The 280,147-nt window shown below is 51.4% G+C and overlaps 6 protein-coding genes across 17 annotated transcripts in view; 5 read left to right on the top strand and 1 right to left on the bottom strand.

Annotated features, from left to right (window-relative positions):
• LOC142053979 (uncharacterized) overlaps positions 1 to 21,724 on the top strand; it is a 40,035-nt gene extending 18,311 nt beyond the window's left edge. Inside the window, 19 exon segments of the mRNA XM_075086185.1 lie at positions 287 to 1,317; positions 4,270 to 4,359; positions 4,537 to 4,926; positions 6,083 to 6,203; positions 7,896 to 7,982; positions 8,212 to 8,741; positions 16,582 to 16,833; positions 16,835 to 16,882; positions 18,405 to 18,518; positions 18,520 to 18,561; positions 18,563 to 18,586; positions 18,588 to 18,644; positions 18,646 to 18,757; positions 18,760 to 18,809; positions 18,905 to 19,031; positions 19,496 to 19,609; positions 20,076 to 20,186; positions 20,338 to 20,457; positions 20,593 to 21,724. Coding sequence (XP_074942286.1) covers positions 287 to 1,317; positions 4,270 to 4,359; positions 4,537 to 4,926; positions 6,083 to 6,203; positions 7,896 to 7,982; positions 8,212 to 8,741; positions 16,582 to 16,833; positions 16,835 to 16,882; positions 18,405 to 18,518; positions 18,520 to 18,561; positions 18,563 to 18,586; positions 18,588 to 18,644; positions 18,646 to 18,757; positions 18,760 to 18,809; positions 18,905 to 19,031; positions 19,496 to 19,609; positions 20,076 to 20,186; positions 20,338 to 20,457; positions 20,593 to 21,329 — 4,157 coding nt within the window. The 3' untranslated portion in view covers positions 21,330 to 21,724.
• Positions 21,725 to 24,303: 2,579 nt separating this feature from the next.
• LOC142052296 (uncharacterized) lies at positions 24,304 to 30,126 on the bottom strand. The gene is made up of 4 exons (XM_075082115.1): positions 29,922 to 30,126; positions 27,568 to 28,202; positions 26,053 to 26,256; positions 24,304 to 25,459 (listed from the first exon to the last, which is right to left on the bottom strand). Exons 2-4 carry the CDS (start codon positions 28,103 to 28,105, stop codon positions 24,432 to 24,434), a joined length of 1,770 nt encoding a protein of 589 aa, XP_074938216.1. The 5' UTR covers positions 28,106 to 28,202; positions 29,922 to 30,126; the 3' UTR covers positions 24,304 to 24,431.
• Positions 30,127 to 37,176: 7,050 nt separating this feature from the next.
• Positions 37,177 to 58,814, top strand: ZNF777 (zinc finger protein 777). The gene is made up of 13 exons (XM_075086096.1): positions 37,177 to 37,353; positions 37,561 to 37,959; positions 38,607 to 38,733; positions 40,482 to 40,595; positions 40,836 to 40,946; positions 43,131 to 44,046; positions 45,297 to 45,306; positions 50,323 to 50,504; positions 51,291 to 51,684; positions 52,960 to 53,086; positions 53,899 to 54,012; positions 55,027 to 55,281; positions 57,242 to 58,814. Exons 1-13 carry the CDS (start codon positions 37,330 to 37,332, stop codon positions 58,333 to 58,335), a joined length of 3,867 nt encoding a protein of 1,288 aa, XP_074942197.1. The 5' UTR covers positions 37,177 to 37,329; the 3' UTR covers positions 58,336 to 58,814.
• A 5,210-nt stretch (positions 58,815 to 64,024) lies between these two features.
• LOC142052299 (E3 ubiquitin-protein ligase TRIM7-like) lies at positions 64,025 to 69,661 on the top strand. Its single transcript, XM_075082123.1, is given in 8 exon segments — positions 64,025 to 64,202; positions 64,205 to 64,494; positions 66,065 to 66,151; positions 66,524 to 66,754; positions 67,053 to 67,075; positions 67,389 to 67,504; positions 67,781 to 67,813; positions 68,967 to 69,661. Coding segments are annotated over 8 exon segments (1,407 nt in total). The 5' UTR covers positions 64,025 to 64,087; the 3' UTR covers positions 69,479 to 69,661.
• A 2,312-nt stretch (positions 69,662 to 71,973) lies between these two features.
• On the top strand, positions 71,974 to 86,449 carry CDC25A (cell division cycle 25A). Its single transcript, XM_075082035.1, has 16 exons — positions 71,974 to 72,284; positions 74,951 to 75,036; positions 77,033 to 77,087; positions 77,808 to 77,843; positions 77,991 to 78,027; positions 78,415 to 78,516; positions 79,341 to 79,457; positions 80,344 to 80,478; positions 81,151 to 81,225; positions 81,878 to 82,030; positions 82,349 to 82,441; positions 82,800 to 82,862; positions 82,979 to 83,077; positions 83,860 to 83,990; positions 84,411 to 84,522; positions 85,895 to 86,449. The coding sequence occupies exons 1-16, from the start codon at positions 72,133 to 72,135 to the stop codon at positions 86,033 to 86,035; spliced, it is 1,587 nt and encodes a 528-aa protein (XP_074938136.1). The 5' UTR covers positions 71,974 to 72,132; the 3' UTR covers positions 86,036 to 86,449.
• A 24,905-nt stretch (positions 86,450 to 111,354) lies between these two features.
• Positions 111,355 to 278,886, top strand: MAP4 (microtubule associated protein 4). 12 transcript variants are annotated; one of them, XM_075082082.1, is made up of 25 exons: positions 111,356 to 111,487; positions 143,083 to 143,134; positions 165,992 to 166,254; positions 177,468 to 177,533; positions 210,607 to 210,738; positions 214,699 to 214,809; positions 215,470 to 215,598; positions 216,249 to 216,323; positions 217,642 to 217,782; positions 219,553 to 220,380; positions 221,443 to 221,586; positions 222,386 to 222,556; positions 223,679 to 228,073; positions 252,008 to 252,108; positions 253,022 to 253,234; positions 254,704 to 254,881; positions 258,392 to 258,451; positions 258,614 to 258,930; positions 261,007 to 261,135; positions 262,691 to 262,783; positions 267,592 to 267,673; positions 270,059 to 270,171; positions 272,924 to 273,101; positions 273,289 to 273,309; positions 273,400 to 273,518. In XM_075082082.1, exons 3-24 carry the CDS (start codon positions 166,011 to 166,013, stop codon positions 273,294 to 273,296), a joined length of 7,908 nt encoding a protein of 2,635 aa, XP_074938183.1. In that variant the 5' UTR covers positions 111,356 to 111,487; positions 143,083 to 143,134; positions 165,992 to 166,010; the 3' UTR covers positions 273,297 to 273,309; positions 273,400 to 273,518. The 12 variants fall into 12 exon arrangements, with proteins under 12 accessions (XP_074938189.1, XP_074938183.1, XP_074938180.1 ...); XM_075082079.1 differs by having other exon boundaries at positions 258,611 to 258,930; XM_075082081.1 differs by lacking the exon at positions 273,289 to 273,309 and having other exon boundaries at positions 258,611 to 258,930; positions 273,400 to 278,886.
• Positions 278,887 to 280,147: the final 1,261 nt, after the last annotated feature.

Genomic DNA, 280,147 nt, shown 5'->3' with positions numbered 1-280,147 from the left:
CAGGGAACTTAGGCCTCGCGCTTCAGACATCTGGATGAGAGGGTGAAGACGGAATATTGCGCAAGTGAATTTTCACCTAGATTTTTAAAATAATAATTGCAAAAACACCTTTTATTTTCCTGGAGTTTTGTTTCAGTGGAGCGCTGGTACTTGCTCTTCCCCTCAGTATTAACGCCTCCCATCATAATTACTTTGTCTTTCTGTTAGCGTGACGTGGCTGTAGACACGGAGGGATATTCTTAAGCGGCTTCCTTAACTGAAAGACTCTGAAATCTCTCTGTTTCAGTGCACGACGAAAACGCCAAGAGGGACCCTCTGGCAGATTGCTTTGAAAGCACGGTGTGTGACTCGGAGGTAGCAGGAAGAGCTGGAGAGAAGTTTTCCACGGCTCCTAGCCCCGGAGTGACATGGGACAATCAGTGGAATTCAGAAATAATGGAAACAAACACCACTGGGAACGGCCTCGGGGGTGACACTCGCTATGACCGAGGGTTTGCTGAGCACTTAGATTTCTTTAGCTCTCAGGAAAATGGTGCTGGGAAGAGACTGTGCACGTACAGCAAATGTGAGAGAAACTCCGGCCAGCAGGAACGTCCTCCAACTCCCCAGGGAGCCCGAGAAGGGGAGGTGTTTCCTGGCCCCACCTGTGAGAAGAGTCTCAGCGAAAGGGCATTGCATCTGCTGCCCTCGCAGCCCTGTGCTCCGGGTGAAAAAGGCACGGGGCAGGGGGCTGCCCCTGCCTCCTGCGAGGGGCCGCCGCTGGTGGCCTGCGCCGAGCGTGGACAAAATCCTGCGGGTGGAACCAGGCTTGGAGACCACGACGGCCTGGGCGGAGAAGAGCAGCCACCCGCTGCGGAAAGCGAGGAGAATTTCCCAGTAGAAATCCCGCTGGCCAGCCCCTGCTGGGATCACCCGCAGGAGAGGTCGGAGGCCTGTGCCAGGTGCCGGCAGCACTCGGCGCCCAGGGGCAGCCCCGCAAGCCAGCCACAGAGCCAGGGCAGGGGCAAGTCCTACATTTGCAGTGACTGTGGGAAAAGCTTTGTTTGCCATTCGTGGCTCGTTAGACACCAGATGACTCACACGGGAGAGAGGCCCTACAAGTGCTCCGAGTGTGACAAAAGCTACAGGAGAAAGGATTACCTTCTCAACCACCAGCGCCGGCACTCAGGAGAGGGGCTCTTCCAGTGCCCCCTCTGCAGGAAACGGTTTGTGCTCAGGAGGAGTTTCATGAAACATCAGGAAAGTCACGTGCAAGAAACACACCTGACGTTGGCGGGTTGGCCCTGCACAGAGATCAGGGGGTCTGTAATGCACTCCGTATAGAAAACCCCATCCAGCCGGGGGTTTCACAGCCTGCCGAGGCAGGGCTGTGGCAGGATCCCCCGGGCTCTGTGCTGGACCCCGGCTGGACCAGGAGGCTGTCGACCAGCCATTCTGAGCCCCCTCCCAGGCAAAGGGAGAAGGCTGGGGGGTTGTTTTCGGCAGCCGGTGTTGCAGTGCTCTGTGGAGCTGCTTCGTGGCTTTCACCCAGTGCCTGTAGCTGTCGGGGAGCCACATAGGAAGCCTGCAGTGCTCAGAGTTGCTGCTAGCTGCGAATCCACACGGGAGAGTTGTCGCATCGATGCACAGAACAATTTGTAACGCTTCAGGCTGGAGAATATCTGAAAAGTTACCCCTAGGCTTGCCAAAAGCCTGGAGACTGGGGACTGAGCTGAAAACCCGTGGGTTAAAGTTACTAATTGTCCACTAAACAAGTGAAATGGTGTCGGAAAATGCCCGCTTGTGTGAAACACTTGAAGAAAGGAAGTGTTCACCCTGTGGCTGGTTGAAAGAAGGTTCTTCAGGAAGTGGCAACCAGCCAGCAGGGAGTGGAGCCTGAGAGGCAGCTCGTTCCCACAGTTAAATCACGGGGCTCCTTGCTGCTGCGCCCTGAGAAAGGGCTCCTGACTCTGGCGTCCTCGCCTGGAGCTGTAAAACATCCGGGAATACGATTTTAATTTTGCGTAGCCTTAAAGTTTTGTTGCACTTGTTTTACCACGTTGTTCCAGTTCTGTTTGTTTGGTTTCCCGAATCCTCTGAAAATGGACCGTATAGAAGGTCCTTAAACATTCCACTTCAGAAACTATTTTTTCTCGGTGTTTCTTACGCGCTGTTGGGAGTTTGACATGTTGTGACATTGCAAGGGCACGATTGATTCCTTTTAGTAATAAAAGACTGGATATATCATCCGTCACCTCGGTGTTGATGGCCCTGAGCCTCGTGGAAAATAAGCCATCCAGCAGCAGCACTGGGGGCACCAGGCACGCGCCCGTTTTGGTTCAGGGCTCCTTCGCTCTCAGAGAGTTGGCGACAGATTTTGTTAAACAGCCTTTTTACGTGCGTATTTCTGCTCAAGTTTTGTTCGGCTGCTTTTTTGTTGGCTGGAAATGTCACAGGTTTTTTTTTATTAAAATGGTTAGGGGAATGCCGTGCGTTGTTCTGAAGCGGGAGGGGAGGGCGAGAAGAGATGGTGAGGTTGAAGCAAGAGGAGAAACCCTGGGCCTGTCACCCCCCAGGTTTGAGGCAAATCTTGTGGATTTGTGAAAGATGGGGAAATAACAGACAGCGGATATGGGGAAAGGGGGCTTCTCTCTAGGCTGGGGTCTGGCCCAGGCCGCGCTTAGGCTTGGTCCCGCTCAGGCCCGGTCCTGCTCTCCCGCCCAGGCCCCACCTAGGCCCGGCCCCGCGTAGGCCCGGCCCCGCTCTCCCGCGCAGACCCCGCCGAGGGCTGACCCCACTCTCCCGCCCAGGCCCCGCTTAGGCCCGCCGCGCTGCCGCTCAGTCATCGCTTAGGCCCGCCCCGCCTAGGCCAGGCCCCGCTCTCCCGCCCAGGCTCCGCTCAGCCGTTGCTATGATAACGAAAAGGCGCTGGCGCGTAATCCCCGCCTCCCTTCCCGTGAGGTCACTCTTATCTCCTCCAATCAGCGTCACGTTGTCTTCCTGTTTTGAGCAGTGGGAACGAACGTATCTGCCCGACCCTCCTCGTGGAGACCGCGCCGCACGAACCCGTGGTGATTGGCTTTCGTAGGGGGAAGGGGCGAGCATCGGCCGGCCAATGGCGAGGGGGAAGCGGTCCGTTCCCCCCCTCCGATTGGCTGCTGCGCCGAGGCGAGGGGCGGGGCGCGGTGCCGCCGGAGGAAGATGGCGGCGCGGCGGGATGGGTGAGCGGTTCGGGGGCTGCGGTGGGGGGCTCCGGCTGGGCCCGCGGGGCCTGGGGCCTCGGGCCTCCCGCCGGTGCCGCAGGGAAGGGGGAGCGCGGGGTCCCGGGCAGCGGCTGGCACCGGCGGGCCGGGAGAACGGCCGCCCTGTGGAACCGGGCCGGGGAGAGGCTCGGGGCCGGGGCGTCTCGTGTCTCCCGCGCGCTGCAGCCGGGGATTTTGCCGGTCACCGGCGCCCATGGTCCGCGTCCTGTCCATCCCCGGGGGTCGCCCTCCCTCGGACTCCGGCCCGGGGCTGCCCCGCCGCACCGGGAGGGGAGCAGAGCAGCCGGTGCGGGCTTCCCCGTGGGGCGCGGTGGGGACGGCGGGGCGGCTGCTGCGCTCGGTGCCTCGGGAGAAGCGAGGGGTGCCCCGGTTTTCCTCCAGCCTCGGCTCACGGGAGCTGGGGGGTCGCTTCTGGGGGAAACGCCGGCCTCCCCCTGCCCCGCCGGGAAACGGGCAGCGATGGGGTGCCCCGATCTCCTCCTGCTCCCGGTACCGGGATGGGTTCCCAGGAGCGCAGCACGATGGTGGGGGTGGTCACTGGCCTTGGGTCTGGGCTGTGGTGGCTTCCAGAGGCTTCCCTCGCCTGCCCTGCAGGGGCCGTTCTCCTCCCGGATTCTTTCTGTGGGTGCGTGCCCTGGCAGTTTCTATTGTCGTCCTTTTCTAGCAGCGCCCCTTCGTGGTTTTCTCCTCTTTTTCGGTAAGCTTATCCAAAGATCCTTATCCTTATTCTCTTATGACATCCCCGAGATTTGCCTTCTCCAGCACGCAGTGATACGACAGGGAAGTCCTTGTTCGGACCCCACCTATAAACCTAAATATTCATTTTTTTAATGTTATTTGGCTCTTTTGTCACTGCCCTCTGAAGAATTGTATAATAAGCTTTGTGGCACGTGGGAGGATTCCTCATGGATATGCAAATTAACGAAGAGTGTGTAGATGTGCTCAGAGCAGGAGTTACTGTAACCTTTCGTCTGCATAGTGATGGTCTGTTATGCTGATTTTAAAGATTTTATGTTTTGCCTTTCAGACTGTACGCTGCCACTTTGAAGTGGGGAAGCCACGTGCTGTGAAAGGGGACCTGGCTTCTCCTCTCCACGTGCCACAGACGTCGGCTGCGGTGAGACAAACGCCAGGTCTCCGCGGCAAAGTTCAGCGCCGCGTTTCGCTTCTTTGTGACCTCGGCTCTTTCCATCTTTCAAAAGCATGGGGTTTTCTCTTGAGAAGTTTAGGCCCATTTAATACCAAAGTTGATTAGGAACTCTTTAAACCCTCCTCCTGCACATTATTTTTTTGATTTGTTCCCGTTTCTCGTTTTACAATGGTTTATTGCTCGGCGCTGAACTGCCAGAATGCCACCAGCGGGGTGTACAAGAACAGTGCCGTGACTTTCTATGGTTTTCCTTTAAAAAACCAACCCCTCCTGAAGCAGTGGATTCACAACATGGGCCGGGACATGGGAACCCCTTCCAAGCATCAGCGACTGTGTTCAAAGCATTTTGAGGACAGTTCGTTTGAAATTGACCCCTTAAAAATCAGAAAATACAGGCGGCTGCTGAAAGAAGCCGTTCCCAAAAAATTCATTTTGGGTGAAGACGGAAACTGGCTGGTTGGCACGCCCCGAAGTTTCTGCGGCAGGATAAATAATAAAATTCGAAAACGAATCCGGAATCCGGAGCACTCGAGGGTAATTAAGATGTTTGCTGTTGTATTTGCTCCCTTAAGTTAGCGGAAGATTTGCGTGTCAGGCACCTCAGGGAGGCGGCAGGAGGTGAAGCGTGCTACGTGGCCGTAAAACGTTGCTGGCAACGCAGCGGGATCTGTTTTTCTCCCTGCTATCGCGGAGGTGGCACTGGGAAGTTAAAGGTGACTGGGGAAGTTAAAGGCATCTTGGTGCTCTTTGTGCTCAAATGCCAATTTTGTGCCTAAACGTTAGGGGGAAAAATCTGCCGTTTGTTGGAAATGCTGTCCCGCTCCGTGGCTCCCCGTAGGCCTGCGCTTGCACACAACAGCCCTTGCGCTCGGAAAAATTCCCTTTAGAGCCACCGAGGTGATTTGTTGGTGGCACCGTGCCCATGGCATGGGTGTTTGGGGCTGAGACAAAGGCTTAACTTCCCCTCAACCTTCCCCCCGTGTGTTTAATTTGGATTATGATCCCATCCAGCAACAAATTAATGAGACTTAATTGTTTCTCTTGGCAGCGGATTTGCACAATTGGGTTTATACGTGGGGCGAGCGCAGAACGCCTGAACCTGTGGGACGTGCGTTAGGTTAGAAGGCAAATCAACGGCGGGCACGTGCAAACATGGTGCTGCCTAGAAGTGGGGTACGGACGCAAAGTACGGGCACAGCGTGTGTGTATTGGTTGCAGAAAATGCAGGTGTTTGTCTCTTAGTGTTCATAGGGCTTAGATTTTTTTTGTGTGTGTTTTTATTACGAGGGAAGAACTCTCACAGCCGGATCGGACGGGCTCTGGCACCGCCTCGGGGCTTATTTAAAGCACGCTCTGGGGCATTTTCTGTTTTTCAGTGAGAGGAAGAGCCAAATTCCTCGATTGGGCTGGGTATTGATGGCAACCACAGATTTCTTTTACCACTCTAACTTTTGACCCAGTTGTTGTAAGAAGTCATTGTTTCAGTCGAGTCACATAATTTTTAAGTAACTTTGTTCATTCTGAAGTACGTCCAGAAATAACGGTAGAAGATTCCTACATAAAATCCTTAATTTTATACAGATTATATTTAAAGTGCTGGTTATACCTAACGTGGGCATTGCTAGAAAGAGTTGGCTTTCCAGGACGTGCGACCCGCCGCCGGCATTGACCGTCCAACGCTGTGTTTTAGGTCCCTGGGACATTTGATAATGCCGCGGCGCGCAAGGGGAAGGACTTGGAAGACTGGCAGAAAGGTCTTTACAAGAAAGCGGTAAAGGAGAAATACGAATCTTTAACCACGTTGGGTAAAGGTTAGTTTTCCCTTTCTCGCTGAAGGCTAACGGATCTCTGCTGTTTCTGGCCTGGCTCTTGTCTAACAGCCACTCCCCAAATCCCTTGATTTCTAGTGAATTAATCTTTAGATACTTCTGAATCTTTGTGAGAGACAATAAGCTCTGCAGTCTTTTCTTTAAAGACTGAAGGACCGTCGCTGTCTAACGCCTGCGCGACTGCTGCCTCCAGGCACTCTGCTGATGCCAGGTACTCGGTCTGCACGTGCAGGCGATGCCTCGGCTGCGTGACACGGGTACAAAAACGGGGACTGGAAGGGTCTGCCGTGGGAGAGGGGTTTGGGATCTCTGACCGTGCCCCCGGCACTCCAAACAAGGAGCAAAGGGGAGAGGAAAATGTTTAATACACTAGCTCAGAGCTGCAGTGACATGGGGTATCATGAATCCTGTGGCCTCCTTAGATCTAGTTAAGTTGTGAGTATTTTCCTCATCCCCGAATCCTGATGTGTGTTGGGTTTGTGACTCGCTAAGGAGTATTGAACTGTTTTGGTGCAGAAATGGTTAAAGAACAGGAATGATGCCCTAGAAAATGAAGAAGGCTTATGGTTAGTTTTAAGTGCCCGGCTATACGTTAGTCTGAAGTCATTGGGTTTTTTAAATGTGAAGATGCGAGCGCTCGCTGGCTCCTCCGCTTTCAGGTAATTCATTGGGTTAATAGAAGAATCACCTGCTATAATTAGGGGCCAAAAGGGCTTTTACTTGTCCTCCGAGTGGAGGAACAGAAGCGCTGTGAAGCCCAGGAGCCCCCGTTGTCACGTACTCCAGCAGACGCTTTGTAACGCTCTTCAGTTCCTTCCGAAGAAGCTTCGGTTGAGAAACCCGATTTAGCCTGACCTCGGTCTGTGGTGGCTCCTGCGCCTTCAAATTTGAGATGCCATGAAATAATGAGACAATGTAATTCCGCTTTGTTTTTTTATTCTTTACATACCTTCTGGTTTTTGCGGCAGGGGAGCTGGAGTCTGCAGGCAGCTGCCTCTATTTTTTGTGCAGCTCTGATCTCTTAAAAAAGTACGTGCTGTGCAATGCACGAGGAGGGATTAGCGGGGGAAAAACAAGTCCATGTATCAGAAAGGCAGTTAGGACTGAATCATAACGCACAGCACCGACGGCTGAATTACGCGTTTTAGGGCTGTAACCGACTGGAGGCCTTCCACTTCTGGACGTTCAACTTTTCAAACTTTTGGATAGAATGTCTGGAATAGTTCAAATCCTGGGAAACAAATACCGCTCGCCTGCTTCCCGGCCGCCCTCCCTAGATGCCAGAGCGGCTGCATTTGCTGTTACCTCCTCGCTGGACCTTTCCCTAGAGAGACAGCAGGTTACGCAGGTGTTTGCTGGAAAACAGCATCACAAAGCCTTTTCTTATAGTTCTGGGAGCAACAAGAAAATTGTTGTTCTCTGAGAAAGCAAAAGGCGGTATTTTTCATGTAAATTAACAAAAATGAGTCATTTTACAAAAAAAGGGAGTAAGTAAAGTCTGGGGCTCAGAGAGGTAAAGTGGGAAAAAAGCTGTCTTTGGCACTGGTCTTTGTGCAACGTATCCTTTGGCTACGTCAGTACAATTAGCGTAGGTTAGGAAATATCTTTGTAATAATGGAGGAGAGATCAGAGGAGAATAATAACCGTCATTTCCATGCCCTGTTCCCTGTGCAGACTGTCCCGTTCCCAAAAGCAATCCCCAGACTACAGAAGCGCTGCATGTCATGGACCAGCAGGATTTTGAGGAAAGGACGATTCCAGGTATGTGGCGGCCCGAGACGCGTCAGAAACTAAATTGGCGACGTGTGGAAACCGCGTGGGCTTGTAGGAACGGGGAGGGGGGGTTCCAGTGCCTCCCTGCTTTTTTTGTTTTGTACCCAAAGCTCATTTTCTTCGTATGGGTGTAGCCACGGTGAGTCGGGGGTTGTTCTCTGGAGATCTGTGTTAGATTACGTCACGTAATGGGAACGCTGGAATCTTTCTGTCCCAGGCTGCCGCGGTACTGCGATCACATCCAAGTCGCGGAGTCACGCAGAGGCTTCCGAAAATACAGAACCGCGTGGATCGTTCTCGGGGGGATCCCGAGACCCGGCTGGCCAGATTTCAGACAAGGGGGTGACACCTGAGAGCCTTCGGCGTTCAGCAACAGATCCGGCAAACCCAACCGGGGGCAGAAGAGGTCACAGCTCTCTTGAGGAAAGAGAAACTAATGAATTCAAAGAGGTGCTTTTTTATCAGCAAGCCTGTGCAGGAGAAGGACTGTATCTGTGTACCGAATGTCAGAAGACTTTTAAATTGAAAATCAGTCTTCTAAAACATAAGCAAATCCACACCAAAAAGAGCCAGGAACCGTCGTACATATGCACGGGCTGCGGCAACAGCTTTGGCCGCTACGCAGACTTGATTCGCCACCAGCAACCTCACACGGGGCAGAGGCCTTACAAGTGTACGGAATGTGAGAAGAGCTTTATGGAAAAGCCGAGACTCACTAATCACTTGCGCACTCACAACATATACATGTAATCAGTGCGCCAGCCACTTTCCTGGGACAGATTTTCCAGTCCCTTATCAAAAAAATCCCTCTCCCTCCCGAGGTGATGGCTCATACATTGGTTAGAGGGGAAGCTTCAGGATAAGGTGGTTTTACTGAACTGAATCAAGTTCAAGCGTGAAAGGCAACTGGTGCCGGCCTAATAGTCATTGATCAGGAGCTGATTTTAATTAGCGGCTAGATGATTCATATCTGGGAGGAGAACATGTACAGAACAGCATTGCCTGTACCAAAAGCATTATTAAAAAACTCTTCTGGTGCCCCAAACAGCGCATCTGTGTTAATGCAGAAAAACCCTGGGAGTTTTGCAGGTCTGAGAAGAGCGAGACAGCGTCATGATGGGAACGGGACTGTTGACAGAGCTATAAGCAGGAAAGGGAGCTTCCAGGAGCGTGGGTTAAGGTGAATGGTTGGGTTTGAGGTAAAAACAGCAACGACACACACAAAAAAGCGTTAGTTCAGCAGTTACAGTCGTGGGGCGGCAGCAGTGGCAGTGACGGCACCGTCACGCAGAAATAATGACCAGAATCAGTTGCTTCAAACATCCATTTACTGGGGGTGAGACGCCGATTTAATTTCTCTAAACTACCGACTCCAAACTCAAATGAAAACTTCTTCCAGTTGCAGGGACAAAGTCGCGTTGGCACCAGTTCGAGCACCTGCTTTGCATGGAGCCCCTGAGGGAAGTCGATGTCCTCGGGTTCCCGTGAGGAGCAGCAAAGCAAGAAACAGCTGGTGCTGTGGTGGAATGCGATAACTTCTGAAGGGGACTGGGAGAATATGCTTGGCCCCAGGGGATCCCTGCCTGTCCCAAACACGGGAGCAATGCCCAGAAAACTCTCTTATCACTGCCTTCTCTTCATTTCCTTCTCATAATTGCCCTGGGAACAGCTTTTATTCCTCTCCCACGCAGCTTAACGCCTTAGTGCTCACAACTCCCCCGTGTGCTCCTGAATGAGGATTCTTTGGAGCGAGGCGATTCCTTGTGGAGCAAATCCCATAAAACACCGTTCTACCAAAACTGCGTTTCCCTCCATGAAACAGTTGAGGAACACCTGGGATGGTGGGGCTGGACCTGGCGCGCGGTCGCACGCCTGCAGCAGGTCGTTCGGCAGCTGCTGAAAGTCAGTCCTGGGTGTAAGTCCTTGTGTGGGAAGCTCTGCCTCCTTCCACGACTCGCTCCCCACGGAGCCAAGGAATGTCCAGCCAGGCAGAGACGGCGGCTTGAATCTGAGTCTTAATATGCGCTGAAATACAAATGATCGCCTTGTTCAGAGGTTTAAGTGGAGACTAAGATGAAACGGAGTTAGAGGCGGAAAGCCACGCCGGAGGGCGGCTGTCCAAAGTGACGACAGTGGGCAGCGCTTCACTCGCACAAAATGCTGAGCAAATCTTAAACGACAAAATTAAGCAAAAGTGTTGAGATTCAGTAGCAAAACCAGGCGTCTCGCACGTGAGAGGCGCTGGAAGGTTAGCTCCTCGGGTTAGCGGGGATGCTGCGCGGCTGGAGGAGCCGTGGTTGCTGTCAGGTGTATTCCCTGCGCTTGTTTGAGCAGTAAAAGTTCAGACGTGCCGGGGAAACCCGGAGTCGGACCGCGATGAAATGCCTTGTGCCCTGAGAAACGAGCAACAGAAGAACCGGGCAGAGACGCCGTGACGATGATTCGGTGAAAACTTTTGGGTCGGTTTTCTTTCGCCTGCAAGCGGGCGGGCGCTGGCGTGGCAGGTGTGTTTCTCCCGACGTCCCGACCCTCTCGCCTGAAACTCGGAGTCCACGCAGAGAGAAATCCAGCTCCTTGCAGCGCCTCGCTGCGCCGGCGCGCCGAGCTGGCCTCTGCTGAGGATGGAACAAGTGCTGAAACGTTAAGACGGAGATCCGGCTAAAAAAAAAAGATAAGTTTTGTTGGTTTTGTTTCTAATATAGACCCTGATATGGACCGGGAAGTTGCACTGATGCTGGTGGGGATTTGCCCTGACTGAGCCTCGGCTTAGTCCGGAATGATTAAACAAGTAGCTGATGTGCGAGAGCGATCGTTCCCTCCGCGCGTGGCTGTTATACTGCTCCAGACTTCAAAAACGCTTCTTTCTGAACCTGTATTTAAACATTGTGTTTCCAGTCTCCACGGAAAAAATAACCCTAAAACATAAAGCATCAAAGATTTATGCCCGGTGCTAAGGGACGTGAAACACGAACGCGCAGAGGTTCCTCGGGGCGTTTCTGCGCATGCTGTAGCCCAGGGGCGATTCAGCGCAGAGCAAAGCAGCCCGTTCCCAAGCAGACCGGAGCGGCGCGATGCCTTCCTGCGGGTCCGCTTTCGCAGCGCGTCTCCTTGCGCATCTCGTGTTCGCGACGCGGCCCCCTTGGCGCCGCGCCTAAATACCCTGCCCGAGCAGTGTGCTGCTTTGATATTTTTTTTAAAAAAAGAAGAAAAAGATGAGCACGAGGTAAGCAGCGGAAAGTGCAGTGAGAGAAACGGTTGTCCCAGCCTGAAGCTTGGGCTGAGGGAGAACGGAACAAACTTGCCTGAAGTGGGGTAAAAATCAGGCGATCCTTGAGTGCGGTATCTTGGGAAGTTGAGGCGGGAAATGAGGGGAAGGGGTGTAGGAACTCGCCATCCCTTACCCAAGACTTTTTCCAGGAACACGCACAGGAACCAGGAATCGTGAGGTTCTCCCGATTCCTCTCTGGGAAACTTTGTTTTAATTCTTTTCTTTATTTCTTTTCTGGGGTGCATGGAAAGGAGTGTGGCCAGCAGGGCGAGGGAGGTTCTCCTCCCCCTCTGCTCTGCCCCAGTGAGGCCACACCTGCGGGGCTGCAGCCAGTTCTGGGCCCCCCAGTTCCAGAAGGACGGGGAACTGCTGGAGCAAGGCCAGCGCAGAGCTGCCAAGGGGATCAGGGGCTGGAGCATCTCCCTTGGGAGGAAAGGCTGAGAGACCTGGGCTTGTTCAGCCTGGGGAAGAGAAGGCTGAGGGGGGATCTCATCAATGCCTATAAATATCTGAAGGGCGGGTGTCAGGAGGATGGGGCCGGGCTCTTTTCAGCGGTGCCCAACGCCAGGCCAAGGGGCAACGGGCACAAGCTGGAACACGGGAAGTTCCCCCTGAACGTGAGGACAAACCCCTTCCCTGTGCGGGTGCCAGAGCAGGGGCACAGGCTGCCCAGAGAGGCTGTGGGGTCCCTTCCCTGGAGACATTCACCCCCCGCCTGGACGCGGCCCTGTGCCCCTGCTCTGGGGGTGCCTGCTCCAGCAGGGGTGGGACGGGGTGAGCTCCAGAGGTCCCTGCCAACCCCTGCCAGTCTGGGATTCTTTTGTAGGCAGGAGAGTAAGACTTTTTCATAGACTATATTATTTAATAAACTGAAGCTGAGAATCCAAGTACTTGCCTTAAGAAATAATGTTCATGCCTGGGAAATACAAGCAACTGCATAAACTCCTGGGGCTGTGCAGTCAGAGGGGGGAAAAAAGGTCAGGTCTTTAGCAAGATAGATTTTCTTTAAAGAGAATTTCCAGCACCTTTATTTGTTTTTGAAAAGCCTTAGGTCATGTTTCATCTGCAAATGTAAAGCTGGCCCTGCTCCGTACCACCTTGTCGGGAGCGGCGGCGACAGAAACACATCTGAGCATAAAACATCTTTAGTTTTAAGAGCCTCCCCATTCTCCAGAGGGTAGAAACAAGGCCAGGACGCGGCACGTGAGGCTTTCTGCCCTTTCTGTTTTAATTACACTTCGTGGATTGCGTCCGAAGTGTCCTCTCCCATTCTGTTTGATTTGCAAATTAAGAGGGTGGTGTTTCATGGTTAATGTTGATAAAAGGTTATTTCTTTTTAAAGTCTCTGTGTACTTGCCTCTCTCTCCACTTACCCCTTCAGATGAAGGCTCTCACCTTGCGGGTTCGACTGGGCTGCGGGTGCTGCCGATAAACGCAAAACTGCAGAAGCTGAGGTCTTGTGCAAGCGCTCTCTGGGAAATGTGGCTTTTTAGTAAAAGCAATCAAAAAAAGAACCCTTTTCCCAGAAAGCTCCATCTGCTTTTGTGGGGGCTTGGCCTTATCTGGCTCCTTGTGCCTAATTGATAATCCCAAGTGGATCCGGGCTGTGCCCGTGCAGACCCCAGGCACTTCCCCGTTGCCCCAGTTTGGAGGCAGAATTGGAAACGGTTTTGCACCTGGAAGGCATCAAGTGAAACCGGTAAGCGGCGGGTTCAAAGGGAAGGGAAGGCGGCGGTTACGCAGCGGTTACGCGGGTGGCCTCCGTGCAGCGAGAGGCTGCGGGTGCGGGGGCTTCGCGCTGGGTGCGAAGCAGGTGCATAAAGTCCCAGAAGAATTGGTAGAAACTCTTAAACACAGAGATGCCACTTCTGGCTCAGGATGTCCCTGAGCTGTAGGAGAGGCTTCAGCGTTAGTTCTGCACCCTTGCACTGGTCTGAGGCCCTTCCTAGGCGGCGCCTGAGCTGCTCCTGGGACAGGTCTGAGCCCAGCTGGATCTTGGCCGTGCCCTGCTGCAGCCGGTCTTGCGGAGTTATGTCCTTGTGGGAGCTTTCGGGTGCCCAAGGAGGGACATCGGGGAGGCAGTGGTGGCACGGACGGGCTGCGTGGGTGCAGCGACCGCCTCGAGGGAGAGCCCCAGCTGGGTGCCAGCGAGTGGGCAGCTCTCAAGCTGTCGTCCCCAAAATGGGCAAAATTCACCCAATCTTGGAGACGCTGGGGACGTGGCGTTGCAGCCCAGGTGTCCTGCACCCACTCCCGGCCCCGCAAGAGGGCTGGCAGGCGGGAAGCGCGTCCTCCTCCCGGGCTGGGGCACAGCTCGGCCCACGCAGCGGGCAGTGATTCCTCCGTCTCCGACCACTGGATCCAAGGGGATGCTCCCAGCACCCCTCACCCCTCCTGAGGGGGCAAAGCCCCTGCGTCAGACCATGCTTTTAATTCCCCACCACCACAAAGTCTTTAGCAAATGCTGTCCTGGGTGGGCAAAGCTTCCCCTGGCGGGGCTTGGCATCCCCAGGAAAATATAACCTGCGTGGTAGAAGACTTCTGAAAAATCTCAGGATCAAACAAGCAAACCCTGCCTGAGCTGACACCAGCTGAATCCATGGCCGAGAAAAAGGAAACCCCCAGGTCCCGGCCGATATTTTACGTTTCTTCCCAGCATCCCCAGCGCGGGAACTCCTGCTCCGCTCCAGCAGCGGACGAGCACTGGCTCAGTGCTGGCTCCGGGCACTGACAATCTCCGACCCGGGTGAGCCATCGTGGGCAGCGCTGCCTGCTGCTGCCTGTCTCTTGATTTAACCTGCCCTTTTATACAGCGCAGGAGCAGCTGTAACCTCAAATCTCACCAAAACCACATGCCAGGGAGAGGTCTCGTGGGAGGAGAGGCGAAAGCGAGGGGCTCGCTGCCCTGGGCGTGGGATGCTTGGTACTCTGCTGGGGGTCCAGGGAGCCTCTCTGGCCCCATGCCCTTGCGGCAGAGGTGGCTGTGCCTGGTGGGTGTCTTAAACATGGCAGGGGAAGGTCGGAGGGGATGCAAGAGGCACAAACCCGCAAGCAGGGAGGGATTCCAGCTGCCCCAGGGACCAGCAGCAGTGACACAGTGGGTCCTTCCTCTCACCCATCACCAAAAGGGCTTGGTTTTGCACCCCGATCTCCGAGGGTCACCGATCCTGAACAGCTGGGAGCAGGTTTTATGGAGACACATGGGTTTTTATGACCAAAACCGCTGCCAGCCGCGGTGACTGCGTGAGTCCCTGTTGTCTCCTGGCCATCAAGGTGTCGGTTTTGTGCGCGTTCAGCACCGTGCCCGCTCCACGCGAGCAAGGACCTGCAGCCCAGAGCTGGAGAGAAGGTGGGAGAGCGGCCGGTCCCCACCTTCGGCAGGAGCTGGCTCCTTCCCTCCCAGAGCTGCGGGGTACGAGGAGAGGGTGGGGAGTGAAAAAAAAGCCCAGTAAACTGCCATTATTTGCTGGTTTCCCAAAGAAATGGGGCGTACATGACTGCGCTGTGCTGCCCGCTGGTCCCCACCACCAACCGCTGTCCCCTGGAGCCCTCCTGGTCCCTGCAGCCGCGCCAGAGGTGATGCTGTGCCGAGCTCCCGGCGAGGGGATGCAGACGGATCCTGGTGCCTTTGGGCCTGGGGTGGAGAGGGCAGGGCTGGACGGGCGGCAGCTCTGCACACCTCAGCTGGTTTGGTTTTATTTTGCCAACGACTGTCACTTCCCACCCCCTCCCCTTAATTGCACAGAGAGAACAAGCTCCCCAAAAAGCTGCTTAAGTGGTTCCCTTTGGGGGCCCTGTCCTGCCTCCCCCAGCTTTGGGAGCTCCCCAGCCCCCATGGGGCATCACCAGCTGCCCAAGAGCCCTCGCCTCGGGATAAGTCTGTCCCCCCAGTCCCAGGGGACGCCCTCGTTCGTCCCCGGCCCGGGGCAGGACCCAGAAAGCCCTCGTTTGGCCCCAGGGGCCAGGAAGGCAGCAGCTGGGGGACCCCCCAGGGCGCTGGGCCGTGGGGAACGGATGTGGGGGTTTTAGGGGGCTTCAGGTGCCCCAGCTGGGGGGGATGCAGCGCTGGAGGGGTCACAGGAGCGATGGCATCCTCCAGCGAAATGGCTGCTCGGGCTCCCGTGACGCCTGCTCAGCCTGTTAACCCTTCTTGTCCCACTGCTCTCTCTGCCCGGAGGCTGGGGCCGTCCTGGTCCGTGGCCGGCAGCGGGGAGCCCCTGCCGCGGCCCACCCGTGCAGACCCCGCAGCACCGAGGTGCCGGAGGAGCTTTTCCCCAGGGGGTTCTGTGAAGGCAGGGCCATAATGCTTGTCCCTGGTCTGGCACCGGCACCAGCCCCCAGTGCTGTTAGACCGAAGGGTCCTGGGGTTGGGGTGAGCACGCAAGGGGGGGGCTCCCAAGCCCGTACATCCCCACACATGGGTCTCCCATCCACCTCTGGCCAGGATGAGGGTCTTGGTGCTGGTGGCTGGGTGCTCCCCTCCCCACAGCACGCACTCACCCCGTGGCCCGGACTGCGGGCCCTCTGGCGTCACCGGGTGCTCGCTGACAGAAGTGGGGTCCCAGGAGCGCAGCCCAAGGGCAGGGGGAGAGACACCCCCTTCCCCAGCCCCAACCTGCCACCTGCGGGGCCGTGGCCCTGGGGTGCCAGCATGCGGTGCCCAGCTCAGCGGGGCAGCCCGTCGGCTTTGGGCTCGGGGCACCCACTGGGCTCAGTGCTGGGGCTGATGCTGGGGCCGCAGCCAGGGCTCGGTGCTGATGCTGGTACTGGTGCTAGTGCCAATGCTGATGCCGACACCATTGCAGATGCCAATACTGGTGCCAGGGCTTGGTGCTGGTACTAGCGCCGGTGCCAACACTGGTCCCCATGCTGATACTGGTGCCAGTGCTCAGTGCTGATGCCAGTGCTGATACCAGTGCTGATGTCGGTCCTGACACTGGTGCCGATGGCAGTTACGGTGCCAGGGCTCAGTGCTAGTTTCGATACCAGTACCAGGGCTTGGTGCTGAGACCGGTGCCAGTGCCCATACCGGTGCCGATACCCATGCCAGTGCTAATACCAGTGCTGACACCAGTGCCAGGGCTTGGTGCCAGTGCTGGTGCTGATACCGGGGCTCGGTGCTGGTGCCGGTGCCAGTACCAGGGCTCAGTGCCGGGGCTGGTGCCCATACCGGGGCTCGGTGCCAGTGCCGACCCCGGGGCACAGTGCTGGTGTGGTGCCGATACCAGGGCTGGTGCCGGTGCCGATACCGGGGCTCGGGGCTGGTGCCGCGGCCGGTGCCGACCCCGGGCTCGGTGCCGGGGCTGCCGGTGCCGGTAGGCGGCAGTGCTCCGCGCTCGGCGCCGCTCCCCCCCCGCCCGCTGCCGCCAAGCCCGGAGGAGGCGGATGCAATTCCCCGGCTGCCCCTGGCTCCTCGGCGGGGCGGCGGGGCCCGGCCCGCAGCGCGCAGGCACCGACAGCGGCCCCGGCACCGGCCCCGGCACCGGCCCCGGCCCCGCCGCGGCGGCGGGCGGCAGCGCGGCCCCGCTCCGCTCCGCGCTCTCCCCGCCGCGGCCCGGTCCCAGCCGCCGGGGGCCCGGCCCAGCACCGCGGGGCCATGGCCGAGTGGGCGCCCGCCCAGGTAAGCGCGGCCCGGCCGGCTCCGGGGGGAGGCGGGGAGGGCACCGGCACCGGGACCCGCACCGGGAGCCGCCCCGCGCGCCCGCTCCCCGCCGCCGCCCCGCGCCGGCCCCTGCGCCCCGGACGGGACCCCCCGACGGGCCCCTCCCCCGGCGCTCCCGGCCCGCCGAGCCCCCGCGCCCTCCGGCCCCGGGCTGCCCCCGGGGACCCGCCCCGGGATGTCCCCGTGCCCCCGGGATGCGCCGGTGCCCCCGGGATGTCCCTGTGCCCCGATATGCTCCGCACCTCTGACCCGGGAGGTCCCCCTGTGTCCCCATGATGTCCCCGAGCACCTCTGACCCGGGATGCTCCAGTACCCCCGGGATGCGCCGCCCCTCTGGCCCGGGAGCTCTCCGTGTGCCCCCATGATGTCCCCGAACACCTCTGACCCGGGATGTCCCCGTGCCCCCGGGATGTCCCCATGCCCCCAGGATGCTCCGGTGCCCCCGGGATGTCCCCATGTCCCCGGGATGCTCTGCACCTCTGTCCCGGGAGGACCCCTGTGTCCTCACGATGTCCCCGGGCATCTCTGACCCAGGATGCCCCAGTGCCCCCGGGATGCTCCCTGCAGGCTCCAGCCCTGGGATGACCCCAGGCACGTCTGACCCGGGATGTCCCCGTGCCCCCGGGATGCTCAGCACTTCTGATGCAGAATGTCCCCAAGATGCTCAGTACCTCTGACCCAGGATGTCCCCATGTGTCCCCGGGATGTCCCCGGGCACCTCTGACCCAGGATGCCCACGTGTCCCCAGGGCATCCCCAGGATGTCCCCCAGCACCCCTGGCCCAGGCTGCCCCATGCCCCCAGCTGCTCCCAGCCCACCTGGCCCCATCCTGCTCCCGCAGGGGTTCCTGCCTGGGCAGGGAAGCCCCCGCAGCAGCGGGGGCATGGGGTGCCAGGGAGGTGGTGGCTGCCCTGTGGGTCTGGCGGCTGCCCACGCAGCACGGTGACCCGCCTGGCGCTGGCCAGTGTCCCATGGGGACTCTGCAGCTGCCACGGCTGCACTGCAATCCCTCCCCACCCCGCCAAGAGGGACACATCCCGCCCAGCAGGGCTGGTGGGCCCTCCTTTTGGCTGCCCCTCACCGCCCCCTCAGGCCCATCTGCCCTGTCCCCTTCTAGAGCTCACACCAGGCCCCAGCACCTCCTTCCTCGTTTGGGCAGCACCGACCGCTCCAGGGGCCAAATCCTGTCCGGCCAAGTCATTAGCAGGGGGTGGGCACGGTGGCGGCCGTCGGGCAGGTCCCCAGCGGTGCCCGGGGCTGGCAGGACCCTTCCCACAGCCCGGGCAGGCAGGGCTGCCGGCTTTGGCTACGTGGGTGGCTGTAGGGGTCCCCGGCAGGGTGCTGGGGCGGCGGTGGGCAGCAGTGGCCAGAAGTCCCCCAAATCAGGGGAAGTGGTGCCTGCCGCGGGGCCGGGGCTCTGTGCGTGACCCGGGGGGGTGACCGTGGGCCCCCTCCCACCCATGTCCTCCCCATGGCCCAGGTGCAGGAGTGGAACATGGAGGCCCCCCACCTGATGCCGCTGCAGCCGCCGCTGCTGCCGGAGCGGGCGCACGTGCGGGAGGCGCAGCTCCACTCCGCCGAGGCCTCCCTCTGGGACCGTGGTGGCCACGGTGCAGGCGATGGAGAGGAAGATCGACCCTCCTCGCCACCCGCCTGCTCAGCCTTGGAGGGTCGGTCCGGCACGGCCGAGAAGAAGCTCCTGGACTGTGAGAAGACGGCCAATGGAGTTCGGGAACCAGCTGGAGAGCAAGTGGGCCGTGCTGGGCACCCTCATCCAGGAGTACGGGCTGCTCCAGCGGCGCCTGGAGAATGTGGAGAACCTCCTGAAGAACAGGACTTCTGGGTGCTGCGGCTGCCTCCCGGTCCCCGGGGCGAGGTCCCCAAGGTAACGGTTCCCGGGGGGCTGCGGGCCGGGCAGGGGGACCCTGGGCTCCCCTGCGAGCGGGCGCTGCTGAGCTGCCCGGGGGCTTGTCCCTGCAGGTGCCGGTGACATTTGTTGACATTGCCGTCTACTTCTCGGCAGAGGAGTGGAAGAATTTGGAGGAGTGGCAGAAAGAGCTGTACAATAACCTGGTGAAGGAGAACTATGAGTCTTTGATCTCCCTGGGTAAACATCCCTTTTCGCCCCTTTCCCAGCAGGGTGGGGTGATGGCTGAGTCTCCCCAGAGGGTCCCAGATGTGGGTGCCCTGGTGCCCCGGGAGCGGTGGGTTGTGGCACACGCTGTGGCCCCAGGGCCTCCTGTTTAGGGGAGACCCCTCTGCGGCTCATGGTGTGTGCGTGGGTACAGGATGAGGTGTTGTGCCGTGCCATGCTGGTGCTGCTGCGTGGGGCAGCCCATGGTGCCTGGCCCTGGGGAGCCAGAGCGGGTCCGAGCCCCGCAAAAGCGATGGCTTGAGTGTTTGCGCTGCACAGGCCTCCGGCACAGATGTCGTGCCAAATTCCGCCAGGAGAGATGCCAGGGCCTGGCAGCCCTGTGTGCCCCCCGAGTGTCCCCCCATCTCTCGGCGACGGGGAGGGTCGGGCGGGCACAGCCCCGCCACCGGTGCCAGCTGTGCTGTCTCCCCATGCAGACGGTGCCCTCTCCAGAAGCGAGGCGCAGCCCCGCACCGAGCGTGGGGAGGGACCCTGCATCCCCGAGCAGAGGGAGCTGGAGCAGAGGGAGCTGCCACAAGACACCTGCGCAGGTGAGGCAGTGCCGGGTGCCACCACATCCCCAACACCTCCTACCTTGTGTTTTCCCACCCCGCTGCTTGCCCTGGGGATGTCCCTGCTCCTTCGCCGCCAGTCCAGGCCCCACAGGGAGCTGGAGCCCCACTGCATGACGGGGGCCACCACGAATGACCCTGGAAAATCCCCCATGACTGATGTACTGGGCTCTTAGGCATCCATTGCTGGGAGAGCCATGCATCCCCCACTGCCACCACGTCATGTCAGAGCCTGTGGGCTGTCCCAGTCACCCATCCCCAAGGGCTGTGCTAAGGTGACCCATCCCCACATCTTCCCGGGGGTGTTTGATGCCCCATAACTGCTGTGGGACGGGGATGTCCCATGTGGCCGGAGTCGGGGGGTCCCACACCCAAAAGCGTGTTGGCCACGGGTCACGTTGTGCGGCCACAGCCTGGCACCAGCCAAGTCCCTCCTTGCACACAGAGTCGCTGATCTCCACCTCCGACATCCTGTCCCGGATCAAGCAGGAGGTGGCCTTTGTGGGGGAGCAGCAGTTCACGGAGGAGCGGGGAATGCCGGCGGACCCCTGCGCAGGTGAGCCCGGGGCTGTGCCGTGCACCCACCAGCTGCCCAACGCCAGCAGCAGCCGCTGCCTTTTGGAGTTGCTGCCTCCCCGAGCCTGCCTGGTGCAGGATGTGGCCCCGCTCGGCTGAGTCCCCATCCCTGTCCCTGTCCTTCCCTGCAGGCGCGGACGCCCTGATCACGGCGCATGACTTCTTGTCATGGATCAAGCAGGAGGAAGAGCCCTGCGTCCGCGAGCCCTGGGAGCTGCCAGAGAGGGAGATGCTGACGGGTCCCGGTCCCGGTGAGTGATGCTGAGCCCGGCCCCGTGGGGCTGGGATGGGGCTGGGGGTGAAGCACCCACCCAGTCTGGGCTGGGGCTCAGGGGCATAGCCAGTGTCACTGGCAGCACTGACCAGAGCCTTTCCCTCCCCTGCAGCCAGCGAGGGGCTGCTGGTGAAGACAGAGGAGCGGTGCCCCCACGCTGAGCCCCCCGAGGAGGTGGGTTTGCCGGGTGGCTCTGGGGAGCTGCTCTTCCCTGGCACAGGCTTCGGGAGCCCCGAGGGACAGGCAGCGGCGGCGGCAGCGGCGGCGGTGGCGGCTCTGCCGGCACAGCACAGACTGGGCAAAGCCCCAGGCTCAGAGCCGGGGCTGGGGGCTGAGGCGGTGGGTGTCCCCACCGCGACGCCAGGACCCGCTGAGGAGCGGCCGCACGGCTGTGCCGAGTGCGGGAAGAGCTTCAGCGGGAAGAAGAGCCTGCGGATCCACCAGCGGAGCCACGCGGCCGAGCGCCCCTACCCCTGCGCCGAGTGCGGCAAGAGCTTCAACTGCCACTCGGGGCTGGTGCGGCACCAGATGATCCACCGCGGCGAGCGGCCCTACAAGTGCGCCGAGTGCGGCAAGTGCTACAGCCGCAAGGAGCACCTGCAGAACCACCAGCGGCTGCACACGGGCGAGCGGCCCTTCGCCTGCACCGCCTGCGGCAAGAGCTTCATCCGCAAGCAGAACCTGCTCAAGCACCAGCGCATCCACACCGGCGAGCGGCCCTACCAGTGCCTGGCCTGCGGCCGCAGCTTCCGCTACAAGGAGTCCCTCAAGGATCACCAGCGGGTCCACGGGGCCGAGGCGGGTCCCCCTCCGCTTCCCCCCGCCGGCATCATGCCCCCCGGGGACTAGGGGCCGCCCCACCGCGGACTGACGCCCCCCGGGATGGGGGCAGGCTCCAGCCACGCAGCTTCCTACCAAATACAGGCGCCTGGCTGGGGTGGGGGGCACGGGGAGCCCCTCGGGGGGCCATGCCCCTGCAGGTCCCCCCCACCCGGGCCGGCCCCTGCCACGGATGGACGCTCTTCGGCCCCCACCGCTCCCCTTACCAGACAATCTCGCTGCACAGGATGGGGAGCAGCCCCCCACCGCGTCCCCACGCCGCCACCCCCCCCGCCTGCCGCTCTGCTCCTCAGTTCCCGCTGCTTATTTTTACTGCCCCCGCCCCGCGCCGTCCCGCTCTGTACAGTGCTTGGGGTGTAGTTTTGTATGGACAATGCGATACAGAATAAAGTCGTGCTGGGCTGTAGCGCCTTTGCCCCCCGCCCCAGCCCCACGGGGTCCCCCATTTCCCCTAGGGTCCTGCAACCACACTCCTGCCCCATCCCCATGGTTCTGCACCCAGGAAGGCAGCAGCCGTGCCTGCAACCTTGGGGATGGGGATGTGGTGGGGGGAAGCATAGCACAGCACGGGGCAGGGTCTGCCAGCGGTCCCAGTGTCAACGGCTGCAGCGGCCTTGTGTGGGCTGGGCTGTGCAGAGACCACCACCACCAGAGCAGGGGGTGGCTGCACCCATGGGTGAATCCCTGCAGGGGGAGGGAAGGGCAGGCAATGCTGCTCCGGGGCAGTGCGGGGTCGCGGGTCTCCCCAGGCAGCGGCACCCCCTGACCCAGCAGGGACCCCTCCCCTGCCAACCCCTGTGAAACCCTTTCTAGGCTCTCTGATTCCCAACATATCTCATTTTTCCTGCCTTTCCCCAAAACTGGTGGGCAGCAGGCTGTGGCCATGCCCGCCCCACGGCACAGACCCCGTGCCTACCTCCCTGCACCCCCTACCCCCTTCTGCAAATCATTTCCCCAATGAATAAAACACAACCGGCCAGCAATGCCCGGCTAACACTGGCAGCAGCGGTACAGGCAGTGCTCCCAAACCACCTGCCTTCATTTAAGCTGACTGACAGACTGACACCCCCACCCCCAGCTCCTGCCCACCGTCACTGAACTGGTCCCAGATCCCTCCTACCCTTGAGTTGAGTCTAGAAGTTATTTACGCACAGTTTTAACCACAGCCATGGAAAGCCGTGTCCTCTTCTCCAGGCACGATGGCAGGGCCCCTGAGCTGGGTGTCACCATCCCCACAAGGGAGCCGGTGACCCTGGGAGGCCCCGAGCGATGCCGGTGACCCAGCAAGTGCCGTGGCTCGTGCGGCTTTGCTCCACTGCTGGTGCTGGTGGTGCTGCCCCGCTGCCCCCGGCCCAGGGTGGCTGCACCCACCTGCCCGGGTGGCAAAGGAGCTGACACCAAGCGGGGACATGGCCGTGGGACCCTCCGTGCTGCAGCTGGGGCGGGGGGCATCAGCCCAGGGTGGGCTTTTTAGCTGTGTTGTCATCCCAGTGTGGGCTGCAGCCCGAGGAGGAGGCAGGGTGTGCGGGGCTGGAGCTCCCTGGGGAACTTGGACACTGCCTGGGGACACCCACATGCTGCCCAAGGGGCCTCGCACGCTGCCTGGCGACCCTACCCACTGCGTGGGGCCCTGCACGCTCCCTGGGGACTCCACACGCTTCCCAGAGGATCACACCTGCTGTCCCTGAGCTGTCCCGCCGCTCCACAACCACGCAGGCAGCCGAGACCCCGGGTGCTGGGCTCCCCAAGATGAGTGGGGTGAAGTTTGGTGCTGAGTCTGGGGTCGTTCGCCCCATGGGCTTGCCCCTGTGCTGGGCTGTGTCAGGGCAAGCCCATGGGGCGAACAACCCTGTATTGCAGCACAGCACCCAGCCAGGCAGGCTGCGTCACGGGGGGGCTGCCCACACAAACCCCCCCCAGCCGGCTCAGGGCAGGCCAGCGCGGCAGCATGTCGGCACCACCGGGGATTTCAGCAGGGAGGAACCACGGGCAAGCGGTGAATTAGCAGCATGACACAGCAGCCGAGCAGCGTTGGCGCAAGCGAGCAGGGACCCGGGGTGGCAGAGGAGGCTCGGGGACTTCCCTGAGGCTACACAGGGAGCCGGGAGGGGACAGGACCCCCGCCGGCACTGCAGGGAGGCAGGGCAGGGGTGTGGGGGTCTGCCACGGGCAGCAGCTGCTTGCATGGCTGCGAGTGGACTGGGGAGGAGGATGTGGGGAGCACATGGTCCCCTCCAGCCCTGCAAGGGGCTGCCTTTGTAAGGGGAGGATTAACCCTGCCACCCCAGTGAGCGCCATGGCGGGCAGTGCTGCCGGCTCGGCTCGGCACGGCCGGCACCCGGCCCAGCTCCTGGCCGAGAGGGGAGCCAGCACAGGAAGGTTCGCAGCGGGCAGTAGGTCCCGCTCGCCCAGGACCCCCTTCACCGCGCCACCCCAGCACCGAGTCCACACACAGAGACAGCTTTTCTGTTTTTTGGGGATGTTGGGTTTTTTTTAACAGAAGTTCATGGTTATATGCAAATTAGGTCATTAAATGATTTGCATAAAATGTTCGCACATCAGCGACTAAGTGTTCCTAACTCCCCACCCCCCGAAAGGTAGTAATCCTACTCAACTAGCGCTGTCACACGGCCCCGCTGACACCTGCGCACGCCTCCCCGCCACGCGCCCCGCTCGCCCACGCGGGCCCGGCCGGCCCCGCACGCCCCGGGCTGCCCACGCAGGGCCGCGGGCACGGGCAGGCCTCCGGGCCGCTCGCACGCCTTACACGCGCTTGCGTATCGCCGCCTCCCCTCCCCGGGCACGCGTGTGTGCCCGCCGTGCTCCCGGCGTGCGCAGCGCCGGCCGCCCGCGCCCTCCCCCCACCCCCCCCCGCGTACCTTCCCCGTGCCGGCGGGGGCTTAGGCGTGCCGGCGGGGTGGGCGCCAACCTCGCTGGCGGCCGCACGCTCGCATACATCTCCTTGCGAGCCAGGCGGCTCCCACGCACATCCACGCACGCCGTTCCCCCCACGCGCACACCCCTCTGTCCGTGGCCAGAGCCCCGCGCGCAGGCACCGGGGAGGGCCGCAGGCACACCAGGTCCTTCGCGGGACAGCGTCCCCGCCCGTCCCTAGCTGTTGGTGAGGAAGAGCCGTCTGTGTCTGGAGGCAGAGCCACGTGGCCGGCCCCGACGCCGGCCCCGGCCCCGGTTTCCGAAGGGGCTTCGGCTGGGCACGGCGGTCTCTCCCCAGCTGGTGGTCCCGGCCTGTGGCTCGGGGAAGCTGGGCTCGGCTTTGGGCTGCTCGAGGAGCGGGCTGGGGTCCGGCCGGGGCTCTGCCGGCGGCGCCTGGCTCTGCCGGGCGCTGGCCCTCTCCTGGCGCAGGTAGCGCAGCTCGTCGCGGATGTCCGTCAGGACGCCCAGCAGGCGAAACTGGAGCTCGCGGTCGCGGGCCCTCTCCTCGCGCTGGGTGGCCCGCTCCTCCTGCCACATGGCCAGCTCCTGGTGGTACAGCTGGTCCCACTGCTCCTCCAGGTCCAGCAGGTGATGGATGTTAGTCCTCCAGCTCTCCCGGCGGTCCTCCCGCAGGCGGGAGCAGCCCAGGCCGCGGGGCGGGCCGGGGGCAGCGGGGGCGTCCCCCGGGGGGGAGGCCGAGGAGGGCAGCGACTCCTCGGTCAGGGCCCCGTGCAGCGGGGAGCGGGCCGGCGGCTCCTCCTCTGCCGTCGGCTTCTCCCAGGTGGGCCCCATCAGTACCCTGGGCAAAGCGCCCATCTCCGGGCCCGGGCCCCCCGCCTGCTCCTCGGGGTGCGAGGAGTCGAGCCCGCGGCCCAAGGGGGGCAGGTCGGACACCCCCTCGTGGCCCCAGTCCGAGTGAGCGTCCACGGGGTTGAGAGGGTCCTCGGGCAGGGAGGTGACAGAGCCCTGGGAGCTGCACCTGCGGATCAGCATGGCCTGGCGGGACAGTTTCATGTCTTCCTCTGCTGACATGGGAGCCTCGGGCCCAGGCTGCATCCCCACGGCCCCACCGTGGCCCCTCTCCACCTCCCGGCCTTCGCGTTCCTCCTCCTCCGACATGGAGGCATAGGAGACCAGGGACTCGTTTCGCAGGGACGGGGAAATGGCTGACATGTCCGGAGTCCGCAGCTCCGGTCCCGACTCGGCTAGAAGAGAAGAGAAGCCCTCCGGTGAACCCCAGCTGCTACCCTGGCCCCCTGCCCCTCCCCGACACACGGACATCCCTGTCACGGCCATCCCTGAGGGATAAAGGAGGCCACCGTGCCCCGTGTGTGCATCCCTCACCCATGCCTGCCTCACACGTTCCCCAGGCCCCTGCAGCAAGTCCCCCAGGCTCCTGGCATGACGCAGGGATGGCCATGGCCTTTGCCTTCCCTTGAATTTGCCGCCTCCTCTTGCCACCAGACAACTCCCAGTGGTTACAAAGCTGTGCTCCGGGTTCCCTGTTACGCATCCGCAGCCCTTTGGGACTCGCAAACCAGGAGACGATCGCACGGGCCAGGCAGGCGCAGGGAAGCACCTCTGATCAGGGGATCCCCTGCAGTGCCACCCCCAGCCCCACGCCGAGGGCTGCATCCAGCCCCACCAGCAGTGCAGCGCTGTGCCAGGACCAGCCTCTCAGTGCAAACCACCGCCGCAACCTTTGACCGGCTGCCGTGCTCCCAGCAGATCGCCACCCAGACCCTACACCCTCCCTCCACCGCCTAAAGCCCCGCAGCAGCCTGTCCCGGAGCCTTACCCGAGCTGCTCTGTCCTTCCCCTCGGCTGTACTCGCAGATGACGGAGGGGTCGGGGCTCTGCACCGCCAGACGGGGCACGGCAGAGCCCTCCACGTCAGGCAGGGACGAGGGCTGCCCGTTGGTGTCGATGTAGATGCTGGGGTGGCTCACGCCAGGCTGCAGGTGCATGAAAGACTGCTTGGTCACGCCGGGGAAGAACAGATCTGTGGGACAGAGAGAATTCAGCCTCAGCCGCTGCGATGATGGCACCAGCAGCTCACGCGTGCCCACAGAAAGGGCTCCCCAGAAGAAGGGTCCCACGGGAATCTGCAGGGGACCAACGCTCCGTGGGGGACGCTGTTGCACCGAGGCAAGGCCGGCCCACGCGGTCGCTCACCCTCACCCCCTGGGACCGTCCTGAACTCGCTTGGCCCTGAGGGAGTTGGCATCCCCTAAATGTTCCCTCCAGCCCAGAGGTTTTCTGCTTTGCAGCAAGATGGGCATCTGGTTCAGAGACAACGCGAACCTGAACCGAGTGAAACGAGACCCACGCCACCCACCCGTCCCTGCTGAAACCTAACGGGCCGAGCTGAAATCCAAGAGCAGCGGAAGGAGCAGCAGCAACTAGCCCTGGTGTCCCCTGGGGACACAAAGAAGCCAGACACATCCCCTTGGTGGAAATGAAAGGGCAGGGCGGGTATGTGCCTCCTGCCCAGCACCAAAGCCAAGCCAGGGTGTACCCGTGGGCCCAGCTCAGCCCTACTGCAAGACCGATGTTGGGTTTTTCGCCAACATCTTCCCGCTGAGCATCTCTTGGGCATTGGAGCTAAGCAGGCGCTACCCTAAGCAGGACCAGTGAGAGGGCTCTGTGCTCTGCGGGAGGCTGAGACACGGGTTTGCTCTGCAGGCGACGGAAGGGTCGAAGGCACGGCCCCATTGAGAAGGCACGGCCCTGGCCACGCAAGGCACCTGTGTGCAGGATGCTGTGGGAGGATGGTGGGACTTTGCACTGAAGCAGCTGCTCCCACTCCCTCTGACCTCAGCTAACCGTGGGGGACAGTGGCCCTGAAAGGGACAGGGGAAGTTGAATCCCATCCCGTCTTCTACCAGTTGCCTTTAGGGGGTATTCATCCAGGCCAGGCATTGGATCAAATTAAAGAAAAAAAAACCCAAAAAGACACGCTCCCACAAAGTTTGAGATGTTCTTATTGATCCCAGGGTATTTCCACAGTGGATTTTTAACTCTGGCGCACGCAGTTTCCAACCCTGGTGGTTTGCTACTCGGATACAATAGGACCACGGCCCTGCCAGATGCTGTAATCCCGACACAAACCGCGTACGAGAGCAAAACCCCAAAGTCCCCTTCCACGATCAGCGCTGGCTGGCACAGAACGCAAACCTCGGCACACCCCGGCACTTGGGGGAACTGTGGCCTGGTGACGTGACCAGGCCGGACACCACTTGGAGGGTGCAGGTGGGAACACAGCACAGGGCTCTGTTACTCCCACTTTCCCCAAAGAGCCACCACGACTAACCTGGGTCCAAGATGATTTCGGTCTCCGAGTCGTGGCTGGCCTGAAGGAAGGTGGAAGCCACCATCTTCTCCAGGGGCGTGAGGCGCGGCTTGTGGAGGGGCCCACCAGCACGGTTCATGGGCAGGTGCTTCTTGGAGGTGATCTTTTTCTTGACGTCCAACCGCAGGTCGCGCCACTTGTGCTTGAGGTCGTCGATGGAGCGTTCGGTGTAGCCCAGGAAGTTGACGCGGCTTTGGATTTGGGTCCAGAGCTGCTTCCGCCGCACGGGGTGAGCCCGCAGGGCTTCAGACCCATACAGGGCGCTGAAATGCCGGACCACATTCCAGACCAGCGTCTCAGTCTCGTCATTGGAGAAGTTGGCCTTCCTCTTCCGGCCAGACGCTGGCATCGCCTGCGAGGCTGCGGCAGAGGTGGAAGGGGCACAATTGAACCTCGGTCCCCACTCCTCTCTGTCAGCTCCTGGGGGGAACATGGGGCTGCGGGAGCCCGAGGGAGCCGCGGAGGAGGGAGCCGAAGCAAGAGCCCCTGAGGCATCCATGGCAGGGGAGGCTTGGGCCGGGGAGGATCTAAAGAGCCGCTTCGGCACACCACGCGGCAGGGGGGCACCTCATCCCCTCGCCCCAGCTCGAGAGCACCTGGGAGGGAGAAAAGGAAAGGGCAGCGGTGGGTGGCGGCAGCATGGGGTGACGGTGAGGGCCCCCAGCCCTCTCCAACCAGAGGCACCCGGGGGCCCCCAGCCAGCTACCACGGGGGATACAGAGAGGGTCACGGTGCACCCATTGGGACCGTGATGGAGGCCACGGTGAGGGTCACGGCACACACCTCAGGGCCACGGCGAGCACACCTTAGCCATGGCACGCGCTTCGGGGCCATGGCAAGCGCCTCAGGGCCATGTGGAGGGTGACAAGGAGCACCCCAGGGCCAGGCTGAGGGCTACGGGGAGCACCTCAAGGCCACAGCGAGGGCCTTGCAGCCACATTGACAGCAAGGGCAAGTGCCTCAGGACACGGCTTTGGCAAGCACCCCAGGGCCACTGCAGGAGCCACAGCAACAACTTCAGGGCCACGGCCACCGCTGCTGGGCCACAGCGAGCACCACAGCGAGGGACTCGGCCATGGCCAGCACCTCAGGTCCACAGCAAGGGCCTTGATGATGGCAAGCACCTTGGCACTGTGGCAAGGGTCACAGCCACGGTGAATGCACCAGTGCTGCAGCACGGGGCCTTGGGGTCATGGTGAACATCTCACGGCCACAGCAAAGACCTTGGCTATGATGCAGGACTTGGCAAGTGTCTCGCCTATGGTGGGACCCTCAGGTTCCCAGTGAGGACCTTGGGGCCACAGTGAGACCCTGAGGGCCCCAGCGAGCATCTCAGGTTCCCAGTGAGGACGCTGGGGCCATGGAGAAGTCCTTGGCCATGGCGAGCATAAGGCCAGAGCAAAGACATTACCGAAAGCCTTGGCCATGGTGAACACCTCAAGCTCCTACTGAGGGTCTTGGAGCCATGGCAAAGACCGTGGCCACGGCAAGTGCTTCAAGGCAATGGTGAAGGTTGTGGTGCATGCCTCAAGCTCCCAGTGAGGGCCTCAGGGCTGTGGTGAAAACCATGGCCATGGCACAAGCCTTGGCCACAGCGAACACCTCAAGCTTTCACAACAGCTTTCAGGCTACAGCAAAGACCAAGACCATGGCAAGTGCTTCAAGGCGATGGCGAAGACCTCGGCAAAGACCTTGGCCATGGCCAACACATCAAGCTCCCGTTGAGTGCCTCAAGACCCTGGCAGAGCCCATGGCCAGGGCACAAGGTCTCAGGCTCGTGGCAAAGCCGCCGGCCACGGTGAGCCCCCGCAGGCCCCGCCGCGAGCCCCGGCGAGGCTCTCCACCGCAGCACGCCCCAAGCGCCACGGCGCAGCCCTGGGCCCCGCCGACCCCCTCGGCCCCCCAGCACCACGGCAGAGCCCTCAGCCGCCCTCAGCATCTCCGGGCCCCGCTGGGAAGCCACCGGCGGCCGCCTCAAGGCTTTGGCCGAGCGCCTCAGACCCTCGCCCACCCTCCCCACGGTACAACGGCCTCTCCCCCCCACTTCAGCTGCCCCGGGGATGGGGGGCGGGGGGTAGCCGGTTACCGGCTGCACCCCCAGGGCAGGGCCGGGGCCTTCAGCGGGCGGCTTTTGTTCGCGCTTCCGCCGGGCACCGGGGACAAAGGGGCCGGGGCCGGTGCCTGCCCCGCGGCGGGGTCGGAGGGGGGGCCCGGGGGGGGGGGGGGGGGGGGAAGCACCGGCCCCGGCCGCGGGCCTTTCCCCCCCGCACCCCCCAACCCCTCAGCACCCCCCGGGGCAGGGCGGCGGCGCCTACCTGTGCCGGGGACGGGCGTGCGGAGGGAGGGGGGTTGGGGGGAGCGGGGGGGCGGCGGCGGAGGGGCCGGGCTCGGAGGGGGGCTCAGCTCCGGCGGCGGCGGCGGGTAATGGCTCCCGCCTCGGCGGAACTCGCCTTCATTTCCTCCGCCTCCGAGCGGCGCGGCGCGGCGCGGCGCGGGCCCGGCGCGCGCCCGACCGGCCGCCCTTGCGCGCCCCCTGGCGGCGGCGCCGCGCGGCCGCGGAGCGACGCGGTACGGCGGGGCGGGGGGCGGGAACCACCCCCCCACCCCCGGCGGGGTCACGGTCTGCTCCGGGAGGACCCCTGCACCCCCCCCGGGCTTGTGCGTCCCGGTGGGCGCTTCCCTCTGCGACCCGTCCCTGCAACCCCGGGGGAGCTCCGTGCACACCCGTGACCGTGCAGCCCCCGTGGGGATCCCCGGAGCACCCCGACCCTGCGCCCTCCCCGGGTGCTCCTTGCACCCCACTAACTGTGCGTCCCGGTGGGCGCTTCCCTCTGCGACCCGTCCCTGCAACCCCGGGGGAGCTCCGTGCACACCCGTGACCGTGCAGCCCCCGTGGGGATCCCAGGAGCACCCCGACCCTGCGCCCTCCCCGGGTGCTCCTTGCACCCCAATAACTGTGCGTCCCGGTGGGCGCTTCCCTCTGCGACCCGTCCCTGCAACCCCGGGGGAGCTCCGTGCACACCCGTGACCGTGCAGCCCCCGTGGGGATCCCAGGAGCACCCCGACCCTGCACCCTCCCCGGGTGCTCCTTGCACCCCAATAACTGTGCGTCCCGGTGGGCGCTTCCCTCTGCGACCCGTCCCTGCAACCCCGGGGGAGCTCCGTGCACACCCGTGACCGTGCAGCCCCCGTGGGGATCCCCGGAGCACCCCGACCCTGCGCCCTCCCCGGGTGCTCCTTGCACCCCACTAACTGTGCGTCCCGGTGGGCGCTTCCCTCTGCGACCCGTCCCTGCAACCCCGGGGGAGCTCCGTGCACACCCGTGACCGTGCAGCCCCCGTGGGGATCCCAGGAGCACCCCGACCCTGCGCCCTCCCCGGGTGCTCCTTGCACCCCACTAACTGTGCGTCCCGGTGGGCGCTTCCCTCTGCGACCCGTCCCTGCAACCCCGGGGGAGCTCCGTGCACACCCGTGACCGTGCAGCCCCCGTGGGGATCCCAGGAGCACCCCGACCCTGCACCCTCCCCGGGTGCTCCTTGCACCCCAATAACTGTGCGTCCCGGTGGGCGCTTCCCTCTGCGACCCGTCCCTGCAACCCCGGGGGAGCTCCGTGCACACCCGTGACCGTGCAGCCCCCGTGGGGATCCCCGGAGCACCCCGACCCTGCGCCCTCCCCGGGTGCTCCTTGCACCCCAATAACTGTGCGTCCCGGTGGGCGCTTCCCTCTGCGACCCGTCCCTGCAACCCCGGGGGAGCTCCGTGCACACCCGTGACCGTGCAGCCCCCATGGGGATCCCCGGAGCACCCCGACCCTGCGCCCTCCCCGGGTGCTCCTTGCACCCCAATAACTGTGCATCCCGGTGGGCGCTTCCCTCTGCGACCCGTCCCTGCAACCCCGGGGGAGCTCCGTGCACACCCGTGACCGTGCAGCCCCCGTGGGGATCCCAGGAGCACCCCGACCCTGCACCCTCCCCGGGTGCTCCTTGCACCCCAATAACTGTGCGTCCCGGTGGGCGCTTCCCTCTGCGACCCGTCCCTGCAACCCCGGGGGAGCTCCGTGCACACCCGTGACCGTGCAGCCCCCGTGGGGATCCCCGGAGCACCCCGACCCTGCGCCCTCCCCGGGTGCTCCTTGCACCCCACTAACTGTGCGTCCCGGTGGGCCCTTCCCTCTGCGACCTGTCCGTGCAAGCCCCTGGATGCTGCTCGCACACCTGTTACCGTGCATCCCCCGTGCGCAGTACGCTGAGCACCCCTGGGTGCCCCTTGCACCCTCTTCTTTTGCACCCCAATGTCTGCACCTGCGGTACTCACTGCCCTGCACCCCCGTGGGAGCCCTGTGCACCCCCGTGATTGTGCATCCCCATGGGTGCTTCCCTGCACACCGCTGGGTGCCCCCTGCACCCCTTTCTTTTGCACCCCGATGTCCCCCCCACGGTACTCATCCCTGCACCCCTGGAGGAGTCCCTTGCAGCCCCATGATTACACGTCCCCATGGGCACCCCCCGTGCATCTTGTCCCTGCACGCCTCCCCCTCTGGTATCATTTGCACCCCCATGATTGTGCATCCCCGTGGGGTTTCCTCTGTGTACCCCATCCCTGCAGCACCCCGATGCCACTTGCACCCCCACAAGTGTGTGTCCCGGTTGCTAGTTCCCTATGCACCCCTGGGTGCCCCTTGCACCCCCTTCCTTTGCACCCCAACACCCCCACCCGCTGTACACACTGCCCCTGCACCCCTGGCAGTGCACAAGCACCCCCGTGAGCACCCCCCCGTGCAGCCTGGGCCTGCACCCCCTGCGCACTCCTTGCACCCTCTGATTGTTCCGGTGGGCACTTTCCTGTGCACATGGGGTGCCCCTCGCACCCCCTTCCTTTGCACCTCGATGCTCCCCTCCCAAAGTACTCACTGACCCTGCACCCCCTGGGGAGCCTTGTACCCCCGAGATTGTGCGTCGCCGGTGGGCACGTCCCTCTGCACCCCGTCCCTGCACCCCCAGGGTGCCCCTTGCACCCTGTGCCCATGTGCACCAACAGGCACCACTCGGTGCAGCCTGCCCTGTGCACCCCCCAGGAGCACCCTCTCCCACGTTCACTCTGGCAGACACCCGGGTGCCCCCTGCACCCCTGGGGGTGCCCTGGCACCCCCCGCACCCAGACATACACGTCCCGGGGCACCCTGCCCACGCAGCCCTAAGGGTGCTCCTTTCACTCTGTCCCATGCACCCCGATGGTGCTCAGTGCCTCACGCACCCCCAGGGGTGCCCCTTGCACCCTCTGCCCCGTGCACCCCGATGGGCACCCTGTGCACCCCACCCTGTGCACCCCTACAGGCAACCCCTGGCCAAAGTTACCCAGCACCCCAACAGGTCCCTGGGTGCACCCTGCCACATGAGATGGGTGCCCCTTGTACCCCCTGCCCCCTTCGCTGTGTCCCAGTGGGCACCCTGATGGGCACCCCCCACCCTGGACACCCCAACAAGCACCTCTTCTGAGTCCCTCCCAGGTGTGTCCCAACAGGCACCTCCTGCCCAAACCCCCCAGTGCCCCCACCAGGCGCTGCTGTGGGGACACGCCGGTCCCTGCCGTGGGCTATGGCCCAACCCGACGGCCTCCAGCTGCCCCTGGTTCCCCGTGCGCACGCAGGGGGTCATCCCCGTGCCCCATCCCGCCTCGGTCGGTGCAGCAGGGGATGGCAGCGGTCACCATGCCAAGGACAGGGTGCCTAGGGGGGCTGTGCAGGGGACCCCGGGGGTTGGCAGCCAGGTCCCTGCTGCCCGTGGGTGCTGCCCATGGCCCTGGGACCCAGGTGGGGATGGCAAGCATTGGGGTGCTGCAGGGACCCAGGAGCAGCCACGGTGTCCCCAGGCCGGGGGGTTCGTGTCCCCAAGCCAGGGTGAGGGAGGGGGAGTTTTGGGGTGGCCCCGCTGCCCCCCTGGCAGTCCCGGGTAGGCTCTGCCCAGCTCACGGTGGCGCTGGATGTGCTGTTAAAATATTACAATCACTACCCGTGCTGTGCTTTGCTGAATTCTGCCTTTTTAATGCCTGTTGCAAACCTCCGGGCACCGCGTGGTGACAGCAGGCGGTGGCACCCCGTCCCCCTGAACCCCCGTGGGGAGGAGCCACTGCCCCCGGCACAGCGAGAGCCCAGCACCACCCTGTCCCCCCTCCCCCAGCAAACACAACTACCCCACTCAGGGCAAATCCCCCCTGGAGGCAGCTCCACAACAGCTCCCACTGGCTGCAGAAGCCGCCCCCTGGGAGAAGGCTTCAGCAGTGGGTTTGTGACCCCGGCACTGCCACCGCCAGCCCCCGGCGCTGCCCCGATGGGTGACATCCAAAGCACGGTGGCTCTGCAGCCCCCGGGCACAGCATTCCCCGCCGGGCACCTGCTTTGCCCCTGAGCCACACAGACCCACAGCAAACCCCACGGCACAACTCAGCTGGCACTGCCGCAGGAGGCGGTGGCCAGGCCAGTCTGGTGACGGCCCCAGTGAGCACTGGTCCCTGTCATGGGCACGAACGGGTCTGGGCACATGTTGGCCGCTCCGCTCACTGCCTGGGAGGGGTGTCCCCGATGAGGGCTCGCCTGACACTGGCTGACACCATGTACACTGCATCCTCCAGGTCGTAGAAAGCCTGGAAGAGGTCCGGCGAGGTGGCCCGGCACTCCAGGTACCGCCGCAGCATGGCCAGGCTCCCCCAGACCTCCCGCTCCGAGGGGCAGGGCTGCACTGCCGCCGACGCTTCCACGTCCTCGCCCTCTGCTGTCCCCTCGTCCCCATCCGCCTCCGCTGTCTCCCCGTCGTGCTCCAGCTCCTCGTCCGTCAACGCACGGCGCTCCAGCTGCTCCTGGCTGAGCGGGCCGGGTGGCAGGGTGAGGGCCGGGGCCTCGGTGCCGGCGTCGGGGCTGACACCGGTGGCACGGAAGCAGCTGGCGATGAGCCCTGGGCGCACGTCGCCCCAGGCTTGCACCAGCATGTGCAGGGCATCCAGGAGGGTCGGCTGCCCTGCGCCACGCTCCGCCGTCAGCCACCTCAGCAACCGGCGCTGGTAGTGGCCCTTGAGGTCGCCGGTGATGCCGCGGTCCAGGGGCTGGGCCAGGGCGGTGGCCGGTGGGACGAAGACCATCCTGACATTGGAAAGCTGGAGGTAGGGGTGCACCTCGTGCTTGGCGAGGAGGAGGAGGACACTCTTCCCCTGCTGCCGCATCCCCTCGTTGAACTCCTGCAGCCATTCGGTGAAGAGGCTAGCGGTCACGCCGGCCAGGCTGCCGGCGCGGTAGCTCCAGGGCATCTGCCCTAGGTTGACGCCCTGCAGGCAGCGGGGCTGGGGGCTGTCCCCCACCACCCGCAGCGGGGCTTTCTCTGAGCCATCGGCGTTGGCGCAGAGCAGCAGCGTCAGCCGGTCGCCGGCACTCTCACCCTTGCTGGGAGAGCTGGCCGGGAGGAAGACTCCCGTCTCCCCGCAGGCGTAGATCTCAGAGGGTGCGTAGCTGCGGAGGAGGCCGGGCAGCACCACGCCGGCCCAGTGCTCGGCTGTGGGCTGCTCTGCGTCCCCTTTCTCCGCTGGTGGCTTCTTGAAGGCAAGGTTATGGCGTGCCCCGAATCGAGCCAGCCAGCCGCCGCTGGGCTCCGGGTCAGGCCGGCCCAGCGCCTCAGCGAGGTGTTTGGCCTTGAGCTGGAGGAGCGGGCCACTGACGGGCAGGTCGGCAGCACGGGCACCCTCCACCCAGCGCAGCAGGGCGGCCTCGAGGGCCACGTCCTTCCCCTCCCGCTTGCGTTTGCGCTCAGGGTCGCCATTGCGGTGCCACTCGCTCAGGATCCGCTCCTTGTTCTTGATGATGCGGCAGATCTGGGGCTGCGACACCCCAAAGCGCTTGGCCAGCTCGCTCTGCGACACCTTGGGGCCCTCCAGCATCTCCAGCACCCGCACCTTCTCCGTCAGTGACAGCTCCTTCCGTTCCTTCCGGGGTGCCGCCGTCCCCTCTGCCATCCCTGGGGAGCGTCCGGCACAGGGGGCCGGGCGGCAGGGGCTGCCCGCAGCAGGGGACCCGGCCCCCAGCCCCGCCGGCTCGGTGAAGCCTCTTACGCAGCGGCCACAGGCGTAGGCACGCTCCCCGCCGTGCGCCAGCCGGTGCCGCACCAGGTCCGGTTTCTGCCCGAAGCCTCGGCCACACTCAGCACACTCGAGCGGTGGCTCCCCAGCCCGGCAGCGGCGGCTCTCGAAGGCAGGCAGCGGCGGGATGAAACCCCCGTTACCGGCACCGGGATTCGGCTCCGGCTCGGGGACGCCGCAGTAACTGCAGCCCCGCTCCCGCAGCGGGACAGGGAAGTCGCCGGCGCCACTGCGGCGGGTTGGGGGGGATCTGGGTGGCGGGGACACCCCCTCCTCGCTCTTCACCTCCTTCCCCAACCAGTCTCCTGCGGAGACAGGGGCACGTTGGGGAGCGACCCCCTCACCGGGAACGGTGCGGGGTTGACCCCTCCGGTTTGGCAGGATTCGGCCCATCGCCCACTCCCACCCGGCCCCCCATGTCCCGCTCACCCTGGGAGGGGCCGGCGGGTGCCGTGCGTGGCCGGGGGCTCCGGTGCTCCCCGTAGGGCCCCGCCGCCTCCTCCCCTCGCTCCACCTCGGCCAGGATGTCGGGTTTGGTGACGGCGTAACCTGTCACGGAGACAAGAGGAGGGACAGCCGGTGATGCCACCGGTGATGCCGCCACACGGCACTGCGGTGGCCGTTCGTGACAGGCCTGGGCTGCTGTTCCTCTGCCACAGCTCCCCCGTGGGGACGGGGACACCGGCAGTCCGGCGGTGACACCGGAGCCGCCCTGCAGCCGCCTGCTCCCGCCACCCACCGGGGCCGGTGCCAAGGTGCCACCAGCCTCCCTCACGGCCAGGCCGTGACCGGCAACGCCAGCGCCGGTGCCGGGCAGGACCCGCGTGCCTCACCCAGGGCAACGGGGCGCTCGCGGTCCTCCTTCATGGCACCGTCACCGTCCCGGTTCCTCGGGGGGGACGCGGCAGCTGCTCCCGGTGCTGCTCCCGGTGGCGCCTCGCCTACGGGAGGGACGGTGACGGTTGAACGATGGGCCGTACCGGCATGACGGCGCACGGCCGGCCGCTTGGCAACGACCCCAGTGGCGCGGGCAGGGGGACCGGGCACCAGCGGGGCCACCGGGGGCCGCCCGTGGAAAGCGGCCGGGGACGGGCCCGCCGAGTCCCGGTGGGCCGCGGCGACGCGCCGGTGCCGTACCTGAGCCGGGCCCCGTCCCCTCCCGTCTGATAGGGCCCGACTGGGCCCGGTGCGGCCCCGTCCCCGCCCGGCGCGTCCCCGCTGCCGGTGGCGGGAGCGCGCGCGTCGGCACACCCGCGCCCGCCACGCCCCTCCCACTCTGCCCACCCATTGGCCCGCCGGCTAGCGGGCGCCGCGAGGACTGGCCGAACCGCCGCCCAATCAGCGCCAGGTCGGGGGACGCGGCGGCGGCGGCTCCTCCTCCCCGCTGCGCTTGCTCGGTCCGCCGAGCCGCTAGGTGTCGCTGCGCCGCCCGCCCACCGCCGCCGCCGCTCCCAGAGTGCGCCGCGCTCTCGGCATGGCCGCTCTGCCCCGCCGCTGCTGAGGAGGCGCCGGGCCCGTTCCGCCGCCGCCCGCCCCGCCCCGCCCCGCCGCCGCCCCGCCCTGCTCCGCCGCCGCCGCCGCCGCCGCCGCCGCCCCCGCAGGGCCATGGCCGACTGGGCCCCCGCTCAGGTAAGCCCTGCCGCCACCATCCCCGTCCCCCCCCACACCTCTCTCCCCGGCCGCCGCCCCCCGGCCTGGCCCCGTCCCCGTCCCCCGGTGGCGGCCGGGCCCGAGGGCTCGCGGCGCCGATGCGGGCCCGGCCCGTCCCTCACGGAGCTCCGTTCACCCGTCCCGCTCGGCCGGTGGAGCTCACCGCCCTTGTCCGTGTCCCCGCAGGAGCTGGAGTGGGACATGGAACCCCAGGAGCTGGCCCTGGAGCAGCCCCTGCCCACCCCCGAGCAGGGCCCCGCCGGGGAGGCCGAGCTACCGGCCGCCGAGATCTCCCTGACGCTGGTCACCGAGATCCAGGCCGTGGACAGGAAGGTGGACGCCCAGGCTGCCCAGCTGATGAACCTGGAGGGGAGGATGAGGATGGCGGAAACGAAGCTGATCGGCTGCGAGAAGACGGCGGTGGAGTTCGGGAACCAGTTGGAGAGCAAGTGGACGGCGCTGGGCACCCTCATCCAGGAGTACGGGCAGCTGCAGAAAAGGCTGGAGAACATGGAGAACCTCCTCAAGAACAGGAACTTCTGGATCCTGCGGCTGCCCCCGGGGGCGAAGGGAGAGGTCCCCAAGGTAACGGTCCCCTGCCGCTGTCTTTCAAACGGGGTTTCTGAACGTGTTCTGTATGTACTCTGCCCACTTCAGGGCAGCCGTGGTGCTGAGCAGGGCATAGCTCCCCTGCAGCAGCATCTTTCCTTTAGCACTGGGTAAGAAGCACCAGCACGGGTCCCTTTGTGTTAATTGCACACTGCTCATTATATAGGGGTGGTCCTCGCCAAAACCATGCGGGGTCACAGGCTCCTTAGCATGGCCGGGGCTGTGTCCGAGTCATGCGGAACCACATGGCTCGGCCCCCTGTGCCTGCCTGTGTTTCGTAATGCGTGCCCAGTTCCTCTCCAGAGGCAGTTGCAGCAGAAGCGTGTCAAAAAAGAGTCTGTTGTTAGGCACTGTGTGTGGGGCGTTGCCCGCAGCACAAAGCGGGTGAGCAGGGGGCAAGGTGCGGGCAGGTGATAAGGGGGAACCCCATTGTGTCCCGTGCAGGCAGGGGCGAAGCGGCCTGAGCCAGGCACAGAGGCCAAGCAAGGCATGTGGGGAGAAGCGGGCGTTGCTGCGTGGAACCATCCTGTGAGGTGGTTGAGGAGTTTGATTGAGAAAACGTCCCCAGATGTTTTCCTCAACAAGAAGCAAAACACTTGAGCATACAATGCTTCTGATTGCAGGTCCCCGTGGCGTTCAACGATGCTTCGTTTAACTTTTCTGAGGAGGAGTGGAAGAGCTTGAATGAGTGGCAGAAGGAGCTTTACAGGCATATCATGAAAGGCAACTACGAGGCCGTCATCTCGATGGGTAAAGACGAGCTGGGGTTTGCCCTGAGCCTTCCAATGCGTCAGGTTTTCCCGGCGGATGGAAGCACTGCTGCACCTGGCAGGATCGGGGAGGGTGGATGGTGTGGTCTGGGTCGCGTCACGCTGGCTGTCAGCAGCAGCCCTGGCCATTAGTTCAGTCTTCGCCAGTTTGGTTTAGTGGTGGATGGACGTCGCGAGCATCTCTGCAGTGACCGTGTCTCCCTGACGGTCTCTGCAGCCGGTAGGAGCTGAGCAAGCACCTGGGTCATGAGGAGGAGGGGAAGTGAGAGGACCCTCAAGCTGAGTAAAGGTGGGGAAGAGGAGAGTTTCTTTGTCACGCAAAGGTCCACAGATCCACTGCGCTGGGTGCATCAGCCCGCTCGCTGCTTAGGGCAGCAGAGGGGCGCCCTGCCTCTGAGGTTCCTTCCAGCCCTTTCTGCGGGTGAGCAGTCCTTCAGCTGCAGAGCCTTTTGTAAGGGGGGAGAGCGAGGTTTGTCAGCTGCCTGCCTTGGCACTCTGTCTGAGCCCAGCTTCATCCCAGGGAACGTTTCTTGCACGGTATCTGCTCCTGTGTTGCCAGGGTAGAGCTGGGGAGAAGCAGCGGGCAAAGGCAGGGTCTGCCTCCCGCTTTCCCCTCCAGCGGCTCAGGGCAGCGCGTTCACAGCTAAACGAACGTGCTCTGCTCGCCCCTTCCAGTCCCAGCTGCGGGGATTCCCTCTGGGGGATGTGTTGCCTTCGCGAGCACCTACGTGTGTTCTGAGAAATGACCTTGCCTTGGCTGGACGTCACGTGCAGCGGGTGGGAGTGGGGGCGCCGTCCCTGGCAGACGGGCGTCTCCTCCCTCTGCCAAGGCCGCTGGTGTGCAGGCTCGCCTGCCATCCAGCTCTGGGTGAGGCAGGCCTTTTGTCCTTTTTTTTATTCCCCTTTCTTCGTTTATTTTTTTGGACAGAGGTCTTCTGCAGTCCGTGTGTGCAAGGGAAAAAGGTGAAGGCTAAATAACTGCCCCCCGTTCTCCTGTTTAAAAAACCAATCCTACATCCTGCTCTTGAGGCGCAGGAACGTAACGGTCCCACCGAAGGGGATCTGTGGATCTGAGCCTGGAGCTTAGAAAAATGTATCTGTGCTTCATCTGAAGGTTTCCTTTGAGTAATGAGGTTTAGGGGTTTGGCCCTCACATAAGGCAAACGGATCCACCAGAGCAGCGGTGGAAATTAATACCTGGAGACTCACACTTGTTTGGAAATGAAGTTTTCCGCTCTCCGCCCTAGGAGAGGTTGTGATTGTCCCCTTTCCCCCACCAAAATCGGCGAGCAGCCTGTGACTCGGAGGAGTAGGACGGAGCGGTCCTGGCTGGAGGGATCCGCATGGGGAGGGCACTTCCCCTGCTGCCGCTGGCTGACAGCTCTGGTGCTGTCCCTGAGCTGAAGTCCCCATTGTAATGGAGCCACGGACCTTAGCAGAGAGGAGAAGAAAGGAAGCCTGGAGGTAAGCACAGATGCATTTTCTTATTCTCCTCCTCACGCTGCAGGCTGGGAGGTGCTCCTCACCTGAGCAGTGTGTGCTCCTGCAGTCCGCTCATGTTCCCAGGGCCCAGACAAGGTGAGCGGTGCAGATGTGTGAGAGCATCTTCTTAAGCCTCTCCTTCCATTACCCGTCATCCCCAGCAGCAAAGGAAGGTTGGTGGGCGAAGGTTTGAGTCTCTCTCCCACAAGGGCAAAGGAAACATTCTGATCCTCTTTTTACGTGCAGATGCTGCCATTTCAAAGCCTGACCTCCTGTCACGGATTGAGCAAGGAGAGGATCCCAACGCAGAGGATCAGGATGACTCTGAGGGAGGAGAAACCCCTACAGACCCCAGCACCGGTGAGCTGGAAGGGTCCTAGGACTCGGCAGGGAGGGGGAAAGCAGATGCGCGGCTGCCACTGCCCGCCTACACTCTTTCGCTTGCCTCTGCTGTTGAGTTTTGCCAGCTCTGCCCTTGGGTACAGGGATGACTTTACTTTCCTGGTCGCTCTTACCCGATGCGGCCATCTCCTGAAATCCTCTGTAACGTGGCAGGGAGGCGCGAGCGTAAGCTCCTGTTGTTCTTTCTCCTGTGCGCAGAGTTTTCCTTTCCTGGACCCGATGACAACTCGTGGAGTAAATACGAGGAGACTCTGGCTGAAAGCCACGAGGGCTCTGAAGAAGAGGAAAGCATGGAGGTCCCCAGTACATGTGAGTGAGGGGCACAGAGCTTTGCCGAGCGCCGGACAGAGCGGGAGGTAGGGGTGGGCTCGGGCTGGGGTGAGATCCTGCCTTCGCCGTGGTCTCTGCCAGGCTTGCCTCAAGGGTCAGCATGGGAGCAGGACGGCAGCCAAGGCTGATGGATAGCACACGTGCAGAAACAGCTGTGGTATGCAAGCGGCGGGCTGTGAAAGCAGCTGTGGGCTGGCTTAGGGGACGCAGATCACCTGTACGGTGTCGCATCACTCGGCGAGGTAGCGTGTTTGGTCAGCCTTGAAGTGGAGAGGAGCAGGAACGTGCGTAGCGCAGGCAAGCTTCGATGGCGTTAGCAACAAAGTTCTTAAAAGCCTTTCCCATGAATATATAAAGTGATGTTTGTATCCAGCTTTCTCTGTCAGCCAGATGTGAGGCTTGTGGTGCAGAAAAGGCGTGTCCTTGTCACCACGATGCCACTCCAGGTCCCTGCTCCGACGCGTGGGGATACATGAGCTGCGTTGGGAAGCATCCCTTGCTAGGATGTGCTTCTGGCTTCCCAGCCTCATTCTCAGAAGCAGCTCAACTATTCTGACTGATGCTTTTCCAGGATTTCAGCCTGATGCAAACAAAGCGGCCCGTTCTCAAGCTGCGTGTTTAGATGTCTGGCAAAGTGACAAGCAGAGAGAGAGCCCTGTGATGGGGAGTGCTGAGCAGTCTTCTCTGGGCATGCAAACGCTCAGCACAGCTTTATCTTCTTGTGCTGTGCAGAAAGCTATGGTTTTTCAGCCCTCTTCTCCACATCCCCAGATCCCCCAGGCTCTTTTCATCCTCCATTTGCCAGGGGCCGTGGTGGTTGCTTTGAGTTACCATGTATATCACGGGAGATGCTTCGGCCCCAGGCACTGTACAAGCCCAGAAGGAAAGGAGGTTGTATTCCTCTTCCCTCAATTTCTTTTTTGCCTTTATCCTAAACCATATGTTCTCAAAGACCTGTTCTGCTTCCTCTCCTGCTGACGAACCCACTTTTTCCCTTTGTCTAGTTATATATAGAGGTCTCATCATTGCATGGTCTGAGCGTTACCAGGAAGCCTTATCAATGATCTGGATCAAGTGCACCCTCAATAAGTTTGCAGATGACACCAAGCTGGGTGGGAGTGTCGATCTGCTGGAGGGCAGGGAGGCTCTGCAGAGGGACCTGCACAGGCTGCCTCAATGGGCCGAGGCCAGTTGTGTGAGGTTTAACAAGGCCCAGGGCCGGGTCCTGCCCTTGGGTCACACCAACCCCAGGCAACGCTGCAGGCCTGGGGCAGAGGGGCTGGGAAGTGCCCGGCGGAGAAGGCCCTGGGGGTGCTGGCTGACAGCCGGCTGGGCATGAGCCAGCAGTGCCCGGGTGGCCAAGGAGGCCACCAGCCCCCGGGCTTGTGTCAGCCCTGGGGTGGCCAGCAGGAGCCGGGCAGGGATGGGTCCCCTGTGCTCGGCCCTGGGGAGGCCCCACCTCGAATGCTGGGCTCAGGTTTGGGCCCCTCGGGACAAGAAGGGCCTTGAGGGACTGGAGCGTGTCCAGAGAAGGGCAGCGGGGCTGGGGCAGGGTCTGGAGCACAAGTGTGCTGGGGGGCAGCTGAGGGGGCTTGGGGGGTTTAGCCTGGAGAAGGGGGGGCTGAGGGGAGCCCTTCTCGCTCTCTGCAGCTGCCTGAGAGGGGCTGGAGTGAGGGGGGGGCTGGTCTCTGCTCCCAAGTCACCAGGGACAGGGCGAGAGGGAACGGCCTCAGGCTGCGCCAGGGGAGGTTTAGGTTGGGTGTGAGGGAAATGCCTTCCCTGCCAGAGGGGTCAGGGGTTGGCACAGGCTGCCCAGAGAGGTGGGGGAGTCACCGTCCCTGGGGGGGTTTAAAAGATGTGCAGACATGGTGCTTTGGGACATGGTTTAGTGCTGGGCTTGGAAGGGCTGGGTTAACAGACTTGATGATCTTAGAGGTCTTTTCCAACCTAAACAATTCTGTGATTTTAAGTCAAAACACTTTGGCTTTGTTTGTATTCCAATACTGCTCAGGTAGCTCTCAGCCAGTACTTGCAACCCCATAGTGCCAGGTACTGTCGTGAGCGTGCAGAGCAGAGACAGCCTTTGCCCCGGGAGAATTGCAGTCTAAATAATGAGGCGGTTGTTATCTCAAAGAAATGACATGAATGTCTCCGCTCTGGCAGATGAACAGCAGTGTGATGAGGAAGGTCCCGAAAGCCTTGAGCTTCCTAGCTCCTTGGCAGGAAAGTGGGAAGAGGTTTTCTCAAGCCCAGAGGAAGAGATAAAGCCAAGCGGCAAGAGCCGTGGCGGATCGACCCCGCAGCAGAGAACCGCGACGGGCAACGGGCTGAGGCGCTCCGCTCGCCGCGGGAGAGACTTGGCGAGGAAGGACGCTGCTGAGGATGTGGCCGTGGTGGAGGGGCCGTACATCTGCTGCGAGTGTGGGGAGAGCTTCCTGGACAAGCAGCTCTTTGCCACCCATCAGAAGGCGCACGCCAGCGAGGAAGCCTGCACTTCCCTGGAGCACGGCGAAAGCTTCAGGCAGAAATCCAAAACGACCCCTACGAAAGCCCAAGGGCCCTCCCGCTCCAAACCGTCCAAGCGCCCCGATGGGGAGAAGAGCTCCGGTTTCAAGTACGGCTTTGTTAGGCACCAGGTGAACAACATGGTGGAGAGACCGTACACCTGCTCCCAGTGCAAGGAGAGCTTCAGCCTAGAAGTGAGCCTTATCTTGCACCAGAAGCTCCACACGGGGAAGGGCGACGGGCCGCTGACGTGCACCTACTGCGGGAAGGACTTCCGAGACCTCTCCAAAGCCATCCGCCATCAGCGCATCCACACCGGGGAGAGGCCGTACCAGTGCACCGAGTGCGGGAAGAGCTTCATCCGGCGGGACCACCTGCTCAAGCACTGGCGGGTCCACACCGGGGAGACCCCCTACCAGTGTCCCGTCTGCGGAAAGCACTTCCGCTACAAAGAGTCTCTGAATTGTCACCAGAAAATCCACTCCCGCAACCCCCGGCCCATGGAGGATTCGCAGCACAACCTGGAGTCGGCGACTCAAACCGGCCATTTCTGCGTGAAAAAAGAAACTAAGCAGTAGCGCTGCGGTGGGAGGCCGCGGCAGAAGGGCTCGCGGTTACGATAACGGTCTAGCAGGTGGACGTGCAGCATGATGGGAGGTGAACTTGTATCGCAGCTAATCCATGTGGTCATGCTACAAAGCCCGCTTTGTTGAGCATCAAAGGAATTCCTCTTAAAAACTGATCGGACGGCCTAGGCACCTCTTCGACCCCGCGGGGTTACGTGGGACTTCCATAGCGGCGTAGGCCTCGTACTAGTTGTCCCCTACGCAGGTTTGGATTTTGCCTGTAGAGAATAATCCCGAGCGATTCTCTGGGGTCCGTATTTAGCAGGTGTTTCCCCACCTCTCTTTGTGCATATTCGGGAGTGACAAGCTTTCGCTTTCTTTTGTTTTTTCCACTCGTTTCACCGCAAGGCTGGAAGCGCGAGGGAGGGAGGGGAGGGAGGTGCCATTCCCAGGCAGCTGGCCGCCCGCTCCCGTTGCGCTGCCGCACCTCGGAACGGCAGCCCCGTGCCGCGAGGCCAGGGCTGGGATGAAGGGAAGAGAGGCGAGGCAGAGACGTGGTTAGGGGCACGACGCGGGATTTGTCAGAGGCAAAAAAAGTGGAGGGGAGAGAGCGGCGAAGAGCAAGGTGAGAAAAAGTAGGTGCAGGAGGAAAGGACGGGCAGGAGAAGGGGCTGAGGACATTGGAGCGGGGAAGGGCAGCATGTGGAGGCGTGCTCGGGTGACTCGCCCGAGGAGGACGCGTCTCTGTTCTTTTGAAGGATGTTACTGGCACCAGTCGGGCTGTGGTTTCCCTCTGGCCCAAGGGAACGGAGCCGCTGGTCCATCACATGAACTGTCAATGAAGGCAATTTTATTATTATTTTTTAACTGGGTTTGGTCTCACACTCAGGTAAGTCAGACGAGTGAAAGCAACTTCTCCTAACCCCTGTAAAGAGCTGTTTGGTTTTTAGTTAATCTAGAAGTAGTATATTATTATTATTATTATTGTTATTAATTATTATTATTATTATAATACTACAAGGAAATGTATGGCACTATATTTCACATGATCTAAAACTCTTAAATGTATGAGATAACTGACCGGAGTTTTTTCGGATGTCTGTGTAAATATTGGTTGAGTTCTCGGAGCTAATCGGTGTTGTTCCTGAGGTGGCTGTAAGTGGTGTCTCTTCCGCTGTGTATCGTCAGCTGCTGGTTCGTGATCGTGTTTTGTAATAACTTTTGTAAAGTCTGTCAATACAGTGTTTCCATTCTGAAGCCCGTGTCGGGTGAGTGATCGCAGCCCCGGTCCCCTCGCTGGCCTCTGTGTTTCGTCCTTGCTCGCCCCTCTCCTGCGGTGACGCCTGCAGCACCCTTGCCCGGCACCCGGCTGCTATTTATGAGCGTTTTCAAGGTAACCTGCAGAACTGGTGAACCTCACAAGCCGAGCGGGCTCTGCTCAAGTCTGTTTCTGCCCACGCTGAGCGTCGGGGGAGCCCCATCCGGCAATCGAGGCTGCTTGGCGCAGCTCCGGGGCTGCGGTGGTTGGTGTCGAGCACTCAGGGGTTCATGTTTTAAGCTTTTTCTCTGCTGCCGCTACGGGCTGGAAGGAGGCTTCGGTTTTATGCGAGAATAAGGTCACAGTTCCGGGAGCTGGCCCGCGCCACGCACAAATAGGGCTGCAGCAGTGGCTGAGGAGTCCCCGGCCACAGCCAGGCTCTGCTGCGGGGTAGAGCCGGGACAGTCCCGTGCCAGGAGAAGCGCCGGCGTGTGCGGCTGTGGCGCTGCCCTGCACCTCGGAGCTGCCACGTCGTGGACTGTGGCCCTCCAGCACTGACTGTGGCCCACCGCGGCGGGCGAGGAGGGCCCCGGCGCGCTCTGCTGAGGGTCCAACAGCCGACGCTGCGGGTTCGTCGCTGACCGGACACGGGCCGGGCCGCGTGGCATCGCGGTGCAGCTGGAGGGACCTTGGCACGCTGGGCTGGGCTCACGCGCCGTCAGAGCCGCCGGGCCGCGCCGGATTTGCATCGCCGCTTCCTCCCTCGCACGTACCCAAGCTCTTTGTACCGGGGCTGCCAATAAACTGTTCCTGCCAGGCCTGGCCCTGCAGGGCAGCGCGCCGTTTTGTCTTGCCACGCTGGGGAACGTGCTGCCGGCTGGCGGGGCCGAACCGCGTGGCCCCGGGGATGTGGGGCTGGCAGGGGGTAGCGGGTGCCCCACATTGTCCTAGAAGGGTCCTGCCCTGCCCCAGAATCACGTCCCCCAGTGCTGTGCCTGGTTGGGCTGAGCCCCTTCTGCCTTCACCCCCTCCTCTCACAGTGGGTGCCTGCTGGGGGGGTCCCCTCTCTCCTGGGGTGTTTGCAGAGGGGAGACAGGCACAGCCGCAGCACCTCCTGCCCAGAGGCTGGGTCTGGCCTGCCTGGCACCAGCATCCTGGGCTGCTCCTGGGTCTCTGTGCCCAGACCTCAGCTGTCCTTGTGTCCCCTCTTCCACCTTCCCTTGTCCTGGGTACCTCTGCAGCTTTGCAGGGTGGTGGCTGTGGCTGCCACAGGTGGGTCCTAAGCCCCAGCTGGTGGAAGCCCCTGTTTCTCCCCTATTCCTGTCCTGGAGCAGGTACAGGGAAGCTGCCTGGCTCCCGCTCCCCTCTGCTGTGGCAAGGAGCTGCTGGCTGTGCCGGGGTGCCCGGGCAGTGCCACATATGGGGTGCTGGGGCGGGATGTGTTACCCCCCCCCAGGGGCTCCCTCCAGCTCAGCGTCCCCCAGGCTCTTCCCTGCCGGATACTGGTGCAGGGGCATGGTCCCAGCGATGCCCACAGTGCAGCCCGGCCTCCCCGGGGGCAGCCACCAGAGCACCCCCCGAGCTCTGACAAGGCCCAAGAATTTGTTCTGGCTTGGGAAAAACGTAGGACACAGGCAGGGCAGCCTGTGGGGCCTGTTGTGGGTCAGGGCCAGCACAGGGATGTGGCACTCATGGCCCACGGATCCCCACTGGGCTGGGACCGGAGCGTGCCGGGGCTCCTCAGCCAGCCCAAACCATGCCGGGTGCCTGCAGAGCCGGAGCGTGTGCCCCCGGCCGAATCCCCCCCACCGTGCTCTGGAGCATCCAGGCTGCCCCATGCAGGGGGGGGTGCGGGGATGGGGGTGCTGGGGAGGGGGAGGAGGAGGACGAGGGAAAAGGGGCGAGCGCACAGGACGGCTCCTGGCAGGGGAAAAGGCATGGTGGTGGATCGGGCAGACCGAGCGCGGGGCGGCTGCTGCTGGCAGCGAGGCTGAGCCCCTGGTGCGGGCACACGGAGACACCATCGGTGTACACAGATGTACTTTCACGGTGTATACATGTACAGTCTGTGCGTGTGTGTATTTAATCGTACATACGTGGCCGGCAGCACAGGCCATGGAGACACAGCACTCCCACGAACACAGCACCAGTGGCCGCATCCTGATCCCCCTCTGGCTGATCATGATGCAGATCCGTTAGTGGGAAGTAAATACACGTGATAAATATACGTATCTCGCTCTGTATGTACAGTGTGGGCCCTTCCAGCAGCCGGCCTCAGGCCTCTGCCCAGCAGCTGCCCCTGGATCCCAGTCTCCCCAGTTGCACCAGGACATCCGAGCCCCGGGGCAGTGACCCCCTCTGTCCCAAAGCTGCTCCCGGTTTCCCCTCCCGGCAGGTGTCACCCCTGGTTGGGGGCTGTGGCTCCCTGGGGCGTCCCAGGCAGGGGGTCCCTACTTCAGGTCCCCACCTGCTGTCGTGCCCCTGTGCAGGTGGGGATGGGTGCTGTGCCCACCCCGTGCCCCCCATTCCGGCATTGCAGTGGTGATGGGATGTGTCCGGGTCCTGTCCCCCTCATCCCCTCCCTTTTTCCACAACCCAAAGGGTTTCCTGCCCTTCCCCATGTTCCGTGTCACAACTTCCCCCCGTTGTCACCCCGTGCCAGTGGTCCCCAAGGTCAGGACCGGGAGCGAGGCCGTGTGCCAGGGGGCTGCTGCCATGCTCGGGGCCCTGCCGGGGCTGGCGCCGGGGCTGGGCACCGGGGCTGGGCACCGGCATGCAGCTGCACCGGGGCAGGAGGGGCAGGGTGGGGTGGGGACAGGACGGGGATGGGATGGGGACAGGGTGGATGGTGTAGGATGGAACAGGGTGCAATGGGATAGGATGGATGGGGAGGTGCTGGGACAGGATGGGACAGGGTGGCTGGGATGGGGATGGGATGGAACTGGATGAGCTGGATGGGATGGGATGGGGGGATGCTGTGGTATGGAACAGGGTGCATGGGATCGGCTGGATGGGATGGGGCTGGGATGGGGGTGGGTGGTACAGGACAGGGTGGATGGTGTGGGGTGAAACAGGGTGCAATGGGATAGGATGGATGGGAAGGTAGTGGGACGGGACGGGACAGGGTGGGTGGGATGGGGACGGGATGGAACTGGATGAGCCGTGTGGGATGGAACAGGGTGTACGGGATCGGCTGGATGGGATGGGGCTGGGATGGGACAGGATGGGACGGGACAGGATACGGCGGGACAGGACAGGATGGGGGTGGGACAGACAGACAGGACAGAGTAGGGCTGAATGGGCGACATGGGCCAGGCAGGATGGGGTGGGCCGAGACGTGACGGGAGAGCGGGGGAAGGGACAGGAGGGGACGAGCTGGGAGAGGCTCGCACACGAGGGGAGGGGGCGGGGGGGGGGGGCAGCGCCGCCCCCGCGGAGCCCCGACAGCCCCGGTGCTGGGGGGGGGCGGGTTTCGTCGCCGGGGGGGAAGGGGGCGGCCGGTTTCCATGGCGACACCGCCCTCCGGCCGCCATTTCACAGCCCCGCGGGGCGCGAGGCCGCGGGGGGGGGCGGTGTCGGGGGGGCCGCCAGGGGGCGCCGGCGCGAGCCCCGCCCCCGGCCATGGCGGCGCCCGACGGTGCGGGCCGGGCGGGGGGAGCGGCCCCCGGTGCCCCCCGTGGCCGCCCAGTGACACCCCCCCGCCAGTGACACCAGTCCTCCCCCCGACCCCTGCCAGGGGCTCTCGGCTCCCCCGAGTCACACCGGTCTCCCTCCAGTCTCTCCCAGTTCCCCCAGTCCCCTGGGACACCCCCCCCACGACGCTCCGCATTACCCCCAGTAACCCCTAAGGCCTCCTCAGTTACCCCTCACCCCAGTTTCCTCAGCCCCTCCTCAGTCCTCACCAATTCCCCCGCCAGCGACCCCCCCAGTCTTTTCCCAGCCACCCCCAGTCCCTTCCCAGTCACCCCCCCAGTCCTCCCCATCAGCCCAGTTACCCCGGGAACGGCCCCCATTCCCCCCAGTTACCCGCAGCCTCTTCCCACTTCCCCATGGTCTCGCCCCAGTCCCCCTTGTCAGCCCAGTTACCCCTGGGGCTGCCCCAGTTACTCCCAGGCCCTCCCCAGTTACCCCAAGCTCCTTCCCAGTTGTTGCCAGCACCACCCCAGTTTCTCCCAGGCCCTAATCACCCCAGTCTCTCTCCAGTTCTCCCCAGTCCCTCCCCAGTCCTCCCCTAGTTCCCCCAGTCCCTCTCCAGTCACCCCAGTCTCTCCCCACTTGACCTCAGTCCTTCCCCAGCTCCTCCAGTTACCCCCAATCTCTCCCCAGCCCCCCCAGTCCCTCTGCAGTCCCCCCAGCCGTTCCCCAGTTGGCCCCAGTCCTTCCCCAGCCCCTCCAGTTCCCCCCAGTTGCCTCCAGTCTCTCCCCAGTTGGCCCCAGTCCTTCCCCAGCCCCTCCAGTTCCCCCCCAGCCCCTCCCCGTTCCCTCACCCCCCGCTCAACCCTTCCGCCGCCCCCCCCCCCCCCCCAGTTTCTTCCAGTTCCCCCCCTTTTCCTCTCGCAGCCCCGCCCCGCGCGGGAGGCCCGCGGGCCCGATCCCGGGGCATCCCCCGCGCCCCCCGGGCCGCCCCGATCCCTTCCCCTCGCGGCGGGGCCGGGCCGGGCCGGGCGGTGCCGGCGGGGGGGGCCCCGACGGCGGCGGCGCGGTGATGCCGTCGGTTCGACAGGGGGCGCTGCGCTGGCGGCGGCCGCCCCGCTCCGCCCCGCCCGGCGCGGCCCCCGGCGCGGCTCGCGCGCGGCGGCGGCGGCCCGACCGCCCCCTGCCGGCTCGGCGGGGCAGCGGCGGCGCCGGAGCGCGGAGCGGCGGAGCCGGGACCCGCAGCCGCGCTCGGTCTCTCGCCGCCGCCGCTCCCCCCCCCCCTCCCTCCCCTTTCCCCTTCCCTCCCCCGGCCGGGTCGGGCCGGGCCGCGCCCCGCCCCGCCGCGCCGCCCCGCCGCGCCCCCCGCCCCGCCGCCGCCGCCGCCGCCGCCGCCGCCACCGCCGCCGCCGCCGCCGCCCCGCCGCGCCGCCGCGCCGCACCGCCCCGGGCCCAGCCCGATGCCCGGCGGCGGGCGGAGGTGAAGGAGCGAACGGGCGCTGGATCCTCCCGGCCGCGGCCCCCGGGGCCCCGGGCAGGGAACAAAGGGCCATGGCCGAGGGGGCTCCCGCTCAGGTAAGGGCGCCCCCGCCGCGCCCCCCCCCCCCCCGCCCCGCCCCGCCGCCCGCCGCGGGTCGCGGCCCGGCTCGGCCGCCGCTCTCCCGGCCCCCGCGGGCCGCACGTCGGGGCGGGCCGCGCCGTCGGGGCCGCGGCGGGGCGGGCGGGCGGGAGGGCGGCCGGCGGGGGCTGTCAGCGCGGCCGCCCCCCCGGGGGGCCGGGCAGGGCCGGGCAGGGCCGCCGGCGGCGGCGCGGGGAGCCCCGGGGGGGCGGCGCGCCCGGGCCGGGCCTCCGCGGCCGGCGGCGCCCGAGCTGCCGTCGGGGGCCGGGCCTGCCCCGTCCCGCCGCTCCCCCCGGCCCCGGGGCCGGGCCCTGCGGGTCAGGGAGCGCCCCCCGCCGCCCGGTGACAGCCCCCCCCCCCCCCCTCCGGTGACAGCGCCCTCCCCCCCCGTGTCACCGCCCTGTCCCCATGGCGACGGGGCGCCCTTGCCCTGACAGCGCCCGCCAGGCCCCCGGGGTGTCCCCTCCCCGTGCCCATGGCAACGGGGCTCGGCCGTCCCGTGTCACCCCCCAACCCTCGGTGTTACGTCCTGTCCCCTCGGTGTCGGGGTGCCCGCCCCCCCCCCCGGGGACCCGCACGGGCCGCCGCCGTAAGCAGCTTAGCGGGTTCAGCGCCCTGCGGGGACGTGGGGACGTCCCCGCTGCCCTCGGGGGCACTGGGCTCTGCAGCGGGGCCCCCCCCCCGGGTTTCCTGACACCCTAGGGGTGTCCCCCACAGTGACCCCCGCACCCCTCTGCCTGCAGGCGCCGGAGCCGGTGCTGCAGCCCGCGCTGCCCCTCGCCGCTCCGGCCACCAGCCGGCCCCGAGCGCACCTCGGAACGGGAGACGCAGACGGCCGAGCTGTCCCTGACGGTGGTGGCGGCCGTGCAGGCGGTGGAGAGGAAGGTGGATTCCCACTCCACCCGCCTGCTCGACCTGGAGGGTCGGACGGGGATGGCTGAGAAGAAGCTGATCGACTGCGAGAAGACGGCGGCAGAGCTGGGGAACCAGCTGGAGAGCAAGTGCGCGGCGCTGGGCACCCTCATCCAGGAGTACGGGCTGCTCCAGCGGCGCCTGGAGAACATGGAGAACCTCCTGAAGAACAGGAACTTCTGGATCCTGCGGCTGCCCCCGGGCAGGAAGGGGGAAGTCCCCAAGGTAACACGGTGTCCTGGGGTGCGGGAGCCCCAGGTCTGCACCCAAAACGCTCACGGAGGGCAGGACAGGGCGGGGAGACGTGGTGGGTGAGCGGGGACAGCCCTGGTGCAGGTGAGTCGCTCGCCGTCGGGACCTGGAGAGAGCAGAGCTGCTCCTCGCAGCTTCCCCGCTGGCACCCACGTGTGGTGGGAGATGGACCCGAGGGCAACGTCCCCCCATGCTCAAGCCGGAGGTTTCAGTTCTGCTTCACCGCGCTGTGCAGCCTGGGAGTGATTTACTCTTCTTTTTTATTTATTTTTTTTTTTAGCCACTGTTTGAGAGAAACCCTGACGATTTGGTGGTTCTTTTTTTTTAACCGCCGTTTCCTTTACCACCTTGGTGCTGCAGTGGGGGTCTCCCAGGCTGGGGAAGGAGCAGGTGGTAACTGCTGCTGCGGGGAGGGGGGAACCTCTGGGATTTGGGGGAAGACGGACAAGCTCCGTGCGCTCACGGTTGGGCTCAGCCGAGCATCAGAAGGAGCCCACTGTCAATGTTAAGTTCCTACTTGTGCTTCGCGACCCTCTCGCTAAAAGAAAGTTTGCAGATGGGACCGTGCGAGGCACGGCGAAGTGGACGGCGCCGCTTCGCTGGAGAGAGCGGCGGGGTCTGGAGGAGGGGGTTCACGCCCTAGCACCCCATTAGCGCAGGCGGGGAGCGGAAGCTGAACACAGCCCAGCTTGCGCACCCTGAATTCACCCTTAGAAATTCTTTCTTGGCGATCAGGCTTGAAAGCTACAGTCTGCTCCCGGCCAATTTGCACACAATAATTAGTGATAACTGGGAGCCCTTCGGGCCCGGGAAGAGTTTTCCCTTGAGTTCTGGGGTAATTTAACCCAGGGTTTTACGTCAGCTCATCAATAAAGATGAGGTCCAGCCCTAGTGCCCGATTTTTCTCTCCTTTACGCTCCCTCCGGGAGGGCACAAGCCCGGTCACCTCTGGAGAGTCAGCCCCTGCCGGTGCGGGGCCTGAGAGGAGGAGGTTGGTGTTGTTTGGGGAGATCGTGCTCTGGGTTCATCACTGAGAACCAGCCATTTGGCTGAGCCCTTTAATCTCATAGAAATACGTGTCCAGGCGTTGTTTTAAATTTAAAAAACAGAGTCGTTGATGGTCACGAAGTGGCTGAAGCCTAGCCATATCCAAGCGGGAGGAGCTGCCGCTGCCAGCGGCCAGAGATAACGCGCTGGGCTCCTGGGGAGCGAGGCGGCTTCCTGAGCCCACGCTGCTTGTGATTGCAGGTGCCGGTGACGTTTGACGACGTGTCCGTCTATTTCAACAACAAGGAATGGGAGAAGCTGGAGGAGTGGCAGAAGGAGCTGTACAAGAATGTGATGAAGGGGAACTATGAGTCGCTGATCTCCCTGGGTAAATACGGGTATCCTGTCCTTGCCCTGGTGAAAGGCCGGTTCTCTGGGGCTCCTGGCTGCCCACGGGCTTGGGCATCTTCCGAGTCCTCCTCAGAGATCCCCTTGGATCCCCTTGAGACCCAAATGTCCCATTTTAAATGGAGACGTAAAAACACAGGAGGGTGTTTCTAGTCTGGGTAAGGGCATCCCGCCAGCAGTGTCCGGGTTTGTGCCCGGCTCGGGGCGCGGTGTTGTCCTGGCTGAGTGGGGGCACCCGTGGGTGGGTGGGCCAGAGACTTCCTGAGGCTCCTTCCAGCCAGTTACTCCGTGAGAAACCAGCACCTTCCCTGTGGCTTTTGGGCTTCCCATCATCTTCTGGTCAGCAGTGGGTACCAGCCCACGCACCCCTTTAGAGGAAACTTTTGCAGAGTGAAAAGTTGTCTGATGCGGTCTCAGCCACGCTCCTTCGGGGCATTTCCTGCTGCAGCTGCAGGAGAAATTCTGGCTCTGCTGCGGCCAGAGGTGAAACACTTTTGGCTTCAGGAGAGCCAGGAATTTGCCTGAGAAGTTCTAAAACCCTGCCAGACAATGTACAGGTTGGGTTTCTTCTCAAAGGTAGTTCCTCTGTGTGTGGCACCTCGGCTCCGTGGATCTGTTCCGCCATCCAGGGAGCCAGGCCTGCCTGCAGCACCAGGCTTTGCTGCCTGCAGACCCTTCGTGGATGTTCCTGAGTGCCTTCAGGTGTCCCCCCAAGCGCTGGGGAGAGGTGGAAGCCGATATTAGGATTCCCTGTCCAGTAATACCTCTCTCCATCCCTCTATCTCTCAACAGACTATGCAATTTCCAAACCTGGTGTTTTGTCTCAGATCGAGCAAGGAGAGGAATCGCGGGTCAGGAATGAGCAGGACTTGGAGGAGAGCGAGATCATTACCGATGCCACCGCAGGTGAGACGGCAGCTTAGCGCGAGGGGAGCCGTAGGTTGCGTTCAGAGGAGCTGCTCACCCCGAGGCTAAAGCAAGTGCTGCTGAGAGCCGTGCACCCCCCGAGGAGGTTATCAGGAGGAGCCTTGCATGCAAGCGGGAAAGGTTTGGCTGATGAGAGATTTGATGTCCAGGTACGGCTCAACATAAAAACCAGGGCAAGCGGAGCCCAGAGAGTTGGGCACTAGGAGCCGTCAGCAAGGGAAGCATCTGCAACCAGACCAGGTCCTCAGGGAGCCGGTGTGCCCGGCAAGAGAGGAGAATTGGGAGAACTGGGAAGACCCATCCGCCCGAGGGAGCCGTAGCCTTCCCAAAAAATCCTTTCCACCCCCTCTGGTGGTGTGGCTGGTGCCTGGGTTTATCCTTGGATCATCCCCCCCAGGGCAGTGAAGCCTGCTCCCATCCTGCACGCAGGGATCTGGGATGCAAAGGGTTTCTCCAAGGGCAGGGCACCAGGGACCCCAAGTCCTGGAGTGACTCCCACTCTGAGATGACGGGGGCTGGTAAGGAGACGAAGTGTCCTGAAAAGATGGTCTCAGCTCCGCTACTGGTGACCAGTAGCTGTCACCAGCTGCGGATGTGGGGTCGCTCCGACCCCCTGCCCGTGCTCTCGGTCAAGAGGATCTTGAAGTTAAATCGAGGCTGACAGGATGAGAAAACTCTCATGCTGCTCACAGGGAGCTGCCGGCCCAGCGCTGCGGCCGGGGGGTCAGGGGTGGCAGAGGGGTGCTGAGCTGCAGCCGCTGAGCCCCCGGGCCGGGCAGAGAGAGCTCCCTGTGCCTGCGGAGGATGCCAGGCGAGAGGGATGGTTGAAGGGCAGGGGCTGAAAGGAGAGCAGAAGTGGCCGAGCAAATGAAACCCCTGAGCAGGATCAACAGCCAGAGGCAGCCCGCGGGGAGCCAGCGGGGATTGTGGCGAGCGGTTTCTTCATCCTGGCTCCTGGGAATGACGGCGGGGGGGAATCTCTCTTTGCTGCAGCTGGTATAAGGGTTGTGATCAAAACGGAGGAGCTCCTTCCTGAAGACAGCCCCGAAAACCCCGAGCTGCATGGGATGTCGGGGCAGTCGGAGGGGAGCTTCCAGAGTCCGGACGAGGAGGCAGCTTGCGAGAGCCCCTATGGCTCCGTCTCCCCTCCGAGGGACCTCCCAGGAACCAGCCTGGGTGACTCGTCTGAATACGTAGCTGACTTCAATGAGATCCAGAGAGTCATCGTTCACCACGGGAGCTGCACAGGTGAGACGCTGGGCACACAGCTCTTCGGCACGTGGCATGTCGGGGGGCCTGGAGGCCCAGGAGGGGCTGTGGTGGGTCAGGCAAAGCTGGGGGAAGGGTTGGATGAAAGAGACGGGTTAAATCCCCCTAAAACCAACACCAGAAAGAGAGTTTCTGGCTGCAGCAACCTCAAGAACAGCTGCGGTGAGACCTCAGGCTGGGAGGAGGAGGCAGCACATCTGAGTGTGGTCTCTGAGGGCACCTGACCTGCTCCAGAGCGGAGCAAGCAGTGGCTCGGTCATCCATGGGTGGGAAAAGCCCTTGTTATACACGGAGACAAGGGAAGCCGTGTCCCAGGCAGCGTTTTATGAGAGTCCCAGTGAGCCCCCACTGCCAAAATCTCACCGTAGCAGAGGGCAGGACATCGGTCGAGGACTCCGGCCCTGGTGTTAGTCGCACAGAGGAATGGCCTAAGCCGCTCGGGTGCTTGCACGCCAGACTCTGCTGGAAGAACGTGTGGGGTCCTGCACGTCGACTAGCATGAGGGTCAGTCGGGGCAGGTCCGGAGGATGGGGAGGAGGGTGGCTGGAGGTCCGTGGCATGTGAGCTGCTGGGAGGGAAGGGTGCAGTGAGGTTAGTGGAGAGACGAGAAGATGGCACTGGGTGCTTTGTGTGTGTAAGTCCACCGACTGGGTGGCAGGTACGGACCAGGTCCTACAGACGTGCTTTGAGAGCCAGAGATGGGAAACTGTGGAGATGGGCTGTCGGCAACAGGGGGTTTCCTGCCTTCTGATGGCTTTGCGATGGTGTCACGCAAACCAAGACCGATAGAGTTGAGCTTTCAGGGGCCTCCTCAACTCTGTCTCGTGGATCCTGTGGTCTCCTCATGGTTTTCTAAAGGAAACCAGTTAAGCCGCCAGTGGGGCCAGAGCCGATCCTCGTCCGAGAGCCAGCGCCTGGGCCGTCGTGCAGGGCTCCGGCCGGTGGGGCTGAGCAGGAGCTGCGGCAGTGCTCTGACCAGGGTGTGGGTGCCAGCGGCCAGCGCGCGAGCGGCCATAGCCCCTGGCTCTGCACAGGGGAAGCTCCTTGCTGCGAGGAGGTAGGAAGGAGGACCTGGGAATGTGGGTTTTCCTCACTGACGCCTCTGTCCAAGGGGAGAGGGCCACAGCTTTGACACATCCTGCGCCCGTCGGCTGCCTCTACTTGGGAAAGTGTGGCTGCTCTTCCTGGAAAAGTACATAGGCCTGGCTCAAAGTCCAGCACAGGGTGACGTGCGAGGGATCTACCGTGGGCCTTTCTTCGGGGCACGCTGGCTGCACGTGTCCCCGGTAGGGCCGGTCTCACCAAACAAAACACCAGGTCACCTCCGGCGTCGGTGACGTTAAGCGGGGAGCCTGACGTGTGGCCGTCCATCCCACCACTTCCCCCAGGAAGGAAGGGGGTCTCTCCCTGATGTGCCCCATCACAGTGAGGCCGAAGGAAGGGGACAGTCCCAGGCTGGGCACGTCCTCCTGGGAGCGCAGCTGCAGCCTGGCGGCCCCGCGCTGTGTTTCCGTCGAGCAGTGCCGTGCTGGCTGCGGGGAGTGTTGTTGTAGCCCAGCAGAAACGGCAGCAGATGGAGCTGCTCTGAAATCACTCTGCCTCCCGAGTCCTTGCAGACCGATGGTGCTTTTATCCCCCCGGTCTTGTATCATGAAATTGTAAAACCTTTTGGCAGGCAGGTCTCACCACACCTTCCGAAGGACCCTGTCCAGGAGGCAGTTTGTCTGTCCTCCCTGTCGGGGGGGGGGTGCGCAGGCTTGCCTTGCCACTGTGAGAGGACGTGCCCCATCCCAGGCTGCCGCCGGCTCGCATCGGGCAGTGGGGCAGAGCAAACAGCTGCAGAAGCCCATGCAGATGTTTCTGTAGCAACCTCCAGGAGCGTAAAAGGCCACCCCAGCCCACTCAATGACCCTAACACTGTTCCGTTTTTTCCCTACAGAGGACGGGATCGTGATCAAGACGGAGGAGGAGGAGGAGGAGGACGACCCCGACACCCTGGAGCCGTGCGCCATGTTCTCGGGCAGGACCGAGCCGCCGGCGTTCCCCAGCCACGAGGCCGGGCTGGGCTGCGAGGCGCAGTGCAGCTCCAAAACGCAGCCCAGGAGCCTGGCGGCCGCCCGCGTGGGAAAGCCCCCCGCCTGCGAGAGGGACTCCGGGGAGATGAAGCCGGCCATTGCCCAGCAGCGGAACCGGACGAGGGAGAGACCCTACATCTGCCCCGAGTGCGGGAAGAGCTTCATGCTCAAGATCAACTTCATGATCCACCAGCGCAACCACCTCAAGGAAGGGCCCTACGAGTGCCACGACTGCGACCTCAGCTTCCGCAACAAGCAGCAGTTCCTGCTGCACCAGCGCAGCCACACGCGCCGGGGCGTGGGGGTCCCCCGGCGCCCCGAGCACGGCCTCAAGCCCCAGCCGCGGCCCCCGCCCCCGGGGAAGCCCTACAAGTGCTCCGAGTGCGAGAGCAGCTTCAGCCACAAGTCGAGCCTCAGCAAACACCAGATCACCCACGTCGGGGAGCGGCCCTTCACCTGCGGCGAGTGCCGGAGGAGCTTCCGCTTGCAGATCAGCCTCATCATGCACCAGAGGATCCACGCCGGCAAGAGCGAGATGGCCTTTCTCTGCCCCCAGTGCGGGAAGAACTTCACCCGGCCCTCCCACCTCCTGCGGCACCAGCGGACTCACACCGGCGAGCGGCCCTACCAGTGCAGCCAGTGCGAGAAGACCTTCAGCGAGAAGTCCAAGCTCACCAACCATTACCGCATCCACACCCGGGAGCGCCCGCACGCCTGCGCCGTCTGCGGGAAGGGTTTCATTCGCAAGCACCATCTCCTGGAGCACCAGCGCATCCACACGGGCGAGCGGCCCTACCACTGCACCGAGTGCGGCAAGAACTTCACCCAGAAGCATCACCTCCTGGAGCACCAGCGGGCACACACCGGCGAGCGGCCCTACCCCTGCACCGAGTGCACCAAGTGCTTCCGCTACAAGCAGTCCCTCAAGTACCACCTGAGGACGCACATGGGAGAGTGAGGGGCTGCCGACGGCTTCCTCTCCCTCCTCTCCCTCCCTCCATCCATTCCTCCAGCCCTCCTCCTCCTCCTCTCATCTCTCCCACCCTCCCTCCATCCCTGTCCTCCCACCCCCCCCAGCTCAGGGCATGGACATCAAGGAAGCTTTGTGTGATAGCGCCGCTGGTCTGGTGGAGACGGCTAGGCTGATTGGAAATAAATTAATTAATTAAAGCAAGCAACGCGCGGCAAAATTAAAAAGATTATATATATATAAAATTAACAGAAGCAGCTGATTTAGGGGGAATCCTCACCATCAGAAAAAAAAAGCAAACAAACCACCAACAAAAGAAACCTGTACAGGGTGTTTTGCCGGAGTAGGACTCTTAACTGCTTTTTAAAATCTACTGTTTGGTTTTTTAATAAATGTGGAGGAACTTTTTATTTGATAAGCAAACCTAGGATCGCCAAGATATTTTTTTTTTTTTTTTTTTTTTTTTTTTTTGAAAATGCTCTGTAGGCTGATTCTGGCACAGTCACTTTTGTCCAGCAGCTCTGCAGAGGCGCTGCCTCGTCCCAGCTTTCCGGGCTGGACGTGACAGCCGCTCAGCAGCGCGTGGCGACAAGGAGCTCCCGGCCAGGGGGAGGTGAGTAATAAATAGATCCAGATGACGAGGAAGTTCTCCATGTGTCTAGATTGGAAGTGCTGATAGGTGCCTGCCCGGCTCTCGGGGCTGTGATGCACTCATGAATTATACAATAGAATAAAATACTAGTTGCAGTAAAAGAACCTTTTTCTGGTAGGACCCCATCAGCAAGGCTCCTCCAAACACTCATTTCTAGTGCTTAATCCTTCCGCAGCAGCTGACGCCTCTCCGGCGAGCGGCGACCCCGGGCGCCCGGCCCTCGCGCTGCTGCAAGAGCTGCACCGAAGGCATCGCCAGCCGGCGCGAAACGCGGGAGTGGTTTGTAGACGTGGGTCTTGCCGCGGGGTGCTGCGGGGTCATGATGTACCTGTGCACAAGACCTTGACGTGTTTAACTGCTCTTCTGCTCTCTTTGAAACGCACTGCGGCGAGCGGGCTGCCCTCGCCCTTGCCGGTAGCATCGACCATGCGCTCCCCAGCGGCGGGTGCAGTGGGACTCCTGCTCCAGATGGAGGAGCACGTCCCGGGCTGGCTCCCAGAAAAGCCCCAGCCAGCCCGAGGCTGCCTGCGGGAGACCCCCCGGCTCCCAGGCACCCACTGCCGGGCTCCCTCGCCGCGTGGCTGTGGCCGTAGTCCCGGTGGGTGGGACGCGGGTCAGTATCCTTGCTGTTGGTTTGAGATCCCGTCTCCAGCAGCTTGGTTCTCCGCGGTCCCGGCTCACCCTCGTCGCAGCTCCCGTCGTCGGGCTGCGGCTGGGTGAGATGCACCCAAAGGGCTGGGCTGCGGCTGGAGCGGTGATGCCGGCTCCGCGGTGCGCACCGGGCTCCTGGCCCACGGGTGCCGTGGGGGTGGCGGTGTCAGATCTCATGTCGGACAGTGGCATCAATAAACAGAGCAATGATGGGATAAGTTGTCGGGACCTGTTAATGCCTTTGCAGAACCAAAGTCCTCGCTGCAGGCCTTTCCGTGTGTATGAACCCCCCCGAAATTTATAAGTGACAGCCTCCGCAGCGCTAGAAAGCGCGTGGAGCTCATGAGAGCCTCTGGCCAGTCACTGCCGCGGAGAGAAGCACTTCGGGGCTGCCAGGGCAGGCTCCAGCCGAGGTTCCTGCGTTCCTGCTGCTGGGGTGGTGCTTCAAACTCCCGGGGAGCAGTTTGGGGTGTCAGGTTGTGGTATGTGGTCTGACATGGCTTAAACATGCTGTGGCGGGGCTGGTGTCCCAGGAGGGAGGTGCTGGTGTGGGACAGGAGGGCCCGACTGGCTGCTCCGTACCCCTTGGCAGCCTCCCCGCATCCCCCTCATCAGAACTAAATGCAATTAGGGGGAATAAAGAAATTAAACGCAGAAATGGCTCTGGTTCTCAGCAGCTCATATTCATCACACTAGCAGTGCTGTGAATCTGGCACTGTCCCTTTTTCTTCCTAAAAATGGATGGATTCAGCTTTTTTTTGGCAAAGCAGCCACTTAGGTGCCTGTACTAGCAAAGGGGGCCTGGCTGCCCCTCTGCAGTGCTGGGACCTGCCCAGGGAGCCTCAGGGACGGGCAGCCCCCTCCTTGCCTCAGCACGGCCAGGCCAGGCTCCGCTGGGCCCCACGCGGTGACTGCTCTCGCGCTCGTGCTGCTCCTCGCCAGCCCCTTCCGTCGCTGGACGCCGCCAGGATTTAACACCGTCCAGGTGACCTTCAGCGGCTCAAATGTCAACAGCCCGTCCGCAGCCGCAGCTCCCACACCCGGGACACACACACACACAGAGCCGTCGCAGCCCGCGGCGCGTGCCGAGCTCAGGGTGGCAGCGGCACTGAAAAAACGCAGAGGTGGTGGTGCGAGGCACAAACCTGAGGGCAGCACGTGCCGCGAGCAGCCGTGCCACCCCCTCGAGTTGTCTGCAGGTTGTCAGCACCCTCCGCTCATTGCAGGCGGGTTCGTTCGGGCAGTGCTGAGCGCTGCACAGTCCTCAGCTAAAACACTGCTCAACTATGGGGGCTAACGGCACCGTCCCACAGCAGGACCAACTCTTCCCCGTGGGTTTGGCCCCGTCACGCTCACCCAGCCTTCCCTGGCCCAGGGTGCTGGGAGAGCTGGACATGGCTGCACCCAAAAGGCAGCAGCCCCGGGGATGGGATGAGCAGGGGCCACTGCCGTCCCGGCTTGGGTGTGAGAGAGGCAGCGTACCTGCCCCCGGCAGCATGCCATCGCCGCCCGCGCTGCAGCCCAGAGGCTTGGGCTGAGGAGGAAAACCAGGCTGTCACCCCAGGGTGCTGCAACGGCGGTGAGCAGGGGGCTGAAAGCATGGTGCCGACCCCGCCATAGCCACCGGGACAGAGTCTGGGGGCCTGCCGTGGTGGGGAAGCGAGCTGGCAGGGACTTTTGGCAGGGCACAGCCCACGGCAGGACAGTAACCCCCCGGGGAGGGAGGGTTATTCGGCTGCTGCTTTACTGCCAGGGCCAGCCCAGCCACCAGCAGCACGTCAGGGATGCACAGGGCTCCCAAAAACACTGGGGTTGCTCCTTGGGCCCCAGCTGGCATCACACCAGGGTGGCAGAGGTACAAAGCCAACGGCTGCACCCATGGGCCTGATTCTGAGCACCCACCACCTGCAGGGGCCGAGCCCACTAGCAACAGCACAGAGCAGACATGTCCCTGCAGCCTGCAGAGACACACGAGGGGGCTTGGGGGGCTATGGGGGGCCCTCTTCTTTTCCCTACACACTGCTGCTGCCCTCTGGGTGTTTTGGGGCTCGGGCGAGAGCGAAAGGGACATTGGGAGAGCCACAGGCAGCTGTGGGGTGCAGGATGGAAGTTGGAGGCCCCCCATCCCGCAGCGGCTTCTCGGTTTGGTGGGATTTCACGTGTGCTGGAAGGGGTTGGCAGCACACAGCGAGGCAGCCGGCCCTGGGGAAGCGGCTCACCGACCGGATTACACTCGGCTCCCACATGTCACAGCTGCCACAATCCCTTAAACTGTATTAACCCCCAACTGTGGCGGGTGGGAAGCAGCTCCTGCAAGTGCGAGGCCTCGGGAAGGATCCTGCGCCGCACCTCCAACCCATCCGTGATGGCCCAAGCCGGGGTGAAGCTCCCTGGTGAGTTTCAGGTTATAAATGATTAAATTTATTTAAGTAGCCAGAGCATCGGAGGTGGCTGGCAGCGCCCTGCCAAAGCATGCCAGCCTGCAGCCCTGGGCACCCAGGAGGGCTCCGACTGCACTGGGGAACCACAGCATCCCTTTCTTAAACAATTTATAAAGCTGAGAGGGTGAAAACCCAGTGGCAGACTGCAGGCTGGGTGTCCCACGGGGTTCACAGGGCCTCCCCATCCAGGAGCTGCTGGGCAGTGTTGCTGGAGGGCAGGGACCATCTCCCCACCCCGCCGCACCCCACGGCACGCTCTGGCTCTTGCACCAATGCCCCGGTGCAGGGTGGGATGAAGCCTCGCACTCACACCCGCACCAGCCCTCCCCAGGCTGCGGCCGCCAGCATCATCCCCGCTCCCGTGCGCTGCCCACGGCCACGTGTGTGTGCAGATGTGAGCACACGCACCCACACACGGCGCCCTGTGCTCCCCCCTGGCATTTCCCTGCTCGCTCCTCCCCGGTTTGCACACACTCATGCACACAGGCATGCTCAAAGGTGTGTGCTGAGATCCAGGCACGTCAACATACAAAGGGAGAGACAGAGACACCCCACAAGTGTGCACACGCATACACGCGTGTAATAACATGGGTGCACACACACAGACACACAAATGTACACAAAGGTATACACCCCCCCATACAGACACTGATACACACACAAATATACCCCTACACACCAACAACCACATACGTGTACGGAGACACACGCAGAGACACGTGCGCCCATACATGTGTGTGCACCCACCCACACACACATGCATACACAAACGCAAAAATGCGCACACACAGAGAGGCACGCATGTGCAAACCCATGCACACACACAAGCATGCATGTACTGCACACGCAGACACGCCACACACACGTGCACACCACACACAGGCAAACAGATGCACACGGACCATGTACACTCAGAATGCCTGTACACACAGGCGTACACGTGCACAGGCATGTCAATACAGACACGCATGTGCATTCATGCATGTACAAATGTGCAGACTCATACCCACATACATGGCTATGTCAACACACAAGCATGCCTGCACAGACATACACACACATGCCAACACAGGTGCGCAGACACATGTGCACGCACAGGTCCGCATGCACATAGCACATATACATACAACATCCAGCTGCGCACAGATGCATGTGCGTGCACACACATGCTGATGTAAAGGCACACAAGTATGCAGGGACACACACCCCAACACACATGGCCACATGTATGCATATGGATGCACACATATATGCACAGAGATACACTGACGTACATGCACATGCCAACACATTCATGCATACCCATGCATGCACATGTATACCCATGCATGCACACGCCAATGCAAAGGCACACACGCATTCCCACGTGCACATCAACACGCAAGCACACTTGCACACATACACTTAAGACTACACACACGCCAACATACACGCACACGCTTGCATGTGCATGCTGGCGCACATGCACCTATACACAGACATGCCTACACACACGTGCACGCACATGCATGTGCACAGACATGCACAGGCACCAACATACGCCCCCGCAGACCCTCAGCTGCCAGGTGCCCTGCAGCCCTGTTCGCAGCCCTGCCTGCACCCACCCTGCCTGCGGCCCTGCCTGCAGCCCTGTTCACAGCCCTGCCTGCACCCACCCTGCCTGCGGCCCTGCCTGCAGCCCTGTTCGAAGCCCTGCCTGCACCCACCCTGCCTGCGGCCCTGCCTGCAGCCCTGTTCGCAGCCCTGCCTGCACCCACCCTGCCTGCGGCCCTGCCTGCAGCCCTGTTCGCAGCCCTGCCTGCACCCACCCTGCCTGCGGCCCTGCCTGCAGCCCTGTTCGCAGCCCTGCCTGCACCCACCCTGCCTGCGGCCCCGCTTGCCTGCACCCCTGCTCGCAGCCCCGCGGGGCCCGGCCAGCCCGGCAGCGCCCGCCCCGTCCCGTCCGTGGGCCGGTGCCCGCCCCGCCGCGCTTCCGGGCCGCGCCGCCGGCGGTAGCATGGCGCGGGCAGTGCTGGCGCTGGGCGAGAGCCTGCAGGCCGAGGCCACCTGCCCCGTCTGCCTGGAGCTCTTCTCCGAGCCCGTTATCACCGAGTGCGGGCACAGTTTCTGCGGCCCTGCATGGCGGCCGTGCTGGGGAGCCCCCCGCGCCCCGCCGCCTGTCCCCAGTGTCGCGCAACCGTGGGCCCCGAGTCGCTGCGGCCCAACCGCTCGCTGGGGGCCATGGCGGAGCTGGCGGGGGCGCTGGGGGACGAGGCGCGCCGGCCCCGCTGCCCGGCCCACGGCGAGGCCCTCGGACTCTTCTGCCCGAGCTGCCGCACGCTGCTCTGTGCCCTGTGCCGAGAGGGGCCGCAGCACCGCGACCACCGCGCGCTGCTCGCCGAGGAGGCCGCCCGGCAGCTCCGGGTAGGGGGAGCTGGGGGGGTGCGGGGGCCCCTGGGGAACGGGCTGGGTCAGCTCCCGCCTCCGGGCTGGGGCCCCTCGGGGCACAGGTTGGGGTCCCCTCCAGGCATGGATCTGGGTGCCCTCGGGGCACAGGCTGCGGTCCCCTCCAGCATGGATTTGGGTGCCCTCGGGGCACAGGTCGGGGTCCCCTCCAGGCATGGATTTGGGTCCCCTCGGGGCACAGGCTGCGGTCCCCTCGGGGCACAGGCTGGGGTCCCCTCCAGGCATGGATCTGGGTGCCCTCGGGGCACAGGTCAGGGTCCCCTCCAGGCATGGATTTGGGTGCCCTCGGGGCACAGGCTGCGGTCCCCTCGGGGCACAGGCTGGGGTCCCCTTGAGGCATGGATTTGGGTGCCCTCGGGGCACAGGTCGGGGTCCCCTCCAGGCATGGATTTGGGTCCCCTCGGGGCACAGGCTGCGGTCCCCTCGGGGCACAGGCTGGGGTCCCCTCCAGGCATGGATCTGGGTGCCCTCGGGGCACAGGTTGGGGTCCCCTCCAGGCATGGATTTGGGTCCCCTCGGGGCACAGGTTGGGGTCCTCTCCAGGCATGGATTTGGGTCCTCTTGCGGCACAGGCTGGGGTCCCCTCCAGGCATGGATCTGGGTCCCCTCAGGCACACATCTGGGGTCCCCTTGGGGCACAGGTCGGGGTCTGCTCCAGGAACAAGTTAGGGTCCCCTCGGGGCATAGGTCAGGGTCCCCCTCAGGGCACAGGTCGGGGTCCCCTCCAGGCAGAGGCTGGGGTCCTCTCAGGGGACAGGTCAGGGTCCCTTCCAGGCATAGGCTGGGGTCCCCTCTGGGCACAAATATGGGGTCCAGCCCAGGCACTGGTTGGGGTCCCCTCCAGGCATGGATCTGGGTGCCCTCGGGGCACAGGTTAGAGCCCCTGCCCAGCCATGGATTTGGGTCCCCATCTGGCCATGGTTTGGGGTCCCTGTCTGGGTATGGGCTTGGGGTCCCTGTCTGGGCACGGGTTGGGGTCCCCACCTGGCCATGGTTTGGCTGCATCTACGGGGGACATGGTGTCCCCCCATAGATGTAGGCTGGGGTCCCCCCCCGCCAGCAGCTTGCTCTGCCACAGGGCATGGCTTGGAGGAGCACGAGGATTTTTTTAATACTCCAGCAAATTTATGGAGTGCGTCTGAGACGCAGTGCTGCTGTCACTGCAAACCTCTTCCCACAAATCCCACTTCCAACCCAAAAAGTTGTTTTTCCTAATTAACAAAAAAAAAAAAAATTCCAACCAAACCCAAACCACAAACTTCAGGGTTTCCACATGAAGCTATTGCAGAAATGTTGCTGGCCAAAACAGCTGCGCTTTGGGATCTCCCTTCCCTGCCTGTATTGCGGGCTCGGAGAGAGGTGCGTGCTGCCTCTGAGCCTTTCCCTGCAGGGCTGAGCTCAAAACCTGCCCCAGTGACCCCTCCCCGCAGAGTGGTGGTGTCCCTGCAGGGGTTGTTAGGTGACATCCTCTCACTCCTGCAAATGTAACCCCCAAAATCACTAAATACCTTTTTTTTTTCCTCTCCAGGAGACACTCCAGAACAACCTGGTTTTCCTACAAAAAGAGAAAGAAGAATTTAAGCCCAAAGGAGAAGAGAAAAGCGATGGCCTGCTGGTACGTGTGTGGCTCTCCGTGCGTGTGCCGTGCCCTCCTGCCTGCTTACCTACCCGTGTTCACGGGTATGTCCCATCTTTCCCTCTCCCCATATATATTTATCTCCTTTTCTGTAACAACACTATTTTCTCTCCCTCTCTGTCCATCCCATATATCCTTCTTCCACCCTCTGCTGTCCACCCAAGGGTCCATCAACATCCAGACTTGCCACCCCTCTCCCCCCCTCTGCTCTTCCAGCTTTTTCTCCCAAAAAACTCTTTTCCTTTTCCCTGTGATCCTTGGCTCCCTCTTCGCAGCACCGGGTCCCCGTGCCTGCACGGAGGCTCCCGGAGGATGGGATGGCTCAGGTGCCTCCGCGCGGGTGCCTTGCAGGGGAAGGTGTCCTCGGAGCGGCAGAGGGTGCACGACACCTTCAAGCAGCTGCAGCAGTTCCTGCAGCAGCAGGAGGGTGTCCTGTTGGCCCAGCTCGACCAGGCACATGGGGAGCTCGCCAAGGAGCGCCGCGAATACATCTCCAGTGTTTCGGAGAGAAAATCGCTGCTGGACACACTGATTGCAGAGATAGAGAAGAAACGTGACCAGCCGGTGGTGGAATTCCTTATGGTGAGGCTGCATTGCCCACCCAGGCGCTATGACCCGCCCTGGTGAGGCTGGGGGCACCCACCCAGCACCCCTGCGCCCCGGTGCCCGTGCTGGTGTGAGTCTGGGCCTGCAGCTGAGGCAAGGCAAGGCAAGGGTTTGGTGAGCGAGTCACCAGAGAGTCCCCAGGGGAGTGGTGTGACCCCACCTAATCCCTACCACCCTGCTTCACACAGCAGGGGAGCGACCGTAACTCACTGCCCTGGGGACCGTAGTCCTTCTTGGCAGTGCCAGCGCTGACCTGGTGTTTTCTCTCTTCCAGGATGTTGGCAAAACCCTGAGCAGGTACGAAACAGGCTCAGTAACGCTCTCCCATGTGGCTCTTTTGGGCAGGGGTTTGGAAGCGCAGCAGGCGGCTGAGCAGCAGCAGCCGGGAGGGAGGTGGCTTTTCCCTGCTGAGTATTTGGGTTTTAATGTGATGTTATCTGGAGCCAGAGGTTGTTGCACCCCTGTTAATGATGGGGTTCCCGTGCTGATAGCTGGGACACAGCTCCCCTGAGTCCTGTTGCTGTAGGGTACTGTCCCCCCATTATCCCTCCTGGCCCCGGGTGCTGGCTGACTGCTGGGGTCAAAGCTCCTCTCCTTGTTTTCCCCTCAGCTGCGAGGCAGCAAAGGCCCCAGTCCCAGAGCCAGTTTCCCCGGAGCTGCAGAGGACCGTTAATAACCTCTCTGAGATAAGCCAGCTGGTTGTGGGTGTGGTGGCCAAATTCAAAGGTAAGGCAAAGAAACAGTGAGCAATGCCTTGCTCTGTAGGCAGCGTCCCTGCGCCGTGCTCCCCCTGGGCTGCAGTGGGAGATCCTCACTGCCCACAGCCTCTGTCTGGGGATCGGGGGCAAAATGCGCCTGCTCCAGATGGGACCCAGCTTTGCTGGAGCCCATGGCTGTGGGAGCGGGGGAGTGGGCTCCACATCTGGCTTGCTGTCCTGATGGGGAGCAGGAAAGATGCCACAAGAGGAGAGAGCCTCAGGTATCTTCCTTTCCTTCCTCTAGTGAACCTGCTGAGCGAGATGGACAGAGAAAGGGGTAAGTTTCTGGAGTTGATGGGCACAAATGGGGGAGAAGAGCTTTCCAGAGTGAGTTTCCTTATGCCCTTGAGGCAGAGATGGGCTCACACCACAACATCTAATCCAGGGTCTGTCTAAAACCCAGTCCCTTTGTTTTGACTAGGCCTGCTATAAAAATCGAGGCGCATCCCCCGTGCCAGGGAACACCAAGCAACACTGTCCTTGGGCAGGGCCAGGGCAGCACAAGGCCCTCGGCTTCCCTGTCTCTGGAGGCTTATCTTCTTTTGCTGTGACTAGTTAAGCGAAGGGGCCATACGCATTTTGATCTGGCTTTTAAGCACAGATCAGAAATGCCTTTGCAAGTGCTCGGGGTCCACATGGTCCTGGCGGCATTGCAGGGCTCGGGGCTGGCTGGAGCTGTTTGTGCTGAGGCCGGTCTCTGCCGTCTCAGTTTTCAGGATGAGGGACCTGATACACAGGATGGGCGTGCCTCAGTTTCCCCCCTCTCTGCTGTCTCTGCTGTGAGCCGGGGCCCTGGAGGAATGGGTTTGGCAGAGGGCCTGGGGCGGTGGCACTGCGAGGTGACGCCTCTGTGGCCTTGTGGGACGGCCGCAGGATGGCAGCAGAACATCCCACATGAACGGGCGGGTCCAGCTCTGCGGTGAGATCGCCTGGTTACTCAGCGGAGCAGGGTTAGGAGTTGTTTTTCCCTTTGGTGAGCATTTGTCCCCCTTGTCACCAGAGCAGGGACTGGCCTGGCACCAGGGCGGCCTTGCAGGCAATGCTTCCTCACGCTCCGGGCATGCGTTGCACCCACACACAGAGCCTGGCTGCAGCCCCATCACACTTAGACCCAGCAATATCCAGCACAGGATTAGCAAAGCAGGTGTAGCAACGTCCATTGAGTCTGTCCCCTGCACGTGGGGACGCCACCGGGCTCAGTCCTGCTTCAGGGAGCGTTGCTTTCCCCGTGGGTCCTGGAGTGGAGGGCAGCGAGTGTCCCGTGTCCCGTGCCGCCTGAGGGGGTGGCAGGTGCTGCATGTTTGTGCTGGCGGGGCACGAGTGCCCACTGTGCTCACAGGACATGTCCAAGTCCTGTGGAAGAGGAGGGAGAGGTGCTGGCTCGCTCCTCAGCAGGCAAGGGACTGATGTTTCCCTCTGGTGTGTGTTAGTGAGGGTGACACTGGATCCAGAGACGGCAGGCCCGCATCTGGTCATCTCAAAGGACCACAAAACTCTGCGGATGGGAGACGGCCAGCAAAACCTCCTTGACAGCCCCAAGAGATTCACGGGCAGCCCCAGTGTCCTGGGCTCCCAGGGTTTCACAGCTGGGAGGCATTACTGGGAGCTGGAGGTGGGAGACGGAGACAGCTGGGCCGTGGGGGTGGCCGTGGAGTCTGTGCGGAGGAAAGACTCGCTCAGCATGGCCATGGGGAAGATCTGGGCACTGCGGCGGGACTGGGATCAGCAGTACACGGCACTCCACATGCCCCCCGCGCCGCTGGCACTGCAGAAAGAGCCCCGGCAGATCAGAGTCCACCTGGACTATGAAGCAGGCCAAGTGACCTTCTACAATGCAGAAAACATGGTGCAGATCTTGGAGTTCAAGGCCTCCTTCACCGAGAAGGTCTTTCCATACTTTTGGCTCTGGTCAAAAGAAACCTACATCCAGCTGCATGACTGACGGGGTCAGATGCCTCCTGGTCCCCTGCCCGTTCCTTCGGCTAGCTGAGCAGGCAAGAGGTGTGGGAGTGACGCAGCATCGCGTTGCAGACTCACTGCAGCTCTGCCTGGGCTGGATCCCCTTTGCATGTTTGCTGCATCTCTCCTGTCAAGTCCTTTGGACCATTAAAGATGCGTTGTCTCACCTGGGGGTGCCTGCATGCTGGTATTTGGGGCAGATCTCACAGTGTCACACCTGTCCCTGCGGGTGCTGAGGACACTCAAAAATAAGCAAGAAAGAGGCAGGGGAGATACTCTGATTGCCCATGCTGGCGTTTGGCAGCGCTGCATGGCTTGCTTTGGCTTGGTGTGGTGTGCTGTGTTGTGAGCAGTGTGGGGATACAGCCACCCCACAGCTAGGAACTCAGGGTGGAGCCACAGAGCTGCTAATAGTGGTGGTAGTTGCTCATGTAAAACTGTAAAAACTGTTGCTTGAAGGGAAAATGTTCAGGGAGGGGAGAGGGCCAACTGGGGAGCTGGAGTGAGGGCACAGCCCGAGCATCTCCAGGCTCGAAGAGCAGCAGTGATGGGTGTGATGGGGATCTGTGAGATCCTGGGTGGTCAGAGAGGGACTAAATGCCATGTTGGCTAATCCTGGAACCAGGAGCATCGTGTGAATCTGGTGGGTGGCAGGGCCCAGGCAGAGGGACATGGATCATGTCCTGGAGGTGTGGGATCCCCCCAGTCAGGCCTTCGCGTCTCTGTATCAGGCTGAGAACGCTGGACCTGATGCGATCAGCCCTGCAGCTGGAGGCAGTGGCCTCTGAAACCACGGCAGGGAGATCCAGCAGAGCACGTCTGCCAGGGACTCGGCTTGACAGCAGAGATCTGCAAACCCTTACGCGAGGAGAAGAAGATGCACGGCCTCCTGGAGCCATGCTGCGTGTCCTGAGCACTTCACTGTATCGCCCTGTTTCTCCACCTGTAAAATGGGTCCATGTGTTTTGGAGCTGGGACGGCTCCTCCCACCCCTGCAGTGTCCACAACCAGGCAGGTCTGAGGGACAACTCATGCAAGGAGTCCCCTCCTTTCCACAGCACAACCATGGCTGCCTCTGTTCTGCTCTGTGACTGTAGGCAGGGGACAGGGTAGGGAATGGGTCCTCTGAAAAGCTGGGCCTGTGTCCAGTTTTAAGGCAAATAATAGTGCCTGGGTAAATATCACGGCCTCTTACAGGTAGAGGACACGAGTGAGTGACTGCAGAGGTTATTTGTAGCGGCCAAATTGTGCCTGCTTTCTGCACTGCCCTGCACACTGACATGAGGATGCAGTGAATTCAAGTTTCTCTTCCCCAATTTCACAAGTGCCATTGCTCCATGAGCCCTGTCTCAGTGCTGCAGGGATGCATGCTGGCTTCTTATTTTCACACTGTTGTTCACTGAATGCCTCACAGAAGCGGCCGCTGCTTCTCTGGTGATACCGCTCGTTATTGTTCTCACAAAGAGCTCTTTTGGGGAGAAACCATAGAATCAGAGTCATTAAGGTCATCTCTAAGCTCTAAGATCATCAAGTCCAACCACCAGCCCAGCGCCCCCAGGCCTCCTAAACCACGTCCCCAGGTTTTTTGAACCCCCCCCAGGGACGGTGACTCCCCCACCTCCCTGGGCAGCCTGTGCCAACCCCTGACCCCTCTGGCAGGGAAGGCATTTCCCTCACACCCAACCTAACCCTCCCCTCGCGCAGCCTGAGGCCGTTCCCTCTCGTCCTGTCACTGGTGACTTGGGAGCAGAGACCAGCCCCTCCCTCACTCCAGCCCCTCTCAGGCAGCTGCAGAGAGCGAGAAGGGCTCCCCTCAGCCCCCTCTTCTCCAGGCTAACCCCCCCCAGCCCCCTCAGCTGCCCCCCAGCACACTTGTGCTCCAGACCCTGCCCCAGCCCCGCTGCCCTTCTCTGGACACGCTCCAACCCCTCAAGGCCCTTCTTGTCCCGAGGGGCCCAAACCTGAGCCCGGCATTCGAGGTGGGGCCTCCCCAGGGCCGAGCACAGGGGCCCCATCCCTGCCATGCTCCTGCTGAGTAGGGAACGATGCGGGAAGGGTTCCTCGGCTCACCGAGGCCCAGTTACGTGCCGACTTTATGCCCTTTTTCCCCTCATCGTTCCCCGTTTTAGCCGCTTTCCCTCGGGCCCGGGTGGGTGAGGTACGGCTGAAGGGAGCCAGCCGGCGATGCGGCGGCGGGAGGGGAGCCCTGGTGAGGCCGGGACTACATTTCCCATCATGCAACGCCGAGAAGGGCAAGGCGGGACACCCAGCGTTGCATGCTGGGACATGTAGTCTTCCTTTGGCTTGCATGCTACTTGCAGCACCCTATTGGCTGGCTTCTCTATTGGATAGGAGCGGCGTCAAGCAACAGTTGGAGGCGGGGAGTGAGGCGCCCGTCGCCGTTCTTACTGGTCAGAACGAGCGCCGTGGGCGGGGAGATTTGAGAAAAAACACCCGCCTCCTTCAAACGTCGCGTAGAGGAGGGTTTTGATTGGTGGAGGGGAGGTTTGGCGCCAGCTTCGGAGCGGGCGACGGGTAGCGGCTGGGGTGAAAGCGGTGAAGGCTGCGCTGACAGGAGGACGGGAAGGCTCGGCTCGTCTCGTCTCGGTTCAACTCAAGTCGGCTCGTCTCGGCTCAATGGATCCCGCACCGGGCTGTTCCTACCGCCGCCGCCTCCTGCTCCTCTCCCCGACCTCCCCGGCTTCACCCGCCGTGGTCAAGTCTCTTTTTCCCGCCGACCTCTCGCCGGTCTCTGACCTGCGCCTCACCATGGAGCAGCTGGGACGCGGGTCAGTCACGGCGGGGACCCCTTCTGCTGGGCTCGGGGCGCCCCCTTTCCTCCTGGCTGAGGGCCTCTGCCATGCCTCCCCCGCCCCCCAAAACCAACCCCAAACCCGGGGTCTTGAGGGCCCGTTCCCCTCTTTTCTTCCCCCCCGGGCCCGCAGCGAGGCCTAAGGGACGCCCCCTCACCCCACCCCCCCGCCATCCCAAGCCTCGAGGGCCTCTTCTCTCCCCCACTCCGGACCCGAAGCGCGGCATGGAGGAGCTCTTCTTCCCCCCCCCATTTCAAAAGCAAAGCAAGGCCCCGAAGAGCTGTTCTCCTTCCGTTCCATCCACTGCCCACCCAACGCCCCCAGTGAGGCCTTGAGAAACTTTTCTTCTACCACCCCCCACCTTCCCGAGGCCTCAAGGAGCTGGTCTTATACCTCTGCTCCCCCCCCCCCCCCCAAACAAGTCTCGGGGAACTCTTCTACCCTCACCATCCCCACCCCCCAAAAAAAAGAGTGAGGCCTCGTGGATCTCTTTTTCCCGACCCCTGCCCCGATTGAAGCCTTGAGGAGCTCTTTTATTAATCACCCCCCACCCAGGGAGGCCTTGGGGACCTCATCCCTCCCTTAAAACTGAGACTTTGAGGATCTCTTCTCCTAACCCTCCCCCCCAAAAAGCGAGGCCTCGAGGAGCTGTTTCTCTTTACCCCTCCCCCCCAAAATGAGGCCTCGAGTTCTTCCTATCCCCCCACTGCCCTTGCAAAACTGAGTCCTCCACGACTCCCTTACCCACCCACCCCCGCCTTTTCCTGATGCATCCCCTCCTGCAGAGCTCTCCTCCCCGCTCCTGCTGCTCTGGGCCCCTCCTCCCACCAAATAGTCCCCTTCTCTCCTGTCCCTTTCTCCGCAGGGAGCCCCCAGGCTTGGCCTTCCCCCCGCTCTGTCCCAGGGGAGCCCCTGCTCCCCTGCCCACATGTGGTCGTGGCCCCTGCGCTGCAGGCCATCTTCCCCAGTGGTGTGCCACCATCTTCCCCTGGTTCTGCTCGGGGCGTCCACCTCGCTCCTGTGCCTGGCCCCAGGGCCGGGTGCTTTCCCCTCTCCCACGAATTAATGCTGGTACCTTTGTGTCCGTCCATCTCACCTCCTTCTTGCTCCCCACACACACCTTCACCCGGGTCCTGCATACCCCTCCTCTCTTTATTCTTTCACATACAGAAAATGCTGCAGTCTCTGGGCTCTGCCACCCCTCTCTCCCCATAACCATGTGGTTGCTCAATCTGGTTTTGCTGTTACTAGTCTCTAACTCCTTCATCTTGTTATTCCTACAGTTTGCCTCTTGGGTGGCAAAACAGGAGTTTTGCCCTGGCCTGCTCTCTGGTCCTGATGGCCTTCCTGATGTTTGTCCTTTGTTTGCTGTTTTTATATCATTCTCATTTCTATAATCACCTGCTTTATGATCCTTCCCTCCTTCAGATTCCTGGAATTCCTGTAAACGATTTGCACCAGTCCCGTCCCGTGTGTCGTCTCCCCGCCCCCCCCCGTGTCCATTATTATGTCCTTTGAGCTTGTAGCCCCAGCTTGCACCTTGGCACTTTTTTTTTTAATTAACCCATGTGATGGAGGAGCCACACTCAAGTAGCTTTTCCTTTATTTAGGGTAATACAGAGCAAGGCTACATATGATATGCATATCTTTCTGTATTGAAGCTGCCGTGACCCCTGCCCACCTATGAAAGGAGCACGTGTGTGATGTGGCTCAGCAGTCGGGCAGGAGAACTTGCCTTGAGGTTCCCTGCCCGCTCGCAGAGTGGTGTTTGTACTTGCACACACATCAGGTCAGGGGCTAGTCTGAGTCGGGCTCTGAATGCCCCTAGCCCCTTCACCTACAGAATGATTTCGACTGGTCTGATCGTTGTGTGAACAGAGGAGAGCTTGCTTAGTTGATAAGACAAAATTTGAGAGATAACTACATATAAAAATAATTTTGAGTTAGAAGTTTGGTAATTTTCTATGCAAAACAATAATGAAATGAGTGGCTGCCAAAGAAAGGGTTGCAATCCCGAGAAGAATAATGTGGCTCTGATAAAGGTGTTTCTAGAGAATGGTTTGGGAGGTGCTAATGTGATTCCAGGCACCAATATCCAACTGCACACTTAGTGTTTCTAGTTCTAAAGTTTTACTGCAAGCTGTGTCACTTTGTTGTATTAGAACCTTCATTTGTGAAGGCACAAGCTCCGGACAGACACTAAAACATCATTTCAAAAAGCCCCTCACAGTTAGTATGTCATGGAGAAAAGCCTGGTAGTTTGGTGCAAGGCTATCAGGAGAATGACTGTCTGAAACAACACTCTCCCTGTCTCTGTTTTGGAGGCCTAACTTCTAATATTGTCAGCCCTGCATGTGCAGGTTTAAGAAAACAAATGCAAACCCTGAAGCTGAAGTCCCCGTAGGTGTCTGATCTGAGGGTACCTGTAAGCGTGGGGATCTGGTGGTGGTGGTGTCCATCTACTCAACAATGCGCAAGCGGCTGCAGTCGGCAGGATTGCCAGGCTGGGATCCTTTTGCTTGGCCTATGATAAAGGTTTTGGGTTATGATTACCTGGGATGTATATCTGCGTTCAGGCAACTCCTATATCTTATTTCTCGCTTCAACGAGCATTTAAAGCAAATACCTAACTTCCTTCACAGTCGGCATGAAAACGCTGAGAAAGATCTGGGAAACAAGACTACTAATGGTTTGCAGAGAACAGTGTCATCGGAATCGACAGACTCAGGTATGGCTTTCTCACTTCATAAATAAGTAAGAAATGAAAAGCAGCGTGTCTTTTAGGTGGTTTCAGCTGCAAGCAGTTTCCAGGGTTTGGTAGAGAACTAATGCTGCCTGCCTGCAGTCCCTGCAGCCCTTCTCACGCTCTTGAAAGGAGGGAGGGAGGCAAGCCATCACTTGGCAAGCTTCTGCCGTTCATGGTCTGGGTTGCGGGTGGGGTGTTTTTAGCTTTAGCTGTCCTGGAGCATGTTAGCAGTAGCGTGGAGTTAAAGCTGCATCTGGCCCCACAAGGGGGTCTCTGGCAGAGATGGCTTTTTCCTTTTTTCTTGGGAAGGCTGTTAAGACATGGTTGCTGACCTGTTATGCTTTGCACTCCAGCATGATGTTTATCGCTGCCATTTTCTGATTGCCTTGATGTTCTGCTCTGTACATGGTAGTAGGTCAACACCTTTATCGTGAGTGTATCAGCCTTTCTTGCGGTAGAGATGGCTGGAGATGAAGGCTGCTAAAGATAGCCCAAGATAGGATTCGCTGGTGAATTGGATTCCCACCATTCTCTAGTCTGGGGTGTCTTGCAGATATTGGCATGTGAGTGTTTATAGCTGCGTGTTGGGGCTGTGGTCTGGAGACCTGGAGATAGGGTTTCATTCTTCATTGTCGGGATCCGTTGCATATCTGCGCTCGGCTCTGAATGGGACCGATCGGAGTTTCTGCCCTTTGGAGGGTGATAACTTTGATGAAAGCAAGTTGTCACCGTGTGGTTTCTCTCCTTAAACCCAAACTGTGCTAGCCTGCTCTGCATGCTCAAATCGAGGCTGCTGGGCAGGGCTTGTCTTGTGGCTTGGGGTTTTTTTTGTGGCTTTTTGTTGACACGAGCTGATTGTTTATCTGAAACGTGGGGAGCTGCATCTGAGTACTGATATTGCCTAGAAGTATTTTTTTTTTTTTTTCAAATAGGATGTTTTATAAGTGAAAATGAAATAAGCTATCACCCCATAACTTGTAGAATCAGAAAAGCTTCTGATCATCACTGGACTGGACCAGTGAATTGAAATCGGTGTCTCTGTCTGAATTTATGCACCAGCCTGGCTGTGCATGGTACACTCGGCCTTCAAAGGAACTCTGTGAACTGCTAAAACGTGAGGATAGCTTGCAAACCACAGAGTGGGATAGAATAACCGAGATTGCTAAATCTCCGCTTCCTCCTTGTCTCTCTTCTTTTTTCCCCGTCTCTGAAGCAGGCCTTCAGTGCTTACAAAACACTCATGATTAAGGTTTCTGCTCCACCGAGACCACTACCTGTCATGTTAGTCAAATTAATTCTTTGTAGTTGTTTGTTTAGATCACAGTCACCAAAGTAGCAACAAGTCTTGTCATGATGGTATAGAGCACGTTCTGGTAAGCTGTTGGCCTGTCGCTGGGGCTTGTGAATACCACTGTAGTACAGAAACTCCATGGGGAATCTGTGGTTAAGCTTCATATTTGACTGTACTTAAATGCTGTCTAGCTGTAATGTTTCACTTGGTTTGTATTTATGGAGTGCTTGCTTCCAGTACACTAGCATGAATTAAGAAGGGCCTTTTTCTTGGAATGACCCCAAAATCTCTTACTATGAAGAGGTGTAACTAAAAACATGGCTTAAAAACCCCTAAAGGACTAAGTTGTTTATCAAGATGTGTGTGTGAGAGAATAAGCCAAGAATATTCCAGGTTATGTGGTAGCGCTCTCTTCTATATTAAAAATATCACCCCCAGCCCTGCCTAGAATTTAATTAGTCCTGCTTTTCTGCAGGCACTAACACCTGATTATCTACGGGCAAACCCAATGGTATGGAGTATCTGTCACTGTTATTTACTCCACCACTGAGGAGAGGCTGCAGACGGGACTTTCCACATCAGTTTCCTCTCTGAGCTCAGGCTCTTTCTCAGGAAATCTGTAGCAGTGTCCAATACTTTGCGTTTCCTAGGTACTACTCAATAGAAAACGTTGCCTTTCCTCTGCAGGTTGTGCTTTGGATTCGCCTGGTCCCGTAACATCAAACGATATCATGGAGGAAACGTATGTAACATATGCTAAGCCTGACTCCTGGCATTGCACGTTGCACCATTAACAAACGTAGGCTGACGAGAGGCTTGACGTGGCTTTCCTTTGCTGGCATGTGTGCAGTGGGCTCTTCTCTCTCAAACCCGTAGAAGCGTGGGCTGTAGTGCTCTGCAGCTTGAGATGCTAGGCTTTGTCTTGTCTGTGCCCCAAAGTACTTAATGAGTCTTGGGTGACTGAGTTAACGTGTCGTACCAAGCAGACTGTTTGAGCATGACATTGGCACCTTACCAGGAGTCTGAGGCTGCACCACATTGCATGTAAGTTGCAATTTTCACTCAACGCTTAAATTACAATTTATCCTGTATATGCCTTAACTGATACCAAGCGGTTGCTCTTAGCTTTGAATCTGCCACTCAGTTAGATTATTTTTCTTTTCCTAATCTTCTGTTCCCAGGGATGGGGGGCAGATGCCCTTGGTCTCTGATTCACGGAGCTCTTCTTCCTTTAACCTAGCTTCTTGTCTAAACAACGCTGAAAAGAATTTAAGGAAAGGAGGGGGAGGAGTCTAGCTAGTGTTTCAAAAACTAGGATATAAGTAGCTTTTGAGGATGACAAAGTGTCATCGAGAAGCATGTTGGCTTCTGCTCAGCAGAACGCTCCGTGACTTACGTACAAGGCTGATTTTTAGTGTACTGTCCTTCGGTGCTAACGGTGGGGCATCTCACTTGCTTTTAGGTTTGAGAAAGCAATTCTTGAATCCAGCAGGCTGAAGTAAGTATACTTCTTTTTTAACTTCTTTGTCAGCGACTGTTGTAGCTTATGGAGTGTTACTGGGGAGTGGGGGAAGCGAGTTCTGTTCAGGTTACAGTCTTTTAAAACAAAATGTTGAACTAAATCTTTGTTTCTTTTTCATCGTAGCACTCGAACGCCTTTCAGAAGAATACATTCACTGCCAGTAAGTGAGGGTGGTATCGGCCTTGTATAAATGTTGAAGGATTTAGCACATTAAGCATTTTTATTTGGATACATTCCATAAGTTGTTAATTTTTTGTCTTCAAAAACAGCTGCTGTGGTACTTAATGAAAACTGTCAAAATTACAGCTTGTAAACTCCAGATCTCATTTAAGTTAATGTGAAATTTCAGTGATCTGGCTTTGTTGCTAGAGCAGTTGAAGCATTTTGGTGCCTGTACTGATGTCGGCATAAGATTCCTGCACATAGTTTGCACGACTTTGTAGTCGAGAGACCTGACGGTCTCTATTACCCCGTTTTGCTTAAAACGTGGTTGTGCAAAGACTATATTGCACAATACTGAACCGGCACTTCTCTATAAACGTTGCAGCAAAGCCTCCTGGGATCCAGCCCTGCTCTGAAGAGAAACCATTCCGATTCTCTGGATAGCGATGCTTTTCAACCATTGGAACAAGATGAAAATAAGGAGAATGTAAGTGTTGCTTTCTGTTGCCTGCGATGACGTGGGGTAAGAGGCGGTACCGGGGGAGCTGATGGAGCACACGCCTTCAGCAGTGGATGTGGTGGAAAAGCCTTCTGTTACGCTCTGCCAGGCGGTAGCTCAGACATAAAAGTTTTGCGTAGCTTGTCTTAGGGGAACTTGCAGTGAAGTGTGACAGCACTGATTGTAGCCAAGGCAAACTGATTAGAGGTTAATAAAAATTTGGAAGACTCTGCAGCTCCACCTTCATGCTGGTGAGCCTGATTGCTTTTGGGCTGCGGCAAGGGAAAAGGTATTCCTACTGCTAGCTTTAGATGGCTCCCAGGGGGGCCTCCAGAAAGCTGTTGAGTTAGGTCCCCTCATCTCTTTCCACTGCTGGCATGGGGAGCCCTGGCTCCTCACAGCACCAGTGTCCTTCTGCCTGCTTGGTCTGAAGGGCCTTGCTGCTAGAAATCCCTTCGGCAGGACTCTGACAGGTCTCTACAGGAGAGTGGGTGTCAGGACGCAGTGTTGGCTGCCTTTTAAAAATTATTTCTTTTGCAGAGGAGTTGACTGACAGAAGAATTAGAAAAGCCTTAAGCCTGTAGGTGATATCAAGAGGATAAAAGCTTGATAATGTTAAACGAATTGCTATTGTAACATCTCTAATTTGAAAACATTTGCCTTCGGGCAGTTCCTATTGGCACCAGGGAACTTAAATCCAAAATGTCAGGTAGTTTTTAAAAAAAAGAAGACCTAAAAAGATAAAAGGATCCTAGCAGCTTACACAGGCTGTAGTCTTGGTAAAATGATCGCTTGGCTCCTTCTTAATTCAGGAATCGTTTGAGTTTAAGAAGCCGACCAAACCAGCTTCTCGTAGTTCTGTGCACGTCCATTCCCGTGACGGAAAAGGGGTTCCTGGACCAAGGCAGAATTCCTCTCCAGCTCAGACAGTAAGTAATAAAGTGTTCTTTGCAACTAATTCTCACCTGATCCTGTGCACGCCTGCTGTCTGGGAGCAAGAACTTCATTGGGATTCTAAGACGATGCTGTTAATTACCACTATTCATGTGCCAAAGAAAAAAACCCGTATCCGTCTGCCAGATAAGAAAACACTCCTCACGTTTGGCTCATGAGATGGTCAGAAGTTTGAAACATGGATTGTTCTGTAGTGTGTGAAAAGTGAAACCGAGCTGCGGTTACGCTGCAGTAAGTCAAGGGAGGGCGGACACCGATGTGGAAGAGGGGAAGCTAGCTTGAAACTGCTTTCACTGTCAGTGAAGCAGGTATTTCTGTTGAGGCAGATGCACTTGGAACAACGAAGCCAACTGTGTAGACACAACTGAATCTTATGTCCAGAAATGATGTGCGGGAGGAAAATGACCTTATTCATATTGTGTTGCTTAGAAAAAGCAACTGAAAGAACATGATGGGTCCTTGCAGAGACACAGAGCTGGGGGGACTAAGTCTTGTCTCCACCCCTTGAATCTGGTAGTCCTTCATCCTGCTCAGTGCTCTTGATCTTGTGCTTATCAGCTGCAGAGTTTGTTAGTTCTTGTTCCTAGTGACACCACCCATTTCTCCTTCACGCCTTCGCTGGATAGCCTCTTCCAGAGAAGAGGGTTATTGCTTAACGAGGCTAATGAAGCACTCTGCTGTTGTGAGGATCAAATAAAAGCATTGGAGCTCCATTTGGGGTTTGCCTAAGCCAGTGTATTCTAGGCGGCAGAATAACACCTGTTCTCTGTAGTGCAGCGCGAGGCATGGCACCGCCTGTGGGGTCACAGCGTCCCGCAGTAAAGAGAAGGAATGTTGTTCAAACTAACTGTCTTGTCTCAGTTTCCTGCTGGTGAAATACCCATGGGTGAACAGGAGAACGCCAGGCCAGCTTTCCTGCAGCAGTCTTCTCTGACTTCCTCTGAAAGTGAAGATGACGATGGATTCCTGGAGCTGCTAGATGAGCAAGATTTGAAGGTATGTGCAGAGGAAATACGTCGGAAGCTTCAAAATCGGGTCTGTCTTAACATTGATAGTCTACCAGCAACGCGTGTCCCTGGCGCACGTGTGCTGTAGCGGAAGTCGGTGTGGTAAGTCAAGTGGCAAAAAGCCAGGTACTAGGGAACCCTGGAGCCTGAGTTAGCACCTCTTTCAGCTCCTACATTTCAGTGTCTGTCTAATATGTGCTCTTTCCTAGTGCAGATGGTGGATTTGCTTGGGGTGTGAACAGCAGCCAGTTGAAGAACTGCTGCTGTTCCTATTGGCAGATGAGAATTTGCGTTACTAGAGAGAATTATCTGAACAGTTGGCGTTTTTCTTTAGAAACTTGCTGAAAGAGCTGGAGGAGGTATTTGCTTTTGAGCCACTTAAATAGAAGGCTGCTTCTAATTGAATTTTAAATGCTTAAAGCTTTGGAGGAGCCGCATTGTTTATCGGTCAATGAGCTGGTGTAACTTACCTTCGCCAACATGTCTCAGCTCGGCTGTTACTTCACTGAGTATTGGGCTAGTAATCGAGTTATGTTCCTAGAACCGCTCTGACAGCTGAACTCAGCTGGAATGTTTGCCGGAGCTGTGCAGAAGCTGTGGCTATTTACAGCCCACGGTGAAATAGATGAGAATGAACTTTTTTTTTTTTTCTTCCCCTCAGAACGATGAGGAGATGCCATCTGATGTGGCGAGCCTCTGGACTGCTCCACTAGTCATGAGGAAAACAGACAATCGGGTGAGTGTTCTGGCAGAGCACAACAGAACAGAGACGGGGACTTTGTCCTGGCAGCCGTTTTCACTGCTGGGACAAGCGATCCCACTGTCTCTGATCCTGTATCCCTAATAACAACACAGCATAAACCCCTTCAGTACTCTGTTATCTCTAAAGCCTGTTTACCTGGAAGCCTTTGTCAGTGCAGAACAATGCCCATTGTCCACGTATATAAGCGTGAACTTTCTTTTTACAAAAACACTTCATAAATGCAAGATGATCTTGGCTTCCCTTATCAGATACTTGTTGACATATCTTGAGTATGTTTTGCACAGACTTACCTGGAATGCCTGTAGCCTGATATTCTGATAATAGACTGCGAAGGGAGTTTAGACTCCAGCAAAAAGCTCTTTAATCTGTTGATAGATCATCTGTTAATTGGTATAAAGCACTCTGCTAGCACATCTTATTGCTTCTGCTGCTCCAAGCTCACCCAGTCCACGCAGCAGCAAACAAGGCCCTGAATTTAGACGACCCGGCTAATGCCCTGCGGTTGCTGTGCAGTGGCAGGGTCTCAGATAAGGCAAAACTTGTAATAGCCTGGAAGTCTGAGGCTTGCTTAGTCTCTAATCTAAATCTTTGCTAGACAACTCTTAACACCTCTCCTTCCTCGCAGGGCAAACGATGCCGGTTGTTTGGCTCTTCGTCTCAGCCTAGTGGTGTAGGAAGAACCACCCAGAAGAGGATGGAGAGGTCCCAGGAAGAGAATTCTCCAGGGAAAAGCAAGAAGAGGAAAAGCCTGCCTGGAACACCTTCGGAGGGTTCAACGGTCGGTGGCTTGGCATCTGACGCTGTAACGGCATTGAGTAGGAGGGGATCTCATATAGGTGGCTGGTTTATGAAGGTTCGCGAGGGAGCTTCTTCGGGTGAATTGCTGACCTAGCAGAACTGCGTTCTCCCGCATCGTGCGGGAGCTGGCGCAGCAATTGCATACTCTTGAGCCTGAGCTTTGCCTTAATCCGAAGGGGAGGCTGGGGAGTCGTAGTTCAGGGCCTCAGGGTAAACTCTGAGTTTTGTGTTACGTTACGGGAAAAGGATCTCTCTGCTGTCGGTACTCGGCACTGATCTCTAACCCGTGTTCCTCTAGAGTTTGAAAATGGTAAAGACGCAATCCTCCACAGCAGAGATCGAAAGCATTTTGGACAGTGACCAGAGAGACCTTATTGGTGACTTCTCGAAGGTAATTCAAGCGATTTAATGGTCAAGTGTTAATTCAAGTGGCCTCAAAGCAGCCCAAGTAAAGCACTGCCCTTTAACTGTACATACTCGAATTCCTAGGAAGGGCTGTCGGTGAGAGGGGCGCTTTCATAGCGATTCATTTGTGGTTACTCAAAAAGATCTACAAAATTCCCTCAGTATAGGAGCCAAAAATAAAATTCTATCCCTGACTTTTAGTATTCTTAGTTTTAACTCTTGAGCTTTGAAGAGATTCTTGCCAACAAAGTGTCTGTATTACAAAGTGAACTGCCGGACACTGTGCTATCGCCTACGCGGCTCACGTTTGGGATTGTCTCAATTAAATGCTGTCTGTCTTACAGGGTTATTTATTCCACACCGTTGATGGGAAACACCAAGATTTAAAATATATTGACTCAGAAATGGTATGTGCTCCAGGGACAGTAAGAAAAATTCCTTACTGGGGTGGGGGGAACAACGCAAAACCATCTTGAAATAACTGAACTCTGGGGGTTTTTTGTTTGGGTTTTTTTTAATTCAGATTGTGTCTGTGCTGACTGGGAAGTTTGCGAGCTTCATCAAGGAATGCGTGATAATTGATTGTAGATACCCCTATGAGTACGAAGGAGGACACATCAAGGTATGTTGACCATGTAAAAGCAACGTAGAGTTGTCTGAAGTTGCAAACCAGGGCTGCTCAGCACCATGTGGGGCCGCTCCTCACTAGCGAGCACCCAAGGCCGTGTGGAGCCAGTATAGCCGAGACGCCTGAGCGCCCCACTGGGGTCTGGGATCCTGGTAGGCCTATGCAAGGTGTGAATCTTGGGATGCTGAGCTCACACTTGGTGCATGAAGTTAATTCTCCCTCAAAGGAGGGAGCGTTTCACTTTCCTTAAGCAGAGGAGGTGGCCCGTGTGGCAAGCAGGGAGGTGGTTCCAGAGGAGGATGTAAGACACTTGGTGTCCAGCATCCTGATACCTTGGGAAGGTAGAATTAGAATATTAAACCTAATTTAAACCACAGAAAGACCAAAACAAAGTCTTAAAATTAAAGTCTTTTAAAGATTTTAATTTTTAAGACATCCTAATGTCTTAAGGACAAACAGTTGTGAAGAACATAATTGACACTGACGCTTGCTGCTTGAGCAAGCCGGCTGGCCCTCAAACGCGGTGAGATGGGGAGGGAAATCCAAGGAGCCACAGCTGTTGAAACGGCCATCTGAAAGGGGCCTGGGCCACCCGGCGTCAGCGTCAGACCGTCTGTAACATTGTGCTGGGGCTTGAAGCCGTGTCCCCAATGGCTGGAGAGGGGTGCCAGAACTCCTGTAGGAAACCAAGCCGAGGAGGTGGCTCACGAGGAAGCGGAATAGGTTTGTTGCTGTTCTCCACTCACCGTGTGCACGGTCACGACTCTGCCTTACAGGGTGCTGTAAACCTTCACATGGAGGAGGATGTGGAAGACTACCTGCTTAAGAAGCCAATCCAGCCGTCGGAGAACAAACGAGTGATAATAGTGTTCCACTGCGAGTTTTCTTCAGAGCGGGGTCCTCGAATGTGAGTTACCCACGCACCCCTAGGAAACAACTTACCGCTGCGCTAGTTGGGAGCGAAGCTTTCAGGGTGGCACCGGTTACTGTGCTGGCGGGCTACTTCACAGGCAGTTTGTCGCGAGCGGGTGTTGGTTGTCACGTCTGGCGGGGATGTGAGACAAGGCACGATGCAAATGGCCGTGCTGAAGTCGGGCTGGTGCGCTGGGATGCCTGGAGATGGAAAGGGAAAACCAGTTAGCCGCAGCTTTGTGGCCAGTGTGGCTTTTCAGCGTGTTCGTCACAGGCAGCGCCTTGCTTCTGTAATCCAAGGAATGGGGAGTTTTGGGTGCGCGCTGGTTTAATCCGCTATTTATTGAGTGCAAGATTTAATGGAGGACTCTTTTTTTTTTTTTTTTTTTTTTTTTTTTTTTTTTCCCTGCTACAGGTGCCGGTTTGTGAGGGAGCGGGACAGGCTGGGTAACGAATACCCCAACCTCCATTACCCAGAGCTCTATGTCCTGAAGGGGGGTTACAAGGACTTCTTCTTAAGATGCCGTGTAAGTAATGTTCTCCTAAATTCATCTCCTTCACGCTCAGAAAAGAAACGATAGATGAAGAAATACCCATGCATTCCTGCTCAATCACGCTCCTCTACGGAGCAGGGTGCCTTTCTGCTGGGGCAGGCTTTCCCGCTGTCTCGCAGCGCTCTCCTGGACTGAGAGCAGCTGAGACTTGGCAGTGAGGCTCTCGAAGCCCATCCCATACTTCAGAGCTCTCTTGCTGCCATAGCTGAAAGGTTTCTCCACTTGTCTTGAGAGTAAACTATAAAACTGGTTTCTGCCCTTTCGTAACAACTAGGAGTTCAAAATGTCATTTGGAGAAGGAATTTAAGACTGCTCAGCCTGCAAGGACTCGGGGAGAAGAGAGGCTTGGCAGTAATTGCTGTCTAACAAATGGAAACCTGGAGTCTCATGCTATACTAAAATAGCAACATAGAAAAACTCCAGCTCTGAGTTTTCAGGCTCTAATTCAGCCAAGGAAACTAAAGAACGCCCAGCAGTTCCTCCCAGGGTTGTGAGGAGGCTCCCAGGGTGTTTCTTGTATCACTTGGCTTCTGCTGCTTCAGCATTTCGGTGGCTCTGTTCTGCTTCTCCAGCTGGTTGCTCCTGCTGCTCTGAAACAAAGTAGGCCGTGTCCCGTCACTTGAGTCCCTCTCAGACCCCGCACTTCAGCGTATCTCTTAAATTGCCTTCCTGTTTGGTGGCTCGGTGCGTTTTCAGAGAGATGTGAAGTATCCGGCCTTTCTGTGGCCGGCTGGCCGGGGCCCCGCGCTGTTTCCCAGGGGGATGTCGGGTCTCCCAGCGCCTGGGCCGCCTTGGGGGATGCCGGTTCATGGCAGGGACTGCTGTCCTGTTTTTCGGCTCTCCCTGTGATCTGCTGGCTCCCCTGTGGCAGCGGGTGCCTGGGTTTGGTTTCAGACCCCGTGGGTGTTCTCTCCCGAGGTGGGAGGACCGAGGGCCTCAAGGTGGCAGCATGGAACAGCCGATGGCAGCCTTTAGCCCTGGGGCTGGCCTGTGAGCCAGCGGCTGGCCGGCTGAGAGACAAGTATTCTTCAAATCTGTGCTATTTCAAGGTGAATACCAGATAGACTGACTTTGTGTGTTGATGTCTGGCAGAAAATTTGGGGTGAGAGCTCTGAATACAGGACTGAAAGTCCTTCATTAACTATCACTTCTGAAGTAGCTGTAATCTGAATATCGATTGACTTTGTTCATCAACATCTGGGATGAAGCTCCTGCCCAGGGTGGGGACTCCAGTGTGTTTGTTCTGGTGGTGGCTGTTCAAAGGGTTGCTACCAGGCTCTGTCGGTGACTCGGGGATCATTGCTCCTGTGACACGCTGAAGTAAAACCAGCTTCTCTTTCCCCAGAGCTTCTGTGAGCCCCAGAGCTATCGCCCCATGCACCACGAGGATTTTAAAGAAGACTTGAAAAGGTTCCGCACCAAAAGCCGAACCTGGGCTGGTGAGAAGAGCAAAAGGGAACTGTACAGTCGCCTGAAGAAACTCTAAAGGGCTGAATGAACAGGCGAAGGCTGCCCGTCGCGGCGGGGGGGGAGGCTGCAGCGGGAGGGAGACATGCCCGTTCCTTGCCTGGGGTTATCAAGTACCAGCGCTCTCCTCGTCTGCTGTCTTACCGGGAACACTGTGGAACTTGCGGCTGCCGGCTGGAACCCAGCGCCCTGGGTGCCGGCTGGGAGCTGACTCTTCTCGATACTCTTGTTAACGCCGCTTTGTGGAAATGAATTCTCACGCTCCGTGACATCCGCACACTGCCCAACAGCCTGCCCCGGGAGGGGTGGGGAGAGGCTGTCGCGTGCCACGTGGTGGGGTTTGGCTGGTACGTGGTGCAAGCAGTGAGGGTATTTTAGTGCCTGTTATTTTTTAAGTGCTTTATTTTATTTAAATACAGTCAAATGAAGCCAACACTGCTGCAGTTGAATCGACTGGCTTGTACTCAAACCTTGTTTCGGCTAAAAGGCAGCCTGCCATCGGGGGGTGGGGGGAGGGTTAATTATTTTTCTCAGCTGCGGCTTTGATCCTGCGTTTTCATGGCACGACGCGTCGAGATGAAGCGATACAGGAAATGGTTCAGTACAGCTCGAGCTTCCCACCTCGCCGAACTCCCGTGTCTCGCTGTGGGAAGCCTCTTGAAGAAAGTCTGTGCGGAAATAGCTTATTTTACGTAGATATGATGATCACCTCGTTTGCTTAATCTAGGTTGCTTTATTTCATAGTGATTTTAATTTAGCTGCTGCTTTAGTGTTAGAAGGGTTGGTGCTTCAACGTAGGGAGAACCTCTGAGAACTGAGTTAATTCAGAAATGGGGTGTCTCGGCCGATCCCAGCAGTACCGGGCAGCAAAGCTGTTACCAGGTTTCTCACCAGCAGCAACCTGCTGTTGCCGCTCCTGCCAAGGCTGCCTATCATCATCATGAAGCGTGTCCAGGAAAGAGCCCGGCTGGGAGGAATCACACTGATGGTTGTGGGAGGCTGTTCTGAAAGTGCTCCTGTTGCCGGGGGTTTGACTTTGGCCACTTCTCCGGTAGCAGAAGCGCCTTTGCCAGCAAAGGCAGGAAACATAATTAATCCTTGAAGGAAGAGGAGCTTCCTCAGCCAGCGTCGCACCCTGTAGCCCACCCACAGCCGCACGTGTGGTTCTGCGGCTACCGGTGCCAGTCCTGAAACTGCTCGGCTGTTAATTTTTGGTGTCACATAAGACCCAACTAACGAACCTCACGGTAGCCCGGTGATGCCGGGGTCAGGCCGGCCGCTTGCTGCAGCAGCGCTGTGCTGATCACTGAAACTCATCTTCCTCACACCTGAACCTCTTGGTGAAACTCGCGCAGCCTGGGACCAGCCCCGTGCCCTGGAAGCTCTCGGCTCTTACTGTAGCAGGAATCCAGGCTTTGCAGGGCTCGGCTTGCCCCGGGCCAGCCAGTCGTGCGTGCCCTTGTATCCGTGTCAAAAAAATACTGAAATGGCGGTGCCTTATGTGGAATTTTAACTTGACTTTTTTTTAAAAAAATATTTCTTAAAACGTGCTGTTAATCCTCTTGAGAACTGAAAGGATAAACTTTTGAGCTCTAACTTTTTTTTAAAATAAATCTGATTTTGCTGGCTTCCCTCAACACTGAATACCTTGAAAGGGAGGACGGTGAAAGGCTGACTCAGAAACGGCCCTTACCACCTCTCCCCCATCTCACCTGGGAGGTTTGAGCTCTGGGAGGGAGCTGCTATGGGGCCGCGGTGGGGGACGGCGGTTGCCGGCGGGGCAGGGGCCAGCTGCCTGCGGCACGGGCAGCGCCGCCATCCACCCAAACCCCCTTTTGGCACAAGCCCCCTTGCGCCAAGCCGAATGGGAAATAATCAGTTTAGCCGCACGGCGGCCGGGTGCGATCTCTCGGTACGACTTCGTAAGCGAACAGTTGCTCGATGTGGAAGTTTAACTCGCCAGCCCTGTTAAAAAAAGGCAGATGGAGGTTGTTGACGGAGCCGCGATGCTCTTTTCTGAGGTCACTCCTCTGGAGCAAAACCATTACAGCAAGCGGTGGCTTTACAGCTGCGCTTCCTGCGAATGCCCTCGATCAGCTCGTTGGCCCAAACTTCCTGATATCCAGGAAGCGGCGCGAGGTGTGGGCGTCGCGGCACTCTGCGGCCCAGCGCTGCCGGGGGCCGGGAGCCCCGGCGCGCCCTTGGAGGGCTTGGATGCGCCGGTAGCCCCGCAGGGATGGAAACGCCACCCCTGGCTTTATACCCCAGCCAGTTCTGCGCGCGCTGTGTTTGAGTCCCGCGGGTGGGAAGGAGAAGGCTGCGAGACGCATGTTTCTAAACGGGTCCGTACCGTATCAGGCTGCAGCAGGCAGCCGCGGGCTGAGAGAATAAAGTACTGAAAATCCAGGTGGTTTCTCTAACTCGACTCGTCCTGCTGCGGAAGGTGTGCTGGGGCTCGGCATCTCCACCACGGCTCGAAAAGAAACCCACGTTGGCAATCGCTGCTTTTCCTGACTTCCATCCTTTGCTCGTTGCTTCCAGGATAACTTCAGGTGATGAAAAATAGCTCTCCGCTTTCCTGTAAGCTCCAGGAATTGGACCAGTTGGAGGAAGGATGGTTTTCTGGCCCAGCTGGCGGAGCTGCGTGATGTCTGCGTGCCTGTAGCTGGCCAAGGCGGCTGGGTGAGAACTCACGGCCTCAGGCAGAGGCCTGGGACGCTGCGGGGAGGGACAGAGCTGGGAGAGCCCAGCCCAGCTCCAGCCCCGTCTGTGGCCCGGCTGATGGAGACTCGGGTCTGCAATCGCCCCTGTGACTTGGGGACACCAGGGCCGCAGCCACCTGAATCTCAAAGCAGTGCATTCCCATCGTACCGGATACGCTGCGGAGCGCTGCAGCTCGCTTTTGGATGAAGATCCTTTGTGCTGGACGCTTTCCCAGTGGAGCACCTGAGAGGGTGTTTTAAGGGCGTTAATGGCTTCAGCAGAAAGCGTAGAGATGAAGAGCAGGTGGCCAACGACGGGGTCAGCGTTAAAAGCTTCACTTAAAATACAGTGAAGTGACTTCAAATCCACCGGAGGCTAAAGCACAGAACCGGGTGGGGTGTTTTTTCCCCTTGCCTCCATCTGTCGTCCTTAAAACTGATGTTGAAAGCAGCTTACGGCTTCATCAGCTTCCACCACGAGTTCCTGAACGCCACAAAGCTTAGTGTTTTCTTTCGTGTTGCTTTACCTTTTGTGGCCTAAGAGGACACTTGCGCTATCTTTTTATCTCGCAGCTTTTGTGGCTGGCAGAAAGGCAAGCTGCAAAGGGCCAGATGCCCTGGATGTGCCAGCAGCTCCTTCAGTGCGGCCCCTGGGGAATCGGAAGCGGGTGTTGGACGCCCCTCCAACGCTGCCTCGCCGCGGCTTTTCAGCTGCTGCCTTGCGAAGTGGCAATTTTTTAGCTACAACTGCGACACCGGGCAATTCCCTGGTTCGAAATCCTTTTGCAACTTTTCAAACCAACCTTCTGTCTTTGCCTTTCCACCTTGGCTGTTTTCTGCGCCCGGGAGGGCGGCGCCGTGGCGCTTCCCTGGCCGCTCAGAGCCTGCTCCTGCACCTCGGCTCCTGCCACCGAAGGCAGCTTTCCCGGGAGGCGGCTGCGCTCCCTTCCCCTCGTGCGGCAGCCCGGCTCCTGGGAAACCCAACCTTGCAATCTTCTGTAGTTATTTGCCAAGTGAAAGTGCTCCCACCTGAGGCTCTGCCAGGCCAGGAGGAATTACCTCGGCTTGCGGCGGGAGCACAGAGCGTGTGATAACGCTGCCGGGCGCCCAGCGTGGTGGAAGGGCGAGGCAGGCTGCCCTGTGAGGGCCCGAGTGCTCCTGGCTCGGACTGAAGCAGAGGGGTTCAGGTGATCGGCTAACATCCGTTAATAAACCAAGCCTGCTCGTGCTGGTTTGCAAGCGGCAGCGCTGGGTGTGTTTCAGGGCAGGTGGGGAGACGCCGTCTCCCCGAAGCTGGGGGGGTTTGGTAGGGACAAGCGTCGCCTCATGCAAATCTCCGCTGTACCCCGATGCGGGCAATGTTTTTTGGAGATTCCTGCGGCTTTGCTGGGTGGAAGCTGCTTTGCTAGGAAAACCATTGGTTTCTTGTCTTGGCAATGGCTTTCAGTGACAACTGTGACTAAGATGTCCCCCGGAGAGCTGGTGCATGGGCGGCAGTGCCACATAATTCCTGGAAACCTGGTACCAGGATTTGGCCAGGCTGCCACGTGGGTTGCCTTTGAACGGGAGCCGGGCAGCGGCTGCTCCCACGGGGCCATTCCAGGGGCTGCGGCACAACCCAGTGCCCCGTGAGCCCTCCCCTGCGTGGGGCGGCCCTGCTGTGACACATCCCCCCTGCTTTCCCTCCAGTCCACCGCGGCTCCATGGGGACGCCCTGCCATTGCCAGGTCCCATACCCAAAGCCCGGTGGTCCCTGCTCTGCTTTGGGCACAGGTACACCCCGTCACCAGGGCAGGAGTTGCGGAGGGTGAGGGGACAGTCCCAGCTCCCCACCAGTGCCACTACTTCCCCAGTTGCAGCGATAAATGGCACGGCTCTGCCGCAGGGAGCGGGTCCTGCCACCTTCCCTTCGCCGTGAGCGAGGAGCCGGGGCTGTGAGCCAGGGCGGAGGGTGGAAGGTCCTTGTTAGCGGTCACCAAACCCAGGCAGAGCTGGAAACAAGGCTAATCTCCTGCGGTCGAGCCAAGCTTCAGGCGTGCTGGAGGAAACTCGCCGTGTGGGTGCCAGCCCTCGGCCTGGCAGTGGCTGCGGCGTGCCTGTGTCCCTGTGCCGATGGGGAAGGCATGCGGGAGGCCGGGCTGGCACCGCACCGTTGCCCTGGGGGACGGGGAACCGGGCACGGCTGCCACGCTGCACCGGTGCTGGGGCTCTCGCCGGGTGCACCCCTGCGCCTCGGCACCGGGTCTGGCACGGCTCTGCGCTGCCAGTGCCGGGAGCCGCGGGGTCCCTCCGTGGCCGAGGGGCCCAGGCGCCTGCTGCCTTTTAAGGCTGCTCTGGGCCGATGAATCGGCTGCCAACCGGCGTGGCGGCGCCCAGCAGGCAGCGGCACACCGGGGGTCCCGGGCGGGCGGCACAGGGTGTCTGCTAAGCATTAAGGAACGATGGGTTTTCCCCAGCAGCATCATGTTCCTGTCCCTGCTCTGGCTGGGGGGCTGCTCTCGCCCCCACGCAGCTCTCGCTCCCAGCTCCGCTCGGCCCCCGTGGCTCTCTGTCGGCAGCCCCAGCTCTGCCCCATGTCTAATTTTAGATGCACAGAGCTGATGCCACACTCTTCTGGAGCTGGCTGCTCTTGCTCGATGCCATGCACATCGCTTCGTGCCACGGCTGGGAAGGGATGCCCCAGCTCCAGCCCTCCCCGTGGGCCACAGACCCCCAGGGTGGGCAAGTAGATGGGTGCTGGGCTCAGCCTCGGGGTGGTCACCCAGCGCTTCGCTCCGGTGCAATTTGCTCTCTCTTAGCACATGGTGGTGAGACTCAGCCCGTGTCACCCAGACCCCGGGGGAGGTGGAAACCTGCTCTCTGCCGTCACCTGCACGTGCTGGGGGGATCCAGGGGACCCCACGGCCAGGTGGGTGCGATGCCCCAGCTGATGCAGGTCCCGGTCATGGCTCACTCATGCCTGCGGCTCGTGGCCACCCCTGTCTGTGTGGGACGACAGTGCCCCGTCCTTCCTCCTGCCATGGGAAGAGGTCCTGCAAGTCACACAGAAACTGATTAAATTGGCTAAAACAAGATTGCATGTCAGGGCCAGATGAGGACCCTGCATGTAGATTAAACCTTCACCATGTGCAGGAGCATCCCTGTGCCCCAGCAGCCTCCTCCCGCGCTGCCCTGGCAGGACCGTCCCCACCGGGATGTCACAGAGCTGAGAAACCCACTGGTGACAGGTTTGCCAAAATGCTTGCGCTCCCGTTGAGTCAGGAGCAGCAAACCCTCCTCCTCCCGCTGCCGAGGCAGCAGCGATGGTCAGGGCATAGTTGCCCCGTAGAAGCCATGGGGCTGCGAGCGTGGGACGCGAGTGACACTGCCACCACCCGGAAAGGGCCGTGGGGCGGTGGGGGGGACTGGCTGCGCCCCAGGTGCTGCTGTCCTCCTCCTCCCCTCCCCTTCTGCCCTCCTGCGAGGCGGCAGAAAGGAGTGGGCAGGGGTCTGCACTGCCGGGGTCTTCCTCACCCAAAATGTTTCCCCCACAGCGGGTGGGCATGGGGGGAGGAAGCGCTGGAGGCACCTCTGTGCCCCATCCAGGCTTTGCCCCTCAGCTTCACATCCTGCAGCCTGCTCGTTTCAGGATGCCACCGGTCCCTGGGTATCTTTGGAGAAGGGATTTCACCGAGACACCCACAGCTCACCCACTCAGGCCAGTGCAGGGTCTGCCTTTGGGGGTTTTATCTGCTTTTGGGGGGCGCAGCGCCAGTGGCCGCCCTGTCTGGACACGCTGGCCCTGGGGGGAGTGGATTTGCTGCTTTCCACCCGCAGAAGACACGTCCCTATTTGTTTCTGTTGGATGAACTCTCCAGCGATGTTTGCTGGGGCTTAAGGCTCAAGCAAGGAGCCATAAAAAGGGAGAATAACATCAAAAGAGGAAAGTGGAAGGAGGCCAAGAGGAACACGGCCAAGCGCCCTTTCCTTCTTTCTCTTTTGCTCCGCGCGGGAAATCCCTGAGACCGTGGGCTGTGTCGCATCCCTGTGCCAGGCGACGCGTGGCCCCGACCCCGCGCAGCCCTGCCACCATGGGGCCATGCGAGCAGGAGGGTCCCCAACGGCGGCTCGGGGGTCCCAGGGAGGGCAGGGAGCAGGGGGAGGTTCGGCCAGAGGAGGGGGGCCCAGGGAAGGAGCTCCTGCCTGGAGCTGGGGTGAAACCGCGCTGCAGCTTTCGCTCCGCCTCGGTGGATGGCTGTGTGGGGTGACTTTTGCCCTCGCATTTGGTGGGATGGGAAGATCGGTCCCCACGGGGACATGTGTGCTGGCAGAGGAGCCCCGTGGCCAGGTCCCAGGTGTCTCCACCAAAGGAATTAGGCGGGGTGGGGAAGGAGACGGCGGCTACTCTGCGGTGACGAGATTAGCACCTGCACACACCACCATGGTGTTGCACAAGCATCATCAAACTGCCAGGTGCCACATGGAGGTGCCACCCTGGCTCCGTGTTGCTCATCCCTGCCACCCCCTCACTGGGTTTCCCGCACTGGGCAGGGGGTTCCCCACGTGCCGCAGATCAGCGAACCCCGCACAAGCAAACCCCGGAGCTCATGGTGGGTCGGGAAGCGCAGCTGGCACCTGGAGGGATGCTGGCAGCAGCCCCACAGGGCAACCCATGCGGTGTCAGGCCTCGGCGCCGCCCGGCATGGATCAGCTGCCGTGGCTTGATGCTGCACGGACGCTCACCAAGGGGCTGCAGCCCCTTCCTGGGCACGGGCTCCATGTGCCGGGAGACGGCCGTCCTGCAGCTGGGCTCGAGGGTCTCGTGCCCTGGGAGAGGGCCGAGGCGGTGGGAGCGCGGGGTTTGCGGGTGTGCCCTGGGAACGGCCCCGGGGCTGCGCGCTGATGAGGGATGATCCGGCGGCACCGCGGCAGCGCTGCAATCCTGGCCACGCATGACACTGAGCAACGCTGTAATTAGAAGGTGCCAGCGCTGCTGCGGTTTGTCCTTGGCTCAGCCCTGCTTCACCTCCGCTTCCTCCTCCCCGGGGCGGCGGCCGTCCTGCCGGCACGGTGCAGGGGCAGGAGCTGGGCCCACCCAGGCCTCCGACTTGAGCCACCACCCGCTGCAGCCCTTCGCGCGCAGCTTAAAGAGCAGCGCCATGCTTCGGGAGGCAGCAGTACGATGAAGGATTCAAACCTACCTCCCACCACCCAGTTAATCAGTTCAGCGTGTCGTGGGCTCCGTCGGAGACCGCTGTGCTCACAGGAACTCTCCGGGTATCACCGCAGTCCCAGATGCAGGGTCTGCCCATGCAAAGCGACCACAAGTGCATTTGGGGCTGCCTTGGGGGGCTTTCCTGGGCGCGGAGTAGGTGCTTTGTGTGCAGAGGGGCTGGCTCTGGTCCTCCACACTGGGAACAACCAGTCCCACGGAGCTGCACCCCCCTCGGCGGCTCCTCTCCCCTCCGTCAAATCTGGTTGGAATCAGGTAAGAAGTTTGAACGTTGCTGCGCAAGGCAGAGCCACACACACAGCCGCTGCGTAGCCTCATTTCCCTGGGAAACCTGACCAAAAATCAAGGCAGCACTAGGAAGGGAGCCCCACATACCGCCTCGATTCAAATGGAGCTGCAACGTGGCGAGCCCTTCGACAGCGCACATGCCACCCACCGTGGCCCGCTGTGGTGCTTCTGCACCAGCCTGAAGGTGCTGCCCCCGGGCAGGGCGTGCCCTGCGAAAACCGGAGCGGTGGGCTCGGCCGCTGCGCAGAGACGTCGCGCCACCGCGCCGCTCTTCCTCCCAGCGCTGGTCCCGGCTCCCTCCGTCGTCCTGGCTGAGCTGGAAATGGCTGTGCTGAAACGGGCCCGTGCCTTGAAACCCACCCTCTCCTGCAGCCTGGAGGGTCCCCTGAGCTCTCAAACAATTGCTGAGGAAGATAATGATCTTTTAATGGGAAGCAGTGCAGCCTCTTCAGCTTGTGCAAGCAAGCCTGGCTCGCTGGAGGAATGGGCGCATTAGCTCGGCAGAGCTTCTCACTGTCCCTTTCTCCCCTGGGGTGAATCCCATCCCCAAAGCACGGCGCTGCCCCGGTTAAATCCCAGAAATGCTCAGAGGGGTGAGAGACCGAGGCCCTGTGCCCAGGGTCCGTGCGTCTGGCACTACGTGCCGCGCAGGTCCTGCAGCCCAGAGCTGCCTGTGCACAGCACTGACGGGAGGAGGATCTCCCCTCCTGCCCGCCTTGCCAGCTCTAGCACACTCAGAAATCCCTGTTTCCCACCGCCGAGCTCACTCCCAGGCCCACTGCAGCCCCCCTCAGCCTTCTGGTTAGCTTGCAGACTGTCTCCGAAGACCGCCGTGGGCAGCCCAAGATAGTCTCGATGACAAGCTGCCCGTCCTTTCCGAAGGACTCTGGCTGCGTCGGCCCCGTGACTCCAGTTACACAAACATCCACGGCCGGTGGAGGGGCATTGGCCCACAGTGACTTACCCTGTGCTGCAGGATTATTTTAGGAAACTTGGCGACAGCAGGGAGCTCACATCTAGCTGGTGTCTCCCCTTGCTGCACCGCTGCAGGGGTGAGAGCAAGAACATGCCACGACGGCCTTGCACAGGGGCTGGGGAGGCATTTGGTAAAATGCCATGGGCATGGACAGCATCCCCTTCCTTGAGCCTTGCCAGGCTCGGTTCGAGCCGACTGGGTCTAGCTGTAGAGACTGGGTGCGGGGAGCCCTTGTCCAGCTTCACCTCCTGCCCTCGGAGGCTCTCTCCTCACCTCCGTCTCCTCCCGTCGGAAACCAGCAGGACCCACTCCTCCCTCAGCTCGGGAAGGAGAGGTTACTGGGGCAGAGCCATCATCTGCAGCACCACCTGCTTAAATGATTGCCCGAAGTCACTCTCTGATTAGCAGCAGAGGCATTGCTTGAGCTTTGTTGTGCTGCAGCCTGTACGTGCTCGCACACGCACACGCACACGCACTACGGCTGCGCGCAGATGTCTTTTGGATCCTGCCGAGGCTCTTTAATGCATCACTGTTCCCAGCTGCTCACAGCCGACCCTTTAGCTGGCTGCTGCGCTGGGGAGACCATCGGAGTTGTTCACAGTCTGGTTTTTGTCAAGAGCCGCGATAGCAGCAAATCTCTGCACCAGAGGCTGTGGGGCTGCGAGGCGCTGGGGCTCTCCCCGCTCACTCACGCCCTGCTCCTCGCCTGGGCTGACCTCGCTCTGCGGCCAGGGCCGCTTCCTAGGGGATTTCAGCCCAAACTCCCATCAGGCAAGATCTGATCTGTCATTTCAACCCACCTTCTGTGCTGTGTCAACAAGCCCCGCCGCAGGGTTCGAAGCAGAGGAGGGACAGCTCTCAGCTCCAGGTCCACCAGCTCCGCGGGGCAGCAGAAGCTGCGGCGACAGCTCGGAAAGGGGACAGCAGGAGCGGGGTATTATCTTAAACTGCGGCAGCTGTTTGCAAAAAGAACGTGTGTCCGTGGCCTAGGAGACCGTCTCTCGCCTGGATAGCTGACAGTTGAAATAAAGACATTCAGACCGAGGAGACAAAGGCATGATTGTTATTGCCACAGCATGGACGGGGTTCAAAGTGGCAAGTGGCTGTCGTGCACGGAGCTGCCGAGTCCTGGCGGGCTCGTGCGCTGCTGTACACTGCTAAACAGCAGCTGGAGCTTGTGGAAAACAATTCCCCAGTGCCCCTCTCAATACCGGGAAGCTGCTGGCAGCTGGGACCTGATCCTGAGCGCGGAGGCCGGCTGGCTGGCAGTGCCTGCGCTGGCGGAGAGGACTGGGAAGGGGGAGAGCAAGCCTGCTGCTGCTGGGAGAAGCAGGTTTCAGGGGAGTTCTGGCTGGGGGAGAAGTGCAGGCTTTGGCTCACGGGTACTGGTCCAGTGCCTCATAGAAAAACGCTCCGGGAATTTCCGCGTGGGCTTTGCTGGATGCCGGCAGACCTGCTGACCCCGGGCTGTGCCGGCGCTCAGGCCCCGCGAGATGCGGAGCAGCTGTACATGAGCTGAAGGCCGTATCTGCCGCGCTCCCTGTCTTCATCGCTGCCTGTCTGCCCAGCTGCCGTGCGAGCTCAAAGCCTCCACGCTGTGCCCGGAATCCCGGCTGGCGACCGCGGGATGCTCAGGTCTGCCCTTTGTTTGATGTCTCCAGCCCGCGTGAGGGAGAGGGTGGGCTGCATGGAGCCCCCAGGTGTAGGCAGACCCCTGGCCCCGCAGAGCGCTCCAGCGCTCGGGCTAGGATGGGCTGAGAGCACGCACCGGCTGCCGAGCAGCGCCGGCACCATGCGCCCCGGGTATGGCTGCACAGCAGTCTGGGCGCACCACGGTGCTCGGGTGAGTCATGGAGCCTCAGGGTCTTATTCACCTTCTCATCTGTGTGTCATTCACCTCCTCACACACCCCCCCGCTTTGTTGAGATAATGTTGCTTCTGCCTGACAGAGCGTCTTTCCGCCAGCCCTGCCTCTGCTCCGGCGGGCCGGTTCCGCAGAGCCGAGCGGCGCAGCAGGGACCCGGAGCGGCGCTGAGCATGGCTGCGTACGACGGGGACTTTGCAGCAACCTGAACGCTTCACGTCCATGAAGCAGGAGCTGGACTTGGAGCCAGACACTCTTATGCTGCCTCTTTTCTTCCCCAGATGGATGCACGAGTCCTTTTTGTCAGGAGCATGTTTGTGCGGAGACAAGAGCAGCGAGTCTGGATTTGAGCCTGGGCTCTGACCCAGGGCTGCTCAGCTGCACGGGGAGCGTTCACAGACCCAGGCAGCTGGCGGTGGCAGGAAACGCTGGCTGCTACCCGCATTCACACCCTCCTGCGCGTTAGTGGGGATGCAGCAGGAAAGCCTGAGAAAAACAAAAAGCGTTAGGTTAACAGGCCTTAAAGTAACTTCCTCTCCCATTTGTGCAGCTAAGCATTCGCACTCTGCTTTTGGCTAAAACTGAATAGGAGCTTCTGTGCCTTGCTGAATACTTTGATGGCAAAACTGCGGTTCAGATGCTTTTTATTCCTCCTGGAAGTGAGGAGGAGATCCCTGCACAGTAAGCTAGGCTCTCTCTCCTCCCTCGCCACAGGACAGCTAGAATAGACTTTTCTTTCTCTAGAATGATGTTGCTATTGACAAAAGTATGTAGACACCCACCCACTCGTAAATAACTCAGTTATTTCCAAACAGAGCTGGTCTTTGCCATAATTTCCTGCAGTCCCCTGTGCAATCAGGCTGCCTCGGTGCTGCGGCGAGCATCGCTCTGCTCTCCAGCAGACCAGGCCTATCAAGAGCCGCCGCTGCAGCAGATCTCCAGGCAGCCAGCTCATCCAGGGCTGGATTTCGGTTGAGTCATGGTATCAGGTTGCTCGAAGCAGCTATTACAAGACATTTTAATCAGCCTAGGAGGAGAAGCTGTTCCAGCTGAAAAGAACAAAATACTTCAGCTCTGCACGGCCCAGCTGCGTACGTAGGGACGTCCAGTACGTAGCACTCGCCGGAGTCCAGGAGGAACGGAGATCTACCCTGTTCTCTCACCACCATAACCTGGGGCGCTTTCCTCTTTCACCAAACTTCCACTGAGAAGAATTTCAATATTCAACATTATTCAAATGTCAGCAGCCGAGGTTTGTACAAATGGTACCCCTACGACATTTGCACAAATGGTAGTACTCGCGTTCCCTCGTGTTTTTAATACTCCCGGCTGGACAAACTGCGAATATTAATTTTCAGCAAACCCTGAGCCTTGCTTTCCACAGATGTGGGATGTTCAAGGTGGGGACAATAGATGCGGACGGGAAAGCTCTGGCCGTTTTTGAAACGTGGGTTTTGGCAGCACCCTGAATCCCTTCCCACCCCCCACCCCCGTGCAGTTCCTTTAGCTGCCTGCCTCCCCTTCGCACCCCGAGCCACCCGGCCGTGAGCAGCGACCTGCCGCAGGCACCCGCGGGTCTTTGCTGATGGCAGGGAGCAACGTCACCTACTCACTTTTCAAGAACGCCTTATGAGGAAACAATAGCAGCAATCCCATACTGCACGTCATTGTACATTTGTATATGCACAAAATAGCAATTTTATGCTGTCTCTTTGTTTAGCAACTTTAAAAGCTTTAAAGTTAATGGCCTGTAACTATTAGAACCAGGCGTAATCACTGCAAGACTCAGCTGAAAGAGCTCTATTCTGGGGGCTGCGGAGTTAGGCTCTGCACAACATCAGGATGTCATTTTTGACATTTTACTAAGCTCCCCTCAGCTGTCCTGGCAGGAAAGATGATATTTTTTAACAAACATTAGTGTTTAAAAACATGCTGGTTGTTCTGAGCAAAGTGTATTTTCAGTAATAAATAAATGGCAACGAAAGAGCGAGGCAGCCCATTCGTGCACTTTTTGGTTTTGTGCGGTAGGTCGCTGATACGCCAGCCTTCCCCTAACAATAGACTTCCTTTTTTTGAACTGTTCTTTCAGTTTTGGCCTGATTTTCCTCTCTGAACAAGAGGCTGTCTGTCATCAACTGCTAGAAGAGAGATTATCTCTCCAGTCTGTGTGCCTGAGCATGGCTGCTGGGAAGCCCTGAGGGATTACCACAGGATCGTTTGGTAATAAATAGCTGTATTTGTAATATTTGGTTACAAATCGCATCCTAATACTCTTTAATAACTGGGCGTGTTTACCATACAAACACAAGATTTCTCTTTCATCTCAACCCCTCCAAGATTTCTTCCGACCTATCTTTTAATCTAACCCTATGAGGAACCTTAGAAACAATACTTACATCGATGTTCTTTCATCACGCTGCCAAATGAAGTCGTCGGTTCTCTCCTCCCAGATTAAAGCCTGGCTCCGCGGCAGCGCATGGGCAGTTTGATACACAACCTTGTCAGCAAAGCCGGCAGCAGAAGAAAACATACAGCTTGCCTGCAAGTTTCCTCGCTGGGCAGGCACCGTCACGGCAGTGAAACGACAGGATTTTGAAGCTGCGGGGACTCAGGTGCTCCCGATTCCTCTGGCCTCCCCAGCTCCAGCCCTTCCTCTTGGCTCTGGCGGCCCACGGCCAACCAGTGCCATACGGCACGGGGACCTGGCTGGGGTTTACTGCCTGAATATGGCCCTACGGGCTCGAGCACAGGACTAGCAGAGTTTGTTTCCGTTTCTGAATAAGTCAGGGAAGTTTTTTTAGCGACCAGCTGGCCAACTTTAGGGATTCCTTTGTTCCCCAGTGCTTAAATCTCCTATTCCACAATTCAGGTTTAACACTGGTGAGAAAAAGCAACGCCTCTCTGCTTCTGTCCCAGACAAAAGAAAAAAGAGTAACCTCTGCTAAAACAGATGAACGCACTTTTGGAGGCAGCGATTCCTTTCTTTAATCAACCCAGGGCAGTGCAGCAACGGTTACACTCACGGCTTTTTGCCCAGTGAAGAAGGGAAGTCAGGTGCGCTACAGCCCTTCTGCCCGCGTTCCCTTCGAGGCTGCGACCTGGGTCCCATCACGCAGTACCTGGAAGAGCCGGTCCAGCGGCTCCCCACGCAGGCCCTTCTCTTCGGCTGTGCTGTACCGCACTTCGCTGCCATGCCCTCGTTTTTATTTCCTCTCCTGACTCTGTGCTCTGAGATCTGGAGGAGTCAGAGCCGTCCCTAAGGGTGTCCCCTCCGCTGTGGCCGCTGTAGCTCATGACTGTGCTGGAGGCAGTGGCACAGGTCCAGCGTCACCGCAGGGATCAGCCCCCTGGGTGGGAGCCCCGGCGGTCCCCGCGCACATGTACGCCAGACAGAGCAGAGCTCGCGCTCGTGGAACGGGACGCAGCTCTCCTCGGAGGGCTGCGGGGCACGGGGCAGCGCGGAGGAGCGAGGGCGAAGGCGGCGGTGGCGCGAGGCTGCAGGGCTCTGCTTCTCGTGGGGACCCACTCAGCGCAGGCTCAGTGTACCATCTGCTTTTGCAAGAGATATGACCCCATTTTAAAACTTTTGAGCTAGTTCCCCCAATTTAACAAGCCTCTGTGACAAACCTACGTTCATTCATTAATGCTCAGGCTGCTCTTATTCTACCCCCTTTCTAATCACATTGCATTCTCACCAGTGCTTATTTGGGATGACTGTGGGAAGATTCTGAAACCAGATATAGGCTCGGCAAAACATTCATTATGGCTGTGGCTCATCTTCTCAACCAAGAAATTGCATATTCCCCCAGTGCTCCAAATCTGCGTCTATTTGCTGAAGCAGCAATTTGACATTGAAGTCATTTGGCTCTTCTCAGTGGTTTCACGTTTTACTTCTCAGGTTTCCCGAGTAATTTCTTGCAGACTAATATTTAATTGTGCTCTGGTAGGGTGACAGCTCAAGCTTAGCAAAAATACTGCTAATATTCGGATCTGGAATAATTTAATTGGAAAGCAGATGCTTTCCCAAAGCAGTGGATTTATTTAGATACTAGTATAGGGAAAGGCTTGGGCTGGTTACAACCAGCACTACTCCGTCAGCATGTAACGCTCTGTGCAGTGCATTCCTGACAGTTGTGACACACTGATTATCCCTTATTCTTTCTTCCGAAGACTCCACGGCCAAGTAGAGGAGACAATAGGCATCGGAGCCTGCTCTCAGACAGAGGACAATTAATCCATTGACTTTTAAAACTGCTTTGGGGCTGCCACTGACAGAAGTTGTCCATTAACAATATATGGGAGGGATGTCCCATGGGACACAGCCTCAAACGGAGAGGTCCCTTTCCAAAGCTCTCTCTACAATAAGAGGTTCATACAGCTGAAATTAAAAGGTTCTCTGCTGGCTAAAAACAAGCACTATGAAGGTTTCCAAGTGCTCTGTTAGCAGGAGCTGAGCATTGTCCTTGCTTCATCCAGTGTCATTTGGGGTTTATATAAACCACAAGCGCGGTCTGCAGTTCACTGGCTAGTATTTTTGCTGAAATCTTTAAACAGCGATTTGGTAATGATATGGGCCTCTAAGAACTGCACACAACAAAGGCTCCTCTCACCAGGAGAACAACTACAGTAGTTTCCTTCAGGGACCGTGGATGTTCCTCTCGGAAGCAAGGTTGCCCCTCGGGCCTGTGCTAACGACACCTGCAGTACCTTCTGACATTCGTCGGGACACTATCCGACCCCAGAGCTTCGCAAACTCCCCATTGCCTCTACAGTTTCTCCTGTACTTGCTAAAATTTCAGGTTTAATCAATGCCAGGTACCTTCAGCTAGTCGGCTGCTCGCACATCTACGTGAGTAACTCCAGAACTTGGGCCATTTCAGGTCTAGAGGATTTATGTTAAGTGGCAGCAGTAGCGCCTATTTCATTATGATGTGTAATGACCTTTGGGGATAGTTTTTAATTTAGGTGAGAATTCTTGAGTCATTTCAGGCTTTCAAGCCAATATCTTCTTCCCTTTCATATGGCACCTTTATGTTCCTGAAGGTTTGCTTGCTGGCGTCTGTCGCCAACGTACTCAACTATACTCTTAAATGAGTTAATTGCGACGCAGCTTTCTGGTCTTCTGTCTTCATGACTCTCTTGTAATATTTTTTGCTCCTTCTCTAGGATTGATTTTTCCCAAGCTCACTCTATCTCTAAGAGTCTCTGTTTATTGACTGACGCTGGCACTGAAGCCATCTATTTATAGAAGTCTTTATCACTTATTTCTTTATCACTTATTTCTTTATCACTTATTTTGTGGCATTTCGTGCCCATAATTTTCCCAGCTGCCGCAAACCTTCAAATCAAATAATGTGGGAGTAGTTTAGATGGAGGGGGGAGTTGATTCCTTCAGAGTTTGTTTTCTTCCCCTTAAAAGGCAGTCTTCAATACAAATACCACCCCGCATTTAAGTGCTGCTAATAGTGATTCATTCAGCCTATCAAAAACTTGAAAATAGTTGAGTTGGGCTATTTGGTTGCCGGGGCCCTTGCCTGGCCAATGCTTCCTGCCTTTCCGATTAAGTTCGATTCACAGAGGTGTGCCTACATTTCTCTTAATTTCTGCCTGTCTGCTGCCATGCTATTTTCTGTGATAATTCCTCTTGACTACAAAAATTAAATGCCAAAATAATAATTAAAATTGGTCCCCAGCAGCCCTCCTTTGCTGGGCCCTAAATACCCGCCCGCACCCCCCAAAGCGTGTTTTAACCCTTGTGAAGTGCCGCTGGGGGGCTGCCTCTCAGCCCTCTTGGTGGATTTAACTTCTGCAAGCACTCAGTCTTTCTACAGTCTTCTGTCTTTTCTCTCCCCTCCTTCCTTTTCTGAATTTCACTGTCTGCCAAGATTTTTTTTTCATGGATTATCATCATTTTCCATGCTTCATCTGAACGAGCTGTAGTTCTAGTCCAAGCAACTGGAGTGCGTTCCCTCTCCCCGCCCCCCTTAAAGTCTCTCATTTTTGGAAGATGAATAAGAATTTATATGGGAATTCTCACCCATAGTAATGAGAGCTGCTGTCATTTCTCCCAGCTCTCATTTCTTTTTAAAGTGAGAGCAGAAAGATATGTAGGAAAAAACATTGCAGCTTGTGGCCTTTGAGCATAAGCTTTGGATATTGTCCGGATTTTTTTTTTGCAGCCGGGTCTCCTGGTGTGTTATGGAGTCCCAAGGGAAGAAATAGTCTTCTAGAAACTGTTTACTTTGTCTCTTCCAGGAAGCTCGGGTTGAACAACTTTGTAATTAAATTTTTATATGACAGATTGTGTTTCATCCTTCAGCGTTTTCAGGCAACTTTTAATTCTAATGTCATCCACCCTCTGTTTTATATATAATTCAGGCAGCTAGCTGCTGCAGCCATGTCATGCAGCGCAGAGGTGCACTTTCACCTTTCTCCTTTGGGCCAGTTTCTAGCAGTTATGCCCCCACCCCAGCCAGCATCTTCCTTTTTTTCCCCTACTGCAATTCTGGATGTGAGACAGTTCCTCGGAGGTCGCCCCTCTCACCCCGGCCTCGGGGGTTAGCCCATTTTCTGTGGTTCGTGTATTCCACTCTGTTTTGGCAGCCGGGGTCTGGGAGCAGATTCAGAAAACCTCTCCAACTGCGAGCCTGAAAAACTCGCCCCAGTGAGGTAACGCATTTCAATGTTTTGGAAGGCCGGTCTCCCCCAGCCCGGTGCTCCACGTCTAGGCTTGGACGGGCTTCGTTAGCGGGGAAAGGCAAACGGCCGTACTGGCCGCGCCGGTGCTGGGCAGCCAGTTCAGTCCAGCACGGCTGGCTGGCGCTGAGGGGCTTGCCGGGGCAGCAGACCACCTCTGGCTTGTCAAAAGACTTCTCACGAGGCTCCGACACGACACTGCAGTGAGCTGGGAGTTACGTGTATGGAGATCCCTGCTTTCTGCTGTACGGTGTCTGAGGAATTTGTGTTTGGCACAGGGACTATACTGCTACCTCCGTTGGCTCGAGCTGCAGGGGAAAGAAGCTTTTGATCAAGAAGGGCTGAGTTCTGTCCTTGCTGCTAATGTGGCACTGCCTTTAATCCACGCAGAGGGCATGCTTCTAGCCCGAAAAGATGTTTTTAATGCAATTTTCATGTGCGGCTCATATTTAAAGCTAAAGCATATAAATGAAAGCTACACACCCTTCATTTGCATGTCTGAACTGATGAGTGTGCAAAATGAGCCCAGCAGTGGTTGCACAGCTGTGGATGAGCATCACGCATACAGTCTTTCCACCCCACATGTCCTTCGTAGGTTCATGCAAACGGACTAGCTGCCCAAACTGAAAATAAACACACAGAAAATGCCCTGGGAATTCTTCAGACAGCCAAAGTGCTCTCAGCCGTTTCGATGAACCAAGGGGAATTTCATGGGAGTCAGGTTTCTGAAGTGACTGTGTCATTTCGGAAAGGGAACTTGGGCATTACTGTGCATAGCACTGCCCTGACTTCTGCCTAGTCTATGAGTGAAGGGAACAACGAGATGTCAGAGGTTTAAAAGATGAAGTATAATTGAATTATTGGAACACAGACAAGCAATGTAGGAAATGTATGTAAATGGTATAATCTTTCCAAAGACAATCCCCATTGTACTCTCATCCCACCAGACCAAGGAAGTTGGAGAATTTGTGAGAGTTCACCGAAAGCAGGGAGGGCAGCCGTGGAAGAGAGAAGAGATCGGCCACCTTGGAAAAAAAGGAAAGTCAGAAATTATGGGATGGAACCAGAGAAAACACTGATGCCCAAGAGAAAGTACAGCAGAAACCTTCCATTTATTTTTTGATGTAAGACAAAAACAAAGGAATTGGAAAGCAGCACATTCCAAACCATTAATTTGCACAGGTACCATTACACTGCGTAACTTGTTGCCACAAGAAAGTGTTGCCACCGGCTTATTAGGACTCAGAAAGGGAGTGGACCGTTGGGTCCCAGGAATGCCCACAACAGTCATAATGAGTGGTGAGGAAAGTATTGAACCTCCTGCCCCAGAGCTTCGAGCAGTCCAGCCATCAGGGCGCAGGCTGAGGTCCAACGTGAGGAGATCACCCCCATTTTGGCCTGGCACATCGACTGCGCCTGTTATGGCATGCCTGACGCCAGCTACCACCAGAGACAAGGAGCTACGCTAAGGAGACGTGAGGTTTGGTTGCCTTTCACAATCCCCTCATTTTGCTCCAGCAATCTCAGCACATCTCTCAAAACAGAGGCACAGCGATGCTCCAGGTACCCGCGTCCTTCATCTCCCCACCCTCAGGTCTGCTCCTCCAGCCTCTAGATGAGTGACCCAAAATTTCCCCCTTGCTGCTCTCTGTGCCTTAATCTCATACCTGATCATCTGAGGCAGGAAGAGAACAGTAAAATTAAAACAAACTAGGCCCTGACCCCAGAGACACTCTCCTTACTGGCGAGGGATGTGCACGAAACTTCTTGCACACCTGCAGGGCCTAATGGAGCCGGGCTCTTTGCAGATGGCTGCTCCCCAGAACAGTCGTCTTCTGTCTCATCACACAGCTTTTGTCAGTGCTGGTTACATGCTCCGTCTAGTTCAGGATGGAAGCTCCTTGGGGCCCAAAGACCTCTCACCCTCTCTTGTCCCTCGAGCGTCCTGTGCACCCGAAGCAGGACAGAAATAGCAAGTCACCATTAAAGTGATCAGGAGTAATTTGTGAGTGGTGCATTTTGCACATCAAGGGAGAAAACCTCTGTGGCTTCACCAGGGAGAGCCACACAGAGTGGAGAACACGATCAAAACCCCCTCTCTCCCCCACTTGGTACTTTGAGGAAAATAATTTGATTGAAAGGCAAATCCTTTAATCTCCAGATATAAATCAACAGAATGACAGAATTGCTCAGGACAGAGCATATCATATAGGGCATGTACTGTATGTCTTTTCCCTTTAAACAAGCACGGGCCCTCCAGCTGTTAACCTATTTATAAAAGGTAACTCAAGGCTACACGCAAACTCCTGAGGACATTTCATTCTGTCATTACAGCACAGACTCAATTTTTCTGCCTCAGAATAATTGGGCTTGGTTTATGAAGGCCCAGTCTAGAGAAGAGATCAGCTCTGCCATCCTGATGCTAGAAGCCCTCTCCGGTGCAGAGGAGCAGGATTAAGCCCTGTAGAAGGCCAGGTTGCCCTGTGCTTCCCAGGACAAGGCTCTGCTTAGATAAAGAACGATGTAAATACCAGCCCCATGAGAAGCCTCTGCAGGCTTTCCTCTTGCCGCGTGGGAATGCCCATGCTCTGGGTCATGCGCCTGTGTGGGAAGCGTCCCACACCCTGGGTCGCTCGCAGTAGGACCTACGATGCAGGATAACAGCTACAGCTGCACTTTCTGCCGGTGCTCCGGGGACTGCGGAGCCCTCAGCAGCACTACTCGCTCCCCCAGCCCCAGTGCAGCGCCGCAGCCACCCTCCTCCTCCTCCGCAGCCCCGCACACCCGGTTACAGCTGACGGACAGATCCCAGATCAGGAGATCACGGGGTGTGCCAGCTGCAAGGCAAATCCCATGACCGGTCAGAGAGACTTGACTGGTCTCTGGGATGGCAGGGATCCCTGGCCAAAATTCCATGCCTTCCATCGTGCTGGAGTCAGCTTTGATGAGCATAACAGCCCTGTCTGGCTGGCGAATATCTGCCAGTGGCCCACAATGCTTTTGCTGTCGCCAGAGCAGCAGCCTGCCTCACTCGGAGTAGTTAGCTTCTACTTGCATGCCTAATTCATGATAGGGAAGTGGATGTGAAATGAAGACTGCAGCATGGGAGTGAAAGCTGCAGACTAGTTTTGTAAGAGTATTCAAATTCTCCAAGATGCTCACAGGCATTCACTTTCAAAAGCTTTCAGAAACCTAAATTTCCTGAAAATGAGAGTCTGTTGGTTGGGTGATGCTCTAAGTGTCGAGGCAATTCTCTGCTCTGCTCAAACACTTTATGGATCTGGTTCCATCTTTTTTTTTTCCCCCCTTCATAGAGGGCTCAGGTTCATTACTTACAAACTGCCACTGACGAGCACTCATTTTTGGAAATGACCCCGCCAAAGGCTCTGCTGCACGTCTGAAATGAGTGAGAGACCAGAGGAATGACAGTGAACCCCTCAGCAACAAGCAGCTCTTCGAAGAGCATCCCTGGGGAGCCGGGACAAAGCCCAGCAGCCCTGCCTCCCAAGCACTTCTGTTGAACATTCACCTTCGGCTATCACGTCCTGCGCTTTGAGGAGAGAATGACAAATTCTTGATAAATGGGCAAGAAGGCTGCACAGTTCGTTATGGTTTGTCTCCAAGATTTTTGCTGTCATGCCCTGGAATCAGCAGAGCCAGACCCGGCCGCGTTACTGAGACTCCTTAATTTGCACTGGCTCCCATCAAAGTGGCGATGAACGAGCATTTGCCAGAAATGAGTTCTCCCTTTCCAGCTCCCTCAGTGCTCGTAAGTGACTCACATGATATAAGTCAGGCCTACGCTCAGAGCAGCCTAACTGCTGGCCTGCTTTACCTGCCCTGCTGGGCTAATGGGCCTGGCCAGGGGTGACTCGTTAGGGAGATGAGCTGGTCCCCTTCCCTTTCCCCCATCCACTTTCACTGTGGCCTGATGAAAGGGCAGAGCCATTGCCTGCAAACATCCTCGCCCTCCACCTCCCCACTCCAAAAAAAAGAATAAACCCCCCCCGGCTATTACATGGACAGACACACCTGTAGCATCTCATAGATGTTGTCTACCATATGACTGAGGAGCGTGGTTCACGCTGCCCTCTCTTTCAGGCCAAACGTAGCTGGGAGAGGACGCGGGAGCTCTGGAAAGGCAGCTGGAAAAGCAAGTGGAGAAGTAGGTTCTATTCTTTGGAGGGATAAACAAAGAGAAATGAGATGCTCTGAATTTTTGCATAGGGGAAGTATGTGGGGAGGCAACAAAGGGAGTCTGTCCTAAAGTTGCTCCCATAAAGCAAAGAGCAGACTCCAGATTTTAAACTAAACCAAGGAAGTTTCATATTAAACAGTGCCCACAAAAGCCATACTAAGCTCGGGTAGAATAATAAATTAGCCATTGGTTTTCCTGGGCAGGCTGGGCTTGTGAGCGCAGTTAACAGCTAAGAGAACAGGTCAGTCAGTTGGTCACCTTGGAAAAAGCCCTGCTGGGGTTTCATCCTGCCTTTACACCGATGATTTCTGAGGAGTTAGAGGAATTCACCTGTGTGGAGGATAGAGGTGCAGCTCATATTGCGTATTGCCTTTCCTTCCTACCTTCTAGTCAGGAACAAGTTGTTCTGCTCTTCAGATGTAAGCCGAGCTACAAAACGCTCCCTTCCATCCTGCTCCTTCCAATGCCAGTGATAGAAATTTGACTGGCTTCAGCTGAAGCAGGGCAGGATCTAAGAAAATCAGGAAGCCCCATTCTCGGTGTGCTGAGAAGCTACGCATAATAGGGTACAAAACCATGACAGCGTAGGGTGTGCAAGGAGCGTGCCACGTAGTACAAGAAGAAGCTGTAGATGGGGATGAGACAACCAGAATCTGTTCGCAGCTAGCAACGGGTATGGAAGACAGTGATGGGAGACAGCTGCCCGGACTGTGATGCTACACGCCGAAGAAAGAGGTTTACTTCATTTCAGTGGAAGGAAAAAACCCACAGCTTTTGGGCTGATGGTAGCCACCTCCCAGGGTTTACAAATTCGGGTTTTGCAAAGTAGGATCCCCTTGTGCGATGATATGTGGATGTTTGGATTATGGTGGCCGGTTGCCTGCTACAACATATAGTTTATAATGGACACACCTATCGCATTAAAGGGCTGCGACCTGCTCTCATTTATGATAGTCAGGTGTGGCTGGCTGGGACCAGGGCGAGTTACCAAAGCCGTTGCTTGACAGGGCCAAGTCTGGACACTTAAAACACCAACAGTTTGCTCCTGTGTGACCACTGTGCATTGAAGGTTAGGCTTTGGACTCAAGTTTTTCTTTTGGGGAATAAATTCAGGGCTCAGTGAACAACCAGAAGTTCTGTTTGAAGGCAAAAGCAGGTCGGCCCAGAGGTCAGACACACTCCCCAACGTGGCGCCGATGTAACCCACTACTTTTTGTTGTATTACAATGTCTGCTCCACTGACAGAGGAATTACTGTCCTGCACTAGAACCAGGGTCTGTCCCGTCTTAGAGCTTACCCTGTCTCGGAGAGCATCTAGCAGAAAGGCTCCAGAGGAGAGGAGAGGTGGATTTACTAAGGAGAGGGAGGGATCTTTAAGCCTGAGATGATCTGAAGCCCAGGGTATGTTGGGACAGCCCTGAAATTCAAACCGTCGCCTGATCCTCCCAAAGAAAGCCATTAGGATGCTATTTTATCTTGGAGCTTAAAAATAGCACACGGTACAAGCAGTTGTTATATATGTGCCTTTCATCAGGACACGGGACTTCCCCCCCATCTTCCCCTTACAAGCTGTGGCCCTGGAAGCGTACCCACCCTCTCAAGTTTGGGAGGAGGTGGGTGGGCAGAAGCTGCAACCTTAACTCTATGGATGGGGTGTGCCCCCTTCCACAGCCTGATGCAAGGAGTGTTTCCTCCCTCGAGTGACCAGATATAAGAGACGCACCTATTTTTGTTTTAATTTAGTCACCACACTTTGATTTTCTTATCTAGCAGGCCAATGTGTCACATACTCTAATGAGATTTAGTAGCCCTGTAGCTCCCTCCGGTCAGGTGAGTGACACATACACCCCTTGGGCACATGCAGGGATCTCGCTGTCAACAGACAGGGGATGATCTCCCTTCCTCATGGACTGACTGCATAATAGGTTATAATGGTTTAAACCATGAAGAATGAGGCGGAATATTCCTCCTCCGTGGTTGCTGTCACTGTACCAATACTGGATAGTCGCACCTTTCTCTTGTCTGCACCCTAGGGAGTTTCAGCCATGTGCATCGCAACTATGTCTGCTGTAAAAAGCATGTTCTATCATCACTTACCATCCCGCTATGACATTCACCCCTATATCTTGTTCTCCTGCCCTTCTCCTGCATGGAAGGGGGTTTGCATTTCTGGTCCAGAAGAGCCATGGTGGAATCTAAGCAGAAGTGGTTCAGCCACCCGGAGGGGTGGGTGAACTCTCCATCTGACCCCGGACATTACATTTCACAGCAAGCCTCCTTCCAGCTACTTCGGCACATTGACGAGCCCCCCTGTCCAGTGTTGGCACGCATGTGCTCCCAGGACGTCCTCTCCCCCGCCAAATGCAGTCCTTTCCTGCCCCACCTCACCCTCCCCAAGCCACGGGATCTCCTTCATCGCCTGCCAGCCGTCGTCCACCCTCAAACTCCTCTGTCTCCGTGGACCATCTTGGTCTGCAAAGGGGAGATGACAAAGCTTTGCTGCCAGGAACTGCAATGTGCCGCCTGCCCTTTGTCACTGTGTGCCAGCGCTGTACGCACGCTAACGCCTGCGGAGGGGACCTGCTCTTACCAGAGGCTGCACCAAGCCAAAGCCATGGTGCCGAGCCACTCGCCAGCACCCAGCCTCCCAGCCGAGCTCAGGCCCCGTCAGTGCCCGACAGCCCCATCTCCCCTCAGACCCACGTTCCCTCACCGTACCCCCTTGGGCCCTTCCCTGTCACCTCCAAGCACCCTCGCCACCATGTCCCCTCACTTCTCCCCAGCTGCCATCTCCCCTCGCCGCTTCCCCTCAGCTGCCTTCCCCCCAGCCACATCCCCATCCCCATCCCCATCCCCTCAGCCCCCTCTCTGCTTCCCCCCAGCCACCTCCCCTCAGCCCCCTCTCTGCTTCCCCGCAGCCACCTCCCCTCAGCCCTCTCCCTTTGGTCCCGCGGCTCCTCAGCCGCATCCCCTCAGCCATGTCCCCCCAACCCCCTCAGCCCAACGCCCCCCACCTCATCCCCATGGCCACCTCCTCTCCCTGCGCCCCCCTCAAACCCTTCCCCCCATCACCCCACCGCCCTCCTCCTCCTCCCCTGCGTCCCCCACAGCCACTCCTTCCCCTCTCGGGTCCCCCTCCCACCTCCCCCGCCATTCCCCACGGCTCAGCCCCCTCAGCCCGCCCCCACCGCCCCTCTCCCCTCGGCCCCGCCCCGCCCCACCCAGCGCCATGGCCCCTCCGCGCCTCACCCTACCCCGCTGCCCTGTCAGCGCAGCACCGCCTCAGCCCCGCCCACCTCCAGCCCCGCCCTGCGCCGCCCGCCCTCAAGGGGATTGGCGAGTGGCGGGCGCGGCGCAGCGCTATTGGCGGAGCGGCCGAGATCCCGCCCGCGGCGCTAGCAGGGTAGTGCGCTCGGCGTGAGGCCAGTGGCGGCTCTGTTCCCTCCTCCTCCCCCGGCCGGGCCCGCAGGGGAGAGTGACACTCACCAGGCGGCTCCGTCCCGGCGGCAGCCCCCCGCGCCCCCCTCCGTCTCCGGTAAGGGCCGCCGTTGCGGGGCCCACCGCTGCGGGCGGGGAGGGGAGCGCGGGGGTGTGGGATACCCCGCTCCGAGCCGGGGGGAGCGGGCGCGGCGCACTGTGAGGCGATGGAGGGGCGGCCCGCGCCGGGCGCGGGGGCTCGGGCCTCGCCCTTGCGGGGGGGCCGCGGAGCGGGGAGGGACGCGGGGGACCGTGCAGGGCGGCTGGCGGGGGGCGGCGGCGCTCCGGGCGCCCTTTGTGAGGGGCGCGGAGCGGGGGGCGGCGGCCGGGCGGCGGGGGGCGGCAGCCGGCGGCGCGGGAGCGAGGGCGGGCCGGGCTGCGGCGCGGTGGGTGACAGGGGGGCGGCGGGGCGGAGGGTCCCGGGGCGTCAGGGGAGCATCTGCCGGGCGGAGTTTGCGCCTGGGTCATCCCGGAGGGAGCGGGAGCGGCCCGGGGGCGGCTTTGTTGGGTGTTTCATGTCGGGGGCGGGGGGGGGGAAGGGAAGAGGCAGGGATGATCCTGCTGCTTGTGGAGCTTTATTTTAGGCAGAGATTTTTTAGAGCCGGCTCCCCCCCAAACGCACTGGAACGGCGTTTGTTGTTCGAGGGCAGCGCTGTGAATCGGCACTTCTCCTCAGGACCTCCACAAACTTTCCGTAACGCGGTTTATCCCGCGTTCTTCCCCGCTACCCCTTCCGTGTGGCCAGCCCCCTTCCCCGCTCTATAGGGTTTGTCGTGGCGTTGCGTCGGGGGACGTTCGCGCCGTCATGCGGCGAGGCAGAAGGGCTACGCGTGTGCGGAGCCGCCGCTCGCGGCGCGGCGCGATGGGTGTGGCGGGCGGGCTGGATGCGGCGCGCTCGAGGCCTGTGCGGCAGCGCTGCCCGGTCACCCGCAGCTCGCAGCCGCCGTCCCTCCCTCCAGGCCTCTCCAGGCGAGCAAACTTCTTTTAGGAAGAGGAGTTGTAGTTTTAAGCCTTAAACGAACGCTTGCTGCAGCGGGATGTAAGGTTAAACTTGAAGCGGGGAAGCTTTTGGTTGTGAAGATGCTGTTCTACTCCCAAAAGCGATTTCCGTAGGTAGTATGCTTGGTTGTAAACTCTGCTTCTCGTGGAGGGGTGTGTTAAATGCATGATCTGTGACTATTAAACCTGAATTTCGATGTGGGGTTTTGTTATTTCAGGTGGTTCTTGATTCTTACATGGTTGCTCCCTCTCTTATTTCTTTCCCCTGATGGGAGAAGTAGTATGGATTTAACAAACTAACTCCTTTATTTTAGCTTTTTAAAAAATGTGAGGTTTTTTGTTTCCTTTTGTTTGCTTTGTGTGTTCTTTTTTTTTTTAAGCTGGAATCCTCTATTCAGTGAAGTGTGTTCTTCCCAGCTTACAATTTCAGCTGAGGATCTGACAGGTTTCTTGAGTAACATAACACACATCTAAGTGCTTTCTCACTGTTTCAGCTGGTGGCAGAGCAAGCCGTGCTCAGTGCTTCCTTATGCCCTCTTTATGCAGGGCTCTGTGTGTGACGCTGCTGCAGCTTCATTTTGTAAACTGAAAGGACAGGACTGCACTGAAGTTTTACAACTGGAAAGCTTATTTCCTCTTTGCTAGGTCTTGATTGTTCCATCTGGTAGTGTGTGTTTTACTAGTGTTACATATATAAGGTGCTGTTGTAGCTCCATTAACTTTTTCTTTTATTTGAGAAAGAAATAAATTCTCACTCAAATATGCAATGTAGCAATACAGTTAATTATGATAAAAGTGATATTGTCTGGACAGACCTGCCTGTGTTAAAATTGCTCTAAGTTTCTTTTGTTCATTGGCTTTTCCTTATGAGAACTGATAAAACTTCTGATTATCTTTTCAGATGCATTTTCGCTTCTTTTTTCTCTTTTGCCCTCCTCACATCAGAAGAGATGGGCTTTTTCAGTTTTAAAAAGAGCTTAACTGACTTGTTAGTGCAATAATAACAATATCCTGTGTCTTCTGTTTTCTTTGGTAATAATTACATGTTAATGACAAATAATAAGCTTGAAGGCAGAAGAGTTGATCTGTTTGTGAGTGTGATTGTTGACTCAAACAGAAGGACATGGATATTACTAAATCTGTATTATGTGTCCCTGCAGAAATGACATCAGGGGAATATCAAATAATACAAAGAAGCATCAGTGGCTTGAAGATCATGGCCCTGCAAGTTGAGCTAAAGCACAATGTTGCCATGGGTACGGTTTTGTGGGTCACCCCTCGTTCCCCCCCGAGTCCTCAGATGATATTAGGAGAGGATTAAGTCAGTCTTGTCCTTAAAGAACAAATGGGAAGGCTGTTGATGGCACACTTATGCCAGCGGATGCTCATTGAAGCTTTAATATCCGAGTTTATCAGGTTGTTTCTTAAAAGCTAATGACTCTGTCAGTCAGTGTAGACGTTGCTGGTCGGTGATCCTTGGGCAAGCTCTGAGGAGTCCCGAACACCAAGGCCCAGCTCCGCAAGGGTGAGGTTCTGCAGTTCCCAGGATATCTGGAGATCTGTTTTAACAAGTTGCCTAATTTGTCTGTGGGAAACTTTGAAGGTTATGAGTAGTGTAGTGTTGTGGGTAAATGCATCACTTCAGCCCTTGCCCGCTACTTTGTATGAGTTGGCTGTGGGCATCGTAGAGAGTGGAGCAGAGAGACCAGGAGGTGAATAATCAAGCGACAGGCTCCCATGAACTGTTGAAACCAACTTGGTCTCGCTCTGGTATCAGTGTATGCCAAGCCTTACAGTACTGGTGTTGATGCTACTTCTGAAGTACTTGGGTTTAGAGTGCTCCTTCGCTTCCCTTCCAGGGACACTTGACAGTTAAGCCTAGGCTTTAAATACCAAAGTATTGCTTAAACTCTTTTTTCTATCATATTAAAAACCCCCACCCCTCTAACATAAGTGTGAGACAACCTGACCAACAGAAGTACAATGAAAATCGAAGCAACTTGGTGTTTGGAAGGGGCAGTAAGTGAGGCTGTGTGGAGGGTGGGACACGACTTGATTTCCAGTCTTAAGCTCACTCTATGAAGTCTGATGAATACTTAGTTTAAACAAATGAATTGCGTATTCTTTTTAGTGTTTGTGAAAGGGCTGACACAGCCTTAATTTTAGCGAATGGAGCTATAATTATATTTGAGGTCCCAATCCCTGTGGTATTTTAGTGGTTACCTCTCTTCCCTAGAAATAAATGAATCTGAGCCATTAAATCTGATTTGAATTCTTGCAGTTTGGTCTATTTAGGACCCATCACTGTTAGCACTGTTCTTGCTCTCGTGTGCTGTTCTTAAGCTCACCTCCTGTTTAAACTCTCTGTCGATATCTTCAGCTAATAACTCGGTATTTAAACTGCATTTGTCTCATGTACATAGCACTGATGTGAAGGCTTCCAAATTCTGATATATATGAAACTTATGACTAAGGAAAACCACTGGTCAGACAGGGTGTAAGTCTGTCGAGATGAATTCAACCTACTTGCAATTCAAATGAAAGTGATGGTTACTTAAAAGCCAAATAATATATAACTATACCTTGTTTTGCTCCAAAAAAAATCCCAAATAATTTATTTTGTTAGTCCAGACGTAGATTGGAAGATAAAATTCCAGTCTCCTCCTCTGAGAATGAAGAGTTCAAGGCACATTACTCATCATGTTGTTGCTAGTCTGATTGTAGATGGCAAAATTATATTTTGTGTATGTGCTTCTGGAGTTTCAAAGGCGAATGTGAAGAAGCTAATATCGCTCTGAAAGGCAGATGGTTATTTCCTGTAGCTTCATGTTTGTGCTTCTTGTCCCAACTAAAATAGATCAATCTCTTGCTTAGTCAAATGTCTGCGTGTATGACTTCCTCGTGTCTTAACAGTGCAATCGAACTGATTTTCTTTGCCCTTTTTTTTGGCCCCCCCCCCCCGCAAATTAAATTATACTCAGCTGTAGATCAGAGCAATGCAGGGATCTGTGGTTACAGCAGACAGTGTGGTGGCAGAGCAGCTTGAGCCTGAGCCATCACTGCTGCTGTCATCTGCTACAGAGTTCATCTCCTGGAAGAGAGGGTAGCTGTACTTTGGATCAGACTCTTGGAGGTGGCGTAAAAGATGGGTAGAACAAAGTCCAGCCTATGTGAATAAGGCATATAGGTAGACTTGTACAGCAGGCAAGCCTGTGTTTCCCTTGTGGTGGATTTCTTCAGCCTCCTATAACTTGGAAGCCAATTTCATGACTTCGTATTTTGCACATGTAAAAGAATTTCTTGTGGGAAGAAAAGGTCAGTGAAATAAGTTGCTGTAGACTTAACGCAGGTTTTAACACAGTAACAATAAGAATTAAATACTTCTGGCTCACACTAGTGCCCTCTGTTGCTCTTGGAGAGGCTTCTTAGTAAAGTTTTGGAAATTTAAATGTTAGAAATTATTAAATATTATTTAAAATTATTGGGAGTTCTAACCCCAAAGGATTATGGACAGATATTAGTGTGATGCTTAAGTAGTATTTAAGCTCTAGCACTCTTAGATATATCAGGATAGTGCTAAGGGTTTGGCAGTGGGGAGGGCGCTGTTCCCAAACAAGATTAGTCTTGGGCTCCTCTGAGTAAGTTGTTAAATTATATGTATTGTCGTACAAGCCCATCTTTTGTAACCGTGGGTATGCTTGGTAGCAGAATGTTTGCTGTTGTTGCTCTAGAAAACGTGAGAGACAGTGTTAATGGGAAGTGTAAGTCTGAAAATGGATGTACCTGTATGCTCTCTTCCCTTGGAATATCTGCTGGAAGGTGGGAGGGTGGTCGGTTATTTACTCTGTTGCTTTACCTGCGTCCTCCCCTAGAAATGGGGAGGGAAGGGTCTGATTTCTTCCCTGCCTACCCAACCTCCTCACTATTAGGAAGGGGTATTTCTTGTTGCTCTTTTATTCCTTGCCTGGCCTCTTCTGCATTTTCCTCTGAGAGAGTGGAAGCTGCTGAATTAGTACTTCTCCCAAGGACTAGCAAGGTACTAACTGTGAGGTAAAGCCAGCAATGCCCCTGTGATTTGGGCAAAATTAGTTGTAGCTGCATTATTCAGGTGGCTTTGTGCGATGCAATAGGCCCTGTATTAGCTTTCCTTTGTGAAGCTTAGATTTGTGCTCGCTTGGAGTGGTAACTTGTTTTGTAAAGAGAATTTAGTGTAGACAAACACAGGTCTGGAGTCTCTGTACCCTGCCCAAAATGACTGTGTTGGCATGGTGGACAACTTGATATGTGGGTGGAAATAAGGTTAAGTATTAGGTATAGCCTTGCATGCTGGATGACGTGACACATGCGGTGTAGCTGGAGATTAAAATGGGATGAGCAGTTCCTTCATGATGGATTCTGGCTATCAAGCTACTCGTGTAGCTGCAGGAAGCTTCCAGGAGAAGTATGCAGTTAATCACATCCATTAGCATGATTAAAATCCTGATTAGCCTGTGTCACTCACTCCCATTCTCCACCCACACTTAGCCCCTTTTATCTGGAGTATTTGCAAGTATGAGTGTAAGACAGATGGAGAACAATGCAGGCTCAAACCCACAGGATGGTCACTGGGCTCTTAAATGTATCACATAATTCTGGGCTGTATATTGTTATAACAGGCAAATTCTTCGATAAGCCGTACAGCTGCTGTCTGAACAGAAAAATCTTAAAAATCAGCCCTTCAGAGATAGAGGATCCTCAGCAAGATTGTTAGGAATCCAGCTGAACATGAAGTAGGCTTGTCTTGCTGGTCAGTCAAGTGCTCACGGCTTGCAAGCGTTTCCTATCTAGTGCGTACTCATGTTTTAATCTTAACGCCTCCGTCCACATTTGATGATGCTCTATCTCTTCATGTTGGTTGGCTTGTTGGATCAGTGCTGTCCTTGCCTCTAATGGCCAGGGCTAAAATGGGCCAGAGCGTGAGTCATACGTAGCTGTAATTCTACAGAAAGATGATCAGTTTTAGGCTGAAATTAAGGCCAGGGGAACTGCTTGCAGATAGGCTGATTGGATTTTGGCAAGGACTAATTAGAAGTGAAAAGAAGCAAAAAAAGGGAGGTCACTTGCACAACAGAATTCACAAAAAACTCTCCCTTTTTAAAACTTTACTTGTTGGGGAGATATTGTACATATTAAAACTAGATCTCTTTGAAAAGGCAGGCTTCTTTCTGAGTATTAGGTCATACTTTCAACGCATTCCCGCCTGGGAGTGAGTCATTGTTCCTTTTGTAAAATTGCATTAGAGCTACATCATCCTGAAAAGCTGTTTTTCAGCTGAATTTAGGGTGTTGACACTTGCTTTAAACAAAGTAAAACTATGGGAGCATTTATCAGACGAATTTCAAAGTATGTTTACCTACTCGAGTTACGACTCCTGAAGTGCTAGAATACAAGATCAATTCATTCTTGTTAGTGCAACCCCTTGGGTGCTGGGGGTGCTGCTTTCTGAGTGGGCTGGGTTTCATCCCCCCACCCACTGGAGTTTTGAACCCTCAGCCCTCAAACTGAGGATTAGAGTGTATGTGTACATGTAATTTAACTGATGTTTTTGAAATACTTGAAGTCCTCTGAAAGGAGCAGAAAAGCATGCATGTGCTTAGTCTTATTGCCTCCTCCCCAGCTTGTCACTTGTTTCTTGCACTAGCTGTGGTATGTCTAACTGGAGCTCTTTGCTATAGATACTCTGGCAGTTTGTCCTTCCAGGAGTGTGATACTGCAAGCTTGTTTCCATATTATGGCTTTTTTTTTTCTATAACAAAATCAGCTTGAGGTTCCAGCCTTCTTCCATGTTATGCTTTTGTTATCCTGCTGTTATTCCAACACAACTGTAAGTGCTGCAAAATGGGCCAGTGATCAGGTGGGATTTCTAGAACTATTTTTAGGAGCTGCATCAATTCTATTAACAGGGAAGCAGAAACAATTACTTGGAGAAGGGGATGCCTAGCATACGTCAAACTGGCTTTCCGTTGGCAAAGACGTGATGGAGAAGCACTGTCAGTGGTGTGACCGAACAAGAGCCGTGCAAAGCTTTCAGGCTTGGGGGTGGAAAATCCAACCCCAAACCACGTATACCTTCTACTGGAGCGGCTTAAGCCGCTGGGCATGCCAGGATGTTAATGGCAGTCTGAAAGTTTTGCTTTAGTGACAGTTTTCCTTTAATCCCCTCTGGAAAGTACCATGCATTTTCTAAGCTTCTGGCTATTAGTAGTTTAAATTTGCCTGGATTTGCAGACCTCTTCCTCTTAATGTGCCTGAGTCTGGTAAAAGGCTGTTATTCATGGCTTAGGCTGAAGGTCCACCTGGTCTCGTAGGCGCTCTTGGCACTGACTAATGACGTCTGCTCAGGAAGCTCTCGCGTGCTCTGTTCCCGCGTGGGTAAGCTGGGCTTGATCTACACTTGAGTAGTCCTGTGAAATTATTAATGATGCTGGATCTGAAATGCTGTTAGAAATATTGAGGAAAACCCTATTGGAAAGAGCAGCTTACGGAAAAGCGTTTTTAAGTGTAATTGTTTGCACTGCTCACAGCAGTATGAAGTGCTTAATTCTCCCTGTAACCTGATTACTCTCTACGCTAAGGTTCCCGTTCTGTTGGACTGAAATGGTGTTAATGAGAAACACGTGCATATTGAGTTTGGAGCTTTTCTTTTGGTTGTTGCTGATTGGGTTTTTTCCTCTCATCCCTTTCCAGTCCTCCTCTTGGTTTTTGGTGGTTTTTTTTTGTGTGTGGCCTTTTTTTGGTGGTGTGGTTTTTATTTTTGTTTGGGTGTTTTTGGTTTGTTTTTTTTTTTTTTAAACCTTGAGTATTCTACTTCTCAATCTTCTAACTCTATAAAGGCTATTTCTCTATTGCAACTCTACTAAGTGTAGTGGTTTTTTTGAAGATGCTCCTATGCTTATCTGCACTGGTCTGAAGGAATCTCAGAACAGCTTTTCTGCTGTCCATAGAGAACTAGCTATTAGTAGTGAACGTAATTTTCTTCCACAGTTGTTAAGTTTCCAAAGACAAAAATCCACAAGGCAGCTCCAGCAGAGGCTTTGAATTAGGCTCTGCAGACCTAAGAGGCAAAGAATGAGACAAAAAACTGAGTCACTGGTTCTTCCTTCCTTCTGACTTTTGCGGTGGGAGTGAATTGCATTTCTTCTTGGTCATAAATCAAAGCAAATAGAAAAAGGGTTCTAGATGTTAAGAGCTACATGATTCAGGCTTCTTACTTAGCAGGGACTGTGGATTTTAAAGTCATTCAGATATGCAGTAGCAACTTAAATATATTTATGTTAGGGATCCAATAAAAGATCATAACACAAGCTATTGATGCATAGCTTTAGAAGTATTACTTTGATTAGAACTTAATATATAAATTAATGTTTTCTTTTATCCCTGAAAAGGCAGAGAGAAACCTCTGGAAAGAAAGGTGGGATTTAAAAGGCTTCCTTTAAAATGATCATGAGGCTCTGGAGGAAATGTTTGGTCAGGACAGCAATCGGTACTTGTGATTTGAGAGTCCCTGCTGAGGCTTGCAGAGTGCAGCTCCTGAGTGTCAGTTGGTTCCACCTACACCGGTGCAGTTGGACAAACTGATGGGACATCATCACCAGGATGTGTGTAAAAATGGTGATTGCTGTTAAGGCTTAAATCTCACATTAAATGCTTTTTGGGATGACGTGCCATAATGCTTGTCACCCAATATGTGTATCAAGTGGTACTACTGTGTATGACACCACGATGATGGGAGCTCTGTAGGATCTTGGGGTGGCTCAAGCTATATTTTATATAACAAACTTACGTTTATGTATGAAGCTGCAAGTAGGTAATCTGCAGTATTACTTTTGTTCAGGATATCTTTATGCTTAAAGCATATCTATTATTTTTTCTTAGACTGTATTTTAACCCATTTAAGCATTTACAAGGTGAGAGTTAAAGGATAGATCCACCTTGTGTTCCAAGGGCTGGATGTTTTAACTCGTCTTTTAGGTAAAATGTACTTACTTTTATTTTTGCATTGGGATTTGGACAGAGCATGTAGGGCAATAGGATCAAGTGTCACATTGGGGATTACATATTTGTCCCAAAGTGACCCTCTTAGTAGCTTGCATTGGTGTAATTGGTGAATGACTGACTGGATTTATAGGGATGTATATCTGCATTAGCACTGATTTGATGTAACCCCAGCTTATTTACTTTTGGTTCAACCTATTTTCAGCTTGGGAATTCACTTTTAAGGAGAGACCCTATAATTTGCATCAAACTAGCATTTTCAGGCTTATATTTCACCTTAAAAATAATGGTGGCTTTACTAGGAATAATAGTTCCACATCTGGATGCAGAAGAGTGATGCATGGCGTTGTCTGCTTGCTGGAAACCAGATTTGCCCAATTAGCTGTGCGTTTATTTGAGATCTGTGGATGTCAAAGGTGTTTAAAAAAAACTGTTCAACTGTTCTTTTGTTGCATCAGTGGTTGTTGTTGCAGTTCTAAGAACACGACAACTCTTTAACTCTTGGTGTTCTATATTATTCTGATGAGTTGTGTTCCTTCGCTGGTAGCTTCTATGAGATTTTCCTCTCCTATAATGGATAAATATGCATTTGGAAGAGTTGAGGAGCATAAACTCCTTGCAATTCCAAGCTTAGTTTTCTCCAGCTAAGATTTTTAGCTTGCCAAATTACCTCTCGTGGTCAGTATTGCTAAAAGACTTGCCCTATGGGCACATCCTTCTATACTCTGAACATGCCTATGGCGGGACCCTCTGCCTCCAGTGCCGGTTATCGCTGGAGATGGTAACTTTGCTAGGGCTGTCCATCTTCATCTAGTGTGCAGTTAATGCATGCTCCTCTCTGGCAGAATCTCCTAGAATCATGTTCAGGTAATGATGGATTAATAAGTGGTTGTGATGTGCTAAACAAGAAAAGCTGAACAAGTCAACTCACAGCAGAGCGCCACGCTGTACATTAAATCTTGTGATGTGTTTGACAAAAGGCTTTAGTTCTAAAGTGTTGACTTGGTTTTTTTCTTAATTACCATGAACTGTGTTTGTGCCACAGGTTCTGCCCTGCCACCCCACTACTGCTGCACTCCTCTCTCTGCTTGTCGACTTTGCATCGTATCAGCTGAACTAGCATCTGACCTATGCTGCTGTTTTCCTCCCTTACTTGTGTTTCTTGCCTACCAAATCCTGTTCGTGTCCCCTCTGAATGCATTGAATGTGGGGTGGCTTTCTTTTTTGCTTCAAAGACCCTTCAATAAAAGCTGTTTGAGGGTTGATTGGAGATGTAATTTAATATGGTGCTCCTAAAAATTTTAACTCTGGCTGGCATCAGCTGATGCTGCGTCTTATTTAAACATACTGCAGACTTCTTGATGTTTTCCCCTGGGGGACTGACTTCCTGTGATAAAATGAGATTCCCTTTTAAAGTAGAGATCCGTGGTTATATAATGAGAGTAGGAAATGGTCCAAAAGTGACACTGGGAGAATAGAAAAGTTATTTTGGTAACTGACTGTTGGACAGGAGAATAGAAAATATGCTCAGGAGTAATGTGAATTCTCTTTGGAAAGTGAGAGGAACACATTTAAGGAATTAAGTAAGGGAGTGACCAGGTCAGAGTAGCGGAAGGGTGGTTATGTTAAAGGCAGAGTTGTACAGTGCATATCTAGGATTCCTCTTAAAAGATTTAACTCTTTCTAAACTACTTCTAATCTCCTCAGTGAGCTGCTGTGTTGTTCTTAATGTGTAAAGTTTGAATCTTGAAGAGCCATGCTGGCTTTTTCTTTTTTGATGTAAAGACATGCGTGTAGGTTATCTGTTAATTTGCATACATGGTTTTGTGTTCTCCCCCCACCCAGTAGTGCCAGACCAGGGAATTCCTTTCTTCTACCTGCATTGTCTGTTCCCCCTTACCAGGATGGCAATCTTGCAAAGAATTATGCAGCAGTTGGTGGGCAAAACTGGCTTTTTATGCTATTGGTAGGGCACTATTGAAATTCCTAAATCAGATCACCTGTACTCAGCAGGGGTTAAGAGGCAGAGATACAAACCCACAGGGAAGCCAGGTGGATTCTGGCAGGGCGTCACTGAACTTGCTGAGCCTTCATAGTCTGCTCTTAGACGGAGGAGCTTGAATTCAGTACTGCATACCTGCTACACTCTGTGCTGTGCCCTGCCGTTCTTGCAAGTCTGGTGTTCGTACGGATTTAAACTGGAATATTGGTTGTGGTTTTTTGTATACGGCTCTTTTAAAGAAATGTAAGATTTTTTGCACTTGATATTCGCATTTTGTGGTGTAATGAGAATTTTCTATCTTCTTGCTCATTGTGTTTTTGATTTCATTTCTCTTCACTATTTTCATGTTTTGTACTGTCTGTCCTTGCCTCAAAGAGGGAATATGGGTGGAGGGAATGAGACCACCTTTAATTTAGTTCCCCGTTCTGTTTGTCTTTCTCCTGCTTCCTCAGTAACCTGTGCTAAAGCACTGAGCTTTGGAATAGTGCTGATACCTTAAAGTGTCATCTCCAGTAAAATAAATGGGAGAAACAGCTTCTCTTGGGCCATAACTTCGGTCTGATCGTATATATGAAAAAGCATTGTTGTATTGCAGATATCACCAAGAGCTATAAACATGTTATGTTCTGAGGTCAACATACCTAGACTTTTGGCAGAGCTCAAGCATGCTCGTAAGGCCCCAGACAGGGGGTACTCTTGAACAGCCGTATAATTTTGGCACCACTTAATTTTTTACCGTATAGAAGTGAAAGGGGAGATACTAAAGTCTGTAGATGTAATAAGTCCATGTGTGGAATCCAGTTGGAGAATCACAGTTTTTAAAACCTGAACTTGTAGGTACTGGCCAGCCATTCTGGAATCGTTAGCTGAGACCAGCCCTCTGTCTGTCTTCTAAAATCCTTTTCTTTGTCAGCTTTCTGTTATAGAAATTGCATTTGGGGAGTGGGAGGAACACAGATTATCTGAGAAAAATGTTCTTGGCATAGCTGATCTGCTAGCTTAACGAAAGCAGCACGCTCCATCCCGTGCTAACAGGACTGAATGCCCACTGATCACCCCAGGACTCCAGGTGCTGCAGCTTACCAAGACCGGATTCCTCGTGTTTGCCCTGGATCCCCCGCGCAAGGTACTCCCCCGTGGAACGAAGCAGAACATAATAATGGCAGCCTTTACGCAGGCTTGTTTCTGAAAGGACCCTCAACTGCTTTTTGTCTGAGATAGGCCTGTAGAAACCTTGAAAATGCCCAAGATTGATCAAAATTAAACTGTTTTTCTTCCTTCGAGTCTGGGGTATGTTTATTTTCTCTAGTATGTAATTTATCTGTAGCCTTATTTTTCAGCAGCCAAATATGCTGACTGTGCCTGTTACATTTCCCAAATGAAATTCTCTGGCAACCTTCACATCTTCTAATGTAATTTTTGAGGTGCTGATGTAATCAAATGGTTGAATGTGAACTGAACAGGAAATTATATAGTGCAAAACTTGCTCTTAAAATCTGTGTGGAATTAAAACGCCTCTGTTCTTTTTTATATATTTTTACAGTAAGCTTTTGTGGTATTCAGTAACTTTCGGTGATTTTTTTTTTTAATTGAAGAAATGTCAATTTATTGAATGCCTAAAGGGAGCAGGGGGAATCGAGACCGATGTGTTACATACCCATAAGATATCATCAGATTTCAGTGGGATTTACTTCTCTAATTTGGTTCAGCACAACGTTTAATTATTAGAATAAATGTTGTGAATGTGAAGGGGGTAACACGATAGATCACCGACTCATCGTGTACTTAAGCTGAAATGCATTAGAGCATCCTGATTGTAGAACTGTAAATCCAGGCATTTTTCTCAACAATTCTAGTGTTCTGTAAAAGAAAGGTTCCCATTTATAAATTGAAGAATAAAATATGAACAACTCTCTGAAAGAAAAAAGTAAAATAGAGGTAGTCTCTGATCTTAAATATCTTATTTAGCACATACAGATAACCTTGAGTAGTATTTTTTTCCATACTGAATTTTGAACCCATACCTTTAAAGAAAGGTAACTTGATAAGTGACTTGGAGGACCTATGGTGTTTTGTCCTTAAAATAATTTAAGTTTCAAATCTAAGATGGTTGGATCTAATTATTTACACAACATAAGCTTTGGATTCAGCTGGAAGATGTTACTATGTTATAAAAAGTCAAGCTACCTAGGGAAGCTGTATACCCACTGGCTACGCTTCTCACTTACTGATATCGGCCTTTTTCAAAGTAGTTTTCTTTCAGTGCTCCCTGTTAATGCTTTAGATTTGAGCCTAAACATTTTTGGGGGATGAGGGGGGTGGGGTGGTGGAAGCTAGACCAGAGGAATAAATGAACTGTATTGGGGGGGAAATAATAGCGAATAATTCAGCATGAACAGCAGAGGAGTAGGATGAAGTCACTATTAGTTGTTTTGGTATTTTTTGACAGTGAGGAAGACAGTGTTGCTCTCTCTGCTTTCATAGCATATGAAAAAAAAATCAAACCGTTAAGAACTCCTACAACAGGTCAGGCAAAAAAATTCATCCACGTGGATTTGTGCAGTAGCATTTCTTCCGTTTTGTCCTTTACTCATCTTCCTGTTTGCCGTGCTTCGGTGAGGGTCAAACGTGGGCTGTCTCCTCTTCGCTGTTGGTGCTGCAGCCATAGGTGTTCAGCAGCAGCTTTTGTACCGCGGCCTGCATGCCTGTGAATCGTATGTGATTCTGTGTGGCCTTTGGGTGCCTAATACGGCTTCTTCAGAGTCTTCATCCAGGCTACCAGCGCTGGCGTACTGCAACAAAAAATGCCGTTTGTTCATAGAAGGCAAATATGCTGTAAACAGGCAAGCGCTGATGATGTTGAAGAAATAGGCCAGCTCTAAAGTCTCTGTATCTCCAAACAAAGAAGATTATATTTGGTTACTGCTGCTACCTTTGTCCTCTCAGCACTAGTTATCACACTTGGAGCTTGCAGGTCACACTAATTGCTCTCACGGCCCCGCTTATCTCTTCTGAGAGTTTCTTTTAATCTTTCAAAGTATGGGAGCCGTAAGTTCTAGATGAAATGCTGTTGTATTATACTTTTCAGAAGCACAATAACAAAAAAGGGGGGTGTATACTGAGGGGACCATTCTCATCTACTAAACAGGCATGTAGACTGTATTTAATGGAATTGACTCAAGTCTTATGTTTGGTTTTTTTTTTTAGTCTGGAGATTGCCTGTGAATTGTCCTCTCTCTTAGCTAGCTCTTACTAAATGACTTCTGTTAGCCTACTAATTTTTAAAAAAAATCTATATTAAAAAAAATCAGTGTGTTCAAGACTCTCACCGGATTGATCTGATTAAAGGCAGTCTCTTGCTTTCACGTTTCTTTTGTGTGAACTCTAGGTTAATTAAGTGACTCATTCATTCCGTCCAGCTAGAGCTGAAAGGCCGTGGAGGCGAATGAATCGCAGGCAGCAGATGCTTAGATGAAAGAAGAAACAAACCAACCACAGGGTGAAACTTTCTGAGGCATCTGTGTTTCCTTCTGAAAAGTGAGTTGAGAACAGACAGCCTGTGCCTCACCAGAGATCTGCAGAATTGATCCTTTCATAGAACATAATCAAAGTTTCCTTTGGTTCCTGAATACTACGTGACTTCTAGTTTTTGTCTTCGTTCTTAATTTCTATGATCTAGCCATTGCTAAATGCCACTGCATTTTGATTTGTTTCAGTTGTGTGCTACACAATGGTAAATCTTCACGTTGGATCCAGTTTTCTTCTGCTGTTTATGGCTGAGATGAGAACTTTTGCATGACTGGAATAAAATAATGGGGAAGATCTGGAAGGAGGTTCAAAAAACGGTGTGCTCGGTTGCAGCAGAGTGAATAGGATGCTCAGGCATCAGGAGCCGTGGGTTCTGGCTTATATCCAGAGGATTATTTCTGGTTTTATCCAGCAAGCCTATTGCATGAAACACGGAAACAATTTTTGAAGCAGAAGTCAAACCCTGGAACGCTTGGTTAAGAGGGAGAGAGACAGTCAGTCTTGCTGGTCTTTCAGGCTTTATCTTGTGTGTCTGGGCTTACCCTACATGTAAAGGCTGACCCCTGTGAGCCAAGTGCCGGTGGCAAACCTTTGGTTGGCAACGCACGTTTCAGAAGTGGGGTAGGTGGGGTTGAAGGCTTTCGGGCTGAGGAGGAAATAGAACAGGGATCTCCAGCTGCCAAGGTGTGGAGCCCACTTCATTAAAAATGGGGGCACTGTAGATGCTTTGATAATCTTTCAGCTTGATGCTGGTTGTGCGCGTATCATGTGCTTGGGTGTGTATGTGGGATCAGTCCTTTGGAGGCTTACGTGAGGATGCTGAACTTACAGAACTGGAATACGCCAGAGAGTTGGCTTAATTGATTGTCAGTGCCCTCAGACAGGTACAACATCAGAACTTCAAACGCCGAATGAAATTTTGTACGGAGGACTTGGCTGCCTACAGCCTACTGGGTACCAGCACAGGCTGCGTAATCGTTGTTGAACTGGTATTTTGCAAGTAGGTGTCTCATCTCCTCTGATGTGAACTTCAGGGGCTCAGGAACAGTATTTGGATTTTATTGGGGGAGGGGGGGAAGAATGGTACTATGGCAGCTACTTCTATCTTTTTTTTTTCTTATGCTCATTCTTTAGCAAGGGTGCCTTGCACAGTAGCGCCCTTCTCCTTCCACACTGCCATATTCTTCTTCAGCCTGAGGCCAGGTATGGGCAGTCGAGAATACTTTCTCGTTGATTTTGGAATAAATGCAAAGTGTAACTGAAGTGATGTTCTGTAGTCTAAAAGTATGTCGTCTTTCAGATGCCAAGGGAAGAAAAAAACTAACCAAAAAGCCCCTCCCACACCCCTCTGATACTTGTCAGAAGTCATCCCCTTATGATTCTAATATTTTGGCTAAAAAATCTAAAAATCTTAGAGGCATTCTAAATCTAAAGAGGTAGAAACATCGAAGAAAAGAGGCAGCTACTGAATATTTTCTGCATATTAAAGTGAACCCTTCTGTAGAACATCGTCTTTACTAATGAACCATAACACACAGCTAACTTTCTGAAGTGCAATGGCATGCAACAAAAAGCTTTTTTTATAAAGTTTGCTGTTGAGAATGATCTCATCCTACTGACCAATCAGCCACTGTGCAATGCTCTAACTATTTGCCGAAACAGAAGTGTGCTGCATCGGCTGACCACTGTGTAATCTGTTCGGTTGTGCTGGAGGGAGCTGTGCGTACGGTCAGACGCAGTCATGGCGCGGGAGCAGGTAGGAGATGCTGTCGGTAGGGCGTTCCACTCCTTCAATTTAGGAACAAGAGCTAATCTTTGAGGTGGGTTAAGCAACAACTGCCTCCTGTGAATTGGATGTACTTTATTTTTCTGGCAATCACATAGATTTTTAAAAATTTTTTAGGCACTACGGAAGATTTTAATCAAAAATGGTGTAACAGTGATCCCTACCTTCATAGACTTCAATTACTTATTTTAAAGCGTAGTACAGTGAATCAATACGCCTCCTCTATTAAACTGACCCAGCTGTATTTTGCAGTGAAATTCTGTCTTGCCAGAGTAAGAAACAATGAAATCTGTGAAGTGCGTTAGAGCATTTATCTAACGTTCCCTTTAGATTAACTTTGTCACAGGCTTGCACAAGAAAAACATGTAGTGATTCCTGTAGCTACTGTGTAGTGATATGATACTCAGTAAACCCTGATATGTTCACTACAAAATATCAGCTCTTCGTGTGATCGTGCTGCTGTGACTGAAGTCCTGTTGCCTTTTGAAATGCAGCCACTGAGAGGAGGTGCCTTTTCCCCCTCTCCCCATATCCCACTACTCTGTGCATGATCGGAGTTTGGGTATGAGATGATTGACTTGCAGTAACAATTCTGGAAATAATGGGATTCTGTTTAGCAGCGCAAACCGCTAGGAGTGGTGTGTGGTGAAATGCCACGTGCTTTCTACCTGGTTCCATTTTTAAAATGATAAAATTGTTGCTTTAAAATATGCAGTTGACTGGAAGGACTTACTGTAGTAAGAGTAAACCCAGCTATTCAACTTGTGCAATTCTTGTGGGAGTTGACAGCTGTCATCTGTCTCGCTCGCAGAGTTAGAATTCAGTGATGTGCCAGAAACAAAGTGAGTTTGATTCACTCTAAGTCAACTTTAAAAACTAGAAGTTACAGAATCCCAGAACGACAGGGGTTGGAAGGCACCTCTGGAGTTCACCCCGTCCTAACCCTGCTGGAGCAGGCACCCCCAGAGCAGGGGGCACAGGACGGCGTCCAGGCGGGATGTGAATGTCTCCAGGGAAGGGACCCCACAGCCTCTCTGGGCAGCCTGTGCCCCTGCTCTGGCACCCGCACAGGGAAGGGCTTGTTTCTTATGTTGGCCACACTCCTTTTCATGCCCTCCCAGGACACCAGTGGCCCCCTTGGCCCCAAGGGCCCGGTGCTGGCTCAGGGTCACCTCGCTGCCCCCCAGCACCCCCAGGGCCTCTCAGCAGAGCCGCTCTCCAGCAGGTCCCCCCCAGCCTGTGCTGGTGCGGGGGGCTGTTCCTCCCCAGGGGCAGGACCCCGCACTGGCTCTGGTTGAACTCCACGAGGCTCTCCTGGGCCCAGCTCTCCAGCCTGCCCAGCGCTCGCTGGATGGCAGCACGGCCTGCCGGCGCATCGGCCGCTCCTCCCGCCTCGGTATCGCCAGCCAACTTGCTGCGGGGACGCTCTGTCCCTTCGTCCAGGGCATTGGTGAAGGTGTTGACCAGGGCTGGACCCAGCCCAGACCCCTGGGGAGCACCGCTAGTTACGGGCCTCCAGCCAGACCCTGCCCCGTTGGTCACAACCCTCTGGGCTCTGTTGCTGAGCCAGGTCTCTGTCCACCTCACTGTCCTCTCACCCAGCCCACACTTCCTTAGCTCGCCTGTGAGGGTGTTATGGGAGACAGTGTCGAATGCCTTACTGAAGTCAAGATAGACAACATCCACTGCTCTCCCTTCATCGACCCAGCCACTCATGCCATCACAGAAGGCTGTCAGGTTGGTCAAGCACGATCTTCCCTTGGTAAATCCATGTTGACTGTTTCTGATAACCTTCTTTGTAGTTGTAGGAGCTGCAGTGTTCATTGGCTTTGTTCTCTCAGTTTCTTGCTCCTGTACGATTATTTGTTGCCCTTGGATGCATTGAGAGCCACATGCTGGTTCCAGTTTAAAATGCAATAGCTGTGTGTACAGGGAGCCAGAAAATTGGAGTCTGCTCAAACTTAAATACAAATATTTTTGTCAATTAATGAAATGCTGAGAACTGGGAAAATAATGGAATTATATATGAGACAATGTATTAAACTTGTCTTCCTTTTAGTTGGAGTTTGTCTTAAAAATGATGGAAGAATTAATCAGTAATTTTAGAGTCATAACAGCTGCTCAATCTGAATACAGCATGAGCGACTGCATTTCACCTACATCTTGTTGACTTAGAAATCCCCAAACCCTGGGTGGCATAGGAGCGGAGCTGTTTATATAGCTTGTTGCTTTGCTGGTAGCTGTCAGGCATGTTGCGCAGGCCAGTTGCATGGTATTCCCACCTCCTAGTTACATCTCGGTAGCAGTGAACATGATGTTTGGAAGTAGAGCCTGTAGCTGCAGGGTTCCTGTTCTCATACCGGCCTATCGAAACAGCAGACAGTGAAACAGCTTTGTTGGATCTTGCCAGTGGGCTTAAAATATATTAAAAACCTCCCAAACCTGCAAAACAAAACCCAAAATGCAAACAAGTCCAGTTCACAAGTGACTCCTACAAAAGCCAGCTTCGCATGTTTAAACAGAAGTCAGCGGCTGTGCATGCCGTCTGCCTCGGCACCAGCTCCGCTAGCGCTGCGAGTGGGCACGTCCCCGCACCCGACCGTGTCAGCCTGCTCCTGGCTTTATTTTGAGCTGGTTTAACGGCTGGTAGCAGTACGTGGTTCAGCCAGGATGCAAGTGAAACTCTGGATGGACATATGAATAGCTCTATTTTTTTTCTTAATGAGTCTGAGCTAAAAAGTTTGAAGTTCAGATTAAAAGCAGGATGGTATAATTATTTTTTTAATTGGTCTTCACAGTAAGGCCCTATGTATTCAACTGATAAGTTTTTCTGGTTTGTTTAGTGAGTTGAGCTGGTCCAAGAAGCAGTTCTCCCGCTATCTCAGCCCAGGATTGCGGCAGGGATGTGCGCTGGGGGCCCCGGCTCCTCCTGCTTGCAGTGCAAACCTCAGCTCCTCCAGGACTATCACCCCCAGTCACTTACGTGTGTGCTTGAGCAAGACTAGGCGCTGGATTCTGAGGCCCCTGTATGGAGGAGGGAAGGATTTTTATTAGAAAATTACTTTTTTGGCACTGGAGCAGCTCTTGGGATTGTTCCGTTGGTCAGTTGAGGCCTTGCTGGGCTGAATAGATGATGTGTCGAGTACGCGTGCGTGTTCTCCCTCCAGCGGGTAGGCTTCTTGTGCATCCTGTGGCTCTGCAGAGCTTTCTTAAGTCGAATAGCTGTGAGGAACAGAAATCATATGGATTAAGTATGGTGCTGGAAACTAGTTTTATTGGTATGTCTCAAGCATTTCCACAAGTGAATTTTTTTCATTCAGCTGTAGTACAGTATTTTATTCAGGTAGCTTTTGATTCCTGAAGACACTGAGACTTTTAAAGCAGTAAATCCATGCACTAATTTACTTGATCGTGCTGTAGAGTAATGCAGTTGTACTGCTTGCAGCCTTGATGGGAAACTGCTGCTGATCTCACGTCTTCAGAGCAGATACCGCTTTCCTTGATAAGCACAGAACAAGTAGCTGAGAGAGCAGTTCCACCAAGCTCCCTTTGTTCAGGGCATGGTTGTTGTGATAACACTGACAAACTAATACTGCTCCTCTGCCTTCAGCAAATAAACTAGGGTCTGTGGGGAATGAATCTTCTAAGATGCCGAGTCCTTCGCTTCCCCCCCGCCGCAGTTCTTCTCCATCTCATTTTTTATTCACTGTGAATAGCAATTTGCAAAAATGCAGCAAAATAAAAGTGCTTGAGTCTCATGTCCTCTGTGCCTCTGGCTGGTGTTGCCATAGCCCTGGCTATTGACAGGTTAAAAGAAAGAAATTTTTAAAATCGCATTTAACAATGCATCGCAGTGTCGTAGGGTAGGGTGAATGTGGGCCGAATGATCTTACACTGGTGCTCTGCAGCTCTCTTCTGCAAGGTATTATTTAAGAGCCTGTCTGTCTTAAATACACCGTTGCGTGTATCAGGGCTCAGATCTTGAAACAATTTGTTCATCTGTTCTGGTTTAACGCAGCTGTCTGCACCTTGTTGTAACCTGCTGTCGTCTGATGCTGGGTACTAAGACTCCATCCCACTTTTTCACACTGAATTGAACAAATCTGGTTTTGGAGGCAGTTGCATAATGGGAAATTAGCGTTCTTCCTCTGTTCCAGTTAACTTTTTGTTAGCTTTAGAAACCTTAATTACTCTTCTGCAGTTGAAAACAAACATCCGAAGGATTTATCCGCTAATTTCAAGGCCAGTCACTTTTGCCTTGAGTTTGCTAAGGAGTGACAATGTTTTAAAAACCATGAAAGCCACAGTTTTGATACAGAACATGTGAACTTCTTCCAGCTCAAACCAAATGTTTAATCTGGCATTGAATCTTATTCTGACTGCTTCGTTTTTCAGCTCACTTGTGTTTGTTTTTGTTTTAAAAAAAGCTTACCTTTGACTTTGGCTTTCCCAGTCTGGGTCCCAGGGCCTTCTCCTCTTGGGGAGAAACAAAAATTCCCCTTGGGGCAGGACGGACACTTTTTTCTTACATCACCTCAAAGTTAAGACTTCTGGAAAACCCCAAAAGCTTGGGTAGGATGGGCATCTTTATGCCTTGGAAATGTGATATGCAACCTAGAAGGCAAATAACTAAATGTTAATGATCTTAACAGTATCTGGCTACGCTGTTCTGACCTTTTTCTCCCCTTCTTCCCTTTCACCAGGTGTGGGTATCGCTTTCTGCTTACACCTTACAGAACAAATCTACTCCTGCTTGCTCTGATTTTAGCTGGAAGTCTTCAAAGCTGGTGCTGTAAAATAAATAATGGGAGAATGGTTGTTTTCTTCTGTTACCCTGCACCCTTTTAATGCACGAGTGCATGTTTCTGTGAGTGGTAGAGCTTGGTTTGTGTGTTGGAGATCACTCAGAGCTGTCCTGACTTCTCAGCCTCACCTAACCTGAGGTGCCGGTTCCAGCTTGGCCACGTCAGTCGCTGTGCACTGGCCCCACAGAGGGGAGGGGAAATGGTGTTTTGAGGCTTCTGGAGTAACTGGGAGAATGTGGGATGTTCCACAGGTGACTTCTGCCCAGCTGGGGGTCTCCATGAGGTCCTGGCAAAGTCTCTGTGTCATCAGGGCTTCACCGTTTCAGTAGCTTTGGTATCTCTGGACGCTGCTATTGCATAATGGCAGTGAAACTGGTCTCTTCCATGTAAAGTGTTTTAGCAACAAGTCCTCTGAAAACTTCTGGAGTATAGTCATATTCTGAATGGTCTTGCTTTTAATGGATTATAACACTTTTTATTGTGTCAGTAGTGATTTTGAGTGGTGTTAATTTTTTCTTAGAGGATGGTCTCTATTCTAGAAGTAAATATTTTGATACTAGGTAAAGTATATAGTCTCTGTGCTACTCAATAGCCATGACACCTGGAAAGGCCTTTTAACCTGAAGCAGGGGAGAGAGATGAGGAACCTCTCCCCAGCCCCTGCCAGGGTTGTTTTACAGTGCTCATTACAGCTGAGTGGAGTATGTTTTCACGCGCTATAGAACTACAGCGGGGATTTGTAATTCTTCACTGTGCAATCCAGGCTCTGAAATAGCAAGATTTTAAATATTCAGTTATCAAATGTAGTGGATCACCTAAGCCCTGAACAGTTTTAACTTTGTACTTGGAAAGGTGATCTGCCTCTGCAGTTGCACTATCGCAGGGTACGCCCTGGTTCCTACCAACTGGTCCTCTCCATCGGCAGGAGCTGGGTGAAGACAGCCTTAGATGTGCAAGGCAGCAGCTGGTTTATTAGTAGCAGATTCCAGAAAAGCAACTAGGCAAGCTCAGTGATTTCTACCACTTAAGCAGCAATGATCATGTGTCTGTGCACTGGGATTAAATGTGTCTCTTGCCTTCCTCCTGATCCATATTAACGTTCTAGCTTTGAGAGTGCAGAGAGAAATCTATTGATGATACAGGGGATCTAAACCTGCTATCTTTTATGCAATGGAAAATAGAGATTACTTTTTTTAATGTATTAGTTGCATTGCTGTCTGGCATCATTGAAAAAAAAAGTTTCATTCCCTCTAATAAGAGCTGATGATGCATCTTCTGTATCGTCATTGGCTAAATAACAGTCCTAAAATCGATATGGAAAATGTAAAAGCAAAATCAGCTTTAGTTGTGTTTGTGATCTGTGACTATTGAATTTTGGCATGGGCTAAAAGTACGTGTTGGAGAGAAGGGGAATTATCATTTCCATCTACCCTTTCTGATACAGGAGCTCTTGTACACAGAGGAAATGCTGTTTTCCTTCTTTATCTCTTAAGAAATAGTGTTCATGCAGCTTGCCCTTGGGATGCTTTTGTTCACCTGTGACTAATGAGGAGTGTTAGGTGTTTCTAATAAGACCTTATCTGGCTGTTCTGACACCAGTCCTGCTGTTGGTACCCTTTAGAGCCATTCTGTTCAACTTCATCTCCGATGTCTGTAACAGAGACAGAAGGCGCTGGAACCCAACCTGTGAGGCTCCCGTGTGCGAGGGTAACAGAGATCAGGTGAAGGAAGACAAAATTTCCTGTAAAACAGTGTCTGTTCAGGAGTGGATTCCACAAAACGCAAGTGGAAAGGCATGCTGATTTCAAGCACTTAAGCGTTATCTGTGCGTGTGCTTAGTCCCCTATCCCCCCACTCCTTCTGTTCCTTGCTGCCATTTAGCCTCACAAAGCAGAGAAATGTCTTTTGAAGCCCCGTTATATGCAAGGGACAGGCATCTCTGTCTCCTGAAAATCCTTCTGCCTGTTACGCCTGAAAGTGCGATGAGGACAGTAAATAGAGTAATAGAGCCATGGTGGAATCTCTGCCCTGGGGTTTGATGGCAATGTCTGGCTGTAAGTCAGAACTGCTCGCAGAATTGTGTCTATAAGGGGCAACTAGTTCATAAAATATATCACTGTAAACAAAGGAGATGCTGAATTTGCTGTTGAGTGGATTCATCTTCCAGGCTTCATCACCTTCTGAGGTGATGGTGTGACTGATTTTTAAGGGCATGGTTAATGCCTAGTTCAGTTCAAATATTTAACCTAAACCACCTGGGTTATTAAACCTGTCAAACTGATTTGCTCAGGTACTGGTGTTTGTTTAGCTTATATCTGGGCATGTGAATTTGGTCTGTATAGATGATCTTTTCCATGGAGATGCCTTATGGTTTTGGTTTTCTTTTTTCTCTTTAAGTAAATAACATGTACTTTCAGAGCCAGGATGCTGGTCTGGCTGCCAGCATGTATTCTGCTTAAGTTTGGCACTTGATGGGTTTTGTTGTTGATTTCCCACCCCCCACCCCCCCCAAGCATTCCGTGTAAAATCTACTGTCGTAAATAAGTCTTCAAACTGAAAATAAAAACAAATAAATCCTAAATCTCTGTCTTAAAGATAGTTCTAGGCCAAGATTGGGGCAGTTGCAAGTCAGGGTGAAGAGGCACAGATCGATAGTACTGCCATATTTCAGTCCTCAAGTCCCCGTAAAATGGCCCATTCGCAAGCACCACGTAGCACCCACTGCCCTCTGTACGGATCCTTTAACAAAAAAATTACAGTGGCCTGATGCGTTTTTAGGACATGCCGAGCACTTAAGGGCTCAGTGAAGTCAATTACGAGTATCCCTGAACAGTGACCTGCAGCTGTGCCGCGCTCCCCTGCCCACATCGGCCCCACAGGTACCAGCGGTACGACCCTCTCCACGCTGCGCGTGCTCCTGGAGGAGCAGTGACACGGAGGAGGATTGTGACCTCTGTGGGAGGCTTGGGTGTAAGTGGGGGGATGTTAATGGCAACTCTGGCACTTGAACTATGAAAGTTGGCAGGCGCCAACCTTCAAAACATAAGCAGATCTAAGTCTCATGAATTTTCATGCTTTCCTACAATAGTAAAATGTCAGATACGGTTCAGAATTCTCCTCCAAGAGTTGTTTTGCTTTAAAGCTGTCGCCACGGTAACGTGTCATCACTGAGGCGGTCTTCAAGGTCCCAGGGAAATGGGAAATCCAAGCTTCCCTCGTTTGCCCATGCTGGTACATCAGCTGACACTGCAGACAATGATCTTTAATCTGGTCTAACTTTGTAAAATTGCTTTTGGCACCTGCAACTTCCTGCTTTTTGCCTTTTCCAAAGTCAAGGAAAGACAATGTTTCATAGTCCAAATGAGATTACGCTGTTCTCCATGCAGGGGTGCACTGGCAGCTGGGCATATTTGATATATATTCGTGTTATATTTTTTAATATGAAAAGCATCACTGACCACTCTGTCTCTGATCTGCATAGGGAGTGTTTGTCATCTTTGTGAAAGCCGAAAGGAAACACACAGCCATGTTCTGGAACCATCTCAGGACTTGCCAGAGTAGGTAGGGGAAAGCAGCAGTGTTCTCTACGTTACTGCTACTCCAAAAGGGTGCAGTGTGGATGAAATGAGTAACAGGAGGATGCTTTTTGTTTTGTGTGTTGAACAGCCTGTTACAATAAACCGATAAACCTATTTCATTGTTTGCTGGGCATGGGACCCCCGTGCCTTTTTTCACTTGCAGCTAGAAGTTTTAAGTATCCTCCTTCACTTGTGTCTAGAAGTGACGCCGGCTGCCTTCATGGAGCAAAAATGAAGTGTTAACTATGGCTTGAATAGGATTGAGCTCAAAGAAGTCGCTTTGCAAAGTGAGAGCAAGAGTTTCCACAGATGAGAAATATAACTAACAGAGCAATGTATATCACTGTATGGAGAAGGCGAGAGCAAGGATCTAGGCAGCCAGTCAGCTCAGCAGTGTTTCAGGTTGAAGAGGTGGCAGTTGTGGGTTAGATGCTGGCAAAAAGTTACGATCACTTCACACTTCCAGCTATTTGTTACTTTCAAAACTGAGTTTATTGAATCAGTGTGAGCCAAGAGGGAGTTGGGTTGCGAATAGCCCTCTATTTTAGCACAAGTTGTTATGGGTGGGTGGCTTACACTGTGAAGGGGTAGAGGAAAACTACAGAGGGGAGGACATGGAGCGTTGCTGGTTGTCCATATTAACCTCCTCAGAATAACCTGTGAAAAACAGATGTGCCAGACACTCGCTTTGGATAAAAGGAACCACCTAGAGCAGAGAGACTTTTATAAAAGACTTTTTAAAGACTAGCGAAAATTATAATTTTTTTTTTCAAAAGGCATTGAGAGATAAGACCTTGTCCAATAGCCCTGTTTCTTACAGTAGTGGTTTGGGGGGACTCCTCTGGGGTATGTTCTTCCGTAGGGGCAGATGAGGATGAGTAGGACTACTGGAGTTTCCAGGAAGCTGGGATGATGTGAATATTAAAACAACTTAGAAAGTAAAAGCTTCTCATAGTCTGGCATCTCCGGCTATACCTGTGCTAGTGAATTACATGATGCCTGGTGAATTCTGGTAGTGCTGGAATACAGCATCCGTGCTGTTTGTTTTTAGAGTATTTCCTGTTGCAATCTCTGGCCTAGAGCAAAAGTACTCTCCCAGACACTGGTGGATGCTATTCAAGAGCTAGCATGGACCAAGACCATTGCCAAGAGCTGTCTGCATATAGCCACCCTGGTTTAAAGAGTAAGACTTTACCAGTGTGAACGCAGCCCTTTCCAAGTCACCGTGGTCCTGGGCACATTTGAGTCAACTCTGACATTGAACTTCCTAGTGGGGAGGCAGCCTTCTGTTCCTCCTGATTGCAGGAAGCACAATCAGTTTAGCAGCCTTTCATTAGAGCACAAGGGAAATTTGAATAATGAAAGCTTCTTTTTCTCTTTGTCCTCCTCAAGTGATCATTAGTGCTCAGCCCCAGCTACGGCAAAATGGCCGCAGGAGGAGCTCCAGTTGCCTTTAGTTTAACTGAGGTGTGTTTCTATTTCAGTCATAGTTCAAGACTTGACTCAGGCTCTTATCGCTCCTTTTCCTAACATGCTTGCAACTGAATCCTTATTTTATGAATCTCTAACATCTCAAATCATTAGAAATGCCTATCTCTGGTCTACACTAGCCAAAAAGATGGCAGGTTGTTGGATAATGCTGGCTAAGTGTGGGCGCGGGCATGTGCTTTGACAAATAAAGCCTGTGACAGGAGTCACTGTGGATCTGTATTGATTAGATATAACAGTAGGAAGAATTCAAGAATTCTTATTACCTTTATTTTTAGATGTAATTTAGCTAGGCTGAAGGCTTACTGTTCAATGAATTGTTCCAAAAATAAATATTTCATAAGAGGATTAAACTTGAATGTGAAAGACATTTTTTCTTGTGCATCAGTGCTTGTGGAAGGAACTGGCCAGAAATCACTATTCTCCTTAAATTTGCATGCTCTGAATCCAAATTAGAACGGCTTTCACCAATGCTACTCATCCACACAGGAAGCTGGAGGTGCTGTGGGGAACGCAACTGTGATAGCTAATTTTAGCTAATTTAGTCTTGTTAGCAGCAGAGTTCTTCAACTGTGAAAAGAGATACTTCTGTCTTGCTTAAATAACTTTTTTTTTATTGAGTTGCTACTGAAAAGGAATGTGCTTTGTTCCTCACCAAGGGTATTTTCTGCCTTGGTTTTTGGTGGTGTGGTTTTTTTTTGTGGATCTGGATGTTTGTGTGTTAAGGGTGGTCTTTTTTTTTTTCTTCTCCTGTTTAGACACATCTAAAATATCTATAGACAGATTCAAAGATCACTTCTAAGTATTTATGGCCTTCTCTGGGTGTTTTCGGCCTCTTGTCAGGTGTACTGTCTTGTAACGCAGTTGACTGCTCGCTCCTGCCCTCCCCACGCTCCTTGGTTGTACGCTGACTAACAAGAGACCGTGGGTTGCTGGAGCTTAACTCTTAATTAGCATTTCTTGCACCGTCTAGCCTTTTGGGATCATTCTGGAAGGTCCTTGGTTGGTCCTTGGTCTTTGACACTGGTGATTTGGCAACTCATGAGTCACTCTTCCAGCTTTCTGGAATCATTGCATGTGGTTTCTTTAGTCAAATTGCTCTTGACATACAAAAACCCACTGTGCTATAAAAATGGCTGCACTCGTGCAGCTGCTTATTTACTGTCTGATTGTATGAACCTTGCTGGTTTTCAGCTTTGTCAACCCAAATTGCTACAGAAGACACTTTATTAATAGGGACAGGCTTAAACAAGGATTAAATGTGGATATAGCCGAAGAGTATCTGCTTGCTTTACAGTTGAAGACCTTTATTGTTCCACGTGCTACCTGTGATTGGGAAGTATCATCTCTTTCTACAAGTAGTAAGAGTTGCATGACTACCATGAAGGTCTGACTTGCTGTTTGTGAATGTTTCCCTAGAAGATTATTCACTCTTCGAGTTCAGAGGAACTCCATCTTGTGTTTTGATGGCTCTTTAAATTATTAGTCTGACTTCAGCACTTTGCTTCTCTCCTGGGAGGTGCTCTACTCAAAAGCCTAGATCAAATCGAAAAGCAGTCTCTTTCAAATAGTCAGCTTTATTTGAGATGCCTCATGCAAGTGTGGGAACAGGAATTTGATGCCTAACAAAAATCCATTAAATACTTGACACTGGTACCCGTGAAGATAAAAGTCCACCATATATTCTAAAATAAAATCTTGTTTTAGGATCTTGGTGAATCCAGTGATAGGCAAGGAGCCAAGACGGGCTCGTGGCTATAAATGTGGTTTTCCTTATGTCAAGGTGTTGCAGTTAACTTGCTGCTAGCGTTGTTCCCCTAGGAGAGGACTGGGATGAAGATCTGAGATGACTTAATCTCCAGGTTTCATGGCCATCATGTGTATATATAGCTCAGGGTTTACGAGACTTTGCATTCGAACCCATGGTATTTGACAACGTGATACTGCTTTGCATGAGGAATGCTGTAGCTGCAATGTGTGCCGCCCCTCTCGGCTCTTCATATCAAGTGATCTTCATATACCATGCATGTTTAAGACAGGGAGCTATTTAAAGGAAGCTGTTTATCTAGAGATTTGGAAACAAAGTATGAAGAGTGAGACAATAGGAAACTAAAAGATTGAGTGGATTTCTTTCCCGGGTTAAGGGAAACAGTCTTCTGAATGTGGGGATGAGAAAACGGAAAGTGTTGCTTGTTTAGAGAAATTGAGGGAGCCTATAAGGGCGTCTGATATGATGAATGGCATGTTCTTTCTGTTATGAACTTAATTGCACTGAAGTACATTCCATTTAGCTGGGGTAAGAGAGATAATCCCGAACATAACTGGAGGTTTGCTCTAGTATCTGTTTGGCAGTATGGCAACATAAATGCAGATTGAGACAAGCGCTCTTCATACAGAAAGCGCTAGATTAGTGGAACTAGAGGCTGGCTAATGATGAGAACTGGTTGGATGTAGAATTGCTTCCTTGCTTCTGTCTTGCATCCTTTTTGGGTGGCTTACCAAGGTAGGTTGTATACTTTCCTCATGGACCAAGGAGAGGTGATAGCTTACTCCACCCTCAAAAGGGCTGCCACTGGAAACTGGCAGGGACAAGTAGTTGCTACTAAAAGCATCAAGAATTTTCAAAATTATAAAAAAGCAGAAATGAATTGTTAATGTGTGCCCTGAAATATGTATATGCTTTTGGGACTCCTCAGAATAACTGTTGGATTATAGATGGGGTGGATTTGGTGAACTCTCAGGTGAGAAAGAAACAGAAGGTACGCGATTGGGTAGTCAGCAGGAGGTAGTTTAGTGTATTGATGGGATGCAGGCGATTCAGTTGGCGGGGGGCAAAACCATCTGTGTAGAAAACTGGATGAAGTTAAAGAAGCCACTGAAATGTTTAATAATAAAAGTGCAAGAGCTTGGGAACCAGAAGAGCTGAGGAACAAGAACTACGGGTGCAGGACGTGAATCTGGATATTATAGGGATAGCAAACACGATGGGACAGTATGCATACCAGGCATTACCTGTTTTCTGATAGTGTAGGCAAGATAAAAATGAAAAGTGGGTGTAGAGTGGGATGTAAATGAAATAAGAGTGCCTTTCCTCTGTTGCTTTTCAGTGTCACTTGCATAAAAATTGTGTTGGGGAGAAATAAAGTTGCAAACTTGGAATCAGGGTTGCGATGTAGAGACAGATGTCTCTGAACATGAAAATAGTTCCCAGTAATATTTCTTCAAACTGGAAAACAGTTGTGGTTAATAATTGTCATGTAAGCCAGGATTTGCTGGTCAGGTGATAGATGACTTCTTTTTCTCCTGCTGTTCACCAACACTTCTGTGAGTTGCCCAGACCAAGAAACTGTAGTAGGCTTTGCTTTACTGGTATCAGAACCATGGCTGATCCAGCGCTACTGCATTTGAGATGGAGTAGCAACACCCAGCACTAAAAAAAGCAGTTAATAACTTTCATTTTTGTTAATGTTCTGCTGCAAAAGATAGGCCTGTGGGGTTTTCTTCTTCCCTTTTTCTTAACAAATAAAGTTCTTGGTGTTTTCAGTTGAGAGAGATTGGAATGTCATGTGTGAGAGTGTAATGACCTGGTGGATCACAGCAGCAGACACGGGATGAACTTCAGTGGAACAGACTGCCGGGCTGTGCAGTTAGGGCTTGATGCCTTTGGATGGGATCTGGGTGTTCATCAGCTGGAAGGAGCTGGAGAGAAGGACCTTGACGCCCCGGCTTATCACAGGGTGGCTAAACTGTGAATAACAACGTGGAAAAAGAAAGTGTGGGCTTACGACGTGTGTTAGCAGTCCCCTTCCGTTGGAAAGGGGAGCATTAGTGTTACCGCACAAGCAAGAGCTCATCCACCATACTTGTGCATCTGAATCGTATACAGGATATTCCTTCCTTTCTTAATTAACTTAGTAACTCTCCTTTCCACCCCTTCTGAAGGGAACAGAACTCTTCCAGGTTTCCCTTACTCCTGAGTGCTTCACCAGTTATTAAACATGAAATGATGCTCTTTTCAGTGGGCTGTTTTCTCATTCATCTGAAAGATTTGGCTTTTGACTTCTATGTAACATAAAATGTGCATCTACAGGGCGAGGAGCAAGCACTAGTGTTTCTATATGACTTTACATTAATAAGCAGGTACTGAGATGATATTTTGTTGTGAGACTGGCTTGATTACTTACTATGGTGATGAACAAGTTGGACCTTTCTCCATGTGGATTGAAATACTTGGCTGACTCTGTGTGGCTCAGTTTATAGTCTTTTCTGCAGGGTGCTGCATGGAGAGTATACGGAGTAATATTTTGACAGAAGTTTTGTGTGTGTGTAGCTATGCTTGTTTTACAATAAAGAAACATTAATGAATGAAGTGTTAAATATTGTATAGAAAAATTTGGACAGAACACCTGGCAGGTGAGGAGATAGTTCCCTGGTAAAGCTGGTGGGTATAGCTTCACTGAAACGATGGAAAACGTACAAAAAATAGCCTGCTGTGTTCAACTGAAATACAGCTCCTGAATTCTTTATTTTTTTTTCTTTTAAATCTGGATCTCCTTAAAATATTAATCCAAGTATCATTAATGTAATCCTTAAAAGAATACAGCATATTCTTTTCTGGTTGAGTAACGCATCTGGCAATGCCTATAGGTTTTGACTTATGAATGTATTAATAACACTGTGAGAGATCCTGCTCTGAAGTTTGGAAGCGCAGAAAATGGCACAGAGCGGTATAGGCTTTATTGAATGAAAAACGCTTCATCTTTGCTTTCTCACTTGTCTTGGACTAAAATGTGACAGTTCTGCTGAATGAAAGCCTTTAGTGTGCCTTGCACAGTGGCTCTACATAGTAATAACTGCTAAATTGGGCCCCAGATGTTTTGGTGCCTCTTAGCTTCGTTCATCTCAGATAAAAATTGGCTTGTGACTCAAACCTGGCTGTCGCAGGTGGCTCTGCAGGTGTGTGCCTAACAGTGACTCAGAGCTTTTCAGCCACTGTATGAACACCTGAAGTACTGCTCAGTGGAGGCATGCCCTAACCATCCTGGATTACTTCAGCTTCAATGGTGTGTTTGTTTAAAAAACAAAACAAAACAAAAATAAAAAACAAAAAACAAACAAACAAAAAACCAAAAAAACCCAAAACCCTGATTAAGATGCACGAGGGAAAAGTTGCTCAGAATTTTCGCAGTATATCCGCAATAGCTTGAGCAAGAGTTTATATGAAATAGTAATAGCTAGATAGTATTCCCGCTGAGGAGCGAACATTAAAGAAAGCTGCCTGGATGGCTGTGGTGGGACTGTAGCAAAATTTCTCCAAGATCTAGTTAATTTTGAGTAATGTAAGTCATTTCCTAGCCATCCCTAATAAGCTTACATCCACGTACTCTGCAATTGTGTGGCTTCATCTTAATTGTGCACGCGTTGTGTTTTGCAGATAAACAGTTTGAGGCCTGAAGGACCTGCTAAAGGGAACACCTGCTTTTGAGGTATGAACTAATTTTCTAATGATGCAACACTAAATCTTTAAAAGCAAAGGTTTGATACAGCTGTGTGTACACACTAAAAAGGCATCTGTTCTGGAAATACAGCTACCATCTACAGTTCTGAGGTGTTGTAATCTCTGACAGAAGTTCAGTAGCAGAGCTTGGCAGGGCAGGCACGCCTGGCTGTGACACGTGGAGTATTAAATGGACTCTGGGAGAGTCTGCATGGCTTTAAAAGGCATTATACGGAGAGTTCTGCGACTGGAACTTCTGCAGAATAAACATCTGATGTGCACTTACCTTTCCATGCTGTTCTGCTAAACACTTTATTGACTGCTCTTTTTTCATCCTTCCTTTTGGGTATTAAAGTTTCTACCGTTTCCCCTGCTTCTGTCCAAGATAGCAGGGCTGGTGCGTGACTCAAGGGATGTCCTTTCTGGCCAGGTGGGCCTTCTTTCTTGCCTTTTCTGCTGTAGAGGGCAGACATCCTGTTTAACTCGGTCACTGAAACGTTTCTGTCGGAGTAAGAGGACTACAAAAGATCAAAATGAGCAAACTGGACTAAGAAGAAAACCCAAGTCTGATTTGATTTGTTAGCAATTTGGAGCCATGGATCATTTGATTTTCTTGTCCTAGCCTGCCTTTGTGGAAGGCACCATAAAGCTACGCTTTAGCTGGATTCTGTTTCAGGTCTGCAGTCTGAGGATGTTTGAGTTGCAAGTGCTCACATGACATTATTTTAGTGAAGGAATTGAAATTTCTCCATTATATTTATATGGACTGAGGGACCTGGGTGTCTCCTACATTGCAGTTTGATCAGTGTGACAGCGATTGCTCTCAGACGCTGCCTGTTCCTTTGAGTCCTAGGAGCAGTATCAGCCTGTTCACTCCACTAATCTACACCTCTTTCTACCTTAACTTTAAGGTAGTCCAGAATGTAAACCAAGGAAACACGGCGCACAGACTTGTGCAGAAACGACTCCGCTGCTGATGTCAGCCTGCCAGTTTGGCTGTAAAGAATGCAGGGGAGTCAAATGGATGCTGTTCAATTACAGCTTGTTTTAACATCACTAACTGTATCTACTCTGATTTACTAAAACTGTCATGAAATGACAGTAGCCTCGTATGCCTCCTAAAACTTTGTTATGGGTATGGGATAAAATTGTTCCTAAAATACCTTTTTTTTAAGCCTCCTTAAATGGCAGGCGGAGAGCTAATGTCAGAGGTGCAAAGTTGTCTCTCTTCAGTTGGGCTGATGCTCGTGTGTATCCATTCATGACATGACTGGAACCGGGCTCAGTCAGGGGCAGCCACACCACCAGTTGTTGATACTGTGTACTGTGGCTGCCTGCCAAGCCATCTTAAGTCCTTCTCTAAAAGCTGTTTGAATAAAAGCCAAATAAGATGGCTTATCTCCCTCTGGGTGGGATGGAGGGAGGGGGTGGGAGGGGAGGTGCCCGGAATGCTGTGTCTGCTTTTCGCTGTGGCCTCCTTAGAGCTAAAGAGGTCATGGGAGGTGGACTGTCACCTTCTCCTGCACGGAGTGAGCGCTGTGCGCAGCTGAACAGAGGAGGTGACGTGGGAGGATGAGAGCGCTACATTGTCCTTCCTGCATGTTCCAGCCTTGAACTCCCCCCCCCCCCCCCCCCCTTAGCTTTGACCAACACGGTCTAAATGTCTGCCATACTCCTTGGATGTCTGGAATTGATCTCTGACTTCAATTTGCTTGGTCATGTTGTGCACTCCCAAGTTGTCTAAGGGGGTGAGTTTGCTATGCTATAGCTTTCCTCCTTTCTTTTCCCCACTGTACACAAATGAGAGTCACCATGTAAGCTCCCTCCTAGAGTCCCGGGATACATGTAGCTGTACCTCTCAGCATTTGTTGTTCCATGGTTTCAGGACATGGAAACCACACAGGTGTTTCCCACAGACTATATTCAGCAGCTAAAAATGCTTCCTGAAGTAATTTATCCAGACACATTTAATCGGCGCTCATTGACTGCCTAGATGAATAAAGGCAACTTCCTCCCCAGCATCCTCTGGAGGAGCCCAGGAGAGCGGGCGGGAGAGGAAGTGTTCGAGCGAGGCTGGCACTGCCTGGCTGGCTCTTGTTGGATGACCCGATTTGATCTTGGGTTGCAAACCAATAACCTGTTCATCTCGTGTTGTCACTCAGAAATGAATGGGTTCTTCCTACTTTGTTATGAGCTCTTTCAGCCAGGTACAGCTGCGTGTTTGCTCATCTCCCTTCCTTTCTTAAACTGCAAATACTGACCACAACTCTTGCAGCACCTAGAACTTCAGTAGGTTATTGTATTGGTTACATGTGTGTAGGTGGCGAGAAAGCACTTCTAAAAACACTTTCTGATGGATTAATTTGGTTTTTTTTTTGTAGAATTGCTCTAGCTGGGAAGAAACATGCACAAAACTACATCTGTAGGACCAGTTCTATTGATAAAAAGTGAACTGGATTGGGGCTGCTGCTGATGTAATTGTAGTAGGAGCAAGTCGCTGCTGCTTGCTGTGTGACTCCCTGCTTCCCCCCGCCCCCGCAGCAGAGCTCTGACTATGGAGAATTCTGCTCAGATAAGGCAAGCGGATAAGAAAGAACTTCCTCTGCCTCTGTGCTTTAACTAACCAAGCGTGATCGCTTGTCCTCAGAGGATTTTGCGTTTGCTGGAGGAGGGGCTGGTGCATTATCACCCGCCCTTTTAAAAGGGGCTTGAGGAAGTACATGCTGACCTTCCAGCTTGAGGATGCTGAGAACAGAACTGAGAAGGTTTAGCCCTTGAAGTAAGAGAGAACCCTTGGGAAAAAGGCACTGCTACCATATCACTTTACCACATATAGTTTTACTTCCTTCAAGTGATGTGGGCAGGACCCTTTATTTTAATTAAATTTAAAAAAAGAGCTTGGTTATTTTTTTCAGTACTACACTGAATTATTTATTTGGTCCCTTATCCTTCCCTTTTTGGAAGGGAAGCGGCCTGTGTCAAAGGGCACAATACTGCGATGCTGGATATTTCAGCCATACCTGCAATAAGGAAGCGAATCATTCTCTAAAGACACTAATAGAAATTTCAGGTCTCCCCACAGTGTTATCAGGTACAGTCTATTATTGCTCTTTCATGAAAGCTCAGCTTTTGTTTTCTAACCAGTGCCTTGTTTTTCAGCCATCCTTGAATGTATTTGTTATCAAGAGTACGGAAACGTAAATACAATAGTGGTTGAACTGCCGTAGCTACTCCCTTCCTCCTCTGCTGGCTTCCTGCATACATTTTGGAAGGTGGAAACTATTCTTCTGCATTAATTAATTTCAGAAATGAGTGTTCTTCCCCCTGTTGCCACCCCATCAGATTTCAAAAACCAAAGGGCGAAGAGAAACCACTGCTCTCACGTATGTTCCTTGAGACTGAGAACGAAAGGCCTCTTGCTGTAGCTCCTTCCAGCATGTTCTCCTGCTCCAGCCTGATGGAAGCACTGGCTAACAGGACGTACAGTTTTTCTCCACTCAAAGCTTTAACCAGACAGCCACGCAGGCACAATTCTAGTGGAACTAAGTCTGTGTTCATCTGCTTGCGACACTTGAGTGCATTTCTTAGAAGAAAAACTGAACTGGAGCAGTGCCTTCACTGACCTGAGTGTATTTCTCCCAAATTTGCAGTTATTTATGAGAGTTGTTTCCTAAATGGAGTTCTGCTTGTTCTAGTTGGGTCACTAGTAGCTAATGTTGGTCGCTTTCTTAGTCAGGCAGGAATTTTGTCATTAAAACCAGCTCAAGATAATGGAGAGGCTCAAATGGTAGAATTTGCTCTTTTGACTAGCTCAGGAGGAATTAGGCTCAGCTGTTTGATGGGTGTAAGCGGTTAATTTGACCTCAGACCATGGCTGTTGTGCCTTTTTTTTTTTCCCCCAAAGTCTGTCATAGACATTGTATGGCAGTAATAACTTTCTGGGGAGAGTTAGTTGTCTTCAATTACCCAGGTCTTCCTTGCATAACCTGCCGCTTTTAATGCTATTAATATGTCTGTACTGCACTAATGCCGCTCCTTTTTCAGAACTGAGGAGTTCTGTGATGCTCGTGTGGCACTTGGCAAACTGCATGACTGAACTTAGCTAAATAAAAATCCCTGGGATCCTCTCTAAGAATAAACATCACGTGAGAGCAGGAGTGTTTCCCTGCTTTGAGAGAATTAAAATGGCGTGCTGGTAGGGAATAACAGCAGCAGCTTAAGAGCTAGGCTGGCATCCATCTCTGGCTAAAAGGGATAAGCTACAAGTCCGGAGGAAGCAGAAGGGTCTGGCATGTAACCTTTCGCTTTTCTTGCTGTTGAGTTTGTCAGTCCGGGATGACATACTGCTTTCAGAATGTACTGTTTTTGTAATTCAAGAGTCTGATAAATACCCTTACAAAGGAGATGTGGACATATTTGCTTAACTTCTAGTCTAGCAGTGTTTCATACTGGGCCTTGGCCTACAGCTTAAATACCTATTAATGCACTATCGAGCACACTTCTGAGCACTTCTGTTACCTGTATTTAGTTCTTCCCCCCCCCCCACCCCTTGGTAGCATGGGAGGTACTGGAACTGGTGTAGGCGTCTGGTAATGTTGCCTCAAGTGTGCCTGCGTGTAGCTTATGTTCTGGCACAAGCAGTAATGGATGCTGAGATAATGTTATCTTGCAAGTCATTCCCTTGCTGAGGGAGAAAGTCTCTGCTCTGCCGGCCTGCGGTGCGTTAATGCTGGTAACGGAGTGCGTGAATGAGCCTTGCATTTTGTGGTCCCTCAGAAAAGTGTGTTCTCCCCTCTGGGAGTTCTGTGGTGACTCACCAGACCTTTCCCTGCTTCACATAACAATTCTGAAGCTAAATTACTGTTCTGCCCTTCTTTGTTTTGAGGTTGTTACGTTACTAAACAGGAGTGCCTCCTCCTGGATCGCAGGCAGGCAGTACGTACTTCCCAGGCTTCTAGCAAATCCTTTCATGAGCTGCTGTAGGCAAAGGCTTCAGCCCTGCTTGCAGAGGTGCCCAAGTGTGTTCAGCATTTTTAAAGCTATAGGCTTCTACCTTGGTTTAAAAGGACTCCTGATTTTTGTCTGTGGCTACACACAAGTGAGAAAATGATCTCTGCTTAGAAGTAATTCCTAGTAACATGGAATATATTTAATCTCCAAGATGAACAAAATCCACGCATTGAATTGCAAGAAGTGGTGCAAAGAGCCAGGCCTTTCCTAAGCATGTTCTAGGAACACACCACGGTGTAAAGACAGACTTGGATATCCCAAAGCTGCTCTTAACAGAGTAGGAAGAGGCAGGCTGCACAGCTTTGAATCCCCTAGGCATACTCTGCTCCCACCCTAAACGTGCCTAGGGACTTCATTTCTCCATGAATTTCTGAGCACCTGGGTGGCCTCGATGGCAATACAGGGACTGCATTTCGTTCCAGGCTTGAAAACCTAACACATGTGAAGCAAACAGAAAGCTGCTAATGCTTGGTAAGTGGGCACATCTGCTCTAGACTAGTTTGCCTACGTGGTTGCAGAGTTCTGCTCTGGCTGATGCCCTGAAACCTTGGCTGGGCACTGATGGAGCATTTGCTGCTGATTTTTAAATGTCTGTTTCCGTAACGCTTTCTTGTGGTTTTCAAATGGCAACCCCCTACCTCTCTACTAGCTCAAATGTGTCTGTTGTATTTCCAGGTTCCTTTTGGGGCATATCTGTCAGCTCTCAAAAGCCCGAGGGGAGGGCACGATTCTCCAAGGCAACTGCTGAGTCCGGAAACTAACTTATTTGCTAGAGCAAAGATCTCGCAGAATTTGCAAGTAGCTAAAACTTGTTTCTTAGTATAGAAGAGTGGTTTGTTTCATTCCTCCAAAGTTTTTTGACCTTCCAGTAGTAGAAAGCTTTAAAGTGTTGTTTGCTCTTTGCAAATCTACTTGAAAAAGCATCGACAGGTTTGTTGTTCCACTCATCTGGCTCCGAAGCACCAAGCTGGTGATGAGTTGTCGTTGATGAAAACAGTTTACTAGTCAACTTTGTCATTTTGAAGCTACCAGTTCTGTGTCCTGATCGACAGGTTCTCATGCTATATATTTATGTTGTCAGGAAAGGTGCTTATTTTAATTAAAAGTAGCTGCTCTAATATAGTCACTAACATAAGTAGAATTATTCTATATAGGTAAAGGAGTAAAGCTTATATGTAAACTGAGTTCCTGGAAGCAGTGACTGTGTGTAGCCAGCTGCCAAACAAGCTGCTTCTGTGTTTGTGGTAGTGTCTGCTGTAGCTGCTGCTCTCTCTAACCTGTGATGTTTTATGCTCCTTGCTCAAATTCTGTCTTACTTGTTGAGTAACGCTGGCTAACGTGTTGGTCTTGGGGCCCTCCTCTAGAGAGTGAGTGTGCTTGCAGCAGAGGGCACCCAGCCTTTCCTGTGGGCGTCAGATTGTGTCTCTGAGCAGAAGCCACGAAGCTGATGTGCAGGAGCTCTGCCTCAGAAGGTCTTTCCAATGCCATTTATGACTTGATTTATCTTTCTTGATACCCCCTGTAAAATAAGGGAGCAGAGTTGCTGAGTGTAAATCTCGCCTCTTTCTGCCAGATTGGTTCCACAAGCTTGAATTGTTCCTGCTGTTCTTTCAGAAAGCTTAACTTGGAATTTTCAAGGCTTACTATGATAAACTTCTTGATGTACAGAAGAGATATGGTATGGATGTAACACGTTAAATGCTAGTTAATGGCTCCTTATTTTACTCTTCAGTGAGAGAACACAGATTCTGAAATAAAGTTACCAAAAAAAAGCTATGGTCTTACTTTCCCTCCTACCCCCTCAGATGTGTATATATAGATAAGGCAAAATGCTGTGAGTTCATGAAGGTATCGTGGGCCTGCACAGCGGTATTACAACTGTAATTAAGCTGGACTGGATCTCTGAAAAATTTTTCTCACAGCATGACTTGAGCTCTTTCTGATCTCCTGGTTTGTAGTTCCAGTGCTCATGCGGTGCGGTTTTCTTCACGAGCAATAGCAGAAGAAATCATCCTAGAAATGGAAAGCCGAAATTCTCATGTCAGCACAAGATCTGTTACTCTGGGAGCTGCCTATGAAAGACGACTGTGGATTAGGATGAATGTAGAGGAGCTGACATGAGGACTGAGGTGAACTTTGTAGTGATGCTTCTCCCTTTCTGTGCACTCATCAGTCCTCCTTTCCAGGCTAACGGCAGTGATGACTTTGCAGGAAGAAGCATGAGGAGGTACGAGATACCTAATAAAAATGAGAATTATTGACTGATCCACTATATTAAAATGTGCCATCCTTCTCTTCCTCCCAAGAGAAGGGACTCATTAGCAAAAGCCAGAAAGCCATTATTTTCTGGGTTTTGCTCTTGGGGAGGTAGAGGCTGCCTTCCTTTCTGATGCATGTGCTATTAAAGGAAAGCAGCTGACAGGAACAGCTGCTTGCCTTGCCTGTTTGGTTTGTGGCTTAGCAGTCAATATGCAGCATAGAAAGAAAAGTGCTTTGCTAACAGCCAGAGTTTTCATACCCTGCCCCCACTTTGACTGTCTTTCCCTCTGTCCTCTGCCAAGGGAGAACAGGAGACTCTTTCCCCCCGCCATGATTAATGAAACTCTCCTTATTTGGTGCTGCCTCTCCTGGTGTGCAGCACAGAAAATCCTCTCTTCTGAGAGACAGCTTGAAAACCAGCAAACAAGTATGACTCTGGGCAGTTTCTTTTTAAAAAGTAGTTAAGGAATAGGTCATTTTAGAGCTAAAATTTACAAGTCTGTGCGGAAGGTGGGCAGACGCCTTTATTTTCCTTAGATAAGCATTTATGGGTTTTAGAGATGACATACCAGTCTTTTTTAGGTCTCTTGTTTCAATGCGTGTAGGCCCGTGTGGAGCTAGACGCTTGAAAGTCCCCCACAGTTATTATCTATGAACTCATCTTCCATGTGGCTTTTTTGAAGGCCAGCCAAGACCATTAATCCCCACCTTCTAGAGTCCCTAATCCCTGCTGGGGCTTATAGGAAAGTTATTCTTGTACTCCCAGTGAAGCTGCTCTGGCAGAGCATCTATCCTGCTGTAACTTAAGGCAAGTTTATTAATGTGACTTTTTATCAGCTTGGAAATGGTACAACTAATAATGTAGCAATCTAACTTGGACAGTCTTACCCCGTCTTGCTGAGTGGTTAATAGTACTGAAATTGCCCAAAGGGAGGGAATGACTCGGGAGGCTGGTGTTCTCTTATCTCATCTTGGTGTGCTTAAGTATAATTAACAATAGTAAAATGCTCTTTGCAGGCACAAATACATGCCATATTTTTTTTGGGGGGGAATGGGCACAAGTGAAGCGAAGTCAGGGTTGGAAGTGGTCTGCTGGGCTGATGCTTGCAGTTGTATGGCTCCTCTTCTCAGCCTGACACTCCTAAAGCCTCCTGGCTCTGCGTTTTGTGCAGTTGTGGCAAGACTGATGGAAGGCCCTCTTCCTTGTGAGCCTCCCCCCTTCCCACCATCCTTACTTGATCAAAGACTTTTCTTTGGTTGCAAGGAAGCTTCTTCACACACTCAGGACTGTTTCAGGTGGTCTTCCCTCCGTTTGTTGTCCTTCTAGGGTTCACTTGTGCTTTGGATAGGAGGGAGCTCTGAACGGTTTTACCTTCGGCTCATGATTTGTTCACTCTTGTTGGTTCTGGTAGCATTGGTCAGCTCTGTCTGTGCTAAATCCTCTGTCTACTGAAGTGGTTCATTAGGCAGCTTGGGGCCTTTGCTGTCAAAGGGAACTGTGTGACCTCGCCAGTGGTACATACCGTGGAGAAATTGCAAAATTCACTTCAGGCTTTTAGACTAAGCCTGAGCAATTTTAAGTCTAATTCCCAGGGACGTGGTAGAGTTACTCTCTTGGGTGTCTGGAGCTTTCTGTCTCTACAAGTTCTGTGACCAGAATTAAGCTCTTCAAAGCCAGATAGCAAAAGAAGTTGTTGTGTTGACTTTGCTCAGCTGTTAAGTGTGCTGATAAAGAACATTGTAGGCTTCATGCCTAGAGTTCCCATGCCGTCTCCTTCTGGAGCCATTGCATGTCGTTACTTCCCTGCCTAGAAAAGAAGGCAGGCTTTGCAAGAAGCACCTTCTCACCCTGGGCAGAGGGAGAACCTGACTGAAGGCCAGAAGGGAGTGTAACTGATGGAAAAACCAGCAGCGGAGACTCTGAAATCTGAGTTAGCGACTGCAGTCTCACTGCGCAGTACAACTGTCTGTGCACGCCGGACTTCATACCGAGAGCTTTGGAAGAAGCAAAGGGCGAGTCTGTGCCATGTAAATGCTGTGTGCCAGGGAAGTAATGCTTCTGAACATGATCATCCTCGAGTCCCATGATGTTATCTTAGGGAGCTGGAACAGCAACGGGTAAGTCCAGCCCTCTTGGGTTCATCAGCAACTCTGAACACCTTCAGAGCGATAACTGGGCCTATTTCACGAGATCTCATGTCTTCCTTAAAGCAATACTTTAGGAACAAGTTTTTTAAAGGGGAATACATGAATGCATAAATAAAACATGAGGCAGTCTCTTTACTTCCATAAAAATCAATGTTAGAAGTTAGTGTAGATGATCTGATGTCACCCACAAAAAGGAGGGGTTTTTATCCTTAAGGGAAGAAGTCTAGGGTTCCAAACTAGAGCTGGATAACAAATTTAATGAAACATGTTTATCCAGAGTGCTTTGGGAGTTCTGAATTATGTGTCTGTAGCTGCTGTTGATATGCTGTCTGCCTGTTGTGGTGCTCATGGGAAGGTACAGTAGGGTAATATTCCTGCCATATGTGGATAATACCAGGTCAGCCATTCCCAGGGCACAGGGCGTTGTGCATTTCCATTCCTCCCACCCCACCAGCATCCTTTAAGAGGAAGTAACTATAGGGAGAAAAACATAATCCCAGCGATTTAAAAACCAAACAAAATTGAGCAAGAAAAAAAGCCCCTTTCTTATGGCTCTTTCCCTCCTCCTGCTTCATGAGGCAGAAGTTTATTTGCTGCATCCCGGCTTGTGGCCACGCGCCACTGTGTGGGATTGGGAGCTCTCAGGTAGGGTCAGTGGCTCCTAGCTGTGGGACTGCTGTTGTTGCAGCCCCATCAGTTGGCCTGGTGGCAGCATGCTACCAGAAGCCCAAATACTCTTACAGGTAGCAACCACATGTGGAAGCTTTTTTAGATATTTGCTTTTATCTTAAAGCTGCATTTCCCTATACCTTTCCATGCAGGAAGAAAAAGGTGAGGAGCAGTGAGAAACTAACTTTTCTTGTGTATGTACGTGAAATTCTTGCTCTTGGACTGACCTTCCAGGTTGATTCTGGTTGTCTTCGTAGTTTTGCAAGTCAAGCTTTTCCTACTGTACTGACTTCTGGCCCTCACACTGTAGACAATCTGAAGCAATTGCAGACAAGTAATAACTTGTCAGTCTTTTGAAGCAGCAGGAGGAAGACCTTTGTATACCAGCAAGCAGGATCAGCAGCTGCCTTTCCGTTGCAGGACTAGTTAGGACTCCTAGAGTTAGCTTCATAGCACCCAAAGTTATTTTAGCTCTTAAATTAAGAACAAGAGAGTTACCTGAAAATTTGAATGAACAAGATGGGCCATTGCGTATCAGAGATACAAATTCTGGAATTATTCCTCAATTTTTTTTTTACATAGCCATGTCTCATTTCCATTCTTGGCAACAGCCACTGCATGAATGAAACTGTGTCTACTGCAGGACTGCACTACTGTGTGCTGTCCACACTACTTCATCCTCTGGGTCTGGGACAGAAATGGATCCTTTCCAAAACTGTATGTGGCCAGGGAGGTTGGGAGCATTGTTTTGGTTTGTTTTTAAGGCTTGCCTTCGAGGTGCAAAATGGAAGTGCTTTAGGACACGTCTTGTTCTGTTCATAGGCTTTTGGTCATTGGTTTCAAAAATATGAACAGTGGTGTTCAAAGGCTATCAGAATTACAGAATGGCTGAGGTTGGCAGGGACCTCTGGAGAAAAACAGAGCGGGGAGCTGGACCGGGTTAAGACAGGTCACCTGGAACAGGCTGCCCAGAACTGTGAACTGTTGGGTATTGAACGTCTCCAAGAATGGAGAATCTCCAGCCTCTCTGAGCAGCTTGCAGCTCCTGAACTCATCATCCGAAGTAACTGTGCCAACTGTGTTGGTTATATGGAAGACAGTTGACTGTTTTCCTTCTGAATTTCTTTTGTCCTCACATTACAGAGAGGTGACCCAGGACATTCCTGACAGTCAGGTATTTGCCAAGAGAGAAGTGATCTCTTCCTTATTAAAATAAGAGATGAAGGCAGCTGAAGTCAGTCATGCCATGTTTTTACCGATGCCTCCTAAGTCTCCCCATTCTGTCATTAAATACACACACGTGTACGGGTGCCCGTATATACAACATTCTTCAGACACTGCAAACAAGAATTCTTACTAGTGCTCCTTCATTTGGATATTCCGTCTGCCTTGATGTTTGGTGGAGATCTAGCTCCAGCTAATTATTTTTATTTTGCATAAATGCTGAATATAGACTTTATTTTTAAACTGCTTTTACTTAATTGAAAATAATGATAATAAGAGGTATAGAATATGCATGTTGCCTGCCACTAGAATTCAGAGATTCCTCGAAGTCTTGAAATACTAGAGTATTTATTTATTTCTCTCCTTCCGCTAAAAACAGATCTGGCTACAGTGATCAATTTGTGTAGAGGGCTTCCAGAATAACTAGGAGTAACACAGTCAGTCCTCTCCAGGCGACTTTGCTCAGACAGAACTGCCTTGCTTCCCTGGGAGAGGTGAGCGGTAAGCTGAACATGATGGAACCTGCAGGAGAGTTCCTACCCTTGCAGGCGACCTCTCGCAGGAGCCCGGCGGCATGGGTGGCTCGTCTCTTTGCGTTTGGAGGCAAATGCTTAGTGGGATGCATTAAATGCCAAGATGGGAAGCAGCAAATGACGTTTTGTAAAATAGCAGAGGCTTTGACTGCCGAGAGGTTTTGGCCTATATTGTCATGGACTGGATCACCAGGCACCTCTATTCTGTTGAAATCCATGATGAGATCAGTTGCGATACTGAATTATAGCCAAATTAAACATTGGAGCGACGCAACTTCCTCATGGACAGCAATCACCATACGAGTGTGTTCTTTTGGCTGGTGCAAAGCTTGTATTTTAAGCAAGCAATACAGAGCATTGAATTCCTCTTTGAAGGGTCTATTGTAGATGCAAGTGCAAAGGTGGAAGGGTTGAGCGATGCAGTGATCTAGGCTTGCTGGCGTAAGGCAAATGTTTCTGGAAGAACATCATTGTGGATCACAAGGCTTCTGCCCTGGAGAGGGTGGACCAGCCATGGAATCTTGTGTTTGCAACAGCTGTAAATTTATTTAGTCCTTTCATAAAGTGTTTCAGGGTTTAGTAGCTGTTAGAATAGTCTTCCTTTTAGCCAGCTCCAATGAAATGTTTATTTGCCTTTGGGAGCTTTTCATTCCCTGATGTTGTGTGGATTGTGTAACTTGTCTCAGGTGCACTCTGCAAATCTGCCTGATGCTGGAGATGGAACTGCCGTAATGGAGGTGCAAAGCTGATCCCTCATCATTATATTAGTGAGGCTGGGCTCCATCTTCTTCAGAAAGGCAAATTGTGCTGGTTTTCCTTCGAGTTACAATTTATCGCTACTTAAGAAAAGTAGACTTGAATTGTCCATGTTGCCATTACCTCCCCTGGATGGCCGTCTCCCAGTCCCTACAGGACCCTGAGGTCCCTTTACTTTGAAGAAAAAAGCTTTCTTTATAATTAAATCAAGTACAGATATTTTAAGTAAGCAACTGTCTGCATCTGAAAAGAATGGCTATAAACTGAGATGTAGCTTTAGTAAACCTGAAAAAATTTTGGACTGTCAGCTTGCAGGCTGACTTTATGGCCTTTACATTGACCGCGAGTAGGAGATCCACACGTGGACGTGGAGAGAGGAGGATATTTTACAGCTTTCCTCTGTCTAGCTCAGGATTTCTGCCCAGTTATCTTTGTAGACTTTATCATTTGATGAAGTGTAGGGTCTCTAAGCTATGAATGTTTGAAAGGCAGGAAGAAAATAGAAGTTGTCTCAAATCTCCAGAAAATTGAGAGAATCTTTTTAACATTAATGAAGAGGCACGAATACTGGGAGACTGTCTGCTGTCTTACTTCGCTAATTCGCACGCCATCTGAATAATTGAATGTGGTGAAAGGATGCCTCATTGGCTTTATTATTGCTTTCTTAAGGGAAGTCTAGTCGATGAAAATGTTTCAGGCTTTTGGAGCTGAAACGTTCATTAAAGACTCAATACCCAACTTCTACAACTAAATTGCATATTTGCAGTACCAATTAACAGCAAAAATAATGCTTTGCTTTAAACAGCAGAGAAATGGCTCGTATCCTAGTAATGAAACCCTACAAATTGATGGAGACTCTTTCAAAATGCTGAATAAAAACCAGAATTGTGTAGACTCCTAGAAGGAATCATGAAATCAAAATAACTGCACTGTTTTAAGCCATCAACTTTGAAATTCTGAAGTTTCAGTTTATAAAAGTTGAAGGTATGGCATTAAAAAACCCCGGCCTTTGTCAGCTAGAGCTCGTTTCGTTCAAGTGACTTTCCCTGTCATAGTCTATTGGCCTCGCTGTGGCGGTTTCCGTTCTGCTCTGACAGTTGCTCTTTGTTTATTCAAAATATTAACATGCTCATGAAAGTGGATGACTAATAGCATTAACGAAGCACAGTTGGCATGCAGGCTGTGCTCACCACCTGCGGCGCTCGCTGCCCCCCTGCCCGCAGTCAGCCTGAGCATCTTCTGCAGAGTCACTTCAGTCATCTCAGATTTTCCTGATCCTCTAGTAGGGGTCCCAGCTGAGGCTATAACTGCTTCCCAGCTTGTCTTTGTGGCCACTGCCTGGAGAAGTTTGCGAACCCACTTGGAACACAGCTGTGCTGTTTCCCCTCACGTCCGCGTGTAGATCAGTGTGCAGCGCTCACATCTTGGAGACGTAATGCCAAATGGGAAGTTGTCTACAAGCATACCGCCGTCAAGCTTCTGCTCAGCTGTCTTGTGGCTCTTGTGTTCATTTTCTTTTCGCCTGTCCCCTTCCACCTTCTTAGGCTTGTTTCATTTTTTGACTTAGGCTTTTTTTCCTTACCCAAAATACATATACGTGTGTTCCACCCAAGACTTTACCTGAATGCAGTGGCTTTGCTCACATTCATGCCTGCTCACAGGCTTGCTCCAACTGTCCTCTCCCAAGTGAAAGACCAGCAGTGCTTGGAGCACTCATTTCATTATCTGCTTGGCTCCGTCTTAGCTCCTTGCTTGCCTGATGTGCGAGTTCAGTTACCCACGACGGAACAGGCCGCAGACAAGCTTGAGAATCTCCAGGGTTGTTTCGGTGCCTGTGTAGTGTCGATTGGAGCTCATTGAACCTGTTCCATTGTGCAGGCTTTTTGCTGCAGGAAAGGAAGTTCAAGTGAGGCTAGCAGCCTGAATCAAAAGCTGAGGGGAAGGTTATTAGTGACCTAATAAGTAGAAGTAGTGAGATATCAGATGTGGAAGAGGAAATGACTGAGCAAACGGTGTTAGGAGGAAGCAGTAGTGGCTGATGCTCTGCCCTGGCTTTGAAGTTCTGTTGACAAGCTGAATCACAACTTCGTTAAATCTATTCAAAGTGAGAAGTTAAACCATCATGTTTATTCCATAAACTGATGGTGGAAGTGAACCCAGATTTGTATCAAGCCTTTGGAGCTATTTTGTGGTTATTAGTATACAGTTCGGTGGCACTGACTTCTGTATAAAAGCCCAGAATTCTTGGGGACACCTTGCCCTGTCCTCAGCCCTCTGCAGTACCCTTGCATCCATCAGCACTTCCCAAGCTCTGCCTGCGTGATGGATAGCCTGTAGTGGCGTTAAAAAAAAAAAAAAGTGTAGACGTGCTGCTTGGGGCCATGGTTTAGGAGCCCTGAGGGTGTTGGGTTGGGGTTGGACTTGATGATCCCAGAGGTCTTTTCCAGAGTTAGTGATTCTACGATTGTACTGTGGCTTGGTAATCCTGAGTGGAAATGTCTGTGTTGTCCTTCTGTTGCTCTGTGGAGGCAGTAAGAGGAACTTTTTTCCCTTTACTTCTGTTGTGCACTTCTTAACTTGTTGCCTATAGGAGCTTGGAGGTTCTGGGACTGACTTAATGTATTCTTTATACTTAAAATTAGCCAGGAGGCTGTTGGAGAATTTGTGCTGAGAAGGGAAACAACACTGAAGTGCTTTGTCTGTTGTAGCAGGCAGGCATAAAACCACCAAATGCCCCAAATCTACCTTCTCGGCACTTAACACTTCCTTTGTCCTTCATAAAGGAGGGAGGCATTTACTTAAGCTGTACAAATAGTAGTTGGAAACTCTTCTCTATTTATGTATTGTCTGAAGGAGAATGTGGTTTTGTATGAGATGACTCTTACTGAAATCCTGATGTTGCTGAAAGTCCAAACATGCATTTGAAGTTAGTAATGCGATGTTGTATGTGATGCCTTACATAAGCGGACCTGTAGCGTGACAGTGAGGCTGGCAGCACGAGCGGTGTGGCAGGCTGGAGCTGGAAACCGCTCTGCTCTGCTTCAGCCCGTAGGAGTTATGAGAAAGCTCCCGACTGTGCTCTGGTTTAAACAACTGCTCAAAGCTTGAAATCTGTGTTTGATTTTGCTATGGAAATGTCTATAGTCTTCTACTTACCACAAACATCATCGTATCACTGGTTATCAATAACCTCAAGCAGGGGGTTGGACGAGGTGATCTCCAGAGGTCCTTTCCAACCCCCACCATTCTGTGATCAGGTACTTGACGCTTGTCTAGCAGATCTTGGGTATTGAGACTGGATGGCCTTCCCTCTACTAGTGAGATAGTAACTGTACATGACTGCATTTTTGGGAAGCTAATTCCTGAATATAAGCGAAAATAATATTTCAGTTGGGACGGACCTCAACGATCATCTAGTCCAACTGCCCGACCAGTTCAGCGTTGACCAAGATGAAGCATGTTGTTAATGGAATTGTCCAAATACTGCTTAAACACTGACGGGCTTGGGCGCCCCCTCTCCAGGAAGCCTGTTCCAGGGTTTGACCACCCTCCCGGTGAAGAAATGCTTCCTCGTGTCCAGTCTAAACCTCCCTTGATGCAGCTTTGAGCCATTCCCAGGCATCCTGCCACTGGATCCCAGGGAGAAGAGCTCAGCACCTCCCTTTCCATGTCCCTTCCTCTGGAAGCTGTAGGGAGCCACGAGGTGACCCTCAGCCTCCTTTTCTCCAAACTAGGAGAGCTATAATCCTGATACCCATTCTGAGGCTGTTGCGTTGTTTTTTCTAGCCAGTGAGTTGAGCATGAATTTATAAATTTTGTTGGAAAGTCTTTATTAGAGGTCCTTGACCTGCTCTCTCTACCTCTGAGAAGCAGCCTCTAGTAATTTGAGTCATTTTCTGCAGCTCAGAACACCTGCAAAAATAAAGCAGAGATCTTACCGTGTTGAACCTTAGAACACAACAACAAAAACCCAAAAAATTAATCCTACTTGTTCAGACTGCCTAAAAAAGTTAAAAAAAATTAAATTAGGTCATAAATTTGTTGTGCCCAGCCATGGAATGCAAAAAAAAAAAAGGCGACTTGTTTCACTGATGTATCCTCTCCTTTTGAAAGATAGATGCAGACATCCTTTTCGTAGCAGACTCCCCTCAGGATACTGCGGAGGAAGATGACTTAGCATATATCTGCTCCCTGCTGCCCTGTTTTCTTATGCCTCAACGGCCACTGCTAAGTGCTCATGAGAGCCTCGTCTAAGAAAAGCAAGCTGACTTACGACAAGAGAAATGGGAATTATGACTGAGCTGTCCCTGTTTCTTCCAGTCGGGGATTTTGTTCTGTATGTAGTTAGGAGCTAATTTTAAAGGAGCAAGTGGATCTGATGAAATTACACAGATTTATGAGAAGCGTGTGTATCAGAGGGTCTCCTTTAAACAAACAAACAAGTGAGGAAATACTGCTTCGGGTTTTTTCTCCCCTCTTACTTTTGTGACTAGATTTCTCTGTACCTCTTTGGCATAAAGGCTGCCTAAACTTTAACACAAGAGAGTATAGCGCTGACAGTGGTAGAGGTAACTACCAGCAAGCACCCAAATCACTCTGAAGTGGAAGCACGGGGGCCGAGCACAGCCCGCCGGGTGCAGGGCAAGGTGTGTACCCGCTTTAGGAGACCAGCAGCCTCGCAGGACTCCCTGGGGCGGCTGGAAGCGCTGCGTCCCTGCGGGGCTGGCAGCAGCGGGTGCGCTGCCTCGCGTGGCCGCCCGGCGGGTTCCCTGTCGTGCGTACGCGTCTCTGGGAAGAATCTTCTATCCCCTCTGCCAGAAATCTGAGGGAGGTCAGTTAATGTCTCGTGCCAAGTATGATTCTGTTTAAACAGGTTTTCAGGTATCTTGTTTTTGTGGGCAGCATCCCTTTTCCCTGCTTGCCTGCTCTTCCCTTTCTCCCTCTTCAGACGAGATGCACGAAATCTGGGTCAGACTGATCATAACGTTAAATTCAAAGACTGTGCATGCCCAGGGGCATGTACGCAGCAGTGCAGTTAAGGAAGCTACAAAATGGAAACACAAAGTTCAGGAAATAACTCTCTCTCTTCCCTAGATGGGAAGCAAGAGGCAGCGGCTTATGCAAGTGCGTGTTGTTTGTATTGCTCCTGCTTTCAGAGGGTGGCTGGATGAGATGATGTTTCTTGAAAGTTATTCCACTGGGTCACTTAAAGTAAGGCTTCTGCAAGGAGGCGCCAGCCTGACTTCTCTGGGATCTCTAGGGTGTTGCGAGTCTGGGACTCTCTAAGTCGGTTCGCAGAGTGCAGGTTGTGCGTGCATTAGCGAGCTTCAACCTTGCGCGTGTGGGCAAGTGTCAGATAAGATGGGGGCAAGATCCAGAAAGAAGCTGACTTTGGAAGGGAGGGACTAACTGGGTTGGGTAAATAGTAGGAGCTCTTTGGAATGAGGTGCCAGGACAGGGGGTCTGAGATACGGGTAGTAGATTAAAATAATCCTCCTGTATCTTTCAGGTTAGCTCACAAAAAGGTGGGTTTTATTTATCGAAACAAACAGGTTACTGGGTACGCAAAGATTCTGAGCATAAAAAAGAACAGATGGGGCAAATACTGGGTAGAACAGATGCCCTGTTGCTGGAACACAAAGGATTGTTGGGGAAAAAGGATTGAAAAATCTTTTTTTGAAGTGTGAATTAAGGAAATAATATTTATTTGCCGTAGAATAATTTGAAGATTTCCTGGAATGTCTCGAGGAAAGTCTAGCTACAGGAAAACTCTTTTCCTCATCTGTAGCACAGCTGTTGCTGTGGGCCTGATAACGCTATGGTCTGCTCCTTTCCACACCTTTCCTCTGAGCGAAATACTTACTCAGCTTGGTGTTCTGCAGGGAGGACTTGCCTGTCCTCTGAGGCTCTTCCAGAGATGGATATCTTGAGTCATGCAGGTTGGTGTTACACCATCGCTGCTGCTGCTCCCTCTGCTATTTAGCAAACGAGAGGACCTTGGCAGCTGTCTCACAGCTGAAGAACTATTGAATACATTTTTAAAGTGCTGCCTCCTGAAACCTCGCTGGTTCCTCCATTTTGCCCTTTCATCTTAAAAGTTAGCCAGAATTCATATTCCTGGTGCTCTGTTAATACCGGATTTGCATAGCTACGTAACGCACGGTGTAGTGAGGCACTTCACAAAGGTTCTCGAACGCTTCCTGTGTGTAGCTGACTTCGTTCCATATGAATGGAAATGGTATTGGAAGCATCTGTCTCTCTAAGCTGGTTGACACACAAATATGCTTCAGGGTTTGCTTTCTACCCTTGGGCAGAACCTGTGAAGCATGCTTGTTTTCCTTCTGTCGTAGTTACCTCTATAAGCCCTAGTTCAAACTGGGAATCTGGGAAACAGCGTAGTTTCGCTGCTCTAACACCAGAGATGGAAAGCGGAGGAGTTGGTTCTAGTCCAATTCCAGTGGTGTTCTGGCTCTCCTTTGGCCCTGCCTGGGCTGTTGAAGGCTTCCCGCAGCCAGTGCGCTGCTTTGGGTTAGGACAGCCGTTATTTGCCAGGCGCTTTTACGTGCCTGAGATACCAGCTCTGTATTTGCTACAGAAATGCAAAATGGCTTTTATTAGTTAGGCTGATTTATTTTTTTATGCATAGTCTCTGCATTCCTTATTAAGTTAAATATAGACAAGGAAACGTCCTGCTGATAAGTCTGCATAACCTCATTATTTCCCCCCCCAGAAACTAGATTGTTTTGGTGTCCTAGTTCCTATGTAGGTCTGAAATAAAGACACTGCTAGTGCTATTTCATAGCTACTATTTCATAAAGTGCCACCACATTAATCTGGACCAAAAAAAAGGCACAATGTGAATCCGCCAGTTGCTTGTGGTGGAATATTCATGTGCCAGAAGATGATCTGGGTGGGATAACCCTTGATTTGGGTTTAAGGATTCTGAACTGCTTCGCCGGCCCCACTCACACGGCAGCTCCTGCCACCAGCGGGGCTCTGGAGGCATCTGCTCCGTTGATTGAAGTACAGCTGTTCAGGTCGACAGGAAAGGTGACTGAATTCCGCAGTGGAACAAGGACTAAATAATTTCTGGGCAGCCTAAATAGTGCTTATAAGCTTGCTCTGACTACAAACCAATGGCTGTGGCCACGCGTGTTTCTGTGCGGTCTGCTGTTGGCTGTAGATGGCTTCTGGGTGCGGATCATGCAGAGGAGAGGGATGTTAAATGTTAAGGAGCCTCTCTATAAAGTAGCTGGGTAATAGTTTCCATTAGAGTGGGAGGGTAGCAATGACTTGCTATTTGGACAGGCCCTAAATTAAGCTGTCATGAGGAAATGCTGACAAAAGGCCACTCGTGTTCCCGAAACTAAAATAGCAGGAATGTTTAATCTGAAGTGAACGTGTGAAAATTGTGAGCTGATAGTTCAGTTTGCGGACTGTAACGTACTGCTAACGGGCACTTGGAGCGAGGTTAAAAAGAGAGGTTTTCCTAAATGCCACTTACATAAAGCTTCAGGTTCCTGATGGGTAAACTTTGCTGTGCTGGTGTTGGTGCAGAATCATGTACGATGCTACGAACATGAAGGACCTGTGACACCTGCAAAGTCTGATCTGGCCCGACCCGGCGTACCTGCTGTGAAGAACAGGAGTTGGATTTTCCTTTTGGCATCTGCTGCGTTCCCTCCAGCTTATTTGCTTGGAGCTCCCTCCAGCTTACTTGCTTATTCCCCAAGTTACGGGATCCTCTGTAGCTATTTTCTGACCAGTCTTGGTTCTTGAGTTTTAGTTGAACTTGATGCTTCATGGTTGGACTCCATGATCTTAAAGGTCTTTTCCAACCTAAATGATTCTATGATTAGTAGCATCATGAAGCAGCTTGTCAGAAAAATTTAAATATTGTTTTTCTTCCTTATGCTAAATGAAATTTTCAGAAGAAAAGGATGAAGTGTTCATAGCTCCAGTTCTTCTTGAGATTGACTCAAAAGCCATCATTTCACTTTCAAGTTAAAAGCGAGGGAGGACATGGTTGAAAAGATGACTAAAGAGCCCCATTTCTTCCCTCAACGAGACTGGCCAACACAAAGGTACGGCTTCTGGAAGTGACTGACTTCCCTGGTTGAAACTCAGTGAAGGGTGTGCGGCCGGTTGTGTGCAGATCCATAAACTAAGCGGGGGTAAGGCGGTGCGTCTTGAAAATGGTGTTGGTGTGAACTCTATCTGAAAGGAAGCTTGAACTTTTTAAACAAGACTCTTTCACGTAAGTATAACGATGTCTTTTTGAAATAACCGTAATTCTTTCAACTGTGACCCCGCACAAAGGGTTGAGAGCTCCAAACCTTTCACCTCCAGATTTCCATTAAGTGGTAATTCTTCAGGACCTTTATCTAAACCAACAAAAACTGCGATTGCTGCTTGAAGCCTGGTCTGGCTTGAAGTCTGATCCCTTATTGTTAAAGGGAAAAAAAAATGGATTTAACTGAATTAGTTTCCATAATATACTTGCATGCGATTACATAAACAGCAATATCAGTGTGATACCATTGTTTATAAAGAATGTGAAATATTGCCTTATACAGGCTTGAGCCTGTAGGTATGTGTCAGTGGCCATTTGCTGCTGACGAAGAATTTCCTTTAGTTCAAGGAGTAGGAGCCTTTGTGTTTTTGGAACAAGAGGGTCTGTGTTTGGCCATCGCAGCGTAAGTCGGTGACCCTGGCCTGCTGCGCAGTGGCTGCTCGGGTCAGCCCTCCGTTCACCAACGCGTACAAATGCCCGTTGTCGTCTTGTCAGTGTGTCTGCGCCTCTCTACGTGTGCGGGTCTGTATCTTCAGCTCTGGGGTTTCTCCTAACGTGGCTTGGTGGTTCTTGTCCAATGCAGTGAGAACTGGTTGTGAAACAGTGAATCGCTTTACCAGAGCTCCTTCCTATCTCTTTGTTTGGATGAATTTGTTGTTGGAACTCTAACCTTCACTGCCATGTACTTGTTCTCTACCAATTCTCAGCCAGGCGCTGCTGCTTTGGCTTGCCGGGGCTCCTAAGGCAGAGTAAATCTTCCATTAACAGGGAGAGTCTCCGCACAGATTGTGCATCCAATAGTGAGCGTAACACAGATCAGCAGCAAATTGCTTTGTGCTTCCAGATGTAGATCAAAACTAAATGCGCTGAGCTGCCGTAGTAGGAGTTGTAAGTATGCCAATTTAGGTACTAATGGCCCTTTATGGTTTTGGTGCCTGCAGTTTGTACCAGAGGATTTCTGCAAAGTGGCTAAAACGCATGACTAGAGCTTTTGATATCTTTGCTGTTTGATAGCGTCGTGCATACAGACTAACGCTGCTCTGAAAGAAACGCTCAGAAATGTGCCTTTTGTCCATCAGAAGCGGTGGGTTTTGCTCCTGTGAATTTCGCTTCAGTATTTGTTGGCTGTATTTCCTAATAATAACTTCAAAAGGATGAAGTATGTGTGTGTGGGGAAAATTGTTTATGGGTGTATTTGTTATGCCAGCCTCAAAGATTCAGCTGTAAAACAGATGAATCAGTTCAGGTATGTTTTCTGTTTAGTGCCAGGAAGTTAAATCGAATTCTGAGATAAATGGTGATTCTCTCTGCTTTGTTTCCAATGTATAGCTTTATATATAATGTGTACGTGTGTACTTTTACTATATTTTTTCATGTAAGCATTATTAAAGCTTCACCTTCCAGCACAAATCCCAGGGCTAGAGTGGGTTTGTTGGTATTAGCAAGGTTTGTTGAGGACATAAACATGCTACAGGACCCTATCAAAGGGATCAAAAGCATCACTGAAGTATACATCAGAGATTATGTAAAATCCTAATCTCCATAGGGGAGGCTGGGTGGAGTCCAACCCAAGAAGTAAATTCTCTTGCGTCATTTGTCTTTCTGCTGCCGAGGGTATGTAATTAACTCGCAGATCTGGGGCAAGGCAGAAATCCATGTAAGATTGTGTTTATGCTGGCCAGGTACTGGTTTTTTTTATTTTTAAGGTTCAGGTAAAACATCACATGAAATGTAATGTTTGGGCAGTAAAACCTGATTTAGATGATCTAGCTGGTTGTTTGTTTTTGTACTGGTGTGAGGGTTTTGTAAACATCTGGGAATTAGAGTGCTAAAGCAAATGTTTCTAATTTTGTTACCCCACAGGAGGCACGCACTTGTCGAAATCAGGCTCCGAGTAAACTTAAAAAGTCTCTTATTAAAATGTTATTTTCTTCTTCCCCATGTCACTTTCCAGGTTGCAAAGGTGCTAAAGCATGGCTGACTTGGATCACAACCTCAGTCTTGCGGATGCTCTGACAGAGCCACCTCCCGAGATTGAGGAGGAAGTGAAAAGGGACTTCATTGCCACTCTGGAAGCAGAGAAATTTGATGATGTGGTTGGAGAAACAGTGGATAAAACAGACTATGTTCCTCTGCTGGATGATGATGACGATGATGCAAAAGCTGGGAGCCAGGAACCAAAAAGCAAACCCCATGCAGACGGTATTCAGGTGGAACGTAAGTGTCTAAAGCACAAGGCCAAAAAGCTGCATCACTTAAGCGTCAGAGAATGCTTTTGTTTCTTGTAACATTGCTAGGCCTGCTACCGCAGGTCTTACATGGTGCTGGTATTAGTTTGAACAATTTATTTTAAGAGTAAAAGCTGATCTCGGGTCCTGTTTCTTGCTTTTCTGCTTTACCTTCTGTTCAGTTCTTCAGCCTGTAAAATAAGCTATTGTTACTAGTCCACAGAGGGTGCTATTATTTATGTTAATATTTTGTGGGCTGCCTCGGGCTTCTTGGAGAAAGCACTGCCCCAAGTGTGTGACTGCTACTCTTGCCATATATACGGTGCTTTTCACCTCAGAATATTAGAACTGTGCAAGACTTGGTAACCAGCGCTCTGGGTAATGGCAAATCCAGGGTGTAAAGATCGATGACTTGCTGTTGCTGGTGAGGTCTGCAGGCCAGCATCTTCAGAAGGTCCATGCTGTTCGTGAGCTTCAGACCCCAATGTTTAATAGCTAAAGCTTTTTCTCCACTGATCCAAGGGTCTACTTACTCTGAGTTCTTGCTGCATGTGTATTTTGGTTAGGCACATGTGTAGTAAAATGTGCTGTCTCTGCTGGCTATGAACATAGAATCATTAAGGTTGGAAAGACCTTGAGGATCATCAGGTCCAACCCCCAACCCAACACCCCCAGGCCTCCTAAACCATGGCCCCAGGTGCCACGTCTGCACGGTGTTTGAACCCCCCCAGGGACGGTGACTCCCCCACCTCTCTGGGCAGCCTGTGCCAATCCCCGACCCCTCTGGCAGGGAAGGCATTTCCCTCACACCCAACCTAAACCTCCCCTGATGCAACTGACACGTGCGACTTCCAGAACATTTTTATTCTAGAGTAACTTGGATCCAAAGACAGGTAGCATGAAATAGATTAAATACAGTTGTCTGTATTTTTCCCAAGCTACCCAAGTCAGTATCTGAGACGAACAGCTCATCTATGGTGTTTGCAACCATAGCAAGAAAAGCCGGATGATGGTGTGCAACCGTAATGAAGATCACCTGGAAGGGGCTGCAACCACCTGCCTAGAGGTGAACAAGCCCCAGTCAGAGGGACTGGAAAGTTACTGGAAGGTTAGGCACATGCCCTACTACCTCAAAACCAGGGAGGTACTGGACTCTGCTCACGCTTCAGCTCCTTGGCACGCACAGGGATGCAAATCCCGCGTCCCCAGACAACAGTTGGAGGGGTGGCCAAGCGAGCCCACACGTAGGTGCTGAGGAAGTCTGTCCCAATCATAGTAAAAGACAGAGAAAGGATCTCTCCTACTGGAAAAAATTTTTCAGATCTATAAATCCTAAAAAGTGCTGATTGTCATTGATTTGACACGGTACTGGCAGTATTGCCAAATGCACTTACACAGGGATGACTGACAAATTTATTAGTGTTAATAGCTTTCTCAGAAACTATGTAGAAGAAAGGAGAGGTTTAAGCAGACACTTGCTTCCCTGGCTGAGTGGAAAGGCAAACAGCGAGACCTGCAGGGCAGCCATTCTGTTTCTTTCTCAGTGAGCAATTTAAATTCTTGTGTCTCTGCCTGTGTGGTGTCTTCCGTGCCCCAGCCGAGCAGGGCTAGTCAGCGGGTACAGGTAGTGCCTTGATTACTTTTATTTTTTTAAATTTATTTTTTGGCCTTGATCTGTGCTATGTAAAAAGAAAATGTTTGCTCCTAGACAGGTAACGTGGGAGCTTCTTTCAGAAGAAAGCTTTTTACTTTTTTATGCATTAATCTTGACGCTCTTCAGTGTTGATGAAAGTGGGATGTGCAGAAGAACTATAATGATCACCCATCGGAATAAACAGGACGTCCAGGCCTACAGAATGGGGAATTTATGCCGTGAGAATTTCTGGTCTAAGGCACTTACTTGCATTGTTTAGAAGTGTATTGGGTGTCCTGTAATACAGAAGATGTAATTCTGAATTTTCCATACTAAAATGGTTCACTAAATGGTAATAAACAAGTAGGAAGGGTGGAAGTGGGCCGAGAGATGAGAAAACTCTGAGCTCTGCTCAATTCAGACATGTATTATTGTATTCAATCTTAGTACCTTCAATGGTAGGTGTTTTATATGTTGGCATTGCAGAAGTGGGAGTAACAGAAATATGCAGACTTGTTAACACTTGTGTGTGGATTAAGGATATTATTTTAAAATAATGCTTTGTTCTTGAAGTTACAGATTCTAAAACATCTCAGCACCAGAATTTCTCAGTTAGTGTTAAAATAATGACGTAATATTAGTTTAAAGTACAAGTTCCTTAAGTTGTGTCTTCCCAGATGTGTATCCCTTGAACATTACCATCGTAACTCACTATTTCAGATAACTTCAGGTTCTTGAAGCAGGTATAATGAGGCATTTCGGGTTTGCTTGGTAATTAAAACTCGCTGAACTGCCCTGTGAGAAAGCTGCCGGTTCCTGCGTGCGAGCTGAGGCAGAGATACTGGGGTGCTAACGCAGGTCACCTCTGGGCCAGGCTCTTCATCTGCATCATCTCCTGGCTCCTCTAACCCCGCTTCCCCTCCCCAGTGCCTCCCCTGGCTCTACCACCAGTCATTTGTCTGCTTGAGCAGAACTTGCTTCCCTCCTACACGGCGAGATGCAGGGTCTCGTTCTGGTTTGGAGGTTTGTTTTATCCTTTTTTGGGATAGCTGGAGAAGAGCCGTGAGCATTATCTAAATCTTTGGCAAGGTGAAAACAAGACCCTAACTGAAGCACCGAGCGAGCTTGCTTGTCTTGAGTGTAGAAGATAATGTTTTGCAGCTTTCCCACCTTGGACCAGGAGGGGAAGGGCTATCGAGCTCCGCAGTTTAAAATGGTGTCAATTTACTCCAGGCCGGTTTTAGGATTTGATCCTGTTATGCCTTAATTTGCCTAATCTGTTTTTCCCTGAAGTGGTAAGGATACCTATTTCTGCTACGGCATTTCTTCAGTGTTTATAACTGTTAAAAAAAATAGTGAAGCTTCATGTACTTGCTTTTATTGAGGCTGTAGAATAAATGAGCCTGGGTGAGATAAGACAGGGTCCTAATGGGGGTGTTAGTTGTTCTAGTGCTGTGCTCCGAGTGTAATGTGAAGTTTTTTATTTTGGGGGTGGGGACACACACACACAGGACTGCTACGTGAAAGGCAGCAAGAGTTCTATGTCCCTGGCTCCAAATATGACTGCAAATAGCTTTGTTTTCCTGAGGGACAAGAGTAGCTTTCATGGATCAGGCTTTTCAGCCCCTGCTTGTTAATTTATTTATGTTAAAAGGCATGAATGTGTTCAGACAGCATGGTCTCTGCTACTGAGATTGCCCTTCCCCAGTCAGAAGAGGTTTAATCATATGTCCTGTCAGGCTCTAGCTATTCCATCTCTGCGCGAGGTTTTTCTTTCACTTTTTTCCGAAACCCAGAGGCCAGATCAGACAAGTTTTAATGATCAGATGTGCCCCTGTCATGGACCTGGGTGAACAGTGTGAGTACAGAGAGATGGAGAATAGGAGAGAGATGTGAGGAGCAGTTGTATGGTCACCTACAAATCTGTCCTGGAATAAAGCTCTAATAACAGTTGACTTTTAGAACATCATTGGAGAGGCGTAGCTTCAGAAAGGAGTTTAGTCTTTCTAGCACCTGGCTGGACATCATAATTTGGCAGATTCTGGGGTAATCCTCTTGGGACACTGCGTGCTTTACATAACGCCGAAGGACCGCTTTGGGTGGGTGCTACGCCGACTGCCGCTGGCTTTCCTTATCAGTTCCCAGGCTCCAAGGAATTTAGAGGATACTGAGGAGCTTCCTGCGGCAATCATGGAGGCTCTAGTGGCCGTTTTCATCAGGGTGCTCTGGCGAGGTAAGGGATATGCATCCTTGAGTGCGAAGGAGGAGATGTTTGGGTGGGAGCAAATTCCATCCAAAAGGGAAACACTGTGCTTTACCAGTTCGCGGCAGTGCTCCCATGAAATGCTTTAGTTCAAGTGAGGAGCAGTTTCTGAATTGTTTGATTGTGTTATTGTTGAGGAGCTGTGTACGAAGCTAGGTCTGGGGCATAACTGCTCGTGGCCTTCTGCACAGTGAGCGCGTGTTTTGCATTCCTGCTCTCTGCTCACAGACTTGGTGATGGGTCTAACTTTGTATACAGTTTTTTAACAGGGGAAACAAATACCGAGCATGATGTAAGTGACAAAGTTCTTTTAATTTGTGATGGGCAGTGGCTTTGGGGCTGTTTTCAAGCACACGTGTCGCCACGAGATGGCTCTGCCAGCGCTGCGTGATGCTGCTGGACAGACACTGCCGCACAGCGGAGCAGGCCATCCTCCCCTGGTCCAGGAAGAAAACACAGCTCCAGAGCCTGAAACCCGAGCCCAAACCACAACAGTGCCCTGTCCTTTTATCGCCCTTTCTGTGCTAGGTCTAAGTGCCTTTCTTGCAGAAGTCAGCAGGCTTTGCTTTTGCAAAAGACAGTTTCAACACTATCACATATGAAACTGAGGATGAAGAATGCTCCGTATACCCCAAAGTTTCAGAGGGATTAAAAAAGGCAGGAAACGATGTTAAGGTGCTTGCATTTATATCTTGTACGATATACTAAACACCTTCTCCCTCTGAAAGTCTGTCCATGGCCATTCCAACCCCAAAGTTGTTAAAACCCCTGGTTATTACAAATCCCTATATTGTCTTTTTGTCCATAACCAATTGAGCGTGATCTGAGTACACAAGGTCTTTAATTTGCTCGGGTTTCTGTCAGACAATTGCTAAGCAAACATTAGAAAGTTTGGAGACCCCCCAGGTGACACCGAAGGTCTGCTGCTATGCTGTGTGTTTTGTGTGCGCTGCCCAGATTTCAGCTGCTCGCCCAGCATCTCGTGGCCCAGCTGCTGAAATGAACCTGCAGTTTCTGCACAGGGCCTTGTACTAGTGGTTTGCCTAGTCTACTAGGAGCATATTTCAGCCTGAATGTGGGTTTTTGTTGATCACAAATTAAAAAAAATCCCCTTTTTTTTCCTAGCTTGGTTGCTTTACACCGATTTAGCTTAATTCAGGTAATATTTGTGCTCAATTAGTGAACTTGAGGTTCTCTAACATCTAGTCATGGTCCCATCACAGGCAGTCAGTGATCAGACAAGGTGATTTCAACCTTCAAGCCGTAGCTTCCTATTTCAGAAGGAAAGGCGTGAAGGTGGGATGGGGGGAGAGGGATTTTAGTGGAGATCAGTGTGGCAGGTCTCCTGTTCCTGCTCTTGGGTGCCAGACCTGCCCGTGCAGCTGTGGTTCTGTTAGTGCCACCTGACAGCACGTGTGTGCCTCTGAAAGCCCTGGCACCCCCGAAACACAACACTAAGCAAGCCTCGGCTTCCATTTCATTTCAAATTCTCTTTAATTCTCATGGTTAGAGAGAGAAGCTTGAGAATCCAAACCAAGCCTTTATACTGTTGTCTTGGTTTTGGCTGGGATAGAGTTAATTTTCTTCCTAGTAGCTGGTACAGGTCTGTGTTTTGGACTTAGCATGAGAATAAAGATAACACGCTGATGTTTCAGCTGCTGGTAAGTAGTGCTTACATTAAGTCAAGGACTTCCCAGCTCCCCATGCTCTGCCAGGGGCCCAAGAAGCCCAGAGGGGAAGGGGCACAGCCAGGACAGCTGGTCCAAACTGGCCGAAGGGCTATTCCATACCATATGATGTCACCCCCCAGTATATTAACTGGGGGAGCTGGCTGGGGGGCAGTGACTGCTGCTCGGGGCCGGGCCGGGCAGCCAGCGGGTGGTGAGCAATTGCACTGTGCATCACTTGTTTAGTATAGTCTTTTATCATTATTTTCCCTTCCTTTGCTGTCCTGTTAAACTGCCTTTATCTTAACCCACAGCTTTTACTTTTTTTCCCCGTCCCTGATTCTCTCCCGCATCCCAGCGAGGGCGGGTGAGTGGCTGCGTGGTACTCAGTTGCCAACTGGGACTAAACCACAACAGTCGTACTGGAATGGCAAAGAGTAAGCAAGACTCTAAGCCTTTTTGTGACTCTGGGAGAAGGTGAGCTTGACTGCTCTTCAGAAGCCATTTTGAGACAGACTATTTAAATGTAGGAATGGAAATTTAAGAGTTACCAGCTAGGTTTGGCTGTATGGCACGCTTTTTTAGCGTTTTCATTCCCACTCATGTTTTTTTTGGTCTAAGCTCTCTGACGAAGTTGTGTTCAACCAAGTCTGCGCATGCAATGTGTGATAGGATAAAACATGCCAAATGACTCCTGTCCACAACCCGTCCACCCCAGCCTGGCCTGCCGAGAGCTCTTTTTCGTTTCTCCCTCTGGTATCTCATGCCTGCTGCAGAGCAGGCTGCAGGTCTGATGGTGGAAACGGGCTCGGCTGTGGTTGCGCTTCCACATGCGCTATGCCAGGTCACCACTGGAGATTAGGGTTTTTTATATTGGCACTGCCCATTTGCTTGAGATTATCGGTTTAGCAAATGCTGCCTTAAATTTGTTTATATAAAAACAATCCTTTGATCCACTAGCCAGATGCAAATACTATCTTGTGATTCTGATGAGGATTATGTAGTTACAACATCTTGACATGTTTTTGTTTTTATGCAATTTAGAATATGAGGGGAGGAGGCCTGGCCCCGAGGAGACTGCCGGGTGCTTTCGCGCTCGCCAACTAAAATAAGTTTGACTTGCTCCAAAGGAGCTGACCTTCAGAGACATAAAAATAAAAATTATTAATGCTGGGTGGAGCTGTTTGATTTGACCTGATTTTCTGGAAGCTTTGACTTCCAAAAAAGCTAAAACTGTAAAGAAAACCATTTTACCTGCTTTTCATACGTCTGAAGAAGTGCAGAGGGAAAGACAGCATTTCTGATTCTTCTGCTCATTTGGGAGCCTGCTCTTGAGCCTAAAATCTTTAGATTTTGCCTGGTTAAGTGTTTGATTTGGAGAGACCCTGTCTTGACTGAGCGCTCGATGCACGCGCAGCAGCATCCTACTCATCCCCGCGTGACTGCAGAGCTTTTTCAGAAAGTTAAAAGCTGTTGCTTGTATGAGACCTGCTTGCCGGCTCCTCTGCCCTTCTGGTGGCTCACGTCCCCCTCGTGGCTTTGGCAGAGAAGCAACCTGCAGCTAGCAGGGCGTGCGCGGAGAAGTGGCTACTGTGGTTGCTCTCGAGAGGGAGAGGAATGCCACAACAGCTTTAACGTAGTCTTTTGCCCCAATTCCTGTGCCATTGGAGCAAATTTAGGATTTCCCATACATATGCCTTACCGATTTTTGTCCAAATTGGTAAATATAGGGGATAGAATAAGATGCAGCTTCTCTGAAGGGATGTATTTGTGCTTTGTAGCGTAGAAGCTGCACAGGCTTGGGAGCCCTCTCAGCTCTATGGAAGGCCAAGCCAGAAACACAGCTGGCTTTGAGCTGTCCTTTAATCTACCGTAGTGTTTGGTAGGCTTGACTAATATTTTGGTAGGGTGTTTTCTGTTGTTGTTTCGTTTTAAGTTTGCAGAGCCCTTGGTAGGGGAGGGTGGGGTGTCCTGGCTTTTCTCTTGCTAGAAGGCAGTTGGCTTGCATCACTTGCAAGCTGGGAGATTGGTCTCTAAATGAAACTTCTGTACAGATGGAGTGTTTATTTTCTGAATAGCTAAAATGCCCTGAATTGCCAGAAGCACGGAAGAGCGGACTGTACGCAGTGCAAAGCTGACCTCAAGCGCACGCAGACTGCTCATTCCAAGTGCCACCAGACCAGTCGTACAGATGAACGTCTTTTGCACCCAGAGCCAGTGCTCAAAGTATGCACACAGAATTGCAGACCAAATCTGTAGCGTTCAGCCGTATTTGTGATCGAGGTGAGTCGGGTTTTTAATGCACGAATGATGGTGGTGGCATCAAGACCAGACTATGAAACACTTTAACAGCCCTATTGCCTGTGCAAGGTGCGATGACCAGATTTGAACGAAACGGAAAGCAGCATGTGATTATTTCATCCAGTTTAAACCAGAACTTGCACTCAAGTTTTCAGTTGCAGTTTAAATACTGAAGAAATGAGAGTGAGTTTGTGGGATGTTGTAGTGGGGGTTGCTGTTTATTTTCCCTACCAACAAGAGACTTTTTGACATGTTTAGCTTGAGGAAAGACTAGAGAAGGCTTTGAAAGCTTCTGTTACATTGGGAACGTCAGCTACCTTCACTAAACCAGTGTTATGACATGCATTTAAGCAGGACTTAAGAAAACTTGTAGCTCTTGTGCTTGGGCTAAGCTTCCTCGCTGTTAACTGGAAGGTTCAGCAGGACCTTGTAGCTCCTCTACGTAATTCCTCGGAGATCTCATGGTAAGACCCTGTTACTCCACGAGATACCCAGCATATCTTTTGGAAGCTGTGGAGCAGTGGGGTCTAAACCGTCCCGTGACCCTGATTTCTCCTTGCCTGAACAGATCAGAAAATTCAGCGACTGGCAGTGGTTCTCCCAGTTACTAGTTAAGACAGTTCTACTGTTATAGTCAATACCAGACCTTGTGAAGACTGACAGCAGGAGGAGCTGGTGCGTTTGACTACTAAGAAACAGGTCCAGAGATTCCTGTAGTATTTTCAGCTCCTTGAGGAGCATGTAGGTGTATGTTTTTCTGTAAGCTGTCTGGCAAGTTCATGTTGAATTTTCATAAAACACCAGGATGAGCCACTGAAGTAACTGGAAAGACTTCCCTTTTGCTTTACCGAGGGTTAGATTAAGCCCTAACGTGCTGTGTCTAAAGTACACTGGTATGTGGCTTTGTTTTAAAGCTGCTTGAGCTCGGGGAAGGGGCAGCAGCAACTCCAGGTAACTGAATGTGGGTCTTTTTGGGAATGCTTTTATTTTATTTACTCCCAGGGGGTTTGAAGCCCTTGCTCCAAGTGTTTCTTCACAGTAAGTAGAACTGATGGCCTGAGGAGCTGAACTGCTGTTAGAGCTTGTGCTGCTTGTTAGACATAACCAATGCTACTCAGTATCGGTCTTGTAATGACTTGTCTTCACTATTTCACACAGGAAAATGGGATAAATTCTTAGAAATTACTTTGAATGTATTTAAGAAGATATTAGAACATATTTTAAGACTTGGTACAAGGATGGTATCTTCAATTTAGGTAAATGGCCTTGTCATATTCACCTGTCATGGTGGAGGTCGCCTACAGAAATACTGTGCTGCTGGCAGGCTGCACCAGTATTAATACCAGCACAATCCAGCTACTAGTGTAAGGACCATAGTCTGATCTCAAAAGCAGTAATTTAAAATAAATAAAATTCCTCAAGCAGTTTGCCAAAGCGATTACAGTTATTGACCCTCAGCAGCCCAGTGTGGAGATTATGGGGTGACTCTAGAATTTCACTAGGATATCCTGATGATTGAGTACTAGAAGAAGGGTGCTTTTATTTAAAAAAAAAAAAAAAAAGTTAAATTCCTTAATTAGTCCCAAAGATGGTTTCCAAGCAGCATTGTCAAAAACATCTCACAGCTGGAGATAGGAAAGCCGCTCTGCTAGCAGGCAGCTAAGGTGGCCCAGAGAGCAGGTGGCACAGGCAGGTTCAGAGCTCAGCTCTTTGATTCCAGACTGCCTCAGCAGCTGTATTGCTTGTATTGCTGCCATGTTTTCAAAGTTCAGTGTGTAAATCCTGGTGCCTGTTAAAATTTTATCTGACAACGTCAGGACAAGATAGACTAAACCTCTTGGTGGGTAAGTATCTTATATGCTGTTTTTTGGAACCGGTGGTCTTCTGCCCTGAACTACCCTTCTCTAAATCTCCCGATATCTGCTTTAGCAGTGTGCTGTCAGAGCTGAAACTGAGGTCTTTTGATCCTTTTTTCCTAACGGTGTTAGGGTAGCTTTGTCTGCCAGAAACTTGTCACGACTGAAGTGGACCAATATTTCAAAATTCTGGGGAATTGGGTTGTGCCTCTTGGCTCTCGCTCTGTCACCAGACGCCACTGAAAAGAGCGTGCCTCAGGCTTCTTCACAGCATCCCTTTGGGTGCTTGTACATACCCCCCCAGCTCTTCTCTTCTCCCGGGTGAACAGTCCCAGCTCGCTCTCAGCTGTTACACGAGATGCACTCCAGTCCCTTTATCATCTGAGTGGCCCTTCACTGACCTCTCTCCAGTAGCTCCATCTCTCTTGTACTGGGGAGCCCAGCACTGGACCCAGCACTCCAGACGTGTCTCAGCAGCGCTGAAGAGAGGGAAAGGATCACCCTCTTCAAGCTGACAGCGCTGTGCCTAGTGTGGCCCAGGATGCTGTTGACCTCCCTTGCTGCAAGGGCACATTGCTGGTTCGTGTCCAGCTTGTTGGCCACCAGGATCCCAGTGGCCTTTCCTGCAGCACCTGCCTTCCAGCAAGTTAATCCCCAGTGCACACCGGTGCCTGGGTTTATGCCTCCTTTGGTGCAGGACTTTCCGTTTCTCCTTGTTGAACTTCCCGAGATTCATCTCTGCTCACCTCTCCAGCCTGGCCAGGTGCCTCTGGATGGGTCACAAGCCTCTGGCATCTCAGCTGCTCCTGAGTTTTGTATCACCTGCAGACTTGCTGAGGGTGTGCTCTTCTGCATTGTTCAGGTCGTTAGTGAAGGTGTTAAGCAGTATCTGCCCCATGTCAGCTGCTGGGGGACACCGCTAGTGGCTGGCCTCCAGCTGGGCTTCATGCTAGCGATTGCTGCCCTCGGAGCCTGGCTGTGCAGCCGGTTTTCCGCCCACCTCGCCGTGCAGTTATCTGACCCGTGCTTTGCCAGTTTGTCTATGAGGGTGTTACGGGAGACCATGTTAAGGTCAACAGCATCAGCTGCCCTCGCCTCACATCCACCAAGCCTGTCAAAGTGCATCAGCTTAGCTAAGCATTATTTGCTTGAAGGAAAGCCAGAGTCACAGTGGTCTAGTGCTGGCCCTTAGGAAAGCTTGGCTTGCAGTGATGGTATGAATAGGTAAAGAAGCTTCTAGTTGTTATGCCTTGAGTCTCCTTCATGGGACTAGATTTTCTGAGATTGAAAAGCTCTTCCTTTTGGGATTTAGGTTGCTCTGACTCAGTGCCATGTGGGTACCTTAACTTATTTCAAAAGTACTTTTGGGGAAAAAAAACCCCTTATCTGTGTTTGATAATATTACAGCATTGTCCTTATGATGTTGTTTTTAAGTTTTCGATTAACTTCATCAGTGCTAACATTTCCTTTGATTTCTTGCAGATACTTCAGCTTCCGGGCCAACAGTTGTAGAAAATGGTGACCACGGAATAGAAGACCACCACACAGGTACGTGCTCAATGTCTGAAGGAGACACGCAGATTTCTTCATTTGTGATCGGACCAGTAAAACCTCACTGTGACAAAATACATCATCTTTTTGAGTCGTATTTCTCCATGGAGGGTTGTGGGGTTTTTAAAAATTAACTTTTCTATTTTGTTTAAAATTCTTTGAACTTAATTCTCTTTTTGGATTGAAATTGCTTATTTGCATAAAGCCTCGTTCTGAAGACACTATACTTTAGCTATGGTCAGTGTTGGGAAGGCAACACCTAGGGCACCGACACCTAAATGCTTCCCAGCAACTCCGTAATATTCAGAGCTGATCTCTACCCTGACCCGTGGGAATGCCTTCTCCTGATCCCATGACAGTGATGTGTCTGCTCTTGATGCAGTTGGTTCACTCACTAATTCTTAGCTGCTACTGAAATTACACTGCTTTGTTTATTTTGTAGCTTCCCCTTCCACCCCAAACTACCCCTCTGTAAATATCTCCTAATCCTTGCTTTAGCGATGTCAGAGATGAAATTGAGGTCTCCTGAACCTCTTTTTCATACAGTGTTAGGGTAGCTTTGTCTGCGAGAAACTTGTTGTTGACACGCTGGTCCACTGGGGTAAATTTGTGAGGAATCTGGAAAATAGTGGTTCTTTCCAAGCAGCCTAACGACTGCAGTTACATTTAGGGATAAACACCAGTTCCCTTTTCTGAGACTTTCTTACTGTGAATTCGGTTTCCTACCAAATTCCAGCTGACCTGTTTAGGGTGAGCAGGACCAGGCCCTGCGACTGTGTGCGTGAGCCAGTGGATTGTTTCCTCCTGTGGTGTGGGGGGTGCGGACTTTGACAAGCCGTACCGTAGCACCTCTGCTTCCTTGAGGATAAAATACTAAAAAGTCGATTGTCGTCCTGGCATTGGTAAGGGCTATTTATTTGGTCTCCCTCTTCACGGTCTCCAACTCAGCTCTCGCAGTACAGATCATGGCGCAGATGGTTTGGATGTTCCCAGTGCTAGCATCCCTGCTAGCCCGTAGGCGGGGCCCCAAGAAAAAACATCCAGGAGATAATGCTGAATGTATGGGAGTGGGAGACAGGGATGAATTCAAACACTTTTATGCTATAATTCTGTTTTAATGTGAGCAAGTGTTCATGTTCTTATTGACGGTAGGAATGTAAAAATTGATCTTTGTACTTCATTTGCCATTATAGATCTGGTCAAAAGGAAGCGGTTGCATCTTTTATAATTCAGTATAAAACTGAAATTAAGAACAGTTCTGAACCTTCATAAGGATACTTCCTCTTTTTTTTTTTTGAATACCTATATCTAAAAGGAGATAAAAATAAAATCAGATTTATGATACTCCAGGTATGACTGACTACATGCATTGGAATTTTTTAATTGAACTTCTGCATTGTGTTTAAAACCTTCTTGTTATTTGCTTAACACTAGCTTTCTGGAGGTTTAACTCTTCACACACTAAATGCTAATCAAATTGATCAAAGATACTTTTATGTGTCTGAAACTTCTTAATTTATTAATATGTTCCATCTTTGCGGGGTAGAGTTGGATTTTTTTCTTGTTAAAGGCTGTCTAAAAGTGACATCAAAGGGGTAGAAACAGCATGTGAAAGGATGAAGAGTCATGGGCATCAAGTTAATTAGGCTCTTCAGAAAAACAGAAGAATTATACAACACAACTATTTCATGGACTCTTTCCCCCTACTCCCTTCTCTATGGAATACTTCAAATACCCAGGCGTATGCATTTGAGAGTAAGGGAGAAATGCTAATTTTAGATCAGATGATGGACGTTTTTTCAGAGTTGAAGAGCAGTTGATGCTCTGCAGAAATACAGGCAAGTTGATCCAGTCCAGGTGACGGACCGCAGTTGTGCCTGGTTCTACATTTAGTAGGTGGTGCTGCCTAAAGCCTTTTGTCCCTGGCCCTAAGCCACCATCAGTTTTGGGCTGCCTTACTTGTTTTCAGCTGGATCTGTGCCCTCAGCTGTCTCTTTTTAAAGCTGAAGTGATTCTTCTGGGTGCTGAATGTCGGCCCAGTGCAGGGGTGGGAAACAGAGTAGCTGGGAGAGGACTAAGGAAGGTGCTGTTCAAGGAAACCAGCTTTTTGCTACAAAAAGCAGTGTCAAGAACTACAGAGAGCTTTTCAAATCAGAGCTGCGTTTGAGCCAGATTCTGAAAGGGGCTTCAGGGAAAGTAGTGGGGAAAAAGATGTAGCTCAGCTATTTGAAAATACAAATGTCTGCTTATCTCTCCGGTCTAGATCACAGGAAGCATTGCTACCTGTTTTTTTTTTCACCTATCAAATAAAACAGGGTGATGACTTGCTAATGTTTTATTGCATGCAGTGTTACACACACCCCAGATGTCTGTAGCTACGCAGAGGTTAGAATTAGTCAGGGCTGAAATCTTAGTGCTGGTTTGGCAGCCCGTGCTGCCTCCTGACCGGATGCCCCGGTCTGAAACACCCTTAATGTAGTGGATGGCATAAATCCAAAACTCACATAACCTGGGGGCAAACCCCTATATTAACTGTTGAATTACTCTTATTATAACAGTGAGGTAGTTACAGCATCGATGCAGGGATGTGTATAGGCCAGTATTTCAGAACGTAAAGGAAAAATGTGAATGGTTGACTTCACGTTGGCCGTTTACTCGAGCGGCCAGAACCGAGGCCGTGAGGCGGAGAACCCTCTGCACCCATTTGCTTTCCCTGGAAGGGAGAGACTGGCAGTTTCTCTGAAGGGTTCAGCTCTTGGCAGTGCTGAGCCTTATGTGGCGATTGCTTATGTCGTTTGTGGGTTTTGGGGTTTTTTTGAGAATTTGAGAGCTACAGCCCGGGAGCTCTGGCTTGGGTACTCAGCACTTAGACTGAAACTCTCTCTATTAATTCTCCTCTTCCTTATAAGGATAAACAGAAGAGAATTGGGGCAGTGTGCGGAGGGAAGCTGTGCACATCTGGTGCAGCTCAAGTGAATCGGCGAGGGTGTGGGGGGGCTGTTAATAGTTCATAATCACTGATGGCATGCAGGTATTGAATTAGAGAACTCACTGCGAACTTCCATGCCGCAGAGGTTAGAGGGTGCTTAGTAAAACTCTAACAGCAGGTTTAAAACAACAACAAAGAGTGTGATTTTTCTGAACAGTGCAACGTTTGCAACTCCTTACTGCAGGATATTTGCCTAGAGTTCAAAGGAATTATGTACTTTAAAAAAAAGAAATTTCTGGAAATAAATCCATTAAGGATGATCACCTGGTTTAATCTGGATACCTCTTGTTCCAAGATCCTGTTCATTATCTTGCTGGCAGATGAGAAGTAACCTAGGGAAGTATTGCTGTTCGGGGCTCGTACTTTCCCTAGCTGGACTTCCTCTCCGACCGGCCTGCTTGTTGTTCTCCCATCCGAGATTGGGTCACAAAAATACTTTGTCACTGCTTTCAGTGCAAATTGTGCTTCTAAACAGCATCCTGAGCGGCTGCTCTTTGGATAGCAATTTGTCACTAATCTTGATTTATCACAGCTAATTTTTGCATGTGGCACAACGTTGTGCCGTAGCATGACTAGCGGTGTATTTTCAGACACTTCTAAAAGCAAAATGCCACGTGTGTCTAATCTGGCTTTTGGCAAATCTCCTGGCTGCACTAAATGAAATACTGCTTGTTGTGCAGTTGCTACCTGAATGTTCATGTTTACTAACGACTTGCGCTTTTTTGCCCCTTTCCCCATCCCGTTTCCCTCTCCTACTTTTTTCCCTCTCTTCTATTTTCTCCTCCTAGAAGCCTAGACTGTCTCCTAACACTGGGGCTGCCACTGATACAAGACCAGTGTACTTTTCTACCTGCCATTACACTTCTAAAATCTTCAGCATTTTACAGAGCTCTTGCTTTACGTCTTTGGACTTTACGTGTAGAAGAAACCAAAGGGTAGCTGTGCTGTCGGCCGATCAGCCCTCCTCCTCCTCCCTCTCTGCTCTGCAGTGCTTGTTGAAACCTTCCTTTCTTTGTGTAAGCACAAACGTGCATGATGGTTTTTAACTGCACTATTTCAGCACTCCCACTGTTTTTTAAATCGCAACTACAGCTCCATTTTTAGTTCAACCACTTTTAAATTTAATTTATATCCTTTTTCATGGACGCTTATTAACCAAAGGTTTGGTGTTAAGTTTCAAGTTGTGCTTTCATAGCGGATGGGTCCACCATGACTGCAGTTCCTTTCCCTTCCCCCCGTACTCACCGCAGCCTTTTAGAATAACGCCGAGTTTTACCTGCCTTTATCCTTGCTGCCTTGAAACCTTCTCATATGAGGTTTTTATCTTCAGTAATGTTGATGCCTTCCAAAGAGGTGTTTTCACATCGTAGCACTTATACAGACTGGAGAAACAGGCTAGGAAAAGCCACGTTTACTGAGGTACGAGCAGATTGTCCCTGGTTTGCGAGGGGTAGAGTGTGGGGTTCAAGCACTTGCCATCAACGGGGCTTATAAAGGAAAACGAGCAACCCCAAATTCCTGCCTCACTGAGCTGCTTTGCTGTCACACTGCTTCCTGCAGGCCTTGGGGGTTGGAGGGAGACTTGCCTTTCGTTGACTTCATACCTCTAGCTTCATTTTGCTAATGACAGCCTTGGATAAAATTTTACCTGCCATGAAAAATAACCTGTCCCCTCTAAAACTGAGAGGAACAACCTAGGACTAAATTGCTAAATCCATACTGAAATAACTATGGCAGTTCCCAGCACCACCGAAAGGAATGGGCCTGTTTTAACCTTAAACGGAGCTACAAGAGGTCAGCAAGCCCGTTACAATTCCTGCTGTCTCCATGAAGGTGCAAAGCTTTCCAAACACAAATGTTTTTGTTACTACCATTCAGAAGATAAAATGCAAAAGGAGGAAATAATTTAGAGAGACTGCTTGTATTTTACATGAGACAAGCTTAGCCTGGCTTTTTGTAGATGAGTGTTTTGTCTGAGGACAATTGTGTCCTGTAGCTAAAGGTACTGTGCCTACAATGCCTGATAAAAATACAGGATCTATTTGAACCCACATCCAGCCTAAGGTAGGACGTTATTCTCCAAATTGCCAAAAGCTAGCGTACAAAGATCTGCACTTGCCTAAAAATGATGTTTTCTTGTTGTGAAGAGAGTAGCTTGCACCTGAATATTCCTAGTGCCCTGGTAGGACCCTCGACCACATTACGATACCGGTCTGCTCATGATATACTGGAATAATATTGCACCTTAAATGAATAGTACTGTTAATGCCACCAGAAGGTTTTCTTTGAAGATCTCCTTCAAACAGTGACCCATCCAATCTTGAGTTTTAATTTTTTTTTAATTTGAGACCTCACATGCTCCCCACCCAGGGTGACAGTGCCCAGAGTTGCTGCAACACACTGCGTGTAATCAGCCTGTTCAGTGATGTGCATCAGGACTCGAGGCTTTTGTTCTCTAATTTGGTGGCAATTTGTTGGTTTACCCACCATTCAAAGCCTCATTAGCAGCTGACATCCTTGTGGTGCCAGTTTCTGAACAAGTAACGCCATTGGCTTCTCCTCCGAGGTAGATAGCTGTCACTTTTGAGAACCCCATTGCCTACAGGGACTCAGCTGCCAAAGCTGAGCTCTTCCCTTGCTGACCCGCTTAAGACCAGCAGCCTTTGAGGCCAGGTGCTGGCCAAAAGTACAAGCAGTAGGCATTTCCCCATGGACTAGAGCAATAATGATAATTGGGATTCAGGATACGCTGGCAAGTATGGCTGTCACAGATTGCCCTCTGTCTTTCTGGTTTTACTGGAAACACGCCATGTGGTAGCACGTAGCCAAGAGCCTCCACCTTTGTCAAGCCACCAAGGCCCCACCAGCGCCCTGCTGGGGGTGCTCACAGGGGTCTGCAGGCCACCTGGGACCCCTCCTCCAGCCGTACTTCACACGCCAGGTCTGCTCCTCGGTCACACCAAAAGGTGTGACGCGAGCCGCGGAGTTTGGTCCTTGTCACAAAGTGCTTTCTGCTTGGGGTTTTTGGCGTCTGTTGCCATAAAAGTAGACTGTTGTGTTCTTGGCTTCATTTTTAAAGACCTCTTTGTAGCCTTTTTTTTTAAATGTAGCTGATTCTGGAGCAAGACAGCATCACAGCTAGTTTGGAGGCATTTTAACTTGGTTCCACAAGTCATTCTTTCTCACCTTTTGCCTTAAGCGTGCTTAACTATTTCTGCCCTTGAAATGGAGAGTAAATAATTATAGAGAGAAATTATCAGATTGGATAACAGACCTTTTCAGATTAACTGAGTATCAGACTTCCTTCCCCGAAACCCCTGCACACGCTTTATTTTACTGAAATGCAATAACGCTTTAAAGTGTTGGCTAGCGGGGAGTTCCCAGTGCCTGTAGCAGCTGGCTAGGTCGACTCGCTGCGCGGGGCGGGCGGCGGAGTTGAGGAGCGATCTGCCGGCACAGGGCCCCCCGTTGAGTCGGGCCAGACGCTAACCAGCTAACCAGGCACAGCAGTGTCTCCGGCAGACCAAAGCAAAGCTTGCTAATGCAGACAGGGGCGCCCCGGGGGTTCAGTCACTGTCTCAGCTGCTACCATGAATAAGTCATTCCATTACACTACCACTTCCGCCCCCCGCCATATTTTTTTTATCCCTGTTTATTTTAAATGTCATTAGGCTTACAAATTTGAATGTAAACTCATAGATTGAGGGAGGGAGATGGTGGTTGCTTGTTTGTGGTGGTTCTTCCTTACAGGACTCTTACCAAAAACTCTGCAATGTCACACGTTTGCTTTTTCTGGGACAGAAGGCCGAGTGTGTTGGCAAGGGGGGAGGCAGGGTATGTTGGAGAGTCAGGGCAGAGTGTTGTATCTTTTTTCACTCCCAGAAAATGTGCATGTGTCTTCCTGAAAATTCAGTGCAGTAAATGAATATGCAGGAGTGTGTTTCTTTTTTTTTTTTTTTTTTTTTCAGTGCTTGTTTTCAGAAAGCCAGGTAGCTGCCGCATGTGTTCCTCTGAAATTGGTGTTACTCACGCTTTTCTCCACTTTTGGAGATGACGTGAAATCTTCGCAGAACATACTATAACTTCCTTGTGCTTACAAGCTTGTCTGTTCTCACTCCTGATTTTTCTTAATGATTCCGATGCTTTGTATGATGTGAAGCTGTATATCGCTGTTGAATAAATCACCCTAATAAACGTTTCAAACTAACCTCTCAATACTGTGGTGAGAATCTTCTTGGGTTGTGCTGCTTGTGCATAGTTAATACCTACAGGTAGCTGCATGTGCTTGATTAACTGCTCTGGTCGTAGATCTTAGAGGTGAACGGCTTAAACTAGAATAGTTTGTCTGGACAGATGTTTGAAAACATGTCCATCAAAAAATTGCTTTAATTAATACAGTTAATGCATTAAAAAGGAAATTTGTTTCAGAGCCACAGGATTTTGTTGTTGGGGGGGGTGGGGGGGGCAGAAACTGAAGGAAAACTTCTTCCCACCATGCTCAAGGAACAAAAAGTGAACTGGGGACAGATGAGATGGATGCTCCCTTCCATGGTGGACTTACAAGGTACTTAAAATCTGCTTGTATGACCTAGCTAGTAAATACTGTCTAGTGTTTGTGGCAGTGCACCTCACATGGCTTAACATGCCTGTTTTTGTGAGGATTCACAGAAAGATGCCGTGTCTGTGGGAATGATAACCTGCACCTCACAGTATTTGAGTATACGATGTGCAGAAAGGATAACTGCCACCCCAGGTGAGGGTCAGTCTCTGCTGTCTGTTGTCTCACCCTCTCCTGCTGTTGTGTAAGTTGCTAGTGCACAAAGTTTTAAAAGCAAAACAAAACAACCCAACAAAACTCACCAAAAAACCCCTAAAAAAGTCATCCCTTACGTTTAGCATTTTGTAAATAGGACACTTAAAGGTGTGCTATTTTCCCTCTTTTACCTGCCCACACATTCCCCATTTGGTGCAAGTGTTTATAAATAAAGGCTTTTATACTTTCTGGAGCTAAGGGAGAGCTTTTTAGGCTTTCAGATTGGGTCTGCATCCAACCACGTTTGCTAAAGGAGGATTCATGTTTTCGGTTACTTCAGTCTAAAAAAAGCAGTAAACTGAATAATTCAGAAGGCTTTAGTTCTTCCGACAGGCATGACTAAGAGGTTTTTTGTGTGTCTGATCTTTTGGGGGTGATTATTTTTAGGCCTGAGCTGGACGGGGAAGGGGAAGGTGGGCATCTCGGCGAAGCTGATCTGACAGCCAGGGGCAGAGGTTGGGGGGTGCCATGCCCCTGCACTGCGTGACTCCCGGTGAGGGTCCTGGGTGGGGGGAGGAGGCACTGCCAGGGGATGTGCTGCTTCCCCCAGCCCCGGGAGGGCGAGTGCGGGGGGATGAAGGTTTGTGCTCTGTGGGGCGTCCCGGTGCGGGGCTTGGAAGGGGCTGGTGCTCTCGCAACTGCAAGACCTATGTGGCTTTCGACAGCTGGCGAAGGAGCTGAGTAGTAGTTGGCATAAACCCAACTCACGGGCTACTTGTGAGCAGTTCCGAAAGCTGAAAGAAACTTTCCAGATGTTGAAGTACTTAAAACAGTGGGAACGCTCGAGGCGTCAGGGTAAATTTCTGTTCAGCGCAGGGCTCTGCTCAGAAAGCCCGACCGCGCGGGAGAGCCCCTTCCGTGCCCGGGCTTAGATCAAGGTCTGTCATTCTCCCGCGGCAGAGTGTTGCACAGGGGAGCAAAGTCACCGAGCGCTCGCATCGCAGTGAAAGGTGGCTCATGAAACCACCAGGGCACAGATCTGTCGCTTCAACGCCCGCTTTATTAGCACAGCTCTCCTGCGTTGTCTGACCGTGGGCTAGTTTAACGTACCTGATGGATACTGGAATTCCTACAGACTGAAAAGGTGTGTTGTGCGCTGCTTAACAGTGGTTCTCTTAGTACGCAGAACGTTTTGCAGCAGCTTGGCTTGAAAATGTTACAGGTCTGTGCGAGAAGTATTGCATTTAAGAGCCTTCGGCCCTCGAATCTCTCTTGCTCTGCTGTGTCTCGGTGAGTCGAATAGTCCCGTTTTGTGTGGAAGAGATGTAGATGTATATTGACCACAGAGGAAGAGTGCGTCCTGAGAGAGTCATTCGTGCTGCCAGTTCTCTAAATCCTCCTTACGGTTAAGACTTCGGGTATTTTGGTGGATATTCAGTTCAGACCGACGGTTTCATCTGCACCTTGAAATGGCTGTAGGAATCTTTGATGCCACAGGAATAACTTCTTTGAAATCCTACGACTTTGGAAGATTAAACAGGGGAAATGCATTTGTCTGTGTGGAGGAGGAGCCAGCTGCTACTAAAGCAAACTTTCAGATGAAATTTTAGTGGCAAGAAGCTGAAGTGTTGCAGCATCCCTCTGAGGTTTCTGGTGTTCTGCTGACCATTTCCTAAACCTAGATAGGCTTACTAATGACCGCTGCCTTGACTCCTGCGGCCCAGGGCAGTCCTCAGTGAGTACGCTCCATGCCAGGCCGATAACTTTTCTGTTGTAAATACCTGATTTTGATTTCTTTCATCATCTAAAGGCTTTAAATCATCTATTTTTTGGGGGTAAGTTCTACATAGTTCTTACCAGTATTTAAAAAACCCACCAAAACATTTACAACAGTTATTTCTATTTTAAATTCTGTCAACTTCAAACGAGCCAAACTTTGAGAAATTTACTTCCAGTAGAAGTACTTGTAGACTGATCAACTCACCTCTCCTGATCTTAAAGGATATTTAAGTGTTGTATTTTCAGATGAACATCGATCTCTTTCCTCTGGACAACGAGCAGCTGTAAGTCAGTTGTTCACGATACCTTGGTTAGGCATTGACAGGCAGATTATTTTGATGCCAGGATAATTTCTGAATCCCGGGGCCCAGAAGTCCACCATAATACGCATCCCTGCGCGTACGTGTTGTAACAGAAATCAGGCCACTTCTGAGGATGTAGAAGCAACCTCTTTTGAAGACTCTGGATGTGCAGCTTGCTTGCCAGCCTCTCAACGGCCTGGTATAGCAATGGGGTTTTTTTACCATCGAGGCAGAGGAGGCTGTCACTGGCGTTACACTAAATGCACACGTACAGGCCTTATGAAAGCTCTGGGAATGACGGCTTTTGTATTCAGTTTCATGCAACCATAGGAAGGTGTGACAGTGCGAGTCACCTTCTGCAGAAGTCGCTGCCTTCTCAATGTCCCGCTTAACCTGGGAGCGGGGAGCCCCCGTCTGCGGGGGGCTGCCAGCACGGCACCTGCTGTCCTGGGGATTTTTGTTCAGAGGAGGAAAACCAAGTTGGGGCAAAACGTGCCTTTCGTGAACGCGATTACTTTGTCCTTTTTCGCTTAGTTAGGGAATGGTCCCAGCTCCAGCAGCCCAAGCAAGGAGCGAATGGCTGTTAGCGTCTTCGGAGGGCTTTTTGCCTCATGGAGACAAATTCTAAAAGCTTACTTGGGTTTTTATGAAATAAATTACAGATTCTTCTGAACTGCAGACTAATGCCTGTGCTAATGCCTGTCCTTGCTTCATGCAGGGATCCAGTAATACCTCGGATGGTCTTTCGTCAGTTCTCACAAGGCATTCCTCCCTATTCCCGATGCCTTGCTTGGGCAACTACAGATTCCTCATCTCCAACCTGCCTGTTGTATGTCTATGTACTTATTAAACAGAAATAATTTCAAGGTCAAACCACTTCTGTGGTTTTGTCATTTCAGTCCTAAGCCCAAAACAAGTATTACCTAGTGCGTTCAATCCAGTGAGCGCGGCTGCTGGCTGTCAGCAAACCCAAATGCCTTCTGCTCGGAGACGGGCACGTGCCCTGCCTGGCATCTCCCCGCACGGGAGGTCGCCGGAGCAGTCGGGCGCTTTCCTGTAGAAACATCAGCGCAGCAAGGGAGTGCGTCGCGACTGCAGACCTCTCCTACGTACGCTGTGATAGCGCGCTTTCTCTGAAACTTCCTGGATCTAATTTAAATGTAGTCGATAGCCTCGGCACCGTGATAAAAGTTGTCTTTTTGGTAATTATAGTGAACTCTATTGGGAAAGAAATAAAATAATAGCAAGTTATTCTTTGCTACATATTTCATAACTTGACATCACTTCTAACCCTGACCATGGAGCAGAAGCACAGTTTTTCTTTTGTATATTATTCCTGCTGCTTTTTTGGGATCTCTGCATCAGTATCTCTCTATATTTCTTCTCTCAGTAGTTCTCCATTATCATTTCCCTAAACTAGGCTTTGACTTTCCTAGTGCAATAGCAAAGGAATAAATGGCTACTGCTGGCAGCGGCTGTTCTGGGCTGGGGAGTCATCCCTCGTCAGTGACGGACTACACCTTTTGATCAAGAAGAAGCTGCAGCATCCACATTACGTGAGCTGAAATGTCCAGTGTGTCGTGCGTGCTGGCTTAGAGGAGCCTTATGCTACGGGGGTTTATGTTGGTGGAAGCTCTCCTACCCACCTCAGTTTGCGACTGTCGTGAACCTGCTTTGTGTGACTCCGAGTGGGTTTTCCATTACCCCGGCCCTCGTGCTGGAGCGGATCATGATAAGTACTGTCTCCCCTATGGGCTATTGGATTGAGCAAATTTCCATGTTATTACCAGGGGACAATTTTACTAAATGTTTAAAGTACATTCAGCATTGTACTCCGGGTTTTTTTAACCGTAGTCCCCATTTTGGGCACTATTCCAGCACCCTGCAGCGGGGAGCAGTTAAGATATTGTGTATTTGCAATGTTACTTGGCTGTTATATTTTACAGTATGCTAGTTGCCTGTTTTTATGAGCTCTGCTTAGGCCTACATTCTTTAATCTCCCAAAATAAGATAAAAAGACTCAGCCAGTTCATGTTGTTGATGTCTTAGAGCAGAATAAGACTCGGAGGAGCGATGGGCTGTGTTTGGGAGGCCTCCTGGCTTGGCCAGAAGGGCTTTGCTTTTGAAAGTCACGGCTTTTTCTGCAGGTTCAGAACATATTTTTTTTGGTAATTCTAGTTACTCTGTCTAGAGCAGGTGAATAAGTAGATCAGTTGTAACTGAGAAGCCAGGTGAAGACTGAAAATAGCAAACCCCCTTCCCCTTTATTTTTCCTTTTTTAATGATAGGTAACTGGTAACACGAGGGATGAAAGGACAGTCTTTTGGCTCTGATGTCTTGCAGGACATAGTAATTAGAGAAAAAAAATCTGTTAATGCAGAAAAGTTCTCCTCTTTGATAATTTTGAGACTAAAAAACCCAAACTGTTTTCATAACTTTGATAGTTTTTTCCCCGGTACTTTATCAGCCATATTTTAAACAAGTAATTTTCTGTAATGAGTATTCAAATTGTCCCTCTTATGTTCAGTTTTGCACCAAAATGTAGCTTTGTGCGGGGGGAAAATCCCAACCCAAACCCCAACAAACGCAAAACAACAAAAACCCCCACGAAACAACAAAAACCCCACAAAACCAAAGAAACAAACCCCTCCAAACCCCCCATATACTACGAACAATATAACACTTAAACTGAAATGGTGGTATGGCGTAACTATAACATCAAAGGTGTGTGTGACTTGTAACTCTTCCCTGCCAAGGAATGCTTTTAGGAGTAGATGCTCTGTCTAGCTTGAGCTGGCTCCCAATGGGCACTTATGATGCTTTGGGAAAAGGGAGTGTAAATAAGATAAACCTTAAGCTGGCTGACTCCAAACGCTGATTAGATCCTGAAGTTCAGTCTACTCTGACATAAATCAGTCCCCCTTTTTACATATGTTAAATGACGTGCCCAAGAAGCTTTTCCTGGGCCGTAGTCTTGTTTGCTGCTTGTATCAAATCAGCTTAAGTAGTTGTGTAACGAGCTCTGTTATTTGCAAGAAAGTAGAGCATGGCAGGCCCACTGGAAGTGCTTTATGAAATGCTCCGCTTCCCCGGGGACGGAGGGGAACCTGCCCCCGTGCAGCTCCCTGCGAGGCTGAAGACACAAGTATGTAACCGAAAGCATGGACGTTTCCGGGCCGCGGTGGTGTGGTGGTGCGGGGAAGCAAAGCTGTGAGATGAGGAGGGGGAGGGCTGGCAGTTAGCAAGGAGCAAGGATGGGGGAGTTCCAGAAAGCCGGCACGCTGGGGCCGCGTGCCACTCTGGGTGCCTAGAAGACCGCTTGCTGACGCACGAAGGACAGTAAGTGCTGGAACTTGTTCAGCTACTGGGAATGTATTGAAAGCTCCAGAGATGACCACAAGTGAAAGGAGGGACCTTTTTTTGTTTAAAACAAAATGCAGTTGCCATGGCCGTGTCTCAAAGGGTATTTTCCTAGCAACCTGCGACTTGGGCTTTTCACTTCTTGCTTCTAAACTTCTGATTCGAAGGTGGAATGTATCCTGACTTGGCTTGTTGAACAGAAAATAAAGAAGGCTTATAACGAGGTAGTACATATGTCGAGAAGGCTATTAAAAGCTTTATGGTGAGGCTTAGTGAGCTTTAAAAACGTTAATACAAAACCTTTAGTTTTTGCAGTGCGTTTGGGAGTTGTTCTAGCAAGCATCTGACAGCTGGGTGAGTTGGGGTGTCTGTTACAAAGCTTGAGTTTCCTGAGCAAGTAGCTGTGACTTAAAATATTCAAGCCATGAGCCTATATCTTGAATTTAATATCGTATTGGTGCATTTAAACCAACTGATTTGTGGAGGTATGCTTTGGAAGTATTGAAGAAGCATATAGGCTAATATCTAATAGAAACCGTGAACCTTCTTCCTCTCTGTCCGGGCCTCAAGTTCATCAGCCTTAACACAAAACCAGCTTGCTTGCCATTTCTCAGAACTCTGTTCCTGCGCACCCAGAATATTTTTGTACATAGAATCTTGTAAATGGCTGGACATTAAGGCTGCCTTTTTAAAATAGAGTGGTATTTTCAAGAGTTTTTGAGGTAGGTGGAAGAGAGACGGAGGCTTGTTACTGCAAACAAGTAGGGCCGCTTACCCTTCCTGCTTTATTGTCCAAAGTCAAGCTTTTATCCTACGCTTATGTTACCCAGTTTTCCTTTAATTAGCTGCTCTTTCTGTAACTTAACCGCTTGTTAAAAAGATACTTTCTTCCGCCCTCCCTGCCCTTTATTTCCTCAGACAATATCCTACTTCTTTTCTTGCTTATTCTGGTAGTTCATACTACAGTTTTTGCAGTGACCCGTTAGATTACTGGGATTTATATGCCATGTAAGCTTGAGAGACTTGTCAAAGGACAATAAAAGAAACAATAGCACTGTAAAACACACATCAAAATTGAGCTTAGTCTAAACACTTTGTTATCACCTTTTTGCCAGATCTGGTTAATTATTCAGGCTACTAAGAATTTATCTTTCATATTACATCAGTTAGCTAAATATTTGCCTTTGAGTTAGTAATATGTCCAAGCCCTTGGATAAGCTGCTGAGCTAACAGCGAAAAGCAAATGGGAGCGCATCTCCGCAGGGGTTTAGTCATCGCGCAGCGGCGGGCACGAACAGGAGGGTGCGGGCAGTCGCCGGCTCCGATGCCCACCAGGAGCTCCAGCGAAAGCCCTGTGCGGCGGAGGCTGCCGGGAAGGTGGGTTTGTGCCAAACGCGCCGCGTGGCTCCAGACCGCTGCCGCCTCCTCGCAGTGCACGGGCGGTCCTGTTTAAAACTCCTCTTTTTGCCTCTTCTTCCTCTTCTAAGCCTGGGGGTTCTGTTTTGTAAAAACAATTGATTTAATAGGTGTTTATCCTGCTTACCAAAAAGTCGAAGAATTGTGTGCTGGGATGTCGGAGTGGCTCTGAGAGGTCGTATGACACAGGCTGAATATGAACCTGGGCGTTAGGGAACTTCCCTAATCCTGGCTCTAGTTGTAGCTCACTCAGAGGCCTTAGCTCTTTAATCTTCTTCTGTTTCGGTCCCATCACTGAAAATGGGGTAAGGCTGATTATATTGTGCATTTTATCTTTTATAGCTATGCTGCATCTGTTGTTATCGCAACATTCTCATTTCAGTGGTGTTGACTAGTACCAGGGGTAATCTTGGATTAATCTGACCTTTTCTGGAAAATCTTGTTGTTACAAAACGTATCTGGATATGGTGAGGCTGAGCAAGAGGAGACCTTTGGTAGTGAGAGCGAATCTCCACCTCGGAGCAAGCGTGTCTCTTAAATGGCTGAGCAAGCGGGAGTTCAGCTCAGACGCTTAGCAAGCTGGCCGCTAGTGGTTCCTCACTAAACCCCATAAAACTGCTATGGAAACGTTTTTGAACAAATTCAGCTCACCTAGTCTTGCATTAGGAATTCACTGAAAAATATACTATAAACATGCTCATCAGTAATCCCGCTTTTTGCTGCTATTTTGGTACAATTTGTACAGCTCTTTGCCAGCTCCACCCCATAAAATACCACATATACCTTCAGCAGAGCTCGTGTTTCTAAAACACTCAGGCTTTTGTCCGGCATAGCATAAAAGTTACCTGAATCATTGCTGAATGAGTGTTGGAAAAGAGGAGTTCTGCACCTTCCTGCAGTTAGAAAACTCTGAAACGAGGCATGAGGGATGCCCAGGGTCCTGTTGTGCCCCGGGAGCTCTGCCTGCTCCGCTCTGAACAGATCTCTTCTCCCTTTGGGTATCGCCGCAAGCGAGGTGCACCCTGTTCTTGCAGATGGTGCAAAATGCAAGGTTCGGTTTGTTTGTTTTTTTTTAAGCATGTGCTCTTCCTTTTTCCGTTTCTGTTGGAGAGTACTGTGCGGTACCTCCTTTCCTTCATCCGACATGGTAAAAGCTCACCTCGATATGCTGGAGTTGGTCCCTCGTCACTTGAAGCTGCTCTTTTCTGCTCTAACGAACAGGGTAGGATGGCGGTTTCTGTAACGCGGAGACGCTGCGGTGTTTGAACAGGAGGCTCTTCCCATAAATCCGGCAGTTCATGTTAGCAGCAGTGAATGGCAAAATAAGCTGCTTCCTGGGGACGACTGGGTAAAAATTGAAATTTCTTAACAGGCATCTGGCTGTTTGCATTTAATCGATGCCTGTTAAGCTGTGCAAGTTTAACAGCTCTCTTAGGAGTGATCATATGGCTTTAGGGCTCTAGATATTTCTGTAGACAATTGATGCTGTAGGCAACTATGAAATTAGAAATGACTTAGCAAGGCATAGAAGTGACATGAGATTCTAGGAAGTGAAGAACACACGATTCATCCCAGAAAAGAAATTGTCTGGAAGGAATGCTTGATTTTTATTTTGCCATGTAACTCATGTTATTTAACCTTTTTCCTTTTAACTAGAGCACGCTATATTTGACCTATCTGTTCTAAAAAAAAAATAATTTCTGTAGTTCTTTGACAGGTTAGTTTTTCTGTGCCCTCAGGTTAGTATGGCTTAATGAAAAACACTGAAGAGTCTGGCTAAACCTGCTGTCTTTCTCTGCTCCTCCCAAACTGCTGGACATTTAGCAGTTACTTGCATTTAAGAGGGTTGGTTGTTTCCTGCAGTCGTCTGTGAGGAAACAACACAAAAAAAGGACAGAAAGTCCTCTTCTCTGTGCAGATTAAAATGTAAAATGTTAAATGGCTATTTACCAGATTCAAGAGGAAAATGCACTGGTATTTAATGATGATGACACATGGTGAGTTAGTGGGGAGGTTGGGAGGAGAGCTGGGGTTTCCTGAGCCAACCATTAAAATTGTTGCTTCCCAACCCCGAAACTGGCAGGCAGAGCGTCAGGACCCGAGATGTGACAGTGTTTGCAGCAGAAAGCTGTCGTGGGTCTCATCATCAGCCTGTAATGGCTGTATGAACTGTTCCCTGTTAACGGGATTTGGCAGAGGAGAAGGGTTAGAGGTGTCTGAGTTCTTGATATGATGCCACGCATTCTGCCTTAATTGGTACGCAGCTTTTTGTGCTTCAAAATATCTTTTTGTGGTGCCAGTTTAAGACATGCTGCTGTAGAATGAGATTTGTCAACAGGGCAGGAAATCCAAGGGTGTTTCTGATAGCAGAGAACAAGCGTCTCTACCTCCAGTACATGCAGATAATACAAATTTGGCTATTCCATTTAGTCCAGTGTGTCTGAGATGGGAGGTAAGAACATTTTCTCTGTCTGAGAAAAGATACTTCTGCTTCTTTATTAGTGAAGTATGGCTATAAAATAGGCTTCTTGTTGATCTGCACCGTTGTGGTGGTGTCGCATTGTCACCGTTCCCGGCTCAGATGGACCGCCACCACAGCAGCATCTGCCCTGCTGCTGTTACGGGTTACAGCACAGAGACAAACCAAATGCAAACCCGGGTAATCTTAAATTATATTTTTAGGCAAATACTATTGAAGGGAAAGAGTATCAGACACAGGAGACCAGAATGACTCATTAAAAAGATCGATCGTGGAATGTGTTGATGGGATCAACCTTTCTTAGATAAATAAAGCAAGAGAGTAACGGTGAAGAACTGAAAGACTTATTTCCATTTACTGTTTGAACCCACAGTAAAAATACAGTCCTTCCAGATACACATTTTAAAGAGAGGTAGTATCGTGTGGATACAGTTAACACACAGCAAGCATCTAACTTATTTTCACAGGAATCTTTTATTTGCAGTGTGTTCAGCGTAAGAGAAGCCAGCTCTTCAAATGCAGTGAAGTAACGCAACCCTGCCCCTTTTGTAAAATGCGGAATTACTGCGTGTACTGGTTGTAGCCCAAAACTATCAGGTCAAAGTCTAAAAACTTAACCCAGCCTGCCCATTCGCATCGTTGTTTATGGACGTCACCAATCCTGCCGAGAAACTAAGGCACAAGCAGTATTCTGGGAAGGCTAGCTGTGTTTTTGCCCAGTTTACGGGGATGACGTGTAAAGTCTAACGTTGGGGTCAAGCTCGGGGGTGATGCAGTGAGGAGCCCGGAGCAGCGTCTTTGCTCGCAGGGTGTTTCACCGAGCCGCGTGCTGGTGTGTCTCAGAGCTGTCCTGTGCCGCCTTTACTGTTGGTGATTTGAGGCACCGAATGTGTTTTAATAAACTTGAAATACGTCTGTTCTAATTTAATGACTCTACAAAGGGAGCGAGAACCTGGAAAGTTGTTCTTGGGTGGGCAAACCCAGATTCTAACTGCTGGAGGTAGATGTGTTTTGCAGCAGAAGTCTCGCCGTGGTCTTACAGGGCGTTAGTGCATTCCTCGCCCGTCGAGCTCCTGCGTTCTCTTGTCTCTTTTCATCACACAGTTCAGACTTTCTGTATTTCATTAGTAAGCTCAGCCTGTGTTTCTCTTTGACCTCCTTGTTTATAGCATAAATCCTGTTAGTTCATTGTTTAGGTCCTTTGCATGACCTTGAATTTCATAATGGTAAGCGTTGTCTCATGTCTAGTGTTCTGATACTCAGAATGGCTGAATTCTTCCTGCGTGGCATCCTAACACTGTTTGTCAACTTTCTCTTTTAATTTCATTTCATCAGAATCTTTTCTAATTTCTAAGATTCAAAATAAAAATGTTAAGCCTGACTTATTCTGGTTTCTAGATCTTCAAACTCTAATTATGTTGCTCCAGCAAGATAATTCCTCTTTTGACATTGCCTTGCACTTGTCACTAAGCCAGTTCTTTATTTACCTTTATGTCATTTCCTTGTGTCTCCGGTTTCCCTAACATTTCCCCTGGCTACAGATAAAAATACTCCGTTCTCAGCTAAGTCAAGTCTTCCATACTTTGTCTAGAAAATCTGCAGTGTTACATCTCCTACATTAACACTGTCCTGTTTTTCAGTGATGCAAACAGCTTATCTTTCAGAATGTCACTCGTATGGAAACAGTCTTGCAAGGTTTTAGGGAGTGATCAGTACCTCAATCTTACAAGCAGAATGACTGACTCTGCTTAAAAAAATAGAGAAAAATCTACATTTATATGTAAGTTACTTGAAGTTTCAAGTAGTTTAGTGCAATACTGTGTTCTGCTAAAGCCATAGTCTCAGGCTCTACGTGAATGGGAACCAGCTAATCCTTAAAAGATCCAAAGCAGAGCTGCCCAGTTTAGTAGATGAGAGTTGAGGAAGATTAGGCTTACCTGGCCAGACCTTCCATTCAAAAGAAACACCTACATAAGCTGATTATTGGTTTCAACTACCCATTGTGGGTTTTGTGTTGATTACAGAAGAGCTGGTCTTAGCGGTCACATCAATTTTTGTACCTCTTGTTCTTTAGCCTGTTCATTCAACTGATTTCCTCGGAAGCTAGCCTTGAAAGGCAGTCCTGCGTGCTGCAGGAGTTTGCTCTTCAGGACTGCGGTCAGTTGAAGGCTGTAGGAGTACGTGGTGTCTTTCTTCCTTTAGATCTGGACAATTTACTTGGGAGCTCTGAGTATTACTATAGAAAATGCTGTGAGAAGGATCTTGAGTCTCATGAGTTTTAATTCTGAAGGATGGACTATTTGATGAAACTTAATCTGGACGTACTGAGAGATCTGTAGCTGATTTGTGACTAAAAGGTCTGTTACAACTCCTGGAAAAGCCAAAGAATACGCAGGAATACCTGGGAGTAACCTTCTCCTAGCCGCACGCACCACTCTTTTTACTGCCTTCCGACAGGCGTTGCGTTTGGCGCTCGAAGCGGGCTGGTCGTCCGGGCGCGGCAGGCGCGCGTTGCACCTTTGCAGCCCTCCGCAGAGCGCGGCTCAGCCTCTGTAGACGTGGCACGATGCAGTCGCCCAGCCGTGCTTCAAGGTCAGACTTTCTGTGCGCTCCTGTGTTTTTCCTAAAACGAAAACGAAACAGAAGCCTCGTCCGCCCTGACGGCAGAAACGCCCTGCAGCGCACTGGCGGCGGCTCTCGCTGTGGCTGGAGCTTTGTGGGCCACGGAACCCTTCTGACAACCCTGGAAATGTCCGGTCTACTTACCGTCAAACAGGCAGGAGCGATAGCGGTTCTGCTTCAGCTCTGTGCCCGAGACTCGACTCTGTCAAACACATCTAGGTGAGACAATTCAAGATCAGGCTGCAGATTTGAGTAATAATTTCTTTTTTTCTTTGCAATTTGGCTCCGTGGTGTGAAGGTGGGAGCTCCTGTGCAAATGCCAGCTCCGCTGGCCTTTCCTTCTAGGTGAACTGCTTCCCTCAGGTGGCTGGGTTCCGTCTCGAGTGGCTTGTCCACGGGAATAAAGGTACTTTATCGGTTTGTTTTACAGAGGGAAAATAGCATTGACAAGATTTATTTAGCACCGCAAAGCACTAAAACCTCCTTAGTGAGGAATTCAAAAATTCCTAGAAATCTGGCTGGCTCTTTACAAGGCTGTAAATTACAATGATTTCAAAAGAGCAGAGACAGCATGTCATTTTTCTCATTCTCTAAGCAGAAGCTTCCTGAATAAATAGTAATAGAATTGTAGATCCTTCCAGTATTATGTAAATGGCTTCATGCTTTGATGTCCCTCGTGTCATTAGTTTGATGCTAGCTGGAATTAATGGCCATAAAACTATATTACGAATGTGGCAGATAGATTTCTCTTGACTGTTTCTGATTCCTCATGTGAGCTCGCCGCTTTTGCCATGGGATTTTAAAAGCGGAAAGTAGGTCACCGCGATGTGTGTGAACATGGGCTGAGAACCGGGCTATAATCTCAGCATTAAACAAACATGACTGTAATGCTGAAGGGAAATTTTCTATTTTAAGCACTTATTTCCATTATCACCCTCTCATTCTGCGGAACAAGCATATGGGGACTTCTGTGTACACGCACCAACAGATGGGATTCGGGAAGCACTATAAAAGATAGATATACGCGGGTACGCGTAGATATCTATGTACGTATATGTTTCAAGAGTGACAATATATATTGTCACTTCTGAATGGCTCCTATGCAACTCGTGTGAAGCGGGGGCGGGGGGGGGAAGACCGAGAGCGCCAAAATATGTAGGTCAAAAGAAATGAAGTGTTTTGAATCTAAGCAGTAATCGAACGCTAACGGTTCTGGGGGTGGAATTACTGATACTGTGTGGCTGAACGTGAAGCAGTATTATATTAAAATCGTTCAGAGTTCCTGGGCTCCATGCATATTTATAATACATTCTTAGTCCTCTGAGTGGCTTCCTCGCTAACAGCTCTGGGCGTCTGGTTTTGGGGATAAGTGTTGGCTTACGATCTAGAAATATCTGAAATAAATTGTTTGGATATTTTTTTTAACTAGGAGAAGGGTCCATAAGTGAGCCGGTGCTGTCTCTATTGCACGTTTTTACTTATGAGAGCTGAATGGAGATAAGGATAGATAAGGCAGAAAGCAAGTAAATGATAGAACTGGCTATTTTTAGGCAAGTAAAGGTATGAGCAGCGGGGAGAAAAGGGTAGTGAATTTAAATTCATCTTGGCAGTCAGGGATCTCGTGAGTTAAATCTCTTGGGAAGATGAAGTGCTGAAAAACTAATGAAGGCAAATGATTCGCATGTATAGGCAAGAGATTCATGGACTGTTACTGACATGGCTGTGTCAGGAGTTCTTTAAAGGGTCTGGAAAACAGGAGGAAACTAATAAAAATGGAAGCTAGGACTTACGGATCGAGAAATTTTAAAAACTACACAGATTAAGGTAGGTAATGATTTACAACTACTGAAGGACGTGAGTCAAAAAGAGGGGGCTTTCTAATTTGTTAGACATGAGGGAAGGTTGAAAGAAAACTATTAAACAGAGATGGAGGAGGAAATGATGCCAAAAAGGCTGCAATATCCAGACCCTTCTCTCCTTTAGTTCTGTTTTTTATTGTTTGATAAGTAATACTGTTCAATGGGGTCGTAGCATAGGCCTCAAGAGCAAGTCTTTGTACCCGACGGAGTACAAGTGCGATCAGCCTCCGGACCATCAGCAGCTGTCCTGAACTCCTGCGGACGGGGGCAGAGGGTCCCAGGTAATGGAAGGGGGCAAGCACCATACCTGGGTTAGAGATGCGAAGCATTAGTAATCTGCAACCTAATTTAAATTAATGAAAAAATATTAGAACAAGTGTTGAAACAACCAGTTTATAACCAGCTAGAGAGTAGCAGGGTAGTGAACAGGACGCGCTGTGCTCCGGAAAGCCTTTCCAGCTGCTTTTGTTTGATAAGGTTGCAGATGAAGCGTAGGTAAGATTGGGATCAGGGAGAAAGGATGTTTCTTTAATACAACCCCAGTTTCCTAATTTCTTTGTTAAAGGTTTTGGGAAGAGACAGCCAGTTTTGTGCCCTCCTCAGCTGGAGGAGCAGCTCTTGGAAAGTACTTGTTAGTGGATCACTTCCAAGTCGCTGGCTGGACACTTCACGTACGGTGGTGTATGGACCTTGTTCTTGTATGAGCTTGTAAGTACTGACTTTGAAAAGAATACACTTGGAAATCATGCTCATTCCATGGGGACTGTAAAGGCTTTTATTTATTCTTGTTTTCTTCTCTGGCCCTGATTACATCTGAAGAAGGAATTCAGCAGAAAAGCACTTGGAGGTTGTCAGCAGAAAACTTGGGAATCGTCCCACATCACAACTGAAACGCGGCTCAGCACAGAAGAGCAGCGGCCCCGTCCTCGCAGCGGTGTTGTGTGCGGGGAGGTAGAGGCAGTTTAATCCGCTCCAGTTGCTTTCGATGGCGACTTGGCTGGGTAGCTCTGCCCGGTGGCTGTCGAGCAGGCAAATGGAAGACAGTCAGGGGACGTGGGGAATGTGTGATGTTTAACTGACCCGTGAAAAGGCACCTCAAATATAAAACATTTTCCCTGAAGAAAACAGTAATTGGTTAGTCTGGGCTGAGCATGCGATAAGAAGTCGTCTTATGCTGCCTTATGATCTTGCAGATAAAGCAGCACTTTGTGTCTAGCTGAAGAGAAATCTGCAGGCTTATTTTTCATGGTAGTTGGGATAAATGTGATCTGGTCTCAGTGCAGAAGGACAAAGCTTAGAGAAGGTTGGAGTTCTTCAACACAAGTTGCCAAATCATCATCAGATGGTATGTAGGGGATATTTTCTATAAGATTTTTAATGGGCTTTTTTTATACATCAGCTATTTTTATTTAAACCCGCTCTCGGGATCTTGGCTTTCCTGGGGCGGGGGGCACTGTGCTTCGAAAGCCCCAGTCCTACTTGCAGAACGGCAGAAGCTTGTGTCTTACCCGCTCTTCTGCATTTGTGATGTCCCGAACCTCCTTTAGCTGTTAGCCTCAGTCCAGGCTGCAGCCTGGGGTTCCCTGTAACGTGTCCCAGGGACCAGCTTGTCGTGTCAGTGCGACCGTGGTTCTCCCTGGGCCTCGTGCTGCTGAGCAGTCTTCTGGTCCTCAGCTCCATGGAGTCACCATATACCTGAGAGGGACCTCGCAGCAGATGTCCCATGGTCAGGGCTTGCACGTTACCAGCTGTTTATGCACAGCATCTGTGGATCCTGCTCATTTTGCAGACTTCTGGGTTGCACGTCTGGGGTCTGGTGCGTCTCTTTGGTAATGTTTGCTCATCTTTCCCCACCCGCATCCTCAGAGGTTTAGGGGATGCCCGTGTCCCTGTTCAGGAGTCTACTTCAGTTGCCCTGGAGCAAAAGGACTCCCAAACCTGTCTTCCTTGAAAACCAAAGCCCTTGCACCCCTCCAGAGTGGCCATTCACCCCTCTGTATATCCATATCTGAAAGGCTTGAGCATTAAGCTCAGCACTGACCTTTGCTGAATGAATCCTTATGCTGGTTCCTTGCTGCTGCTTCTGATCTTCTTGAAGGCTTCTGCTCTGAAGTGCTGTGCAGTTTTTTTGACCCCTGATTAATCTGGAGCACGGTCAGTCTTCTCAAAATGTGCCACTGCTGTGTCTGAGCTGCTGCTCCAGCCTCTACCTCTGCCCCGCTGGAAGAAGTTATAATCGCGTGTTTGAGCTGGAGCATTCCCCGAATCAGTACAAAGCTGTTTAAATTTGGTAACAGGCCTTTCAGGGCAGATAGCTTTTTCCCGTGCTTGGAACAAGGGATGACAGCGCTCTGGGTCACGGCTCCCTGCTGTAAACTGCAGTGTCACTGCCTCGTGGTGACAGCGTGAGGGACATGCTCCCCCTGCCCAGGGTGGTACCGAGCGCGGGGGGGGCTGCCGTCCACTGGTCTGCTGCAAAAACTTTGGGGCGTCCTTCCTCATGCGGCGTTGCAGCACCGTGCCACCCCGGCAGCTTCCAGGTTCCCTGGAAGTCAGGAGCCATTAGTAGGACGTTACAGCAGCAGAACTTGGTGTGAGGCTTTATGGAAGGGCAGGCGATACTTATTTTAAAGAAAACTTTTTTCACTCGTGGTTGTTTTCGCATCGCTGTCGCTCACAGCCCTGTGTTCTCAGGAGCGTGAGATCCCCGTGCCCAGGAGCCCTGGCCAGGCTGGTGGCACGGAGGATGGACTCAATTGCCTGTTCCTCACGTCTCTTGGGCTCTCCTCAGGTGCCAGCAAACTGGGGTTTGGTCGGTCCTTGTGTGCCCAAAGGAGCTGGTGGTAACCACACTGAGTGTCTTGTGCCTCGGAGTATTCCTTATTTCTACTATAGATGTTTTAGGCAAGACTGCCTGGTCAAGGTGTTCAGATACCTTCTTGTACATTCCTCTCCTTGTATCCGAGGCCAGGGAATGGGGGAGTGATTTAGCTGACTCAGCCTTGGCGTTACTGCTTTGGGGTTTCTATACGTAGAGATGTTTGTCGCCTGCGTGTTGCGTTGGGCCCGTTGAATGGGTTTGTGGGTTTTTTGCATGGATTTGGACTGAAGTATTCACCACCAGGGACATGCAGAAGGCCCTCAGCTTTGGGAAGGAACCCCAAGTGAAACAGTAGAACTGTCTTAGGTGTGTCACTTGGCTCTCTAAAATATCAGTTAGGGGAAAAAGCCCCAAAATAGCAAAAAGCAAAAATATTCAACCATGCTTCAGATGTCTGGTTTTAGAATGCCTGGTAACAGAGGCAATATTCCTGTAATCCTCATCTTCTGCAGAAAACGCAGGTGTCGTTCTCTGAACGCACCAGGCAGATACCTGCTCAGAGTAACACTTCATGGCTAAAAGAATTCTCCTAAGTGGAGCTGCTTTGTTTACGTGTGCCTATGACAACGCCGTGGCAATAAGTCTTTGGAGAGCCTCTTGTTTAAGAACAGGACTTCAAGTGCCTTCGTTATTGAAAAATGAAGAGTTTATCAGGTGCAGTTCTAGACGGGGGAACCTAAAGAGTATCTGGCGGAAGCTGTCCCGCATTGCAGTCCGGAGCGTTGTCAGCGATCTGTGAGACGTCTCCAATAACATCTGAGATGCGATAACAGATTACTCACTTCCTGAGCATCTGACATCCCCAGCGGGAAGCGGGAGCCTGAGAACAAACATTGCTTGTAGAGCAATTAGAGCCGAGGGTGGGAAGTGTGCTTTCCATGCGTCTCTGGTTCTTGCTGTCAGTTTACCATGAAGCAATCACTGAAATGTCTCTTTAGGAAGAATAAGTGAGGGGAAAAAGCTATATAATAAACTGTAACAATTGCATTTTTTTCCCCTTTGCAGATTCTTCTTTTTTTTTTTTTTTTTAAAGAAAAAAAGGCAAAATGTGAACCTTGTGTTGAACTTTAAAGTTACTGACTTTGCGTCTTTTCAGCTGGGGGATACTGGTTCTGACAGTCACACGCACTGAGCGTTTTTAGCATCCCGGATTATATAACAGCGTGGAATTTCAGAAGGAAAGCAATAAAATGTTTCTTGAATCGTCAGTACCATCTGAAATGCCCTGCAGTTCCTTGAGGACCTGTAATATATTCCTGATCTTTTTTTTCCCCAGCCAACTCAGTGGTGGATTTTAATTTGCTCCTCACTGCAGCAAATTAAAGTATTCAGAGTAATCTCAGCCAGATTTGGTTTCAGCACTAGCTCCTGGTAGTTAAGCCTTTATCTTCTGCAAGGACAGAAGTCTTTTCCTCCCAAAGCAGCACCTGAAGTGCCTGCGAAGGCTTAGGAGGCGGACGGGACCTCTGACGCCTCGAGTGCACTCCCTGCTCAAAGCTGGGAAAGCAGAGGCGGCTGCTGGGGCTCTGCCCAGCTGGGTTTTGAGTTCTCTCCAGGGATGGAGACTCCACAGCCTGTCTGGGCAACGTGTCCAGTGTTCAGTTTCCCTCAGTTTTTTATTAAAAAAAAAAAAGAAGTTTGAATGGAGTTGCCTGTATTTCAGTCTGACGGGCGGGAAGTCCCTGGGTGGAAGGCAGCCAGTTTGATGGCTCTGGTCTGGATAAATTCGCCCCCGTCGAGGCTGCCAGCTTTGTGCTTTTGGAGTTATTAAATCCCCAAACTTTTTTTAATCTTGAGCTCTTCTCCTCTTGGCTATAAATGTATGAACTTCCTTTGGTAGGCTGGTCTACATCCTTTGCTGTGTCGTTGTCTAGGTTTATCCCTTAGATTTTGGGTTTCAGTGAGGCTTCTTTGTAATACTCATTTGCAGTGACTTTTAAGACCCTTCACTCTGAACTGAACTAGCCAATATTCTGATGTACAACATAATGAAACTGATAATAAAATAGTGAGAAGATATTCAGAGGTACTTCCCATTTACTCTGAAGCCAGCCCATACAGAGGGAGCGCTGAGCATCTTTGAAGAGGTACTGTGTAACCCTTAAGGCTTACCTCAGTACCCCTTACCCTGAGGAACGCATCACCGTCCCGAGTGAGGGAAGGGGGAGACCCCGGAGTGTCTCGGCTGCCTGTAGCGGTCTTACCTGTTGTTCCCCACGTCATCCCATCCTGTAGAGCCTCATTGCTTAGCATATTGAAGGTCGTACCTCTGTGTGCATGCATGAAGAAACCAGAGGACACGCAGGCGAGTGTCTCACGAACCCATAGCAGCCTGCTGAGCGCAGCTGCGCGGAGCGGAGCCTCACCAGGAGCTGAGTGCTACCAAAACAGCCCCAAATCTCCTGTGGAATGTAAAAAAAATTGTCTGTTACCCAACCCCTGCCTTCTAACAGTGCTTCTTAAAGTTCCTTTTAAAGGCAGCAGTATACCGTACCGTGCAGAGGTGGTGTGGACTTCCATTTCTTTGAGGTTGCCGAGAATTTATTGCAGGGCATGGCGTGTTCTGCTGACTGGTGAAACTGGTCTTAGGCGGTGATTTCAGCAAGGCAAACCTGGCATCCATTTAAGATACTGAACCAGTGCAGTGGTCTGGGCAAATTAACTTTAAGATCAGCTATAGGAATGAAGCTCTTAAGCCTCTCTGTTTCTGTTTGCTTGGCTTGGTGCTGGCAGGGACATCTCACGGCTGCAGGCTCGCTAATTTTGAAGACACTTAACCTCTAGCTGGAGATCTGGTCGGTGACCTGTCAAGATTAGAGTCTCCAGCAGCGAAAAGGCTTTATCGTGGTAATCCTCTGCTAAGAGTGCTCCTTGCTTGGAAGTTCACTGTGCAATGTCCCGCGTGTTAGTGGGTACAGGTTTTTTGTCTTCTGGAGGTCTGAGCACAGCAGGCTGCCGGTGTTGGGAGCGCCCGTGCCGTAGGTTGCCAGAAGTGCTGCTTGGTATGGATTAGCTTCTGAATTGGCTTATGTGACCACGTGGATCTTCGCAGAGCAGATGATAAAACAAACAAATCAACAAACCTGTCAAGCAGCACTACTGAATGTCTTGCGCTCTTTCCCGGGACCAGCCGTGGGATCAGTTCAGGGAGGGTCCTGCTTGCATGGGATCCACGTTTTTACTGTCAGAAGCAAGTTTGCTTTGTAAGTGTGGTGTTAATGGTATTTTTTTATTTAATCAAGACTTCGTAAGCTGTAATCCTACATTGGTTTATATTATCAACAGTTGTAACTGGATTTTTGACTATCAGCAAGCTTTAATACTTGCTACTTTACGGGTTTGTGGGATCTGCTGATGTATATTAACAGGCACTTTCAGGATTGACAGTCGTACGAGTCTGGCTAGTAGTTTTTGCTTTTATGTCATATTTACAGATCGCATGCAGACTGTGTGCTTTAGGAGGGTCTGTAGGACTGGCTTTAGAACTGAAAAATCCTCTTTTCTACAGTCCTTGGGACCCTGTTTCTGAGGTCACGTTTCTCATTTCCACGGAGCTTGCCTGAGTAAGGAGGAACCGAATATTGGGACAGGGTGGGGATGACAAGTCAGCTGGAAGTGTCCCCTTTACAGCTGTATGGCAAGCCGCGTTGAAAACCGCTTGGACTGGGAATAGCAAGGGGGGTTCTTGCTAATGCTTATCTCGGTACAGCAGTCTTTGCTCCGCTTGCATTGTGCTGGCACTCGTGTAGCGAAGATCGGCTTGGGCAGAGGCACGCCGCTGGCGGGGGTGAGCGGCCGCTCTGGCCTCGGAGCCGGCTGCCTGCTCCCGACCCGGCTGCCTCGAGCTACCCGGAGCCCTCCTTACGCCTGTTCTTCTGCTGGACAGACACCTGTGGTGGTTTGGTTTGGGTTTTTAATTAGCACCCGTTATGAAAATGTTGTATGGAACATAGGGAAGTCTTTGGTTTATATTTCTAATGTTTTGCAGAGGTGATCCATGACTGCTTTTGAATCATCTTTCGTCTGGCTTTTGGGGCTTTTGTTGCTAGAACGAAGGGTTTGCAAATACCAACATAGTTTGGCTTAACTGTTACAGGAATTTTATTTCCTCTGATGTCGCGTGTAAACGGTTCCCTTTACGCTTCTTTTTATCTGCTGCTTCAATGTCCAGCTCGTTCCTTCTCTGGCAAGGTGTGTGGCTGGGGGAGGTTCTCCATCCCTTTCATTGAAAGGCATGAATGCAACCTCTCTACTTTTTTTAAAAAAAAAAAAAAAGTGGAGGTTTTACTTCTGGTTTAGCTCTTGTGACCCTAATTTTATGTTCTTCCCCTGAGAGATCAATAAAAAATAGCAATATGCTAATATGTATTTGTGGTCTAGTGCTAACAGCTTTAGTTAAAATACTTGGAATCTGACCGGTGTGCGCTCTACAGCTGGTGGGACTTAGCTTGGGGCCAAGTCAAAAATCAGTTAAAACATCTTTGAGAAAGTTCATGTCAAATTTTCTTAACTGCTCCAAGGCCTCTTCCTCCCACTGACAAGGACATTTGCAGTCGTCAGATTTTTTTTGCTTTAAATGGAGTTTTATAGAGGAATGACAGGTTTCTGTCTAGAAGAATTTACAGTAAAATATAATTAAATCACTTGTTATTCTGCACCACAAATAACCGTAAATAATGATGTCTCTTGACACACGTGGTGTCACTTTACCTTCAAAGCACTTTGCAGTTTTAAACAATCATTGTCTCTCTTAATAAAATATTTCTTGCTTAAATCGTCAGCCTCGAAGCCGCCCTGGACCCCTTGATCAGCCAGCGCTGCTGAGCACGAGGGGGTGGTCGCCGGCCCCTGGCACCTTCCCTGCTCGCACGGAGCTACGCCTTGCCCTTCGCACAGAGGGAGCGGAGCTGCCGAAAAGCTGGGCCTGGGAAGCTTCTGTGTCCTCTCTGCTGAAGTCAGCCGTGTCAAATGTAGTCATTTAGCAGAATAACGGCTGAAAGCCACTGGCAGAAAAGCGGCATCTGCTTGCCAGATCAGCGCTGCTTTGGGATGCTCGTAGCAGCTGCAGGGCCGTGGCACGGGAGGTAGGAATAACTGCACTGATGGTCAGAAACCGAATTTATTCAAAAGCAGTTCCTCAGTGCTTTCTTTCGGTGGTGTTCACAGAAAAGTGAAATAGTAGAAGATTTTGTCTTTACTAGAGTTATTCTTCGAATTCCCATTCTCTGGCCATCGGAGCACCTGTAAGGGTAGAAGATAAGTGCATTGTATTTCTATTTAGTTGGATCAGAATCTGAGTAGAGGCTCTTCTACAGCTGTGCACTCTGTTAGAGCATAACATCACTTCTCGCGGTTAGTGTCCCTCGTGTTGCGGTGTGTCAGTACCTAACCTGCGAGTGGCAGGCAGTGTTCTCTGTGTTTTGAATTTCAGTGGGAAATAAAAGCATTTTTGCTTGTTGTTGTGGGACACCCGAGCTCAAGCACTGGCGCATGAGCCGTCTTGCGAATAGTCTGTCTTATCCCTTGGAAGATCCAGCTCCTTTTTGCTCGCTGCAGCCACAGTACGGCACGCCCGCTACAACATTTCTCAGCCCCCTTAGAAGCGGAGCAGACCTGGGACATCCCCGTTCGGGTCAGTTTGGGAGCTGGAAGCACCTCTGTTTGCCCAGGGCTGGTGACGGCGCGGGGGGACGAGCCGGCAGTAGCGGGGCTGCCCGTCGGCGCTGGGGGAAGGCGCTGGTTCCGTGGACAGGGAGAGCCCAGGTGCTGCCTCCCACCGAGGGAACTGAGCTGCTGTGAACTGAAACCTGGTGGCACCGTCACCGCCTCCCTCTCAGTCTAGGTAGAGAAACACTCGCCTAGTCCCCCGTCCCGTCTGCCACGCCGGCGTTCCTGTAACACCTCAAAGGGATCAAAGCGCATTCATCCTTCTGCCTTTCCTGGGGATTATCTCTGAAGTCGCCGCTGAAGTGTATCGCTGTTAATGACTCAACGGGAATGTGTAGACCGTCATAGCCCCGACCTCGCAAAGTTTAAGACCCCAGGGACGCTGTACGGCATTGAGCTCCAGAGTGTAGTTACGAGAAGTGATATTTGTGTACTACTCTGAGATTCTGATGTGTTTCTAACTTCATTGAGTCACCTCCTGTTCTTGTAAAACCAAAACCTCTCATCAAATGGCTGTGGCCACCGATGGATTTGTACCGGTATCACTTCATTATTTTGTGATGTAAAACAAACAAACAACCCCCACAAAAGCCCTCTTTCATCTTAGTCTTTCTCAATAATTTTTAAAACTAGAATTATTACAGCCTCTCTATGAACCTTTGTTCCACCTTGCTACGAATTCTCTGTTTGGGACTGGCTGGTGCCTCAGCCTCCTAGAACAGGCAGCGGTTGTTGCTTTTATGTACCAGCGCTGTGATTTTAGTTGTTTTATCCATTCTGTTCCTTCTGTGTGTTAACAATGGGATTGCTTTTATTAACTGCAGTTTTGCACTGAGTTAAGGGTTATCTTCAGGGATATCTTTGGAGGCACACTGTCAATTTCCTTTCCTGAGCTCCAGTCTTGCAAGTAATATTGTCAGCCTAAGTGAAGGTAAAAACATTAAAAGCGTGAAGAGAGGTATCGGCAAGAAAGTGTAGAATTTTGCATTAGGGGCTGAGAGAAGGCGTTTGTGTGAGTTTTTTGTTTCTTTCCAGAATAAACTGGAAATCAGTCTGAAAGCCTAAAGCTGTCGGTAGAAGAGTTGACAAAATCAGCTCCCCCTAAAATGAAAATTCATCCGGAAAGTCATTAGCCTGAATATTTGTTTTGAGCCTTTCCACTGCATTTGTCATATTTGAAAACTTTAGGGTGTGTATTTTTGTTTCTTTTGTACAACTACAGGGTCTGGAAATGTCTTTAAAAGCCGAAGCAAGTAGGCTTCTTACAGTAACAGCTGAGACTCCGAGGGAGCTACAGTGGAGTAGCCGGTATTGTCACGGCTGAAGTTCAGGATTTTTTTGTGTTAATTCTAAGTGTAAATCAAGCGTCACGGGTGTTAGCTCATTTGTAGGCAGCTTTCATATGCTGTACGTAGTGATACACCTGTTATTTAGAAGGAGAACTTAATTTATGCCTTAGTGCTCCTGCCCATCTGGCTGTTACTGCTAGCTGCTGCTTTTGTTTCTCTGTTGAAGTGATTTGAAGTTGAAGTGTTAAAAATAGTGGTCAGTGGAGATGCATGTGGCGGTTCCCTTCATATCCGAAGCTTCCCCCCCAGGACGAAGGGCTGGGGCTCCCTCCCCAAGAGGCCTTCAGCTCTCTCGGGGCCTCTAAGTCCCAGCCTCCCGGGACAGAGTGAAACCCGCTTGTTCATGCAGGTGGGGGTGCTGCTGGGGCTGTTGTCAGGGTTTCATCCACCCGCGTGTCGCGGCGGGGGTGCAGGGGTGCTACAGGCTCTTGCTTGTCCACTACTTCGTCCCAAGGTGCCACGCTGGGAGAAGTGGAGAGGCTGGAGCAAAGGGGAGATGTGATTCAAACGAAACCAAAAACCAGGGACAGAAGGTGAGGAAGAGGAGAGCCCGCGGCGTGTCTTAGTGCTGCTCTTGGAGGGTGTTGCAGCTCACAGCTGAGCTTTCTTCCTTTGGTTTTCTAAACACCTTCCAAGTGCTTGTAAGGACTTCAGGAAAAGGCTGATCTGCATATTTTTAATATTCCTTGTGACAAACCATATTAAAAGAGCTTTATGCAGTCTAACTCCTTTGTTGCCATGTGTCTTTCTGTGGAGCTTTCATAGGCTGTGAAAGGTGCCTACCAAGGCTTCAGTAATAAAATACTTGACTGTGACATCTCAGGTTGCTGAAGGCTGTTTGTCTCAGTGCGGTTGTCTTTAACATGGGCCAGCAAAGACAGATGAACGTTTTCCTTGGTCACATATAAACCATCAGGCTTTGATGTGTTGTTGTGTTCAGAGAACTGTCTTTATTGTAAACTGGGGGAAGATTATGCTGGAGTGTGAAATATAAAGATATACAAATAAAGGCCTTTGAGGTATTCAGGGAAGAGTTATTCACTGCAATGACTCGGCGTTTGCCTTCCTAGTAAAACAGAGAGCAAACCCATCTATGGCTGGTACCGTGTGTCTGTGGTGGTGCGAATGTTGTTGTAAATACGGGCAGATTCGGCGCATAGGAGTCGATGCCTGGGCAGGAGAGGAAGGGCTTTGGTGTCGTCCCCCCCCCCCCGCTGTGACCTGATGATCAGGCTGTGTTCAGTGTTTCTGTGCAGACAGGCTTGAAAGCTTTGCTCAGCCCCACAAGTTCAGGGTCTCAGTGTTGTTCCAGCTCATACATTAATGAAAAATCTCCCTAAAGATGAGAGTGAGGAGCTAGCGGGACTTGTCCAGCGTTTGAAAGCACGACAGCACTCTGACGTGGGAGTCCGCTCTTGATCTGACATGTGTATCAAGATGCAGAAAGTCCCATTATTCTGTTTCTTACATTTGAAGAGTTGGATCAAAGCAGTAAAAAATGAATACTCATGGTCTCTGGTTTGCCTCTGAATGTTGCATCATGCAATAATCTATTTTAACTGTTTTAGCTTAACACTTCACTTCTGACTGTGTCATTTTCTTCTCTAATTTCAGTATTCCCAGGAGCAATCATGGATGAAAAGCTGTCTTACAAAGAATTTCTCGATCGCAATGACTCTTGGACGATGGATGACAGAGACCTGTGCTTTGAGTCACAGCCTGTGTTCCAGCCCATGGAGATGGCTGGTATGACTCTATTACTCTTAAAACTGTAGCATCAGTTATTTTATCAGTTGTGTAACATTTTAGCCTCTGTCCCTAAGGGCGGTTTTGTTCTCTTGCCTTGTGCTCTCGCCTACGTTCTTTAGGATGTGTTGCTCTGTTTTCCTAAAGCGCGTAAGATCTTGACACCAGCGGTAACTTAGCACATCAAGCCCCTGCTTGCCCTAGAGCATAGTCTAGCTGGTTAAAAATGGAGCTGCTAGTCCGCCGTTAGAGCACACAGTGTGGGCGAGCAGATTTCCCCCTGCCTTGGCTCACGTGGCTCTAGCAGTTTTGGGTTGGCTCCCATGGTTTAAGCACTCTCGAGTACTGTGGCTTTCAGTGCAAACCTCGCCAAAATTGTTGACAGCTGAAAGCGAGTCTTCCCCGGCTCTCAGAAATGCCAGTTCCAGCTGTCACGTAGCTGTGTCTGCAATGCAGGTCGCTCTGTTCCAGAGGCAGCCTGCGTAGCTGCTGACTCCTGAAAATTAGATGAACCTTGTATGACTTGCCACTGCGAAAAGATACCCTTTCACCCAACAACATTCACCGAATCTTCTCTCATTTTTGAGAAAGCTTACGGGAAGCTACTTGCTGGGCCTTGCAGGGTAGGAGAAATGCAGGTGCTGCCCAGATTACAGTAGGCAATAAAACTGGGAAAGATACTGGCTGAAAGAGGAGGAAACTTTTATTTTTATGTAGTTTTGAGCACTGTACACCTGCTTACTAAATAATTTTCTTGCTATCTGAATCTCATACATACTAAGAGATTCTGTGAAGAAATTATGTATTGTTAGAAGGGTAAGAAATGATTCGTGGAACAACTGGAACAAAAGCCACGAGTTTCTAAAACACAGTTGTTGGGTTTGTCCGTCCCGTTGCTTTGTTGGATGAAAGAATGGGATGTTGATGTAGTTATGCTCAATAGCTGGATGACAAACTTGTTGATTAGGAGCAATTTACATACCTAGCCCATCACCCAGTATTCTTCTGGCCTGAGTAATGTGAATCTGTGGGTTATCTATTGCACGACACCACATTTCCTTAGGCTTCCTGTCCTTAGAGGATCTTGCGCACCTGTACGTGCATAAGGTACCACGTATACTTCAGCACGAAGGTATTCCTCCCTGCTGCTCTTCTGGGCACTGCCTAAACAAGGGATTCTGCTCAGAGGTTAGTCGATTCCTGTAACAGAAGAGGGATCAGAGAGGGCAGACAAGCTTTAAGGAGCTGTCAGCAGAAGGAGAAAAATGCGCACAGCAGACTTATAAAAGTCTACGGGTTCATTAGATATTTCTATGCACGCTCTTTGGAAAGATGTAGGATGATTTCCTTCCCAAGTAGAGAGGTCTCCCGACCAGCACTGCTGTAATTCCTCGTTCCTTGGTGAGAAGAAACATGGGAAATACCAGCTCTGCCCCTTCTGGGAGCAGCTGAACGGGTGTGTTTGAGTCCGCTCTGGACTTTGCTGTTATATATTGCAAACGCTGCCTTGGGATCTGGTGGTGGGACCCAACCCCGTGGAAGTAACAGTTACGGGCAAAACCATACACACGTATTTTACGACCTATCTGTAATAAAAAGCCTTGTTTTAAAAATGTTATCATCGTGTAGAATGAATTAAACTCAACCACGATCTAATTGCTTGCCAGCTTTGAAAGTGCTGCAAGGCCCTGAATCGCAAATGTGTCATGATTTATTGCTGTAACTACAGGTAAATACCTAAACACGAAGAGTTCCTGTTGAAATGATCTACAGTAATAGGGTTTTGTTGGTCCACAGTCATTGGCAAATCAGAACTATTGTCTCCGAACAGCGGAGGATATCAGTATCTGTGGAAGCGAGCTGAAGAGGAACTTCCATAAATGTTTTGCCGATCTTACCTCCAGCTGCCTAGAAACAATACTCTCGGATTCTTAACATTTGTCTGGCTTCGTAATGTTCTAAACAGCTTCAAATTTTGAGCAAGTAGAGAATTATCTTCAGGGCTCATGTCTAAGGCAAGAAGCGGCAGCTGCCCGCACTGGCCGTTCCCATCCATCCAGCCCATCCTTACCCACCCGCCTTTCAGGTTTCAGCTGCGCTGCGTTTTGCCGGCAGCGTCACCGTGTCGTCGGCAGCGCGGCATCGATCACATGTCGCAAAAAGGCTGACACTCGGCCAGGGCACAGGCCGGCTTTGAGACTGCGGGGGATCTTTGGAGATGGGAAACAAAAGCTCAGCCATAACCCCTTCCCCTTCTCCCCTTTCTCCCTCTGGGGCAGAGGCAGGGTTTAAGGTCACCAATTTTTGCCATGTCATCTAACAGCTGGACAAAGAGGGGAGAGCATCTCTTCTAGTTCTTAAATTGGCTTCAGTCACGATGCTTTTTTGTGGCTTTGAGTTTTTTTTTGTTTGGGTTCTTTTTTAATTTGAAAAAGGCAGTTATTTAATCTTGGCAATACTGTTTTAAACAGCTTGAAGTTAAAAATTTTTACAATTCACTCTGAAGCAAGACGTTGTCTCGGCATCTCAAATATTCTGACATATTTAAAAAAGAAATATTTACAAAAGAATTCATGCAGCTCACCTAATCTTGACATCATGGAGCACCACGGACAAGTGAGCGGTTGAAGTTCAGCTGTCACCCCCGCAGACAGCACGCCTGACATAACAGCGAATAACAGCCTTCAACTGAATCCCTTTTCATTGTGCTTAGCCGGAAGAAATCCGTGCGGTGTCTGAAGCTCAGGTGTGTGACAGCCACTTCGGGAACAGAGAGTTCTTCAGCTCCTGGGTCCTGCAACGTGTGAGGTAGGCGTGAGATGTCACTCGCCTGCACGAGGCCACCTGAGTCGAAACCTCTCGTCGCCGGGCTGTGCCTGATGGAGGGAAATGCAGCGTGCATCTGGCACAGGCCGGCAAGAGCTTTAGGAGTCACTGACCATAAAACACGTCCAGGGGTTTGCAAACCACAGAACGATTTGTCTGAGAGAGGAATGGCACGTTTCCTTCCCCTGCGGTGCCTTGCCCTTGGCTGTGGTACGGCACAGCGACTAACTCGTGGAAGGGTCGTCGCTGCGTTTTGTTCTGTCAGTGAGTCCATCTGTCTGCTCTCTCACTCGTGGCATTTCAGAGGAGTCGTCTGTTGTGTAAAACCCAGCACGGTGGTTCTGCCCCGTCTGGTCTGAAGCCCGTGCTGATCGCCAGAGAGGGAGGGGATGTGTGCACGCAAAAAGCAAAACTTGCAGAAAAGGAGTTTTCTTTTGCTGAATCCTCAGCTGCTAAAATACCATCTTTTGCAGATGGCATTGATGTATCCGCTTAAAGCACAGACCAAAGGCAGAACAAACACGTTAGAACAACCAAAGCTGACCCCAGACAACTTGCAAGCATGAACTAAAGATCCTGACAGCCTCACCGTCGCGGCTGGCCTGGAGCTAAGGGCGAGGGCTGCTCTTCGGCCTGGGACACTGGGAAATGTGTTCTTTTCCTCTCTGGCTTGTAACTTGGTTAAAATACTGGCTCACCAGTCGGTTCATACTGGTGTGCTGTTCCAGGGGAGGAGGGCGTGTAGCTTACACAGGCTCTCCTTGGTCTGCTGTTGAGTTAACAGATCCGGAGCTCAGCCGTGGTTCCTGACTCAGGTTACGCTGTATGTGCCCACCAGGTCAGAAACAGATGCTTCCTCCTGGAGAGGGGGAGAGAGGTTCTCCATGCAGCAGTCGTAATCTAAACTCCAATCACTTGTCCCTCAGAAGCAGTCTGAGCAATCACGTTTTACTGTTGGGCGTAAATTTGAATTATGGAGGTGTTTGCCCCTGGTAAATCATCTTGAAAGCAGCTTTCCCTCAGAAGTCCAGTGGTGGTGTCAGGTGCATCTTCATCTCGTTTTTAAATAATCTTACTCTGTATCATGTCTTCCCCCTGTGTGGTGATGCTGACCTTGTTCTTGTGTCCTGCCAGACCCCTTCAGCATGCACAGAGGGGAGAATCTGCCTGATTTATCGTTTCCTACTGACATGAAGAATGTGCCGCTGTTCACGGACCACGTTGATGCTTCTGGAGACATCCATGGTGAGGTCCCCCTCGGCATTGGTCCCTGACAGTCAGGTTTTGGTGTTTTCTCTGTTGACTTTCACGTACTGAAAGCCCTTAAGCTGATAAGTGCACAGACTATATAATCTCTTCACATGATATTTATTTATTTAATTTTTTTGCGTGCACCTAAAGCGCACTCTTTCCCAGCCAAAACCAGCACACCATTCCAATAGCTACTTGCAGGAAAGGGTTTTTTAAAGTATATTTAGGCAGAGGGAGATAGGACATCTAGGCAAGTTGGCTTGAAGCAGAAGTTACCAATGGCTCTTGCCTTCATGGCTAGAAACCAAATACACGTGACCTCTTTTTCACAAAGGGGTCTTCAGTGTTCCGAGTACTGGAGTTCAAGCAGTTATGAACGAGAATTCATGGGAGCAGTAGCAGGAAGCAAAAGGGAAATAATTCGCCTGTGTTTGCTGTCTTACACCTAGTTAAAAGATTATGTGTGCGTACATAATTTCCAATGCAGTCCGTAAAGGTGAGCTAATTGAGAGAGCTGCTTACAGACTTTATCTAAACTGCTTGTGAGCGGAACAGAATAGTTTATTTTCCAAGTGTTGTGTAGACTTTATATTTGGGGGGGGAGGTCATTAGGGTTAGCATAGGGATTAACAAAGAGTCTTTTTGTTTGATTAGCACCACGTGGATCTATGATGGTACCCGAACAACCTTTCTTGGGTCCCCTGTATTCTCCTGCAGAGGCTCTAGACCCATCAGCCTTCATTGGCCTTGACTCAACTGCAGAATTTCTACAAGACAAAGCAGGTAAGAAAGAGATGTTTGCGTTGCTTGCGGGGTTTGAAGGATATGCAGCTGGACGGAAGATTCTTGTGTATTAGTCCTAAAGAATCTTGGAGGGGGAGTTGATAAGTAAAATGGGTCAGGATTAGAAAATACCCTATTGGCAGTGGCAATTCTTTGTTCAGCGTGAATGTTCTGAAGATGTTCGGGGATCGCAGAATGGTCAAGGTTGGGAGGGATGTCTGGAGGTCGTCGTGTCCAAGCCCCTGCTCAAGAAGGGCCACTTAGAGCCACCTGCCCAGAATAATTGAGCAAAGAACCCGCTCTGTCAGGTTCTGGAGTCAGTGCTGGTTGTAACTCTTCTCTGTTGTAAGCTTTCACTAACAATAATCGCAGAAGAACATGATGTTCTGGTACCATTCTAAAAGGGAACTGAATAGTTACCTGAGGATCACAGAATCACAGAATCATTAAGGTTGGAAAAGACCTCTGAGATCATCAAGTCCAACCATCAACGCAATACCCCCAGGCCTCCTAAACCATGCCCTGAAGTGCCACGTCTGCACGTCTGAGAATGAACTCACAGAACAGCAGGGTCAAATACCTTCACCTGAAAAAATAAAGCAGTGCTAGTGTCAGCGGCAGGGCTGACTAAATGTGTGTGTTTTCTGTAGTGCCTGAAGAACATTGGATGGGAGCTCAGCACGATGCGAAGGGACCAGATGCCTCTTTCTTTGCTGAGCCACCAGGTAAAAATTGTTTTGACTTGATCTGCAGGAACCGTCCCTAGAGAGTTTCTGAACAGCAGAAGCAAAGCTTCTCTTCTTGTCTGCCTTTTCAAGAGACACAGGCTGCAATGGAGTGGAGCGGGACCTGACCAAGGAAAATACTGTTTCTGGTTCTCAAATCAATTTAGAATAGAAATGTGTGTTTTAGAGAGATGGTGCTCAACACACGTTTTCTGGTTTGGTGCTGTAAGGGGAGGGGAGAACCCTGCGCTTCATTGACTGTTTACTTCTAATTTAGGTGTCAAATTTAACCTATGCAGTTCCAAGCCCAGCCATCAGTAGATTCTAATGGCATGCCTTTTGGGGGCATAGCATGCAGCAGGGCTTTAACCCGCTGAAAGCTTGCCTTTTCATGGGTTTTGGGGAATGAAGCTAGCAGATGCAGGTGTGTGCCAAAAAGTACGTTCAGCAGCAAGCTCTGTGGATTGAAGGCTGCGTCTCCATTCTGAGAGTCTCTGTTAGAGTGAAGGTACTGTAGATTCCAGTTGGGATCGGTGTTCAGGCATTACTTAGCACTAAAATAATAAGTAGGATGAATAACATTTACCCTCGAGAAGCAACTCTAAAACTGGAACTTTACTGTCAAGGATTCTAGTCTTTGTACACACTGAGAGGCAAATCCGCTGACTCGAGGGGTAAGTCGGAGCGCTTGCGCTTCCTGCTTCTAAGGGTCAGCGCAGCTGAGGGCACCAACAAACGTAACTTTGGCTTGTGCATAATCAACAGAATTTTAAACTAAATACTAATTGCAAACCTGTCTGCTCTGTCCAAGTGTCTTTAGATGTGGTTGCAGTTAAACCTTTGAAGCTCCACTGAGTGAATAATGCCATTGCGGTTGCACGTATATGATGATATTTGATCCATAATGGGGTCTTCGTTGCTGATTTTGGTCAACAGGCCAAGGGGAGAGTAGTTTAACACTGGTCCTAGGCAGAAAGTATTTCTGGAGCTGGTGGCCCTACCTACGGCTCAGGGTAGAACTGGGATGCTTTGTAACTGAGCGTTACTCGACTTTGTCACAGCGGTTGCTCGAGAAACAAGTGTTTTCCTAAGTATGGCACAGACTAATCTTCTGAAGGTTGACAATTAAAACCAACTCTGGCTTTGTCCAACCTGGCTGGGATGCGGCAGTGGGGGAGCTTACTCGCTGGGGCTGCCGCTGCAGGCAGCGCAGACCAGGCAGCACCTTGAGGGGGTGACTCACACCCTGGCAGCTCAGGAAGAGAAAGCTGGTTGCTAAGACCTGTGTGCTTAATCCAACTTCGTTTTGTACGCCCAGTGCCCCCCACAGTGATGGGAGCAGGAAAGCCGAATTTGTCAGAAGGCCCTGCAGCAGTGGCTCCTGGTTTCCTTCCTGCTGCGGTAACAGCATCCCCGGGAGAGGCTGAAGCTACTGATGGACCAAAAGCTGCGGCATCAGGTAACGTTGCCCCGGTCTAAAGATTGGTGCTGGGTTTAGTCCCTTCGTGAGCAAGCTGTAACGGTGGAAGAAGACATGGGATTGCCTCTTCTGAAGGAAGCACAGCAAGGAGTTAACGAATTCCGTTGTGACTAAAGGTTTAGGATGCCTGGATTGTCTTGGTGAGAAATAGCGTCTACTCGACTTCTCAACTCCCATGTCACAGTCCAGTAACTGATTTAATGAGTCTTTACTTTCTCAAAATTTTAGCTCCAGAAAAACATTAAAGTGTGTCAAGAAAGTGGTTGTGCCACGAGGCTGACACTATATGTAAATACCTTGAAAAGTCTCCATTTTAAAGACTTTAAAACAGAGTTTTTAACGTATTTATATACCGCATCAGGCTCGTAATACATTTTGCACCAGTCTTTGTCCAGTTTCTTTATGCTTTATTCCAGTACTTTCCATGATTCACCAGGGAGCATCAGTACTACTTTTAATACCTAATGCTTTACTGTCTTTTTCTTCTGTAAAATGACAATCTTTAAATTTTATTTTGGAGAGGATCATGATATCACTTAAAAAAGGGCGGGGGGGCAAACCCGAATGAAACCCAAACCTATTGCACAATGGATCTTTTTGGTTCACTGGAATATTAGTTTTATCTAACTGGATTCTGAAGTGCTATTTGAAAAGATACTATTTTCCAGTCTTCTAATTTCTTTCTTTTTTCAGTTTAAGCATCTAATTTAAGATTTAATATATTTTCCATTGTTGGGGAGGATATTTTTAGATGTGACTCAAACAATCAGTAGAAATTTTATTTTTTTTAACATCTACTCAGCAATATAGCGGAGATGTTCGGGTCATCGTGCTGCACTATGCAGAGGACGGGTAGTGCTTGGGGCTGTTGAAATTAATAGCTGCAGAAGAGAAATCTTCTGGCTTTTGATAAATTGTAAAAAGTCGCCTCCAGATAGCCGAAATGTTCAACTAAAACTGACTGAAAACACTCCTTTAAGGGGATTTTATGAAAATGCTAACTTAAATGCAGAGGTTTGATTGTACTGTGAACTGACAGATGTTACTTTGAAAATAGCAGCCCAGTGTTTAGTAGATATTACATAAAAAAATGAGGGAGGCCAAGTTGGGCATGAAAGACTAAAGGGCAGGTGGTGATTCTCTGGATGGCAGCGCCTTTTGTGTCAAGCGGGCCAATGCTTCTGCTGAGCTTGCAGCACCGTACCACCCGTAACAGCACAAACAGGTTTTAAAACGAAGTGCGTGTGGCTCTGGAACGTCTCAGGACTTCCTCCCGCTGTTGGAATACCCAGCTGGGCTCGTGAAGGTGACACCAGAAGTTTCTGTGTCCCGCTTTGTAGGAAAAAACGCCCGTTGTGATTCCTGTGTATATTCTGTTGGAATGTGTTGCTTGCAGCAGGTCCGGCAGCTCTGGTCTCTCGCCAGCTGCGTAGCATCAGGTAGTTTTTAAATGAAAACAACGCCTCTTTTGGCTGATGTCTGTGAGGAGCAGGCGGATGTCTAACGCTGTAGTCAAGGATACAAAACAAGGCACAGGAGGCTGCAGTAGGAAAAGCACTTGGGTGCACTGAGGAGTGTCAGAGACTGGTACAACTTGAGTGCACTGGTGTAAGCGGGGGCAGCAAGTGATGCTGAAAGACAAGAAAACAGACAGGGAGCGAAAGCCCTGTCTCCTCTAGTCCTAAAACCGCAGTCGGGTACTTACACTCCGTGTATTTTTGTTGATTTCTGTGATCTGTGTTCCTGTAGCAGATGCAGTGTGTGTTCCTGCCTTGGATGTCATGTCCTTTTCTGCAGAAGAACCTGGGTCCATTCTTGCAGGAGACATCAAGCCTCCTCAAGCCCTGGATGCTGCATTTGCACCTACACCAGAAGCCGACCCTCTTCAGGCTATGGGTGTTGGGTTTGCCCCCGTGCCAGAAGCCAGGCCTCCCAGTGCTGTCAATGCGGCGTCCGCCCCAGGGGCGGACACTGGCTTCACCCCAGCAGCAGATGCTACATCCCATTATGCTATGGATTTGGAGTTTGCCCCAGCAGAGGAAGATGCAAGGTTTGCCCCAGCAGCAGATGTGGACTCTCATCACGCTATGGATTTGGCATTTGCCCCAGCAGATGTGGACTCTCACCACACTATGGATTTGGCGTTTGCCCCAGCAGAAGATGTGGACTCTCACCACGCTGTGGATTTGGCTTTTGCCCCAGCAGCAGATGTGGAATCTCACCACGCTGTGGATTTGGCGTTTGCCCCAGCAGCAGATGTGGAATCCCACCACGCTGTGGATTTGGCCTTTGCTCCAGCAGATACTAAATCTCATCAAGCTATGGATTCCGAGTTTGCACCAGCAGGAGATGCAGAATTTGCCTCTGCAGCAGAAGTCAACCATCATCACGCTATGGATTCTGGGTTTGCTCCTGTAGCAGAAGCCAAGCCTCTTCCTGCCATGGATTCTGGGTTTGCGTCTGCAGAAGCTAAGCCTGTCTCTGCAGCTGATGTCGAGGTTGCTGCATCTGAAGAGCTGATGACATCCGAGTCTTCTATTGGGCAAGACAAGTCGCCCTTTGACAAGGCTGCTGCAGGTGAGTGTGTGCCTGAAAGCTTCATCCGGGCTTCGAACTGCGTGGCAGGTGGTGTTGGGAGGCTGCTGTGAGTCGGCAGAGCACGACCGGCAACACCCCAGATAGCGCATGGTGATGGCTACGCAGATGCACAACTGCCGTAAGACTGTCAAATAAAAAGTGTATTTTCTTAGTAGTTAAGACTACGACGTGCCTTGCGCAAAACATCTTAAGTAGAGCTCAGTTCGGCTGTCAAGATACAAAGTGCTTCACGAGGATTTTCCGGTTATAAAATCTAAAACTAGAATGTCTTAATGATATTTATTTTTACTTGGCATTCTTAGCAGTAATATATGGTTTTTTAGGACGGCCATAGAGATGTTTTAGTTCATCCCTGTTAGTATCACTGTCATCATATACCGAAGTCTCTGCGGATCCTGTAGGACACAGTGGTTTTGAACAAACCTTCTTATCTTGAAAACAGTTTCTGAGTAGTCTGGTGGGGTTTGATAATTCGGTGACATTTCCTTGGAACGACTATAGGCATCGAAATGGTGAGGCAGGCATTTTGTTTTTTTCCATGTGGTGGACAATGGATGCTCTGTGCTGCACAGATTTCTCAAAGGACACCATCCTTTCAGAGAGAAAATGACTGTCAAAATATAACAAACAGTACTGGGCAGAGGCAGGGTGTGTGGACTGGCTGAAAGAGTTGGATGAGATCTTTTCTTTCTGTCTTTCTAATACTCTTTAGTTTAACAATAGGAATAAATTTCAAAAAAGAAGTTTTAACAAAAAAAATCCCTACTAGAATGTAGTAACTGCGGCATAGGTGCGTGAATGAAAGAGTAAAGGCCAGACAATACAGGGAGATGCGCTTTAGCAGAACACTTAGGCTTCCAGGAGGGGACAGCTGGTAGAAAGTGATCCTAAAAAGCAGATTACCACAGTTTTGAAAGTGAGGGAAAACCTTTAGTTTCTTGTGGAAGGTAAGAATTAAGCGAGGAAGTTATTTTTATCTTGCTTTAATCTGATCTAAATTAAAAATAATAGGAATTTTTATTCCTTACGTTCTGTTTGCAGAAGCAACTGCGAACGTGGAACAAGAGTTGAGAGCCCCAGAAGCTTGTGTTGCTCATTTAGAGGAAGCCGAAGACAGCAGACCACCTCCCAGCCACCATGCAGAGCATCTTCCAGAACACACGAACCATCTTTCAGAACCAGCAGGTGAGAAATGCAAACCACAGGACAGAACCGGAGCCAGCATGTCACTATCAGCTAATCCAGTTCTTCCTCACAGACGCTGTTCTCCTGTCCTTACCAAGGCAAAGGCAACAAAGGTGTCGTTTGAAGAGGTGTTTAGCGTGTGCTAACATGGGCACTGTTCGACACGGATGGCACTCTTGACTTCTGAAAGTGCCATCGTACAACTTGCCTTTTTCATCCTCATCCACAGTTGTTGTACCAATGTCCGTCGTGAATGTTCTTTCTATTTAAATTTTAAATAAAATTACATCTAGAACTGTTCTCCAATGTAATTATATCTTACAAATTAGAACTTGCTGTAATTATGTGCAGCTAGGAATTCTGTAGTGTCTGCATGAATATATCCTAAGGTATATATGAATGCTAGATGATTAGCGTGAGACAGGGACTCCAGACTGATAACGGAGTATATTCTGGATCTGAATTCCAGTGGGAAGCTAGAGTAGTCTGAATTTGGTTGGTTACAAAGAGGGGGGAAAAAAAAAAAAACCTAAACCAAACCCTCAGCCTGTGCTTAAGCCCCAAGACAGTCTCTGCTCCATGTTTTGCCTCTGCCCTGCCATGTCTACCAGAATATAAAATTGCTGCTTAAAATGGGATTGTGAGGGGATAATACATCGTGGAGTACCAAATCTTACAAACTTCATTTCTGTTAAAAACAAAATAAAACCTATACCCTTTCCAAGGGCTTGCTTTTAAACTTCAGGTTGCCTGTGCTCATAAGAACTGAAGCATTCTGTTCTTATTTTTCATATTTCAGTTCCGGCAGAAGCAAAAGAAGCCGTCGCACTAGAAAATAAAGACCTCCTTCCAGAAAAACCGGCTGCCACTGTGGATGTCACCGTTACAGAGAAGCAGAAAGAGGAGGCTGAACACAACCACGTCCAACATGCAGAACCTCAGCAAGAAAAAACCCCGCAAGAGCCCACAGGTAGAACATAAATAATTCAGTCTGAGAATGGAAATATCCTCTGTGAACTATTCACCTTTTCCTACCGGCTGCGTTGCCACTTGAGCAAGCAGGAATCGGTTTTGCACCGAGCAGCTCAGCGGTTCTTTGCAGTCGTCGGTGATTCTGCTTGCACTTTGCCTCTAATCCCTGCCCTCTTAAATACTATTTTCCCCTCCGTGTTCACCAGACTAAAAGCCCAAACATGGGTGCTGCTAGTACTTTATCACTGGGACTGGCTTATCTCTTTTCTGCTGTAGAATTTAAAAGCTCACCATCTTTTTGCCATTACCGTTAACTTTTTATTTTGGTATTAAAAAGGACCATTAATTCTTATTACAATATTCCTCGTGAAGACCTCCTTCCAAATTGAGTTTTGTAATTACCAAAGGAAAATGTAATTTTTTTCCTGCTCCACTAACCCAGCCTCTCTGATGAGCTGTTACTGCTTACACTTGTGACTGGAGGCTGATTTGTGGGCCAGGGCTAACTGACAAATGACTGATGCTCTCTTTAAAATCAGTGGCTTGTAGCTAAGGAAACCTAGCGCTGCCTATAATGGAGTACAGCAAATGACTTCTGTTGAGAGGTTCTGCCTTCCACTGCTTCCACCGGGGGTGCCCTCGGAAAATTAGCTCTTTTGCTCCCCCTTCCCCGTTATGCCCCTTCTCTTCCCCAGTCTCATCTTTCCACTAAACTTCAATTTTCACATTTTGGAAGGATGCCAGCTAGAGATATAAAAAGTGTATCCGTTATCTTGTCTTGCTACGACAAAATCGATCCTTAATGCATTTTTAAAAAGCCATAGCATGTCCTTACAAGAACTCGTGCTTTTTGGTGGGGTAAGAGCATGTATCGGGAATTACGTATTTTCAAATAGCATTGACGTATTTATCGGTAGTAGTTTAAACGGGTTTTGAGTTTAAATGTCTATCCCAACCTTACTGAGGTGGCTTTAGAATTAGTGTGGTATCAGTGCTGGAAAATTCTGCATATATGACTGTGTGGACTGCTTTAGATGGCTAAAATCACGTATAGAGTATATTTATTTTTTTACAAAGCGAATAGTCACTTTGATGTTTGAGCAGGCTTCCTGTATTCCAGGTCTACCTACCGCACAAGTAAGGCAAGCTAACAAATCAAGTGAACGCAGGTTTGGCAGAGCAAAACCTGCACCAGTGCCTATTACAGATGTACCAGAGGAACGTCTAATAGGTCTCCCACAGCAGAAGAGCACTGACCCAAAAGTAGACCCCTATTCAGTAGTGGAACGTGGATGTGTTGCTGGAGCAGCCCCTCGCACAAGGGTTTCGCTTAAAAAGGCGACTGAGCAGCCATCCAGCATGCTGTCAGAGTTTGTGGAGAGCTGCAGAGACGTACCAAGGGAGAGCTGGGACTTGGAAGGTTCTCTGGCCATTGTGAAGAAAAAGAAAAAGAAACCGAAACAAAAGAGAAACCAGCTCCCAAGAACAGTGGAGTTCTGGGATGAAAACGTAGCAGTCCCCAAAGCTCCTAGAAATTCCTCATTTGCTCTTCAGTTGCAAAAACCAGATGTCTGTCCCGCAATGCCTGCTGAAGCTCGCAAAGAGCAGGCAGTTGCCTCAGGAAGCAGAGTTTCAGATATGCCGAGGGATGCTCAAATAATAACTGGAAGCCACATCCTGGAGGAGCAGCGTGCCTTCTCGGTGGCAGCACCAGGGCAGCGGGCCCCAAGACCCAACGTGCCATTAGAATCTGTGTTAGGTGCAAAAAAAGGGGACGCCATGAGAACAGAAGAAATGAGAGGTGACGGCGTGATGTTGCAATCTAAAGGCAAAACAAAAGAGGTTCCCTTGCAGCAGGGAGGCAAGACTAAGGCAGGGGAATCTGTTACAGCACAGGTGCCAACCAAGCCCATGGAAAGAGATTTTCTTGATAAAAATGAGAAGAGGGAGTATAAGGAGTTGACATGTGCTGACCTGACACCATCTCTTTCAGAAGGGATCAGTCTAAGCAAAGTAGAAACTGCTTTAGAGACCAAACCCTCAGAATTGCTCCTTTCTGATAAAGATAAGGAGCCTAAATGCACGTCTCCCAGGTGTGGAGCGCTCGGTGACGCTGCCCACCGTGAGCTTCGGGCTTCCAGGGGGTCACTGGAAGAAGCAGCAAAGAAAAGAGGTAGTTGTGAAAAAAGCAAAGCTGTTGAAAGGGAATCCCTCCATCAGCCTGCCCCTCTAGAGGCTGCCGCCCCGTCGGACAGGCTTCCTACCGGGCCAAAGGCAGCTGATGAAACTAAAGCAGTGTCCTCCGATAAGTGCGTGGCCCTTGACTTGAACTCTGCAGGGGGAGTGTCGGAGACTCCAACAGATAATACTAAAACCCCTGTCACACCGTTAGCTTTACCAAAACCGGAGGAAGTGGCTGCTGTGCGAAACAGAAAGGCTGACAGCTTTTCGGAGCAGCCATTTCTTCTGTCAGCGAAGTCTGGCGCAGCCAGTCCTCCCGCCGCTGCTGAACCAGTGGACGGAGTGGTGGTAGGAGATTCCCCTGATAGAAACAAAGGGAGAGGATTTATTGCGTTAGAGCAGCAGACTGGAAAAGATCCCAATATTGCACATGGGATGGACAGACCTAAAAAAAAGCGTGGTGAAGGGAGAGTAAAAAAAATCAAAAGCTTCTCTGAGCAGATGCTGCTCTCGGAGGATGTGAGCAAACTCACCGATGGAGGGAGGACGGATGGGCCTATAAAAGAAACAACCTTCCCTGATAGAGGCAGAGGTTTTCCTGCCGGAGGACCTCTGTCAGGAAGCATTACACATGCTTATCCTGCGGACAAGCCAAAAAAAAGAGGTAGTGATGGAAGAAGTAAAAAAGGGGAAAGAGGTTTTTTCCAGCAGCCTTTTCTTGAGAATAAGACGGAGCCAAGTGGTTTTCCTGACCTAATTGATAAAACTAAGGAAGTTAGTGATAAGGGCAGAGCGAGGGGCTGTATCGCTGCTGAGCATCCTCAGGAGAATCCATCAGATGCAGCTGAAGTGCAAAGGCCAATTGAACTGGTAACAGAGAAGCCTAAAGAAGGCACTGGAAAAAATGAAATAGCCGATTTGGGTGCTCCAGAGCAACCATTCCTGCGGGAGAGTAGGCGAGAGGAAGCAAAGCATCTTGCTCTGGCTGACACAGTCGGCAAAACAAAAGAGGTAAATTTGATTAATAGAGGCAAAGAGGCTGGAAGTGCTTCTGCAGGCGAATCAGGTGTGGTAAGTTCTGATGCAACGCTGGTGGCAGACAAACCTAGGAAGAGGTGTAGTGATGGGAAAAGAAAAAAACCTGAAAAAAGTCCTTTGAGGCAGGCAGCTCTTCTGGAGGCTGGGGCGGAAACAAGCAATCTTCCAAGCAAAGAGAAGGTGGCTGGAAGCACAAAAGAAATGACCTTTGACAAAGATAAGGTGGCTGGTTTTGAAAGAGAGCTTTTGCTAGAGAATCTGACAGGTATAACCAAAGAGGTGCAGGAAAAGCCTCACATCCAGGGTGGCAATAGAGGAAGTTTCTCTAATCAGCTGGTTCTTTCAGGTCATAAAATAGAGACAGCAGAGCCAGAAATAGCCAACACTAAAGAAACTTGGCCCATGAATAAAGGTAAGGAACTAGATACGCCCGAGCCTCTCCCAGCGCGCAGGACAGATGCAGCTGTGGCGCACGGGGAGATGGTGATGGACAAGCCTAAGAAAAAAAGTAGAGATGTGAAAGGCAAAAAGGCTGAAAATAGTCTTGAGCCCTCTGTTGCACTGGGTCCAGGTAACATCCCTGCAGTAGGTGAAGAGGTGGGAAATATTAAACCAACTCAGTCTTTTGATAAAGGCAAAGAGGCTAATTCCAGTGCTTCAGCGAGCCTGCTAGGTGACCTGACTGATACTATGAAAGTACAAGCTCCTGCTGTACCTCTGGAGCCAGGAAAATCACACACAAGTAATAAAGAGAAAAGCAAAAAGATGGAGGCTGACTTGCAGCAGCCATGTCTTCTGGAGCATAAAGCAGGTGCAGAGACGTTTCCTCCTCGTGGCATGGAGATAACTGACAATTCTAAAGCAGAAAGTCCTGCTCCTTGCAGCACGGGGGGTGGACCTCCTATCGTAGAGCATCCGGCAGTGGCAGATCACGCTTTGGCCGCAGTTACTGATAGATCTGAAAAGAGGGGTTATGATGGAAGTAGTAGAAAGGCTAAAAATGCCTCTGAGCAGCCTGTTTTTCTAGAGCCAAAGCCTAAAAAGGCCTCTGAGCAGCCTGTTTTTCTAGAGCCAGAAACAAACAGGAGGGAGGTACAGCCTCCCCTAGGATCCGGGATGGGGTATGGAATGGCAGACATGGATTTGGTAGATGAAAACAGAAATATTAAAAACTTGCCCCTTTGGAATAATAAAGGAAGCGACTTTGAATCCTTTGCTCAGACCACAGTAACCAGCCCCGGTAACACTGGCAGTGTTCCTCCTGGCTCCCCAGAGCAGATAGGTGAGGGTGTGAGAAGTAAGGGGCTTCCTCCTCCTGGAGCAGTAGCAGAGGACAGCAGCAAAGAGCCTGGACCTGGTGCTAAGGAGGAGATACAGGCGCAGAAATCTTGCGAGCAGCCGACCAACCTGGGACACAGAGAGACTGGAAAAGAGGTTTCAAAGAAAGATGGCAAAACCAAAGAGGCCGATTCCCAGGATGGGAGTGAGGCAGGTAAACCACTTTCTTTGGACCATTCAGTTAAACAGGACATTAAAGCAAAGAAGGACGAAGTTCACCTTTCTCCTGGAGCAAAGGTGGATGATAAAGAAATTAGAACCACTGATAAAAAGCAAAACACTGACAGCGCTTCCTCAGGCCTTCCTCAGAAGGTGGCAGATTCAAAGAATAGACCGGCTTCTGTAGGTACCGAAGGGACAGAGCGACTAGAAGCAACCGGCCCTGCTGGAGAGAAGGGCCCTGGGTGCGTTCCCCCAGCGCCTGCGGCAATACCAGAGAGCAGAGCCGAAGCAGCCGTGTCGCGGGCTGCGGCGGGGGCCTTGGTGGAGGGTAAAGCTGAAGAGCCTGAGCTGGATGGAGGCAGGAAGAGCGAGCAGGGCTCGCTGAAGTACCCGGGCAGTTCGGACAATAAAGCGGCTGAAGCGGAGGCTGCTGGTTTAAATCTGACAGCTGCCCAAACAACCCAGATAGGTCCCAAAGAGAATGATAAGGGTCGCTCTCAGCCTGCAGAAGAGGATGCTGCTCACGGTAGGGAGGCTCACCTGACAGACGCCCCGGCGCCCAAGTCTGAAGATGGTAAACCTGAAGATGCAGCTAAAGAAGAGGAGCCTTGTGAGCACAAAGCTGTGAAGGAGGCAAAGAAAGAGAGAGTGAAAGCAGCAGAGCAGATGAAAGGCTACATGAGACCCACAAAGTCAAGAGGGGTGCCGCCTCTGCCAGCCAGGTCTGCTGCTCCAGACCGAGAGAAACAAAGGCAGCTGAAACCCGCTGGTATGAGCCGGCAGAGGCAAGAAAAAGGTGTGTGCTTGTGCCTTGAGCTAGCAGCAGTAATCCAGGCAGCTTGCGTGCAAGACCCTGCTATTTGTCAGTGCGTTGGCATGAGTACGTAATCGTTAATCCTATGTGGCACAAGCGAGTGTGGCATGACTGGTTTTTTGGCTGATCTTAAAAGGCTGTTAGTTCTGCTTGCCTGTCTCACAGTGCTAATTCCCAAAGTTTGAAGGATTGACGGCTTGGTCTGGGTTCCAGAACTCTTGATTTTTTTTTTTTTGGTTTGGGTTTTTCGTTTGTTTTGTTTTGTTTTGCTTGTTGATTCATTCAGAGTTAATTTTACATATGTATTGTAGAATATTTAATAAACAATCTTGCCACCCGAGACTGAAAGCGACCTTCACCTGCGGTGCAACAGTGAATCATCGTGATCACTAAATAGCACTGGATGCCCCTGGCGGGCCGGGAACGGGGTATTTCTGTGGTAGGAAATGTTCTCGATTGCTGTCATGTTGCGGGGTTTGGTGCTAATCCTGCCTTGGGCTAACTGCACCATCTACTTCTCCTGCAATTGGTTAACGACCTTATCTTAAGCTACCTTGAACTGCTACATCTATAAAATGTGCTTCCTTCTAGAACAGTACTCTTTACTAAAGCAGGGCTGTAACAAAGCAATAGCATTTTGGGACATTAAGGCTTTCTGGCTCTGAGACTGTGGATGGACCGGGAAGCGTTTTGGGCTGTTTACCTTGGCTGTTGTCCAGTGATGAAGATCCCCGTGCTCACAGGAAACGAGATGGAATTAATTTCATAGAATTCAATGAAGTTCATAGGAATTTTGAAATGGAAACTATAGTATGGATAGAGATGAAATTAAAAACATTCTTGCGCTTCTGCTCATTCCCAACCTGCCTCAGAAAGAATTGGCCGTATCCTCTGTGAATTGCAGAGGTAGCCGGGGAAGTTTATCCGTGCCCGTAGGTGCTCTTGGTTTTTTGCCTTGTCATCAGGCATGAAAGTTTGTCTCTGTTTCTGCGGAGCTCCTTGCTGCCAGTTTGCATGATGCAGCCGCTCACTTAACAAACAGAGCTCAAGTGCGCCTTAACATGCTGGTCAGGTTTTTGAGAGGTTTTGTAATTTTAATGAGTGTTGCATAACCTGAAGTAGTTCTATTTTAGTGGAAGTGGTGTTCTCTGCATGAACTTGTGCCTGCACAGAAGTAACGTCCTTTGGTGCATGATGCTACGAAATAAAGGGAAAGCTAAAGGCAGCATCTTTTTTTTAAAAAAAAATTCTTTAAAGCCTTTCCATTGTCTGCTAGAAGCCTTTATTTTCCTTCGCTAACTGCTGTATTCAAGGGAGCAGAATTTTAGTAGCAGATCCGTGCAAAAAAGAAAAGCTCCTCCTGAACGCTTTGCCCAGGTGAAGCGCGTACGGAGCTGAAGGATTCCTGGTTCAGAGTAGGACATCAGCGTGTGAGTAAGTTGGGACATACTTTGCATCTGTAAGTTGGCCTCACCTAAGTTTGCACGGGACTTTAATAACATTCGGTTGCTTTAATCCCTTCAGCACTTCATAAACTCACGGTTGCTTTTCTAAGAGAAGCTCAGGATGGCTGAGCTCGTTTTGGAAATGCTGGTTGACGTGTTCCTACAGCCGTTTACATCCGAGTGCTGTCAGGTGCGGGGCTGCCGCCGAGCGCTGGCAGCAGACCTGGCCGCTGGTGTAGCTTCGGGCAGGCTCATGGTGACGGTGCAACATCTGGGCTGAGCGACAAAGCGTGAGTTGCAGCGGACGAGCAGGGAAGCAGATTTGCTCTGTCATCCGGATATGTTACCGCCTTGACTCGCTTTCCACCCGCTGCCCAACTCATGACGAAGTAGCTGCTCAGAGAGTTGCAAAACACCAGCAAAACCCAGAGTGAATCCCTAAGTTGGCACAGTTGGTGTGGAAGTGCCTCAGGCTGGATCTGAGGATGAAACGGTGAACTCATGCATCGGCTGAACCCAAGTTAAAACCAGAAATCAATGGAGGGAAAGTGTAGAGCTTTCAAGACCGTGAACATGAGTGTGCTTGTTTACTGGACAGAGAGAAGGAGCTAAAGGGATGCAGGAGGTCATTACTGTAGTCCTGATTTTCACAGAATCGTGGAACGGTTTGGGTTGGAAGGGACCTTTAAAGGTCACCTAGTGCAATGATTTCAATTTTTCACTGCGTTGGAGGTGCCATGGACTGGGCGTGCCTTCTACATGCCAGTTCATCCTCCTGTTAGGATAACAATTCACTGCGCAAAGGCTTTATATTTTTATGTGTCACCAGAACTTGGCCAACGCTTCCTCTGTATTCGCCGGGCAGGACTGTGGAGCTCATACTTCACAACGTCTAATATCTGCCTGTGTAAGCCACTTCCCTTCGTGGTGGGCAGTCAGTGATCTGCTATCGGAATAATGCCTGTAGATACTTTGGGGAATCTTCTGCTGAAGTTCAAAACCCCGTTAGCCAGGCTCCCATGTCTTACACGGTGTGTTCTAGAATAACAGGACGGCTTTCCTAAATGCATCGGGCTCCTGTATGTGCTGCTAAAATAGGTACCAGCTTTGTGATACAGCTCTCCCGGGAGTCATGGCAACTGCGATGCTGCAGATTCCTCGCACTCACAGAAGTTGTATGTATCTTTTATAAACCAGGCCTGCAAACTTCTCGGGTTTTTTTTTCTAATTTTGACTTTGCAGCTTAGAGTTAAGAAATGTTGCATGTAAGGCTGTTTGTGCAATTTAAATTTAATCCCGTAACCACATCTCTTGGATTTATTTCAGCTTCTCATTTTTGTTGTTGTCGTTGTAAGAACCACCCCAGATTCTTCTGGAAAAGTATTTTATGCCTTTTAATGTCAGGAGGCAGCTGAGATGATAACCAAAACATGTCAGGCATTATCAGCCTTTAAAATGTGACCGAGCCTTTATGCTACCTCTTGTGTGGAATTAGAACTAAAAATGGGAATTATTTCTAAAAAGCAGGGTCCTAAAATCTGTACTTCCAAGCAGGCGCCCTGGCTGATGCAGGGCTGGGGCTCCGATGTTGAGGAATGGTTAACAGAGGAAACAATGGAAGATTTTAATTCATCCAGCATTGAGCCATTTGATTCAGATTGACTGCGAGCATCCCTCTTCCCTTTTACTTTTCAAACGGGGTTTCAACACTGAGACTTTGAAAAGATCTTTTTTCTCCAATTCAGCCTTAAAGAATAGTCTCCTGAAAAAAGAAAAATTAATTAGTTTCAGTGGCTTGGGCTTTGTGTCGCCCCATGTTTCTTGGTTTGCGTAAGGTCTTCAGGAAGGGGCTATCTTCACGTATGTCTCTTCTAGCGGTGCTCCAGTACGCGATGCTGCGGGCTGTGGTGCGGGCAGAGTGAAGAGCTTATTGCGTAGCCACGTTGTGGTCTAGAGAGTTGCGCTTCTGAAGTGTTCTCCCGGACACGGGCTGGAGGGGCCTGTCGAAGTGGTCATCTGAGGCTTAGTCCCCTCTTTCCTCAAAAGCTTCTGTCGCAGCCTCTGCCGCTGCCTTCTGTGGGCGTCCCTCCAGCGCCCGTCATTTCGGCGGAGCTGACGACAAGCTGTCTTTGCAGCCCATTGACACAATCGCCATGGGTAATACGGTACATATTTCTCAATACAACAGCTCTAAATCCCTCGTGTGTAAATAAGATACATTTAAAAGCAGGAAATGCCATCCCTGCTTAATTACAACATTTGCTTTTCTTCTACAGCCACAGCGAAGCCCTTTCTCTAAATATTTTCTTTTCCCGACTGGTTTCCATTATACTGGTGTCGTTATAACGTTAAGGCAGCTTAGCATTTCCACAGTAACCTTTCATTCACGTAATGCCTGTAATTCTCCTGCAGGACCCCAAACTGTCATTGCGTTTGTCTGATGTGAGCTGATGGGCTACGCGAGCGCGATGGGCCAGGGGACTGGCTGGCTGCGTGACTGCATCCAGGTGCCTGAAATCATCAGCACAAACACAGGCGGGGACGAGCACCTTGTAACAACAGTGGCGCTCTAATAAGGCTTTCGGCATGGTCAGAGTAATGTCGTATCGCAGCTCGTTCATTAATTTAATTTATCTTATTTTATTAATTTAAGACCTGTTATGTATCCCAGGTATGAGAGAAGTGAAAACCAAACAGCAGCACCAGCCAATTCCCATGTCAGAACTAAACGTATTTAGGAAGCAGCAAGAGAACTTGGCTGTTATCTGCTTTTCCCCTAAAGTTTTGCACTTGTGTGTTTGTATTTGATTCTACTTTAACAGAAGGTTTTGCTGAGGTATCGGTTCTACCCAGAATTAAAAGGTGAGTTGAGCTTAGAGGACGATTTTGCAGATACCGGGTGTTTAGAGGCCTGGTTGTCTTCTGGCGAGTCAGTGCATGGCTCTGAATATGTCCTTCGAAGGGTGGCTCAGCACAGTTGTAACTGACCGCGTACGCCCAGCTCGTCTTTTCTAGTTGGTTTTGCACTGTGTTACGTGATACTGGCTTTTTCTCTTGCTGGTCGGTCTCATGCAGCAGCCACTTTCAGCTGGCGCCCCACGCTCTTTGCGTAGGGCTTGCTGAGTTTTGTTTTCTTTATTTTCTATTCCTGCTCATCCTTGACACTCTGCTTTTCAAGAAAAGCTGGGAACAAAACAAATATACCTCTGTTTGTAGATTCTGCCAGATCAAGAATGTTGAAGACATTTCCTTAGTGGTGATGTTTGATTTTCGGGGATATCTGAATTTCAAGCCTCATCTTTGCTGGCTGATGTCGCTGGTTCATTGCTTGTGTATCGTTCAGTTGGCTTTGCTTTGCCTCTTCTCGGTTTCCACTAGCAAATACTCCTACAATAACCAAATTCTGGTAATATTTTGAGTTGGAAACGCTGAGTGTGTTTCAGTTCTGGTTTTGGTTGATCTCTAGGATTTTTAATGCATTATATGTAAATTCTAAAGTAAATGGGGTTTGGTCTGTAAATGGCCAGTCCTATAAATATGAGGCTGCGTTTGAGCATTGCACAGCTCCGCACCTTTTAAATGTTAAGCTTTTAGTGCAAAGTTATGGAGGCTGGAATACTAAATGCTCTGGTTCACCTTTTTATCCTCTAGCCTGGCTTCTTCCAGGCCGCGAGGTGGGACTCTGAGTTCAGCGGGTGGCGTCAGACTTCAGGCTTCGTGTGTTGCTGCTTGTTTTCCACGCAGTGAGTGTTCGGCCAAGCAGCGCCCGTGTGTGTGTGTGATCATAGAGGCGAGTGAGCGTATAAATTGCACTTTTACAGTCCTGGCTTTTGTAGACAGAGCGTATCCTGGTGGTTCTGGTCAGTCCGATCACTGACTGCTATTGGTAATAACACTTAATTAGAGATCATGTTAGTTGGAGATGCTGGCGAGGAGCAGCTCATCATTCTGGAAAGCGAGGTTGCCTTAGAAACCGGTGCAAAGGATTGCACAGAAATGATTGTGTTAGATTAAAAAAAAACCAAACCCAAAACCAGCAAAGGCATTAGGAGGGATAAGTAATAGCTTCGGGAGCGAAGCAAAAATAGAAACACTAGGCTGATTCATCTGCCGAGGCTGGAAGCTTGCAGATTGGGTATTAAGTCGTGACGTGCTGATGCAGTGATCTTAGCCTGCTCTGGTTACGGGCACGGCCTCAGCCCGGGCAGCCAGGCTTCACCTGGTAAAGCCCAGTGAAGCGTGTGGGCTTTGCCCTTTGCTCAGCACAGGGGTATGTCTTCCCTTGCAAAACACTCACGTTCAGAGGTACAGTGTAAGCACCAAAATATATCTAAGCAGCTCGGATAAGTGACTACGGATGTGTTTAATGTTGGTACTGAAACCTGTGCTGTATGTGCTCAGCTTCCCTGACAGGTTTATCTGGGTCGACTGCACCTGTACGAAAAGACAGGATTTAATGATGACAAGGGATGTGAACGGGTGAAATACAACCCCTTTCCTTGTGAAACAGGCTGCTCTCACCACTGGAAGGTTAGGAGAAGCTCCAGGCCGTGGGTGAGTCTCTACGTCCAGAAGCTGGACCAGGGTCTGACCTGTAAGAGCTTATAACTATTTCACTGCCATTATCTGACACATCCTTGAAAAGAAAGGTGGTGGAGAGCCAAAAGGATTGTGAAACCCCAAATTTGATTCTTGAAGAGCAGGAAATCTTCTTCAAAGTTGCACTAAGGGTAAAAGCCGTGGATGGGCTTTCTTTTAGGAAGTCTCTTAACCCAAGTCCTCTTTAGCATGGGCCCTTTCTCATTTGCATTGTTCTTCAAAATCTGTCCAAGTCCTCTTGTTTTCTGAACATCCTCCCACCCTTTCCTACAGATCTTTCATTGACTAGTGCCACTTCCCTTAATTCTTTAGAAAACTTAAGCTTTGTCAGAATCTAAAGGAAGAACTGGGACCAAAACTCTGGTGTTGGGACTACTGGTTGTGTGTTGAGTGTTGGTGAGTTCTGGTCTTGCTGAATTAGCACAGCAGCCGTGGCATAGCTCCAGAAGCAGAATATTAATAAATTTAAAGAAAAAGAAAAAAAGCCTTTGGCCAAGGTATGGGCTGGGGCACTGGAACTGAGAATGGGTGCCTGGGAACAGCACGCTATAGGCGGGGTGAAACTGTGGAAAAGCTCACGGTGTTACGAACTCTACGTTACCTCCATTAATGTCCTGAGAGATTAAATATTAGATTTAGAGATTTTTCGTAGCTAAGCATTCTCCGGCTCCCGAGCATCCCAGGTATTGAATATGGTTCATTTCCTAAATTTAAAAAAGTTATTAAATTAGCAACGGTGGTTGTTATGGGCTGTATATTGACATTGCAAATCTCTTCTGTGATACTGGGCTCTGAAGTACCTGCCCCTAAATCGATGCGGGTTTTCTCCAGTGTCTATTGTAATTGGTAGCTGTTTGCTTTAAAAAAAATCAAAAATCAAATAAAAATCTACTAGGTGGTTTCAGGTAGCTTTACCAACTTTCCCTCACTGCCAGTGAAGTGCATTAATTGATCTCTAATGGACTGAGATTTGCTGCAAAAGTCGTTTTTTGGAATTGGTTGTGTGGTAGAGGAATAACAGTAATTCCGTGGGATTAACTGGCTTCAAGGGCTGCCATTTTGGGGAGCAGACCTATTGCTTCCAGAGCGAGCAAGTGCCTGCAAGCATTTAGTCCTGCACCAGTTACGAGAGAGAAGGCAGGCCTTGAGCTAGGGTCCCGTTTTCCACTAGCAAGACACCTATGAATATTTTAAAGTACAGAAAAATCGTTGAGGCCTTTTGAGAAGTGAAGCTTGTGGGTGGAACTATTCTGGTTAATTAGAGGGTGTCGTGAAAGATTCAGATAACTTACAGTTCCTTAGTCATTGTTTTTAAATATAGCAGTGTCTTAAATCCAAAGCTTAAATACAAGTCGATAAATGTGTGGATTGTAGCATTTCTCAGCAGCAGGTTAAATTCAGGGGGCGTAGTGTAGCTTGCTGTCTCCGGGTGTAAAAATACATTTATGCTCAGTTAAACTATAGCAGGGAGTCCTTTTACTGCATGAGCTGTAAGGACAAAGTTTCCTCCTGGACTGGAGTATATTGATGTCTGTAATAGTCAATGTCTGTAAAACCTTGTAACCCTGGTTTAAAGGTGATTTGCCTCAGTCAAGGGTTAATCTGTGCCAGGCACTGAAGGAAAAACGACAGCTCTGCAGTTTGGTGCTAATGCAGTAGCAGCAATCCAGATAGCGGTGGCTGAGTGGCGGGAAGCGAGCCTCAGCACTCCTGGGTGGGCTCCCAGTTTAACCAGGGAAACAGAGTCCAAACTGAGAATGGCGGTCAGAAAAGCCTTGTTGAGGAAGCTGGACGCAGAGGCTTCGCAGGATGGCCGAGCAGTGCGCTTAATATGCCCTGAGGCGGGTTTTGACTAGACCAGCACAAAATGTGAAATGCTAGGTGTAAATTAAGTGTGACAGAAAAAACGCGGCTCAAAAATGGTATAGGATATGTACAAATGTAAAAGAAAATAAAAAATCAAGTTTACAGTATATAAGGCTACAAAACCTCTCCCAACCTGACCCATTTCATCTTTTTCAGCTTTGTCCGCTTGCTTATATGGGTTATGGACTGTGAAATCCTCATTACAGGAACACTTGTGATCACGGTTGACTCCAAAAGAATATATTAAAATTCACTGAAAACAAAGCCCTTGTGCTGAAAGAGGCCATTCTGTGCTGTAGTGTTTGGGGTTGGGCTTGTTGGGGGGGGGGATGTTTTGGTTCTGTTGAAGGGGAGGAAAATTGCTGACCTTAATTCCTGCTGATGAACCGCTCTTACAAACACCGAGGCACTAACACTTATAAATGCATTGCTCATAATAGGGTTCGATAGGGGAAAAGGAGATGGCAATATTTCCCAAAATGTGTGACAACCCGAGGAATGCTGCTCACAGACAAATCATTTTGCTGAATTGATTATCCCCCCACTAGCATCTCGCCAGAGATGGGTATTTCTGTTCCAGAAGTGTATTCCTCTTGATTTTCACAAAAGGATAAAACCTGACGTTTTCGTTTGAACTAGTGGCTGAATCCAGTAACTGAAGGCGTGCGGCAGGCAGGGGGGTGGGAGGAAGGAGTTTTGTCATGAATACAGGGGGCATGGTGTGTCGTCACCGGCGCCAGCAGCCTGCGAGCTCGGCTCGCTCGGAGCTGGTGTTACAGCCACGGGAGGAAGCGAAGCGATCGGAGATGTCTCTCTCCAACAAGCAGCCTGCATCTCTCTCCGAATACAGCCAGCTGTGCAAAAGCCAGAACGCGGAGAGCTTCTCGGAAGCCTTCCACTGCATGGAGTCCCCGAAAGACTTCGGCAAAACTGAATTTGAATGGCAGAGGACTGAGGGGAAGCTTAATGAGATTGGCTTGAATGTAAACTCAGGGGGACCGATTAAGGATGGGCTCGTTAAGAACGCTGGCTTCACGGACGAGGACAAGCTCTGCTTCTTTGAGGGAAAACTAGACAAAGAGCTAAAAATAGCTCAGAAAGACAAAAGAGAAATTGAGGTGCAAGGCAAAAAATACCAGTCAGCTGCAGGTCACCTTGAGAGCTGGTCTTTGATCTCTGAAACGTTTCCTTCTGCAGAAGGGAACTTTGCAAACCCTAAAACTACAGATTTTCGTGTGGGACCGGCAGGAGCTGAAAAATCTGGTCCTGGGCTGGGGAAAAATGAAGCCATCACCGACCAGGAGAAAGCAGCCGGTAAGGCTGGAACGGAGACCAAATGCCAGCCAGACCCAAACCTGCCCAATCTGTGTGTGTCAGAGAGTGATCCCAGCAAATACATGAAGGAAGAGGAAATCAGTGTCTGGAATCCAAATTTCCACCCCATCCTGCCGAACAATTCCGGGTCTAAAGAAGCAACCGTGAAAAAAGATGGAGCCCCCAGCTATTGTGTAATTGGGGTGGTTAATGACAACTATGTGCAGAGTGGATTTTCTTCTTCCTCAACGGCACCTAAGCCAGAACCTCCAACTACCACCGTAGAGCTTGCACAAGATGACTCCAAAAGTAGCTACTTTAATAACACCGCTGAAATGGAGGAAGAGATGGAAGACAAGCTGAGCTGTGCAGACGACGGCAATTTTCTGAACAGGGCTGCCCACCAAAGGAAGGCAATGAGGCGTGCAATGTCAGAGTGTTCTCACTTGTCGGTGCCCCTCACCCTTAACCTGGCTGATAAATACCCTGAGCCGGTGCTTAGAGAAGACGTCGCTACTGGTCTGCTCTCTCCTAATAGCAGCCTGACCCAGTGCTCGAGCCCCACGGCCAGGAAGCCGGGTGCTCCGATGAAAAGGTCAATGACCGTGTCAGAAGAGCAAACATCTGTCGGCAGCTTGGGTCCCGAGCAGAGCCGTGCGGGGCTGCCCAGCCTGGTGGTGAAGGAGCATCAGTCCCTCCTGGCAGAGGAGCCGGCTGCCAAGAAGAGAGAGGAGTGGAACGGCGGCAGCAACTCGGTCAAGAAGGAGCTGGGCAGCCCAGGCTTGTATCACAGCAAGCTGGAGCAAATCCCTGAAATCAGCAGCCAGGACAAAGAGAGGGAGGAGGCGGCAGCGAAGAAGGAGACGAGAAATGCCACCGATGGAGCTGCTCGGTTTGATTCTCCGAAAAGCAAATGCACCGAGGTGGAATCCAGCAAAACTGTTCTACTGGAAAGAAAAGAAATCGAGGTCAGCGATGTGCAGAGCTCTCCGTCTCCCAAGCAAGGAGGTTTACCATGTGATGGTATGTTGCTGATTTTTACCTCCCTGGGGAGCGAGCAGGCGGGTGCTAGGAAGCAACTAACTGACTTCACAGACCGCAGGCAGAGGGTGGGTGGCTCAGGACACCTGAAAAGACCGACACGGTTCAGGTTCTGGTAGTTAGAACAAAGGATGTGTTTTTGGATAGGCAAAAATGGAGGAAAAATATATTAAAAAAATAATTGCTTGGCAGGTTCTGCCACATTTCTTGCAGCACCAGCCATGAATTGCTTGCTGGGATCCTGAACCTGACTAATAGCTTTTAAAATCTGTGGTATCCACAGCGGTTATAGGTCTCTCTTCAGTACCCTCTTGCCACTCCCTCTTGCGAGCATAGGTACCCTTCCGATTTGCAAGCCGTGTTGTTAAAGTGAGGGCGTTACCGAAGTTAAAACCTTTGAACCTGTGTCAAAAAGATTGGAGGATTGTGCTTTTCCATTAAGCTTTAGCACCTTTCGGTATTTCTGTCTGAGGGGGCCAGCGAGAGTAAATGGGTAGAACGTTTTCTGTAGTTAAGCTCTTCCTAACCGTTTCAGTGCTGAAATTCAAAGTGGAATTTCCCCATTACTTTCTGTAACCTCTCTCCCCAAGCCCCAGTTACAATGGAGCCTTTCCCATCGCCCAGCGTCAATACCAGCTTGTTTCATTTCGTAGCGTTTTGTTGTTTCAGTGGTGCTGTGATGTATGAGGTCAGTCTTCCCGCATTTAAAATCTGTGAGAAGAGTAGTTAATCTTTGTTCTCCATCCTGGAACGACATCTGTGTCCCTCTTGCCAGCTTCAGCCAGCAAGAAACCTGCTTTTCTCCCAGATTTCGGGCGCGAGGATGGTCTGTGTGCTTTGTCTGTTGCCCGTATTAACAAGAGCTTTGCACGGGAAGAGGAAAGAAAATGTGTCAGGGAATAAAGACAGACTTGTGTGAGAATTTTTGCATCCCATGACTTTTGTAGCCAGCTGGTTTGCTAAACCTTCAGAGGACTAATATAAAGCCTGAAACTAATACCCCGATGTGAGAGAGGAGAGTAACGTGCAGGTGGATCGAGGGTTGCGCTGTTCCGGCAGAGCTCGAACACGTTTAATTTGGGTTGATAAGCTGAGCTCTCTGCAGCGGTGAGTGTGGAAAGGCGGTCTCTGAGTAAGGTGGTGCGCTGCGAGAACTGCCGGTTGGAGTTCTCTTCCCTGGTTTTGTGGTGTGTTAGTGACACCCAATGGTCAGTCAGGCGGCTCCTGGCTGCCTGCGCGAGGCTCTGATCATCCGCCCTTCTTCCAGCTGCCAGTAATCGCTTTCAACAGAATCAGATTCTGTGTCTAATTAGAGCTTTGCCTTTCTCTAATAATTTCTCTAGAGGTGCTTCAGTTTCTAAGACTCGTGGTCAGAGATCTGTAGAACGTGGTTTTGGCAATAGAAACCTCCCTGCTCCGAGGTGCCAACGTGTCTTATCTCCATCCCTTTCCATCATCTCGGTGTTACCTTGTTCCTTACGGTCTACTTGGTGCGCCAACTTGAAATAACTCTGGCAGTCGTGAGGTGAGGCAGTGTCAGCTCGAGTGGCAGCACGCCTGGATTGCAGACGTCGCTCCTTCGGAGCCTGAGCAGCGATGTCAAGTCCTTTCACGCAGGCAGGAGTGCTCGCCTCCCCTGTCGATAGCCGCCAGAGCGGTGCAGCGAGCTCCTGGCTGCGCGCCGCGGCTGGGGGGACGCCAGGAGACGTGTTTGCTTGGGCGCAGGTAGGAGCGGTGCAGCCGTATGCTTACCTGCGCTCCCTCTTGCGCTTCAAAGGGTCATCACTCTTCTTGACAACCTAAACACGACGTGAGCAGAAGCGATGTTGGCAACAAATGTGGGACGGAAAAAGTAGTACTGCCTCTGTGCACACCTTCCAGGTCACAGAAGTTCTGGGGTGGTGGGGGTTGCTCTCATCCGCTCTGCGACTGAAGCTCATTTGCAAAGAGGCAAGTTAGCGAGGGCGTTCGGGTTTTGGACAACGAGAAACCAGGTTTGGGTAGGCTGGAAGACTGTCAGGCTGAAGAAGCAACCATTGCAAAACACAGCTGTGAGGGACTTCTAAATCAGAAAAACATTTAAAACCTAATCTGAAGTGGATTGACATGTTTTCCCCGGAGGGGCTGAGCGTCAGTGATGTAAAGGTCACTGAAAGATCTGAACCCTCGGAGTCTTCTGCTTGGGTTGCTTTATGCAGATGGCTAATTTGTATTACCAAGCTTTTTTTTTTTAAGCATCTAGGTGTAAAATTTTGTGCACTCACAATCTTTATTTTAAAAGCTAGTTTATTATCCTTATACCCATAGGTCTGCGTGTGAACCGGTACGGTAATTCGGTTCGGTTTGTTTTGTCCTGTCGCGTACAATACGTTGGCAACAAATAAACTCTGGATTTATTCTCTCCTGGAAGAAATAGCTGTAGAAGCAATAAAATGTTTTCTTTGCTTTTATATATGTGCAGTTCAGAAATAATTTTTGACATGCAAGAGGAAACAGATGAAAATTCCTTGGATGTTTCTGAAATGCTTTCAGACTTTCTGTGATGAGATTTTGCTTCCTCTTCCCCGTTAATAAGCAGAGAGGCGGATATATTAAAAATAACTCAACCGAGCAGGCAGCCTTGGCTGGAAGAACGGAACTGCTTCTAAATCTGTCCTTTGCATTTTCTTCACGGCTAAATTACCCGATCCTATCCTTAGCGACGTCCCCTGCTTTAGGCCTGGTACCCACCTCGCAGGTCTCCTTCCAGTCAGAAGGCACCTGTGTCCAAAATGGCCAATGTACCTATTTCAGCCAACAGCAGTATGTTTTCCCTTCTTGCTAATTCCTCTATTTTTCTGCCTGTCCCATCTGTTCGTTCTGAACTTGGCGCTTACGTTCAGGGTAACCACTTCCGTTGCCTGCACCTTTTTTCATCCTAAAAATTCCCAAAAGAATTGGCCGCCTTGATTCTAATCATTTGAGTGGCGTCTCTCAGAACTTCTGCCAAAGGGAGATTTCCTCAGTCCTGTCCAGCCAGGGTTTGTTTGGTTTCGGTTTTGGGTTTTTTTCTTTCTAAACCTCTCCTGTTCCTGTTTTTTAAGGTGACCTAGAATTGTACATAAAATATTTCTTTCTTGCAGATAGTTGGGTGTTAGTATGATGACGCATTTAGCTTAATTTCCTTCTCAATTGACAAAAAGCCTTTGAATCTCTCAGGTACCCACGGCAGGTGTGTTAAGCAAAGGAGAACCTGGCTGAAGGTTAGTCCTGATCAGAGCTGAGCTGCAGAACTTGTTCTGGTCCCTTATTTCATCAGCGATCACTGCCGATTCTCACCAAAACAAGTGGTCGCATTGTTTCCTGCACCGAACAATAGACTTGCTTCATGTTCACATGGCGTATAAGATGTTGTGTGATTTATTGCACGTACCTAATATGTCACCTCCAGTGGCATCACTTAGATAAGCGATTCATTCACCACTGCCTCCGCCTTCTGCCTTTTCTCATTTTCTTTGCATTTCCTCCAACTTGGAATATTTTCTGCTCTGAAATACCAGGAAGTCCAGGCTCCGCTGGACCCCGCTGAGCTGGGACTGTCCCCTCTGATACTCAGCAGCTCAGTGTATGCATCGGAAAAGATGTCTTGGTTTTCTGACTCTTATTTCTGTGTAAATCGGGAAGCAAGGAGTGCGACCCAGTGTAACTTCTGAATCTCCTGCATGGGTGTTTTCTGCAGCAGAACGCTTTGTGGTTTAGCTAAATATAGAATCGGAGACTTCCAACACGAGCAAGGGAGGCTGTGATAGCCTATCTGCCTCAGGTTTGCACAGATTAAAGTTAATTATGGGATTAGGAAATATCAGCCCCGCTGCCTTGTAATGAACTAATGATACTTGTTCAGGTAAAGTTAGTGCTGTGGGTGGTGGCTCCTTGCCAGATGAAATCATTATTTTAATGAGAAGGAAAAGAAACAAGTGATCGCAGGCTGCTGGAAGGAGGAGAGAATTAAGGCACCGATGATGAACAGTGCCTGATAAGGGCTGTGGGTAGCTCGGTGAAAACTCTGACTTGCTGTGTGCATGTTCAGTATAAAATATAAGTAATACGAGTATAAAATAAACATTGGCATCTCTCAGGGACCGAGTTTAAAACTGATGCTGGAAGTATTGCAATCTTAAGGTAAATCAGGTGAGTTCCCTGTTCGGTAACACCCGCCGTGCCTTCTCCAAAATCACAAAAACTACCGGGCGTTCGAGGCAGACTGCCTTCAGAGCGGTGGTTCGCAGTGAACGCGTGAGCTTTCCTCTTGCCCCTTTCCCTGGGGAGGGAGGTGGGAAGGGCGAGGAGACGTTCAGCAGCAGGAGGTGGGTTGAGGGCAGCACGTGCCGGCGGCGTGCAGGGACGTCGTTTGTGGCCGTGCGCTGCTCATCCCTGGAAATCCCTGCTGCGAGCCTGAGGGGACGAGTGTGGCAGGGCTTAAAGAATGGGAGCTTCTATGGGTGGGTCTTCAAGGTGTGCCGGGTAGGATAAAAGAATATAAAACGTCATGCTTCAAGTCCAAGGGCAGGGATGGATCAGCTGATTTAAGGGTTAGAAAGACCCCTCAAACCAGCCTCTCTGTGGCTTGTTGTTGATATCAGGCGACACGCAAGAAGTTAAAGCTGGACCAGCTGGATCACTGGTAACATCCTACCTTTGTGCTGAAGTGCTCAGAGACAGGATCGTGCTTGTAATTGCTTTGCATTTTGAGCAGTACGGAATTGCGGTTTTATGCCTTCAGACAGTGAAAATACCGCGGATGTCCCCTGGCCTGAGCACTGCCCAAGCTCGAGCGGCCACCTGGGAATGCTCTGAGCTTTCAGAGCAGCCGTAGGGACAGAGATATGAATGCCGGTGGCGTTTCTTCCCTGCTCCCCACTTGATATCGCTTCTGAGACAGCTTCAGTTAATGTTGTGGGTTTGCTGGTATTTTTGGTTTGACTGGGAGGTGTGCTTCTCTCTCACTTTGGCTTCTCAGGGGCATTGACAGAAAACAGCTTTTTATTGGTTTTATGGAAAAGCTCATGATTTTGTTAGCTTTTTTTTTATATCCACCATCAAATTTTTAGCACAGCATTACAGTCAGGGAATGTTAATTACCCTAAAGAGCTGTTTGATTTCAGTGCGTGCCGTATGAGGCAAACACGGCAAGTAGTTTAGGTTGTTCTAGAAGAACAAGTTCTGACTGAGGACTTCCCTTCTTGGGTGAAAAACAAAGTCTTAACAACCAACCTAGGTTTACAAGCTGCAGGCAAAGAGGACAGCTGGTTTATTCCTCGATTCTTGATAACAAGGAAAATGGCCATGTTGATCGAGTTGCGTTCGGTGCCAAATAAAATGCTTAGCTCTTCTGTATTTGGGTCGAGCAGGAGACGTTGTATTTAGCCTTTTCTGGAGAGGAGAAAGCAGCGAAGGGTTGTATTTCTGCTTAAACTGAGATGTGTTGTATTTGTAGATACTTTTGCCTTAAGAGCCTTAAACAAAAAGGCTTTATTTGATGACGATTTTTATGATGAAGCAGCTCCTTCTGGGTGGCGATGGATGAACCAGAAAGAGCTTCTGCCCCTCTGCGGCGTTGCTGGCAAAAGCAGCATTTAACATGGTCTGGTTTTGTTTCTGAGGTTGTTTACGTTTAAGAGGGAGAGTAAAGATGGTCATTGCCTTATTGCTTAATCTATTTCTCTTAATGGATTTTCAGTTGATGACTCTAATCCCTATGAGAATTATGGAGCTGTTTTATTGAATGATGTTTTCGTTCAGCTTAGCCTGCTGAATATCCCTTGCTGGGGACATGGAAGATGAGTGCCTGGCCTCGTTCATGAGCACGCTTGAATGCAGCTGCAAGTCCCCTCCCATTTTGAAGCACATAAATGAGCCAGCCTGGATCAGTGGCTAGGGGCAAGGCAGGTGAAATACAGACCCCATAAAATGGGAGCTAATACCTTACCGAGGGGGATAGGCAGGAGATGGAGAGGATTTAACAGAGGATTTAAGTGATGTAGTCTCAAGTACCAACTGAAATGCTCGTTTAACTAGTCCATAAAGGCGGGAACGGAAGACAAGATGTAACGTTCCTAAAAATCCTCCAGATGCACAGTCTGTAGTTGCCGCCATCCTTTATCTTCCCTGTAGCCTTCGGTGCCGCAGCACCGGAAAGCAGAAACACTTGCGTTGGGCCTTTTGAGATGAGCCGAAGATATGACTTGATGATCCTAGAGGTCTTTCCCAACCTTAATGATTCTCTGTTATACCGGGGTCTTCACCTGCTCCCTTGGATATGGAGGATGAATTGTTGGGAATGCTTCTTCTCTAATAAGTTGCCGCATGCTGTTTGAGAAATACATGTACATAGGCTTTTATCTGAGTTCCACGATTTATAAAACAAAGCGGTAACGTGGTTTAACTTCAAAAAGATACTCACTGGTATGTTTCTATAAGTACTTTCTCCCAATTTTACTTCTTCAGGGAAGGAAACATGAACAGTAAAGCTTTTCAGACTTAGTGCCTGGGTTTTTTCACACACAGTAACAGCTTTCACGAGAGCTGTTACAGCAAAACTGACGGCGAAGGGATCTGAAAGACTGAAGGTCTGTGTTTGCAGCTCTGGGGTTGCAGCTCAATGTCACCTCGCGCAAGCTGTAACCCTGATGGTTTTGTTTCTGCACTTGTAGAGGAGGAGCAATAATGCCGCTGTTGTAAGGATTTTATAGATGTCATAAGGATGCTTTTGTGTGGCTTTCCTTCACCGAGTGGGTTCCAGGAATTCAGAAAAGAAGAGAGAACAAACTAGAAAAAATTATATCGATTTATAAATCCATTATGCACTTGCGTGCTGAATACAATGTGTAAATGCACATGTTGCCCTCTGCCTCAAAAAGGTTGTAAGAGAATTAGAAGTATGATAAATAAAGGCATCGTATTAGAGAAGTTCATGTGGGGAGTGGCCGAATAAACTAAGATTCTGTAGCCTGGAAGAGAGGGGACTTGGAGAGGGAGATGGTTGCGATTACTGTCTATAAAGTCATCAATGACATGAAAGTTGTGAACAAGAGGAGACTGTTCAGTTTTTCCAGTGTAAGGATATGGGTCATCAAACGAAAATAGCAGCAGCAGCTGAAAGCAAATGATGCTGGGTGACTTGTGAGCAATTTACAGTGAAGCTGTAGAACATCTTGTGCCAGGAATTTGTGAATTGTGATATTTTGTTAATTTTTTTTTTTACTGTGAGGCTAATCAAGTATTGAAGGAGACGCCCCAAGATGTGGAATCTCTGTCCTTGGAGATGCTCGGAATATGATTGAAAAAACCCTGAGCAATCTGGTATAATTTGAGTGGGCGATGGGGCTACATGACCTCCAGACATCCCTTCCAGCCTGCGTTGTTCTGCTATTCTAATGTTAAATGATTACATGGGCTCAAAAGCTCTTGGACGAGTGGGTACTCTCCGACTACAAGTCACAGGATGGTGAGAGAGATTATTCTTTTGGAGGAGAGTGGGGTGTTTTTTTCTCCTTATGGTTAGGAAAACTAAATATAGTTATTCATAATTGGGACTTGGCTTCAAGAAGGCCTATGTTTAATTGCATACAATGTGGGCATCCTCCACTATGTAGCTGTAATATGGAGTCGCTCAGACTGGAACAGAGCTCTGGAGGTCTCTGCTTTAACCCCTGACTCAACACCACGTGTAAGTGGATCAGGTTGCTCCAGGGCGACACGTGTCCCTTCCAGGTCTGAGTGTCTCCAAGGATGGAGATCTTGCAATCTCTTTGGGCCTCTTCCAGTGTTCGACCTCCTTCAGATTGACAGGTTTTTCCTTATATTTGGAAATTACACTACCCATGACTGTAAGCAATTTGATCTGCTGGGACCTGCTTTGAGTGATGGCTTGGGCTGGTGACCTCTGAGGTCCCTTCCAGCCCTTCGCTGCTCTGTGATCCCCTGTTGCTTGACCACTTTGGTGTATCCATGCAGGCAGGTTGCTGAATTCTCACAATAACCCTGTGCTGTAGGTATAATTGTGTTGTGAGTCACGAGTTCAAGGTTAAACTCGTGAGGCATTGTCTTAGCTTTCAATATGTGGGTTTGCAATCCTCCTTTTCGTGTTAGGCTAGTACAGCTCGGGGGAGCGGTTGTCACCCTACCCCTCCGTAATGCGTTACTCCGCTTCATTCAGAAGCGTGAGGGTGAATGTCACCTCTCCTGTCGCTTCCTGTTGCCCAGCTGTTCTGTTTTCAAGGACTTCAGCAGCTTTTGCCCCCGCATTGTTGCTGCTTTTGAGGAAGAGCCCCCCTTAGCATCTGCAAAACTCTGCCAAAATGCTGAGTTCGGTTTGCCTTGTTCCTTGGTCGTCTTCAAAAGGCGCCTGTGGTTTTCAGACAGCAGAGCTTAAAATTAATTCTTTTTTTATGTTATTGATTTGGAGGGAGGTTCTGTACATCCTTGTGATACAACAGGGAAATGCTCCATTCCTCAACCTCCTTCTTATGAAAGTCTCCCTAGAGGAAAGATAACCAGAGGGAAAGCTTTGACGTCAGATTCTCGCGGTTTAGTGGATGACAGTTTTCTGTGGATGCGGTGGAAGGGGTTGGGTCCGAACGAGTAGTTGTAAGATGTGCTTTGAAGGCTCCTTGGAAAGTTGTTCTCCTGAGCTGTGTTAGTGCTGTATTGGAAGCTTTGGAGAGAGACTCACTGCTCAAACAGGGAAGTTTTGGGGTGTTTTTAAAGAAATAGTAGTCTGAACATTAACACTGAGCCGTGGAGGACGGCTTTGGTCTTTTATATGGTTGATAAAGGAGGATGTTCTACAGTCTGTTCTTTTTTGGGGAAAAAGATACCATTCTGAAAATGATTGCGTCATCTACGTCGATTGCTTCATAACACATTACATTTCTTCTAACGGTAACTCACCTGCTGCTAGTAACCACCAGGAGTGGCAGCGTGTATAGAAGAGGTTAAGGACAAAATACATTAAGAGCCTCCTCAGACACCAGGTTCTTGTGTAAATAACTTGTATGAGCGGCTGCTGATGCCTAAAAATCAGGGTGAATTGCCCTTCAGGAGACCATGCCCACCCCCCAGCTGCGTGGATGGCCCCACCTGCTTTATTCCTGTCGCAGTATTGAAACTTGGCTCTTGGAGGCAGAATTAGAAATTTCCTCGTTAGTGTTTTGGTTTTTTTATGGCTCACTCTGCTTGTAAGAGGCAAACATAATGAGTTATATTCTCCATCATTTTTAAGGTCTATAGGAAGAGTATTGTACCTTTTTATATACAAGGAGCTGAAGCTTTTTTTGAGTGTCAGTTTTGACACAGATAATCTCATTTTTACTACTTATTCTGAAAAATCACAACTGCTTATTTGTTTAGGAGTCTTGTTCCCTCTGACTTCAGTTTTATCTGAACACAGTGTGGTCTTGTTTGCTGGGTCCTTCAGTGCTGGGTCCAGCAATGGCAAATATCTCGTTTCTGGTGACAAATTTATTTTACAAATACGCTTTTTCTCTTGCTGGCCACAGTGTGCCTTTGCCACACGCCGTTTTGGTGCTACGGCTTCCGCCTGCGGTCTCGACCGTGTGTTGCTACGGCTCAGGGACCGCCTCTGAGCGGTGTCTGGTTGACCAACCTAGCACCACGGCGGTGAGTGCTCTGGCGCAGGGGCAGTAGGGGAGGAATCTGGTTTCTGCCACCCACAAGTCGCATCGGTCTTGGTTTGCTCAGCTCCATCGGCATAGGAACCTGGAAGAGGTGGCTTGGACGGTGGGGACGGTGTGGATGCAGCCTGGGAAGCACTAGGAGACGGGCCACTGAGCATGGCCAACGCGGGGCATCACCTGAGGCTTCAGCCAGCCAGAGGGTTCAAAATATGGGGTGGGTTTTCTTCAGTGGATTATAGCGTCGCTGAATTTGAGCAGATTGTAATGTGAGAAGGCACTTGTCTGACAGCAAGGCTGCATCTGCCAGCGTCAAACTCCTGCAGCACATGAGAGCAAAACCTTGTCAAGGAAAACATCGCAATTATCTGTGATATGCGGGATAGTTGTCTTCAGTGTTTTTCTCAGAACTGGCCTGTTTTGTCTAAAATCATCTAGGGGCAGATAGGTGCTATAAACACGAAGTGACTAAAGCGCGGTGTCTGTGCGAGAAGTGCCGGGCCGGGCCACCCCGCGAGGTCCCTCCTCCCCGCAGCGCGTCAGGAATCCCCACCATCCCTCCCTCTGCCGGCTGGAGCGTGTCTGAAGGACCCTTGGTATTGCTGTTAAGGGAGACATAAGCACCACTTACTAAGTTTGCTCTTTCATAATTGCTGCCTGTAAAACCTCAGACAAAGTTCTGGACTTTGCGGTTTGTGGGTTTAGTCGTTATCGTGGAGTCCTTTGTTTTCTCTGGTGCGCTTAGATGCAAATGACTTCTTCCAGTGTCGCTCTTAGAGAGTGTGAAGCAGTGGTGCCTCGTGGTATTGTGAACTGACACATACAAAAAAGTTTGATTTCCACCATTAAAAACATACTGGGTGAGTAAGGAACGGTAAGCTGGGGATGAGGGTGGACGTGAAAACCGGCACAGTGCAGCTGGCCGTTGCGGTGAGTAGCAGCAGGGAGGCAGTAACCCGGATCGCAGGGTTATGCCTTCGAGTTATCGGTGGAAGATGCCGGACTGGAATGTCCTTCCCTCTCTCCTTCAAGCCCCCACCCCCCTCTCCCCCAGGAGTAATTCAGTTCTGGGTGCTGACTCAGCTGAGCTGAATTTTCTCCATCAGCGAACGCCGCGAGGAGCAGGGCAGAGCAGCACCCCCTGCCAGAGCTCCAACAAAACGCCTTTGAAATATCTTTCAGAGGTTTGTTGCCATGCTTGGAGGAACAAGCAAACTGAAAAGTCTCTGAAATAATTCTTGCAGACTAATGAACAAATTTGATTAAGGTTTGGCAGCTTTTCCTAATATTCCCTGTAATGCGGAGATCTTCCCAGGCAGCTCTCCACTCTGTACAGGAGGGAGCGCCCTCACAATTAAACGATGAGTGAAAGCAAATGTACCGGTGAGCGAGGTGCCTTGTTACTCAAATTGAGGCAGCACAAAGCAGAACTGCCCTTCTGTAACCCCTTGGGGCTGGGTACGGGGTGGTGTGCCCCGCCACGCCAGAGGCTTTGAGAGATGGAGCCTGGGTAATGGTCCTGCAGCCCCTGCAGTAGGCAGGCTCCCCACGCCGCTCTCCTGGGTTTATCATCATTGTTATTTCTAGATGCAAGTTGCTCGACCTCTGTGTGCCATCCTGCGGTGTAGCTCCATCGGCTTGGTGGTGCTACATTGCTGGCTTACATTTTTAAAGAAAAAATGCTATTTGTTTGGTAGAACCTCAGTGTACCGATAGTTTTGTGTGTTGACGTCACTCCCGGTTTCTTGTACAGTAGCCCAGACTTGATTAAGTAACGTGAAATAACATGAATTTCCTGTAGTTAGTTCAGAAGCGTGGAAGCTGCTGGAGTTTAAATCCTGATCCTTTGGAAGTTGAGGTTTTTTGAGGAGCCGCGTTAGGCTCCCTGAGCAGACGGATTGGCGTTGCTGCGTGGATGCTGTGCTCCTGTCTTCAAGTGAGAGGTTCGATGTTGCCGCTGCGTTAGCTGAGGTAATAACGGCAGGCAGTGCGGGACAGGTAGCTGCCAATGGCTGGAGAGTCACCTGGATGGCTGAGATATTTGAGACTGGTGGGATTCAAAACGAAGACCTCCCCAGGCGTGGGGTCCTGGGAGCAGAGCGCGGTGAATGGACAGAGGGTTGTTATTCAGAAATGGGAACCGCCGACAACAATTGCTCTTTCTGGTATTGCCGTAGATAAAACGGACAAGTTAAATGAGGGAGAATATAAGGGTTTATTGAAATGCAGTGGAGAAGACTAGAATAGAGGAGCCAGTATCTGTAAGCTACAGAAAAATGGGCTTTCTAGGTGAACGTGAATGATTCTTCAGAATTTTGCATTAAAACCCGTGTCCAGCCTGTGCAGTTTGGTGCTTGTTTTCCCTCACAAGCCTTTTTTGTATGCCTAGGATGCGAAACCCAGTGCTGTGAAACGTTTAATACGACCCAGAAGCTAAATGGCTAGAAAGAAGCTAATGCAATGCAAGGGCAAAGAGGCTTCTAAACTTGTCCTGGAGTCAAAAAAATAAACAACAACAACAAAAGCATCCTGCTGTTGAGCAGTGCCGGGGCAGGCGGAAGGCACGATTTTATTGTACTTCATTTTGCTTGTTTCAACAGTGGCGTTTGTACCAGAACTGAACTGTCCTCTGAGGCGCTGCCTTCAAGACTGACAAGGAAGAAAATGTGAAATACAAATAGTAATTTTCAAAAGACGTGGAAAACAACCTTCCTGCTGTCGGGATCGTTACGCTATTGTCTGGTGGGCCCTTAGCGTGCGCCACTGCGTTACAATCTGTTGCGTTGTTATAAAAAGAAACATCCAACACAGATACGCTTTATTTTAGTCCCCAGATGACAAGGGAAAACGCCTAAATTTGTGATGGGTTGTTTGCACCGTATCCTTCATAAAATTCAAATGCCACGGGAATTGCAGCGGAAGACAGCTCATAGCAGTGCAGTTGTACAGCAGCACCGCTGAGAATTAGTGTTCCAAAAGCTATTTATAGGGAAATTGCCTCTTGCACGTCCCGTGGTGCCAGGCAGCGTGGCAGTCCTGCTGTAGGATTTACGAGATTTAGGGAGAAAACATGGTGAAGCTGCTACTACATTAACATTTGGTTTTGTTGTTCGCTTTGGAGGGCGGTAGTTATCCTGCTGGTCCTGGGCGATGCTTTAGAGACTGGGTTGTAAGAGGAGGCGAGGAAGCGGTCGTGGCTGCTGTGCCGCTGTGCTGAGAAGAGCGCGTGCGTTCGCTGTCCCCACGCAGCGTCACAACCTCGGGCGGCGGTGACGGAAACGAACCAGCGCCGTGAAAAACGGGCAACCCTCGTAACTGAACCTAAGCTTTGCGCTGTGAAACACTGCGTACAGCGGCATGGCGCCATGGTTTCCGCACTAACCGGGGCCGGTGTAATCCACGCATGTTGGAACGAGATTTCCGTGTTGCCGCTTTCCTGTGTGACCTTTCCCACCAGCAGCCCGGAATCCTCCCTGCCCGCCGAGGGCTGCGGCACCTGGGTGCGGGCGGAAGAAGGGCCAAGAAGAAACAGCCGTAATGACAGGGAGAGATTAAAAACAGTGCCCTGCTCCAGGATAAGTCATAGTATGAAACCTGGAGGAGGTCAGAACTGCGTTAGCATTCCAATAATTCATTTTGGTAACTTGAAAAATGGGGAAGTTTGCTATTTTAGTTAAACCAGAGGTTTCCTTCATCTGCGGGCTGCCTTTTCCCACTGGAGAAATACGAGAGATTGGATGCTAGCAGCGTCCGGATGGACCTGCCCCGTTACAGGGAGCACCTGTCTTCCTGCGGGTGTTCTGATTTGGGGGAGATTTTCCAGAAACAGCCAATCTGTAACTGTCTCACCTCTGTCTCCTGCTGCTACTCTGCTGAATAATAGTAAACTAAAAAAATTATATATTAAGAAAAAATTATATATTAAGAAAAAAAAGCTCAACCCTAAGAAGTCTCCCTTCCTTTTTTTTTTTTCCCAGCAAAACCAGAAGAGACCAAACCAGCTGAAGCTGTGACAGGGAACGATATCACAGCACCTCCCAACAAAGAGCTTCCTCCCAGCCCTGAGAAGAAGACAAAGGTAGGTGCTATTTCACGTTCAGCGTCTTCGCTTCCGCGGCTTTTATTTGCCAGCTTTTCTGCTTCTTAAGCTGTGGCAACACACGTTCTGTTTTCTGAGCTGCCATTTGTGAGCCGCGTTACTGAACCAAAGACATCCAGCTACGAAGTTGCGAACAACTCAGCCTGTAACAGTGTGACCAAAAGTGGATTTAATAAATTTGTGACCAGCATTATTTAAATTAATTCTCTGGTTGGTGTCGGTGGTGTAGAAGTAGTAAACGTGTATGATAATGCTTCTGCTACGCTGATGCTCTCCTAGTTGTTTACAGCACATTTATTTGCATTGCAGTTAGCGCTCAGAGATCAGATATTCTCTTATTTTAGGGCTGTTTATGAAACATGAGAGAGGTCAGCTTTCAGAAGCTTGCAGCATTCAGCAAAATGCAAGCCCAAATTCTCAGAGCAGTGGTAAGGGCAGGGGATTCTCGGTCCCCTTGAAGGCAGCGGACATATGACCAGTAGAGTTGATCAGATGAGGATTTAGAGCTTGCAATGCGTTGTGCGCATGTAATTGGAAAGCGATGTCCTGTGTATCGCACGCAGGACTAGATGCCAGGAACACCCAATTACTAATCCCAGCTTTACCAGCGATTCCTTCTGTTGCTTTAGATGCCTCTGGAATAAATCCTGTTCGCTTTAAATTGAATGGCAAAACTCCACTGGGCTCTGAAGGCAGCCCTCTTCTGCTGCTTCGTTTTGGTCTTTTGTTACGCTCAGAAAACAGAAAGCTAACTATTTTTTTGTTTCATTTACGATATCGTTTTTACGTTCTTGCAGCTCAGTGTTTTGGTTTACGATGCGCTATATTTTTTTTGTTGTATTTTTTGTTTGTTTGTTTTTTACTGGATTTTGCTTTTTGAAAAAACATAAAGCCTGCCGCATCCACGTCACCTACAAAGCCCGCAGCAAAGAAAGCCAGGCCCCTGTTCGCTACCAGCCCCAAGCGGCCAGCCTCTGCCACGCCTGGCCCAAACAAAAAACCCACGAGCCCTACTGCAGGCCCTACGTCAGCCACTACTACTAAACGCCCAGCCACCAGTACTACACGTCCCTCCACCTTAACTCCAAAAGAGACCAAACCAAAGGTAAGAAAGAGTTTGCTTTTGTGTGGGAGCTCCGAGAACTTACATGTTAACTTACCTGCTGTCTTGCCCAAGAGTCAGACATAATTCTGGTGCTAATCACGGGGGGATAAGTCAGGAATGTGATTCACTGCACAGTTCTTAGTACCAGCTTCCATTAACCCACCTACGGCACCAAGTCCCAAGCATTTAATTGTGTCACCGCAGAGGAGAAAATGAAACTTGACTGTATTGCCACGATTTTCCTTGTGAACTGTCGTGTAGTACACGAGATAATTCTTTATTTCTTTCTGTTACTAAAGGAGGAGGGTTTTTTAAATATAGATACGCTACCAACATAGGATAACTCTTAAATCCAGACAAGAGCATGGGAAGACTGAATGGAGAGCTTTGATATTAATATTGGGTGGGGGAAGTCAGTTTGAACGCTTCAGTATTTCCCACTGATTGTCTCTTATGATGTCTGGTCATTTCAAAAACTGTCAGAGATAACAGATAATACACTTATGTGTGTAGGAAAGATGGGGATTTGTAATTCTCCAATAAGAGAGCGTTTATGGGCAGTTCTAGTGTTGCATCTTAAAGCTGAAGTAGGGTATCCACGTGTAATATTGAGAAGGGGGAACGTCCCTTGAATCTTCCCTACATTAACTTGTGGTATTATATGGTAGAATTCAGATTTGAAACGGAATGTTAAAATCTATTTCAGAAGCTTTCAGTTGATGCCTAAATGCTAGCATTTCTGCTATACGTTTAAGCTTAAATAACTGCGTTTGAGTGTCTTTTAAAACTAAGTAAACAAAAATAACAAAAAGAGTATGAAAGCACAGGCATAAATCTGTACTTCTCCTGTGAACCAGTGTCTTCAGTTTTGCTTAAGTTTTTGCATGATTCTGAATCCCTTCTTGATGAAATCACAATCTCATCTCATTTGTTTCCGTGCATTAAGTCAGTATTTTAATACTTAAGAGATCAGTCGCTTGACAAACAAGCGACTTTCCAGGGACAGGCATGAAGCAGTTTTCCAAGTGAGGAGTGAACCACGGACACCCAATTCTTACATCCACAGCATTCCAATGAATGCCGCCTTCGCTTAGGAAGCATTTCTGCTCATGAAGGACAGAAATCTCTCCCAGAAGTACAGCTACTGGGCTGACATCTTCCATTCTGTTCAGAAATCAAACCCTCGTTCACATCTGCAACTGCCCTCCTCACATTAATGCTGAAACGGATCTGGACAAATTCTAGTACTCAGCAGGGCCTGCGCTCTGTGTCCTGCACCCAATACAGTCAGCCGCTTCTGCATGCCTTAATTGTATTTTTAATCTTCTGCGTTATAATGTTTCAGCAGCGCCTAGCTTATGTGTTTAAGAATTTAAACAATTCCAATTTATTTCAGGCTTTTTGTTGGCAAACGCTTTGAAGAGACTGTCGGTGAGCTACTGCCTCTAACACAGCCCCTTCATTTTCAGGTTGCAGATGCAAAGACCCCGGAGAAGCGGACCTCACTTTCAAAGCCACCATCATCTGCCAGTCCTAGAACTACTGTCAAGAGCACCCCTACTACTCCTAGGACAACGGTGGCGTCGCCAGTCACTGCAGCCGCTGGTGTGAAGAACGCTGCTACTTCTCCACCGAAGAGGCCAACATGTAAGTGTTCTCTTGTCCTTCTTCAGATCTTTCTAACCAGCTGCCGGTTTCCACCTGAGTAGCACCGCTGGGTCACGCTAGGATGCCCTTCCCACGTATTCCAGCGCGCTGACTGCTTTCTCCTGGGTTTAGGTTATCCTGCGGCCCCGTCGGTTTAGCCTCCTAATAAACAACCTTGTGATCTTCAGGTTCAAAAGAAAAAGGAAAAAGAAAAAGCCAACCCTTGAAATGCAGTCACTAAAGAAAAGCCATAGCTGCTGTTGACCAGTACTTCTGAGAGGGGCAAACTGGTAAGCTGGCCTACCTGTCGGTCAGGAGTTGACCTGAAGCCTAGCCATAGCTGAAATCTCAGCCCTTTTAATACAAGACCCTGTGCCAAGGCACAGAGACTGTAAGTCAGGCTTCTTTCTCTCCAGGGCTTCGTCTTCCAAAAACAAATCTGAATGACCTTCAGGGCCAACTTGGATCAGGGCTCTGTGATTCAGGGTTAATACAATTGCTGAACATGCTTGATTTAAGAAAAAAGATGCTATTAGCTCTGTATTTTGCCATAGTAACAGAATAAACACTGAAACCAATTTAAAACTTGGGAAAAGCAAATCTCCAGAGGAGGACTTGAAGCACTCAATCGAGTGCATCTGAAAAACAAAAAAGGTTGAACAGAAGTGGAGGCTTTTTACTCGTCCAGGAAGAGTTTGGAGCTGAAATCACATCAGCTGCATCAGAAAGCTGTCCCACTCCTACTGTTGCCAAAGAGGGAACTTCCCATGAGTTTAACACAGTCAGCATGAAACATGAGCAGCATATTAGCATCTTGAAAACAGTGTTTTCACTCACTTTAATGGAGCTTGAGAGATTTAACGTCAGATAAAAATAGTTAAATGTTCTCACGTCTTCTCAAATGACTAGGCCTCATTGGCAAAATATGCCAATAAACATGTAAAATTAATAATACATATTGGTTGCTTTGTTCCGTGAGTTCCGAAGCATGAATTCATAATCAGGCTCTCCCAAAAGAATAGTAGTGTTTTAACTATGTTGAAATATATTAGGCTAGACGTACTTTCCGTACTTTATGCTCCAGGGGAAAACATAATTAATCCTGTGCAGAGGAAGTGTTGCACTTTCCAAGAGCCACGTATCTTACCTGATCCTGCGGGCATCCTTTCAAAATTCATTCTGTGTGGTCTTTTATGCAAACTGGAGCCCAGAATGCCTAATACGTTTTAATGAGTTCAGTTAATTTCTCCTTCCAAAACTGAGAGTCGAACAAAAGTGTTTTCTGATGACATTTGAAAAGAGATGGAGCCAGTGATGCGGAGATGCAGGAAGGTGGTTCCAAGTGGCAAGACGTACAGAGGAGGCGGCTTCTGCGCCAGCGAGGCGGGGGGACAGTGTCGACGTACAGCGAGAGCTGGGTGGGCGAGGGAGAGATGAGGTCAGCTGGAGAAGCTCCACCAGGAGAGAAAGCGGTTTTGTCTGGATCTGGGAATGCACAGAGGAGTCATGAATGGTGAAAGAAGGGAATCCTATTTTGGAAGAGGAGAAAGCAAGGGTGTGACAGAGGATGAACAGTGTTGGGGGGCCCGAAGAGGGACCACAGCGAGCCAAATACTAACAATTCCGTTTAGGTAGAGCATGTGCAGCTGCAGCTAGACCCATGGATGTAGGTGGTGGAGAGACATGGGTCTCTTCTGATCACAATTTGATTTCTCACTACACAGCATTACACGGATAATAAGTGTCTGGCTAAAGATGACGCTTCAGAAGGACATCTGCTCTGGCTTTTCAGGTTCAAAAGACAGAGGCTCTCACTTCCTTGTGGTTGCTTCAGTGTTTAGTCATTCTCACTGTTTAAAAATGTGCGTAGTGGCTTGTTTTGGAATTATATGGCTTCAGTTTTTCAGGTATTAAATGTCAGTCTCTCGCTCAACTAAATGAGAGCCACGGGCTACGTGGTGCTTGAGTTGTTTGTTTGTCCCAGTTTCCCCCCTCCCCGTAAAAACGACTTCATGTTTGTCCACGCCCCCCGCTCTGTCTTTCAGATCAGAAAAGGATCAAAGTCTTGGACTGTTATTATAGAGCATTTTCCCAGTAGCTTTATCATTCTCCAGGTTTTCAACATCGCATGCTAATAACATAGACAAAAGTCTGCCAGCGTTTGGCTCCCCGCTCACACAAGCAGACAAAACTTCTCTTGATATATCAAAGTAACCTTTATACAAAACGGAGGCTGTTCTGTCCATGCGGTTTTCCCAATTCAGTTGTGGTCTCAAGGAATGAGATTCAGTTGGTCTGACAGGACCTTTTTTGAAGCAGTTGTATTAATTATATATCTGTCCTTTAGGCCTTATTAAATTAGCCCAATGTGTTTCATCTCATTCGCTAGTGTCTTATCTGTGGTGTTTAACTGAATGCTTGTAGCAAAGTCTGGATGGAATGATCCAGACTAACTTGGCCTGTAGTTATCTGCCTCTTCTGCTTGCTCTTTTCGATGTTGGCATTCCATAAAATACCCTGGCAGCTACTTGAGTTTATCTAAAAATCTAAGACTGTTAATGGAAATTAAATATTAGAAGATGGGGGTTTTCATGATTTCTAACTTTGTTTTTAATGCTGCCTTCCTTTGGCTATTGAAATGAAGCAGATTTCAGCCAAAGTTGTCCATCACTGTTAGTAAAAAAGCTAGAATTTCATTATCAAAGAGCTCTTTAAAATAAGGTTCTGTTTATATTTTTCAGACTGATTTTTTTTTTCCTTGATCAACTTTGTCTAAGGTTTTATTCTGCTTTGAGAGAGAGAGATGCGTTTCTGGTTCAGACTGTCCTCTGTCTATGTGGACTGTAATCAGGTCATGATCACTGGTGTTTGCCCAAAGGCATAGTTCAGTTTAGTGATTGATTTTTGGTTTTATACAATTATAATAGGGACCAAAATATGTGCAATAACGTCTGCGCAAGAAAATTGGCATTGGTTAGAACTGATCTAGCAATAATACCAAGGTTACAGATGGACAAAATGTGGTTTTGCTTTTACTATTTATAAAGGAAGGAGCGTTGGGGATTCTGGGGGGGTTAGGTTTGGTTGGTTTGGGTTAGGTTTGGTTGGTTTTTTTAAGAAATGAAATCATGACAGGATTAAAATAATGTTAGTGAGTGCTGTCAGACTCAAAAAGTTACTTTAAGCCAAACCCAAATGTAAACCATACCACAGGTGTGTTGCGTCATTGAATGATGAATTGATCCTTTTGCTGGAAAACAAGAAGGAGTTTTGGTGTTAGGATGAGAACCACCTCAGCCAGGTGCTCAAATGCAGCAGTTAATGCCTGAGATGCTTTATGTCAAGCAGCATGTTAGAAATGGGGACGGTGGGTAAAGAAGGACCATCAGGACGTGAGGAGCTGCGGAGAGCCCCTGACCTCCAGGGGAAGCTGTGCTGGGACCCCAGGCTTCTCACCTGTGCACGCTGGCTCCCCCTGAAATACTTACCGGTGTGTTTTGTGTTGGGCAGCTATCAAGACTGATGCAAAGCCTGCAGATGCCAAGAAGACCTCTGCAAAGTCACCATCAGGTAACTTTGTCCCGTTTCTATCTAAACCAAATCCCTGTTCGGGGCTGTGTTTCTTAAGCAGGCCACTGTACATCTTTAGGACTCTGAGGAAGTTTGTGTAAATGGCCTCTGACCCATCTTTTTCCCCCTTCCCTCCAACTGTCGCTGTGGTAATTGTAGCAGACTTGAGCCGCCCTAAGAGTGCTACTGGAAATGCAGTAAAAAGTAGTGCCACCACTCCTACCACCGCCTCCAGTGCACCTCCTTTACCTGGAGTAGCTACCAGTCGTCCCAAAACCAAGCCTGCTGCAACCAAACCCACCACAACCTCAACTCCAACAGCAGACGCTAAAAAAACAACTGCTAAGGCTCCGACTAAACCCAGCGCTGTTTCCAAGCCACCTCGTCCGACCAGCAGCGTTTCTGCTCCAGATCTGAAAAATGTGCGTTCCAAAATTGGATCAACAGATAACATTAAACATCAGCCTGGTGGAGGAAAGGTAAGTTTCTTCAAATTTGGTTAACAATATGCACTTTGGAACAGTAGCTCCTAAGCATTATGGATGCTCTTTGCTAATTTTGGTGGCTGTATCCTCACTGCTCTTCTCATTTATGCTCTGCAGAGCTCCTCTTTGGGTTCTTGGTTTATGCACAAGGCATTAACAAGGCAGTGATAGTAGTGTACAGAAGGAATCCACCTTAAGAGCCTTCATGGTGTTTACCGGCATACGTACAGGAATTCAAAACTCTGTGGTTCTGTTTTTCTGTCGTACATCTTGACGTAGAAGCTAGTTGGTACTGAAAGCTCAAAACCTTGTCTATATTCCAAAGCTTTGCCTCTGAATAGAGGAATTGAGTCCGCTGAATGGTACAGAAGGTGGAATAACGCACTACGATGCAGGAACTCTGGATTCAGGAGCAGGTTCCACAGCACCTTTCTCAGGTCTAGGAACTTCAACCCAGGTCTAGCTCTCTTCAACTTGTCAGGCCTAAAGCTGATATGAAGTGGGTCTGCGTACGCTGCTTTTTGGGTAACTGCTGGTGGCCACAAGAAAAGAGAAGAGGGTAGTGTTGAAAGAGCTGTAGGGAGAAGCGTGCACACGGATGTAACTTGAGGCTCTCAGTCAGTAATGGGCTTAAATGACACTCTCACTGTGAGTACCTGCCTGACCAAATGTGTTAGCAGCTTGCCCATAGTCAGAGGGCTTTAATTTCCACAAAGCAGAAGAAATCTGCCCGCTTATCTTTGCTGCGGGTCTGCAGTAATGAATAACTCGGCGTATAACTTTAATCTGATGCCAAGAGAGCATGTTTCATGCTAGGAGCCGTAATCTCCTCTCAGGCACATTAAAGTCAAGGGCATTTTTGGGCTGTCGTGCTGCATGTCCCAGACAGCATCGATATAGCATGGATTTATTCTTCAGAGCTAAGAGCGTCTAAGTTGTACAATATCATAGCATGGTCCTCGGAGTTTAGAGGTCTAGAGGACAGAAGCTGCCACTCCCCAAAACCGAGTTTCTGGAAATGACAAACCAGGTCTGCTGAAAGCCCCTGAGGCAAGCAGGAGGTGGCCCTTTCATGTACTGGGTATTGTAGCTTGAAACCACATAGAAGCTACGAAAGCCACCAGCCATCTGGTCAGAAAGGACCCGTAAGACTGCTCTGTTGTTTTCAACTGTGCTCGGGTTCTGAGGGCTGCTCAGCCTCATTGTCCTTTTCGTAGCCTTATTTATGCTGGGATGTTTTTGGGAGTGTGAGAATGCCTTAGGAGTGCTGGGGGTTTTTGGTTTGCCATTCCATTGCTGGTACGTTAGTGAAATACAGGATTTATGCTGACCCCCCCTCCCCAAAAATGCAAGTTCTCCTGCACTTATCTGGATCTAGATTAACAGAAGAATAGATATTCTCAGGTAGTTGCTGATTTTTTTTTCTAAAAACCTGTAAATTTTCATTCAGTTTTTGGCTCAGCTGGATTAGCTAGGTCCACCTGCATTTGATTAGTTAAAAACTAAATCAGCTGTTGATCCCAAAGCCTGAGTCAAATCGGTGTGTGGGTGTGAAATCAGAAACGGAAGCACAGTGTGTCTGTATCCAGCAGAGCTTTTGGGTCTCGAAGGCAAAGAAAATCCGCCAGTGGATGCGTTTCTCCTAAGATCTGCACGATGTTCTCCATGGGAAGGAGGTTGTCCTGTGCTGCTGTTGGGTTACTGGAAGATTGGGTTTAAGTTTTCTCGCAGAATACAATGTACTGGGGTCGCTGCCATTGTGACCGTTGGGGAAATGATGAGATACTGATGAAGGGCACCTACGAGCTTTTTGGGGAATGCAGAACTTATTTATTGCTTTCTGACCCCAGGGTGCCTGTTTCATCCCGGGTCCGGGTGAGGTTGCTTCCCCTCCACCCTCTAAGTTTTATTGTGATATTGGGATTATGCTTTGCCTGAGAATTACAGCATGTAAGAAGTTCTCCTGGGTCATCTGTACCACTAAGTTTATCCGGGTAGCTTGTGTTCCCGTGCTCGCCTGCCCACACTTTTGCTTTTGCTGGTTGAAATCATCCATTTGTCTCCATCTAGGGGAAAATAGAGAAAAAGCCAGAATCAGCCGCTGCTGCACGAAAGTCTGAACCCAATGCGGTCTCTAAAATGGCTACTACTAAAACAACCGTATCAAAAGAGGGTGCCCCAAAACAGCCCAATGGGAAAGTGAGTTTATTTCAGACTTTTCTCTGTGGGAGGCGAAGGAAAACATTTCCATTTTGAGTCACTCTCCCTTCTTTTCAACTCTTCTGCTTTCTCCTGTCAGTGTCACTGTTCCTTGCACAGACACTTTTCCAATTCTTTCTTGTAAACCCTGAGGCGTTCGCAGTTAAACACGTTCAGACGTCACTGTCACAGGTATCTTTTCCGTGCCTGCTGTAAACGTAAATGCTTTCAGGGCAGAGTCCTCCATTTTCGCTTGTAGGTAGGCAGGCCTAGCTTTGAGTTGGAGGTTTCCCTTAAGACCAGTTCTTCGTACACAGCACTAGCTTGTAACTAGGAAGGGAGAGCTTTAGTTCAGTGCTGCTTGCTTTCATTAAGATTGCAGAATATTAAGGACTTAATATCTTTCCTGCAATATTCCCGACCCAGTTGTATCAAAACTCTCTAACTCCGTGCATTCCACAGTCACCACCTGGTGAGTTACTCCGAAGCTGGCGTGACGTGGTGTTTCAGCACAGGCGGGTGGGGAGCGAGGCAGGAGTGCCTCCAGTGCTGGTTTAATTCAGATATTATCAGGCAGAGCCTGTTAATGAAAGGACAGGATTTGTACCTCTAGAGAAATCAGTAAACCGTTACAAACCGCCACGGCACGGGTGCGTTTTCAGAGCTGCTGTTGCGCTGAATCCAGTCTTTCTGAGCTGGCTAAGGAGCTTTTGGAAACCTGCTAAAGTGAGAATGTTCTGGTGATTCCTTTTGTGCTTCCAATTTATCACCTCTTTCTAGAAAGTACTCTAGACACAGCTTCTGCCACGTTTCTGTGTTAAATAACCCCCAGACTAAACACGTGTCGTAACTAACCTTTGTGAGCACAGGCCTGTTACTCTAACTCAGTTACCTTTGTGAGTAAAAGCTCACTTAGCACGCTCTTGTGTTTTGAAAACGTCCGAGTCAGTTTAGTTTAAAGGAGAAACCATTTAATTAACAAAAGACTCTTCTGATAAAATTTCACTGAAGGTTTGACAAGCTTCATCAGAAGAACTGTTTCTCAGACCAGGCTTTACTGCCCAGAGGTTTTGAAAGACGCGTCCCGGACCGGAGCCAGTCCGGGCAAATGCGGAGCCGTTCATAGCGTTGCTGGAAGCGCTGGCCCCATGGCTCCGGTCCGTGGGGGAAGGAGGCAGCCGAGCCGGCTCTCCCTGCCCGGGGGCAGCTCTCAGCAGAGAGCTCCCGGGAAGCTGCCCAGGGACACAGGTGACCCCGGCCCTTCTGGCCAGCAGGCGCCCAGGCGGCGATGCCGACCCGTAGAGCAGACGGAGGAGCGATCATCACGGTAGTGCTCACGCTCTCGCACTAACACTGTCTGTGCAGCCTCTTGTTTCGTTCACTTTTTTTTTTCACTCTCCTCCTCAGTTGCTTTCACACCTAATACTAAAGTTGGATTGAGTTTAACACAACTCCTTGTTTATCCACCGTGTTAGAGCATCCACTCCGGCCTGCCGTATGACAACTCTAACCAGTCCTCTTCCCTTGTGTTGTTTTCCATTCTGTAACATTCCAGGTCCAGATAGTCTCCAAAAAAGCGAACTACAGCCATGTTCAGTCCAAGTGTGGTTCCAAGGACAATATTAAGCATGTCCCTGGAGGTGGGAATGTAAGTATGGGCTCTGGGCAAGCTGTCTTTCTACTAACTCCTTCTCTTGTACTATGTTTTTATATGTCAGTCGTACAAATGCTGTGTTTCAGGCAGAAAGGTGTGGCAGAGCTTCAGGGCTTCTGGAAATAATGCAGGCTGGAGAATTCTGTTTCTTTTTTTTTTCCCCGCCGTGGGTTGCTAGGTCGAACCCGTGTGTTTTCTTTCCTCCTCCTACAAATACACCTGACCTGTTTCTCGCGTGGCTTACGTGGTGTTCGTGACCAAATATAGGACGTGCACATCGTTGACCCCAGAAGTTAGTTCACCATGGATTCCCTCTGCAGTCAATGGAGGCACCTCATCAGTCCTCTGACCTAGTTTAGGTGTCTGGGTTGTTTTATTTTAGATGAAATGAGTTGTGACCTAGAAGCGCTTGTTTCTCTTCACTGGCTAATAAAGCAAGCCTGAGTCAGATTCATTTCGCTTCTTGTCCATGAGAAGGGAGACTTCGACAAAGGAGGAGGAAAAGACTCTGGGGCTTAATCTTTGAGCTGTGGTTAATTTCTAAATTTAAAGGCTACTGGTATCTCTGGCGGCAGAGCTGAGCTTATTAAAATAGAGGGCTAATCTTGTAAAGTCTGTGTACTTGGTTTGGGGTATTATATCCTGAAAGTGTGTGGCAAAAACCCCAGCTTAACTCTCTAGATACTAAAACTTTTGAAAACATGACTATAGGTTGGCAGGCCTGTTTCCTCGTGGGCAAATCTGAACTGCCTTAACAAATCTACCCTAGGCGGTTTGTAGTAGGGGTAGTTTACAGAAATACAAAGATTCAGTGGTTTCAAAGAGATGCTGAAGCACTTAAGCCCAAGGAGGTTTTTTCCATCGGTGTTTAAATACGCTGGGCTCCCAAGGAGGTGCCCCGCACTCCAGCTTACGACGCTTTCCCTGTGCTCAGTGCCTGAGCGCCAGCATCAGTGAAACTCCCTGCATCCTTGCTTTGCCTCGTGTTCAAGGTGCAAATATTCCGTGCCTGGGCCCAGACTTACTGTTGCTGCATAGTCGGCGTGTTCTGTGTGTCTGGCTCAGCGGATACAACCGCTACCTAGGCCTGACTACGTGGTCAAGCTGCTGGGGCCGCTTTTCTTGGGAAATACAGTGTGTGTTTGACTAGGTTGCTGAACCTTTACTCTACGTGACCAATTCTTCCATAAATCTTTGCAAGAAACAACCAAATCTGGGTTCTTTACAGGCTTGTTCCCTGCAGGTTGGTGGCCGAGATGGTAAGAGGCAGATGTTGAAGTCACACACGCAATGCTCACTTCACTGAGCTTGACTCCCTGTTGCGAGTCGCTGGACACGCGTCTCGGCTGCCCCCCGCGCCTCCCGGTGCGCGGATTCTCACCAGCGGTGGGATTTGCCATTCTTACTCGATATTTCCGTGACTTACCCAATGTTTGTAGGAGTGCATACATGCGCGTATGGAGCTTCTCGTAGAAATGCTCATGCAGGAGAATTTTCTGCACCATAGAAAGAAAAACTGATGCGGAGGCCATCATGTCAATTAGGTGCCCTCGGAATCTTTTTTTAGCTGTGCACGTTTCTGTTCCTACTGCCTGTTTCACCTGGTTTGTCACCCAAGTTTGGAGCGCAGTCGGTGTTCTGTGGCAGAAGTCCCTTTGGCTGTACTGTTAAAGAGCAGCCGCTGTAACCTCACTCTTCGTGCACTCAAAGGAGCTGGATTTTATAAGCTCCTTCAATTTTGCCGCTCTGACCTTGTATAGCCTTTTAGTGGATGAGTCTCACACATTTCCTTTTTTTTTTTTTTTTTGAGGTGAACAGAAGTGTGCTTTAAATGCGGGGGATATTTTTCTTCCCTGATTAACTACATTAGTAAACTATTCTTTCTTCTAATAGATGACCAAACCTGTCCTCTCCTCTTTACATCTGCTGTCCTGTCCTGGCGACGGTCCCAACGCTAGGGGACAAGTGTGTGCCGGCTTTCTTTTTCTCTTCTTCTGCACCCTCCTTTTACCACTGCACTTTCTCTCATTGCTCAGCTACTTAAGCCTTTTGCTTTGAGAATAAAGTGCTTATTATTGCCAGGTTCCAAATGCCCCCAAAGCAGCCTCAGGCAGTTATTCCCGGCCATCCAACGCCCCCAGACCCGGCACTGCCTGTGCCGCTGTGAGCGGAGGAGGCGCAGTGGCCAGTCTGGCTTCCTATAAAAGCGTTTCCTTTTATTCGTTTTTATATCTGCTCACTCCCTTTGGGGCACTGTAACTCCAGTGGCCTCTTCCAAGGTGTTTTCTTGTTCAGGTAGTTACGGTGATCACTTCTGATGGAAGACTTCCCGATGTTTAATTCCCGCCCCACACTGCTGATGGGGCTGTCTGGAAGGTCCGTTGCTCTAGTCTGTGGCTTCAGTTAAAAGCTTTTGGGAATCCTGTGGACAAGAGCTGTGGTCAGTAGGGTTTAGGTTTTTAGTGTTTAGGGTTGCTCTGGTAGAAGTGATGGGTGTCCTACCTAAGTGAGGTGGTTCCTAGCTGGTCCACTCTCTTTGGGTACCCATTTTGCCTTCTGTACACGGAGATCATTTCTCTTCCCCTCCAAGGCACCCAAGAAGACATGTTCAAACGCGGTAGATACTGATCCTGCTCGCATTACATTTGCCAGAAATATCTTGGCACAAACAGAGTTAGGTTTCCTGGGTAAAAACTTGTGTTGTGCTTTAGTATTTCCCCCCTCGCTTTTTAAAGAAAGCAACAGTAAAGAGGTAGGTTTTACCCAGTGCGGGAAGTGCACGTGTTGTTGGAGATTGAACAAGGTGATCTGGAATGTACGTATGCTTCTCTACCCTTTGGCTTGGTCTGTTCAGACGGACTGGGAAGAGGGCAGAGATAGGAAAATCTAAAAAGAGATGAGGATCGCACTTCCCATCTGAGCCTCTGTATCAAGCTTTCAGATCTAAACTTTATTTCTGGCACCAGGGTCTGAGTGTTTGGCTCTATAAACGCAAGCCCAAGCCTTTAAACGTGTGTCCCATTGCAAACGCAAAACAGCTAACGTTAGAAATCTTACAAGAAATACACTTCCATTTAGGTGTAATTATGTGGATCTCCAGGTGCAATCATGAGGAGTCACAACTGGGTATGTCTACCCTGGCTGATAACAAACATCATTATTTTAAAATGCATTCTGTGAAAGAATTTAGTTTTATTCCAGTTCCAAGCAAACAAGTCCTCGTTGTAGAAGCTGTAGTAACTTTGCCAGCCACCCCTAAGAGAATCAAGTTCAGTAGCCACGATCTCACCTTTTTGGAGTGTCTGGTGTCACTGAGCCAGGGTACATGAACATGCAGCAGCGTAGCAGGAGGCTGAACTGTGCTGTGCTACTAATTCTGAGCAAACAAGACATCAGGGCTTTGATTCATGTTTCCGGAGAAAGATATATTGCAAACTATCACGGTCATTCTCAGTGAGCTTTCAGAGTAGCTGGTAAGTGAACAAATTCTTGTCACATTTAAAAAGAAAGATTTTCATTTTCTCTGCGAAATGATCTATAGCAGAGCTTTCTGTGCACGTAGGTGCCGGCTGGTGGTTGCTGACACGACTGGGAGAGGTGATCCTCTTAACACCACTACCAAAAACCCCTGGATTTTTCCCATAGAAAATTATAATGTCAACTTAGTAGGGGTTAGAGCAGATGAGCAGAAGTTCCTTCAGGTGTAAGTTACCCTATGTATGAAATTTAAAATCTCCAAGTAGTTAGACAGAAGCTCATTCTGGAATAGAGGAATTTTTCAGCCACCTGGAAGTGCAGGAGGAATTCTAAAGATGTCAGAAATGGGGCTCTGTACCACGCTCTTGGCCCAGGTGTCGGAGATGAAGTATCTTTTGAGCCAAAAGACATAAAACCCGTTCATGTTTTGACTCCACCTTTGTCCTACCCCAGAGAAGACACTTCTCCCCACATTCAGTCTGATACCCACCAGCACCATGCTAGCATGTTTGGCTCATTGGCTTGGCAGAAGGTTATTTACTGAGTCATGAATATCTCACGACTTCATGACTTCACTGAAGGCTTTGTATGCCAGTATCAAGTCACTGGTAGAATGAGGTTAAAGGGAATAATGCTGGGGAATAGCTTCCCCACTCTCGGTGTGTTGTCTTCGAGAAGGGTACCTTCGTTGAGCAGCTTGTTCCATCTGGGCACGTCGAGCCTCCCTGGTGTCCTGCTCCGAGCAGGGAGGACAGGCCGCTGTGAGGAGGCTGCAGACAAAGCCTGACAGTTGGACGTGGCTCCGTCCGCACGCTGAAGGCGGCAGAGTGAACAAGGTGGAGCTGGTGGCATGTCCCTGGCCCTACAGCAAGAGGGCGGCTGAGTGGAAGCGTGAGAGGACGTCTGTCCTGGTGACTGTCCGGAGCTGCCCAAGCAATGGCCTGTGTCTTCAGAGGCAGGGCCAGCGCTGGGCAGAAACGGTCCGGCGAGCGTGGCAACGGGGTTGGGTGTGTTTGGGTCCCTCTCCCAGAGCGAGTCATGAGTTGGTGGCACACTCATGGAATACTCCCATTTCTGGTTACTGTCCGTTAGTTTTATCCAGTCTCAATTTCTATCTGCTCACATTAACCCCTTCTGGCTGGTGCAGGCCTTTGAGTAATGCTAGAGCTGACGGTAGCGTTTGGCGCAGAGTGGCTGGGAAAATAATGCGGTAGCAAAGGGGTGCGGGTTCATTAAGCGTGACCTGATGTTTGAGACGGCCCATTGGCCTCCAGATTCCCAGGAAATGCTTCTTTGCGTTGAGTTGTTTCTTTTTGCCTCTTCAGGTGCAGATCCAGAACAAGAAAGTTGACCTTTCCAAAGTGTCCTCGAAGTGTGGCTCTAAAGCGAATATCAAGCATAAGCCAGGTAGAAATTTTACCATTTCCTTGTGATTTGTCCGCGGGTATTGTAAGTTGTTCAAATGTAGTCCTGGATTGCGGCTGAAATAGTGTAAGGGGTTTGTTGCTTTCAGGGAGTATTCCTAGAAGTATTGTCTGGCTTCTTGGCACTTCCTGGTGGTTTCATCAGCAGAGAGGGGGATTAGGGGATGTGGGATTTCATCTTGCCTGTGAAGATAATCTACTGCTTCGATTCAGTTATGTTTTTCTTCCCCATTGGAGGGGAGGGAAGAAAAAAAAGAAAAAAAAAAAAGTGGATACTTACCATGACCATTCCAGGAGTCTGGAAGCTTCATCCATGCTCACAGAGGGCTTTGGGGTGCTCTGAACACCTGTGCTATGGAAGGATCAAGTAACTTCCCTCCGTTTCTTCAAAGCAGATACAAGGGTATTCCTAGCCTTCAGTTCAGTAGCAGCTCCTGTCTTACATAAAACACCTCTGGCTCGTTAATGACATGTTATGGGGTGAGTGTGCAGGAATTATTTGCTCCCCACTGAGAACACAGCAACAACTCCGCATGAATTCCTGCGAATCTCAGGGTTCCTAACCAAGAAATGACCAGCCCATCGCTCAGCTGGAGCGTAGGCGAGTCTCGAGTTCAAGGTGCCGTGGCCGTAGGCGATTGTTCGAACTTTGTAGCACCCTGAAGTACAGCCAGTTCACTGACCTCTGCTGGTTTGTATCTGAGGGCAGTTACCTGCACAGGAAAGCTCCTGGCGATCGAACATCTGTGCACGAGGGACAAAGTTCACTGACCAAAGCTGAAAAGAAATACTTTGAGCTTGTCTTTGTCTGCTCCTGGGAGTTTCCTGCACCCTCCCTGCCAGCCCGCTAGGTTGAAAGCAGTTCAGCCTTACGCGCCGAGCACCACGGTTCAATGCCTCCAAACGTGCTCCTGCTTTGAGAACGTGGTGCCACAAACATGACCTCTGTTTATTCAGTGCTCTGTAATAACGAGCTGTGTGTGACAATTACTGCTCTTGTCCAGGGCTGATGGAAGCAGAATAATCCATGCAGAATTATCTGTTGTCGGATGTTCTAACTGGTTTTGTTAGACCGAATCAGTTGGCTTCCATCATTGGCCATGCCAAGCGTCCAAAGTGCTGAGGACCGAGTATTCACTGGGAAGCAAAGTTGTGCTTAGCAATACTTAAAAAATAGGGTTTTTTGAGAAACCTGCTGGAATACAGACTGCATGCACAGTCTTGTATATTAATGGGAACCACAGCATTCTAAATCTAGGAAACTTTTGCTGGAAATCTACAGTTGTTTCTCTGACCTTCACGTTCTCCTGAACCTGAAGTGCTCATCCAGTCCCATGCTTGGCTCCTCCCTGCCCTCACGGCTGCCTCCTGGGCATTTCGAGCAGTGGCGCGTGGGTCTGTGTGTCAGGGAGGAGCTGTCTGTCCAGGCGGCTGGTGGTGGGGTGGGAGCGGGAACGGATAACGAGCAAAGGAACGCGGTTAAGGAAGAGGAGCAGAACGTGTCCCGGCGGCGACGGCTACGCAGATGGGCTGAGCTGGCAGAGACGTTGGCAAGGGACACGGATAGGAGTGGGCAGCTGGCGTGATCCATCAGAAACACCATCGGTTGGATCGGTGGAAGCAGCATTTCACACCTCTGCTGGGGGAGGCAGATGCATGATCAGATCTGGTGGGGCGGTTGGCGTGTGGATGTCGTCCAGCCTCTCTGTCCGGACAGGTGGAGTTCCCCGCCTGAGGCACTGCCGTGCAGCCCTGCCAGCCTGCAGCCTTGCTTAGCCTGCACAGGTGGAGGTCACCGACTTTGGTCTTACTTGTTTTTAAACTGAACCTTAACTGGAGAGAGCCTGAGACACTAAATCACAGAATCACTAAATCACAGAATCCCAGAATGCCAGGCTGGAAGGGACCTCAGGGATCATCTAGGCCAACCTCTCTAGGAAGAGCACAGCCTAGACAAGATGGCCCAGCACCCTGTCCAGGCGACTCTTGAAGGTGTCCAACGTGGCCGAGCCAACCCCTTCCCTGGGGATATTATTCCCGTGGTGACTGTCCTCACTGTGAAAAATTTCCCTCCCGTGTCCAACCGGAATCTTCCCAAGAGCAACTTATGTCCATCCCCCTTGTCCTCTCCATGCGACTCCGTGTAAAAAGGGAGTCTCCATCTTCTTTGTAGCTGCCCCTTAAGTACTGGTACATGGGGATGAGATCCCCTCTGAGCCTCCTTTTCTCAAGGCTGGGATGCATGTCATGTCCCTCTCCAATAATACATTGGGTCCCCAGCGGTTCCTTGGTGGGGCTGGGAAGGGGACAGATCTCGGGTGGGACTGTTCCCGCGGCATCCCTGAACTCCTACGCAATCCTGTTCTAGGGGGAGGAGATGTCAAAATTGAGAACCAGAAGCTGAACTTCAAGGAGAAGGCTCAAGCCAAAGTGGGTTCTCTAGACAACGTGGGACACCTACCAGCAGGAGGAACTGTGAAGGTGGGTGCAGCAAGCTCTGGCACATCAGGGTAGGGTTTAAATTTGATTGTTCTCCTTGTCATCCTGATGATGTAGCGCGGCTTCTCCACCCCCAGCCCTTTATAGCCATCCATGTTTTTCTGTGGCCTTTGCCCTCAGCCCTAGGAGTAAGTATGAGTTGAAAAGGAGTGAGCTATGAACCAGCTCCGAGGCCTGCCTGAATGCGCTGCCTGCTAGATGTTACTCGGAGGGTAACATCTGCCCATCTGCATCCTTTCTCTAACAACGTGAGAGCAGGGATCGCTCTGTAAGCTGAGAGCCCATCAGAGCAGCTGCCTGTGGCCCTCCGTCCCTTCTCTCCCCCCCAGTAAAGCTGGTGAGAGCAGGCGCTCCGTGCTGGCAGATAGCACCTTGCAGCCCGCGGGAGCGGTTTTCAGCCCGTAACCTGCCCTGCCGCCCAGCCCGGAGGGCCTTTGTGTGAGGATAAGAGAAGATCGTTGCGCTCTCGTCGCTGTGATTCAGCGCTTCTCCCCATGAGAACGTAAGCTGCCCCCAGCCTCAGCGCTGCAAATTGCAGCTCTGGCTACAGGGATGTGACATCTGTGCTTAGGGGAGGGAGATTACCCCTGCTTCACTGACCCGCTGACGGATGTGTGGGCGTTGACCTATCACGCCACGGAACAATTAGAGCGGCGCTGGGGATTAGGTTTCGGTATTCGCTGGTGCTGGGGCCTTTATGTGAAACACCGCTGCTTCCGAATTGCCTGGTAGCGCTGGAAGCGGAGAAAACAATCCTGGGCTCCGGCGTCAGAACTGTTAAAATATGACTTAGTCTTTGCCCCCAGCAGGACAGACAGACAGAGGAGAAGAAACCCCTTCTGGACAGCGAGTTCCCGCGGTTGTCCCAGCATTGTTTTGTTTGAGCACTTTTGTGTTGTGGAAGGGTTTAGAGTTCAGCCGGGTTGAGCTATTGTGCTAAATGCCGTGTGAATTTGAAAGAAATAATCCCCGTCCGAAAGAGCGGATAATGCAGCGGAATTCGCAAGTGTATTTAGCCTGTGCGTAATGATCCCCATTAAAACATGGCAAGAGGTGACTGCCAGAATATTTGCTGGGGACACATCAGGACTCTCCTATCTCCAGTCCTTTATGTAAACTTCAGCCTGTCAAATGGGGGCTCAGTGAAGAGCTGAGAGGATCTAGAGAAGCTGCTGGGGGTGTTGGTCGGGGTAGGGAACTTTCTGTAGCGGGGCCTGGCTCTTCCAGTTTACTGGAGTGTCTAGTCCACATACCGGTGCTTTTTGCTGGTAACTGTAGGGTTTTCACTGAAGTTCTAAAATCTTACTTGTTCAGAAATAATCTGATTTTTAAAATATTTTTCCCCCATCTCCATGGGGGCGAAGAGGCTGTCGATGACATTCTCATCCAGTATGTTTTGGGGCTCTGATATTTAGCCTGGCAATACAGAGACCAAATGATTTCCCTGTTGCACCGCGCAGATCTCAGCCAGTGCTGCCGTCGGAGCAGGGGCCGGTGGCGCTTGGGGGCCGGCATGCGTGTTTGAGGGGGCTGGCTGCTCTTGCTCAGAGACCCCCTGTGGCTCTCAAGGAGGTGTGGGAATCGTCCAAGTCCCTGTAGTTCCTGCAGAAGCACCTAGATATCGGTGTTGCTGCCAGTTCGTGGGTGAGAGCTTGGGCCCCAGACGGAAGGAAGGCCCGGTGGTTCTGCTGCTGGTTGAGTAAGCAGGTACAGAGCCAGTCCGTGGCTGGCCCGCGTTGCCACCTGGGCTGCAGGGAGAGGGCCGGACTTCGCCTTGAGAAGAGCGCAGCAGCCTGATTCCGCGTGGAGAAGACTTTGTGGGGCAGGGGCGTGGGGTAAGAGCAGAGCTGCTTTGGGCTGGAGGATGCCACCCTCTCCCCATCCGCTCCCTGCTGAACGTGGCAGCGAGGGAGGTGTCCCGGCTGGATGGGTCGCTCCTTCCCAGAGTTGGGCTGGTCCAGCGTGGCATCTTCTCTGCGTGCCATGCCCTGCAGTGTTGGCGGTGTCTGAATGTCTTTCCAAGCCGCTCTGCGCTACTCTCAGCAGGCTCCCACCAGCCCGTTAGTCTCTTCTCTAACAGCCATAGGGCTTAGCTCTTCTCTAAGGCTCGTAGAAGCTGGTGACTCCAGGTGGGATGACCAGCCGTGGTGGGAGAACAGACCAGGACAGAGGCTTCTCTAAAGGCTGCCTTCCCAGTTCACAGTCCAGCATCAGCCTCAGGGAGGATGAGCTCCTCTGTGCAAACTCGGCCTTGCTGGTTTGGGAGCCGCTATGTATCGTTTGGGTCTGGTATATAAACGTGCCCCCAGATAACGGAGGCTGCTTTGCTGCGACGTACCCAAAGCCCCCGCTTGCTTTGGCCGTGTAGCGCCCTGCTTCAGTCCTGTCGACGTGCCTCGGCCGTCCTCCGTCGCCGGGGCGTTACAGGCGCGCGTGTGGGGAGCGGGTGCTGAGCTCCGGGCCCCGTGGTCCCGGAGCTCATGGGGAGCAGCGCGGGGCCGACGGCTCCGTGGGGACCGAAGTGCTGGGAGAGGCTGGATGGCTGGTCGGGACGGTGGCTCCCCGGGGAGCGGAGGGGCTGCTTCCCGCTTCCAAATGCCCCCTCGTCCCTGAGTGCGTCTCGGCAGCTGGGGAGGGCGGAGGGGGCTCCGGGGACCCGCACCTCACCCCCCTGCAGCCCCAGCTTCTATTGACTCGTCCCTGTCGTCCTCCCCACCCCGTTGTCTCATTGTAGGCTGAGGGGAGCGTGGAGCCAGGGCAGCTCCCACCAGCCCCTCAGAACGGAGAGGTGCCAGCGGCCCAGGCAGGCAGTGAGATGCGGGAGAATGGCGTAGGGCCGGCAGTGCCCACTGCCCTGAGCGGTGGTGACCAAAGGGAAATTCAGAGCTTCGAGACTCAGATACAAGAAACAAGTAAGTGCCTGCGCCTCCTCTCTACGCACTCTGCCGGGTCGGGTGGGGAGAGCACTGCAGCAGGGCAGAGCAGCCACCCCCGGGCACTGGTCACACCGCTGTAATCTGAACATTGAACTGTTTGTATCGATGTCTGTAGGGTTGTTTTGCCTTTTTTTAATTCAGAAAATTGCCTTTTATTTTCCAGGCATCTAATGATGACATTATGGTATCGTCTTCCATTCCCCTCCTGTCCCCTCTCTCCTCCTCTTTCCTCCTCCTGCCCTTCCCCTTCTCACCTGCCCTTGTGTCGCTGCAGATTGAATCTCACAAGCTGACGTTCCGTGAGAAGGCCAAGGCTCGAACAGACCACGGAGCGGAAATCGTCGTCTCCAAACCCCCCAACCTTTCCAGCAGCACTTCCCCCTGGCGTAGCACATCCATCGGCGAGAGCCTGGGCTCAGTCCCCTCCTTGTCACCGCTGCAACAGCCAGCTCCCCTTGCAGCGCTTTCTCAGCAAGGCTTGTGACCCCTCCCAGCCCCGTCTCCCACCTGCTCCCCAGAGTAACGCAGCTTGGCTCTCTTAACCCGGCGTCTGGCTTTAGACGGGAAGGGGACAGCGTTTAGCAGGGCTAGCGTCCCTTTCGGCCGCGCTGACCCCTCGAAGCATGCCGGAGGCTCGCCCCTGCCCCAGCGTGCTGGGCTCTGGTGGTCCCTTTCAGGCTGGAAGGGGCTTCCTTCCCTCTCCGCGCCTTCTCCCGTTTGCTTTTAAGGTGATACTAGAGCGAGCGTTAGTGCCGTGTTTCGGGGACGGGCGTCGAGTGACCTCTAGGCTGCGTCTCGCTGTCCCGCGCGGTGGGGAGAGGCGCAGCGAGCCTGGGCGGCGGGTGGCTGGGTGGGAGCACGCCCGCGCTGCTGGTGGCTGAAGCCAGGCCAGAGTTAATAGGGATAAGCTGTGATCTTTCTTTCTGTCTTTTTAAAAAAAACAAGAAACAACCTTTTTCCTCCTTGCCGCTTCAGTTTCTGCTGATCCTGTTTGATGACGATATATATTATACACACACGTTAGGCTGTTTTAACTGTTGACTTTAACCTTTTATTCTTTGTGACGATGTGTTGATGATTTATCGTGCTACAAACCCATGCTAAGTTTCCTTTTCTCTTTCCTTCTTTTCCTAACCGTAGGAGAGTAGAGACATTAACCGCTGCTGCAGTGCTGGCTTCTTATTGACATATCCAGCAATTGTAACTTTTTTGTTGGTGGTTTTGTTTTGTTTTTTTTTTTTAACTATTTTAAAACGATGGAGCAAATTCATGGGATTAAGCCATGTCTGAAATGAAAGGCACAAGACTGTGTTAAAGGAAAACTTGCTGTAACAGATCAGATGAAGGCTGTGTTGACTGCAACGAGACGCGTTGAATCGATGCTCGTAAAACCTCCTGTAGGGCCAAACCGCCAGCCCTGGAGGATGCCTAGGACCTTCTGCGCATTAGCAAGGCAAAGACGGTTTATTTATTAACTCGCGCAGCCAAAGCCCTGGGATTTGTCCTGTTTTGGCCAGGGCCTGAGGTCTGGAGGAAGGGCAGGAGGCTGCTTTCGCGGTGGAGTTGCAGGTTAACGCGGGCCGTGAGTTCCGAGGCAAAAGCAGGTCTGTGGTGCGCGTGTGTTGTCTTAGAGGCTGATGGATGGGGAACCGTAGCGTCAGGCTGAGCAGGTGCGGCGGGAGGCCGACGTGGGGAGGGAGGGCAAGGCCACCTCTCACCCGGGGCGCGAGGCAGCGGGAGCAGAACGTCTGTGGAGGGGGAGGGCGGCGGAGCCCTCGGCTGGGGCGGGGGAGGCAGGTTTCGAATGCCGGGGAGTTGCAGCTCTGACTAGGAAGGAGATTTACCTACTCTTTGGGGTGTGAGCTCCTCGTTTCATGTTGCAAATGACACTAAAGAAATGAAATGTAAATAAATTTAAAAAAAAAAAAAAAGCGTTCTTGGGTCGTCAAACTAATTTAAAGCAAAAAAAAAAAAAAAGGCGGAAAAACAAAACACTGGGATCAAAGTGAACTGAACCAGGCGTGCGCTAAGGGGGGGCTGTTCAAGGAGGGGACAGAGGGAAGCCTGCAGCTTCTCATGCTTGTGGGAGTATTTCTTTGGGAAGCTGACAATGACACGATAACCCGGAATCTGTATTTACACACAAAGATTCTTATTGCACTTGTATTTTTTATATTAAAGTTTGCATGATTTCTAATAAAATGGCATTAAAATGTACTAGTTTGCATCAAAGTCGTCTGCTAGTTTCATAAGTGCTTTTTCCTCTGAATACAAATTTAAATAAGCAATGCAGATTTGCACCTGAAAGGGGCGGTTATATATACCCTAGAAAACTCCCAGTGCTTCCCTTCCTCCTCCTCCTCCTCCTCCTCCTCCTCCTCCTCCTCCTCCTCCTCCTCCTCCTCCTCCTCCTCCTCCTCCTCCTCCTCCTCCTCCTCCTCCTCCTCCTCCTCCTCCTCCTCCTCCTCCTCCCCCCCGCCTCCCCTCTCGCCTCTGCCACATCCCTCTACCCCCAAACCAGGGAGCGCAGCCGAGCTGGCCCTTCCCTGCCCTCGTGGCGTATGAGTTGCGCGGCCTGGGCGTCCGCGGCCAGCCCTGGCCCGCCTGGGCGCCCTGATGCCGAGGGCAGGGCCGGGGCTGCAGCTGCCCTCCCGCCCCGCGCGGGGCTGGCCCAGAGCAGAGCCACGCCGCGACGCTCGGAGACCCCCCCAGCCGCTCCCGCGGCCTGGCCCAGGGCTGCCTCCACCCACCCGTTCACCTGCATGTCGCCCCCGGTATATATCACTGCCCCTTCGCTGACGCTTCCTTCTCTCTCTTACTGCTAAATTCTAAACACCAGCTTGATCTTGTCAGTCTTGGGGTTTCTTTTTTTTCTTTTTTTTTTCTTTCACCAACACTTGAATCAAGGGGAGGCTTGGAGGAGAGGGGCTGAGAGGGGAGCGGGCTGAGCCCCTCAGCAGGAGAAGGCAGGGGCTGCGCTTCCCCACGCACCCCCGTCGCTGTGCTGCGGGTTAGGGCTGCGCTGGCAGCGGCGGGAGGACAGGCAGGCGCCGGCGAGAGGGTGCTGTGCCCGCGGGGGTGCGCGGAGCCCCGCTTCCCTGCCCGCCAAGGGCAGGTGCTGCTGGCGGCGGGCTGCGGCTGTGCTCACCGGCCGGGCAGAGGCGCGGGGGCGTTGGTGCTGGCGGGCTTGAGCTGGGGATGGCAAAGCCCGGTGGCGGTTGCGGTTAACCAAAGAGGAGGTGGAAGCTGAAACGTCGCGTTCCTCTTGCTGCCCTGCCCGGGCGGAGCGGAGGGAGGCGGCCGGGTCCTGCTCTTGGCGCAGGTGCGGCAGGAGGAAGGCACGTGGCAACGTTGCACTTTATCTTCTGAGATTGCAAAAATGAAAAAAAAAAAACAAACAAACAAAAGGCAAGCAACCGCCTCGCGCCCTGCGAAGGGACAGTAACGCCACCTCCTCCCCTGCATTGCTTTTGTCTGGTTTCTTGGCCGCTCGGCAGTCTCGGATAAGGCTTTCACGTCTGCGTACGGCCGCGGCGCCAGTCAGGCCTGTCTCTGAACATGCACAAACCTTCCCAGACTCTCACGGTTCAGCCGAACACTGACCGACCTGTGCTTCTGTGCCACTTTCTCTAACACTCGTTGTGCCTGTGTTTAGCTGACAAACTAAATCCAGATACACTAGTTCGGTGTGGTTTTTCTAGGACAGCTTCAGTTTTAATATGGATTTTTTTTTTATTTTTATTTTTATTTTAAGGAACCGGCTGTACATATTGCTAGCCCGGGAAGAGAACCGTGTGTGGTGAAAAAAAATTACTTTCCGATCTGGAGAGGTGGGATGAGCTGGGTAGTGCTGAGACCTTAAATGAAGACTGCAGAGAAGCTGCTGGCTGGGCAGAGCAGGGGAAGGAGCTGTGTTGGCTTAATCTAGGGCTAGAGATAGCAAAGCCTCTTGGGGTAAAAAAGAGTTGTGGTCTGACTTAGATGCAACTTGAATGTATGTGTTCTTGCCTCGTGTGGGTCCTGCCTTTGCAGCCGTGCTTGGCGTGGCACTGCCCTCGGGAGGCAGCGAGGAGGGGCTGGCGGGGGCTGGGGTGGCCAGGGCAGCCTGCTGGCTCCGGGGAGCTGGGAGAAGTCAGGCCCGGGGGGGGGGGCTCTGCCCTCGCTGGATGGGGTGCAGGAGTGCGTGGGCAGCGCCACGTGTGCCGGCGCCTGCTCCCGCCTCAGGCACGATGCTCAGCAAAGACTTTTCCTAAGCGCGTGGCCAGGGTGAGCGGTGGGTTGGAGGCGAAGGCGGCGCAGGCTGCGGTGCAGCAGGAAGGGCTGGGTGGGAGCTCCTGCCCGGCAGGCGCTGGATCCCTCCCTGGCTGCCACCCTCCGTGCGCTCGGCCGGCACGAGGCTGCCCCAGGGCCTGGGCTGCTCAGCTGCTGTGAGCCTGCTGTCTCCCTGCATATCAGTGGCATATACAGTTACTTTGGGGCTTTTTCTACTGTTAAACAAAGTACATTCAAGGAACCAAGTTTGTGGGCTTGAGGCCGCAGGAGCAGGAGGCCAGGAGAGGCAGCGGCTTTGCTGCTGCCCCCCCGGCATGCGCCTCCCCTTGGGTCGGAGTCCTGACTGCAAACTGAATGTAGTTTTCTATGCTGACCCTCACTGTTGTCCCCGTGTAGTACCGGTGTGTGAGCGGGGCTCTAGGCCCCTCGTGTATGTGTGTTATTTAGGCAGAAGTTCTAGTTTTTCTTGGAACGCGGCAGGAGCTTGATGTCGGTGACATCTTTGGGGTGATGGGGGGGGGGGGCTCCAGTGGCCTGCCTGCGTGTTGAAGGTGAGACTGGCCGAGCCCCTCCTGAGCTGGTCATGGCTGTTCAACGCTGCCCCTGCAAAAGGCCGAGCAGCCCAGGCTTGGGGGGCATCACCCAAAAGCCAGCCTGGCCCAGGACAGGCTGCGGGTGGGAACCTCCTACAGGAGGCATCAGCAGAAAGCACGCGCCCTCCCCTTCCTCCTCGCCCCCAAGTTCCAGCTAAAGTAACCCTTTGCCTTTCCAGGCGCCCGCTCACACGAGTCTCGCTGGCCACCAGCTGGTGTCTAGAGTAAGCGATCAGACACGAGACTCCGGACTTGCACCCGTCGCGCTGGTCCCACGCCAGCAGTCAGCATTGCCTGCAGCTTCCATTACCCTGTAACATAGGGACAAGGAGTAACCACGTAGTGGGGAGGGCTTGGACCGAGAGGACGGTGTGGCTGGAGACCAGGGCTCGGGCAGTCACTTAACCTCTCTGCCTCAGTTTCCCCATCTGCAAGGTGGGGATGATACTACTTACCTCACCAGGCTGTTGTGAGGCGCGAGCAGTGTGTACATGTTCTCTAAATGTGACGTAGTATTATTATTATTTGTGTCATAGGATTATTCTGGGCAGCGCCGTCTCCTCTGCGGCAGTGGGTGCACCGGCTGCCCGAGGAGAGGCACAGCTGGGGCGTGACACCGCTGTACCTGTGCCGTAGCGGGTGGTGCTGAGGGGAGGGAGCCGAGGGATGGGGGAGGTTAGTGCATGGGTGCAAGGCCTGAGACAACAGCTCTGTGGGCAGGGGTGCCGGGCAGAGCCCCACCTGCTTTGGGGTGAATTCATACTGGTTTGCTCCTGCCTTTCTGTCTCGCCCTCCTGCGAGGGGCTGTAAGACTGTCGTCTCCTTAGCAACATTTCCTGATTTGATGTTGTGATTCTTACTATTGTAAAGGGTTGAAATAAAGCTTCTAGATGTTCCTCCTCAGCCTGTGCGTGAGTTTGTGGGGGGCAGTTGGGAGGGCCGGGTGGGGGTGGCAGCACAGTTGGGGGCCCCGATGTCCTACCAGTGGCAGAGGAAGACGTGATGGAGTTTTGTTGTCTCCAGTGTCTTCAGCCACTGGAGGATTCCCCCGTCCCTGGCTTTGCACCCCCAGGCTGGGCTCAGAGGGGTGGGCAGCCCCGGGGGCCCCAGCCCCATGGCCAACACGAGCCCCTGGTGGCTGCCGAGGGGAGCCCGGGCACAGAGCAGCACGGCCACTGCGGGCAGCGCCACAGGCACAGACACACACGGAGCTTGCCCTGGCACCAGGGCTCCTTTTCCAGCAACGGCCAGGCCCAGCCCCAGGGGAAGCTAAAGGGGGGCCCTGAGGGGCCAGCACCGCCTGGCAGCAGTGCCCCTGGATCACTTGAAAAAAAAGAACATTTTTGTTTCAGGATTTTCCCTACCGTGGCTCTGCCGAGATCCCAAGCAGCCATGCCCGTGCCAAGGGTTAGACCCAGGGCCACCGGCAGCCCAGGGAGGCGTCACCCCAGTCCCTGTGCCCAGAGCAGCAGCAGCCACCTCCTCCCCCCCTTCCCCAGTCCCATTGTGGCCATCCCTGACCTCTGGCAGCCACAGCTGCGCTGGTTCCCCCGACCAGGATGGGCTCTGGGGTACCCCCAGAGCTGCTGTGACCCCCCAGCTCACTTCTCACTCGTGCAGGCTTTAACTGACGCTGCGGCCTTTCTGCAGCACTGCCAGCCCCGGCAGCCCTCCCCACGCGGCTCCCACCTGTGCGGCCCCCAGCAGCTGCACCCTCTCCGTGCCGGACCCCACCTGCGCGGGGCTGAGGGGCTCGGGGTCAGCGCAGCCCGCCAGGGCCACCCCCTCACCCCTGCGCCTCCCCAGCCCAGGAATGGGAGTGAGAAAACGACGGGCGTCAGGCTTGGCTCAGCTATTGAAATCAATAGCAAAAACAAAGAATGAAGAGGACAGAGGCAGTTACTACTCTATCCCTTTTTATTGTCTTTAATCTATGTTGTAAAAAGATCCAGTATCACATAACAGCCACTGAAGTATCCCAATATCACACTAGTTCTGAACCATTTAGACAATAGCTTAGTCTTTTTTTTTCTTTTTTTTTTTTTTTTTTTTAAACCTGCTGGAAGGGAAAACCATACTGCCCATTATACAGGCCAAAAGAAACAAACACTGGTCAAATAATCGTGACAACCTCAAGCAAGTGAAATGAAGATGAAC

This window comes from Phalacrocorax aristotelis, chromosome 2 (genome assembly GCF_949628215.1).
Source record: "Phalacrocorax aristotelis chromosome 2, bGulAri2.1, whole genome shotgun sequence".
NCBI lineage: Eukaryota > Metazoa > Chordata > Aves > Suliformes > Phalacrocoracidae > Phalacrocorax > Phalacrocorax aristotelis.
Note: the sequence above shows the minus strand (reverse complement) of the source record. Positions and strands in the feature narration are given on the sequence as shown.

What these genes read in the sequence shown, in the direction of transcription:
- LOC142052296 (XM_075082115.1), bottom strand. Translation starts at nt 28,105, where the DNA reads ATGGATGCCTCAGGGGCTCTTGCTTCGGCTCCCTCCTCCGCGGCTCCC. An exon ending in CGAAATCATCTTGGACCCAG is followed by an intron (nt 26,257 to 27,567) that starts GTTAGTCGTGGT and finishes TCTGTCCCACAG; the next exon opens with ATCTGTTCTTCCCCGGCGTG. An exon ending in GGAAGGACAGAGCAGCTCGG is followed by an intron (nt 25,460 to 26,052) that starts GTAAGGCTCCGG and finishes CTTCTCTTCTAG; the next exon opens with CCGAGTCGGGACCGGAGCTG.
- ZNF777 (XM_075086096.1), top strand. Translation starts at nt 37,330, where the DNA reads ATGGCCGACTGGGCCCCCGCTCAG. An exon ending in CCCTACAGACCCCAGCACCG is followed by an intron (nt 40,596 to 40,835) that starts GTGAGCTGGAAG and finishes TCCTGTGCGCAG; the next exon opens with AGTTTTCCTTTCCTGGACCC. An exon ending in GGAAGGGGGAAGTCCCCAAG is followed by an intron (nt 51,685 to 52,959) that starts GTAACACGGTGT and finishes TTGTGATTGCAG; the next exon opens with GTGCCGGTGACGTTTGACGA.
- CDC25A (XM_075082035.1), top strand. Translation starts at nt 72,133, where the DNA reads ATGGATCCCGCACCGGGCTGTTCCTACCGCCGCCGCCTCCTGCTCCTC. An exon ending in AATATATTGACTCAGAAATG is followed by an intron (nt 82,863 to 82,978) that starts GTATGTGCTCCA and finishes TTTTTAATTCAG; the next exon opens with ATTGTGTCTGTGCTGACTGG. An exon ending in TCAGAGCGGGGTCCTCGAAT is followed by an intron (nt 83,991 to 84,410) that starts GTGAGTTACCCA and finishes TCCCTGCTACAG; the next exon opens with GTGCCGGTTTGTGAGGGAGC.
- MAP4 (XM_075082080.1), top strand. Translation starts at nt 166,011, where the DNA reads ATGGCTGACTTGGATCACAACCTCAGTCTTGCGGATGCTCTGACAGAG. An exon ending in CCAGCCCATGGAGATGGCTG is followed by an intron (nt 210,739 to 214,698) that starts GTATGACTCTAT and finishes GTGTCCTGCCAG; the next exon opens with ACCCCTTCAGCATGCACAGA. An exon ending in ATGTCCCTGGAGGTGGGAAT is followed by an intron (nt 262,784 to 267,591) that starts GTAAGTATGGGC and finishes TTGCCTCTTCAG; the next exon opens with GTGCAGATCCAGAACAAGAA.